This window comes from Bufo bufo, chromosome 6, assembly GCF_905171765.1.
Source record: "Bufo bufo chromosome 6, aBufBuf1.1, whole genome shotgun sequence".
Taxonomy (NCBI): domain Eukaryota; kingdom Metazoa; phylum Chordata; class Amphibia; order Anura; family Bufonidae; genus Bufo; species Bufo bufo.
This window is the reverse complement of record NC_053394.1, coordinates 438881882-439170239: the sequence shown is the minus strand read 5'-3', so window position 1 is coordinate 439170239 and position 288358 is coordinate 438881882. Positions and strand designations below refer to the sequence as shown.

Genomic DNA, 288358 nt, shown 5'->3' with positions numbered 1-288358 from the left:
GTATTTTGAACGGTAAGAGTGGCTTAAGTGCATATGAAGTGCAAGTTTCCTGGACATTCTCAAGACGTCTTGCAGATGGGTGAAGACTTCAGGAACCAGGTGTCACGGAAGGTGTACAGGAAACAAGACAATGCAAAAGAATCTATGACTCACTGGATCCAAAACTAAGGAACAAAAGGGAGACCCCTGCATGAGACCTGGCACTCTCCCTGACTGCTCAGCCTATGCGAACGCCCCAAAGGTGGATGATCGCATATCCCCGTACCTCGACTATATAATACCTGAACACCCTACAATAGTAAGGGGACACGACCACCGGCTCCCTACACTAGACACGGAGGGAGTCAGGGTCATCTGGGATCCAGCAAACAGAAAATCACAAATGAACGTACAGCACTTATCTTGTAGAAGACTGGGAAATAGGAACAGCATGCGCGCACACACACACTCCAGGAAGTTGTATAAGCCGCACACTAATGCATTATGGGGAGGAATTTAAAGGGATGCAATCAGTCCAACTACATGACAGCGGAGAGAGACTAACGAGATGAGGAACTGAAAACCAAAACAAAGAAAACTCAAGGAGGAGGTTCTGAAAGGCTTCTGTCAGAGCTTCTCAGCTGTCTGGTTGTGACACCAGGTGACAACCAGATTGAAGACGTGCGGCACACAGGGGCATGGGTCAGCCCTCCCTGATTCAACGCAGACAGAATGTTTTTCCCTACAGGGAGTGCAGAATTATTAGGCAAATGAGTATTTTGACCACATCCTCCTCTTTATGCATGTTGTCTTACTCCAAGCTGTATAGGCTCGAAAGCCTACTACCAATTAAGCATATTAGGTGATGTGCATCTCTGTAATGAGAAGGGGTGTGGTCTAATGACATCAACACCCTATATTAGGTGTGCATAATTATTAGGCAACTTCCTTTCCTTTGGCAAAATGGGTCAAAAGAAGGACTTGACAGGCTCAGAAAAGTCAAAAATAGTGAGATATCTTGCAGAGGGATGCAGCACTCTTAAAATGGCAAAGCTTCTGAAGCGTGATCATCGAACAATCAAGCGTTTCATTCAAAATAGTCAACAGGGTTGCAAGAAGCGTGTGGAAAAACCAAGGCGCAAAATAACTGCCCATGAACTGAGAAAAGTCAAGCGTGCAGCTGCCAAGATGCCACTTGCCACCAGTTTGGCCATATTTTAGAGCTGCAACATCACTGGAGTGCCCAAAAGCACAAGGTGTGCAATACTCAGAGACATGGCCAAGGTAAGAAAGGCTGAAAGACGACCACCACTGAACAAGACACACAAGCTGAAACGTCAAGACTGGGCCAAGAAATATCTCAAGACTGATTTTTCTAAGGTTTTATGGACTGATGAAATGAGAGTGAGTCTTGATGGGCCAGATGGATGGGCCCGTGGCTGGATTGGTAAAGGGCAGAGAGCTCCAGTCCGACTCAGACGCCAGCAAGGTGGAGGTGGAGTACTGGTTTGGGCTGGTATCATCAAAGATGAGCTTGTGGGGCCTTTTCGGGTTGAGGATGGAGTCAAGCTCAACTCCCAGTCCTACTGCCAGTTTCTGGAAGACACCTTCTTCAAGCAGTGGTACAGGAAGAAGTCTGCATCCTTCAAGAAAAACATGATTTTCATGCAGGACAATGCTCCATCACACACGTCCAAGTACTCCACAGCGTGGCTGGCAAGAAAGGGTATAAAAGAAGAAAATCTAATGACATGGCCTCCTTGTTCACCTGATCTGAACCCCATTGAGAACCTGTGGTCCATCATCAAATGTGAGATTTACAAGGAGGGAAAACAGTACACCTCTCTGAACAGTGTCTGGGAGGCTGTGGTTGCTGCTGCACGCAATGTTGATGGTGAACAGATCAAAACACTGACAGAATCCATGGATGGCAGGCTTTTGAGTGTCCTTGCAAAGAAAGGTGGCTATATTGGTCACTGATTTGTTTTTGTTTTGTTTTTGAATGTCAGAAATGTATATTTGTGAATGTTGAGATGTTATATTGGTTTCACTGGTAAAAATAAATAATTTAAATGGGTATATATTTGTTTTTTGTTAAGTTACCTAATAATTATGCACAGTAATAGTCACCTGCACACACAGATATCCCCCTAAAATAGCTAAAACTAAAAACTACTTCCAAAAATATTGAGCTTTGATATTAATGAGTTTTTTGGGTTCATTGAGAACATGGTTGTTGTTCAATAATAAAATGAATCCTCAAAAATACAACTTGCCTAATAATTCTGCACTCCCTGTATATCGGTGACCATGGTTCCTATCTCCAGTTGGCAAGAAGACAGCTAGGATTCAATTTCTTGGTTGATGACGTGGAACAGTTCCTTATAAAAAAAACAAGCATAGGGTCCGTGCTAGTGTCAGCAAGTCTCAGAGGTAACACAAATATAGTTTATTATCGGTGCTCTGCTCCGCAGCTCTCCTCCTCCACCTTCAACTGCTGCAGCGTCTGTGTCTGTAAACCCACGGGCTGTTCAGGATCGATCTTGCCACAACCTTCAAAGAAGTACTGACATAGCATAGACCCGTTTTAAAAGTTCATAGTACGGTACACTTTTTATTTTACTAACAAGATTGTATTCTTGAGTTCAACATCACATATAAAACAATGCCTGACCCGGGTTTCGCTCCTGCTTCATCTGGGGCGTCCGCTTGGATTTACAGACACAGGCGCTGCAGCAGTTGACGGTGGAGGAGGAGAGCTGCGGAGCAGAGCACCAATAATAAACTATATTTGTGTTACCTCTGAGACTTGCTGTCCGTAGCGCGGACCCTATGCTTGTTTTTAATAATATATTCTGAGAAAGTGGGGACCTGCTTCCTAACAGTGTAATAGCGCTTCCTGCCAGTCACACCATTTCAATTTTATTGTGTGGAACAGTTCCTGCCCGGTGTGACTCAATTGCAGAACCACGACACTGCTGTGCTCTGCATAGGTACACACAGACCAAAGATAAACTGAGACTAAACGGGTTTTTATAACAAAATATGAATGTACTTTATTAAATAATTAACATGAAATACAAAAATGTGATACATCGGATAAAAAAGTGGACTACACCTGAGGGGACATAACACAATATGCATATAGGTGGAGGAAAGTAAAGGAAGACCAAGTTGGCTAGAGTACACAATAGGTACAAAAATGTATACAAAAGTCAAATCCAGACCATATCAAAGTGCAAGTGCATATCTTGATAGGAGTAACCATCCATAACTTAAGATCAGACAGTAAACAGAAATGTATACCTACACAGAAACTAATCACTTAAATGGCCATATCCACTGGTAGTAAGCAGGAGGGGATCGAAAGAAATAAATACAGGGAGCAATCCCCCTATTACATGTGGCGGATGGCCAAGTATACTAGAATCTTATAACATATGCAGGCACCAACCATTTGTACTAGGCGCACTGAGGGAGTGTTGAGGAGGCGGACCTCACACCCCATAAAGAAACATACCCATAGAAACAGAAGTGTCCACCTCAGGAGAGCCACGTACCCTGACGCGTGTTTCGGCAGAATGCCTTCCTCTGGGGAAATTGGCATTCTGCCGAAACGCGCGTCAGGGTACGTGGCTCTCCTGAGGTGGATACTTCTGTTTCTATGGGTATGTTTCTTTATGGGGTGTGAGGTCCGCCTCCTCAACACTCCCTCAGTGCGCCTGCGCCGATGACATCTTCTCTTTCGGTGACGTCATCGGCGCAGGCGCACTGAGGGAGTGCTGAGGAGGCGAGCCTCCTTCTCTCAGAGCGCCTGCACCGAATGAAGACAGGCGCGGGATTTTAAATGCTGACAGGGCCAGCCGGAGGAGGAGATCACTCGCTGGCCCTGTCAATCAACAGGAGGAGGGGGCGTTTTTTTGGCGGCGGCTACCAGCAAGTAGACGCCCTACTTGCTGGTAGTGAAGTCATTTGCATATTTTAAAAGATCGATTTTTATGGAAACGAAGCCACAGACAAAGGTAAGAGCCCTATATAGGGAATAGTCATTCAATAAGGATTCTAACAAGCCCAAAAATAAAAATGTGTTTTGGGGGTGACAGAAGCCCTTTAAGGACATTTTTTGCAAATCTGACCAGTGTCACTTTATGTGGTGATAACGTTAAAACGCTTTGACTTATCCAGGCCATTCTGAGATAGTTTTTCATCACATATTGTACTTCATGACAGTGGTAAAATGAAGTTAAAAAAAAATCATTTTTATTTATAAAAAAAATACCAAATTTACCAAAAATTTATAAAAAAAAATTGCAAATTTCCAAGTTTCAATTTCTCTACTTCTATAATACATAGTAATAGCTCCAAAAATAGTTATTACTTTACATTCCCCATATGCCTACTTCATGTACATTCCCCATATATCTACTTCATGTTTGGATCATTTTGGGAATGATATTTTATATTTTCAAAAACCCAATTTTTAGGGACCAGTTCAGGTCTGAAGTCACTTTGTGAGGCTTACATAATAGAAACCACCCAAAAATGACCCCATTTTAGAAACTACACCCCTCAAGGTATTCAAAACTGATTTTACAAACGTCGTTAACCCTTTAGGTGTTCCACAAGAGTTAATGGCAAATGGAGATAAAATTTCTGAATTTAGATTTTTGGGCAAATTTTCCATTTTAATCCATTTTTTACAGTAACAAAGCAAGGGTTAACAGCAAAACAAAATGCTATACTTATTGCCCGAATCTGTAGTTTGCAGAAACATCCCATATGTGGCCGTAAACTACTGTACGGGCACACAGTAGGGCGTAGAGGGAAAGGTGCGCCGTGTGGTTTTGGAAGGCAGATTTTGCTGGACTGGTTTATTTACACCATGTCCCATTTGAAGCCCCCCTGATGCACCCCTAGAGTAGAAACTCCATAAAAGTGAACCCATCTAAGAAACTACACCCCTCAAGGTATTCAAAACTGATTTTACAAACTTTGTTAACCCTTTAGGTGTTGCACAAGAGTTATTGGCAAATAGAGATGAAAAATTTGCCCAAAAATTTAAATTCTCAAATTTCATTTTAATCCATTTTTTTCCAGTAAAAAAGCAAGGGTTAACAGCCAAACAAAATGCTGTATTTATTGCCCCGAATCTGTAGTTTGCAGAAACACCCCATATGTGGCCATAAACTACTGTACGGGCACACAGTAGGGCATAGAGGGAAAGGTGCGCCGTGTGGTTTTTGGAAGGCAGATTTTGCTGGACTGGTTTTTTGACACCATGTCCCATTTGAAGCCCCCCTGATGCACCCCTAGAGTAGAAACTCCATAAAAGTGACCCCATTTTGGAAACTACGGGATAAGGTGGCAGTTTTGTTGGGACTATTTTTAGGGTACATATGATTTTTGGTTTATCTATATTACATTTTTGTGAGGCAAGGTTACCAGAAATAGAAATTCTGAAATTTCATCTCCATTTGCCAATAACTCTTATGGAACACCTAAAGGGTTAACAACATTTGGAAAATCCGTTTTGGATACCTTGAGGGGTGTAGTTTCTTAGATGGGGTCGCTTTTATGGAGTTTTTACTCTTGGGGTGCATCAGGGGGCTTCAAATGGGACATGGTACCAAAAAAAAAAGGCCATCAAAATCTGCCTTCCAGAAACCATATGGCGTTCCTTTCCTTCTGCGCCCTGCCATTTGGTCATACAGCAGTTTACGACCACATATGGGGTGTTTCTGTAAACTGAACTATGAGGGTAATAAATAAGTTTTGTTTGGCTGTTAACCCTTGCTTTGTTATTGGAAAAAAAAACAGATTAAAATGGAAAATTTGTCAAAAAATAGCATTTTTGGCACCGTTTATTTCTTTTATTTTTACCGTGTTCATCTGAGGGGTTAGGTGGGGGTATTTTTATAGAGCAGATTCTTACGGACGCGGCGATACCTAATATGTCTACCTTTTTGTTATTTATTTATGTTTTACACTATATTATCTTTTTATAAACAAAAAAAAAATACATTTTAGTATCTCCATAGTCTAAGAGTCATTTTTTTTTAAAGTTTTTAGCCAATTATCTTATGTAGGGGCTCATTTTTTGCGGAATGAGAGGACGGTTTTATTGGCACTATTTTGGGGGGTATTTTTATAGAGCAGATTTTTACGGACGCGGTGATACCTAATATGTCTACTTTTTTTTATTTAGTTTAGTTTTACTAAATAATATTTTTTTTTTATTTTAGTTTTTGTTTTAGTGTCTCAAGTCTGAGAACCAGTTTTTTATCCGATTGTCAGTGGCTAAATTGGGATATAAATGTAGTACTCCATGGAAGTGTGGTAATCCCTGAAGCAACCGTCAATGCAGAGGCCCGGATGATCGGGGCACGTGTCGCACTGAGTAGTCGTGTCCTTCCGTATCCCCTTCCTGTGACACACTCTGACACTTTTTTGGGTCCGTCCCTTCTTTCCAGTATGGGGGACCACACCTGGAAAGTGTTGGCCATGGACGATCCGGGGGCCTCCAGTTCCCGAGGTACTCCGGCCTGCTTTTTCCCGGTCAGAAAAGATCAGGTCCTTGAGGACTGGCTCATAGAACTGGAGGAATGTCCCTGTGTTGCCAGCGCTTCGGGATAGTACAAAAGAGTTGTACAAGGCAACCTGTACCAAGTAGACCGCAACTTTTTTGTACCATGTCCGGGTTTTGCGCATGGCGTTATATGGCTTGAGGACTTGATCAGAGAGATCAACTCCTCCCATATACCGATTGTAGTCGACGATACAATCGGGATTGAGGACCGTTGCCGCGGTACCTCGCACAGGGATAGGGGTGATGCCGTTACTATGAATTGTGGACAGTACAAGGACATCCCTCTTGTCCTTATATCTGACCAGCAACAGGTTTCAGGTGGTAAGGGCACGGGTCTCACCCCTGGGGATAGGTACCTGGAGGGGGTGGGCAGGGAGGCTGCATTGATTTTTCCGCAAGGTCCCACAAGCGGACGTGGATCTAGCGGCAAGGGACTGGAACAAGGGGATACTAGTATAAAAGTTATCCACGTAAAGGTGTTAACCCTTATCTAGCAGTGGGTGCATAAGGTCCCACACAAGTTTCCCGCTAACACCTGCAATGAGCAGGACACTGGTACGGTGGGGCAGCTATGCAGTGGGTCAGGATATATGTATAGTAGTTTGTGACGCCAATTGCAGCTTGCGCAGGTACTGTAGCAGGGCCCTTTAGGATGTAATAACTCACGTACCAGGTGAGGAATGCCAGAGGGGGAATAATGTCTCTGTGTAGTGTCAACGGTGTCTCCTACCTTGGTACGTCTGGACTCCTGGATCCTGGCTCACTTGCAATAAAATTGAGTGTGGTCAGTAGGAGTAATTGAGGAATGAATGCAATCCAGACAGGAAATATAATCCAACTTGTCTTTACTTAATGCAGCTTGAATCCATACAAGATACAGCATAAGTCTTGGGTCCCAGCAGGTATTGGCAATATGTGGCAGGAATTAATATATATTCTGCTTCTTGTCATATGCCTAGTAGATCTGGCAGGTATCTATCTTCTGCTTTGTCTGTAGTCTGCTCAGTTTGGGCCTGACTAGCTGAAGAGGTATTTAGCTTCTCCTGGTCTTTGGATAAGTACTCACAGGACTGCTCGCAGGGTATGATGGCTTCTTCCTGGAGATCTATAGTTCTGTAGATGGCTGCTTGCTTTGTCCACCAGCTGAGGTGGATGACTCAGTGTGGGAAGAGTGATCCTGGGCCTCAGCCGAGGCTTGGATCCTAGGTTGGGATCCCTGTTTCTGGGAGCTCCTACCAACACAGCCTTCCCCCAGGATGGGGCTGGTACACACTAACTAACTTCCTTCTCCTCCTCATGAGACAGGACATGGAACATCCCACTTCTGCTCACACAGGGGAGACTAACCTGGAATGGACTATTCCAGGCTAGAGATACTAACTGGCTATGGACTGCTAAACATATTGCTGCCACCTGCTGGTGTACATTGAAATTACAGCAAATACATCACACAGGCCTGGAAAATACATATCATGGAAACGCATTGTTAGATTACACCAGATGGTAATACACATATACACCTGACATGATGTAGCAGGGAAACAGAAGTTTAGTGACATACTTCAGGATGTTACACACCCAGAGTGGGGGGACATTCTGGGGGTTTAATACGGGAATCTTGCCCCTCGTACACACGAAATTAGATTTGCAACAAATTTCCTCGCGCTTCGTGGTAACGAATCGCATTTTTCCTAAAATGGCGACTACACGTGTGAGGACATGAGGCAAGGAACTCTGGGAAGGCGGAATCACCCAGATTGACATGCATGCATGCAGCCAGCCAGCACTGTGATGTCATATAAATACGGCAGACATTTTAGATTCTGCCATTTTCCAGCATTCTGAATGCAGGGACAGACGTGAGAAAGTTCTAGGGACAGCAACTGGAAAACTTAATTGTGCAAAAAAAAAGGAAAAATTTATAAGTGCAGGGAAAGCATAGGGAGGAATCATTTCACAGCATCTTAGTGCAGGGAGATACGTCAGAAAGCGCTAATGATAGGAATCCAAATAGCCATTATACAGCTCTGTCATTCCAGCTATTGGTTCTTGGGGTGCAAGTGCTATGTTGAAAAGCCTTTAGTGACTTATATCTGTGGAAAAAGAAAAACATATACGCACTTCACTGCTGCAGTTTTTTCTGGTGAAAGCGTATAGGGGTGTATTTCAGTACTACAAGAAAAATGTATACGCACTGCACTGTTTATGTTTTTTTCTGTTGAAAGCGTATAGGGGCACATTTAATAAAAAAAAAATGTATACGCACTTCACTGCTTAATTTTTTACTGCTGAAAGCGTATAGGGGCATATTTCACTAACAAGAAAGATCTATACGCACTTCAGTGCTTAATGTTTTCCCGGTGAAAGCATATAGGGGTGCATTTCTGTAACAAAAAGAAAAATTTATACACACTTCCACGGGCGTAGCTAGAAATGACTGGGCCCCATAGCAAAAAAAAATTATGGGCCCCCGCCCCTCCCAGATCTCCCACCCCCACATACCTCTCGCACCTCCCACCCAAACACCCCTTCAGGACCTCCCAACCGCAACACCACACTATTAAAGGGATTCTGTCATCAGATTTAACCCCTCTAACCTAAACATATGCTCATGTCCAGACTAATAAGAAGAATCTTAAGCTGGCCTTATTAATCCTCACTGTGGCTCTATTTGACCAAAAAATAGGTTTTTATAACCTGTCAATCACTTACTTAAGGTGCCCAAGGTGAGGTTCGTTAATACAGGGTGCCCGGCCGCACCCCTTGCCGTCCGTTGCCCAGCGCCGCCTTCCCTGTCTTCAGTGCCGCCTTCTACAGCTCAGCGCCGCCTCCGCAATCCTCCCCGTCCCTCTGCCAGATCCTGCACCAAATAGAGCCACAGTGAGGTTTAATAAGTCCAGCTTAGGATTCTTCTTATTACTCCGGACATGAGCATCTGTTTAGGTTAGAGGGGTAAAATCTCATGACAGAATCCCTTTAAATAATGCAGCTGCGCCTCCCAGGCTTGAGCAGGTGTATGTGTGACTATGGATTAGGGAAGATGCTGAGATCTGGCGGTACCTTACTGTGAGGTACAGTCAGATCTCAGCATCTTCCCTATTCACACATGTACCCGCTCAAGCCTGGCAGGCGCAGCTGCATTATTTAATAGTGTGGTGTGGTAATGGTTATTGGCATTGGCGAAGACACAGCCACCTAATCCTATCTGAGGGGTCTGTATTACTGGAGTTATTTCATCTGTGTGTGTGAGCTACCGCCAGATCTCAGCATCTTCCCTATTCACACATGTACCCGCTCAAGCCTGGCAGGCGCAGCTGCCTTATTTAATAGTGTGGTGTGGTAATGGTTATTGGCATTGGCGAAGACACAGCCACCTAATCCTATCTGAGGGGTCTGTTGACCCCTCAGATAGGATTAGGTGGCTGTGTCTTCACCAATGCCATTAACCATTACCACACCACACTATTAAATAAGGCAGCTGCGCCTGCCAGGCTTGAGCGGGTACATGTGTGAAATTGTGAATAAGGATTAGCAGGGAAGATGCTGAGATCCGGCTGTACCTCACACACACAGATGAAATAACTCCAGTCTTCTCCACTTGTCCACTACACTAGTCTCCAGAGTGACTCCAGTTACAATACTCCAGTCTCCACATCTCTCCACTGACTGACGCTCCCACCTGCCGCTTCGGTCGGAGACTCAGTCAGACTCAGCCCCACTCCCCAGCCAGCCCTCACCTCAGCGACTTGAAGTTGAACCAACCGAACTGTACCCCGCACTGCGCATGCGCCGCCCGCCGAGCCAGCCAACGACCGACACTCCAGCAGCTCAACTCGCAGCTACCTAGTACATGCCGCTCCTAGTCTGCGACCCCGCCTCCTCCACTTCTGGCGAACCGCCGCCCAGACTGCCTCTCTACCTCTGCCGGCTCTGAGTCCGACCGCCCCCTATCACAGCGCGATGCCCGGCCCACTCGCCACATTTTTTATTTTATTTTTTTATCCTCAGTCGGCGGCGGTCCCCCAGTGGCGTAGGGCCCCATAGCCATTGCTATGGCTGCTATGGCGATCCCTACGCCACTGCACACTTCACTGCTTAATTTTTTCCTGGTGAAAGCGTATAGGGGCGTATTTCTGTAACAAAAAAAAAAATCTATACGCACTTCACTGCTTAATTTTTTCCTGCTGAAAGCGTTTGTTGGCCTATTTCTGTCACCGCCAGTTCTGTGAGAAGGTTTGTTAGACGTTCTTCTCTGCCTCTTGCGTGACATTCTTTGTTTTGGTTTCACTTTGTCATCTCCTTTCCTTCTCCCAGCTGTCACCTATTTACACTAATTGTCTCCCTTTGTATTCCCTCCCATACTGCCTCACTTTGCGGTTTATACTTCTTCCTGGATGAGTTGTTCACTGCTGGAGGCTGCTACTGCTGATTCCTCAGATAATTTTCCTTTATTTGTGTTTTCTTGCTGGCTTGATTCTAGGTGACCCTGACTCCGTCCGTATTAAGTGCAGGGAGCCGGTGGTCGTGTCCCCTCACTATTATAGGGTTTTCAGGTGTCACACAGTATTAGGTACGTAGGCATGCAATCGTCTACCATAAAGACCTTTGCATGGGCATAGCAGTCAGGGAGAGCTCTAGGGGTTTTATAGGGCTCACCCATATGCTCCTTAGTTTGTGATCAAGCCAGTCGGATATTTATTTATAAGTTCCAGCTTTCTGCAACACCATCCGTGACAATTTCAGTGACAAAAATAAAAATCTATACGCAGTTCACTGCTTAATTTTTTCCTGGTGAAAGCATATAGGGGCGTACTTCTGTAACAAAAAGAAAAATCGATACGCACTTCACTGCTTCATTTTTTCCTGGTGAAAGCGTATAGGGGCGTATTTCAGTAACAAAAAGAAAAATCTATACACAATTCATTGCTTAATTTTTTCCTGGTGAAAGCTTATAGGGGTGTATTTCTGTAAAAATAAAAATATCTATACACACTTCACTGCTTAATTTTATTCTTGTGAAAGCGTATAGGGGCGTATATCATTAACAAAAAGAAAAATCTATATGCACTTCACTGATTAATTTTTTCCCAGTGAAAGCGTATAGGGGCGTATTTCTGTAACAAAAAGAAAAATCTATAAACACTTTACTGCTTAATATTTTCCTGGTGAAAGCGTTTGTTGGCCTATTTCAGTAACAAAAAGAAAAATTTATACGCACTTCACTGCTTAATTTTTTCCTGGTGAAAGCGTATAGGGGCGTATTTCTGTAAAAAAATAAATATCTATACACACTTCACTGCTTAATTTTATTCCTGTGAAAGCGTATAGGGGCGTATATCATTAACAAAAAGAAAAATCTATATGCACTTCACTGATTAATTTTTTCCCAGTGAAAGCGTATAGGGGCGTATTTCTGTAATAAAAAGAAAAATCTATAAACACTTTACTGCTTAATATTTTCCTGGTGAAAGCGTTTGTTGGCCTATTTCAGTAACAAAAAGAAAAATGTATACGCACTTCACTGCTTAATTTTTTCCTGGTGAAAGCGTATAGGGGCGTATTTCATTAACAAGAAAAATCTATACGCACTTCAGTGCTTAATGTTTTCCCGGTGAAAGCGTATAGGAGTGCATTTCTGTAACAAAAAGAAAAATCTATGCACACTTCACGACGACGGAACTGCCCACCGGATCACACTGCCGCAAGTGTGAAAGTAGCCTTAGTGTTTGTGTTTGTTTTTTATTTACTTACTATTAACCCCTAAGGGGCTGGAACCCTTGTCCTATTCACCCTTAGGCCCCTTTCACATGGGCGAGATTTCTGCGCGGGTGCAATGCGTGAGGTGAACGCATTGCACCCGCACTGAATCCGGACCCATTCACTTCTATGGGGCTGTGCACATGAGCTGTGATTTTCACGCATCACTTGTGCGTTGCGTGAAAATCGCAGCATGCTCTATGTTGTGCGTTTTTCACGCAACGCAGGCCCCATAGAAGTTAATGGGGCTGCGTGAAAATCAGCTCATCACATGGTCCATCACATGATCCATCACCATGGTAATGGACCATGTGATGAGCTCAGTGACATCACAACAGGTCCTGAAGAAAGAACAGTTGAATCAATTGGAGGAGGCGAGTTAATTTTTATTTTATTTTTTAACCCTCATTGGCACTGCGCCACCAATGTTTATTATACTGGGGTGTTGGGGGTGCGCACTGCGCCACCAATGTTTATTATACTGGGGTGTTGGAGGGGGGCGCACTGCGCCACCAATGAAGATAACTGACCAGTTAACCCCTTAGGTACCGCACCTGAAGGGTTAACTGCCGCTGATCGCAGCTCCCTGTCATAGAGGTCGGGTGCCGGCTATTTGATTCCAGCACCCGCCTCCTGTATTTGTATTAACAGGTCAGTTATCTTCATTGGTGGCGCAGTGGCCACAGCCCCTCCTCCTCCCATCTCTCTTCTTATTGGCGGTGGCGGCAGCAACACAGGGGGGAGGGAGAGACTCCACTGCGCTGCTGTGAAAAACATCGGCGGCGGGGCAGAGAACTATCATCTCCTGTGCCCCGCCGCTGTATTCAACCTAAAAAGTCTTGTCGCCATTTGTAAATTCTAAGTCGCATTGGTGACCATTTTGGTCGCCATCCGGAGCCCTGAAGGGTGTATTTCTGTAACAAAAAGAAAAATCTATACACACTTCACTGCTTAATTTTTTTCCTGTGAAAGCGTATGGGGGCGTATATCATTAACAAAAAGAAAAATCTATATGCACTTCACTGCTTAATTGTTTCCCGGTGAAAGCGTATAGGCTTCGAAGCCATCAGGTGAAACGTGTAGGGTAAGTGAGGGACATTGGGATGGGTGATGTGGCTGTGACAATTATTTCATGATCCGGTGAGGAGCTGTATGATTTATTTGGTTCTCCTTGGCACTATTGTTATGCACTTTACTTGGCTAATGGCCATTATGTGGAAACCTTTTTTGTATTTTCCCCATTTTTGAAAGTAATATTAGTGATTACCTTGTATATACTTTGGTGCAAACTATACTTATGGTATTTGCTGCTTCTCCCATGTATACTATTAACTACTGGCCCTCCCCTTTTCCCAGTAGTACCTCTCTTATGTATGTTTTACCCCATGGAATTTTGTAGACTCCATTATATGTGTTTTATTGAGTATTTCCAATAAAGATTTTTTTGCTTATTATATGGTTGCGTGCGTTTCTGTGACCTGTGTATGCACATACTGCTTGTAGGTTTATGGTGCTGTTATTTGTTGTAAAAGCGTTTAGTGGCCTAGGTCAGTACAGAAAGAAAACTATATATGCACTTCACTGGTGCATTTATTACTGCAAAAAACTTTACTGGCCTATTTCAGTACAAAAAGAAAAATATATTCTCAGTTCACTTCTGTAGTTATATGTGGTGAAAGCGTTCAGTGTCCTATTTCAGTACAAAAAGGAAAACAAATATGCATTTATTTGTGGTGATAGAGTGTAAGTGACCTCTTTCAGTACAAAAACAAAATATATTTAGCGTTCACTTTTGCAGTTATATGCAGCAAAACCTTTCGTGATGTATTTTGGTCGAAAATCTAAATTTATTCAGCGTTCAGCGCTGCAGTTATATGTGGTTAAATCTTCATTGACGTATTTTGGTCTAAAAACAAATTTGATTCAGCGCTGCAGTTATATGTGGTAAAATCTTTATTGACGTATTTCGGTAGAAAAACAAATTTGCTTCAGCGCTGCAGTTATATGTGGTAAAATCTTTATTGCGTATTGCGGTGGAAAAACAAAATTTATTCAGCGTTCAGCGCTGCAGTTAGATGTGCTAAAACCTTTAGTGACGTATTTCGGTAGAAAAACAAAATATATTCAGCGTTCACTGTTGCAAGTATACGTGGCAAAACCTTTTGTGACGTATTTTAGTTGAAAAACTAAATTTATTCAGCGTTCAGCGCTGCAGTTATATGTGGCTAAGTCTTCATTGATGTATTTTGGTCGAAAAACAAATTTGATTCAGCGTTCAGCACTGCAGTTATATGTGCTAAAACCTTTATTGACATATTGCGGTCGAAAAACTAATTTTAATCAGCGTTCAGCGCTGTAGGTATATGCGGTAAAATCTCCATGATGTCTCCATGATAAATCTGCAGCGTGGGGGCCCTGTGTGGCTTCTACACACTTTTCAGCGGGTTAAATAGATGCCGGATGACCGGGATGCTCCATGACCTTCCCAGGAGCTGCTGTCGAGAGCAGCGGTTCATTTCTGAGACGTCCGTATAGTGTGGGGGGAATCCGAAGACCCTCTCCATCTCCGTGCTCCGTTATATGTAGTAAAATCTTTATTTTCATTTTTCGGTGTAAAAACTAATTTTATTCAGTGTTCAGCGCTGCAGTAATATGTGGTAAAAAAAATTGTGACGTCTTTCAGTGGAAAAAAAAATTGTATTCAGCATTCAGCGCTGTAGTAATATGTGGTAAATTCTTTTGTGACATATTTCGGTGGAAAAAGAAATTTTATTCAGCATTCAGCGCTGTAGTAATATGTGGTAAATTCTTTTGTGACATATTTCGGTGGAAAAATAAATTTTATTCAGCATTCAGCGCTGCAGTAATATGTGGTAAAAAATGTTCTGTATTTCGGTGAAAAAACACATTTTATTCTGCGTTCAGCGCTGCAGTAATATGTGGTAAAAAAAAATGTGACGTATTTCGATGGAAAAACAAATTTTATTCTGTGTTCAGCGCTGATATGCGGTAAATTCGTTTGTGACTAATTTCGGTGGAAAAATAAATTTCATTCAGCATTCAGCGCTGCAGTAATATGTAGTAAAAAATTTTGTGCCATCTTTCAGTGTAAAATTTTTTTTTTATTCAGCGCTGCAGTAAAATGCGGTAAATTCTTATGTGACTTATTTCGGTGGAAAAACTAATTGTATTCAGCATTCAGCGCTGCAGTAATATGTGGTAAAATCTTTTGTGACTTATTTCGGTGGAAAAACAAATTGTATTGAGCGTTCAGTGCTGCAGTAAAATGTGGTAAAATATTTTGTAACATATTTCGGTGGAAAAACTAATTTTATTCAGCGTTTAGCGCTGTAGATATATGTGGTAAATTTTTTTTTGACGTATTTCGGTGGACTACAAAACTAATTCAGTGGTCAGTGCTGCGGTTATATGCGGTAAAATCATTATTGAAGTATGTCGGTCGAAAAACAAAATTAATGCAGTGGTCAGCGCTGCGGTTATATGCGGTAAAATCTTTAGTGATGTATCTTGATGAACTTTGCGACTCTTCCGGGCTCAAAGCTATCTTGACGCTTTGCCTTCTCATTGTCTGTAGCTACTAGAGGCCTGTTCATGCCAGGCAGGTTCCCCCAGAAGTATCTTGGTCGATCGACACTGTGTCATTGGGCCATTCTGTGGCTTCCTCATGCTGCTGCCACCTCCAAACTCACTCATTGTGCCACTCTGTGGCCTACTCATGCTGCTGCCACCTCCAGACTCTGTCATTGTGCCACTCCGTGGCTTCCTCCTGATGCTGCTTCCACCTCCAGACTCGGTCATTGTGCCACTCTGTGGCCTACTCATGTTGCTGCCACCTCCAGACTCTGTCATTGTGCCACTCTGTTGCGTCCTCCTGATGCTGCTGCTGCCACCCGCAAACTCTGTCATTATGCCACTCTGTGACTTCCTCATGGTGCTGCCACCTCCAGACTCTGTCACCTCCAGACTCTGTCTTCCTCCTGATGCTGCTTCCACCTCCAGACTCAGTCATTGTGCCACTCTGTGGCTTCCTCCTGATGCTGCTGCCACCTCCAGACTCTGTCATTGTGCCACTTTGTGGCTCCCTCATGCTGCTGCCACCTCCATACTCTGTCATTGTGCAACTCTGTGGCCTTCTCTTGATGCTGCTGCTGCTGACACTTCCAGACTCTGTCGTTGTGCCACTCTGTGGCTTCCTCATGCTGCTGCCACCTCCAGACTCTGTCATTGTGCCACTCTGTGGCTTTCTCATGCTGCTGCCAACTCCACACTCTGTCAATGTGCCACTCTGTGGCCTTCTCTTGATGCTGCTGCTGCGGACACCTCCAGACTCTGTTGTTGTGCCACTCTGTGGCTTCTTCATGCTGCTGCCACCTCCAGACTATGTCATTGTGCCACTCTGTGGCTTCCTCATGCTGCTGCCAACTCCACACTCTGTCATTGTGCCACTCTGTGGCCTTCTCTTGATGCTGCTGCTGCCGACACCTCCAGACTCTGTCGTTGTGCCACTCTGTGGCTTCCTCATGCTGCTGCCACCTCCAGACTCTGTCATTGTGCCACTCTGTGGCTTTCTCATGCTGCTACCAACTCCAGACTCTGTCATTGTGCCACTCTGTGGCCTCCTTCTGATGCCGCTGCAACCCCCAGACTCTGTTATTGTGCCACTCTGTGGTTTCCTCGTGCTGTTGCCACCTCCAGACTCTGTCATTGTGCACCTCTGTGGCCTACTCATGCTGCTGCCACCTCCAGACTCGGTCATTGCGCCACTCTGTGGCTTCCTCATGCTGCTGCCACCTCCAGACTCGGTCATTGTGCCACTCTGTGGCCTACTCATGTTGCTGCCACCTCCAGACTCTGTCATTGTGCCACTCTGTTGCGTCCTCCTGATGCTGCTGCTGCCACCCGCAAACTCTGTCATTATGCCACTCTGTGACTTCCTCATGGTGCTGCCACCTCCAGACTCTGTCACCTCCAGATTCTGTCTTCCTCCTGATGCTGCTTCCACCTCCAGACTCAGTCATTGTGCCACTCTGTGGCTTCCTCCTGATGCTGCTGCCACCTCCAGACTCTGTCATTGTGCCACTTTGTGGCTCCCTCATGCTGCTGCCACCTCCATACTCTGTCATTGTGCAACTCTGTGGCCTACTCATGCTGCTGCCACCTCTACTAATTCTACTGCTAACTCCAGACTGTCATTGTGCAACTCTGTGGCCTTCTCTTGATGCTGCTGCTGCTGCTGACACTTCCAGACTCTGTCGTTGTGCCACTCTGTGGCTTCCTCATGCTGCTGCCACCTCCAGACTCTGTCATTGTGCCACTTTGTGGCTTTCTCATGCTGCTGCCAACTCCACACTCTGTCAATGTGCCACTCTGTGGCCTTCTCTTGATGCTGCTGCGGACACCTCCAGACTCTGTTGTTGTGCCACTCTGTGGCTTCTTCATGCTGCTGCCACCTCCAGACTATGTCATTGTGCCACTCTGTGGCTTCCTCATGCTGCTGCCAACTCCACACTCTGTAATTGTGCCACTCTGTGGCCTTCTCTTGATGCTGCTGCTGCCGACACCTCCAGACTCTGTCGTTGTGCCACTCTGTGGCTTCCTCATGCTGCTGCCACCTCCAGACTCTGTCATTGTGCCACTCTGTGGCCTCCTTCTGATGCTGCTGCAACCCCCAGACTCTGTTGTTGTGCCACTCTGTGGTTTCCTCGTGCTGTTGCCACCTCCAGACTCTGTCATTGTGCACCTCTGTGGCCTACTCATGCTGCTGCCACCTCCAGACTCGGTCATTGCGCCACTCTGTGGCTTCCTCATGCTGCTGCCACCTCCAGACTCGGTCATTGTGCCACTCTGTGGCCTACTCATGTTGCTGCCACCTCCAGACTCTGTCATTGTGCCACTCTGTTGCGTCCTCCTGATGCTGCTGCTGCCACCCGCAAACTCTGTCATTATGCCACTCTGTGACTTCCTTATGGTGCTGCCACCTCCAGACTCTGTCACTGTGCCACTCTGTGGCCTCCTCCTGATGCTGCTGCTGCCAACTCCAGACTCTGTCATTGTGCCACTCTGTGGCTTCCTACTGATACTGCTGCTGCCACCTCCAGACTCTGTCATTTTGCCACTCTTTGGCCTACTCATGTTGCTGCCACCTCCAGACACTGTCATTGTGCCACTCTGTTGCATCCTCCTGATGCTGCTGCTGCCACCTCCAAACTCTGTCATTATGCCACTCTGTGACTTCCTCATGGTGCTGCCACCTCCAGACTCTGTCATTGTGCCACTCTGTGGCCTCCTCCTGATGCTGCCAACTCCAGACTCTGTCATTGTGCCACTCTGTGGCTTCCTACTGATGCTGCTGCTGCCACCTCCAGACACTGTCATTGTGCCACTCTGTTGCATCCTCCTGATGCTGCTGCTGCCACCTCCAAACTCTGTCATTATGCCACTCTGTGACTTCCTCATGGTGCTGCCACCTCCAGACTCTGTCATTGTGCCACTCTGTGGCCTCCTCCTGATGCTGCCAACTCCAGACTCTGTCATTGTGCCACTCTGTGGCTTCCTACTGATGCTGCTGCTGCCACCTCCAGACTCTGTTATTGTGCCACTCTTTGGCCTACTCATGTTGCTGCCACCTCCAGACTCTGTCATTGTGCCACTCTGTTGCGTCCTCCTGATGCTGCTGCTGCCACCTCCAAACTCTGTCATTATGCCACTCTGTGACTTCCTTATGGTGCTGCCACCTCCAGACTCTGTCATTGTGCCACTCTGTGGCTTCCTACTGATGCTGCTGCTGCCACATTCAGACTCTGTCAATGGGCCATTCTTTGGTTTCCTCATGGTGCTGCTAACTCTAGACTCTGTCATTGTGCCACTCTGTGGCCTCCTCCTGATTCTGCTGCTGACATTTCCAGACTCTTGTAGACAGAGAAAACCTATAAAAGGACACTGAAAGCTGATGAACTATAAAAATATTGTTTTATTTGAGTACTTGATTAAAAGCATACATAGAGATAACAGACAAATGCACAAAGTGCAGCACAATCCTGGGAGAGTTAGTAGAGTACAAAAAGGGTAAGGAGACAGGAGTGACCCGAATGTGGATATATCTAAATAAGGCAAAGTTACCATGTAAAATATATGTTGAAGGGATACCCACTATTGGTAAGAGTACAAATAATCTCGTCAAATATAAAGTGCAAGTGCAAGCTTATATATATAAGCAAAGGAGAGGAGAAATGACCCTTCAATGTGGGTCCCTAAATACATATATGTATATATACCTATTCAAGTAGTCTAGGCGGGTAAGTAAAGTGCATGTGCAGATCACATAACAGTTTCTAAAAGAAAACACATAATAAGTGTTTAATCAAAAAGCACAAGACAACCGCAAAAGTTAAGCAGGTAAGCAGATGAACAGGGATAAGGTCACATACCGTGTGTAAAATGATAACATCTTAAAAACCACCGAGTTTATGAATACTGCACAGACAAAAACATATAAAATTACACACCACATCTCGTGTACAACTAAAGGTGTAATTTACCATGCTACCTGTCCGTGTCCAAAAATTTACGTGGGACTGACAAGCAGGGAACTAAAAGTACGAGTCCGCGAACATGTCCGAGATATCTTAAAATCGAAGGACACCACTGAAGTGGATGACTTAAAACCGATCGCGAGACACTTTAAGAGCTTCCACGATAGTGACCCCTCATCCCTGAAAGTCTGTGGCATTGACCACATTGACTTAGGTATGCGGGGTGGTAACTTAATGAAACGGCTGGCCCAATTGGAAACAAAGTGGATTTGGACCTTGGACACTAAACAACCAAAGGGCCTCAATGATGCCCTGTCGTATGCCCCTTTCCTACAGTGAACATGTAATTTTACATTTTTACTAACAAAAATGTTCTATATATTTTTGTTTTTTAACTTTTCTTTTTCCTTAGATAGGATCTCATGTTCATAAGTGTTTTATGTATCTTCCCACTGGGGAGTCCCGCTATTAATAATGTTTCTCTATTATAGGTTATTAGATCTATTTCCACGCTCTCTACAAGTACTTTGAGCATGTTCTATTGGATTATCTACGTCACCGATGATACAATCTGAAGGATCGAAATGTCACTTCACGTCTCTTTTTCTCTTGTGTTTTTACATTAATATTTTTTATGGTTTATGAATGACATATATGTACTGTCCCCTCAGGTTCATATATGTATGTCATATACGTGCCCTTCTTTCACTTATTGATTGTTTTTCTCTTTTTCACCTACCAATAATATTTTGTATTTTGCACAATGCACTTATCCAGTGCATCAACAATCCCTTCTCCTCTTTTTTTTTGCACTTTGGGTTTGGTTGTGACTCCCGGCCATACAGTCTCCCTCATTGGGTCCCGTTGGGGTGTTGCCCTGTCGGGAGACTGTGTGGCCGTGACTCATTTTACCTCTTCCAATTTTTTATAAATTTGCACAATGCACTTATAAGCACATTACTAATATTCTTCTTGTGCTTGGTTTTGACTCCCTGCCATGCACTCTCTCCTCCTTTTGGGGAGATTGTATCGCTGTGATTCATCTTACCCAGTCCAATTTTCACCTTGTTCATCAGGTTGTGCATATTGCACCACTATGTATATATATAATTGCACTACGTTATATATGTGATTTCACCTGTTGAGGTTATGACTCGCGGCCATGGACTCTCCTTGTGAGGATATCCGCTATAGGTTACTGCCCTTCCAGGAGAGACTATGTAGCCGCGACTCATTTCACCTCATCAAATTCCCATTCCTTCATTGTTTTTCTTATGCCCTTAATGTGCATCACAATTTTACGAATATATATGCGCATTATTTTGTGCTTAGACACTTACTTGCTCACACATCGTGACGTGCCTACTTGTGTCCTCCCCCTTTTGGATGACGTTCGAACCATTGGAGAAACATGTGATTATAACTCACGATCATGTGATCCGCCTGCATGACCTTGTTGGTTGTAAAACTAACTGTTACGTGACTGCTGAATATCTCGCGAGACCATGACGTTTATTACGTCACGGAAGGTCCTTGAACAATAGACGTAGTTGTAATATCGGCTACCATATGACTTTTGAATATCCCGCGAGATTATGACGCTTTTGACGTCACGGAAGGTCCTTGAGTGAATAGACGCAGCTGCACCTGCGCGTTTGGCCACCGCGCGGTTCACCTGTGCCTTAGAACCCATGTGTCCGATTAATGGACTCCGATTGGCGGAACACTTGTTTAAGAGGGACTGCTCCAGTGGGAAGACTGTACCCCCAGAGGAAGGTTTCAAATCGAAACGCGCGTCGGGGTGTGCAGTCTTCCTGTGGACTTACCATCATTTTACACACGGTATGTGACCTTATCCCTGTTCATCTGCTTACCTGCTTAACTTTTGCGGTTGTCTTGTGCTTTTTGATTAAACACTTATTATGTGTTTTCTTTTAGAAACTGTTATGTGATCTGCACATGCACTTTACTTACCCGCCTAGACTACTTGAATAGGTATATATACATATATGTATTTAGGGACCCACATTGAAGGGTCATTTCTCCTCTCCTTTGCTTATATATATAAGCTTGCACTTGCACTTTATATTTGACGAGATTATTTGTACTCTTACCAATAGTGGGTATCCCTTCAACATATATTTTACATGGTAACTTTGCCTTATTTAGATATATCCACATTCGGGTAACTCCTGTCTCCTTACCCTTTTTGTACTCTACTAACTCTCCCAGGATTGTGCTGCACTTTGTGCATTTGTCTGTTATCTCTATGTATGCTTTTAATCAAGTACTCAAATAAAACAATATTTTTATAGTTCATCAGCTTTCAGTGTCCTTTTATAGGTTTTCTATTAGTTTCTGAGTTAAGCTCTTTTGAGGGGCCTTTACTGCGGCTTTACGCCATTCTTTTGTGTAATCTACTTCTGCATCTTGTAGACAGAGGTACGACTACAGCCCTCATCCAGAGTGATTACGTGGGTCCACATCCCAGGTTGATCTCTTCCACCCCAGAGATCTATATAAATACTCAATATTTGGTTTGATACCAACTGGTTCAGGACCCGACTAGAGGGACGGCCATACTGGACTTAGTATTAACCAATAGGCCTGACAGAACAACAGACGTGCAGGTTGGGGGACACCTGGGAAATAGTGACCATAAAGTAATAACCTTCCAATTATCCTTCAAACAAGCATTTCTACAGGGAGGAACAAGGTCATAGGCCTAACTAACTTGGACAAAGTCCTCAAAAATAAAAATACTGCCACAAAATGGGATATCTTTAAAAGCATCCTAAAACCTCATTGTGAGAGGTACATACCGTATGGGAATAAAAGGTTAAGGAACAAAAAGAAACCAATGTGGATAAATAGAACTGTAAAGAAAGCAATAAATGACAAAAAGAAAGCATATAAATCACTAAAACAGGAGGATAGCACGGAAGCACTGAAAAACTATAAGGAAAAAAATAGAACATGTAAAAAACTAATAAAAGCAGCCAAACTAGAGACCGAGAGATTGATTGCCAAAGAAAGTAAAACTAACCCTAAAATGTTCTTCAATTATATAAATGGTAAAAAGTATAAATCTGAAGGTGTCGGCCCTTTGCAGAGTAATGAGGGGGGAGTCGCAGAGAGCGACGAGGAGAAAGCAAAGCTGTTAAATATTTTTTGCTCCACTGTATTCACTGAGGAAAATAAACTGTCGGATGAAATGCTGAATGTAAAAATAAATTCCCCATTAAAAGTGTCCTGTCTGACCCAGGAAGAAGTACATCAGCGACTTAAAAAGATTAAAATAGACAAATCGCCAGGACCAGATGGCATACACCCCCGTATCCTAAGAGAATTAAGTAATGTCATAGCCAGACCCTTATTTCTGATATTTGCGGACTCTATACTGACAGGGAACGTCCCACAGGATTGGCGCATGGCAAATGTGGTGCCAATATTCAAAAAGGGTCCAAAAACAGAGCCTGGAAACTATAGGCCGGTAAGTGTAACATCTGTTGTGGGAAGGTTTTCTGAGAGATGCTATGTTAGAGCATCTCAACGGAAATAAGCAAATAACGCCATATCAGCATGGCTTCATGAGGGATCGGTCATGTCAAACTAATGTAATCAGTTTCTATGAGGAGGTAAGTTCTAGACTTGACAGCGGCGAATCAATGGATGTCGTATATCTGGACTTCTCCAAAGCATTTGACACTGTACCACATAAAAGGTTAGTATATAAAATGAGAATGCTCGGACTGGGAGAAAATGTCTGTATGTGGGTAAGTAACTGGCTGAGGGATAGAAAACAGAGGGTGGGTATTAACGGTACACACTCAGATTGGATTACTGTCACTAGTGGGGTACCTCAGGGGTCAGTACTGGAGGGGTCACTGTCACTAGTGGGGTACCTCAGGGGTCAGTACTGGAGGGGTCACTGTCACTAGTGGGGTACCTCAGGGGTCAGTACTGGAGGGGTCACTGTCACTAGTGGGGTACCTCAGGGGTCAGTATTGGGCCCTATTCTCTTGAATATATTTATTAATGATCTTGTAGAAGGCTTGCATAGTAAAATATATATTTTCACAGATGACACTAAACTGTGTAAAGTAATTATTACGGAAGAGGACAGTATACTGTATATATACTACAGAGGACAGTATACTGTGTATATACTACAGAGGACAGTATACTGTATATATACTACAGAGGACAGTATACTGTATATATACTACAGAGGACAGTATACTGTATATATATATACTACAGAGGACAGTATACTGTATATATACTACAGAGGACAGTATACTGTGTATATACTACAGAAGACAGTATACTGTATATACTACAGAGGACAGTATACTGTATATATACTACAGAGGACAGTATACTGTATATACACATTACAAAGGGCAGTATACTGTATATATATATATATATATACTACAGAGGACAGTATACTGTATATATATATATACACTACAGAGGACAGTATACGGTATATATATACACTACAGAGGACAGTATACTGTATATACTACAGAGGACAGTATACTACTACAGAGGGATCTGGATAGATTGGAGGCGGCCAGATAAGTGGCAAATGAGGTTTAACACTGACAAATGTAAGGTTATGCACATGGGAAGGAATAATGCAAGTCACCCGTACATACTAAATGGTAAAACACTCGGTAACACTGACATGGAAAAGGATCTAGGAATTTTAATAAACAGCAAACTAAGCTGTAGAAACCAGTGTCAGGCAGCTGCTGCCAAGGCCAATAAGATAATGGGTTGCATCAGAAGGGGCATAGATGCCCGTGATGAGAACATAGTCCAACCACTTTACACATCACTAGTCAGACCACACATGGAGGACTGTGTACAGTTCTGGGCTCCTGTGAACAAGGCAGACATAGCAGAGCTGGAGAGGGTCCAGAGGAGGGCAACTAAAGTAATAACTGGAATGGGGCAACTACAGTACCCTGAAAGATTATCAAAATTAGGGTTATTCACTTTAGAAAAAAGCCGACTGAGGGGAGATCTAATTACTATGTATAAATATATCAGGGGTCAGTACAGAGATCTATCCCATCATCTATTTATCCCCAGGACTGTGACTGTGACGAGGGGACATCCTCTGCGTCTGGAGGAAAGAAGGTTTGTACACAAACATAGAAGAGGATTCTTTACGGTAAGAGCAGTGAGACTATGGACTCTTTACTGTAAGAGCAGTGAGACTATGGACTCTATACTGTAAGAGCAGTGAGACTATGGACTCTATACTGTAAGAGCAGTGAGACTATGGACTCTTTACTGTAAGAGCAGTGAGACTATGGACTCTTTACTGTAAGAGCAGTGAGACTATGGACTCTATACTGTAAGAGCAGTGAGACTATGGACTCTATACTGTAAGAGCAGTGAGACTATGGACTCTTTACTGTAAGAGCAGTGAGACTATGGACTCTTTACTGTAGGAGCAGTGAGACTATGGACTCTTTACTGTAAGAGCAGTGAGACTATGGGCTCTTTACTGTAAGAGCAGTGAGACTATGGACTCTTTACTGTAAGAGCAGTGAGACTATGGACTCTATACTGTAAGAGCAGTGAGACTATGGACTCTATACTGTAAGAGCAGTGAGACTATGGACTCTATACTGTAAGAGCAGTGAGACTATGGACTCTATACTGTAAGAGCAGTGAGACTATGGACTCTTTACAGTAAGAGCAGTGAGACTATGGACTCTTTACGGTAAGAGCAGTGAGACTATGGACTCTATACTGTAAGAGCAGTGAGACTATGGACTCTTTACTGTAAGAGCAGTGAGACTATGTGCTCTTTACTGTAAGAGCAGTGAGACTATGGACTCTTTACGGTAAGAGCAGTGAGACTATGGAACTCTCTGCCTGAGGAGGTGGTGATGGTGAGTACAATAAAGGAATTCAAGAGGGGCCTGGATGTATTTCTGGAGTGTAATAATATTACAGGTTATAGCTACTAGAGAGGGGTCGTTGATCCAGGGAGTTATTCTGATTGGAGTTGGGAAGGAATTTTTAATTCCCCTAAAGTGGGGAAAATTGGCTTCTAACTCACAGTTTTTTTTTTTGCCTTCCTCTGGATCAACTTGCAGGATGACAGGCCGAACTGGATGGACAAATGTCTTTTTTCGGCCTTATATACTATGTTACTATGTTACTATACAGCACACCAGATGATCTTCAAGAAAAATTTATACTTTTATTGATTTTTCAACATCAGTATTCTAGAAACGTTTCGGGCCCAAATTTGGTGCCCTTCATCAGGCTATAAAAAAGATAAAGACACACAGTGAAAATACAATCTACTTAGAAATTATACATAATTATAAGGGGGGGGGGGGGAAGAACAGACCACATATTCTTTACATGATTATGATATTAGCATATCTCATGATTATAGCAATGAGTGGCTAGCATCATCAGATAAATTAAGTTGAGTAGGTATAATACCATTGTAATGGTTATACAATATTAGCATAAAAATACGGTAAGTACAATTATGTCACCATGTATATAATATACATGGTGACATAATTGTACTTACCGTATTTTTCGCCCTATAAGACACACTTTTTCCCCCCAAAAATGGGGGGAGGGGGATAGCAGTGCGTCTTATGGGGCGAATGCCGCATTTTTCCGAATTTTCAATGATACGCCGCGATGCCGCGTGGCGGGTGTATCAGCTGAGAGGGAGGAGGGGCTGGGGGCCGGCATCTGCTTTTATAATGACAGCGGGGCCCGTGCAGTGACTGTATTCTACTACACGGGCCCCGCTCACTGTATATAATCTTATCTATAATTGTAGGCATTGTTAATATATAAAAGTTCAAGGTAATCAGCGCCTGTATACCGTACTTACAAGCGCTCGTAGCAGAGAGGAGGGAGGAGGTAGGCCGGGAGGACGGGCGCTGGCAGTGTAAGTCACTACGACACGCGCCTGCGCCACCCACTTTATGAATGAAGCAGGCGGCGTGGGCGCATGACGTGGTGACTCACGCTGCCAGCGCCCGTCCTCCCGGCCTACCTCCTCCCTCCTCTCTGCTACGAGCGCTTGTAAGTAATACAGGCGCTGATTACCCTGAACTTTTATATATTAATAATGCCTACAATTATAGATAAGATTATATACAGTGAGCAGGGCCCGTGTAGTAGAATACAGTCACTGCACGGGCCCCGCTGTCATTGGGGGTCATTCACACCGCAGGGACACTGTTATGGAGGGGATCTGTAGATGACACATAGCATAAGATGCTATATATGTCTCATCGACAGATCCCCCCCATAACAGTGTCATCCAGAGATCCCCATAACAGGGCCATCCAGAGACCCCAATAAGAGCCATCCAGAGATCCCCCATAACAGTGTCACCCACAGATCCCCCATAACAGTGTCATCCACAGATCCCCCATAACAGTGCCATCCAGAGACCCCAATAAGAGCCATCCAGAGATCCCCCATAACAGTGTCACCCACAGATCCCCCATAACAGTGTCACCCACAGATCCCCCATAACAGTGTCATCCAGAGATCCCCATAACAGTGTCACCCACAGATCCCCCATAACAGTGTCACCCACAGATCCCTCATAACAGTGTCACCCACAGATCCCCCATAACAGTGTCACCCACAGATCCCCCATAACAGTGTCACCCACAGATCCCCCATAACAGTGTCACCCACAGATCCCCCATAACAGTGTCACCCACAGATCCCCCATAACAGTGTCACCCACAGATCCCCCATAACAGTGTCACCCACAGATTCCCCATAACAGTGTCACCCACAGATCCCCCATAACAGTGTCACCCACAGATCCCCCATAACAGTGTCACCCACAGATCCCCCATAACAGTGTCACCCACAGATCCCCCATAACAGTGTCACCCACAGATTCCCCATAACAGTGTCAACCACAGATCCCCCATAACAGTGTCACCCACAGATCCCCCATAACAGTGTCACCCACAGATCCCCCATAACAGTGTCACCCACAGATCCCCCATAACATTGTCACCCACAGATCCCCCATAACAGTGTCACCCACAGATCCCCCATAACAGTGTCACCCACAGACCACCATTAGTTCAAAACCCACCAAAAACACACATTTTGGTTCAAATTTTTTCTTTTCTTATCTTCCTCCTCAAAAACCTAGGTGCGTCTTATAGGGCGAAAAATACAGTAGCTATAAATATATAGCAGTTATGAAAATGTCCTGTATACCAGTGGTGTATCTTGGTTTTGTGCTGCCCTAGGCGAGACTAAACTCGGGCACTGCCCTAATATAAATTTGACCCACCCCTTCCTGTCAAGGGCATAAAAATCATATGTAAAAATCTGTAAAATACAAAGTATATGTGTCAGAAGTTGCACTTTTTAAATTTTTAGAATAATGATACAGGCAGCCATTTTATTTAATACATTTGTGCTTATTTCTGTGTTGGTTGGAGGGGGGTGAGGGGCAGTATTACACAATCTGTATATGTATAAAAATATATATAAAGATTGTGTAATACTGCCCCTCACCCCCCCACAAGTCTACACTTACCTGGTCCTGATAACCAGACGACACACGATTGTCACTTCCGTTCCTCAATAAGCATTTTAAGGATAATTGTGGTCCTTCGCTAAAAAGACTGATCGCCCTACTTTCTAAGATACCTAAAAAGCCATCCAGTTCTACATTTACCATGACCATGTCCCATCAGAAGATAGCAATAAGGACTCAGCAATGGTGTCTCCTAGCTGGACCAGAGGCCAGACCAGGAGTTTTGTGTAAAGTGATGGGCGCTGGGCACTTCCTGAGGTGCCCGGGGATGGGCACTGATTTCATTGCTCTCCTATATTACCGCAGGTGGGCACAACCAGACTTTCTAGAAGCAGACTCAACCATGCAGCCCAGCATCTACATGTCAGCGTAGAAGGTCAGGGCTCCCCTCATGTGCCCCCCTGTGTGTGACCTTCAGAGGCTCCATAGTTTAGGCTGCAGATGGAAGAGGAGGCAGCAGCAGCAAAGTAACCCCACAGTCCTGGGCATGCCACCATGCACGGGGCACAGGCTGCCTACACAATGTCATCTCCAGGGCTTACACTGGGGACCCGCGTGCGGCCATGATGAGCTGCAGGGCTGTTTGTCAACACGCATCACCCTGGGGTGAGGACATCACATGTGACAGGTCCCCTGGCGACCACACTCACCGGTGGATGCGGCGTCCATGTAGCAATGTTGTGAAGAAGAAGGACAGGAGAAAGGAAAAGAGCAAAAGAGAGAGGAGCAGGTTTCAATGGAAGATGGCCACAAGAAAGTCAGTGCAATTTTATTTTAGTACAATACCCTGATGGTATAACCAAGGACCTATCTAGTGCTTCTCAGGTGTCCCCACCCGGTACTAGACATAGTCGTGGTCCTAGAAGGAAAGAAAAGAAGACATATGTAGAATTGTAAAAGTACAGTAAATAGTATATAGATACATGACATGGGTTTATAGGAACCAATACTCTTTAGGCCTCTTTCACACTACCGTTTTTTTTTCCTGTTTTGCAGGCCGTTTTTTGCATTCCGTATATGGAACCATTCATTTCAATGTGTCCGCCCAAAAAACTGAATGTACTCCGTATGCATTACGTTTCCGTGTTTCCGTATATCCGTTCCGTGCAAAGATAGAACATGTCCTATATTTGGCCACAAATCACGTTCTGTGGCTCCATTAAAGTCAATGGGTCCGCAAAAAAAATGGAATGCATACGGAAATGCATCCGTATGTCTTCCGTATCCGTTCCGTTTTTTGCGGAACCATCTATTGAAAATGTTATGCCCAGCCCAATTTTTTCTATGTAATTACTGTATATGCCATACGGAAAAACGGAAACAAAAAACGGAACAACGGATCAGTGAAAAACGGAACGCAAAACACTGAAATAGCCATACGGTAGTGTGAAAGAGGCCTTAATCAGACCACCCGGACCCAAAGTACCTAGGTGCCGAATCCATTGCATCTCTTTCGTATGTAATAGTTCCTCACGGTTCCCCCCTCTATCTTGGCTGGGTGTGTGTTTGTACTCATAGAAATGTTGTGCTAATGGGGCTTCTTTTTTATTTGTCCGTATGTTGGACTTATGCTGGCTTATTCGATCTTTAATTCTTTGTGTTGTCTCACCAACATAGCCCAATCCGCACGGACATTTGATGAGGTAAATGACATAACTTGAGGTGCAACAAAAGTGTCCCCTAATGGAATATTTCTTCCCTGATGAGAGGTGAGTAAATGTTTTGCCTTTAGTCACATTGCTGCATTGGGCACAGCCTAAGCTTGGATAGGTGCCAGGGTTGGAACTACCTGTGATGGTGGTTTGTGGGTCAATCTTTTTGGAGCCCAAATCAGATCGGATCAACCGATCCCGTATGTTCACTGGTCGTTTATACGACATGAGAGGTTTCGTATGGAAGATATTAGGTGCACTTTTTTGTAAGCTGTGCCAGTGTTTGTACACTATTTTCCTAATTGCCGAACCTTGTGTGGAATATGTCGTGACACAGGGGATTCTAGTGTTCTATTCTTTCCTTGTAAGTTTAGGCTTTAACAAATCATCTCTAGATAAGCGCTTGGTCCGATCTAGGTGTTGGTCTAAGAGTTGTCTGGGAAATCCCCGAGTGGAGAATTTCCTAGTCATTTGTATCATTCTTGTCTCTGTGACAGTTGGATCAGATACTATTCTCTTGACTCTCGTTAATTGTGACAATGGGAGGGATCTTATTAGGCCTGGTGGATGGTGGCTATTGAAGCATAGAAGGCTGTTTCTGTCTGTGGGTTTTGAGTATAAGTCAAATTGGAGTGAATTATTCTGTACCTTAAGAAGGACATCAAGAAATGGGAGTTCGGTCTGGCCCTTTTCTAGAGAAAATGCAATGGATTCAGTGATTGAGTTCAGGTCCGAGTGGAACTTCAGCAAATCGTCGGCTTCTCCCTGCCAAACACAAAATACGTCATCAATTTATCTTAACCAGATTTTAACACATTTTTTGAAGAGAGGATGGGTATATATAAAATGTTTTTCAAAGGAGTTCATGTATATTACTGCAAAAGTCAGGGCCACATTAAATCCCATTGCAATCCCGGCTATCTGCAAGTAAAGGTCATCCTTAAAAAGAAAGTAATTGCTTTTCAGCACAAAGTTCAATAGATCCAGGATGAATATTTAATTTAATCTAAATAATCTACATATACTTACCGTATTTTTCGTTTTATAAGACGCACTTTTTTTCCCTCCAAAGTGGAGGGGAAAAGTCACTGCGTCTTATAAAACGAATAGAACTAAAATGAGGTGGCTCAGGAGCTCTCACTAACAACTCCTGAGCCTGTCATTAAACTGTTGGGCGGGCTGGCGGCTTCACTAAAGGTTTCTGCCGCTAGCCCGCGCTTCCTTAACAAGACTGCACCAGGGATTGTCGGGCCGGCGGCTTCACTTATTGTGCTCCGCTGCTGCCAGCCAGCCCGCCCGCTATTATAGTAAACCGAACTGAATTTTCTCCTGGTACGGAGATTTCAGAGACTTCCACTTCTGTTTTACCTCATGAATCAGTAACTCTGGGCTGTCTCCTCCCTTTTGACAATGTCCGCTTCTTGTATGAATTCAGGAAAGAAGTGCAGGACTTGCAGCTGGCTGCACAGCATCTTCTGCTTTCTGCGTCGCTCCATGGAATCATCCACCAGGACTGGCTGGGATCTCGCATCACCTTCTTCTTTACGCCGCACGTCCAGACTCCAGACAAGGGCGGTTAGAGAGGGAATCCAAAAGCCCTCCGCCATCCTGTCACTGCTTCCTGCTCCCGAACTACTTGTCTGGACGTGCGGTGTAAAGAAGAAGGTGATGGCGAGATCCCAGCCAAAGTCCTGGTGGATGATTCCATGGAGCGACGCAGAAAGCAGAAGATGCTGTGCAGCCAGCTGCAAGTCCTGAGCTTCCTTCCTGAATTCAAGCAGACATTGTCAAAACGGAGGAGACAAGCCCAGAGTTACTGATTCAAGAGGGTAGAAGAGGTAAAACACAAGTGGAAGTCTCTGAAATCTCCGTACCAGGAGAAGGGGAATGAACCGTTGGGCGGGCTGGCAGCTTCAGTGAATGTGCTCTGCTGCCGCCAGCCCGCACTTCTTTAGTCCTGCTGATTAGTGGTGAGCGCAGTGGTGCTGCCCTCACCTCCATCAGCTTCCTTCCAATTTCCCGCTGTACCAGCTCTGCTCCTGCTGTGTAGAGCGGTTTTGTGTACCCAGTCCCCGGGTGAGTGGAGCTCAGGGCAATATAAAAATGACTGCAAATGTGTCATCTATGACTACAAACCCCCCCTTCCCCCCTCCCCCCTCATCCATAGGTATCCACCCAGATACTGCAGTATATGAGTGGATTCCTATGGATGAGGGGGGTTATAGTCATATTTAATATAAGCACTGTCCAGGGACTGTTCTGTAATTGTCATGTGTTTATATTAAATATGACTATAACCCCCCTCATCCATAGGAATCCACGCATGTGCTGCAGTATATGAGTGGATTTCTATGGATGAGGGGGGTCATAGTCATATTTAATATAAACACATGCCAATTACAGAACAGTCCCTGGATAGTGTTTCTATTTAATCTGACTATAACTCCCCTCATCCTTGAGAATACACCAATGTACAGTACCTACAGTACATCAGTGTATTCTCTAGGATGATGGTATAATCACATAAGTGTCATCCATAGATCCCTCATAACAGTGCGTCATCCACAGATCCCCTCCATAGAAGTGTCATCCACAGATCACCCATAATAGTGTCATCCACAGACCACCATTAGTTCAAAACCCACCAAAAGCACACCTTTTGGTTAAAAATATTTATTTTCTCATTTTCCTCCTCAAAAACCTAGGTGCGTCTTATAAACAGGTGCGTCTTATAAAGCGAAAAATACAGTAATCGTTTCCCGACATTGAAAAATTCCATACCACTCCCCTCTTATCTTATAGAAGGTCACGTAACCTAGGGGATAGATTGATACATGCAGACACAAAACATTTAGACATGTCCAAGACCAAGAAGAAGGGTTGCTTTCCCTGTTTGGGTTGCTGCAACAGTAATGGCATGCTAAAAGGCAGTTACTTTACACACCCTAGAACAGGTAAAAGATATCAACTAGTGGGATACTACACAGGCAGATCAGAATATGTAATTTATGTATTACAATGCACATGTGGACTATTATACGTGGGAGAGACAACACAGGAACTCAGGAACAGACTAAATCAACATCGCTACCAAGTACGGAAACTGCTCTCAGGAGAGAGACAGACTGACACTCCAACAACTGAATTACCAGTACCGGAGCACTTTTTTAAATTTAGACATATTGTTTCTCAACTTTGATTTCGCGTGATTGATGGGGTATCTCCCCCAAAGGAGAGGGGGCGACAGAGAAAAGCCATTAAAAAGGTTGGAACTAAGGTGGATTTTCGAACTACAAACACTTGAACCTAAAGGCCTTAACAGGGAATTCAAAGTTTATTCGCTTCACTGAACCGGATAGGATTGTGTTTTTTCCTCACTTGATATGATTATTATACCTAATCCTAGTATTGGATATGTTTTTACTGAAGTAATGTACCCAGCCTTATTTGGTTGTGTTTATTAATATTTATTACTATTACTATATTTGTATAGGTATCTGCACTGCTGATGGAACCTGGGGGCACAGTCTGAGAAAGGAATCTACTTCTGGACAGCTTATACTCTGTGGTAGCTATTTCAGGAACTAAGTATTTAATATATTACCATATAGGATAGCTCTGTCTGTTTCTTGTTTATATCAGGGTCAGTTGAGATTTATTAGTGACATAGAGTAATTGGGAATTATTGGCCTCTGCTGTCTCTACCACACATATTTGTTCTTGGGCTAATGGTCACTTCTTTATCCTTTATTGCAGTAATAATAAGTCCATTTTTTTACATGGTTTACTATAGGGCCAGTATGAATGGGACGGGCCAGTTGGGGATAGGGGGTAAGCCCGGGAACAGGTTGCCCACCTGCCTGACCAGGGTAGTCGGTTTTGGTTGGTACAAAGGTGGGGCGTTTTCAACCACAAAGTGGAGGATGCGTCCGCCCGCTATTGTTTGAATGTCCAGTGTCCTGGGGGTTACACCAACCCCATACACAATGTGGGGGGATGTGCCCACCAATAAGGATAAAAGTGTGCTGACTCAGAGGAGGAAAACGACCCACGCATGATTTGTGTGGGGTACGTCCCCCTTCTAAAATGAGTACGTGAGCCCTCAAAAGCTTTCTATCCATGTTCTGTGGACGTAAGGGGATATTTATTCCAGGAGACCACAGTTTAACCTTAGTCATTGAACACTGGTTTAACGGCAGAGAACATGTTGTGATATATATAGATATACCAAGATTGGTTTAAAAATTGTCCCTTTTGATCCCTTCTGACGGGGGACCAGGATACTCTGATATAAGTAAGGTGGTCAATTTTGACATATGCCTATATTGAATGGAATTATTATGAAACTGAATATACGATGCCCTAAATCTCTCTTTTTGATGTAACGCTACGTTTAGAGGCTTTAAAGCAGTGGCACATCCAATATGAGGATTGGGAGAGTGATTACATAGATAGACAGAGGTATTGAGCATGCGCAATAGCGATTAGATGCACTACGCTTGTACGAACTGTTTAATTGATTTCAATAGCAAACATAGAAGGTTCATGGCGCAGGAGCTAGAAAATCTAAGGAATAGGAATAAGTATAGAGATGCCAGATTGCATAAAGTGGGACGCCAAGAAGAGTGCACGCTTTGACTACACTGAAGCGTTCAGGATGGTACCTTCTGAGATGTGTTCCCTAGGATTCCACCAAGGAATGCAGTAAGCACATGTTTATTGGCTTTAATGTTTTATTATTATTATTATTTTGATCTGGGTTTCTACAGTCGTGGCCAAAAGTTTTGAGAATTACATAAATATTGGAAATTGGAAAAGTTGCTGCTTAAGTTTTTATAATAGCAATTTGCATATACTCCAGAATGTTATGAAGAGTGATCAGATGAATTGCATAGTCCTTCTTTGCCATGAAAATTAACATAATCCCAAAAAAACTTTCCACTGCATTTCATTGCTGTCATTAAAGGACCTGCTGAGATCGGTTCAGTAATCGCCTTGTTAACTCAGGTGAGAATGTTGACGAGCACAAGGCTGGAGATCATTATGTCAGGCTGATTGGGGTAAAATGGCAGACTTGACCTGTTAAAAGGAGGGTGATGCTTGAAATCATTGTTCTTCCATTGTTAACCATGGTGACCTGCAAAGAAACACGTGCAGCCATCATTGCGTTGCATAAAAATGGCTTCACAGGCAAGGATATTGTGGCTACTAAGATTGCACCTCAATCAACAGTTTATAGAATCATCAAGAACTTCAAGGGAAGAGGTTCAATTCTTGTTAAGAAGGCTTCAGGGCGTCCAAGAAAGTCCAGCAAGCGGCAGGATCGTCTCCTAAAGAGGATTCAGCTGCGGGATCGGAGTGCCACCAGTGCAGAGCTTGCTCAGGAATGGCAGCAGGCAGGTGTGAGCGCATCTGCACGCACAGTGAGGTTAAGAGAGCATGCCCAGTCGAATTGCAGAGGTCCTGAAAAAGAAGGGCCAACACTGCAAATACTGACTCTTTGCATAAATGTCATGTAATTGTCGATAAAAGCCTTTGAAACGTATGAAGTGCGTGTAATTATATTTCACTACATCACAGAAACAACTGAAACAAAGATCTAAAAGCAGTTTAGCAGCAAACTTTGTGAAAACTAATATTTGTGTCATTCTTAAAACTTTTGGCCACGACTGTAGATCGCACAGATGGGCGGTATGTACTTAGCATATTTGATTTACAATTAACATATTTGATTTGGTCATGTGACCCTCTGGGAGGGTATATATATCTGACTATGTTCACACTGTTTGCTGCTTGAAAAAGACCATATCGGTCGAAACGTCGCACTAGGTTAGTGAATAAAGTTTGGAATACAGAGGACAAGTTAGTGCTGCAGATTCCTTACAAGTACTACGTATAGTATAGCTATATTCTGTATATTTTTTATCATTGTGCTGCTACAAATTTCCTTTTTTTCTATAACCTTACCGTAAAGAGTCCATAGTCTCACTGCTCTTACAGTATATAATCCATAGTCTCACTGCTCTTACAGTAAAGAGTCCATAGTCTCACTGCTCTTACAGTATAGAGTCTATAGTCTCACTGCTCTTACAGTAAAGAGTCCATAGTCTCACTGCTCTTACAGTAAAGAGTCCATAGTCTCCCTGCTCTTACAGTATAGAGTCCATAGTCTCACTGCTCTTACAGTAAAGAGTCCATAGTCTCACTGCTCTTACAGTATAGAGTCCATAGTCTCACTGCTCTTACAGTACAGAGTCCATAGTCTCACTGCTCTTACAGTAAAGAGTCCATAGTCTCACTGCTCTTACAGTACAGAGTCCATAGTCTCACTGCTCTTACAGTACAGAGTCCATAGTCTCACTGCTCTTACAGTATAGAGTCCATAGTCTCACTGCTCTTACAGTAAAGAGTCCATAGTCTCACTGCTCTTACAGTATAGAGTCCATAGTCTCACTGCTCTTACAGTATAGAGTCCATAGTCTCACTGCTCTTACAGTAAAGAGTCCATAGTCTCACTGCTCTTACAGTAAAGAGTCCATAGTCTCACTGCTCTTACAGTAAAGAGTCCATAGTCTCACTGCTCTTACAGTAAAGAGTCCATAGTCTCACTGCTCTTACAGTATAGAGTCCATAGTCTCACTGCTCTTACAGTATAGAGTCCATAGTCTCACTGCTCTTACAGTAAAGAGTCCATAGTCTCACTGCTCTTACAGTAAAGAGTGCATAGTCTCACTGCTCTTACAGTATATAATCCATAGTCTCACTGCTCTTACAGTAAAGAGTCCATAGTCTCACTGCTCTTACAGTATAGAGTCCATAGTCTCATTGCTCTTACAGTATAGAGTCCATAGTCTCATTGCTCTTACAGTATAGAGTCCATAGTCTCACTGCTCTTACAGTAAAGAGTCCATAGTCTCACTGCTCTTACAGTATAGAGTCCATAGTCTCACTGCTCTTACAGTAAAGAGTCCATAGTCTCACTGCTCTTACAGTATAGAGTCCATAGTCTCACTGCTCTTACAGTATAGAGTCCATAGTCTCACTGCTCTTACAGTACAGAGTCCATAGTCTCACTGCTCTTACAGTATAGAGTCCATAGTCTCACTGCTCTTACAGTATAGAGTCCATAGTCTCACTGCTCTTACAGTATAGAGTCCATAGTCTCACTGCTCTTACAGTATAGAGTCCATAGTCTCACTGCTCTTACAGTATATAGTCCATAGTCTCACTGCTCTTACCGTATAGAGTCCGTAGTCTCACTGCTCTTACCGTAAAGAGTCCGTAGTCTCACTGCTCTTACAGTAAAGAGTCCATAGTCTCACTGCTCTTACAGTACAGAGTCCATAGTCTCACTGCTCTTACAGTATAGAGTCCATAGTCTCACTGCTCTTACAGTAAAGAGTCCATAGTCTCACTGCTCTTACAGTATAGAGTCCATAGTCTCACTGCTCTTACAGTAAAGAGTCCATAGTCTCACTGCTCTTACAGTATAGAGTCCATAGTCTCACTGCTCTTACAGTATAGAGTCCATAGTCTCACTGCTCTTACAGTAAAGAGTCCATAGTCTCACTGCTCTTACAGTAAAGAGTCCATAGTCTCACTGCTCTTACAGTATATAATCCATAGTCTCACTGCTCTTACAGTAAAGAGTCCATAGTCTCACTGCTCTTACAGTATAGAGTCCATAGTCTCATTGCTCTTACAGTATAGAGTCCATAGTCTCACTGCTCTTACAGTATAGAGTCCATAGTCTCACTGCTCTTACAGTACAGAGTCCATAGTCTCACTGCTCTTACAGTATAGAGTCCATAGTCTCACTGCTCTTACAGTACAGAGTCCATAGTCTCACTGCTCTTACAGTATAGAGTCCATAGTCTCACTGCTCTTACAGTAAAGAGTCCATAGTCTCACTGCTCTTACAGTATAGAGTCCATAGTCTCACTGCTCTTACAGTATAGAGTCCATAGTCTGACTGCTCTTACAGTAAAGAGTCCATAGTCTCACTGCTCTTACAGTACAGAGTCCATAGTCTCACTGCTCTTACAGTAAAGAGTCCATAGTCTCACTGATCTTACAGTATAGAATCCATAGTCTCGCTGCTCTTACAGTAAAGAGTCCATAGTCTCACTGATCTTACAGTAAAGAGTCCATAGTCTCACTGCTCTTACAGTAAAGAGTCCATAGTCTCCCTGCTCTTACAGTAAAGAGTCCATAGTCTCATTGCTCTTACATTATAGAGTCCATAGTCTCACTGCTCTTACAGTATAGAGTCCATAGTCTCACTGCTCTTACAGTATAGAGTCCATAGTCTCACTGATCTTACAGTAAAGAGTCCATAGTCTCACTGCTCTTACAGTAAAGAGTCCATAGTCTCACTGCTCTTACAGTAAAGAGTCCATAGTCTCACTGCTCGTACAGTATACAGTCCATAGTCTCACCGCTCTTACAGTAAAGAGTCCATAGTCTCACTGATCTTACAGTATAGAGTCCATAGTCTCACTGCTCTTACAGTAAAGAGTCTATAGTCTCACTGCTCTTACAGTAAAGAGTCCATAGTCTCACTGCTCTTACAGTATATAATCCATAGTCTCACTGCTCTTACAGTAAAGAGTCCATAGTCTCACTGCTCTTACAGTATAGAGTCCATAGTCTCACTGCTCTTACAGTACAGAGTCCATAGTCTCACTGCTCTTACAGTAAAGAGTCCATAGTCTCACTGCTCTTACAGTAAAGAGTCCATAGTCTCACTGCTCTTACAGTAAAGAGTCCATAGCCTCACTGCTGTTACAGTAAAGAGTCCATAGTCTCACTGCTCTTACATTAAAGAGTCCATAGTCTCACTGCTCTTACAGTATAGAGTCCATAGTCTCACTGATCTTACAGTATAGAGTCCATAGTCTCACTGCTCTTACATTAAAGAGTCTATAGTCTCACTGCTCTTACAGTAAAGAGTCCATAGTCTCACTGCTCTTACAGTAAAGAGCCCACAGTCTCACTGCTCTTACAGTAAAGAGTCCATAGTCTCACTGCTCTTACAGTATATAATCCATAGTCTCACTGCTCTTACAGTAAAGAGTCCATAGTCTCACTGCTCTTACAGTAAAGAGTCCATAGTCTCACTGCTCTTACAGTAAAGAGTCCATAGTCTCCCTGCTCTTACAGTAAAGAGTCCATAGTCTCATTGCTCTTACATTATAGAGTCCATAGTCTCACTGCTCTTACAGTATAGAGTCCATAGTCTCACTGCTCTTACAGTATAGAGTCCATAGTCTCACTGATCTTACAGTAAAGAGTCCATAGTCTCACTGCTCTTACAGTAAAGAGTCCATAGTCTCACTGATCTTACAGTATAGAGTCCATAGTCTCACTGCTCTTACAGTAAAGAGTCTATAGTCTCACTGCTCTTACAGTAAAGAGTCCATAGTCTCACTGCTCTTACAGTATATAGTCCATAGTCTCACTGCTCTTACAGTAAAGAGTCCATAGTCTCACTGCTCTTACAGTATAGAGTCCATAGTCTCACTGCTCTTACAGTACAGAGTCCATAGTCTCACTGCTCTTACAGTAAAGAGTCCATAGTCTCACTGCTCTTACAGTAAAGAGTCCATAGTCTCACTGCTCTTACAGTAAAGAGTCCATAGCCTCACTGCTGTAACAGTAAAGAGTCCACAGTCTCACTGCTCTGATGGTAAACATTCCATATTCTAACCACTCTTACATTAAAGAGTCCATAGTCTCACTGCTCTTACAGTATAGAGTCCATAGTCTCACTGATCTTACAGTATAGAGTCCATAGTCTCACTGCTCTTACATTAAAGAGTCTATAGTCTCACTGCTCTTACAGTAAAGAGTCCATAGTCTCACTGCTCTTACAGTAAAGAGCCCATAGTCTCACTGCTCTTACAGTAAAGAGTCCATAGTCTCACTGCTCTTACAGTATATAATCCATAGTCTCACTGCTCTTACAGTAAAGAGTCCATAGTCTCACTGCTCTTACAGTAAAGAGTCCATAGTCTCACTGCTCTTACAGTAAAGAGTCCATAGTCTCACTGCTCTTACAGTATAGAGTCCATAGTCTCACTGTTCTTACAGTAAAGAGTCCATAGTCTTGCTGCTCTTACAGTATACAGTCCATAGTCTCACTGCTCTTACAGTATAGAGTCCATAGTCTCACTGCTCTTACAGTATAGAGTCCATAGTCTCACTGCTCTTACAGTAAAGAGTCCATAGTCTCACTGCTCTTACAGTATAGAGTCCATAGTCTCACTGCTCTTACCGTAAAGAGTCCATAGTCTCACTGCTCTTACAGTATAGAGTCCATAGTCTCACTGCTCTTACCGTAAAGAGTCCATAGTCTCACTGCTCTTACAGTATAGAGTCCATAGTCTCACTGCTCTTACAGTAAAGAGCCCATAGTCTCACTGCTCTTACAGTATAGAGCCCATAGTCTCACTGCTCTTACAGTATAGAGTCCATAGTCTCACTGCTCTTACCGTAAAGAGTCCATAGTCTCACTGCTCTTACAGTATAGAGTCCATAGTCTCACTGCTCTTACAGTATAGAGTCCATAGTCTCACTGCTCTTACAGTATATAATCCATAGTCTCACTGCTCTTACAGTAAAGAGTCCATAGTCTCACTGCTCTTACAGTATAGAGTCCATAGTCTCACTGCTCTTACAGTACAGAGTCCATAGTCTCACTGCTCTTACAGTAAAGAGTCCATAGTCTCACTGCTCTTACAGTAAAGAGTCCATAGTCTCACTGCTCTTACAGTAAAGAGTCCATAGCCTCACTGCTGTTACAGTAAAGAGTCCATAGTCTCACTGCTCTTACATTAAAGAGTCCATAGTCTCACTGCTCTTACCGTATAGAGTCCATAGTCTCACTGATCTTACAGTATAGAGTCCATAGTCTCACTGCTCTTACAGTATAGAGTCCATAGTCTCACTGATCTTACAGTATAGAGTCCATAGTCTCACTGCTCTTACATTAAAGAGTCTATAGTCTCACTGCTCTTACAGTAAAGAGTCCATAGTCTCACTGCTCTTACAGTAAAGAGCCCACAGTCTCACTGCTCTTACAGTAAAGAGTCCATAGTCTCACTGCTCTTACAGTATATAATCCATAGTCTCACTGCTCTTACAGTAAAGAGTCCATGGTCTCACTGCTCTTACAGTAAAGAGTCCATAGTCTCACTGCTCTTACAGTAAAGAGTCCATAGTCTCCCTGCTCTTACAGTAAAGAGTCCATAGTCTCATTGCTCTTACATTATAGAGTCCATAGTCTCACTGCTCTTACAGTATAGAGTCCATAGTCTCACTGCTCTTACAGTATAGAGTCCATAGTCTCACTGATCTTACAGTAAAGAGTCCATAGTCTCACTGCTCTTACAGTAAAGAGTCCATAGTCTCACTGATCTTACAGTATAGAGTCCATAGTCTCACTGCTCTTACAGTAAAGAGTCCATAGTCTCACTGCTCTTACAGTAAAGAGTCCATAGTCTCACTGCTCTTACAGTATATAATCCATAGTCTCACTGCTCTTACAGTAAAGAGTCCATAGTCTCACTGCTCTTACAGTATAGAGTCCATAGTCTCACTGCTCTTACAGTACAGAGTCCATAGTCTCACTGCTCTTACAGTAAAGAGTCCATAGTCTCACTGCTCTTACAGTAAAGAGTCCATAGTCTCACTGCTCTTACAGTAAAGAGTCCATAGTCTCACTGCTCTTACAGTAAAGAGTCCATAGCCTCACTGCTCTTACAGTAAAGAGTCCACAGTCTCACTGCTCTGATGGTAAACATTCCATATTCTAACCACTCTTACATTAAAGAGTCCATAGTCTCACTGCTCTTACAGTATAGAGTCCATAGTCTCACTGATCTTACAGTATAGAGTCCATAGTCTCACTGCTCTTACATTAAAGAGTCTATAGTCTCACTGCTCTTACAGTAAAGAGTCCATAGTCTCACTGCTCTTACAGTAAAGAGCCCATAGTCTCACTGCTCTTACAGTAAAGAGTCCATAGTCTCACTGCTCTTACAGTATATAATCCATAGTCTCACTGCTCTTACAGTAAAGAGTCCATAGTCTCACTGCTCTTACAGTAAAGAGTCCATAGTCTCACTGCTCTTACAGTAAAGAGTCCATAGTCTCACTGCTCTTACAGTATAGAGTCCATAGTCTCACTGTTCTTACAGTAAAGAGTCCATAGTCTCGCTGCTCTTACAGTATACAGTCCATAGTCTCACTGCTCTTACAGTATAGAGTCCATAGTCTCACTGCTCTTACAGTATAGAGTCCATAGTCTCACTGCTCTTACAGTAAAGAGTCCATAGTCTCACTGCTCTTACAGTATAGAGTCCATAGTCTCACTGCTCTTACCGTAAAGAGTCCATAGTCTCACTGCTCTTACAGTATAGAGTCCATAGTCTCACTGCTCTTACCGTAAAGAGTCCATAGTCTCACTGCTCTTACAGTATAGAGTCCATAGTCTCACTGCTCTTACAGTAAAGAGCCCATAGTCTCACTGCTCTTACAGTATAGAGCCCATAGTCTCACTGCTCTTACAGTATAGAGTCCATAGTCTCACTGCTCTTACAGTAAAGAGTCCATAGTCTCACTGCTCTTACAGTATAGAGTCCATAGTCTCACTGCTCTTACAGTAAAGAGTCCATAGTCTCACTGCTCTTACAGCAAAGAGTCCATAGTCTCACTGCTCTTACAGTATAGAGTCCATAGTCTCACTGCTCTTACAGTAAAGAGTCCATAGTCTCACTGCTCTTACCATAAAGAGTCCATAGTCTCACTGCTCTTACAGTAAAGAGTCCATAGTCTCACTGCTCTTACAGTATAGAGTCCATAGTCTCACTGCTCTTACCGTAAAGAGTCCATAGTCTCATTGCTCTTACAGTAAAGAGTCATAGTCTCACTGCTCTTACAGTATAGAGTCCATAGTCTCACTGCTCTTACAGTAAAGAGTCTATAGTCTCACTGCTCTTACAGTAAAGAGTCCATAGTCTCACTGCTCTTACAGTATATAATCCATAGTCTCACTGCTCTTACAGTAAAGAGTCCATAGTCTCACTGCTCTTACAGTATAGAGTCCATAGTCTCACTGCTCTTACAGTACAGAGTCCATAGTCTCACTGCTCTTACAGTAAAGAGTCCATAGTCTCACTGCTCTTACAGTAAAGAGTCCATAGTCTCACTGCTCTTACAGTAAAGAGTCCATAGTCTCACTGCTCTTACAGTAAAGAGTCCATAGCCTCACTGCTGTAACAGTAAAGAGTCCACAGTCTCACTGCTCTGATGGTAAACATTCCATATTCTAACCACTCTTACATTAAAGAGTCCATAGTCTCACTGCTCTTACAGTATAGAGTCCATAGTCTCACTGATCTTACAGTATAGAGTCCATAGTCTCACTGCTCTTACATTAAAGAGTCTATAGTCTCACTGCTCTTACAGTAAAGAGTCCATAGTCTCACTGCTCTTACAGTAAAGAGCCCATAGTCTCACTGCTCTTACAGTAAAGAGTCCATAGTCTCACTGCTCTTACAGTAAAGAGTCCATAGTCTCACTGCTCTTACAGTATAGAGTCCATAGTCTCACTGTTCTTACAGTAAAGAGTCCATAGTCTCGCTGCTCTTACAGTATACAGTCCATAGTCTCACTGCTCTTACAGTATAGAGTCCATAGTCTCACTGCTCTTACAGTATAGAGTCCATAGTCTCACTGCTCTTACAGTAAAGAGTCCATAGTCTCACTGCTCTTACAGTATAGAGTCCATAGTCTCACTGCTCTTACAGTATAGAGTCCATAGTCTCACTGTTCTTACAGTAAAGAGTCCATAGTCTCACTGCTCTTACAGTATAGAGTCCATAGTCTCACTGTTCTTACAGTAAAGAGTCCATAGTCTCGCTGCTCTTACAGTATACAGTCCATAGTCTCACTGCTCTTACAGTATAGAGTCCATAGTCTCACTGATCTTACAGTATAGAGTCCATAGTCTCACTGCTCTTACATTAAAGAGTCTATAGTCTCACTGCTCTTACAGTAAAGAGTCCATAGTCTCACTGCTCTTACAGTAAAGAGCCCATAGTCTCACTGCTCTTACAGTAAAGAGTCCATAGTCTCACTGCTCTTACAGTAAAGAGTCCATAGTCTCACTGCTCTTACAGTATAGAGTCCATAGTCTCACTGTTCTTACAGTAAAGAGTCCATAGTCTCGCTGCTCTTACAGTATAGAGTCCATAGTCTCACTGCTCTTACAGTATAGAGTCCATAGTCTCACTGCTCTTACAGTATAGAGTCCATAGTCTCACTGCTCTTACAGTAAAGAGTCCATAGTCTCACTGCTCTTACAGTATAGAGTCCATAGTCTCACTGCTCTTACAGTAAAGAGTCCATAGTCTCACTGCTCTTACAGTAAAGAGTCCATAGTCTCACTGCTCTTACAGTAAAGAGTCCATAGTCTCACTGCTCTTACAGTATATAATCCATAGTCTCACTGCTCTTACAGTAAAGAGTCCATAGTCTCACTGCTCTTACAGTATAGAGTCCATAGTCTCATTGCTCTTACAGTATAGAGTCCATAGTCTCACTGCTCTTACAGTATAGAGTCCATAGTCTCACTGCTCTTACAGTAAAGAGTCCATAGTCTCACTGCTCTTACCATAAAGAGTCCATAGTCTCACTGCTCTTACAGTAAAGAGTCCATAGTCTCACTGCTCTTACAGTATAGAGTCCATAGTCTCACTGCTCTTACCGTAAAGAGTCCATAGTCTCATTGCTCTTACAGTAAAGAGTCCATAGTCTCGCTGCTCTTACAGTATAGAGTCCATAGTCTCACTGCTCTTACAGTATAGAGTCCATAGTCTCACTGCTCTTACAGTATAGAGTCCATAGTCTCACTGCTCTTACAGTAAAGAGTCCATAGTCTCACTGCTCTTACAGTATAGAGTCCATAGTCTCACTGCTCTTACAGTAAAGAGTCCATAGTCTCACTGCTCTTACAGTATAGAGTCCATAGTCTCACTGTTCTTACAGTAAAGAGTCCATAGTCTCGCTGCTCTTACAGTATAGAGTCCATAGTCTCACTGCTCTTACAGTATAGAGTCCATAGTCTCACTGCTCGTACAGTATACAGTCCATAGTCTCACCGCTCTTACAGTAAAGAGTCCATAGTCTCACTGATCTTACAGTATAGAGTCCATAGTCTCACTGCTCTTACAGTAAAGAGTCTATAGTCTCACTGCTCTTACAGTAAAGAGTCCATAGTCTCACTGCTCTTACAGTATATAATCCATAGTCTCACTGCTCTTACAGTAAAGAGTCCATAGTCTCACTGCTCTTACAGTATAGAGTCCATAGTCTCACTGCTCTTACAGTACAGAGTCCATAGTCTCACTGCTCTTACAGTAAAGAGTCCATAGTCTCACTGCTCTTACAGTAAAGAGTCCATAGTCTCACTGCTCTTACAGTAAAGAGTCCATAGCCTCACTGCTGTTACAGTAAAGAGTCCATAGTCTCACTGCTCTTACATTAAAGAGTCCATAGTCTCACTGCTCTTACAGTATAGAGTCCATAGTCTCACTGATCTTACAGTATAGAGTCCATAGTCTCACTGCTCTTACATTAAAGAGTCTATAGTCTCACTGCTCTTACAGTAAAGAGTCCATAGTCTCACTGCTCTTACAGTAAAGAGCCCACAGTCTCACTGCTCTTACAGTAAAGAGTCCATAGTCTCACTGCTCTTACAGTATATAATCCATAGTCTCACTGCTCTTACAGTAAAGAGTCCATAGTCTCACTGCTCTTACAGTAAAGAGTCCATAGTCTCACTGCTCTTACAGTAAAGAGTCCATAGTCTCCCTGCTCTTACAGTAAAGAGTCCATAGTCTCATTGCTCTTACATTATAGAGTCCATAGTCTCACTGCTCTTACAGTATAGAGTCCATAGTCTCACTGCTCTTACAGTATAGAGTCCATAGTCTCACTGATCTTACAGTAAAGAGTCCATAGTCTCACTGCTCTTACAGTAAAGAGTCCATAGTCTCACTGATCTTACAGTATAGAGTCCATAGTCTCACTGCTCTTACAGTAAAGAGTCTATAGTCTCACTGCTCTTACAGTAAAGAGTCCATAGTCTCACTGCTCTTACAGTATATAATCCATAGTCTCACTGCTCTTACAGTAAAGAGTCCATAGTCTCACTGCTCTTACAGTATAGAGTCCATAGTCTCACTGCTCTTACAGTACAGAGTCCATAGTCTCACTGCTCTTACAGTAAAGAGTCCATAGTCTCACTGCTCTTACAGTAAAGAGTCCATAGTCTCACTGCTCTTACAGTAAAGAGTCCATAGTCTCACTGCTGTTACAGTAAAGAGTCCACAGTCTCACTGCTCTGATGGTAAACATTCCATATTCTAACCACTCTTACATTAAAGAGTCCATAGTCTCACTGCTCTTACAGTATAGAGTCCATAGTCTCACTGATCTTACAGTATAGAGTCCATAGTCTCACTGCTCTTACATTAAAGAGTCCATAGTCTCACTGCTCTTACAGTAAAGAGTCCATAGTCTCACTGCTCTTACAGTAAAGAGCCCATAGTCTCACTGCTCTTACAGTAAAGAGTCCATAGTCTCACTGCTCTTACAGTATATAATCCATAGTCTCACTGCTCTTACAGTAAAGAGTCCATAGTCTCACTGCTCTTACAGTAAAGAGTCCATAGTCTCACTGCTCTTACAGTAAAGAGTCCATAGTCTCACTGCTCTTACAGTATAGAGTCCATAGTCTCACTGTTCTTACAGTAAAGAGTCCATAGTCTTGCTGCTCTTACAGTATACAGTCCATAGTCTCACTGCTCTTACAGTATAGAGTCCATAGTCTCACTGCTCTTACAGTATAGAGTCCATAGTCTCACTGCTCTTACAGTAAAGAGTCCATAGTCTCACTGCTCTTACAGTATAGAGTCCATAGTCTCACTGCTCTTACCGTAAAGAGTCCATAGTCTCACTGCTCTTACAGTATAGAGTCCATAGTCTCACTGCTCTTACCGTAAAGAGTCCATAGTCTCACTGCTCTTACAGTATAGAGTCCATAGTCTCACTGCTCTTACAGTAAAGAGCCCATAGTCTCACTGCTCTTACAGTATAGAGCCCATAGTCTCACTGCTCTTACAGTATAGAGTCCATAGTCTCACTGCTCTTACCGTAAAGAGTCCATAGTCTCACTGCTCTTACAGTATAGAGTCCATAGTCTCACTGCTCTTACAGTATAGAGTCCATAGTCTCACTGCTCTTACAGTATATAATCCATAGTCTCACTGCTCTTACAGTAAAGAGTCCATAGTCTCACTGCTCTTACAGTATAGAGTCCATAGTCTCACTGCTCTTACAGTACAGAGTCCATAGTCTCACTGCTCTTACAGTAAAGAGTCCATAGTCTCACTGCTCTTACAGTAAAGAGTCCATAGTCTCACTGCTCTTACAGTAAAGAGTCCATAGCCTCACTGCTGTTACAGTAAAGAGTCCATAGTCTCACTGCTCTTACATTAAAGAGTCCATAGTCTCACTGCTCTTACAGTATAGAGTCCATAGTCTCACTGATCTTACAGTATAGAGTCCATAGTCTCACTGCTCTTACATTAAAGAGTCTATAGTCTCACTGCTCTTACAGTAAAGAGTCCATAGTCTCACTGCTCTTACAGTAAAGAGCCCACAGTCTCACTGCTCTTACAGTAAAGAGTCCATAGTCTCACTGCTCTTACAGTATATAATCCATAGTCTCACTGCTCTTACAGTAAAGAGTCCATGGTCTCACTGCTCTTACAGTAAAGAGTCCATAGTCTCACTGCTCTTACAGTAAAGAGTCCATAGTCTCCCTGCTCTTACAGTAAAGAGTCCATAGTCTCATTGCTCTTACATTATAGAGTCCATAGTCTCACTGCTCTTACAGTATAGAGTCCATAGTCTCACTGCTCTTACAGTATAGAGTCCATAGTCTCACTGATCTTACAGTAAAGAGTCCATAGTCTCACTGCTCTTACAGTAAAGAGTCCATAGTCTCACTGATCTTACAGTATAGAGTCCATAGTCTCACTGCTCTTACAGTAAAGAGTCTATAGTCTCACTGCTCTTACAGTAAAGAGTCCATAGTCTCACTGCTCTTACAGTATATAATCCATAGTCTCACTGCTCTTACAGTAAAGAGTCCATAGTCTCACTGCTCTTACAGTATAGAGTCCATAGTCTCACTGCTCTTACAGTACAGAGTCCATAGTCTCACTGCTCTTACAGTAAAGAGTCCATAGTCTCACTGCTCTTACAGTAAAGAGTCCATAGTCTCACTGCTCTTACAGTAAAGAGTCCATAGTCTCACTGCTCTTACAGTAAAGAGTCCATAGCCTCACTGCTGTAACAGTAAAGAGTCCACAGTCTCACTGCTCTGATGGTAAACATTCCATATTCTAACCACTCTTACATTAAAGAGTCCATAGTCTCACTGCTCTTACAGTATAGAGTCCATAGTCTCACTGATCTTACAGTATAGAGTCCATAGTCTCACTGCTCTTACATTAAAGAGTCTATAGTCTCACTGCTCTTACAGTAAAGAGTCCATAGTCTCACTGCTCTTACAGTAAAGAGCCCATAGTCTCACTGCTCTTACAGTAAAGAGTCCATAGTCTCACTGCTCTTACAGTATATAATCCATAGTCTCACTGCTCTTACAGTAAAGAGTCCATAGTCTCACTGCTCTTACAGTAAAGAGTCCATAGTCTCACTGCTCTTACAGTAAAGAGTCCATAGTCTCACTGCTCTTACAGTATAGAGTCCATAGTCTCACTGTTCTTACAGTAAAGAGTCCATAGTCTCGCTGCTCTTACAGTATACAGTCCATAGTCTCACTGCTCTTACAGTATAGAGTCCATAGTCTCACTGCTCTTACAGTATAGAGTCCATAGTCTCACTGCTCTTACAGTAAAGAGTCCATAGTCTCACTGCTCTTACAGTATAGAGTCCATAGTCTCACTGCTCTTACCGTAAAGAGTCCATAGTCTCACTGCTCTTACAGTATAGAGTCCATAGTCTCACTGCTCTTACCGTAAAGAGTCCATAGTCTCACTGCTCTTACAGTATAGAGTCCATAGTCTCACTGCTCTTACAGTAAAGAGTCCATAGTCTCACTGCTCTTACAGTATAGAGTCCATAGTCTCACTGCTCTTACCGTAAAGAGTCCATAGTCTCATTGCTCTTACAGTAAAGAGTCATAGTCTCACTGCTCTTACAGTATAGAGTCCATAGTCTCACTGCTCTTACAGTAAAGAGTCTATAGTCTCACTGCTCTTACAGTAAAGAGTCCATAGTCTCACTGCTCTTACAGTATATAATCCATAGTCTCACTGCTCTTACAGTAAAGAGTCCATAGTCTCACTGCTCTTACAGTATAGAGTCCATAGTCTCACTGCTCTTACAGTACAGAGTCCATAGTCTCACTGCTCTTACAGTAAAGAGTCCATAGTCTCACTGCTCTTACAGTAAAGAGTCCATAGTCTCACTGCTCTTACAGTAAAGAGTCCATAGTCTCACTGCTCTTACAGTAAAGAGTCCATAGCCTCACTGCTGTAACAGTAAAGAGTCCACAGTCTCACTGCTCTGATGGTAAACATTCCATATTCTAACCACTCTTACATTAAAGAGTCCATAGTCTCACTGCTCTTACAGTATAGAGTCCATAGTCTCACTGCTCTTACAGTATAGAGTCCATAGTCTCACTGCTCTTACATTAAAGAGTCTATAGTCTCACTGCTCTTACAGTAAAGAGTCCATAGTCTCACTGCTCTTACAGTAAAGAGCCCATAGTCTCACTGCTCTTACAGTAAAGAGTCCATAGTCTCACTGCTCTTACAGTAAAGAGTCCATAGTCTCACTGCTCTTACAGTATAGAGTCCATAGTCTCACTGTTCTTACAGTAAAGAGTCCATAGTCTCGCTGCTCTTACAGTATACAGTCCATAGTCTCACTGCTCTTACAGTATAGAGTCCATAGTCTCACTGCTCTTACAGTATAGAGTCCATAGTCTCACTGCTCTTACAGTAAAGAGTCCATAGTCTCACTGCTCTTACAGTATAGAGTCCATAGTCTCACTGCTCTTACAGTATAGAGTCCATAGTCTCACCGCTCTTACATTATAGAGTCCATAGTCTCACTGTTCTTACAGTAAAGAGTCCATAGTCTCACTGCTCTTACAGTATACAGTCCATAGTCTCATTGCTCTTACATTATAGAGTCCATAGTCTCACTGTTCTTACAGTAAAGAGTCCATAGTCTCCCTGCTCTTACAGTAAAGAGTCCATAGTCTCATTGCTCTTACATTATAGAGTCCATAGTCTCACTGCTCTTACAGTATAGAGTCCATAGTCTCACTGCTCTTACAGTATACAGGGAGTGCAGAATTATTAAGCAAGTTGTATTTTTGAGGATTAATTTTATTATTGAACAACAACCATGTTCTCAATGAACCCAAAAAACTCATTAATATCAAAGCTGAATATTTTTGGAAGTAGTTTTTAGTTTGTTTTTAGTTTTAGCTATTTTAGGGGGATATCTGTGTGTGCAGGTGACTATTACTGTGCATAATTATTAGGCAACTTAACAAAAAACTAATAAATACCCATTTCAATTATTTATTTTTACCAGTGAAACCAATATAACATCTCAACATTCACAAATATACATTTCTGACATTCAAAAACAAAACAAAAACAAATCAGTGACCAATATAGCCACCTTTCTTTGCAAGGACACTCAAAAGCCTGCCATCCATGGATTCTGTCAGTGTTTTGATCTGTTCACCATCAACATTGCGTGCAGCAGCAACCACAGCCTCCCAGACACTGTTCAGAGAGGTGTACTGTTTTCCCTCCTTGTAAATCTCACATTTGATGATGGACCACAGGTTCTCAATGGGGTTCAGATCAGGTGAACAAGGAGGCCATGTCATTAGATTTTCTTCTTTTATACCCTTTCTTGCCAGCCACGCTGTGGAGTACTTGGACGCGTGTGATGGAGCATTGTCCTGCATGAAAATCATGTTTTTCTTGAAGGATGCAGACTTCTTCCTGTACCACTGCTTGAAGAAGGTGTCTTCCAGAAACTGGCAGTAGGACTGGGAGTTGAGCTTGACTCCATCCTCAACCCGAAAAGGCCCCACAAGCTCATCTTTGATGATACCAGCCCAAACCAGTACTCCACCTCCACCTTGCTGGCATCTGAGTCGGACTGGAGCTCTCTGCCCTTTACCAATCCAGCCATGGGCCCATCCATCTGGCCCATCAAGACTCACTCTCATTTCATCAGTCCATAAAACCTTAGAAAAATCAGTCTTGAGATATTTCTTGGCCCAGTCTTGACGTTTCAGCTTGTGTGTCTTGTTCAGTGGTGGTCGTCTTTCAGCCTTTCTTACCTTGGCCATGTCTCTGAGTATTGCACACCTTGTGCTTTTGGGCACTCCAGTGATGTTGCAGCTCTGAAATATGGCCAAACTGGTGGCAAGTGGCATCTTGGCAGCTGCACGCTTGACTTTTCTCAGTTCATGGGCAGTTATTTTGCGCCTTGGTTTTTCCACACGCTTCTTGCGACCCTGTCGACTATTTTGAATGAAACGCTTGATTGTTCGATGATCACGCTTCAGAAGCTTTGCAATTTTAAGTGTGCTGCATCCCTCTGCAAGATATCTCACTATTTTTGACTTTTCTGAGCCTGTCAAGTCCTTCTTTTGACCCATTTTGCCAAAGGAAAGGAAGTTGCCTAATAATTATGCACACCTGATATAGGGTGTTGATGTCATTAGACCACACCCCTTCTCATTACAGAGATGCACATCACCTAATATGCTTAATTGGTAGTAGGCTTTCGAGCCTATACAGCTTGGAGTAAGACAACATGTATAAAGAGGATGATGTGGTCAAAATACTCATTTGCCTAATAATTCTGCACGCAGTGTAGAGTCCATAGTCTCACTGATCTTACAGTAAAGAGTCCATAGTCTCACTGCTCTTACAGTAAAGAGTCCATAGTCTCACTGCTCTTACAGTAGAGTCCATAGTCTCACTGCTCTTACAGTACAGAGTCCATAGTCTCACTGCTCTTACAGTATAGAGTCCATAGTCTCACTGCTCTTACAGTATAGAGTCCATAGTCTCACTGCTCTTACAGTAAAGAGTCCATAGTCTCACTGCTCTTACAGTATAGAGTCCATAGTCTCACTGCTCTTACAGTATAGAGTCCATAGTCTCACTGCTCGTACAGTAAAGAGTCCATAGTCTCACTGCTCTTACAGTATATAATCCATAGTCTCACTGCTCTTACAGTAAAGAGTCCATAGTCTCACTGCTCTTACAGTATAGAGTCCATAGCCTCACTGCTGTTACAGTAAAGAGTCCATAGTCTCACTGCTCTTACAGTACAGAGTCCATAGTCTCACTGCTCTTACAGTAAAGAGTCCATAGTCTCACTGCTCTTACAGTAAAGAGTCCATAGTCTCACTGCTCTTACAGTAAAGAGTCCATAGCCTCACTGCTGTTACAGTAAAGAGTCCATAGTCTCACTGCTCTTACAGTAAAGAGTCCATAGCCTCACTGCTCTTACAGTAAAGAGTCCATAGCCTCACTGCTGTTACAGTAAAGAGTCCATAGTCTCACTGCTCTTACATTAAAGAGTCCATAGTCTCACTGCTCTTACAGTATAGAGTCCATAGTCTCACTGCTCTTACAGTAAAGAGTCCATAGCCTCACTGCTGTTACAGTAAAGAGTCCATAGTCTCACTGCTCTTACAGTAAAGAGTCCATAGTCTCACTGCTCTTACAGTAAAGAGTCCATAGCCTCACTGCTGTTACAGTAAAGAGTCCATAGTCTCACTGCTCTTACATTAAAGAGTCCATAGTCTCACTGCTCTTACAGTATAGAGTCCATAGTCTCACTGCTCTTACAGTAAAGAGTCCATAGTCTCACTGCTCTTACAGTATAGAGTCCATAGTCTCACTGATCTTACAGTATAGAGTCCATAGTCTCACTGCTCTTACATTAAAGAGTCTATAGTCTCACTGCTCTTACAGTAAAGAGTCCATAGTCTCACTGCTCTTACAGTAAAGAGCCCACAGTCTCACTGCTCTTACAGTAAAGAGTCCATAGTCTCACTGCTCTTACAGTATATAATCCATAGTCTCACTGCTCTTACAGTAAAGAGTCCATAGTCTCACTGCTCTTACAGTAAAGAGTCCATAGTCTCACTGCTCTTACAGTAAAGAGTCCATAGTCTCCCTGCTCTTACAGTAAAGAGTCCATAGTCTCATTGCTCTTACATTATAGAGTCCATAGTCTCACTGCTCTTACAGTATAGAGTCCATAGTCTCACTGCTCTTACAGTATAGAGTCCATAGTCTCACTGATCTTACAGTAAAGAGTCCATAGTCTCACTGCTCTTACAGTAAAGAGTCCATAGTCTCACTGCTCGTACAGTATACAGTCCATAGTCTCACCGCTCTTACAGTAAAGAGTCCATAGTCTCACTGCTCTTACCGTAAAGAGTCCATAGTCTCATTGCTCTTACAGTAAAGAGTCATAGTCTCACTGCTCTTACAGTATAGAGTCCATAGTTTCACTGCTCTTACAGTAAAGAGTCCATAGTCTCACTGCTCTTACTGTATAGAGTCCATAGTCTCACTGCTCATACAGTAAAGAGTCCATAGTCTCACTGCTCTTACAGTACAGAGTCCATAGTCTCACTGCTCTTACAGTACAGAGTCCATAGTCTCACTGCTCTTACAGTAAAAAGTCCATAGTCTCACTGCTCTTACAGTATAGAGTCCATAGTCTCACTGCTCTTACAGTATAGAGTCCATAGTCTCACTGCTCTTACAGTAAAGAGTCCATAGTCTCACCGCTCTTACAGTAAAGAGTCCATAGTCTCATTGCTCTTACAGTATAGAGTCCATAGTCTCACTGCTCTTACAGTATAGAGTCCATAGTCTCACTGCTCTTACAGTACAGAGTCCATAGTCTCACTGCTCTTACAGTAAAGAGTCCATAGTCTCACTGCTCTTACAGTATAGAGTCCATAGTCTCACTGCTCTTACAGTATAGAGTCCATAGTCTCACTGCTCTTACAGTAAAGAGTCCATAGTCTCACTGCTCTTACAGTAAAGAGTCCATAGTCTCACTGCTCTTACAGTACAGAGTCCATAGTCTCACTGCTCTTACAGTACAGAGTCCATAGTCTCACTGCTCTTACAGTAAAGAGTCCATAGTCTCACTGCTCTTACAGTAAAGAGTCCATAGTGTCACCGCTCTTACAGTATAGAGTCCATAGTCTCACTGCTCTTACAGTAAAGAGTCCATAGTCTCACTGCTCTTACAGTAAAGAGTCCATAGTCTCACTGCTCTTACAGTAAAGAGTCCATAGTCTCACTGCTCTTACAGTACAGAGTCCATAGTCTCACTGCTCTTACAGTATAGAGTCCATAGTCTCACTGCTCTTACAGTACAGAGTCCATAGTCTCACTGCTCTTACAGTAAAGAGTCCATAGTCTCACTGCTCTTACAGTATAGAGTCCATAGTCTCACTGCTCTTACAGTAAAGAGTCCATAGTCTCACTGCTCTTACAGTAAAGAGTCCATAGTCTCACTGCTCTTACAGTAAAGAGTCCATAGTCTCACTTCTCTTACAGTAAAGAGTCCATAGTCTCACTGCTCTTACAGTAAAGAGTCCATAGTCTCACTGCTCTTACAGTAAAGAGTCCATAGTCTCACTGCTCTTACAGTATAGAGTCCATAGTCTCACTGCTCTTACAGTAAAGAGTCCATAGTCTCACTGCTCTTACAGTATAGAGTCCATAGTCTCACTGCTCTTACAGTATAGAGTCCATAGTCTCACCACTCTTACAGTAAAGAGTCCATAGTCTCACTGCTCTTACAGTAAAGAGTCCATAGTCTCACTGCTCTTACAGTAAAGAGTCCATAGTCTCACTGCTCTTACAGTAAAGAGTCCATAGTCTCACTGCTCTTACAGTAAAGAGTCCATAGTCTCACTGCTCTTACAGTACAGAGTCCATAGTCTCACTGCTCTTACAGTATAGAGTCCATAGTCTCACTGCTCTTACAGTACAGAGTCCATAGTCTCACTGCTCTTACAGTAAAGAGTCCATAGTCTCACTGCTCTTACATTATAGAGTCCATAGTCTCACTGCTCTTACAGTAAAGAGTCCATAGTCTCACTGCTCTTACAGTAAAGAGTCCATAGTCTCACTGCTCTTACAGTACAGAGTCCATAGTCTCACTGCTCTTACAGTAAAGAGTCCATAGTCTCACTGCTCTTACAGTACAGAGTCCATAGTCTCACTGCTCTTACAGTAAAGAGTCCATAGTCTCACTGCTCTTACAGTAAAGAGTCCATAGTCTCACTGCTCTTACAGTACAGAGTCCATAGTCTCACTGCTCTTACAGTAAAGAGTCCATAGTCTCACTGCTCTTACAGTATAGAGTCCATAGTCTCACTGCTCTTACAGTACAGAGTCCATAGTCTCACCGCTCTTACAGTACAGAGTCCATAGTCTCACTGCTCTTACAGTATAGAGTCCATAGTCTCACTGCTCTTACAGTATAGAGTCCATAGTCTCACTGCTCTTACAGTACAGAGTCCATTGTCTCATTGCTCTTACAGTAAAGAGTCCATTGTCTCATTGCTCTTACAGTAAAGAGTCCATAGTCTCACTGATCTTACAGTAAAGAGTCCATAGTCTCACTGATCTTACAGTAAAGAGTCCATAGTCTCACTGCTCTTACCGTAAAGAGTCCATAGTCTCACTGCTCTTACAGTATAGAGTCTATAGTCTCACTGCTCTTACAGTATAGAGTCCATTGTCTCATTGCTCTTACAGTAAAGAGTCCATAGTCTCACTGCTCTTACAGTAAAGAGTCCATAGTCTCACTGCTCTTACAGTACAGAGTCCATAGTCTCACTGCTCTTACAGTATACAGTCCATAGTCTCACTGCTCTTACAGTATAGAGTCCATAGTCTCACTGCTCTTACAGTACAGAGTCCATAGTCTCACTGCTCTTACAGTAAAGAGTCCATAGTCTCACTGCTCTTACAGTAAAGAGTCCATAGTCTCACTGCTCTTACAGTAAAGAGTCCATAGTCTCATTGCTCTTACAGTAAAGAGTCCATTGTCTCATTGCTCTTACAGTATAGAGTCCATAGTCTCACTGCTCTTACCAGGGGCGTAACTAGAAGTGACTGGGCCCCACAGCAAATATTTGTAAGGACTCCTCCAGCGCGCTTCGCACCTCCCTCCTCCTGTGTAAACCCCACTCCTTTGGCACAGTGTAGCGGTATACTGTATATTGTGGGGCACAGTGGATGCTATATGTGTATAACAAACATATTTCATATGAAAACTTACAGTTACTTGACCCTTGGCGATCTCTTTCACCACTTCAACACTTTGGCCGGGGGCTCGGCGGAGCTGATGTTGTGCTTTATCCTAATGAGAAAGATTTCATAATAAGGATTTGGAGAAGGGGCAGAGGGATAGCAGAGCAGGGGGAGGCTGGTGCGGCTACCAGGGGGTCATACCATGGGGGAGTAATAAAGCCCACTATAATGCCCCCCCCCCCCCCAGTAGTAATAATTCTCCTTATAATGTGACAGTGCAAAAATACCCCCTTGTAATGCCCCTAGTTTAGCTAATGTCCCCATAGTGCCCCCATAATGTCCCAGTATAAAATACCCCTATATAGTGCCCCCAGTAAATGCCCCCATAGTGCTCCTCTCCCCCCTTCCTGCTAGTGCCCCCCATAATGTACCAGTATAAAATGCCCCATATATAGTGCCCCAGTAGATGCCCCTCAGTGTCCGGCCTCTGATAGGCTGCTGGCCTAGTGTCCCCCATAATGCCCCCCAATAATGTGCCAGTAAGTGTCCCCATAGATGCCCCCCCATCATGTGCCAGTATCAAGTGCCTCTCTCCTCCCCCCCACATGTCCCAGTATCATAGTGCCATCTCCCCCCCAATGTGCCAGTATCAAGTGCCTCTCTCCTTCCCACCCATGTGCCAGTATCATAGTGCCAAACCCCCCATGTGCCAGTATCAAGTGCCTCTCTCTTCCCCCATGTCCCAGTATCATAGTGCCATCTCCGCCCCCAAAAAAGTGCCAGTATCAAGTGCCTCTCCCCCCCACGTGCCAGTATCATAGTGCCAAACCCACCCATGTGCCAGTATCAAGTGCCAACCCCCCCCCCACATGCCAGTATCAAGTGCCTCTCTCCTCCCCCCCGTGTCCCAGTATCATAGTGCCATCTCCCCCCCCCCACAAAAAAAGTGCCAGTATCAAGTGCCTCTCTCCCCCCCCATGTGCCAGGCCTGCCCTGAACCGAAGGTAGCTCTCCCGGACAGGTTTTCCAGGGGTAGTGACAATTTCATCCGGTTCAGGGAGTCATGTAAATTATACTTTAGGCTGCATCCATACTCTTCTGGTGATGAGTGTCAACATGTGGGTATGATTATTTCATTGCTTAAAGAGGACACCCAATCTTGGGCTTTTTCTCTGCCGACCGGATCACCGTCCCTCCGATCGGTAGATGAATTCTTTAGAGCCTTCGGTCTTATGTATGATGACCCGGATAGGATCTCTCAGGCCGAGGCCAAGTTACAGGGTTTGCGGCAGGGAGAACCTATTGCTCTGAATTTAGGAGATGGGCTACGGATACAGAGTGTAATGATTCTGCTCTCCGTAGCCAATTCTGCCAGGGTCTCTCTGAGAGACTGCAGGATGCATTGGCTTTTCATGAAAATCCTGAGTCATTGGAAGCAGCTATGTCCCTTGCTGTACGTCTTGATAGACGCCTGAGGGAGAGATCTAGGGGTCCTCACCTTCAGAACGTACTGTCCAACAAGGGTACTGCTTCCTTTGACACATGGTGGAGAGACACGGGTGGTTGTGCCTTGTGATGAGCCTATGCAGTTAGGAGGAGCAACTCCTGGAACTACTGGCAAAAGCTTGGGTCATGTGAAAGGAGTCTGCTTTTGTTGTGGCAAGAAGGAACATTTTGTGAATATTTGTCCGTACTTGCAGCATCAAAGTGTAAACAAAAAGAAAAAAATTTTTAAATCCCCAAATTACTATTGGTAGTGTGGGTGGGGAGCAAGAAAACCTACTTTTGTCTTTTACTGGTAGTACCCGTTTTCTCCTGTCTGCCGAGGTGTCGCTAGAGTCCAAAACTGTGAAAAGCGAAGCATTTATCGACAGTGGGGCAGGAGTTAACTTGATTGATGGACAGTTTGTACGCATTCACGGGTTGACTATTAATGCATTAGAGAATAGTATGACTCAGAACCTCTCGCCCAAAAATGCCTGTCGTAGGTAGTGAATGACATTCATTTAAAAGTGGGTGATTTGCATCAGGAATCCATCTCCTGTTATGTGTTGGAGGGTCTGCCTGCTCCGTTGCTGTTGGGCTTACCATGGTTAAGCAAACATAACCCTAACATCGATTGGCAAACGAGACAGATTCTCGATTGGAGTGATCTTTGCATGGACAACTGTCTTAATGCATCGTTCTCTATGGTTACCACTAAAACTGTACCCTCGTTCATTTCTGAATTTTCTGATGTGTTTTCTGAGAGTGGTAATCAGGAGCTGCCTCTGCACCGGGAGTATGACTATCCAGTCAATCTTATTCCCGGAGCTACAATAGGGGATTACAACACACAGAGCCCAAACAAAATACAAAAAGGGAAAGGAAAGACTTAACTTCAAATGGGCTATGAAAGCACCAGGAACTTCGCCGAGATCCACACACCAGCAATCCACAACTGAAACTGAAGCTATAAACCGCACAGCATTGTGGGAGAAGCAACAATAAATAAGGAAGAATAATAATAACATATAAACGACCTATAAGGGCCACATAGAAACCACTAGATCACCTATCAAGAAAAATTGTATGCCCAAATCATTCAGTAATCCAAATGATCATAAGGTTAAAAATATATCTTTATTAACATCAAATTGAAAATCTAAAAACAATTGGAATCCATGCAGTACATAAAGAAGGGACAACTGGAATGGAGCTAGCATAATTTTATCATATGTGTACAATCAGCAGAGGAAATCGTACACTCTATTCCTAATATAACAATATCACATGTTCATGATTTTCAGAGCATTTAAGGCAAGAAAGTGCAACATGTGTATCATCACAATGGTTATGTATACCTATTGTGACGGTATCATCTGTGTCAGCGTCTAGTATTCCCTTCTTCCCATGTAATAGCACAGCCAAATAATCCACAGAGCAATAAATCGCTATTATCGCTAGTATCGCTGGTATCGCCAGTATCGCCAAATAAGTCCATACATGAGCCAAAGCTGAATGCTAGAAATACTTTACTGGAAGGCACTGGCATTCAAACATACAATTTCTTTTATCCCCTGCTCCCATGCAAGGGAGAGACCCACAATAAACATACATTAACCCATAACACAAAGGTTACAACCCACATAACATCCTCCCCTCTGCCTGTGATATAATTATGGTACAATGGTTAACATAATTATCACAGGCAGGAGAATACACAATGTCCTCTGTCCTGGAGACAACCGAGGTGTAATTTAATTCTCTCTCAGGACAAAGGGAAATCGCCAATACACACGGGGAGACAATAGGACAGACATCACTTACTCAAATATACAATGTCCGACCCTTTAGTGTACATTTAACACATTCCAAAATGGAACGAATTAGACCAGGAGTTCAAAAGTTAATAAACGTCTCTTTGGCCTGGCTGTACTCATGGCTTTTCTGTCCAAAATCGGTTCTACACAGTCTTTTGTCCTGGAGACAATTGAGAAGTGATCCACTTATCTCCCAAGGACAGAGGCAAGACTCCATTAGCCACATGGTAGCAAAAGACAGCAAAATACATGAACTTATATAACTATGCAGCTATTGCATAAAACCGGTGCATTCAACATGGGACCGTAATCACATGGTAAGAGGCTGGCAAGTAGTCCTCTCCAAGTACTCGTGGCAAACTCACAAGAGGGGAGTTTGTCACACCTATCAATCAATGAGGTGCCTAAATAAGTAAAAGGAGAGCCCATCCTCCACATATTGTGAGTATAAGCTGCATAAGGTACAAATGCATATCAGTCATATAAGAAACGATCTCACACTATATAGTATGCCCAAGAAAATCAGCGCTAGTCTCCCAGTCCAGTGTCCCTCTATTACCCAACGCGTCTCGCCGAATGGCTTCGTCAGGGGAAGTGAGGGAGAGTGGGATGGTTGCTTATTTATATATGTGAGCAATTACTTACAACACAAATCACCCGTGTGGTATAACAAAAAAGATGTCTCGTGTTCCCGGGTTTCTATGGACCATCCTCCGGTCCCTTCCCGCCCCCTATCACATGATATCCACTCCATATGTTCATTGGAGTATCAGACATTCCACCCAATCTCGCGGGACTGTATCAAGGGAAGTTGCCAATACAAAAGATGGCCACCGCCTCCATCAGGGCATGCTCGATCAAGCAGCCGTCACATGTTTAAGTCATGTGACCGCAATGTTCGATCCAAATATAGGCCGTTTTTCAAAATTTTACCCCAAAAAAACACAGAAGATGGAAGATTCTAAAGAGAAGGGGCGAAGTGATCAAATATAGTTTTTAATTATGTATTAGAGTCTCCCATTATTATTAGAGACCCGGTTTAAATACATTACATGATATGATCATGTGAACCTTCCTGATACGACATCAACAGTTTTTTGTATACATACTGTATATACCCTGGGATATATTGCACGCATCTTTTCGATACCACACAAGTGTGACAGTCATTTGCATAAAAAGTTAGGTCCGATGGCTGCGCATCTATTTCATTACAACAGAGGATTATTTGAAATCCATTATCATATATATAGCGATAAACCTGATTAATTATTAATCATATTAGTACATTATGGAGGATGCAATCATAGTAGTAATACTACATATAATAATCAATTAATTACATAATATAGTGAAAAAAAAGAGAACCATATGATTATAAATATAATACAGTTGATATAGTGAGATAAACATGATTATGAACAATAGTATATTGGTCATGCATCTATGTGCATAAATATGCACATGTTCGCATAACCGTATATTTATGTGCAACAAAAATTATAGTGAAAAAGTGACACGTGACACTCGTGATAATGTGAGGAGTGAATATAATTAACTACTTAGGCTACTTTCACACTTGTGAACTAATAACAAGGACAGGTGCACCTTGCGATCCTACTAAGCCCTCAAACTGGTGTTAAAATTGAGAGATTAGCCAACATGTCCTACATGAGGACATTAGGTGGTCAGCCGGCACTCTGTCAAGGAGACGTGGTGCACGTGTCCGAGATCACAATCCCACATGTATTAGAGAAAGAGACCGGCACTCACTTGGTTTTTTGCGAATTAAATCCATTATTCGTCACATTTAAGGTGCAATTTTCTGTGACTCGCGTTTCGGCTACAATCCGAGCCTTTCTCAAACAGATATGGCATACACATGATACAAAATACACAATTTAAATAGACCGCCTAGGCGGAAGTCAAGTACATCAAGTAACCATGGTGATCAATTAAACAAAATGAAACAAAAACAGAAACACGTGAAGAAACAGCCCAACTGCAGCAGCATCGATCAAGGACATGTCTGAGCCAGAGCATCGCGCCAAGGTTTCTCAAGTAGCTTAGGACCTAACACTCACCTACCTGAGCCATATGGGCAATACCAGGGGCCAGTGGGCGAATTACAGGAGTGTGAGGACCGACTCACCAGTTACTCCAGCATCTACCATGCTAGCAATGGGAGGAGGGAGGAGTAGCAAGTCCCACTCAAGACTGGTTGGTATGGCCCAGGCGTCACAGGTGCACCTAAATGTAGCCTGTAGATGGAAAACAGGCTCATTTAAATTGGAGTTTATACACCTCCATATACAAGCAAACTAACAGAAATAGCGTGGTGTTCAGCAGGCAGGAAATGCTCAAACCCGTATGCAGTTGTGCAAGTATATACAGGGGAGCAAATCCTGCACTTGTGGCCCGTTGCTAATGGCGATCCCCAGCAAAAATGCATACAGTGGAGGATGCCTGCAGCGGACCACAAGTACCACAAGAGACATCCTACACAAGATAGCAATTGTGTGGATGTGATAAACAGTATAACAATCTAATAACAAGGACAGGTACACTATGCGATCTTACTAAGCCCTCAAACTGGTGTTAAAATTGAGAGATTAGCCAACATGTCCTACATGAGGACATGTCTGAGCCCGAGCACCGCGCCAAGGTTTCTCAAGTAGTTCGAGTCCTAACACTCACGTACCTGAGTCGTATGGGCAATACCAGGGGCAAAGGCCTTCCCAGGTTGCTCACCTTTGTGGTAACTTCGGACCAACGTGTCTCTCAAACTTTTGGACCTTCTGAAGGTTATTGCCGGCTGTGCAGGTAAGTATCTTCCCAAACGCCTATTGGATAGAAAAATTGGCCAATATTTCCTCAAAAATTACTGCATCTGTTCTGATCTGGAATTGAAGGTGGTAATGAATCTTACAACTTTTGATTGTTTCATAGGGTTCTTCACATGTAATAACTCATCCCGGTTGGCACATAATGCTCGAGTTTGGCCTCTTCTAATTGCTTTATTGCTATAGCCCCTTTCCTGGAACCTTGTGGCTAGATCTTCTATTTGTCTCTCAAAGCTGTGTGTGTTCCTCAGAGCAAATACGTCTTGTACATAAAAATTGTCCCACAGGGATATTGTTGATAAGATGTCGTGGATGGGCTGAAGAGGCATGTAGTACAGTATTCGTAACGGTAGGTTTCCTGAACAGATCCATCTGAATGTGGCCATTCGTATCAATCATAAATTCAACATCCAAGAAATCTATCTTGCTTTCACTTTGTTTGTAGGTAAGTTTGATGTTATATGGATTCTTGTTCAATCCCATAAGAAATTCTTCCAGTTCCACAATAGAACCCTGCCAAATTAAAAGAACATCATCAATGTATCTTGTCCAAAAATGGACCTTTTCAATATTTTTTTAGCAGGGTTCGTCATGAAAATCTCCCTTTCCCAATGTCCTAGAAAGAGATTGGCATAGGATGGCACAAAGGCCACCCCTATGGCAGTCCCCTGTAGCTGGAGATAAAACGTCTCTTTAAAAAACTAAGAAATTATGGGTCAAAGCAAATCTGATGGCTCTTACCAAAAATTCACACATCTTGATATCCAGATTGCTCATCAACAGAAATCTTGATACCGCAGTGATACCATCTTCATGTCTGATTGACGTATATAAAGAATCGACATCACATGTCACAAGTAGCATGTCAGATTGAACATGGATTCCATTAATCTTTCCCAAAAGGTCCGAACTGTCCCGTGTGTATGAGGGTAAAACCTCTACAAGAGGTTTTAAGAAAAAAATCTATAAGTTGGTATAATGGTTCTAACATGCTTCCTACCCCTGACACTATGGGCCTACCTGGTGGATTATTTATATTCTTGTGTATTTTTGGAAGTAGGTATAAAGCAGGTATCGAGGGTTTGTCTATTACAAGACCCACCATTTGTTGCTCATCCAAAATTCCTTCTTCCTTTGCCTGCATCAAAATTACCATTAATTCCTCTCTGAACTTAGATAATGGATTAAAAGTCAATCTTTTATAACATATTGGGTCTCTCAGTTGGCAAAAGGCCTCTCTCTCGTACATTTTAACTGGCCATACCACCACGTTCCCACCTTTATCAGATGGTTTGAAGATTACATCCTTCATCTTCTGTAGCTGTTGTAACACTACCCTTTGATCCGAATTCAGATTGTCCTTCTTAATGCCACCCGGTATCTTCAAGATTTCTGCTGACACCAACCTAATAAATAAATCAATTTCCAGGTGCTGTGACAACTGGGGAAACTTGCGTTTTTGGTGGGTAAAATTTTAAAAAATTGCCTATATTTGGAACGAACATTGCGGTCACATGACTTGAACACGCGACGGCTGCTTCATCGAGCATACACTGATGGAGGCGGTGGCCATCTTTTGTATTGGCAACCGGCCTCAATATAGTCCCGCGGGAATGTGTGGAATGTCTGAAACTCCAATGAACATATGGAGTGGATATTATGTTATAGGGGGCGGGAAGGGACCGGAAGATGGTCCATAGAAACCCGGGAATGCGAGACATCTTTTTTGTTATACCACACGGGTGATTTGTGTTATAAGTAATTGCTCACATATATAAATAAGCAACCATCCCACTCTCCCTCACTTCCCCTGATGAAGCCATTCGGCGAGATGCATTGGATAAGTGAGGGACACTGGGCTGGGACACTAGCGCTGATTTTCCTGGGCATACTACAGTATATAGTGTGTGATAATGACAGATATGCATTTGTACCTTATGCAGCTTATACTCACAATATGTGGAGGATGGGCTCTCCTTTTACTTATTTAAGCAGCACCTCATTGATTGCTAGGTATACATAACCGTTGTGATGATACGCATGTTGCACTTTCTTGCCTTAAATGCTCTGAATCATGAACATGTGATATTGTTATATTAGGAATAGAGTGTACGATTTTCTCTGCTGATTGTACAGTCGTGGCCAAAAGTTTTGAGAATTACATAAATATTGGAAATTGGAAAAGTTGCTGCTTAAGTTTTTATAATATCAATTTGCATATACTCCAGAATGTTATGAAGAGTGATCAGATGAATTGCATAGTCCTTCTTTGCCATGAAAATTAACTTAATCCCAAAAAAAACTTTCCACTGCATTTCATTGCTGTCTGTAAAGGACCTGCTGAGATCATTTCAGTAATCGTCTTGTTAACTCAGGTGAGAATGTTGACGAGCACAAGGCTGGAGATCATTATGTCAGGCTGATTGGGTTAAAATGGCAGACTTGACATGTTAAAAGGAGGGTGATGCTTGAATTAATTGTTCTTCCATTGTTAACCATGGTGACCTGCAAAGAAACGCGTACAGCCATCATTGCGTTGCATAAAAATGGCTTCACAGGCAAGGATATTGTGGCTACTAAGATTGCACCTCAATCAACAATTTATATGATCATCAAGAACTTCAAGGAAAGAGGTTCAATTCTTGTTAAGAAGGCTTCAGGGCGTCCAAGAAAGCGCCAGGATCGTCTCCTAAAGAGGATTCAGCTGCGGGATCGGAGTGCCACCTGTACTTTCTTGTGCGGTCAAAATAGAGGTACGGGGATGTCTTCGCTGTCAGATCCTGTTACGGTTGCCTCAGGCTGGCTGAGGGTTGGACTGTTTAGATGTCCTTGTCCCCGAATTCTAGAGAGCGCTGTTAGGTTCCTTTTAGCAGTCATCCATGCTCCTGTAGGTGTATATGAAATCCAGAGAGCTCTTACAAGGGCTAGTGATTAGTGATGCTCTACAAAACGAGTCAAAGCACGAATTGAGGGTAAGAAGCAGAATCCCTCTTTACTGAGGGCTACCCGCCCGTATTTATGCATGTCCCCATCTGGTGGACACTCCTCTAAGGGACCAGATGGAAGACTGTGACACAGGACAGATAAACAACAGTTCAGGACACACAGACACAATACATCCCCACAATGCATTCTGTTTTTCTCCTCTCTGCCCCGGAGACAACCGAGGAGTAATTCAATTATCTCTCAGGACAAAGGGAGATGGCCAATACACACGTGGAGACAATAGGACAGAAATCACTACTCCAATATACAATGTCACAACCATTACAGTAAACATAGACATGTAACACATCCCCAGATAGCTCCGGTCTGAGTGCATATTATTAGGTAAATGGCACTCAAACTACATGAATACAGTAGAATCGCCATGGAGCCAAAGTCTTTACTTTCACATAGTCTTTCGTTATCCAAATGGGCTCCATGGCATAGCAATCTGGGGTATCACTGTTCAAATTGGGCAAGTACCAAATGACCCGGCTTTCATGTCTTAAATAACCAAAATACATGGTTGCAAAAAAGTATCAGCCAGAGTGTAACTGTAACAACTGTAACATAGCTCCCTCCTTGTGGAACACTCTGGCAGACACGGTTTGACCCCTTTTCGGGGCAACTTGAGGCTGTCCAGAACAACTTTACTCTGGGCTGATATCAGTCCGCCGGGACAAACCATCGGCATTACCGTTTTGTTTTCCTGGTCGGTATTGAATGGTAAAATTGAAAGGTTGTAATGACAGGCTCCAGAGCAATAACCGACCATTGTCCCCAGAGACGCGGTTTAGCCAGACGAGAGGATTATGGTCTGTGATGAGTGTAAATTCTTGACCATATAAGTAGGGGGTTAGTCTCTTTAGGGCCCACACCAGGGCCAAACACTCCTTTTCCACCGCGGCATAACTGACCTCCCGTGGTAGCAGCTTTCTACTGATGTAGGCAACAGGATGCTCCCCCCCCCCCCCCCCCCGTCCTCTCCGACTTGGCTTAGAACTGCCCCCAGCCCAAACATGGAAGCATCTGTGTAGACAATAAAGCGTTTGTCGTTTGTTAGGGACTGGGGCAGCCAAAATAGGAGCATTCACAAGAGCCCTTTTCAAAGCTTGAAAGGCTTCTTCACAGTGGGGAGACCATAGGACTTGGGGTGGTTCTTTTTCATCAAATCGGTCAGGGGTTTTGCAATGGTGCTATAATCGGGTACTGTAATACCCTGCAGTGCCCAGAAATGCCAGTACCTGTGTCTTAGTAAGTGGGATTGGCCAGTTAGCGACCGCTTCTATTTTCGCTGGTTCAGGGCGTTGTTTACCGCATCCCACTCTACTGTATGTCCCAGGTACTGCACTTCGGCCATCCCAAAATGGCATTTTTCTGGCTTCAGAGTCAGGCCAGCGGCCCGGATCTGATCCAGAACAGTTCCTACCTGAGTTAAGTGTTCCTCCCAGGACTCACTGTAAATCGCTATGTCATCCAGGTATGTGCAAGCAAAATCCTGGAAGCCATCAAGGAGTCTGTCTACCAAGCGCTGGAACGTAGCTGGGGCATTCTTCATCCCGAATGGCATGACCTTAAATTGGTACAAGCCAAACGGGGTGACGAAGGCTGACTTGGGGACAGCCTCCTTGGCCAGAGGGATCTGCCAATAACCTTTACAGAGGTATTCCCTTTGGCTATGCGATCGAGCAACTCATCTACCCGGGGCATTGGGTATGCATCAGTAACCGTTTTGTCGTTTAGCTTTCTATAATCTACGCAAAATCTAGTGGTACCGTCCTTTTTCGGTACCAACACTACTGGGGAACAGTAGTGTTGGTACCGAAAAAGGACGGTACCACTAGATTTCGCGTAGATTATAGAAAGCTAAACGACAAAACGGTTACTGATGCATACCCAATGCCCCGGGTAGATGAGTTGCTCGATCGCATAGCGATCCTAATCGTAGTATTTCAGATATTTCCGTTTTCATCCCGTCTCTAACTGCATCAGGGATTCGGTAAGGGGCTTTGCGAAGGGGGATCTGACCTGGGGTGTCCACCTGATGGGTGGTGAGTAGTGTATACCCTGGGTCTTGGGAAAAGGTAAACCTCTTTTGGTATAGCATGTCACTTAACTGGCCCTTCTCAACGGTACTTTTCTCCCATCTGCACTTGGCTGAGTATGTCGGGGTGCAGTTTCCTATTTAAGAGATCAGGTATGGGAAGATTATCAGGGTCTTCATGTGCTGGACTACATATTGCAGTCACTTCCTCAGGTCTCTCATTGTACTCCTTGAGCATATTTATATGGAAAGTTTTCTGTAGCATTTCATCGTGACAGCTGGCGATGACATAGGTAGTGTCACACTTTATCTACGACTTTATAAGGACCCTGCCAAGAGGCTTGTAACTTGTCCTGCCTAACTGGTTTAAGTACCATCACTTTCTGTCCTATTTGAAAAATACGGCGCCGGGCTCCCTTATCGTACCCTACTTTCTGGCGTCTTTGTGCGGTCTGGAGCTTGGCTTGGACAGATCTGGCTAGTTGTTCCATCCGGTCCCTAAGCTCTAATACATATAGCACAATAGGGACCCCGTCATTCTCAGCGGCTCCCTCCCAGTGTTCCCTAATAAGGTCCAAGGGTCCTCGCACTTTTCTCACATAAAGTAGTTCAAACGGGGAGAAACCCGTGGATTCCTGCGGTACCTCCTGATATGCGAACAGGAGGTGTGGCAGGAACCGCTCCCAATCCCTATACTCACTGGTAAAGGTCTTGAGCATTTGCTTGAGCGTTCCATTGAATCGCTCGCACAAACCGTTTGGGGATGATAGGGAGAACTGAGTAAAGATTTTATGTTACACACGTGCCACAGCTGTTGGGTTAGTTCTGCTTTAAACTGGGTGCCTCTATCGGATAGGATTTCCCTGGGAAACCCAACACGGGAAAAAATATGTACCAAGGCATTGGCTACAGTATCGGCCTGAATGTTTTATAGCGCTACTGCCTATGGGTACCGGGTGGCATAATCAACTACAGAAAGAATGTATTTCTTTCCCTAGGGGCTAGGGGTGGCGAGAGGTCCTATTAAATCTATGGCCACCCTACTAAACGGCTCTTCAATAATGGGCATATTGGCTAGGTGAGCTTTTGGATGATCTCCCCTTTTTCCCACCCTTTGACACACATCACAGGTCCTACAATGAGTAAGCACATCATTATGTACTCCCGGCCAGAAAAAGGTGTGGGTGATCCTATGTAACGTACGGGTCATTCCTAGATGCTCTGCTAACGGAATGTCGTGCCCTACTCTTAATATCTCCTTGCAGTATTTTAACGGAATTACCAACTGGCGTTTTGGGTTTCTCTTTTTCTCTGTTAATATGTACAATTTATTCTGTTCCCAAACAAAAATTTCATTATCTAACCCCCCTATGCCTTGTTCAGCTTTCTCCCTATATTTCTGTAGCGTCAGGTCAGTCTTAGTCTCAGCTTCAAATGTCTCAGGAGTATCCCATTGGACTGGGGGCTGAGGGAAAGTCAGGGTGGGAGTTTGTCCTACCTGTGGCTCCCGCACTGGTGAAGGTTCTCTCTCAGTCCTGGCTTGCGACCGGGTGGTTACAGGATGGGCTGTTGCGCCATAAGAGGGGGCATAGGCAGATGTCATCGGCCCCAAGTCATTGCCCAATAAAACTTCCGCTGGTAAATTGTCCATGATGCCCACATTCACTTGACCCTCCCCTGCACCCCAATTCAAATGTACTCGGGCTGTGGGTACCCGTATACTGCTCCTCCTGCCACTTGTACGGCCAGTTTGCCTAGACCTTTTGTGAGCCGGAATAAGACTGCCTTTAACTAGCGTGATGGTGGCGCCAGTATCACGTAGTCCTTCCACTGACCGCCCTTCTAATTGTACCTGCTGTCTGTGGTGTTGACTGTTGTCATCTGATGCTGCATAGATAGGGTTGGCCTCATGGAGTTGCCCTAGGTATTCCTCTGGAGCGGAGGGTGATGACACACACATGGCACTAGGGTGGCGAGCTGGTACAGCAGTGGTTTGTGGCTTTAGTCGTTTCCAGTAGGGGCGTTCTGTGTTGAGTGGACACTGCCTGGCATAATGTCCTGGTTCGTGGCAGTTGTGACAGGTTCCTGGTATTAACTGGTCTCTAGTACCTGGTGGAATTGGAGCCCAAAATTCATTGTGAGGAGGTGGTAAGTAAGTATCCCGTGGTTCTGTGGGTGGAGTGGGTCTGGAGCTTGGAAGTTCGTGTAGTACCCGATCTGTGTATTCGTCAGCGAGATGGGCAGCTGTCTTGAGCGTGGTGGGTTGCTTGTCCAACAACCATAGTAATAATTTTGGCTCCAATCCTTTGTAAAAATGTTCTAGCAGAAATAATTGTAACACTTCCTCAGCGGTTACCGCTTGACTGCCCGTAATCCAATGATTAGCAGCTCGGTGCAATCGGTTGGCCCATTCTGTGTGTGTATTGGCCATTTCTCTGAATTGCCGGCTATACGTATCAGGTGTCACAGCATACCTTTTTAACAATGCCTCTTTTATCCATATGTATTGGGTAACTTCCTCAGCTGGCATATTCCGGAAGGCATCAGCAGCCCTACTAGTTAATTTACCCGTAAGTAATGTAGTCCAATCATCGGTGGTTACTTGATGTAGGGCACACAATCTTTCGTAATCTGCCAGGTATTTATCAATCCCCCCCTCAGTCTCTTGAAATTGTTTAAACGCAGCATAAGGGATCTTTTTCTTCCCAGGACTAGAGGGGACAGTTGTCATTACTGTGGGTACAACAGGGGGCGGTGTCGTATACATACGGTACTCATGGTCCCTCCGATCCTGTATCTCTTTGGCTGCTTCAGTATACAGTGCGGCAATCCTCTCCTCTGAGATATTCGGTCCGTACGTCAGCATCCTGGCTTTTACCATTCGGGTGGCCTCATCCTCCCCAGGTGATGATGCCCTGGGAAATAAAGGACCATCCCACCGCTGTGCCACAAATTGTTACGGTTGCCTCAGGCTGGCTGAGGGTTGGACCGTTTAGATGTCCTTGTCCACGAATTCTAGAGAGCGCTGTTAGGTTCCTTTTAGCAGTCATCCATGCTCCTGTAGGTGTAGATGAAATCCAGAGAGCTCTTACAAGGGCTAGTGATTAGTGATGCTCTACAAAACGAGTCAAAGCACGAATTGAGGGTAAGAAGCAGAATCTCTCTTTACTGAGGGCTATCCGCCCGTATTCATGCAGGTCCCCATCTGGTGGACACTCCCCTAAGGGACCAGATGGAAGACTGTGACACAGGACAGATAAACAACAGTTCAGGACACGCAGACACAATACCTCCCCACAATGCATTCTGGTTTTCTCCTTTCTGCCCCGGAGACAACCGAGGAGTAATTCAATTATCTCTCAGGACAAAGGGAGATTGCCAATCCACACGTGGAGACAATAGGACAGAAATCACTACTACAACATACAATGTCACAACCATTACAGTAAACATAGACATGTAACACATCCCCAGATAGCTCCGGTCTGAGTGCATATTATTAGGTAAATGGCACTCAGACTACACGAAAACAGTAGAATCGCCATGGAGCCAAAGTCTTTACTTTCACATAGTCTTTCGTTATCCGAATGGGCTCCATGGCATAAGAACCTGGGGTATCACTGTTCAAAACGCGCAAGTACCAAATGACCCGGCTTTCATGTCTTAAATAACCGAAATACATGGCTGCAACAAAGTATCAGCTAGAGTGTAACTGTAACAACTGTAACAGATCCAGTCCATGTAGAGGTACAGGAGTGACTGGAGTTCACTTCCCGTCCATTTAGAGGTACGGGGGTGTCCTGTACTGTCTGGTACAGTCCATGTAGAGGTATTGGGGTGGTTACACTGTCTAGTCCAGTCCATGTAGAGGTACAGGGGTGTCCTGTACTGTCTGGTCCAGTCCATGTAGAGGTACGGGGGTGTCCTGTACTTTCTGGTCCAGTCCATGTAGTGGTATTGGAGTGTCCTGTAATGTCTGGTCCAGTCCATTTAGTGGTATGGTGTGGTCCTGTACTGTCTGGTCCAGTCCATGCAGTGGTACGGGGGTGTCTGCATTGTCTGGTCCAGTCCATGTAGTGGTATTGGGGTGTCCTGAAATGTCTGGTCCAGTCCATGTAGAGGTACAGGGGTTTCTCCACTGTCTGATCCAGTCCATATAGAGGTACATGGGTGTCTGTAGTTCAGTTCCCGTCCATGTAGAGGTACGGGGGTGTCCTGTAATGTCTAGTCCAGTCCATGTAGAGGTACAGGGGTGTCCTGTACTGTCTGGTGCAGTCCATGTAGAGGTACGGGGGCGTCTGCATTGTCTGGTCCAGTCCTTGTAGTGGTATTAGGGTGTCCTGTACTGTCTGGTCCAGTCCATGTAGTGGTATGGTATGGTGTGGTCCTGTACTGTCTGGTCCAGTCCATGTAGTGGTATTGGGGCGGTCTCTACTGCCTGGTCAAGTCCATATAGAGGAATGGGGGTGTCTGCACTGTCTGTTTCAGTCCATGGGGAGGTACGGGGGTGTACTGTACTGTCAGGTCCAGTCCATGTAGAGGTAGGCTGTGTGTTCACTGTCTGGTCCAGTCGATGTAGAGGTATTGGGGTGTCTTGTACTGTCTGGTCCAGTCCATGTAGAGGTATTGGGGTGTCCTGTACTGTCTGGTTTAGTCCATGTAGTGGTACGGGGGTGTCCTGTACTGTTTGGTCCAGTCCATGTAGTTGTATTAGGCTGTCTGCATTATCTGGTCCAGTCCATGTAGTGGTACGGGGGTGTCCTGAACTGTTTGGTCCAATCCATGTAGAGGTACGCGTGTATCATGTACTGTCTGGTCCAGTCCATGTAGAGGTACGCGTGTATCCTGTACTGTCTGGTCCAGTCCATGTAGAGGTACGGGTGTGTCCTGTACTGTCTGGTCCAGTCCATGTAGAGGAACAGGGGTGTAACCCACTGTCTGGTGCAGTCCATGTAGAGGTACATGGGTGTCCTGTACTGTCTGGTCCTGTCCATGTAGAGGTACGTGGGTGTCCAGTACTTTCTCGTCCAGTCCATGTAGAGTTACGGGGGTGTCTTATACTGTCTGTTGCTGTCCATTTAAAGGTAATGGTGTGTCCTATACTGTCTGGTCCGGTCTATGTAGTGGTTCGGTGGTGTCCTGTACTGTTTAGTCCAGTCCACGGGATGTCCTGTTCTGTCTGTTCCGATCCATGTAATGGTAGTGGGTGTCCTCCACTATCTGGTCCAATGGATATAGAGGTATGGGGGTGTACTCCACTGTATGGTCCAGTCTATGTAGCAGTACGGGGGTGTCCTGTACTGTCTGGTCCAGTCCATGTAGAGGTATTGGGGTGTCTACACTGTCTAGTCCAGTTCATGTAGAGGTAAAGGGGTGTCCTGTACTGTCTTGTGCGGTCAAAACACAGGTACGTCGGAGGCTTCACTGTCTAATCCAGTCCATGTAGAGGTACAGGGGTGACTGGAGTTCACTTCCCGTCCATTTAGAGGTACGGGGATGTCCTGTACTGTCTGGTACAGTGCATGTAGAGGTAATTAGGGTGTTTACACTGTTTAGTCCAGTCCATGTAGAGGTACGGGGGTGTCCTGTACTGTCTGGTCCAGTCCATGTAGTGGTATGGTGTGGTCCTATACTGTCTGGTCCAGTCCATGTAGTGGTATTGGGGTGTCCTCTACTGCCTAGTCCAGTCCATGTAGTGGTACAGGGGTGTCTGCATTGTCTGTTTCAGTCAATGTAGAGGTACGGGGATGTCCTGTACAGTCTGGTCCAGTCCATGTAGAGGTAGGTGGTGTGTGCACTGTCTGGTCCAGTCCATGTAGTAGTATTGGGGTGTCCTGTACTGTCTGGTCCAGTACATGTAGAGGTACAGGGTTATCTGCACTGTCTGGTCCAGTACTTGTACTGGTACGGGGGTGTCTACACTGTCTCGTCCAGTCCATTTAGAGGTATTGGGGTGTCTGCACTGTCCCAGTCCATGTAGAGGTACGCGTGCATCCTGTACTGTCTGGTCCAGTCCATGTAGAGGTTCGCTTGTATCTGTACTGTCTGGTCCAGTGCATGTAGAGGTACGGGGGTGTCCTGTACTGTCTAATGCATTCCATGTAGAGGTACTGGGGTGTAACCCACTATCTGGTGTGGTCCATGTAGAGGTACGTGGGTGTCCAGTACTTTCTTGTCTAGTCGATGTAGAGGTACAGGGGTGTCCTGGACTGTCTGGTCCAGTCCATGTAGTGGTACGGGGGTGTCCTTCACTGTCTGGTCCAGTGCATGTAGAGGTGAGGGGGTGTCTGCACTGTCTGGTCCAGTCCATGTAGTGGAACGGGGGTGTCCTGTACTATATGGTCCAGTCCATGTAGTGGTAAAGGGGTGTCCTGTTCTGTCTGGTCCAGACTATGTAGTGTTATTAGGCTGGTCCAGTCCATGTAGCGGTATGGGGTGGTCCTGTACTGTCTGGTACAGTCCATGAAGTGGTATTAAGGGGTCCAGTTCTGTCTGGTCCAGTCCATATAGATATACAGGGGTGTCCTCCACTGTCTGAACCAGTGCATGTAGAGGTAAGGGGGTGTCTACACTGTCTGGTCCAGTCCATGTCGTGGTACGATGGTGTCCTGAACTGTCTGGTCCAGTCCAAGTAGAGGTACAGGGATGTCATGTACTGTATAATCCAGTCCATGTAGTGGTACGGGGGTGTCCTCCATTGTCTGGTCCAGTGCATGTAGCGGTATTGGGGCGTCCTGTAGTGTCTGGTCCAGTCCATGTAGCGGTACGCGGGTGGCCTGTACTGTCTGGTCCAGTCCATGTAGCGGGAAGCGGCTGTCCTGTAGTGTCTGGTCCAGTCCATGTAGCGGTACGCGGGTGTCCTGTAGTGTCTGGTCCAGTCCATGTACAAGTACGGGGGTGTCGGCACTGTCTGGTCCAGTCCATGTAGAGGTACGCAGGAATCCTGTACTGTCTGGACCAGTCCATGTAGTGGTATGGGGTGGTACTGTACTGTCTGGGCCAGTTCATGTAGTGGTATTGGGGTGTCCTGTTCTGTCTGGTCCAGTCCATATAGATGTACAGGGGTGTCCTCCATTATCTGGTCCAGTCCATGTAGAGTTAAGGGGGTGTCTGCACTGTCTGGTCCAGTCCATGTAGTGCTATTGGGAAGTCCGGTACTGTCTGGTCCAGTCCATGTAGAGGTAAGGGGGTGTATACACTGTCTGGTCCAGTACATGTAGTGGTACGGGGTGTCCTGAACTGTCTGGTCCAGTGCATGTAGAGGTATTGGGGTGTGCTGTAGTGTCTGGTCCAGTCCATGTAGAGGTACGGGGGTGTCTGTACTATCTGGTCCAGTCCATGTAGTGGTATGGGGTGGTCCTGTACTGTCTGGTCTAGTCAATGTAGTGGTATTGGGGTGTCCTGTTCTGTCTGGTCAGTCCATATAGATGTACAGGGGTGTCCTCCATTGTCTGGTCCAGTGCATGTAGAGGAAAGGCGTGTCTGCACTGTCTGGTCCAGTGCATGTAGAGGTAAAGTGGTGTCCTCCACTGTCTTTTGCTGTCCATGAAGAGGCACCCTGGTGTCCTGTACTGTCTGGTCCAGTCTATGTAGAGGTACAGGGGGTTCTGTACTGTCTGGTGCAGTCCATGTAGAGGTATAGGGGTGTCCTGTACTGTCTGGTGCAGTCCATGTAGAGGTACAGGGGTGTCCTGTTCTGTCTGGTCCAGTCCATGTAACGGTACGCGGGTGTCCTGTACTGTCTGGTCCAGTCCATGTGTAACGAGGTGCCGAAGGCGCACTCGGTCTCCCATCAGCCGCAGACCTGCAGCTTAGCTTCGGGAGCGAGAATCTGTGTTTGACCTTGTTCCCAGGGCAGCTTTGCTAGCTGGGAGGCTCCCTGCTCCTAGGTCTGCCTTGAGCACTGAGCTGATCACTCGGTGCTCGACTGGTCGGTCATGTGATGCTGGCCACGTCACATGACCCTCACTCCCCACTATAAATACAGGCAGCCTGCTGGCCACAGGTTGCCTGTTAATTTCAGGTATCTGGTGATTGTTTTGTTCCTGCATACTTACCTGATCCTGTGTTCCCTGACGATTCTCTGCCTGCTCCTCCTGTACTGCGCATCTCTCCTGGTATCCTGACCCTGGCTTCCACCTGACGATTCTTTGCGGACTCCTGTTGTACTTCGTTTCTCTCCTGGTATTTGACCTCGGCTTTTCCTGACTATTCTCTGCTCATTCCTTAGTACTGCATAGCTCTCTAGGTATTGACCCGGTCCGTTCACGTTCCGTTATTTGTCTTGTCTGTCTTCCCAGCACGTATCCTAAGTTAGGGACTGCCGTCTAGTTGTCCCCTGTCATTAGGACTTGCGAGGCAAGTAGGCAGGGCCAGGGGTGAGCGCAGTGGTCACTATCCTCCCCCCTGTGTGTAGTGTACGTTACCGTCACAGATTAACAGGCCTTAACCTAACCACTGTATCATGAATCCTCTGGTGACCTTGACTGACCATGTCTCTAACCTGACGCAGATGGTGCAGGAGCTGGGGGAGAAACTCTGTTCTTTTGAGCTAGGACAAGGTACTTCCATCCCTCAGGTCTCCAGTCCACATTTAGAGCCCCAGATTAAGCTTCCTGAGCCCTTTTCTGGAGATCGGAAGAAGTTTCTTTCCTTTAAAGAAAATTGTAAACTTTTTTTCCGTTTGCGCCCCGTATGCTCTGGCCCCGAGAGTCAACGCGTGGGCATTGTCATTTCCCGGTCACAGGGTGATCCCCAGGACTGGGTATTTTCTTTACCTGCTGACGCCAGTTGTTTAACATCAGTGGAGGTTTTTTTTCAGGCCCTGGGTACCCTGTATGATGAACCAGACAGGACACTGGTTCAGACAGGAGACTGCTCTAAAAGTTCTGGTTCAGGGCGATCTATCTGCGGAGGAGTATTGCACCCAATTCAGAAGGTGGTGTGTTCCTTCAGGATGGAATGAACCAGCACTTAAGAGTCAGTTCAGGTCAGGTCTGTCTGATAACTTAAAGGATCTTCTAGTGAGTTATCAGCTTCCAGAGACTCTAGAGGAGATGATGACCCTTGTAGTCCGGCTTGACCGACGGGTTAGAGAGAAACGACAGTTCTCTTCTCAGATGGTGGTCCAGCCTGAGGTCTATCCCAGAAACAACGCTGAGGTCTCTACCGAAGAACCCATGCAGGTCGGCATGACTCAAGGGGATCTGCGCCGCAGACGTGGAGTGTGTTTTTACTGCGGAGATCCTGACCACTGGATCAACCAGTGTCCAAAGAAGGCCTTCTCCATTAAGTCTCCCAAGGCAAAGCAACCTAAAGACCAGGTACACCCTGATATTACGAAATGTAAGCTTTTGGTACCTATAACAATATCTCTGGGGATTAATAAATGGCCGGGTAAGGCCTTTATTGACTCTGGTTCAGCGGCCAGCTTTATTGACTCTGAGTACGCCATTAGACTGGGTATTCCAATTTTTTCTCTTCCTTCACCTATCCATGTCATGGCTATTGACGCCACTCCCCTGGTAGGTGGTATGGTGAGGTCATGTACCTCAGAGATTTCTTTAACCGTGGGGGTGTGCCACTCTGAGAAATGTTCCCTCTTAGTCCTGGAGAACTTACCGGTCGAGGTGGTACTAGGGTTGCCTTGGCTCCGATTACACAACTCCACTATTGATTGGTCCAGGGGGGAGTTGGTGAAATGGGGACCTAAGTGTGACTCGTGCTTGTCTGTGGTACAAGCTGGGGTCTCAGTAGAATCTGATATATTACCCACGGTCATTAGGGAATATTCTGATGTGTTCTAATCACCTACCCCGGAGGTTCTACCACCCCATAGACCTTATGATTGCGCCATAGAGTTAGTAGAAGGTGCCAGGTTTCCTAAGGGGCGTATTTATAATCTCTCTCAGCCCGAACGCAAGGCCATGGAGGATTATATTAAGGAAAGCCTCGGTAAGGGGCACATTAGACCTTCTGTCTCTCCTATGGGAGCAGGGTTTTTCTTCGTTAAGAAGAAGGATAGTGGTCTTAGGCCTTGTATCGATTACCGGAAATTGAATAAGATCACTATCCAGAATAGATACTCTCTCCCATTGATTCCGGATTTATTTAACCAGGTTCTGGGGGCAACTTGGTTTTCTAAGATTGACCTGAAAGGGGCATATAATCTCTCCGAATCAAGGAGGGAGACGAATGGAAGACGGCGTTCAATACTCCGGCAGGGCACTTTGAATATCAGGTTATGCCTTTTGGACTCAGCAATGCCCCAGCTGTGTTCCAAAACTTTATGAATGATATTCTTAGAGAGTTTTTTGGTAAATTTGTCATTGTCTATCTTGATGACATTTTGATATTTTCTCCTGATTTCAAATCTCATGTTAGACAAGTATTAGAGGTGTTGAGGGAGAATCAGTTGTCCGCTAAACAAGAGAAATGTCTTTGGTGTACAGGAGATACTGTTTCTAGGGCATGTCCTGACCCCTCACGCCTTCAAGATGGATCCTGGTAAGGTACTAGCTATTAAGGAATGGGTAAGGCCTTCATCCTTAAAGGCCTTAAAATGGTTCTTAGGTTTTGCCAATTACTACCGTAAATTTATTAAGAATTTTTCAGTAATTGCTAAACCGTTGACCGACCTTACTAAGAAAGAGGCGGATTTGGAGAACTGGTCTACTGAGGCAGTTACTTCGTTTGAAACACTACAAAAGGCATTCAGTAGCGCTCCCATTCTGATCCAGCCAGATCAGGAGAGACCTTTTATTGTGGAGGTGGATGCGTCTGAGGATGGCGCAGGAGCAGTCCTTTCACAAGGTCCTGCTAGTCTAACTAACCTAAGACCGTGTGCATTCTTTTCCAGAAAATTTTCTTCAACCGAGAGAAACTACGACATAGGGAATCGGGAGTTGCTGGCCATTAAGTGGGCATTTGAGGAGTGGAGGCATTTTCTGGAGGGGGCAAGGCATTGTGTAACTGTTGTCACTGATCATAAGAACCTTATGTTTCTCGAATCTGCTAAGAGGTTGAATCCCCGTCAGGCTAGATCGGCACTGTTTTTTACTAGTTTTGACTTCTCCATTAGTTTCAGGCCTGGAAGTAAAAACGTGAAGGCTGATGCATTATCTCGGAGCTTTCATGCTTTTCAGCCTACAGAGGCACCGCCTGAATCCATCCTACCAGCAAATATCTTCGTAGCAGCCTTAACCCAAAATATCTCTGCTCTCATTAAGGCTGAACAACATCTGGCACCGGCAACCACCCCAACAGATAAGTTGTTTGTTCCCATACAATTTTGTCTCCAGCTGTTGGGTGTGTCATGATTCTGCCTTTTGTGCACATCCTGGTTTTGAGGGCACTAGAGAGCTGGTTTCTAGATCCTATTGGTGGCCCACTCTATTTAGGGATGTCAAGTCCTACGTGTCAGCCTGTGAGGTTTGTGCTAGGTCTAAGACACCTAGGACTCGCCCTGCTGGTAACCTACGACCCCTACCCATTCCCAGTAGACCCTGGTCCCATATCTCAATGGACTTTTCTACTGACCTGCCACCGGCGGAGGGTAAGACTGTGGTTTGGGTAGTGGTCAATAGGTTTAGCAAGATGGTTCATTTCATTCCTCTGTCTAAACTCCCGAATGCCAAGACCCTGGCATCTATTTTTGTGAAAGAAATTGTACGGTTACATGGTATCCCGGAAAATATTGTATCTGACAGGGGTGTGCAGTTTGTGTCCAAATTTTGGAGGGCTTTTTGTCAAAAATGTCAGATTTTGTTGTCTTTTTCCTCTGCCTACCACCCTGAGAGTAATGGGCAGACTGAATGCCTTAATCAGTCTGTGGAACAATTATGGGTTATGTAACGGACTGTTTCAGCAGACAAGGGGTTAAAATCCGTTTAGGCGATATGCCCCTTTCTGAGAGACAGGTACAGCTACTGCAGAACACCAAACTCCCGAACTGGATACAAAATAGCACTCCACACTGGGACCTCACGAATAGCTGCTAGCAGACGAACAGGGATCAGCTTACACTCCTGGCAATCAGTCTCTAACAGCATACAGTGGATCCCCACAATAACGAGACAAGGCTCCGTGTTGAGGGTCAAGCAGTGGTCTGATTTATTGAGGGCTACCCGCCCGTATTTATGCAGGTCTCCATCTGGTGGACACGCCCCTAGGGGACCAGAATAGAGACTGTGACACAGGACAGACATGCAGCACTACAGAGACAATACATCCCCACAATGCATCATGGTTTCCTCCTCTCTGCCCTGGAGACACCCGAGGAGTAATCCAATTATCTCTCAAGACAGAGGGAAATCACCAATACACATGTGGGGACAACAGAACAGAAATCACCATTTAAACATACAATGTCACAACCCTTTTCAATACACAGACATTTAACATCCCACAATGCCACGAATTAGACCAGGAGTTCAAGTCCTTTGTGAACAAATGAGGCCTGGCTGATGAGAGGGCCCATAATCCTGGGGCAAGGCCCCTCCAAAACCCAGTGGCGAGGTTGGTTTTGCCACAGGTTAAATACCTTCCGTTGGCTGAATTTGCTTTGAATAACCATGTTAATTCTTCTGCTGGGGTCTCCCCTTTCTTTTGTAACCATGGTTTTCATCCCGTTTTCATTATGGGTCATCCGTCTCCTCCTCTAACCCTGAGGCGGATAGGCTCTCTTCTGAACTGTGCACAGTTTGGGCCTGGGTTCAAATGAACCTAGAAAAGGCTCAAAGCCAATAGGAAACGTTCAAGGGACGCAAATTTTCTGGTTGGGGATAAGGTGTGGTTATCCTCCAAGAATCTCTCTCTCAAGGTAGATTCTAAAAAATTTGCTCCTCGTTTTATTGGACCATATAAGATCATGGAGGCGATTAACCCAGTATCGTTTAGGTTGGAGCTGCCCGAGTCATTCCACATTCATAATGTGTTCCATAAATCTCTACTTAAAAGATACAGTCATGTGAAAAAATTAGGACACCCTTTGAAAGCATGTGGTTTTTTGTAACATTTTTAATAAATGGTTATTTCATCTCCGTTTCAACAATACAGAGAGATTAAAGTAATCCAACTAAACAAAGAAAACTGAAGAAAAGTCTTTTCAAGATCTTCTGTAAATGTCATTCTACAAAAATGCCTATTCTAACTGAGGAAAAAGATAGGACACCCTCACATGTATTCCCTCTTAAATTGGCTCAGATCTCACACAGGTATATCACACCAGGTGCACATAATTAGTAGATCGTTACTCTGCATGTTGAATGAGGCTTGCCCTATTTAAACCTCAGACATTTAGTTTGGTGTGCTCCTGACTGTTGAAGTGAGAGTGAGCACCATGGTGAGAGCAAAAGAGCTGTCAGAGGACTTCAGAAAAAAGATTGTAGCAGCCTATGAGTCTGGGAAGGGATTTAAAAAGATCTCAAAAGATTTTGAAATCAGCCATTCCACTGTCCGGAAGATAGTCTACAAGTGGAGGGCTTTCAAAACAACTGCCAACATGCCCAGGACTGGTCGCCCCAGCAAGTTCACCCCAAGAGCAGACCGCAAGATGCTAAAAGAGGTATCCAAAAACCCTAAAGTGTCATCTCGAGAACTACAGCAGGCTCTGGCTACTGTTGATGTAGAAGTACATGCCTCTACAATCAGAAAGAGACTGTACAAGTTTAACTTGCATGGGAGGTGTGCAAGGAGGAAACCTTTGCTTTCCAAGAGAAACATCGAGGCCAGACTGACATTTGCCAGCGATAAAGTTGACAAAGACCAGGACTTCTGGAATAATGTTCTTTGGACAGATGAGTCCAAAATTGAATTATTTGGACACAACAGCAGAGGACATGTTTGGCGTAAACCAAACACAGCATTCCAAGAAAAGAACCTCATACCAACTGTGAAGCATGGAGGTGGAAGTGTCATGGTTTGGGGCTGCTTTGCTGCAGCAGGACCTGGTCAGCTCACCATCATAGAATCCACGATGAATTCTACTGTGTATCAGAAGGTGCTTGAAGAACATGTGAGACCATCAGTTAGAAAATTAAAGCTGAAGCGGAACTGGACCATGCAACATGACAATGACCCAAAACATACTAGTAAATCAACCAAAGATTGGCTGAAAAAGAAGAAATGGAGAGTCCTGGAATGGCCAAGTCAAAGTCCAGATTTGAATCCCATTGAGATGCTATGGGGTGACTTGAAAAGGGCTGTACGTGCAAGAAACCCCTCAAACATCTCACAGCTGAAAAAGTTCTGCATTGAGGAGTGGGGTAAAATTTCCTCAGACCGATGTCGAAGACTGGTAGATGGCTACAAGAACCGTCTCACTGCAGTTATTTCAGCCAAAGGAGGTAACACTCGCTATTAGGGGCAAGGGTGTCCTATCTTTTTCCTCAGTTAGAATAGGCATTTTTGTAGAATGACATTTACAGAAGATCTTGAAAAGACTTTTCTTCAGTTTTCTTTGTTTAGTCGGATTACTTTAATCTCTCTGTATTGTTGAAACGGAGATGAAATAACCATTTATTAAAAATGTTACAAAAGACCACATGCTTTCAAAGGGTGTCCTAATTTTTTCACAAGACTGTATGTTGAGCCAGTAGTACCATCAAAAGCCTCGCCTCTGCCGGTTCTTGTTAATGATGCTGTTGAGTATGTGGTGTCTAAAATAGTGGATGTCAGGAAGGTGCGTAATTCCTTGCAGTACCTGATTCACTGGAAGGGGTATGGACCTGAAGAGAGATCTTGGGTACCTGCCAGGGAGGTTCATGCTCCTAGACTTGTTCAAAAATTTCATTTAGAACACCCTGAAAGGCCATCGCCTGAAGTCTTGGGTCCGGTGGCCCCTCGTAAAAGGGGGGGGGTACTGTAACGGGGTGCCAAAGGCGCACTCGGTCTCCCATCAGCCTCAGACCTGCAGCTTAGCTTTGGGAGCGAGGATCTGTGTTTGACCTTGTTCCCAGGGCAGCTTTGCTAGCTGGGAGGCTCCCTGCTCCTAGGTCTGCCTTGAGCGCCGAGCTGATCACTCGGTGCTCGACTGGTTGGTCTGTCGGTCATGTGACGCTGGCCACGTCACATGACCCTCACTCCCCACTATAAATACAGGCAGCCTGCTGGCTACAGGTTGCCTGTTAATTTCAGGTATCTGGTGATTGTTTTGTTCCTTCATACTTACCTGATCCTGTGTTCCCTGACGATTCTCTGCCTGCTCCTCCTGTACTGCGCATCTCTCCTGGTATCCTGACCCTGGCTTCCACCTGACGATTCTTTGCGGACTCCTGTTGTACTTCGTTTCTCTCCTGGTATTTGACCTCGGCTTTTCCTGACTATTCTCTGCTCATTCCTTAGTACTGCGTAGCTCTCTAGGTATTGACCCGGTCCATTCACGTTCCGTTATTTGTCTTGTCTGTCTTCCCAGCACGTATCCTAGTTAGGGACTGCCGTCTAGTTGTCCCCTGTCATTAGGACTTGCGAGGCAAGTAGGCAGGGCCAGGGGTGAGGGTGGAGCGCAGTGGTCACTATCCTCCCCCTTGTGTGTAGTGTACGTTACCGTCACACCATGTAGAGGTACAGGGGTGTCTTGTACTGTCTGTTGCGGTCCATGTAAAGGTATTGGGTTGTCCTTTTCTGTCTGGTCTATTCCATGTAGAGGTACAGGGGTGTCCTGTTCTGTCTGGTCCAGTCCATGTAGTGGTATGGGTGTGTCCTGTACTGTCTGGTCCGGTTCATGTAGTGGTATTTGGGTATCCTGTACTGTTTGGCCCAGTCCATGTAGAGGTAAGGGGATGTCCTGTACTGTCTTGTCCAGTCCATGTAGTGGTATTGTGGTTTCCTGTACTGTCTGGTCCAGTCAATTTAGTGGTACAGGGGTGTCCTGTACTGTCTGGTCCAGTCCATGTAGTGGTACGGGGGTGTCTGAATTGTCTGGTCCAGTGCATGTAGAGGTAAGGGGGTGTCTGCACTGTCTGGTCTAGTCCATGTAGTGGAACAGGGGTGTCTGAATTGTCTGGTCCAGTGCATGTAGAGGTAAGGGGGTGTCTGCACTGTATGGTCCAGTCAATGTAGTGGTACGGGGGAGTCTGTAGTGTCCCGTCTTGTCTTGTTCAGTCCATGTAGAGGTAAGGGAATGTATTGTACTGTATAGTCCAGTCTATATAGTGGTACGGGGGTGTCCTGTACAGTCTGGTCCGGATTATGTAGTGGTACGGATGAGTCCTGTAATGTTTGGTCCAGTCCATGTAGTGGTACGGGAGTGTCTGCATTGTCTGGTCCAGTCCATGTAGTGGTATTGAGGTGTCCAGTACTGTCTGGTCCAGTTCATGTAGAGGTACAGAGGTGCCTGCAGTGTCTGTTCAAATCTATGTAGAGGTACGGGGGTGTCTGCATTGTCTGGTCCAGTCCATGTAGTGCTATTGGGAAGTCCGGTACTGTCTGATCCAGTCCATGTAGAGGTATGGGGGTGTCTGCACTGTCTAATCCAGTCCATGTAGAGGTAAGTGGGTGTCTGCACTGTCTGTTTCAGTCCATATAGAGGTATTGGGGTGTTCTGTAGTGTCTGGTCCAGTCCATGTAGAAGTACAGGGGTGTCTGCACTATCAGGTCCAGTCTATGTAGCGGTACGTGGGTGTCCTGTACTGTCTGGTCCAGTCTATGTAGAGGTACGGGGGTGTCTGCACTGTCTGGTCCAGTCCATGTAGTGCTATTGGAAGGTCCTGTAATGTCTGGTCCAGTCCATGTAGAGGTATGGGGGTGTCTGCACTGTATGGTCCAGTCCATGTAGAGATAAGCGAATGTTTGCACTGTCTGGTCCAATCTATGTATAGGTAAGCGGGTGTCTGCACTGTCTGGTCCAGTCCATGTAGAAGTACGGGGTGTCTGCACTATCTTGTTCAGTCTATGTAGAGGTACGTGGGTGTTCTGTACTGTCTGGTCCAGACCATGTAGTGGTACACGGGTGTCCTGTACTGTCTGGTCAAGTCCATGTAAAGGTATGCAGGTATCCTGTACAGTCTGGTCCAGTCCATGTAGCAGTACGGAGGTTTCTGCACTGTCTAATCCAGTCCATGTAGAGGTAAGCGGGTGTTTGCACTGTCTGGTCCAGTCCATGTAGAGGTAAGCGGGTGTCTGCTCCGTCTGATCCAGTCCATTTGGGGTGTCCTGTAGTGTCTGGTCCAGTCCATGTAGAAGTACGGGGGTGTCTGCACTATCTGGTCCAGTACATGTAGCCGTCCAGGGGTGCCTGCAGAGTCTGGTCCAGTACATGTAGCGGTACGCGGGTGTCCTGTACTGACTGGTCCAGTCTATGTAGCGGTACACGGGTGTCCTGTACTGTCTGGTCCAGTCCATGTAGAGGTACGCGGGTGTCCTGTACTGTCTGGTCCAGTCCATGTAGAGGTACGCGGGTGTCCTGTACTGTCTGGTCCAGTCCATGTAGCGGTACTCGGGTGTCATGTACTGTCTGGTACAGTCCATGAAGTGGTATTAAGGGGTCCAGTTCTGTCTGGTCCAGTCCATATAGATATACAGGGGTGTCCTCCACTGTCTGAACCAGTGCATGTAGAGGTAAGGGGGTGTCTACACTGTCTGGTCCAGTCCATGTCGTGGTACGATGGTGTCCTGAACTGTCTGGTCCAGTCCAAGTAGAGGTACAGGGATGTCATGTACTGTATAATCCAGTCCATGTAGTGGTACGGGGGTGTCCTCCATTGTCTGGTCCAGTGCATGTAGCGGTATTGGGGCGTCCTGTAGTGTCTGGTCCAGTCCATGTAGCGGTACGCGGGTGGCCTGTACTGTCTGGTCCAGTCCATGTAGCGGGAAGCAGCTGTCCTGTAGTGTCTGGTCCAGTCCATGTAGCGGTACGCGGGTGTCCTGTAGTGTCTGGTCCAGTCCATGTACAAGTACAGGGGTGTCTGCACTGTCTGGTCCAGTCCATGTAGAGGGTCGCAGGTATCCTGTACTGTCTGGTCCAGTCCATGTAGCGGTACGCGGGTGTCCTGTACTGTCTGGTCCAGTCCATGTAGCGGTACGCGGGTGTCCTGTACTGTCTGGTCTAGTCCATGTAGCGGTACTCGGGTGTCCTGAAGTGTCTGGTCCAGTCCATGTACAAGTACAGGGGTGTCTGCACTGTCTGGTCCAGTCCATGTAGAGGGTCGCAGGTATCCTGTACTGTCGGCTCCTGTCCATGTAGAGGTACGGGGGTGTTCTGTACTGTCTGTTCCGGTCCATGTAGAAGTAAGGGGGTGTCTTCAGGAGAGAGATGAAAGGAGACAGCGGCACTCACCAATTCCAAGATAAAACGTCCAGTTCATTAGGCTTCCATAAAATAGGGTACAAGCAGGTCTGTGCACATAGGTCAAATGGAGGTACGGCTACAGCTGTTTCACGCTAAGAGCGCTTCATCATGCCTTTCATGCTGTGGAGGTGAGTGACTGACCTATAAAGGTCAGGTCAGGCCACTCCCCCCACCGCATCACATAGAGCAACACAGTGTTAACTCATTCAATACTCTATTGCACCAAAAAATCACAGTGTGTCAAACAAAAACAAATAAATCATTCCTATCATTAAAACCTGATGGTCCCATCGCTTCTGTCTTGATGATCCATAATGCTTCTCTCTTTAGGAGAAGCTTTTTTCTGTCTCCGCCGCGAGGCGGTAATTTCACTATTTCTAGACCTGCAATCTGTAGAAGGTCCTCGCGGTTTTGGTGCGATTCTTTCATATGTTGGATTAATCTAGTGGCTCCAATTTCTGTTTTAAGGCTGTTCTTGTGCTCTCTGAAACGAACGAAAAGGGGTGTAAAAGTTTTTCCAATATAAAATTGGCCGCAGGGGCAGAAAAGAGCATAAACTACAAAGGTGGACCTACAATTAATAAAGTCCCTCACTCTGTGTTTTATGGCTCCGATTTTTAAATGTGCACCTCTCCGCATCTGTTCACACATGGAGCAGTGTCCACACCTGAAATTGCCCTCAGGGACGCAGCGTTCAAGCCAATTTTTGCTCACATTACCTTTAAACTGGCTCTGTGTGATCATGATCCCTATGGTTCTGCTTCGTCTGAAGCCCACCACAGGTCTACTAGCCACTTTTTCTTGAAGGGTGGGGTCCCTTTGTAAAATGTGCCAGTTTTTTAGTATGGCATTTTTTATTTGCTGCGCCATGGGTGAAAAATCAAATGTGAACACTGATCTACTAGGAACCGTGTCAGAGACGGGATTTTTTGCTGCTTGTGGCTCTATATTTCTGCGCCTGAGGATAGATTTCAGATCAAAGTCACCTGCAGATCTTTTATCTGCAGATTTACGAAAGGCTTGATCAATACTGGATTCTGAGTAGCCCCTTTCTAGAAAACTCGTTTTCATCATTTTAGATTGTTTTAAAAACTCGATATCGCTAGATATGATCCTATTTAAACGGGAAAATTGACTGTAGGGGAGGGCAGAAGTCACATGTGGGGGGTGGAAGCTGTTGAAATGCAATAATGCATTGGTGGAGGTGGGTTTCCTGAATATAGTGGTTTCCAGGGAACCCTCTACCACCTTCACCAAGACATCCAAAAACTCAAATTCTGAGGAATTGATTTTGCTGGTAAACAGCATATTCATATAGTTTTCGCGGTTTAGGTAATCCACAAAAGCTGCAAAGCTTTCCTCATTGCCTGCCCAAACGATGAACACGTCATCGATATATCTAAAAAATGCCTTGATATATCTGACAAAGGGATTTTTGACTGAAAACACAAATTTAGATTCGAAATGTGCTAAAAATAAATTTGCAAAGGTACATGCAATGGGGGTCCCCATTGCTGTACCAGACTGTTGATGATACCACAAATCATTAAATAAGAAAGCGTTGTGTGTAAGTATGAAGGAAAGGGAGTCTGTGATAAAATCCACAAGAATATCACTTTTGCCCATATACCTCAATTGTTCTCCAATCACTTCCACTCCGAGTTTCTGAGGGATTCTGGTGTACAAACTTTCAACATCGATAGATGCTAAAAGGAATTCCTCATGCCATTCTATCTCTTTTATTGCTGTCAAAAAGTCACTGGTATCCCTCAAAAACGAGGGTATCCCTTCCAACAAAGGGCACAATAACCAATCGAGATACTGGGATAATGGCTCGGTGACCGAGCCAATCCCTGCTACGATTGGGCGCCCGGGGGGTTTTACCAGTGACTTATGAATTTTAGGTAGATGGTACCAGACAGGTTTGATTGGAAATTGAGGATATAGTTTTTCGGCAATTTTATTGGTGAGGGCTCCCTGTGCTACATACTTCCACAACAAGGATCTTAACTGTTGTTGGTATTTAAAAGTGGGATTGGTTTTCAGTCGGACATATGTATTTTGATCATTGAGTTGCCTATAGGCTTCTTCTACATATAGGGATTTATACATGATGACGATCTTTCCACCCTTGTCAGCCGGTTTGGTTATTAATTCTTTGTTACTAATAAGCCAATTCAAGGGGGTGTCTGCATTGTCTTGTCCAGTCCATATAGTGGTTTTGGGGTGTCCTGTACTGTCTAGTCCAGTCAATGTAGTGGTACGGGGGTGTTCTGTACTGTCTGTTCCAGTCCATGTAGTGGTATTGGGGTGTCTGCCCTGTCTGTTTCAGTCCATATGTTGGTACCGGGGTGTCCTGTACTGTCCGGTCCAGTCCATGTAATGCTATTGGGGTGTCCTGTTCTGTCTTGTCCAGTCCATGTAGTGGTATGGGGTGGTCCTGTACTGTCTGGTCCAGTCCATGTAGTTGTATTGGAGTGTCTGACCTGTCTGTTTCAGTTCATGTGGTGGAACGGGGGTGTCCTGTACTGTCTGGTCCAGTCAATGTAGTGGCACGGGAGTGTCTGTAGTGTCCGGTCCAGTCCATGTAGTGGTTTTGGGGTGTCCTGTTCTGTCTGGTCCAGTCCATATAGATGTACAGGGGTGTCCTACACTGTCTGGTCCAGTGCATGTAGAGGAAAGGGGGTGTCTGCACTGTCCGGTCCAGTCAATGTAGCGTTAAGGGGGTGTCTGCACTCTCTGGTCCAGTCCATGTAGTGCTATTGGGAAGTCTTGTACTGTCTGGTCCAGTCCATGTAGAGGTAAGCAAGTGTTTGCACTGTCTTGTCCAGTTCATGTAGAGGTATTGGGGTGTCCTGTAGTGTCTGGTCCAGTCCATGTAGAGGTACGAGGGTGTCCTCCATTGTCTGTTCCAGTGCATGTAGAGGTAAAGGGGTGTATGCATTGTCTGTTCCAGTCCATGTGGTGGTATAGGGGTGTCCTGTACTGTCTGGTCCAGTCAATGTAGTGGTACAGGGGTGTCTGCATTGTCTGGTCCAGTCCATATAGTGGTATTGGGGTGTCCTGTAATGTCTGGTTCAGTCCATGTAGAGGTACAGGGGTGTCCTCTACTGTCTGGTCCAGTCCATGTAGTGGTACGAGGGTGTCCTCCACTGTATGAGGTAAAGGGGTGTCTACCCTGTCTGTTCCAGTCCATGTGGTGGTATTGTGTGTCCTGTTCTGTCTGGTCCAGTCCATGTAGTGGTATGGGGTGGTCCTGTACTGTCTGGTCCAGTCCATGTAGTGGTATGAGGTGGTCCTGTACTGTCTGGTTCAGTCAATGTAGTGGTATTGGGGTGTCCTGAATTGTCTGGTCGAGTCCATGTAGAGGTACGGGCATGTCTTGTACTGTATGGTCCAGTCCATATAGTGGTTACGGGGGTGTCTTCCACTGTCTGGTCCAGCGCATGTAGAGGTACGGGGGTGTCCTGTACTGTCGTGTCCAGTCCATGTAGTAGTACAGGGGTGTCCTCCACTGTATAATGCTGTCCATGTAGAGGTTTAGGGGTGTCCTGTACTGTCTAGTCTAGTCCATGTAGAGGTACGGGGGTGTCCTGTACTGTATGGTCCAGTCCATATAGTGGTATGGGGGTGTCTTCCACTGTCTGGTCCAGTGCATGTAGAGGTACGGGGGTGTCCTGTACTGTCTGGTCCAGTCCATGTAGTAGTACAGGGGTGTCCTCCACTGTATAATGCTGTCCATGTAGAGGTTTAGGGGTGTCCTGTACTGTCTAGTCTAGTCCATGTAGAGGTACGGGGGTGTCCTGTACTGTATGGTCCAGTCCATATAGTGGTATGGGGGTGTCTTCCACTGTCTGGTCCAGTGCATGTAGAGGTACGGGGGTGTCCTGTACTGTCTGGTCCAGTCCATGTAGTAGTACAGGGGTGTCCTCCACTGTCTCGTGCTGTCTATGTAGAGGTTTAGGGGTGTCCTGTACTGTTTGGTCCAGTCCATGTAGTGGTTCAGGGGTGTCCTCCACTGTCTGGTTCAGTCCATGTAGAGGTATGGGGGTGTTCCCCACTGTCTAATGAGGTCTATGTAGCGGTTCGCAGGTCATGCGATGTGTGGAATGACCCGGCTGACGCACTGATATATATAAACACGCCTGTATTTCCCGTGTAATGGACACTGTTCTAATGTGAGGAGGAAGCGAGGTGCCGCCAGGAATCTTCTGGACATTCCTTGCTCTTCAGAGAGGCGTCTCGGGTTTCTCGTGGTCAGATGTCCACATCCGTTGAAGCCTCTGCCAGACCCAGGGACGAAGCTTCATTCTGGATTAGAGAATTAACCTCTTTGGCTCCAGTCGGCTGCAGGCACCCGGAGTCACCAGAAGACCAGTGCTCCGTCCATCGCTGGACTCTGCTCAGGTCTCTGGTTGCAGCAGGAGAGGAAGGACGCGAGGTGAAGAGTCCGGTCACCGGGACATGCTTTGGGTTTCAGTTCTTCACTATTTTCAATACCTCTGCTTGCTGTTGGTGTATGGGACCATCCTAGGCCGAGACTCCTGCTGAGGTAGTCCTGCTCACAGATCTGTGTAATCACTGCAGGCATTTCTGTGGACTCCTGGATGCAACAGAGTACAGCATTAGGCCTTGTTCACACCAGAGAAGGACAGGCAGCGAGCATCCACTCCTAGATCAGGCGATTATTGAGTGGGGGTAAATTCGCGAGCATACGACGTGGCAGAAACTCCAGGGTCGGCTTCAGGTTTCCAGTGGTCACTGAGAGTCTAGGCTGGTCCACTAGCCTGGATCACCAACCCCTTAGATACCGCAGTCAATAGCGTCCGAGCAGCTAAAGGCGCCATAATAGATTGCCTGTCACGTCCCCACTGACCGCATACTACACTGTACTCCACAAGCAATACAGTGTATTATGGGAACTAAGGGGGGGGGGGGGGGGGGGGGGGGGGGATTACCGTGGCCTCATTTGGACAATCTGCTGCTGGGAGGCGGGGGAATTAACATAATTTCTGCAGTGCAAGTTCTGGTTCACTTGATTTTGTAATTTTAGATACTACTTAACCATAACATCCCCAACCCTACTACATTCGGGGGTTAACAGCCCATATTATATTTCTCCCCTCCCCCTGCTTCTACTTTCGGGGGGTTTAACAGCCCCTATTATACAGTGGCGACTCTAGGAACAATATATGGGGGGGGGTCACAAAGATACCACAGTCAAAAATGGGGGGGGCAAAAACAAAATAAGTATATATAAATAAGATTACAAAATACGAGAGTATTCCGGTCTGCAGGGATACATTTATAATAAAACAATTTACTTCCAAAAGAAGCTGTTCAGTCGTCTGCTGTGCCGTCCTCTGCTCGCTTCCGCGGATTCTATCCCCTTCTTTCTGTCTCTCGTCAGTGCGCAGGCGTAATGTTATGGGGGATCTGTGAAAGACACACTGTTATGGGGGCATCTGTGGATGACACATTATGCCTCTCATTAGCCCCCATTATGCCTCTCATCACTCCCATATCAGCCCCCATGCCTCTCATTAGCCCCCATATCAGCCCGTATGCCTTATTAGCCCCCATTATAAGCCCTAATGCCTCATTAGCCCCCATTATAAGCCCTAATGCCTCATTAGCCCCCATTATTCCTCTTATTAGCCCCCATTATGCCTCTTATTAGCCCCTATTATGCCTCTCATCACTCCCATATCAGCCCCCATGCCTCTCATTAGCCCCCATATCAGCCCTTATGCCTCATTAGCCCCCATTATTCCTCTTATTAGCCCCCATTATGCCTCTTATCACCCACATATCAGCCCCCATGCCTCTCATTAGCCCTCATAACAGCCCTGATGCCTCATTAGCCCCCATTATGCCTCTTATTAGCTCACATTATGCCTCATTAGCCCCCATATGCCTCATTAGCCCACATATGCCTCATTAGCCCCCATTGTGTCTCTAATTCGCCCCCATGATGCCTCTCAATAGCCCCATATCAGCCCAGATGCCCCATTAGCCCCCATTGTAAGCCATTATGCCTCATTAGCCCACATTATGCCTCATTAGCCCCCATATGCCTAATTAGCCCCCATTGGGTCTCTAATTAACCCCTATGATGCCTCTCATTAGCCCCCATTATGCATCTCATTAGCCCCCATATGCCTCTAATAGTCTAATTAGCCCCCATTGTGTCTCTAATTAGCCCCCATGATGCCTCTCATTAGCCCTCATTATGCCTCTCATTAGCCCCCATTATGCCTCTCATTAGCCCCCATATCAGCCCCCATTATGCCTCTCATTAGCCCCCATATCAGCCCTTATGCCTCATTAGCCCCATTATGCCTCTCATCACCCCCATAACAGCCCTGATGCCTCATTAGCCCCCATTATAAGCCATTATGCCTCTTATTAGCTCACATTATGCCTCATTAGCCCACATATGCCTCATTAGCCCCCATTGTGTCTCTAATTAGCCCCCATGATGCCTCTCAATAGCCCTCATATGCCTCTCATTAGCCCCCATATCAGCCCTGATGCCTTATTAGCCCCATTATAAGCCCCTATGCCTCATTAGCCCCATTATGCCTCTTATTAGCCCCCATTATGTCTCTCATCCCCCCCATGCCTCTCATTAGCCCCCATATCAGCCCTGATGCCTCATTAGCCCCCATTATAAGCCATTATGCATCATTAGCCCACATTATGCCTCTTATTAGCCCCCATTATGTCTCTCAATAGCCCCCCCATGCCTCTCATTAGCCCCCATATCAGCCCTGATGCCTCATTAGCCCCCATTATAAGCCATTATGCATCATTAGCCCACATTATGCCTCTTATTAGCCCCCATGATGCCTCTCAATAGCCCCCCCATGCCTCTCATTAGCCCCCATAATAGCCCTGATGCCTCATTAGCCCCCATTATAAGCCATTATGCCTCTTATTAGCTCACATTATGCCTCTTATTAGCCCCCATATGCCTCATTAGCCCCCATTGTGTCTCTAATTAGCCCCCATGATGCCTCTCAATAGCCCCCATATGCCTCTCATTAGCCCTCATATCAGCCCTGATGCCTCATTAGCCCCATTATAAGCCCTTATGCCTCATTAGCCCCATTATGCCTCTTATTAGCCCCCATTATGTCTCTCATCCCCCCCATGCCTCTCATTAGCCCCCATATCAGCCCTGATGCCTCATTAGCCCCCATTATAAGCCATTATGCATCATTAGCCCACATTATGCCTCTTATTAGCCCCCATATGCCTCATTAGCTCCCATATGCCTCATTTCAATATAACACACAGGGAAATCCCTCAGGAGGTTGCTACGCTATTATATCATTTTGGGATTAGGTGGTCACTAGGACCTGAGCGTAACTTTGCAACCTCACTGACTAATGTTAAAACTCACACTTTTATTTCATTCTATTAAAATTAACAACAAGCTACTTAGGAACATATGTTAAAACTCTCAGGAATGGAAACATGGGCATATACCTGATTTGTGTTGGTATATATGTGTATATGTTCACACTCCGTTTCAACTGACTTGTGGGATATTGCACCCTCTAAATATCCAATTTTCCAGTGACCACCCTGCCTCAGTTCCTGTCTAAAACCTATGTCCTGTGTCCCTACATGTTTTGCTGAGCCTCTCGGCGTCTTCAGGGGAAACTATACAGGTACCCCATTATGCCTCTAATAGTCTAATTAGCCCCCATTATTTCTCTCATTAGCCCCTATTATGCCCCCAGCAGCCTCATTTTTTATAAAATAAAAAACCACTTACCTCTCCTGCTCCTGGACGCAGCCTGCAATTTTCATTCTCCTCAGTCGACTGTGCTCTGAACTGGCGCGCACAGCGTGAGGTCACAGAGAGCCTCCCAGCCCTGCACAGCCGACAGCCGAGGACCAGGAAGCGGTAAGTACAGAGCGTCCACCACGTCCTGGTCCTCCGGTACTAATGAGCGCTCATTAGTATTCACCTGGGGCTCAAGAGGCAGCGCAGCTGCTTTGGGTAATCAGCGGGGGGGGGGGGGGAAGAACAACATAGGGGGGGGCAATTGCCCCCCATCGCCCCCCTCTAGCGACGCCACTACTATTATACCCCCCCTCATACTTTCAGGTGTCAACAGCCCCTATTATATTGCCCCCCCTTCCTACTTTCGGGGGGTTAACAGCCCCTATTATATACCCCCCTCTAGGGGTGGGCGATATGGCCTAAAATCTATATTGCGATATAATTTTAAGCATGTGCGATATATATCGCGATATATTGTTTTCATATTTGGGGGGGTGTTTAAACTTTTTTTTTTTTTACTTTTTATTTATTAACTATTAGCCTCCTTAACCACCTCAGCCCCTATGGCTTAAACACCCTGAAAGACCAGGCCACTTTTTACACTTCTGACCTACACTACTTTGACCGTTTATTGCTCGGTCATGCAACTTACCACCCAAATGAATTTTACCTCCTTTTCTTCTCATTAATAGAGCTTTCATTTGGTGGTATTTCATTGCTGCTGACATTTTTACTTTTTTTGTTATTAATCGAAATTTAACGATTTTTTTTGCAAAAAAATGACATTTTTCACTTTCAGTTGTAAAATTTAGCAAAAAAAACGAGATCCATATATAAATTTTGCTCTAAATTTATAGTTCTACATGTCTTTGATAAAAAAAAAATGTTTGGGTAAAAAAAAAATGGTTTGGGTAAAAGTTATAGCGTTTACAAACTATGGTACAAAAATGTGAATTTCCGCTTTTTGAAGCAGCTCTGACTTTCTGAGCACCTGTCATGTTTCCTGAGGTTCTACAATGGCCAGACAGTAGAAACACCCCACAAATGACCCCATTTCGGAAAGTAGACACCCTAAGGTATTCGCTGATGGGCATAGTGAGTTCATAGAACTTTTTATTTTTTGTCACAAGTTAGCGGAAAATGATGATTTTTTTTTTTTTCTTACAAAGTCTCATATTCCACTAACTTGTGACAAAAAATAAAAACTTCCATGAACTCACTATGCCCATCAGCGAATACCTTGGGGTGTCTTCTTTCCAAAATGGGGTCACTTGTGGGGTAGTTATACTGCCCTGGCATTCTAGGGGCCCAAATGTGTGGTAAGGAGTTTGAAATCAAATTCTGTAAAAAATGACCAGTGAAATCTGAAAGGTGCTCTTTGGAATATGGGCCCCTTTGCCCACCTAGGCTGCAAAAAAGTGTCACACATCTGGTATCTCCGTACTCAGGAGAAGGTGGGGAATGTGTTTTGGGGTGTCATTTTACATATACCCATGCTGGGTGAGAATTTGGGGTGTCATTTTACATATACCCATGCTGGGTGAGATAAATATCTTGGTCAAATGCCAACTTTGTATAAAAAAATGGGAAAAGTTGTCTTTTGCCAAGATAATTCTCTCACCCAGCATGGGTATATGTAAAATGACACCCCAAAACACATTCCCCAACTTCTCCTGAATACGGAGATACCAGATGTGTGACACTTTTTTGCAGCCTAGGTGGGCAAAGGGGCCCACATTCCAAAGAGAACCTTTCGGATTTCACTGGTAATTTTTTACAGAATTTGATTTCAAACTCCTTACCACACATTTGGGCCCCTAGAATGCCAGGGCAGTATAACTACCCCACAAGTGACCCCATTTTGGAAAGAAGACACCCCCAGGTATTTCGTGATGGGCATAGTGAGTTCATGGAAGTTTTTATTTTTTGTCACAAGTTAGTGGAATATGAGACTTTGTAAGGAAAAAAAAAAGAAATAATCATCATTTTCCGCTAACTTGTGACAAAAAATATAAAATTCTAGGAACTCGCCAGGCCCCTCACGGAATACCTTGGGGTGTCTTCTTTCCAAAATGGGGTCACTTGTGGGGTAGTTATACTGCCCTCTCATTTTCCAGGGGCCCTAATGTGTGGTAAGTAGGTAAATGACCTGTGAAATCCGAAAGGTGCTCTTTGGAATGTGGGCCCCTTTGCCCACCTAGGCTGCAAAAAAGTGTCACACATGTGGTATCGCCGTATTCAGGAGAAGTTGGGCAATGTGTTTTGGGGTGTCTTTTTACATATACTCATGCTGGGTGAGAGAAATATCTCGGCAAAAGACAACTTTTCCCATTTTTTATACAAAGTTGGCATTTGACCAAGATATTTATCTCACCAAGCATGGGTATATGTAAAATGACACCCCAAAACACATTGCCCAACTTCTCCTGAGTACGGCGATACCAGATGTGTGACACTTTTTTGCAGCCTAGATGCGCAAAGGGGCCCACATTCCTTTTATGAGGGCATTTTTAGACATTTGGATCCCAGACTTCTTCTCACGCTTTGGGGCCCCTAAAATGCCAGGGCAGTATAAATACCCCACATGTGACCCTATTTTGGAAAGAAGACACCCCAAGGTATTCAATGAGGGGCATGGCGAGTTCATAGAATTTTTTTTTTTTTGGCACAAGTTAGCGGAAATTGATTTTATTTATTTTTTTCTCACAGTCTCCCTTTCCGCTAACTTGGGACAAAAATTTCAATCTTTCATGGACTCAATATGCCCCTCACGGAATACCTTGGGGTGTCTTCTTTCCGAAATGGGGTCACATGTGGGGTATTTATACTGCCCTGGCATTCTAGGGGCCCTAAAGCGTGAGAAGAAGTCTGGAATATAAATCTCTAAAAATTTTTACGCGTTTGGATTCCGTGAGGGGTATGGTGAGTTCATGTGAGATTTTATTTTTTGACACAAGTTAGTGGAATATGAGACTTTGTAAGAAAAAAAAAAAAAATTTCCGCTAACTTGGGCCAAAAAAATGTCTGAATGGAGCCTTACAGGGGGGTGATCAATGACAGGGGGGTGATCAATGACAGGGGGGGTGATCAATGACAGGGGGGTGATCAATGACAGGGGGCTGATCAGGGAGTCTATATGGGGTGATCATCCCCCTGTCATTGATCACCCCCCTGTAAGGCTCTATTCAGACGTCCGTTTGTGTTTTGTGGATCCGATCCATGGATCCGTGGATCCGTAAAACACATACGGACGTCTGAATGCAGCCTGACAGGGGGGGTGATCAATGACAGGGGGGTGATCAGGGAGTCTATATGGGGTGATCACCCCCCCCCTGGAAGGCTCCAGGGAGACGCCTGTATGTGTTTTGCGGATCCGATCCATCTATCAGTGGATCCGTAAAAATCATGCGGACGTCTGAATGGAGCTTTACAGGGGGGTGATCAATGACAGGGGGGTAATCAATGACAGGGGGGTGATCAGGGAGTCTATATGGGGTGATCACCACAGTCATTGATCACGCCCCTGTAAGGCTCCATTCAGACGTCCGTATGCGTTTTGCGGATCCGATCCATCTATCAGTGGATCCGTAAAAATCATGCGGACGTCTGAATAGAGCTTTACAGGGGGGTCATCAATGACAGGGGGGTAATCAATGACAGGGGGGTGATCAGGGAGTCTATATGGGGTGATCAAGGGTGAATAAGGGGTTAATAAGTGACAGGGGGGGGGGTGTAGTGTAGTGGTGCTTGGTGCAACATATTACTGAGCTACCTGTGTCCTCTGGTGGTCGATCCAAACAAAGGGGACCACCAGAGGACCAGGTAGCAGGTATATTAGACGCTGTTATCAAAACAGCGTCTAATATACCAGTTAGGGGTTAAAAAAATCACATCTCCAGCCTGCCAGCGAACGATCGCCGCTGGCAGGCTGGAGATCCACTCGCTTACCTTCCGATCCTGTGAGCGCGCGCGCGGTCACAGGAAATCTCGCGTCTCGCGAGATGACGCGTATATGCGTGACTGTGCGCAGCGCTGCCACCTCCGGAACGCGAATCTGCGTTAGGCGGTCCGGAGGTGGTTAAAGAGGACCTTTCACTACTCTACAAACTAAAAACTAACTACATCAGTGGGCAGAGCGGCGCCCAGGGGTCTCCCTGCACTTACTAGTATGTCTGGGCGCCGCTCCGTTCGCCCGGTATAGGCTCCGGTGTCTGCGCTCCCTCTGCTGTACTGGAGTGATTTTTTGTATGAGGCGTGTCCCTTGCTGCAGCGCTGGCCAATCGCAGCGCACAGCTCATAGCCTGGCTATGAGCTGTGCGCTGCGATTGGCCAGTGCTGCAGCAAGGGACACTCCTCATACAAAAAATCACTCCAGTACAGCAGAGGGAGCGCAGACACCGGAGCCTATACCGGGCGAACGGAGCGGCGCCCAGACATACTAGTAAGTGCAGGGGACCCCTGGGCGCCGCTCTGCCCACTGATGTAGTTAGTTTTTAGTTTGTAGCGTAGTGAAAGGTCCTCTTTAAGGGCTAGAACCCTTGTCATATTCACCCTAATAGCGCTCTATAAGGGTGAATAGGACTTTACACTCTCCCTGCTGCCCTGTGCACACAACAGCAGGGAGCTGACCATGGCAGCCAGCCTCTCATGAGCCCCCCAGCCTCTCATGTGCCCCCCAGCCTCTGATCCGAACCCCCAGCCTCTCATGTGCCCCCCAGCCTCTCATGTGCCCCCCAGCCTGTCATGTGCTCCCCTAGCCTCTTATGTGCTCCCCCAGCCTCTCATGTGCCCCCCAGCCCCTGATCCGCCCCCCCAGCCTCTCATGTGCCCCCCAACCTCTCCCTCTTATCAACCCCCTCTGGTAACTCAAACCCACCCCTCCCTCCCCAGTATTAATCATTGGTGGCAGTGGCCACAGGGTCCCCCTCCCCCCCCCCCCCCCATCATTGGTGGCAGTGGGCAGTTCCGATCGGAGTCCCAGCAGTGTAATGCTGGGGCTCCGATCGGTTACCATGGCAGCCAGGACGCTACTGAAGTCCTGGCTGCCATGGTATGTTAGTGAGCAGCATTATACTCACGTGCGCCGTGGCCGCCGGTCGCTCCTTCTTCTCATAGGTCTGTGCGGCACATTGCTAATGCTATAAGCATTAGCAAAGCGCTGCACAGACAGAAGAAGGAGCGACCGGCGGCCACGGCGCACGTGAGTATAATGCTGCTCACTAACATACCATGGCAGCCAGGACTTCAGTAGCGTGACTCCTGGCTGCCATGGTAACCGATCGGAGCCCCAGCATTACACTGCTGGGACTCTGATCGGAACTGCCCACTGCCACCAATGCAGAGAGTCGAGACTGAAGAACATTCCCGGCACCCGACCTCTGACAGGACGCTGTGATCCGCGCGATTAACCCCTCAGCTGAGGGGTTAATTGTGGCGGATCGCAGCGTGCAGTCATAGGGGCCGGGATATGGCCGGCACATTCATTGGTGGCGCAGTGGCCACAGTCCCTCCCCTCCTCCTCTGTTCTCATTGGTGGTCAGCGGCAGCCGCGCACAGTGGGGAGGGACTCCCTTCTCCACTGTGCCGGCTCAGGAGAACATGGTGCGCGCCGAGAGCGCGATCATATCGCGGTCCGGCGATATAGGCGATATGCACAAAATCCATATCGTGGCACAAATTTATATTGCATATCGCCTATATCGCCCAACACTACCCCCCTCCTACTTTCAGGGGTTAACAACCCCTATTATATCCCCCCCTTCTACTTTCGGGAATTAATAGCCTCTACTATATTTCTACCCCCCTCCTACTTTTAGGGGTTAACACCCCCTATTATATTCCCCCCCTCCTACTTCCAGGGGTTAACAGCCCCTATTATATTTCCCCCCCTTCCTACTTTCGGGGGTTAACGGCCCCTATTATATTTCTACCCCCTCCTACTTTCAGGGGTTAACAGCGCCTATTATATTTCTACCCCCCTTCCTATTTTCGGGGGTTAACAGCCCCTATTATACTTCTCCCCCCTCCTACTTTCAGGGGTTAACGGCCCCTATTATATTTCTCCCCCCTCCTACTTTCAGGGGTTAACAGCGCCTATTATATTTCTACCCCCCTTCCTATTTTCGGGGGTTAACAGCCCCTATTATACTTCTCCCCCCTCCTACTTTCAGGGGTTAACGGCCCCTATTATATTTCTCCCCCCCTTCCTACTTTCAGGGGTTAACAGCCCCTATTATATTGCCCCCCCTTCCTACTTTCAGGAGTTAACAGTCCCTATTATATTTCCCCCCCCCGCTCCTAATTTCGGGGGGAGGGGGTTTAACAGCCCCTATTATATTTCTCCCCCCCCCTTCCTACTTTCGGGGGTTAACAGCCCCTATTATATTGCCCCCCTTCCTACTTTCGGGGGTTAACAGCCCCTATTATATTTACCCCCCCTCCTCCTACTTTCAGGGGTTAACAGCCCCTATTATATCCCCCCCCCTTCCTACTTTCAGAGGTTAACAGCCCCTATTATATTTCTCCCCCCCTTCTTACTTTCGGGGGTTAACAGCCCCTATTATATCCCCCATCCTACTTTCAAGGGTTAATAGCCCCAATTATATTTCTCCCCCCCTTCCTACTTTCGGGGGTTAAAAGCCCCTATTATATCCCCCCTCCTACTTTCAGGGGTTAATGGCCCCTATTATATTCCCCCCCCCCTTCATACTTTCGGGGGTTAACAGCCCCTATTATATTCCCCCCTTCCTACTTTCAGGGCTTAACAGCCCCTATTATATTCCCCCCCCCCCCCGCTCCTAATTTCGGGGGGAGGGGGGTTAACAGCCCCTATTATATTTCTCCCCCCCTTCCTACTTTCGGGGGTTAACAGCCCCCATTATATTGCCCCCCCCTTCCTACTTTCAGGGGTTAACAGCCCCTATTTTATCCCCCCCCTCCTACTTTCGGGGGTTAACGGCCCCTATTATATTTCAACCCCCCTCCTACTTTCAGGGGTTACCAGCCCCTATTATATTACTCCCCCCCTTACTACTTTCAGGGGTTAACAGCCCCTATTATATTGCCCCCCCTTCCTACTTTCAGGGGGGGTTAACGGCCCCTATTACATCCCCCCTCCTACTTTCAGGGGTTAACAGCCCCTATTATATTTCTACCCCCCTCCTACTTTCTGGGGTTAATAGCCCCTATTATATTTCTCCCCCCTTCCTACTTTCGGGGGTTAACAGCCCCTATTACATCCCCCTCCTACTTTCAAGGGTTAACAGCCCCTATTATATTTCTCCCCCCCTTCCTACTTTCGGGGGTTAACAGCCCCTATTATATTGCCCCCCCTTCCTACTTTCAGGGATTAACAGCCCCTATTATATCTCCCCCCCCCCTTCCTACTTTCGGGGGTTAACAGCCCCTATTATATCCCCCATCCTACTTTCAAGGGTTAACAGCCCCAATTATATTTCTCTCCCCCTTCCTACTTTCGGGGTTTAACAGCCCCTATTATATCCCCCCTCCTACTTTCAGGAGTTAACGGCCCCTATTATATTCCCCCCTTCTTACTTTCAGGGGGTTAACAGCCCCTATTATATATCCCCTCCTACTTTCAGGGGTTAACAGCCCCTATTATATTCCCCCCTTCTTACTTTCAGGGGGTTAACAGCCCCTATTATATATCCCCTCCTACTTTCAGGGGTTAACAGCCCCTATTATATTTCCCCCCCCCCCCCTTCCTACTTTCGGGGGTTAACGGCCCCTATTATATTTCAACCCCCCTCCTACTTTCAGGGGTTAACAGCCCCTATTATATTACTCCCCCCCTTCCTACTTTCAGGGGTTAACAGCCCCTATTATATTGCCCCCCTTCCTACTTTTAGGGGGGTTAACGGCCCCTATTACATCCCCCCTTTTACTTTCAGGGGTTAACAGCCCCTATTATATTTCTACCCCCCTCCTACTTTCGGGGGTTAACAGCCCCTATTATATCCCCCCTCCTACTTTCAGGGGTTAACGGCCCCTATTATATTTCTACTAGGGATCGACCAATATAGATTTTTTTAGGGCCGATACCGATAATTTGTGAACTTTCAGGCCGATAGCCGATAATTTATACCGATATTCTGGGAATTTTCATTTTTGAAAAAAAATAATTCCTACACAAATCTGCTGAAAATTAATATGTTTATTGTTAACGTGCAATTTTTATTTTTTTTGTAAATCTTTCTTTTTCATTTATACTTAATATTTTTTAGTTTTTTTTTTTTTACTAACTTTTAGCCCCCTTAGGGACTAGAACCTTTGTCCTATTCACCCTGATAGATCTCTATCAGAGTGAATAGGATCTCGCACTCTCCCTGCTTCCCTGTGCTCTGTGCACACAGCAGCATGGAGCTTATCATGGCAGCCAGGGCTTCAGTAGCGTCCTGGCTGCCATGGTAACCGATCGGAGCCCCAGGCTTACACTGCTAGGGCTCCGATCGGAGGAGCAGGGGAGAGGGGATCCTGTGGCCACTGCCACCAATGATTAATACTGGGGAGGGGGCTTAGGTGGGGGGCGAACTGTGCCAGCAACGTTTTTAATACTGGGATGGGGGTGGGGGGCGCACTGCGCCACCAATGATTAATACTGGGGGGCTTGGGGGGGGGCGCACTGCACCACAAATGAAGATAAATCTCTCATTAATTCATATACAGGAGGCGGGAGCTGGCTGCAGAATCACATAGCCGTCTCCCGACCTCTATCAGCGGTAGCTGAGATCAGCGGCACCTAAGGGGTTAACTACCGCGGATCGCAGCTACCGCTCATAGAGGTCGGGAGTCGGCTATGTGATTCTGCAGCTCCCGCCTCCTGTATATGAATGAATGAGAGAGGTATCTTCATTGGTGGAGCGGTGGCCACAGCCCCTCCCCTTCTTTTGTCCTCTCTCCTCTAATTGGCGGCAGCAGCAGCACAGGGGGAGGAGACACTGCTTCCTTCTCCCCTGTGCTGCTGAGGGAACACAGAGAGCGCTGAGGTTCTAGTCTAAATTTTCTTGCAATATATTGGGGGTAGCACCTCTTTTAGACGGCACACGCCCATCTACCTGGGACTTCTGAGCCGAGTACGTTTGTAGCTGGTTCCTACACTGCCCTGAATATTGAAGGCTTAAGTAAGTCCAAAGTGAGGCAGTATATTTAGTGATAGGGACCCATCTGCGGAAGCCACCTTGACGCCTGGTAGATGGGCCCGACACGTATGTGCGCTAAGAGCTTCCATTACTCATTTATAGTCTGTATTGTACCACTTTTATCTAGAATGACCCCCATTTCTTGGCTCTATTGTGCAGCCATTTTGTTTTTTGTAGTTAGCCCTTATTACCACGTCACTGCTCTCACCCTCCTGACGCTGTTCGGCTGTGGCGTGCCCTATTCACTGCTCTCACCTTCCTGACGCTGTTCTGCTGTGGAGTGCCCTATTCACTGCTCTCACCCTCCTGACGCTGTTCTGCTGTGGCGTGCCCTATTCACTGCTCTCACCCTCCTGACGCTGTTCTGCTGCGGCGTGCCCTATTCACTGCTCTCACCCTCCTGACGCTGTTCTGCTGTGGCGTGCCCTATTCACTGCTCTCACCCTCCTGACGCTGTTCTGCTGTGGCATGCCCTATTCACTGCTCTCACCTTCCTGACGCTGTTCTGCTGTGGCATGCCCTATTCACTGCTCTCACCTTCCTGACGCTGTTCTGCTGTGGCGTGCCCTATTCACTGCTCTCACCCTCCTGACGCTGTTCTGCTGTGGCGTGCCCTATTCACTGCTCTCACCCTCCTGATGCTGTTCTGCTGTGGCGTGCCCTATTCACTGCTCTCACCTTCCTGACGCTGTTCTGCTGTGGCGTGCCCTATTCACTGCTCTCACCCTCCTGACGCTGTTCTGCTGTGGCGTGCCCTATTCACTGCTCTCACCCTCCTGATGCTGTTCTGCTGCGGCGTGCCCTATTCACTGCTCTCACCCTCCTGATGCTGCTCTGATGTGGCGTGCCCTATTCACTGCTCTCACCCTCCTGACGCTGTTCTGCTGTGGCGTGCCCTATTCACTGCTCTCACCCTCCTGACGCTGTTCTGCTGTGGCATGCCCTATTCACTGCTCTCACCATCCTGACGCTGTTCTGCTGTGGCGTGCCCTATTCACTGCTCTCACCCTCCTGACGCTGTTCTGCTGTGGCGTGCCCTATTCACTGCTCTCACCCTCCTGATGCTGTTCTGCTGCGGCGTGCCCTATTCACTGCTCTCACCCTCCTGATGCTGTTCTGCTGCGGCGTGCCCTATTCACTGCTCTCACCCTCCTGATGCTGTTCTGCTGCGGCGTGCCCTATTCACTGCTCTCACCCTCCTGATGCTGTTCTGCTGCGGCGTGCCCTATTCACTGCTCTCACCCTCCTGACGCTGTTCTGCTGTGGCGTGCCCTATTCACTGCTCTCACCCTGCAGACGCTGTTCTGCTGTGGCGTGCCCTATTCACTGCTCTCACCCTCCTGACGCTGTTCTGCTGTGGCGTGCCCTATTCACTGCTCTCACCCTCCTGATGCTGTTCTGCTGCGGCGTGCCCTATTCACTGCTCTCACCCTCCTGACGCTGTTCGGCTGTGGTGTGCCCTATTCACTGCTCTCACCCTCCTGACGCTGTTCTGCTGTGGCGTGCCCTATTCACTGCTCTCACCTTCCTGACGCTGTTCTGCTGTGGAGTGCCCTATTCACTGCTCTCACCCTCCTGACGCTGTTCTGCTGTGGCATGCCCTATTCACTGCTCTCACCCTGCTGACGCTGTTCTGCTGTGGCATGCCCTATTCACTGCTCTCACCCTCCTGACGCTGTTCTGCTGTGGCGTGCCCTATTCACTGCTCTCACCCTCCTGACGCTGTTCTGCTGCGGCGTGCCCTATTCACTGCTCTCCCCTTCCTGACGCTGTTCTGCTGTGGCATGCCCTATTCACTGCTCTCACCCTCCTGACGCTGTTCTGCTGTGGAGTGCCCTATTCACTGCTCTCACCCTCCTGACGCTGTTCTGCTGTGGAGTGCCCTATTCACTGCTCTCACCCTCCTGACGCTGTTCTGCTGTGGAGTGCCCTATTCACTGCTCTCACCCTCCTGACGCTGTTCTGCTGTGGAGTGCCCTATTCACTGCTCTCACCCTCCTGACGCTGTTCTGCTGTGGCATGCCCTATTCACTGCTCTCACCCTGCTGACGCTGTTCTGCTGTGGCATGCCCTATTCACTGCTCTCACCCTCCTGACGCTGTTCTGCTGTGGCGTGCCCTATTCACTGCTCTCACCTTCCTGACGCTGTTCTGCTGTGGAGTGCCCTATTCACTGCTCTCACCCTCCTGACGCTGTTCTGCTGCGGCATGCCCTATTCACCGCTCTCACCCTCCTGACGCTGTTCTGCTGTGGCGTGCCCTATTCACTGCTCTCACCATCCTGACGCTGTTCTGCTGTGGCGTGCCCTATTCACTGCTCTCACCCTCCTGACGCTGTTCTGCTGCGGCATGCCCTATTCACCGCTCTCACCCTCCTGACGCTGTTCTGCTGTGGCGTGCCCTATTCACTGCTCTCACCATCCTGACGCTGTTCGGCTGTGGCGTGCCCTATTCACTGCTCTCACCCTCCTGACGCTGTTCTGCTGCGGCATGCCCTATTCACTGCTCTCACCCTCCTGATGCTGTTCTGCTGTGGAGTGCCCTATTCACTGCTCTCACCTTCCTGACGCTGTTCTGCTGTGGAGTGCCCTATTCACTGCTCTCACCCTCCTGACACTGTTCTGCTGTGGCGTGCCCTATTCACTGCTCTCACCCTCCTGACGCTGTTCTGCTGTGGTGTGCCCTATTCACTGCTCTCACCCTCCTGACGCTGTTCTGCTGTGGAGTGCCCTATTCACTGCTCTCACCCTCCTGACACTGTTCTGCTGTGGCGTGCCCTATTCACTGCTCTCACCCTCCTGACGCTGTTCTGCTGTGGTGTGCCCTATTCACTGCTCTCACCCTCCTGACGCTGTTCTGCTGTGGAGTGCCCTATTCACTGCTCTCACCCTCCTGACGCTGTTCTGCTGTGGCGTGCCCTATTCACTGCTCTCACCCTCCTGACGCTGTTCTGCTGTGGCATGCTCTATTCACTGCTCTCACCCTCCTGACGCTGTTCTGCTGTGGCGTGCCCTATTCACTGCTCTCACCCTCCTGACGCTGTTCTGCTGTGGCGTGCCCTATTCACTGCTCTCACCCTCCTGACGCTGTTCTGCTGTGGCGTGCCCTATTCACTGCTCTCACCTTCCTGACGCTGTTCTGCTGTGGCGTGCCCTATTCACTGCTCTCACCCACCTGACGCTGTTCTGCTGTGGCGTGCCCTATTCACTGCTCTCACCCTCCTGACGCTGTTCTGCTGGGGCGTGCCCTATTCACTGCTCTCACCCTCCTGACGCTGTTCTGCTGTGGCGTGCCCTATTCACTGCTCTCACCATCCTGACGCTGTTCTGCTGTGGAGTGCCCTATTCACTGCTCTCACCCTCCTGACGCTGTTCTGCTGTGGCGTGCCCTATTCACTGCTCTCACCTTCCTGACGCTGTTCTGCTGTGGCGTGCCCTATTCACTGCTCTCACCCTCCTGACGCTGTTCTGCTGTGGCGTGCCCTATTCACTGCTCTCACCTTCCTGACGCTGTTCTGCTGTGGTGTGCCCTATTCACTGCTCTCACCCTCCTGACGCTGTTCTGCTGTGGCGTGCCCTATTCACTGCTCTCACCTTCCTGACGCTGTTCTGCTGTGGCGTGCCCTATTCACTGCTCTCACCCTCCTGATGCTGTTCTGCTGCGGCGTGCCCTATTCACTGCTCTCACCCTCCTGATGCTGTTCTGCTGCGGCGTGCCCTATTCACTGCTCTCACCCTCCTGACGCTGTTCTGCTGTGGCGTGCCCTATTCACTGCTCTCACCCTCCTGACGCTGTTCTGCTGTGGAGTGCCCTATTCACTGCTCTCACCCTCCTGACGCTGTTCTGCTGTGGAGTGCCCTATTCACTGCTCTCACCCTCCTGACGCTGTTCTGCTGTGGAGTGCCCTATTCACTGCTCTCACCCTCCTGACGCTGTTCTGCTGTGGCATGCCCTATTCACTGCTCTCACCCTGCTGACGCTGTTCTGCTGTGGCATGCCCTATTCACTGCTCTCACCCTCCTGACGCTGTTCTGCTGTGGCGTGCCCTATTCACTACTCTCACCCTCCTGACGCTGTTCTGCTGTGGCATGCCCTATTCACTGCTCTCACCCTCCTGACGCTGTTCTGCTGTGGCATGCCCTATTCACTGCTCTCACCCTCCTGACGCTGTTCTGCTGTGGCGTGCCCTATTCACTGCTCTCACCCTCCTGACGCTGTTCTGCTGTGGCATGCCCTATTCACTGCTCTCACCCTCCTGATGCTGTTCTGCTGTGGCATGCCCTATTCACTGCTCTCACCCTCCTGACGCTGTTCTGCTGTGGCGTGCCCTATTCACCGCTCTCACCCTCCTGACGCTGTTCTGCTGTGGCGTGCCCTATTCACCGCTCTCACCCTCCTGACGCTGTTCTGCTGTGTAGTGCCCTATTCACTGCTCTCACCCTCCTGACGCTGTTCTGCTGTGGCGTGCCCTATTCACTGATCTCACCCTCCTGACGCTGTTCTGCTGTGGCATGCCCTATTCACTGCTCTCACCCTCCTGACGCTGTTCTGCTGTGGCGTGCCCTATTCACTGCTCTCACCCTCCTGATGCTGTTCTGCTGTGGCATGCCCTATTCACTGCTCTCACCTTCCTGACGCTGTTCTGCTGTGGCGTGCCCTATTCACTGCTCTCACCCTCCTGACGCTGTTCTGCTGTGGCGTGCCCTATTCACTGCTCTCACCCTCCTGACGCTGTTCTGCTGTGGCATGCCCTATTCACTGCTCTCACCTTCCTGACGCTGTTCTGCTGTGGCGTGCCCTATTCACTGCTCTCACCCTCCTGACGCTGTTCTGCTGTGGCGTGCCCTATTCACTGCTCTCACCCTCCTGACGCTGTTCTGCTGTGGCATGCCCTCGTCACTGCTCTCACCCTCCTGATGCTGTTCTGCTGTGGCATGCCCTATTCACTGCTCTCACCCTCCTGACGCTGTTCTGCTGTGGCGTGCCCTATTCACCGCTCTCACCCTCCTGACGCTGTTCTGCTGTGGCGTGCCCTATTCACTGCTCTCACCCTCCTGACGCTGTTCTGCTGTGGCGTGCCCTATTCACTGCTCTCACCCTCCTGACGCTGTTCTGCTGTGGCATGCCCTATTCACTGCTCTCACCCTCCTGACGCTGTTCTGCTGTGGCGTGCCCTATTCACTGCTCTCACCCTCCTGATGCTGTTCTGCTGTGGCATGCCCTATTCACTGCTCTCACCTTCCTGACGCTGTTCTGCTGTGGCGTGCCCTATTCACTGCTCTCACCCTCCTGATGCTTTTCTGCTGTGGCATGCCCTATTCACCGCTCTCACCTTCCTGACGCTGTTCGGCTGTGGCGTGCCCTATTCACCGCTCTCACCCTCCTGATGCTGTTCTGCTGTGGCATGCCCTATTCACTGCGCTCACCCTCCTGACGCTGTTCTGCTGTGGCATGCCCTATTCATGCTCTCACCCTCCTGACACTGTTCTGCTGTGGCATGCCAATGTAACAGCTCTCAAACTCCTCGTGCTGTTCTGCTGTGGTGTGCCCCATTCACACCCTTCTGCTGCGGCATGTCCACGCCACCGCTCTTATCCTCCTGCTGCTGTTGTGTGTCCACGTCACCGCTATCACCCTCCTGCTGCTGTTCTGCTGTGGCATGCCGACATCACCGCTCTCATCCTCCTGATGGTGTTCTGATGTGGAGTGCACACGTCACCGCTCTCACCCACCTGATGGTGTTCTGCTGTGGTGTGTCCACGTCACTGCTCTCACCCCCCTGATGCTGTTCTGCTGTGACGTGCCCACGTCACTGCTCTCACCCTCCTAATGGTGTTCTGCTGAAGATGTTCTGCTATGGTGTGCCCCGTTCACCGCTCTCACCCTCCTGCTGCTGTTCTGCTGTGGCATGCCGACATCACCGCTCTCATCCTCCTGATGGTGTTCTGATGTGGAGTGCACATGTCACCGCTCTCACCCACCTGATGGTGTTCTGCTGTGGTGTGTCCACGTCACTGCTCTCACCCTCCTGACGCTGTTCTGCTGTGTTGTGTCCACATCACTGCCCTCAGCCTCCTGAATCTGTTCTGCTGTGGTGTGTCCACATCACCATTCTCACCATCCTAATGGTATTCTGCTGTAGTGTACCCAAGTCACCGCTCTCCCCCTCTTGATGCTGTTCTGCTGTGGCGTGCCTACGTTACTGCTCTCACCCTCCTAATGGTGTTCTGCTGACACTGTTCTGCTATGGTGTGCCCCGTTCACCGCTCTCACCCTCCTGACGTTGTTCTGCTGTGGCGTGTCCTATTCACTGCTCTCACCCTTCTAATGGTGTTCTGCTGACACTGTTCTGCTATGGTGTGCCCCGTTCACCGCTCTCACCCTCCTGACGTTGTTCTGCTGTGGCGTGTCCTATTCACTGCTCTCACCCTTCTAATGGTGTTCTGCTGTGGTGTGCCCAAGTCACCGCTCTCACCCTCCTGAAACTGTTCTGATGTGACAGAGTGTCGGCGAGTAGTTTCTCAGGCTCCACCCTGAGAACAGGAAGGGAGCACAGTCATGTCCCTGGAGATACACAGACATATCACTGCTTGCTGTCATTATTTCCATCCTATCTGATGGTTTTGGTACAATGTGCCAGTGTAGACAGTGCTGAGAAATACCCCACAACAACACAGACTCTCACCTGCACTTGCACACTGTAACGGCCCCTTCGCTGCACAGGCAGGGTTATACACCTCTGGTTGTATATAGTGAATGCTATTATTCACTGACAGCAAGCAGAAGTAATAGAAATGGAAAGGGAGTGAAGTGCAAGGTCTGCTCATTGACACTGATGAAACTTTATTTATAACGGACGATCTAGGCTGTTGCCATCTAGCAGCCACAGGGTTAAAGCCACTTTGTCCTAGACAGACGTCAGCGCCATTCCAGGAGATCAATTTACCGCCGCCACCAGGAAGGGAAGCGCTGCCTGACCCTGTAATAGAGAGGACAGGAAGGCTATGACAGCTGCCGGAACCCTGGGGCATGCCAGGAGTCCTAACGTCACATTATAAGGGTATTACAGGTCACCTCGTAGGGTAACACCCCCTCCCCCATACTGTAATGTTATATAGAGATTACAGGTCACCTCGTAGGGTAACACCCCCTCCCCCATACTGTAAGGTTATATAGAGATTACAGGTCACCTCGTAGGGTAACACCCCCTCGCCCATACTGTAATGTTATATAGAGATTACAGGACACCTCTTAGGGTAACACCCCCTCCCCCATACTGTAAGGTTATATAGAGATTACAGGTCACCTCGTAGGGTAACACCCCCTCCCCCATACTGTAATGTTATATAGAGATTACAGGTCACCTCGTAGGGTAACACCCCCCTCCCCCATACTGTAATGTTATATAGAGATTACAGGTCACCTCGTAGGGTAACACCCCCTCCCCCATACTGTAATGTTATATAGAGATTACAGGACACCTCGTAGGGTAACACCCCCTCCCCCATACTGTAATGTTATATAGAGATTACAGGACACCTCGTAGGGTAACACCCCCTCCCCCATACTGTAATGTTATATAGAGATTACAGGTCACCTCGTAACACCCCCTCCCCCATACTGTAATGTTATATAGAGATTACAGGACACCTCGTAGGGTAACACCCCCTCCCCCATACTGTAATGTTATATAGAGATTACAGGACACCTCGTAGGGTAACACCCCCTCCCCCATACTGTAATGTTATATAGATTACAGGACACCTCGTAGGGTAACACCCCCTCCCCCATACTGTAATGTTATATAGATTACAGGACACCTCGTAGGGTAACACCCCCTCCCCCATACTGTAATGTTATATAGAGATTACAGGACACCTCGTAGGGTAACACCCCCTCCCCCATACTGTAATGTTATATAGAGATTACAGGTCACCTCGTAGGGTAACACCCCCTCCCCCATACTGTAATGTTATATAGAGATTACAGGTCACCTCGTAGGGTAACACCCCCTCCCCCATACTGTAATGTTATATAGAGATTACAGGACACCTCGTAGGGTAACACCCCCTCCCCCATACTGTAATGTTATATAGAGATTACAGGACACCTCGTAGGGTAACACCCCCTCCCCCATACTGTAATGTTATATAGAGATTACAGGACACCTCGTAGGGTAACACCCCCTCCCCCATACTGTAATGTTATATAGATTACAGGACACCTCGTAGGGTAACACCCCCTCCCCCATACTGTAATGTTATATAGAGATTACAGGTCACCTCGTAGGGTAACACCCCCTCCCCCATACTGTAATGTTATATAGAGATTACAGGACACCTCGTAGGGTAACACCCCCTCCCCCATAATGTAATGTTATATAGAGATTACAGGTCACCTCGTAGGGTAACACCCCCTCCCCCATACTGTAATGTTATATAGAGATTACAGGACACCTCGTAGGGTAACACCCCCTCCCCCATACTGTAATGTTATATAGAGATTACAGGTCACCTCGTAGGGTAACACCCCCTCCCCCATACTGTAATGTTATATAGAGATTACAGGACACCTCGTAGGGTAACACCCCCTCCCCCATACTGTAATGTTATATAGAGATTACAGGACACCTCGTAGGGTAACACCCCCTCCCCCATACTGTAATGTTATATAGAGATTACAGGTCACCTCGTAGGGTAACACCCCCTCCCCCATACTGTAATGTTATATAGAGATTACAGGACACCTCGTAGGGTAACAGCCCTCCCCCATACTGTAATGTTATATAGATTACAGGACACCTCGTAGGGTAACACCCCCTCCCCCATACTGTAATGTTATATAGAGATTACAGGACACCTCGTAGGGTAACACCCCCTCCCCCATACTGTAATGTTATATAGAGATTACAGGACACCTCGTAGGGTAACACCCCCTCCCCCATACTGTAATGTTATATAGAGATTACAGGACACCTCGTAGGGTAACACCCCCTCCCCCATACTGTAATGTTATATAGAGATTACAGGTCACCTCGTAGGGTAACACCCCCTCCCCCATACTGTAATGTTATATAGAGATTACAGGACACCTCGTAGGGTAACACCCCCTCCCCCATTCTGTAATGTTATATAGAGATTACAGGACACCTCGTAGGGTAACACCCCCTCCCCCATACTGTAATGTTATATAGAGATTACAGGTCACCTCGTAGGGTAACACCCCCCCCCCCCATACTGTAATGTTATATAGAGATTACAGGTCACCTCGTAGGGTAACACCCCCCTCCCCCCATACTGTAATGTTATATAGAGATTACAGGTCACCTCGTAGGGTAACCCCCCCTCCCCCATACTGTAATGTTATATAGAGATTACAGGACACCTCGTAGGGTAACACCCCCTCCCCCATACTGTAATGTTATATAGAGATTACAGGACACCTCGTAGGGTAACACCCCCTCCCCCATACTGTAATGTTATATAGAGATTACAGGACACCTCGTAGGGTAACACCCCCTCCCCCATACTGTAATGTTATATAGAGATTACAGGTCACCTCGTAGGGTAACACCCCCCCCCCCATACTGTAATGTTATATAGAGATTACAGGACACCTCGTAGGGTAACACCCCCTCCCCCATACTGTAATGTTATATAGAGATTACAGGACACCTCGTAGGGTAACACCCCCTCCCCCATACTGTAAGGTTATATAGAGATTACAGGTCTCCTCGTAGGGTAACACCCCCTCCCCCATACTGTAATGTTATATAGAGATTACAGGACACCTCGTATGGTAACACCCCCTCCCCCATACTGTAATGTTATATAGAGATTACAGGACACCTCGTAGGGTAACACCCCCTCCCCCATACTGTAATGTTATATAGAGATTACAGGACACCTCGTAGGGTAACACCCCCTCCCCCATACTGTAATGTTATATAGAGATTACAGGACACCTCGTATGGTAACACCCCCTCCCCCATACTGTAATGTTATATAGAGATTACAGGACACCTCGTAGGGTAACACCCCCTCCCCCATACTGTAATGTTATATAGAGATTACAGGTCACCTCGTAGGGTAACACCCCCTCCCCCATACTGTAATGTTATATAGAGATTACAGGTCACCTCGTAGGGTAACACCCCCTCCCCCATACTGTAATGTTATATAGAGATTACAGGACACCTCGTAGGGTAACACCCCCTCCTCCATATACACTGTAGACTATATAGGAGTCAATATAAACTATATATAGGGAGCAGTATACATTATATAGGGGCAGTATATATAGGAGGCAGTTGACATTATATATAAGGTGCAGTATACTCTATATATAGGGGCAGTAGATGCTATACATAAAAGGCAACACTATACATAGGGACAGTATTAACCATATATTGGGGCTGTATACACTATATATATATATATATATATATATATAGAGAGAGCCGTATACACTATATATATATAGGAAGCATTATACACACTATAAATATATAGGAAGCAGTATACACTATATGTAGAGAGAGAGAGATAGGCTGTGTACTCTATATAGGAGGCAGTATACACTATATACAGGGGCAGTATACACTATATATACAGGGGCAGTATACACTATATATACAGGGGCAGTATACACCATATATAGGAGGCAGTATACACCATATATAGGAGGCAGTATACACCATATATAGGAGGCAGTATACACCATATATAGGAGGCAGTATACACCATATATAGGAGGCAGTATACACTATATATAGGGGGCAGTATACACCATATATAGGAGGCAGTATACACCATATATAGGCACAGTATACAGTAAATATAGTGGCAGTATACACCATATATTGTGGGTAGTATACACTATATATAGAGGCAGTATACACTATATATAGAGGCAGTATACACCATATATTGTGGGTAGTATACACCATATATAGAGGCAGTATACACTATATACAGGAGGCAGTATACACTACATATAGGAGGCAGTATACACTATATACAGGGGCAGTATACACTATATACAGGGGCAGTATACACTATATATAGGAGGCAGTATACACTACATATAGGAGGCAGTATACACTACATACAGGAGGCAGTATACACTATATATACAGGGGCAGTATACACTATATATAGGAGGCAGTAGACACTATATATAGGAGGCAGTATACACTACATATAGGAGGCAGTATACACTACATATAGGAGGCAGTATACACTATATACAGGGGCAGTATACACTATATATAGGAGGTAGTATACACTATATATAGGAGGCAGTATACACTATATATACAGGGGCAGTATACACTATATATAGGAGGCAGTATACACTATATATAGGAGGCAGTATACACCATATATAGGAGGCAGTATACACCATATATAGGAGGCAGTATACACTATATATAGGAGGCAGTATACACTATATATACAGGGGCAGTATACACTATATATAGGAGGCAGTATACACTATATATAGGAGGCAGTATACACCATATATAGGAGGCAGTATACACCATATATAGGAGGCAGTATACACTATATATAGGAGGCAGTATACACCATATATAGGCACAGTATACAGTAAATATAGTGGCAGTATACACCATATATTGTGGGTAGTATACACTATATATAGAGGCAGTATACACTATATACAGGGGCAGTATACACTATATATATGAGGCAGTATACACCATATATTGTGGGTAGTATACACTATATATAGAGGCAGTATACACTATATACAGGAGGCAGTACACACTATATACAGGGGCAGTATACACTATATACAGGGGCAGTATACACTACATATAGGAGGTAGTATACACTATATACAGGGGGCAGTATACACTATATACAGGGGCAGTAGACACTATATATAGGAGGCAGTATACACTACATATAGGAGGCAGTATACACTACATATAGGAGGCAGTATACACTATATACAGGGGCAGTATACACTATATATAGGAGGTAGTATACACTATATATAGGAGGCAGTATACACTATATACAGGAGGTAGTATACACTATATATAGGAGGTAGTATACACTATATATAGGAGGCAGTATACACTATATATAGGAGGCAGTATACACTATATATAGGAGGCAGTATACACTATATATAGGAGGCAGTATACACTATATATAGGAGGCAGTATACACTACATATAGGAGGCCGTATACACTACATATAGGAGGCAGTATACACTATATATAGGAGGCAGTATACACTATATATAGGAGGCAGTATACACTACATATAGGAGGCAGTATACACTATATATATAGGAGGCAGTATACACTATATACAGGAGGCAGTATACACTATATACAGGGGGCAGTATACACTATATATAGGAGGCAGTATACACTACATATAGGAGGCAGTATACACTACATATAGGAGGCAGTATACACTACATATAGGAGGCAGTATACACTATATACAGGGGACAGTATACACTACATATAGGAGGCAGTATACACTACATATAGGAGGTAGTATACACTATATACAGGGGCAGTATACACTATATACAGGGGGCAGTATACACTACATATAGGAGGTAGTATACACTATATACAGGGGCAGTATACACTACATATAGGAGGCAGTATACACTACATATAGGAGGCAGTATACACTACATATAGGAGGCAGTATACACTACATATAGGAGGTAGTATACACTACATATAGGAGGCAGTATACACTACATATAGGAGGTAGTATACACTATATACAGGGGCAGTATACACTATATACAGGGGCAGTATACACTATATACAGGGGCAGTATACACTATATACAGGGGCAGTATACACTATATATAGGAGGCAGTATACACTATATACAGGAGGCAGTATACACCATATATAGGAGGCAGTATACACTATATACAGGAGGCAGTATACACCATATATAGGAGGCAGTATACACTATATACAGGGGCAGTATACACTACATATAGGAGGCAGTATACACTACATATAGGAGGCAGTATACACTACATATAGGAGGTAGTATACACTATATACAGGGGCAGTATACACTATATACAGGGGCAGTATACACTATATACAGGGGCAGTATACACTATATATAGGAGGCAGTATACACTATATACAGGAGGCAGTATACACCATATATAGGAGGCAGTATACACTATATACAGGAGGCAGTATACACCATATATAGGAGGCAGTATACACTATATACAGGGGCAGTATACACTACATATAGGAGGTAGTATACACTACATATAGGAGGCAGTATACACTATATATAGGAGGCAGTATACACTATATATAGGAGGCAGTATACACTATATACAGGGGGCAGTATACACTACATATAGGAGGTAGTATACACTATATACAGAGGCAGTATACACTATATATAGGGGGCAGTATACACTATATACAGGGGCAGTATACACTATATATAGGAGGCAGTATACACTATATATAGGAGGCAGTATACACTATATATAGGAGGCAGTATACACTATATATAGGAGGCAGTATACACTATATACAGGGGCAGTAGACACTAAATATAGGAGGCTGTGTACTATATATATATATATATACACACGCAGAAGACACTATATAGAGAGGCAGTATATACTATATATAGAAAGGCAGTATACACTATATTTAAGGGCAGTATTGACTGTATATTGGGGATGTATACACTATATACAGGGGCAGTGGACACCATATGTATAGAGGCAGTATACTCTATATATAGGAGGCGGTGTACACTATATACAGGGGGCAGTATACACTATATACAAGAGAGTATACAGTATATATAGAGGCAGTATACACTATAAATAGGAGGTAATATACACTATATATAGAAGAGTATACACCATATATAGGGTTCAGTATACACTATATACAGAGAGCAGTATACACCATATATAGGAGATAGTATACATTATATATAGAGGCAGTATACACTATATACAGGGGGAAGTATACACTATATATAGAATAGTATACACTATATACAGGGGCAGTATACACTATATATAGGAGGCAGTATACACTATATACAGGGGGCAGTATACACTATATATAAAATAGTATACACTATATACAGGGGCAGTATACACTATATATAGAATAGTATACACTATATACAGGGGCAGTATACACTATATATAGGAGGCAGTATACACTATATACAGGGGGGCAGTATACACTATATATAGGAGGCAGTATACACTATGTACAAGAGAGAGTATACAGTATATATAGAGGCAGTATACACTATACACTGCGTGCAGAATTATTAGGCAAATGAGTATTTTGACCACATCATCCTCTTTATGCATGTTGTCTTACTCCAAGCTGTATAGGCTCGAAAGCCTACTACCAATTAAGCATATTAGGTGATGTGCATCTCTGTAATGAGAAGGGGTGTGGTCTAATGACATCAACACCCTATATTAGGTGTGCATAATTATTAGGCAACTTCCTTTCCTTTGGCAACATGGGTCAAAAGAAGGACTTGACAGGCTCAGAAAAGTCAAAAATAGTGAGATATCTTGCAGAGGGATGCAGCACTCTTAAAATTGCAAAGCTTCTGAAGCGTGATCATCGAGCAATCAAGCGTTTCATTCAAAATAGTCAACAGGGTCGCAAGAAGCGTGTGGAAAAACCAAGGCGCAAAATAACTGCCCATGAACTGAGAAAAGTCAAGCGTGCAGCTGCCAAGATGCCACTTGCCACCAGTTTGGCCATATTTCAGAGCTGCAACATCACTGGAGTGCCCAAAAGCACAAGGTGTGCAATACTCAGAGACATGGCCAAGGTAAGAAAGGCTGAAAGACGACCACCACTGAACAAGACACACAAGCTGAAACATCAAGACTGGGCCAAGAAATATCTCAAGACTGATTTTTCTAAGGTTTTATGGACTGATGAAATGAGAGTGAGTCTTGATGGGCCAGATGGATGGGCCCGTGGCTGGATTGGTAAAGGGCAGAGAGCTCCAGTCCGACTCAGACGCCAGCAAGGTGGAGGTGGAGTACTGGTTTGGGCTGGTATCATCAAAGATGAGCTTGTGGGGCCTTTTCGGGTTGAGGATGGAGTCAAGCTCCACTCCCAGTCCTACTGCCAGTTTCTGGAAGACACCTTCTTCAAGCAGTGGTACAGGAAGAAGTCTGCATCCTTCAAGAAAAACATGATTTTCATGCAGGACAATGCTCCATCACACGCGTCCAAGTACTCCACAGCGTGGCTGGCAAGAAAGGGTATAAAAGAAGAAAATCTAATGACATGGCCTCCTTGTTCACCTGATCTGAACCCCATTGAGAACCTGTGGTCCATCATCAAATGTGAGATTTACAAGGAGGGAAAACAGTACACCTCTCTGAACAGTGTCTGGGAGGCTGTGGTTGCTGCTGCACTCAATGTTGATGGTGAACAGATCAAAACACTGACAGAATCCATGGATGGCAGGCTTTTGAGTGTCCTTGCAAAGAAAGGTGGCTATATTGGTCACTGATTTGTTTTTGTTTTGTTTTTGAATGTCAGAAATGTATATTTGTGAATGTTGAGATGTTATATTGGTTTCACTGGTAAAAATAAATAATTGAAATGGGTATATATTTGTTTTTTGTTAAGTTGCCTAATAATTATGCACAGTAATAGTCACCTGCACACACAGATATCCCCCTAAAATAGCTAAAACTAAAAACAAACTAAAAACTACTTCCAAAAATATTCAGCTTTGATATTAATGAGTTTTTTGGGTTCATTGAGAACATGGTTGTTGTTCAATAATAAAATTAATCCTCAAAAATACAACTTGCCTAATAATTCTGCACTCCCTGTATATAGGAGGCAGTATACACTATATACAGGGGGCAGTATACACTATATATAGGAGGCAGTATACACTATATATAGGAGGCAGTATACACTATATACAGGGGCAGTATACACTATATATAGGAGGCAGTATACACTATATACAGGGGCAGTATACACTATATATAGGAGGCAGTATACACTACATATAGGAGGCAGTATACACTACATATAGGAGGCAGTATACACTATATATAGGAGCCAGTATACACTATATATAGGAGGCAGTATACACTACATACAGGAGGCAGTATACACTACATATAGGAGGCAGTATACACTATATACAGGGGGCAGTGTACACTACATATAGGAGGCAGTATACACTATATACAGGGGGGCAGTATACACTATATATACAGGGGCAGTATACACTACATATAGGAGGCAGTATACACTATATATAGGAGGCAGTAGACACTATATATAGAGGCAGTATACACTATATACAGGAGGCAGTATACACTATATATAGGAGGCAGTATACACTATATATACAGGGGCAGTATACACTATATATAGGAGGCAGTATACACTATATACAGGGGCAGTATACACTATATATAGGAGGCAGTATACACTATATATAGGAGGCAGTATACACTATATACAGGGGCAGTATACACTATATACAGGGGCAGTATACACTATATATAGGAGGCAGTATACACTATATATAGGAGGCAGTATACACTATATATAGGAGGCAGTATACACTATATATAGGAGGCAGTATACACTATATACAGGGGCAGTATACACTATATATAGGAGGCAGTATACACTATATATAGGAGGCAGTATACACTATATACAGGGGCAGTATACACTATATATAGGAGGCAGTATACACTATATACAGGGGGCAGTATACACTATATACAGGAGGCAGTATACACTATATACAGGAGGCAGTATACACTATATACAGGAGGCAGTATACACTATATACAGGAGGCAGTATACACTATATACAGGGGGCAGTATACACTATATATAGGAGGTAGTATACATGATATATAGGAGGCAGTATACACCATATATAGGGGGCAGTATACACTATATATAGGAGGCAGTATACACTATATACAGGGGGCAGTATACACTATATATAGGAGGCAGTATACACTATATATAGGAGGCAGTATACACTATATACAGGGGCAGTATACACTATATATAGGAGGCAGTATACACTATATACAGGAGGCAGTATACACTATATATAGGAGGCAGTATACACTATATACAGGGACAGTATACACTATATACAGGAGGCAGTATACACTATATATAGGAGGCAGTATACACTATATATAGGAGGTAGTATACACTATATATAGGAGGCAGTATACACTATATATAGGAGGCAGTATACACTATATACAGGGGGCAGTATACACTATATATAGGAGGCAGTATACACTATATACAGGAGGCAGTATACACTATATATACAGGGGCAGTATACACTATATACAGGGGCAGTATACACTATATATACAGGGGGCAGTATACACTACATATAGGAGGCAGTATACACTACATATAGGAGGCAGTATACACTACATATAGGAGGCAGTATACACTACATATAGGAGGCAGTATACACTATATATAGGAGGCAGTATACACTATATATAGGAGGCAGTATACACTATATACAGGGGGCAGTATACACTATATATACAGGGGGCAGTATACACTATATACAGGGGGAAGTATACACTATATATAGAATAGTATACACTATATACAGGGGCAGTATACACTATATACAGGGGCAGTATACACTATATACAGGGGGCAGTATACACTATATACAGGGGGCAGTATACACTATATATAGGAGGTAGTATACACTATATACAGGGGCAGTATACACTACATATAGGAGGCAGTATACACTATATATAGGAGGCAGTATACACTACATATAGGAGGCAGTATACACTACATATAGGAGGCAGTATACACTATATATAGGAGGCAGTATACACTACATATAGGAGGCAGTATACACTACATATAGGAGGCAGTATACACTATATAAAGGGGGCAGTATACACTATATACAGGGGGCAGTATACACTATATACAGGGGGCAGTATACACTACATATAGGGGGCAGTATACACTATATATAGGAGGCAGTATACACTATATACAGGGGGCAGTATACACTACATATAGGAGGCAGTATACACTATATACAGGGGGGCAGTATACACTATATATACAGGGGCAGTATACACTACATATAGGAGGCAGTATACACTACATATAGGAGGCAGTATACACTATATATAGGAGGCAGTATACACTACATACAGGAGGCAGTATACACTACATATAGGAGGCAGTATACACTATATACAGGGGGCAGTGTACACTACATATAGGAGGCAGTATACACTATATACAGGGGGGCAGCATACACTATATATACAGGGGCAGTATACACTACATATAGGAGGCAGTATACACTATATATAGGAGGCAGTAGACACTATATATAGAGGCAGTATACACTATATACAGGAGGCAGTATACACTATATATAGGAGGCAGTATACACTATATACAGGGGGCAGTATACACTATATATAGGAGGCAGTATACACTATATACAGGGGCAGTATACACTATATATAGGAGGCAGTATACACTATATATAGGAGGCAGTATACACTATATACAGGGGCAGTATACACTATATACAGGGGCAGTATACACTATATATAGGAGGCAGTATACACTATATATAGGAGGCAGTATACACTATATATAGGAGGCAGTATACACTATATATAGGAGGCAGTATACACTATATACAGGGGCAGTATACACTATATATAGGAGGCAGTATACACTATATATAGGAGGCAGTATACACTATATACAGGGGCAGTATACACTATATATAGGAGGCAGTATACACTATATACAGGGGGCAGTATACACTATATACAGGAGGCAGTATACACTATATACAGGAGGCAGTATACACTATATACAGGAGGCAGTATACACTATATACAGGGGGCAGTATACACTATATATAGGAGGTAGTATACATGATATATAGGAGGCAGTATACACCATATATAGGGGGCAGTATACACTATATATAGGAGGCAGTATACACTATATACAGGGGGCAGTATACACTATATATAGGAGGCAGTATACACTATATAAAGGAGGCAGTATACACTATATACAGGAGGCAGTATACACTATATACAGGGGCAGTATACACTATATATAGGAGGCAGTATACACTATATACAGGAGGCAGTATACACTATATATAGGAGGCAGTATACACTATATACAGGGACAGTATACACTATATACAGGAGGCAGTATACACTATATATAGGAGGCAGTATACACTATATATAGGAGGTAGTATACACTATATATAGGAGGCAGTATACACTATATATAGGAGGCAGTATACACTATATACAGGGGGCAGTATACACTATGTATAGGAGGCAGTATACACTATATACAGGAGGCAGTATACACTATATATACAGGGGCAGTATACACTATATACAGGGGCAGTATACACTATATATACAGGGGGCAGTATACACTACATATAGGAGGCAGTATACACTACATATAGGAGGCAGTATACACTACATATAGGAGGCAGTATACACTACATATAGGAGGCAGTATACACTATATATAGGAGGCAGTATACACTATATATAGGAGGCAGTATACACTATATATAGGAGGCAGTATACACTATATATAGGAGGCAGTATACACTATATACAGGGGGCAGTATACACTATATATACAGGGGGCAGTATACACTATATACAGGGGGAAGTATACACTATATATAGAATAGTATACACTATATACAGGGGCAGTATACACTATATACAGGGGCAGTATACACTATATACAGGGGGCAGTATACACTATATATAGGAGGTAGTATACACTATATACAGGGGCAGTATACACTACATATAGGAGGCAGTATACACTATATATAGGAGGCAGTATACACTATATATAGGAGGCAGTATACACTACATATAGGAGGCAGTATACACTATATATAGGAGGCAGTATACACTACATATAGGAGGCAGTATACACTACATATAGGAGGCAGTATACACTACATATAGGAGGCAGTATACACTACATATAGGAGGCAGTATACACTATATACAGGGGGCAGTATACACTATATACAGGGGGCAGTATACACTATATACAGGGGGCAGTATACACTACATATAGGAGGCAGTATACACTATATATAGGAGGCAGTATACACTATATACAGGGGGCAGTATACACTACATATAGGAGGCAGTATACACTATATACAGGGGGGCAGTATACACTATATATACAGGGGCAGTATACACTACATATAGGAGGCAGTATACACTACATATAGGAGGCAGTATACACTATATATAGGAGGCAGTATACACTATATATAGGAGGCAGTATACACTACATACAGGAGGCAGTATACACTACATATAGGAGGCAGTATACACTATATACAGGGGGCAGTGTACACTACATATAGGAGGCAGTATACACTATATACAGGGGGGCAGTATACACTATATATACAGGGGCAGTATACACTACATATAGGAGGCAGTATACACTATATATAGGAGGCAGTAGACACTATATACAGGAGGCAGTATACACTATATATAGGAGGCAGTATACACTATATATAGAGGCAGTATACACTATATACAGGAGGCAGTATACACTATATACAGGGGCAGTATACACTATATACAGGGGCAGTATACACTGTATACAGGGGCAGTAGACACTATATAGAGAGAGGCAGTATACACTATATATAGGAGGCAGTATACACTACATATAGGAGGCAGTATACACTACATATAGGAGGCAGTATACACTACATATAGGAGGCAGTATACACTATATATAGGAGGCAGTATACACTATATACAGGAGGCAGTATACACTATATATAGGAGGCAGTATACACTATATATAGAGGCAGTATACACTATATACAGGAGGCAGTATACACTATATACAGGGGCAGTATACACTGTATACAGGGGCAGTAGACACTATATAGAGAGAGGCAGTATACACTATATATAGGAGGCAGTATACACTACATATAGGAGGCAGTATACACTACATATAGGAGGCAGTATACACTACATATAGGAGGCAGTATACACTATATATAGGAGGCAGTATACACTATATACAGGGGCAGTATACACTATATATAGGAGGCAGTAGACACTATATACAGGAGGCAGTATACACTATATACAGGGGCAGTATACACTATATATAGGAGGCTGTGTACTATATATATATATATATATATATATATATATACACGCAGAAGACACTATATAGAGAGAGGCAGTATACACTACATATAGGAGGCAGTATACACTACATATAGGAGGCAGTATACACTATATATATAGGAGGCAGTATACACTATATACAGGGGGCAGTATACACTATATATAGGAGGCAGTATACACTACATATAGGAGGCAGTATACACTACATATAGGAGGCAGTATACACTATATATAGGAGGCAGTATACACTATATATATAGGAGGCAGTATACACTATATACAGGGGGCAGTATACACTATATATAGGAGGCAGTATACACTACATATAGGAGGCAGTATACACTACATATAGGAGGCAGTATACACTACATATAGGAGGCAGTATACACTATATATAAGAGGCAGTATACACTACATATAGGAGGCAGTATACACTATATATAGGAGGCAGTATACACTATATATAGGAGGCAGTATACACTATATATATAGGAGGCAGTATACACTATATACAGGGGGCAGTGTACACTATATACAGGAGGCAGTATACACTACATATAGGAGGCAGTATACACTATATACAGGGGGCAGTGTACACTACATATAGGAGGCAGTATACACTATATACAGGGGGGCAGTATACACTATATATACAGGGGCAGTATACACTACATATAGGAGGCAGTATACACTATATATAGGAGGCAGTAGACACTATATATAGAGGCAGTATACACTATATACAGGAGGCAGTATACACTATATACAGGAGGCAGTATACACTATATATAGGAGGCAGTATACACTATATACAGGGGGCAGTATACACTATATACAGGGGCAGTATACACTATATACAGGGGCAGTATACACTATATACAGGGGCAGTATACACTATATACAGGGGGCAGTATACACTATATACAGGAGGCAGTATACACTACATATAGGAGGCAGTATACACTATATATACAGGGGCAGTATACACTACATATAGGAGGCAGTAGACACTACATATAGGAGGCAGTATACACTACATACAGGGGGCAGTATACACTATATACAGGGGGCAGTATACACTATATACAGGAGGCAGTATACACTACATATAGGAGGCAGTATACACTATATATAGGGGACAGTATACACTACATATAGGAGGCAGTATACACTATATATACAGGGGCAGTATACACTACATATAGGAGGCAGTATACACTATATACAGGGGGCAGTATACACTATATATAGGAGGCAGTATACACTATATACAGGGGGCAGTATACACTATATACAGGGGCAGTATACACTATATACAGGAGGCAGTATACACTATATACAGGGGCAGTATACACTATATATAGGAGGCAGTATACACTATATACAGGGGGCAGTATACACTATATATAGGAGGCAGTATACACTATATACAGGGGGCAGTATACACTATATACAGGGGCAGTATACACTATATACAGGAGGCAGTATACACTATATATAGGAGGCAGTATACACTATATATACAGGGGCAGTATACACTACATATAGGAGGCAGTATACACTACATATAGGAGGCAGTATACACTATATACAGGGGCAGTATACACTATATATAGGAGGCAGTATACACTACATATAGGAGGCAGTATACACTATATACAGGGGGCAGTATACACTACATATAGGAGGCAGTATACACTATATACAGGGGGCAGTATACACTACATACAGGAGGCAGTATACACTATATATAGGAGGCAGTATACACTATATAGGAGGCAGTATACACTATATAGGAGGCAGTATACACTATATAGGAGGCAGTATACACTATATAGGAGGCAGTATACACTAAATATAGGAGGCAGTATACACTATATATACAGGGGACAGTATACACTATATATAGGAGGCAGTATACACTACATACAGGAGGCAGTATACACTACATATAGGAGGCAGTATACACTACATATAGGAGGCAGTATACACTACATATAGGAGGCAGTATACACTATATATAGGAGGCAGTATACACTACATACAGGAGGCAGTATACACTACATATAGGAGGCAGTATACACTACATATAGGAGGCAGTATACACTATATATAGGAGGCAGTATACACTATATAGGAGGCAGTATACACCATATATAGGAGGCAGTATACACCATATATAGGAGGCAGTATACACTATATATAGGAGGCAGTATACACTATATAGGAGGCAGTATACACCATATACAGGAGGCAGTATACACTATATATAGGAGGCAGTATACACTAAATATAGGAGGCAGTATACACTATATATACAGGGGACAGTATACACTATATATAGGAGGCAGTATACACTACATACAGGAGGCAGTATACACTAAATATAGGAGGCAGTATACACTATATATACAGGGGACAGTATACACTATATATAGGAGGCAGTATACACTACATACAGGAGGCAGTATACACTACATATAGGAGGCAGTATACACTACATACAGGAGGCAGTATACACTACATACAGGAGGCAGTATACACTATATACGGGGCAGTAAATATATATACATACAGGTTTATGGCGGGAAACCTCCCTACTGTGTGATGTGACGGAGCTTACTCCGGTGCATGTCGGGTAACTAGAAAAACTGGAGTCGGCAATAAAAGGGTGCGGATAGGTGGAGCGTTGCCTAGTAACCGTTTCCTATTAGAACGAGGCCGATTGACGTCACTGGAGGCTTTGATTGGCTGACCGACTGTTTCCGGTGAGTGCGCGGAGAAGACACCCGGAGGTGGAGGCCCAGGACGCCCGGATTACTCGGGAGAGCGACCGGAGGCCCGCCGCTCAGCCATCTCCGGTAACTGCCCCGGCTGGGGGTGGACGACTGGTCGGAGCCGGAGCCTGTGGTATGTACCGGGGCCTAACGGTGGGAACGACGGCACCGAGGGGAGGGTGACAGCACCGCGGGGAGACCTGAAGATGAGGAGAAGGTGACATTACTGGGGGAAGACCTAAGGATGAGGAGAGGGTGACATCACCGGGGGGGGGAGAGAGAGAGAGACCAGAGGGTGACGTCACCGGGGGGGGGAGAGAGAGAGAGACCAGAGGGTGACGTCACCGGGGGGAGACCAGAGGGTGACGTCACCGGGGGAAGGGGGGGGGAGACCTGAGGGTGGCATCACCGGGGAAAAGGGGGGGAGACCTGAGGATGAGAAGGGGGTGACATCACGGGGGGGATACCTGAGGATGAGCAGAAGGTGACATCACCGGGGGGGGGAGAGAGAGAGAGACCAGAGGGTGACATCACCGGGGGGGGAGAGAGAGAGAGACCAGAGGGTGACGTCACCGGGGGGAGACCAGAGGGTGACGTCACCGGGGGAAGGGGGGGAGACCTGAGGGTGGCATCACCGGGGAAAAGGGGGGGTAAACTGAGGTTGAGGAGAGGGTGACATTACTGGGGGGAGACCTGAGAATGAGAAGGTGACGGCACTGGGGGGGGATACCTGAGGGTGAGGAGAAGGTGACAGCACTGGGGGGGGATACCTGAGGATGAGCAGAAGGTGACAGCACTGGGGGGGATACCTGAGGGTGAGGAGAAGGTGACAGCACTGGGGGGGGATACCTGAGGATGAGCAGAAGGTGACAGCACTGGGGGGGGATACCTGAGGGTGAGGAGAAGGTGACAGCACTGGGGGGGGATACCTGAGGATGAGCAGAAGGTGACAGCACTGGGGGGGATACCTGAGGGTGAGGAGAAGGTGACAGCACTGGGGGGGGATACCTGATGGTGAGGAGAAGGTGACAGCACTGGGGGGGGATACCTGAGGGTGAGGAGAAGGTGACAGCACTGGGGGGGGATACCTGAGGGTGAGGAGAAGGTGACAGCACTGGGGGGGATACCTGAGGATGAGCAGAAGGTGACAGCACTGGGGGGGGATACCTGAGGATGAGCAGAAGGTGACAGCACTGGGGGGGGATACCTGAGGATGAGCAGAAGGTGACAGCACTGGGGGGGGATACCTGAGGGTGAGGAGAAGGTGACAGCACTGGGGGGGATACCTGAGGGTGAGCAGAAGGTGACAGCACTGGGGGGGGATACCTGAGGATGAGCAGAAGGTGACAGCACTGGGGGGGATACCTGAGGATGAGCAGAAGGTGACAGCACTGGGGGGGGATACCTGAGGGTGAGGAGAAGGTGACAGCACTGGGGGGGATACCTGAGGATGAGCAGAAGGTGACAGCGCGGGGGGGGGATACCTGAGGATGAGCAGAAGGTGACAGCACTGGGGGGGGATACCTGAGGATGAGCAGAAGGTGACAGCACTGGGGGGGATACCTGAGGGTGAGGAGAAGGTGACAGCACTGGGGGGGGATACCTGAGGGTGAGGAGAAGGTGACAGCACTGGGGGGGATACCTGAGGATGAGCAGAAGGTGACAGCACTGGGGGGGATACCTGAGGATGAGCAGAAGGTGACAGCACTGGGGGGGATACCTGAGGGTGGCATCACCGGGGGAAGGGGGGGGGAGACCTGAGGGTGGCATCATTGGGGGAAGGGGGGGGGGGGGAGAGACCTGAGGGTGGCATCACCGGGGGAAGGGGGGGGGAGACCTGAGGATGAGAAGGGGGTAACATCACGGGTGGGGGGATACCTGAGGGTGAGGAGAAGGTGACATCACCGGGGGGGAGACCTGAGGGTGGCATCACAAGGGAAGAGGGGAGACCTGAGGGTGGCATCACCGGGGGGGGGGGGGGGGAAGAGACATGAGGAGGAGGAGGTGACAGCACTGGGGGGGGGGGGAGACCTGAGGGTGAGTGCATCGGGGGATGATTGATGTTGGTGTATACTGCTGGCTCCCGTCCTGGATGACCTGTATTCAGGGCCCCTGGACGATGCTTTGAAGGCAGAGTCACTATTGGTTGGTTAATTAGTGGCATTTTGGCATTTAGGTGCAGCACCTGGTGGCGGTCAGGAGGGGGTGTTATGTGGGGGTTCTTTTATTACAGCAACTGATGAGCGTTGTCCTTGACCTCTGTGCATAATGGGATTTCTGATCCCAACCCTAAAATGGATTACTGCACCAAGATGACGCGCACTGCCATAACATTAACCTCTTCAGCCAGCGTGTTATAGAGCAGGAGGCGCTGAGCAGACTATACAGTCAGATCCATAAATACTGGGACATGGACACAATTCTGACATTTTTGGCTCTATACATCACCACAATGGATGTGAGATGAAACGGACAAGATGTGCTTTACCTGCAGACTGTCAGCTGTAATCTGAGGGGATTTACATCCAAATCAGGTGAACGGTGCAGGAATTACAACAGTTTCCATATGTGCCTCCCACTTGTAATGGGACAATTGTCTTCTCAGCTGTTCCATGGCCGGTGTGTGTTATTCCCTCATTATCCCAATTACAATGAGCAGATAAAAGGTCCAGAGGTCATTTCCAGTCGGCTATTTACATTTGGAATCTGTTGCTGTCAACTCTCAAGATGAGATCCAAAGAGCTGTCACCATCAGTGAAGCAAGCCATCATTAGGATGAAAAAACAAAACAAACCCATCAGACAGATAGCAAAAACATTAGGTGTGGCCGAAACAACTGTTTGGAACATTCTTAAAAAGAAGGAACGCACCGGTGAGCTCAGCAACACCGAAAGACCCGGAAGACCACGGAAAACAACTGTGGTGGATGACCAAAGAACTGTTTCCCTGGTGAAGAAAACCCCCTTCACAACAGTTGGCCAGATGAAGAACACTCTCCAGGAGGTAGGTGTATGTGTGTCACAGTCAACAATCAGGAGAAGACTTCACCAGAGTGAATACAGAGGGTTCACCACAAGATGGAAACCATTGGTGAGCCTCAAAAACAGGAAGGCCAGATTAGAGTTTGCCAAATGACACTAAAGAAGCCTTCACAGTTCTGGAACAACATCCTATGGACAGATGAGACCGAGATCAACTTGTACCAGAGTGATGGGAAGAGAAGAGTATGGAGAAGGAAAGGAGCTGCTCATGATCCTAAGCATACCACCTCATCAGTGAAGCATGGTGGTGGTAGTGTCATGGCGTGGGCATGTATGGCTGCCAATGGAACTGCTTCTCTTGTATTTATTGATGATGTGACTGCTGACAAAAGCAGCAGGATGAATTCTGAAGTGTTTCGGGCAATATTATCTGCTCATATTCAGCCAAATGCTTCAGAACTCATTGGACGGCGCTTCACAGTGCAGATGGACAATGACCCAAAGCATACTGCAAAAGCAACCAAAGCGTTTTCTAAGGGAAAGAAGTGGAATGTTCTGCAATGGCCGAGTCAATCCCCGGACCTGAATCCGATTGAGCATTTCACTTGCTGAAGACAAAACTGAAGGGAAAATGCCCCAAGAACAAGCAGGAACTGAAGACAGTGGCAGTAGAGGCCTGGCAGAGCATCACCAGGGATGAGACCAGCGTCTGGTGATGTCTATGTGTTCCAGACTTCAGGCTGTAATTGACTGCAAAGGATTTGCTACCAAGTATTAAAAAGGGAAAGTTTGATTATTATTCTGTCCCATTACTTTTGGTCCCTTAACCGCCTCACGTCCGCCCATAGGATATAAACGTCCTATGGGTGGACGTCTATTTCTGACAGCACGTTTTAAAACGTCCTGTCAGAAATAGCAGCTGCACGCTAATCGTGCAGCTGCTGATCGGGTTGCCCGCTGTCAGTGACAGCAGGGCAACCCTAAGACAAGGCAGGGACAGTGCCCAGGTGTCCCTGCCTTCACAATCGCTGCAGACACAGCGCTCACCGAGCGCTGTGTCTGCAGAGCAGGAAGCGCTGTGCGCTTCCTGTTCCGGCCCGGCGGTCATGTGATCGCCGTGACCGGAGTGTGCAGGAGCTGTGTGAGGTCTCTCAGAGACCTCGATCAGCCCTGCTGTGAGGCTGTACAGCGCAGTATACTGCTGTACAGCCTCTATAGGGGTGCATTTGTCCTGTAACTGGGGCTACTATGTCAGCCCCAGTTACAGGAGAAATCAACAGTGAAAAAAAAAGAAAAAGTGAAGTAAATGTCCCCCAGAGGTCTTGTATGACCTTATGGGGGACGAAAAGTGTAAAATAAAATAAAAATAAAATAAAGTGTTGAAAAAATAAAATAAAAAAAAGGTTCACATGTAAAAAAAAAAAAAAAATCCCAAGTAAGGAATAAAAAAAAAAAATAGAAAAAATAAAATAGACATATTTAGTATTGCCGCGTCCGTAAAAACCAGCTCTATAAAAATATCACATGACCTAACCCCTCGGGTGAATACAGTAAAAAATAAATTAAAAAAACTGTGTCAAAACAAGCAATTTTTGTCACCTTGCATCACAAAAGGTGCAACACCAAGTGATCAAAAACGCGTATGTCCCACAAAATGGTACCAATAAAACCGTCACCTCATCCCGCAAAAAATGAGCCCCTACATAAGAAAATCTCTCAAAAAATAAAAAAAACTATAGCCCTCACAACATGGACACATTAAAATTTATAATTTATAATTATATTATATATTATAATTTTTTGGTTTCAAAAATGCTATTATTGTGTAAAACTTTAATAAATGAGAAAAAGTATACATATTAGGTATCGCCACGTCCGTAACAATCTGCTCTATAAAAATGTCACTTGACTGATCCCCTCAGGTGAACGCTGTAAAAATAAATAAATAGAAACTGCTAAAACAACCAATTTTTCCATAGCATCATCACGACGGCATACAAGGAGATTGACCCCTGACCTCTGTAGGGGCAGGAACAGAGAAAGGTTAAATACCCTCCTCCCACCACCAACACCGGTGTTTCCTGTCCCTACAGAGGACAGGGCAGAGAAAGGTCTCCCTGTATGCAGGGAGATGAAGCTAAGGAAATGGAACCTGCTTATTTTTTTATTTTCCGTTACCTTTGGAAAACGCCGGCATCCAGCATGGCGTCCCCCTGCCCTCCCGCGGTCCAAGTACTAACGCTGGGCAGGGGGTTCAGGGCTATCTCGTCCTGGTTATTCCGGGGCCTGTCCCTGGCGCAGACTCCCTCCTAGCCTAAGGAAAGGGCGATAGCTGGGTGCGCGCCGGCGCATGGAGCGCATGTTTCTGACGTCACGGCCGGCGACCCGGAAGTGACGTCGCGGCGGCAGCGTGGAGCCCAGTTTAAAACCGAGGCATAAACGCTGGTTACCGCCAGTGTCAGAACGCTCCCAGGATCGGTCCCCACTGGTGCGGAACCCTTGCCTACAGAGAGGACGATGTCAGCATCTGAGCGATCCCCCAGAGCTGAGCCACCGGCGCTGCTACCAACTGTGAGTCCCCTTCGGGGGTATTGTTTGTGCAGGTCAGGGAGTCTGTTGATCCCCCTCTCCTGCTGTAATGGGTGGAAGGGGGAAAAAAGAGAGAGAGGAAGTTATTTCCAGGGGCAGCTAGCTCGCCTCTGCTGTCCCCCTCTTGCTCTCTCTCTCTCCCTCTAGTGGTCATACCCTGATGCCCTGCCTTCTCCTCTCTTTTAGGCTAAAGAAGCCCCGAAAAAAATCAAAAAGACACTCAAATGTATCTCCTGCAATAGCAGACTTCCTGACTGCTACCCTAAAAAGTTGTGCAACGTACCCATTCAGTACAAGAAGAAATGTTTGGGGGCCTAAGAGTCAAGAAAACTCGTGTGTTCCCCATTAACGAGAGTATTAGGGATATGGTCCTTGATGAGTGGGCAGATCCAGAAAGACGTCTGGGAGTCCCGGCTGCGTTCAAAAATAGGTTGCTTTTTGATCCAGAGGAATCTAAAATTTTCAATGAAATTCCCAAGATCGATGTACAGGTGGCCAAAGTGAACAAAAAAACATCTCTCCCATTTGAAGATACCTCCCAACTTAAAGATTCAATGGATCGTAAAGCGGACAGTCTTCTCAGGAAATCCTGGGAGGCGTCCATGTTCAATATTAAAACCAATATTGCGGCTACCTCAGTCGCCCGATCCATGTATCTTTGGTTGGGAGAATTGGAAACTCATATTAAGGATAGAACATCTAGGGAACAAATTCTTAGTTCTCTCCCTCTTTTAAAATCCGCCACGGCCTTCCTGGCGGATGCCTCTGCCGAATCAGTCCGATTCTCAGCCAGAGACGCGGCACTTTCCAATGCAGCCAGAAGAGCCCTCTGGATGAAGTGCTGGTCAGGGGACAAGACGTCTAAATTGAAGCTCTGTTCCATACCCTTTTCTGGAGAATATGTGTTTGGCCCGGTGCTAGATAAGATTCTAGAGAAGGCCGCGGACAGAAAGAAGGGGTTTCCGGAAGATCGCCCCTCCAGACGCCGGTATCCTTTTCGCCCCTCCTCGGGTCAAGAAAAAAGCTACAGGGGGAAAGGGAAATCAGGACGTTGGAGCTATCCAAAAGGGGGAAGAGGAAGAGGCCAATCCTTCTCCCACCCAAAATCCTCCGATAAGCAATGACGTCGGGGTGGGGGGAAGACTCTCAAGATTCCTGGGGTCATGGGAATCCATCTCCCAGAACCCCTGGATTTCCAAGGTAGTCGGGGCAGGCTACCAAATAGAGTGGTCTTCAAGACCCCCAAACAAATTTTCACTGACACGGTTCCAAATGAACCTTTGGCAAGGAGTCCAGAAACTTCACTTAATGAATGTAATCTCACCGGTCCCGCCTCCAGAAAGAGGCAGGGGTTTCTATTCAACCCTATTTCTAATCAGGAAGAAAGAAGGCGCTTTTCGGACTATCATAAACCTGAAACCACTAAACAGATTCATCCGTTATCAAAAATTCAGGATGGAGACCCTAGCATCTACAATCCCTCTGCTAAGCAAAGACGTCTTCATGTGCACAATAGACCTACAAGACGCTTATTACCACATTCCCATTCACACCGACTCACAAAAGTTTCTCCGGTTTGCAATCCAGGATATATCAGGAAACGTCCATCACTACCAGTTCAGGGCCCTTCCCTTCGGGATTTCATCTGCGCCAAGAATATTTACCAAAGTAGTGGTAGAGATGGTCGCCTTTGCCCGAAGACAGGGACTTATGATAATCCCTTATTTGGACGATTTCCTTCTAGTCAGCGAAAGTCTCAGCCAAATCAGTTCGAACCTGAAGCTTTTTCTCTCCATCCTAGACGATCTGGGGTGGATCGTGAACAAAGGAAAGTCCGTCCTCACCCCCTCAAGGGAAGTTCGTTTCTTAGGGATGATCCTAGACTCCCGAAGGCAAGCGGTATTCCTACCTCGAGACAAAATATCAGTTCTCCAACAAAAGATCAGGTCCTTTCAAAAAAGAAGATCCTGCTCTATCAGAGAGGCGATGAGTCTGCTGGGCCTGCTAACATCCTGTATTCAGGCAGTTCCCTGGTGTCAAATACACTTCAGACCCCTACAGTCCTGGATCCTGAGTGTCTGGGACAAGTGCCAATCCTCTCTAGATCATCAAGTAAGTCCACCAACTCAGATTCTGCAGTCCCTAAATTGGTGGAAAGACCACGGAAACTTATCTCGGGGAAATCCGTGGCAGAAAACTCCCCAGGTCCAGGTAATAACAGACGCAAGTCTGTCCGGCTGGGGTGCAAAGGTGGGGGATCGTATGTTCCAGGGCACTTGGCCAGATTCGATCAGATCCCAGTCATCGAACTTCAGGGAACTGAGAGCAGTCTGGGAGGTGTTAAAGGTGGCAGAGGGAATGTTGTGTCATCATCACATAAAAGTGCTGTCGGACAACACTACGGCCATTGCCTACCTCTCCCATCAAGGAGGAACGCGGTCCGTAACCCTACAAGCGCTGTCAACAAAAATCTTTGCTTGGGCAGAACAGAATGTGGCCTCGATATCGGCAGTTCATCTGAAGGGAATACTAAATCAGGAAGCGGATTTTCTCAGTCGCCACAGAATCGACCATACAGAATGGTCTCTAAGTCCAGAAATATTCGGGCTGGTAGTAAGGAAATGGGGTATGCCCGACGTGGATCTGTTTGCCACCAGGGCAAACTCAAAGGTGGAAACATTCTGTTCCCTAAACCCCAGGGACAGACCTCATGCCTTAGACGCCTTCGCCATTCGTTGGCATTGGAATCTGTGCTATGCCTTCCCTCCACTTCCTCTAATTCCGAAGGTGGTACAAAAAATTCTTCAAGACAAGGCCACGGTGATTGTGATCGCTCCCCTATGGCCAAAGAGAAGCTGGTTCTCATCCCTCCAAAAATTTTCCCTACAAGATCCATGGCTCCTTCCTGTGCGGGGGGATCTACTCCAGCAGGGTCCAGTTCTACACCCAAACCCGCAGTTTCTGAAATTGGCGGCTTGGATCCTGAGTCCCAAACCCTGAAGCTTCAGGGCCTGTCAGACGGAGTTATTGCTACTTTGAAAGCCTCCAGAAAGAAGGTAACGTCAGCAATTTACCTTAAGATATGGAAACGTTTTTGTTCCTGGAGTGGGGACGAATCGCCACATTTGCGTAAACCCAACATCCAAAGAATACTGGATTTCCTACAGCAAGGTCTGGACCTGGGACTTAGACCCTCTACCTTGAAAGTCCAAATTTCAGCCCTAGGTTGTTTCTTTGACCAAGATATAGCCGGCCATCGTTGGATCAAAAGATTCATTAAGGCGGCGACGAGGCTCCGCCCAACGATCACCGCCCGTGTCCCTTCCTGGGATCTGAACGTCGTTCTTACAGGCCTTACTTTACCACCCTTTGAACCCATGTCTGACTGTCCAATAAAATTATGGTCCTTGAAAACGGCCTTCTTAATTGCGATAACTTCGGCCCGCAGAGTAGGGGAATTACAAGCCCTATCAATCAGGGAACCCTACCTCCGTGTTCTAGATGATAGGATTATTCTCCGTTTGGATCCTGGATTTCTCCCCAAAGTCGTATCCAATTTTCATCGGAGCCAGGAGGTTACCCTACCTTCTTTTTGCCAGCACCCCTCTAATGATAAAGAATTGGCGTTTCACTCTCTGGACGTTAGACGGGCAGTCCTAAACTATATCACGGTGACTGAGAAGTTTAGAAAATCTGACAATCTTCTAGTCCTGTTTGGAGGAAGATTTAAGGGCCAAAAAGCCTCCCGGTCCTCTATAGCTAGATGGCTCAAAGAAGCCATTAGTCTTTGTTACCAGATACAAAACCTTACATGTCCAGTCAACATTAGGGCCCATTCCACTCGAGCCATGTCTTCCTCTCAGGCGGAGAGAGCTGGGGCTTCTCTGGAGGAAATCTGTCGTGCTGCCACTTGGTCCAGCATTCATACATTTATAAAGCACTATCGCCTGGATCTTTCCAGATCTTCTGATCTGTCCTTCGGGCGGAAAGTCCTCCAGGCTGTAGCCCCCCCTTAACTGATATATTTTTTATATCTCCTTGTATGCCGTCGTGATGATGCTATGGAAAAACCGGAATTAGTCTTACCGGTAATTCTGTTTCCATGAGATCATCACGACGGCACGTTATTCCCTCCCTATGATTTAAATCATTTTGACCTAGTAGGTCTCTAGAAGGTATGAAGTAATACCTTTGTTTCACTATTTTCCACCACCGGGTTGCTCTGTGTGATTTTGGAAACACTGGTGTTGGTGGTGGGAGGAGGGTATTTAACCTTTCTCTGTTCCTGCCCCTACAGAGGTCAGGGGTCAATCTCCTTGTATGCCGTCGTGATGATCTCATGGAAACAGAATTACCGGTAAGACTAATTCCGGTTTTTTGGTCACCTTGCCCCATAAAGTGTTATAAGGAATGATCAAAAAATCATATGTACCCAAAAATAGTACTAATAAAACTGGCACCTTATCCCCTGGTTTACAAAATGGGATCACTTCTTGGGAGTTTCTACTGTAAGGGTGCATCAGGGGGCTTCAAATGGGACATGGCATCTAAAAACCATGTGGAGTTCCTTTCCTTCTGCGCCCTGCCGTGTGCCCATACAGCAGTTTACGACCACATGTGGGGTGTTCTGTAAACCGCAGAATCTGGGTAATAAATATTGAGTTTTGTTTGGCTGTTAACCATCGATGTGTTAAAGAAAAAAATTGATTAAAATGGAAAATCTGCCAAAAAAGTGAAATTTAAAAATTTGATCTCCATTTTCCTTTAATTCTTGTGGAACGCCTAAAGGGTTAACAAAGTTTGTAAAATCGGTTTTGAATACCTTGAGGAGTGTAGTTTCTACAATGGGGTCATTTATGGGGGTATCCACTATGTAGGCCCCACAAAGTGACTTCCGACCTGAACTGGTCCTTATAAAGTGGGTTTTGGCAATTTTCTTACAAATTTGAAGAATTGCTTCTAAACTTCTAAGCCTTCTAACGTCCTAAAAAAATAAAATGTCATTTCCAAAATGATGCCAACATAAAGTAGACATATGGGGAATGTTAAGTTATAAATATTTTATGAGGTATCACTTTCTGTTTTGAAAGCAGAGAAATTGAAATTTAGAAAATTGCGAATTTTTCAAATTTTTGGGTAAATTTGGGATTTTTTCATAAATAAAGGTGAAATATTTTGACTCAAATTTATGACTATCATGAAGTACAATGTGTCACGAGAAAACAATCTCTGAATGACTTGGATAAATAAAGGCGTTCCAAAGTTATTACCACATAAAGTGAGATATGTCAGTTTTGCAAAATTTGGCCTGGTCAGGAAGGGGGCAAATGGCCCAGATGGGAAGTGGTTAACAAGTGGGAGGCACAGATGTAACTGCTGTAATTCCTGCACCGTTCACCTGATTTGGATGTAAATCCCCTCAAATTACAGCTGACAGTCTGCAGGTAAAGCACATCTTGTCCGTTTCATTTCACATCCATTGTGGTGGTGAATAGAGCCAAAAATGTTAGAATTGTGTCCATGTCCCAATATTTATGGACCTGGCTGTATGTAAAGAGACCCTGTCACCGTGTAATCTGCCGGCAGCGTTTTATACAACAGGAGGAGCTGAGCCAGGAGGTAACGTGTGCCGTCTCTTCCAGCATCATGGCGTCGTGCGGCAGCGAGGAGGACCGCAGCCTGCGTGAGTGCGAGAACTATGTGCAGAAATACAACATCCAGCAGCTGCTGAAGGACTGCATCGTCCAGCTGTGCACCGCCCGGCCCGACAAGCCCATGGCCTTCCTCCGAGAGTACTTTGAGCGGCTGGAGAAGGTAGGTCCCTCAGACTCCTATCACTCCTTCCCCTACAGGACATCACCACTAAACCAGTGTCTCATCACACCTCCATGTATAGGACATCAGTACTAAACCAGTGTCTCATCACACCTCCATGTATAGGACATCAGTACTAAACCAGTGTCTCATCACACCTCCATGTATAGGACATCAGTACTAATCCAGTGTCTCATCACACCTCCACCTACAGGACATTACCACTGAACCAGATTCTCATCACATAATTCAGCACGTTGCCACTGAGCCACTTTGTCATGTCACCTTCATCTACAGCACCTTACTACTGAGCCAGTTTACCACACATCTTTCCAAGGCTTCCACCACTGGTTCAGCTCCTTACTTGTCCAGTAGAAGACACACATCTATTAATGTTCCTCGAGGGGCACGTTACCACTCAGTCGGTTTTTGCTGATTTGCTCTTCATTATTTCCTGTCAGGAGGAAGCCAGACAGACCCTGAGCCAGCAGAAGTCAGGCTCCCGTTCAGACTCCCGTGAAGATGAGATCTCTCCTCCTCCACCCATGAACCCTGTAGTAAAGGGCAGGCGACGGCGCGGAGCGATCAGTGCGGAGGTGTACACGGAGGAGGATGCAGCCTCGTATGTGCGGAAGGTAAGTGCGCCTCGCAAGGCTCATATCCTCTGCACCCTGGGGGGCCTGATGCTTAAAGGCTGCACTCATCTCCGCAGGTCATCCCCAAGGACTACAAGACCATGGCCGCCCTGGCCAAAGCCATCGAAAAGAACGTGCTGTTTGCCCATCTGGATGATAATGAGAGGAGGTAACTCCAGAAGCTGAGACATGGCTGCTGTAGGTTACTGTGTACATAGTGAGTAGGTAAGAGAGATGAGGAGTCGGGGGTGAACTGCAGAAGCTGAGATATGGCTGCTGTAGGTTACTGTATATGAGGAGTAGGTAAGAGCACTGAGGAGTCGGGGGTGAACTGCAGAAGCTGAGATATGGCTGCTGTAGGTACTGTGTACATAGTGAGTAGGTAAGAGAGCTGAGGATTCGGGGGTGAACTACAGAAGCTGAGATATGGCTGCTGTAGGTACTGTGTACATAGTGAGTAGGTAAGAGAGCTGAGGATTCGGGGGTGAACTACAGAAGCTGAGATATGGCTGCTGTAGGTACTGTGTACATAGTGAGTAGGTAAGAGAGCTGAGGATTCGGGGGTGAACTCCAGAAGCTGAGATATGGCTGCTGTAGATTACTGTATAGATCAGTGTTTCCCAGCCTGCTGGGGGTTAGGGGACCCCTCTTTCTGGACCATGCTGTGTAGAGCAGCTTCTTGCATACAGCCCCTCCTATCTCAGTTTCTGGGACCCTGGTGGTTGTGACTGAGATCTCCTATTCTTCCTCCAGTGATATCTTTGATGCCATGTTCTCCGTCACGTACATCGCTGGAGAGACCGTGATACAGCAAGGTAACCGGGGGGCCGGGAGGAGGTTCTGTGGTGACGGCTGATTCTGGGGGGGCCGGGAGGAGGTTCTGGGGTGACGGCTGATTCTGGGGGGGCCGGGAGGAGGTTCTGGGGTGACGGCTGATTCTGGGGGGGCCGGGAGGAGGTTCTGGGGTGACGGCTGATTCTGGGGGGGCCGGGAGGAGGTTCTGGGGTGACGGCTGATTCTGGGGGGGCCGGGAGGAGGTTCTGGGGTGACGGCTGATTCTGGGGGGGCCGGGAGGAGGTTCTGGGGTGACGGCTGATTCTGGGGGGGCCGGGAGGAGGTTCTGGGGTGACGGCTGATTCTGGGGGGGCCGGGAGGAGGTTCTGGGGTGACGGCTGATTCTGGGGGGGCCGGGAGGAGGTTCTGGGGTGACGGCTGATTCTGGGGGGGCCGGGAGGAGGTTCTGGGGTGACGGCTGATTCTGGGGGGGCCGGGAGGAGGTTCTGGGGTGACGGCTGATTCTGGGGGGGCCGGGAGGAGGTTCTGGGGTGACGGCTGATTCTGGGGGGGCCGGGAGGAGGTTCTGGGGTGACGGCTGATTCTGGGGGGGCCGGGAGGAGGTTCTGGGGTGACGGCTGATTCTGGGGGGGCCGGGAGGAGGTTCTGGGGTGACGGCTGATTCTGGGGGGGCCGGGAGGAGGTTCTGGGGTGACGGCTGATTCTGGGGGGGCCGGGAGGAGGTTCTGGGGTGACGGCTGATTCTGGGGGGGCCGGGAGGAGGTTCTGGGGTGACGGCTGATTCTGGGGGGGCCGGGAGGAGGTTCTGGGGTGACGGCTGATTCTGGGGGGGCCGGGAGGAGGTTCTGGGGTGACGGCTGATTCTGGGGGGGCCGGGAGGAGGTTCTGGGGTGACGGCTGATTCTGGGGGGGCCGGGAGGAGGTTCTGGGGTGACGGCTGATTCTGGGGGGGCCGGGAGGAGGTTCTGGGGTGACGGCTGATTCTGGGGGGGCCGGGAGGAGGTTCTGGGGTGACGGCTGATTCTGGGGGGGCCGGGAGGAGGTTCTGGGGTGACGGCTGATTCTGGGGGGGCCGGGAGGAGGTTCTGGGGTGACGGCTGATTCTGGGGGGGCCGGGAGGAGGTTCTGGGGTGACGGCTGATTCTGGGGGGGCCGGGAGGAGGTTCTGGGGTGACGGCTGATTCTGGGGGGGCCGGGAGGAGGTTCTGGGGTGACGGCTGATTCTGGGGGGGCCGGGAGGAGGTTCTGTGGTGACGGCTGATTCTGGGGGGGCCGGGAGGAGGTTCTGTGGTGACGGCTGATTCTGGGGGGGGGGGGGGGAAGGTTTTCTGTGGTGACGGCTGATTCTGGGGGGGGGGAAGGTTTTCTGTGGTGACGGCTGATTCTGGGGGGGCCGGGAGGAGGGTCTGTGGTGACGGCTGATTCTGGGGGGGCCGGGAGGAGGGTCTGTGGTGACGGCTGATTCTGGGGGGGCCGGGAGGAGGGTCTGTGGTGATGGCTGATTCTGGGGGGGTTGGAGGTGCCCCAGTAATTCTGTTCTGGCCTCTTGCAGGGGACGAAGGAGACAACTTCTACGTGGTGGACCAGGGGGAGATGGATGTGAGTATGATGTCTGCCGTCTCTAGGGGCGGGGCTTGACCAGTCAGACCACCAATCCTCTGTTTCACAGGTTTACGTCAGCAGTGAGTGGATGACCAGCATAGGGGAGGGCGGCAGCTTCGGAGAACTGGCTTTGATTTATGGGACCCCGAGAGCTGCGACTGTGAAAGCCAAAACCAATGTGAAGCTGTGGGGGATCGACCGGGACAGCTACCGGAGAATCCTCATGGTGGGTGAGGGGATCCGCTGGGGGTGAGGTCTGGGGAGGGCCAGTGCATGTAACACAATCCTCTCCTCTTCTTACAGGGCAGCACGTTACGAAAACGTAAGATGTACGCGGAGTTCCTGAGCAAAGTGTCCATACTGGGTGGGTATCTGTGGTGTTGCATAGGACTGCAGGTGACATCTACTCTATTATCTGTACTCAGAGAGATATCACTGTGTTATCTGTGGTGTTACATAGGACTGCAGGTGACATCTACTCTATTATCTGTACTCAGATATCACTGTTATCTGTGGTGTTACATAGGACTGCAGGTGACATCTACTCCATTATCTGTACTCAGAGAGATATCACTGTGTTATCTGTGGTGTTACATAGGACTGCAGGTGACATCTACTCTATTATCTGTACTCAGATATCACTGTTATCTGTGGTGTTACATAGGACTGCAGGTGACATCTACTCCATTATCTGTACTCAGATATCACTGTTATCTGTGGTGTATCGATAGAAGGGAGACAGAACGGTTGGAAGTAGTTGGATCTTGGAGGCCCCACTAGGTACAACCTGCTCCAAAAACCCGGATATAGCGCCAGTTCACTACAAGTAATTAGATTATAGTTAGGGGTCAGGAGTATGTGCCCCAAGCTATAGAAACGCCTTGTGGGAGGAATAAAATCATAGGGGGTGAGCCCGTACAGACGCTTGGGTATCACAAGTGGGGCTGTTATCTGAAATAGTTAAGATATCAAAACATCTTACATAAATTAATGCATAAAATCGATATATAAAATATATAATCTATGAGCTTGTACTCACTTCACCGGTTTACTCCATCAAGACACCAGTAAACCTTATACCCCCCAGTCTGGATCACCTGTAGAATGTATGAAATGATGAAGGCCACCAATCAATCAGGGCTTCTGTTCAACTTTCTTTATTTTGCCATCAAATCCGGCTCAACGCGTTTCGGCACAAGAGGTCCCTTCATCAGGAGCAGGATACATATTTGAGGGGATACATTAAAAGCAGCTTATTCAAACAAAATCCCTCATTTTTTGTCAATGGATGTTCTATCTATATGAGGAGTAACACTAATTTGGGCGCTTTCCTATCTTAAAGGGGTTATCCCACTTTGCTTTTTAATACTTACCTGCTGCCTGCGCGCCGTTAACTTCCTGGATTCTGGCTGGGGCTGGGCTTCATCTTGATTGAAGTCTTCTCCCGGCCGGGCCGCGCGCTGGACTGAACGCGCACGCCGCCGCACATGCTCCATGGTGACTTATTCCTGGCCAGTATAGTACAGAGCCCGGCGGGCGCGTTCGTGGCTCTGTACTATTCTGGCCAGGAAGAAGTCACCATCGCGCATGCGCGTTCAGGACAGCGAGCGGCCGGGAAAAAGGAAGGAGTCTTCTGCGCAAGCGCGGCCACCGGGATTCCGGAGAAGAGTGGTGTCCGTAACCAGGGGAGACCGAATGACAACAATGAGGTAAGTGGGGATGAATTTTCTCAAACGGTGGGAATGGGTTAATCAAATATATTTACAAAAATGATCATTGTCAAATCATTAACAGATTTAACAGTGATCATTATGATGGGATTAACCCCTTTAATGGTGGTGGACCTCGATTCAAACAGGAGATATGGTTGGGAAATATATAGATGGGAAAAACCTATATATATCTATATAAATAACATCTCCAAAAACTACACATAAATATACAAAGGTATAGATAAAGAACAGATGGATGAAACATCAAAAGGTGACTCGGACATCTAAAACATGGGTACAGGTGTTTTCAGTAGAAATGTGATAAAATCTGGGTTACAAATGCATCTGTTTAGAGGAGCTTGGGATTAAAGGAGAATAATATAAAAAATGTTAGAGGACGATCCCAAAATGGTGGTTAAAACCAAGAAAACGATCGGGAGCATCTAAAGACTAGTATACTGGAATAGATCCGGTTGTATATATAAAAGTCTATATTTTGTCGATGGATTTACATAGATTAAAGTAAGAGTGATATTAGTAATAATAATAATCTGAATTGGCATGACCTGAACATTAAAATAAAGTCAAATAAGGGGCACCGAATCCTATATATATATTCTAAACGGGCTAGATATCTTATAAACGAGTATAATTGTCACAAGGTACTGATAAAATATGGGCGCAAGTACATTTAGCATGATTGGTAGGGTCTCTAGATTGAAGGGGTTAAAAGCTAGATGTAAATATAAAAATCTCCAAACGAGGCCCTAAATCAATTCTATGGTGAGTACAAAGAAAACTATTCTCAGCTAAAAAATAAAGGTTAGTAGTATGGAATCTTGATAATTAACGTGTTTCCAGTGTTTCAACCCGAATATCCAGAACATCTCCTTCCGACATAGATGAGATTTGTTCTAATGGGATCACCCCAAGGCCCAGGGGGTTTCCCTCGTGCATTACTGAGAAATGACGCACTACGAGTTAGGACCTTTCTATTGACCGATGCCCGTTCATCCGTTCCCTAAGAGTTTGTGTGGTACGGCCGACAATCGAGATTGCAGGGGCATTGGAGTAGATAGATTAGGTCTTTACTTCCACATGTCATGAGTTGTTGGAGCTGTATCTTTCCTATAGGATGTGGTAGATGGAAATCTCCCTGGGATGTGGTGGTCATTTCACAGCATTTGCACTTTCGCGGGCCACATTTGGAGGAACCCTTAGCATCTACCATTTTAGGGGGTGGTTTCGATATTTGAAGGTGTTTCTTACGAGGAAACAAAGGGGCCAAAATGTTTTTGAGGGTTTTGGCTTTACGAAAAGTTAGTTTGGGTATTTCTTTGCCCAGTATGGGACCTTTTAATTATGGTCCCAAGTTTTGTTAGTATGTGTCTGATTAGTTTATGATTGCTGTTATACCTTGTTATCAGGCCTGGTCTATATGGATTCTCTAAGTTTTTTTTTTTTTTTTTTTTAAGTTTTTAGTTGGGGACTTTGTAAGATTCTCATATTTTGAGTCTTTAATAAGCTGGGGGGAGGTGGGGGGGGGGGGGGTACTGGTGAACCTTACACCGCCAAGGGTCTCTATTTGTTTCCTCGTGGTGTCGTTATCGATACAGTTGCATCTAATTCGTTTCATCCGGCTAAAGGGTATGTTGGTCTTCCATTTATGATAGTGACAGCATCTAAAATCCAAAAAACTATTTGCATAAACCTTTTTAAAATATGTCCTGGTGGAGATGATGTTATTTGTCCAAGAAGATGGCTTCTCTGGGGTGAGACTCTAGAGTGAACCCTAGATTCCAGTCGTCCTAAGGTCATCCGTGTTCCCTTGCCAGATGAGAATTATATCAGCAATGTATCTTTTGTAAAAGGTGACATTAGGGTGGTTAAGCAGGCCGATGTGATTTTCGAGGGAAGCCATAAATAGATTAGCATATGATGGTGCCCATTGCTGTACCATTTTCTTGAATGTAAAATGTGTCATCGTAAGAAAAATAATTATGGCGCAAGATGAAATCTATGGATCTGAGAATGAAGTCTCTCTGAGTGGGGGGCATAGAAGCGTCTGCATCTAGAAAGTCCTTAGTGGCCTTCAGGCCTATTGAGTGTCCTAACTATATTGCTATACAGCGATGTGACGTCTAGGGTTGCCCAGATAAAATCATCTTGCCAGGTTACATTTTCTAAATTTTTAATCGGATGAGACGAATCTCTCAAATAAGAGGGTAATGTGCTTGCATATATCTGGAGGACACAGTCGATATATTCTGATAGGTTTGAAGTGAGGGAGTCTATACCGGAGATTATGGGTCTTCCCACTGGGTTCGTGAAGGACTTATGTATTTTGGGGAGAAAATTTAAAATGTGCAACAGTGGGGTGCAATACTTGTAGGTAATGCTTTTCTTTTTTATCTAGGACCCCTATGGAGGATCCATGATCTATAAGTTCATGGAGTTGAGTCTTAATCTTTTGTGGGGTCTATAATAGTGTCTGGGAGAATTCTCCGAGCTTTATTCTCAATGGTTTTTCCCATCTACATATTTCCCAACCATATCTCCTGTTTGAATCGAGATCCACTGCCCAAATTATTGTTACTCCTCATATAGATAGAACATTCAAACAAAATCCCTCATATTTTTTGTCAATGGATAAGCTGCTTTTAATGTATCCCCTCAAATTAGGACACCCAGACCAGCGCCGTTAGCCACCTAGCAACCGCATTGAGCATGCGTTCCAGTGTGGAACGCATCGCACCGATTTCTTACTTCCGAACATGCGCATTGGCCTCTAGTGCGTCCCAGTCTGGAGCGCACTGTAACATTATTTCCGGTGCTGCGCAGCACTGCGTCCCAGGGATCCATAGCGCTTTCCCTTCCGGGTCTCCCAGAACACGCCCGCCAGTGTGATTTCCGTAGGCGTGCGCATGAACTCAGACCCTCCTACTAGTTTTTGCCGGCTTTCTTTCTACACCATCCATGCAAGCTGCTCCTGATGAAGGGACCTCTTGTCCCGAAACGCCTTGAGCCGAATTTGATGGCAAAATAAAGTTGAAAAGAAGCCCTGATTGATATTGGCTGCCTTCATAATTTCATACATTCTACAGGTGATCCAGGATTGGGGGGGGGGGGTATAAGGTTTACTGGTGTCTTGAGTTTTTCCAGATATATCCCCCCCCCCCCCGGTGAAGTGAGTACCAGCTCATAGATTATATATTTTATATATCCATTTTATGCATTAATTTATGTAAGATGTTTTGATATCTTAACTATTTCAGATAACAGCCCCACTTGTGATACCCAAGCGTCTGTACGGGCTCACCCCCTACGATTTTATTCCTCCCACAAGGCGTTTCTATAGCTTGGGGCACATACTCCTGACCCCTAACTATAATCTAATTACTTGTAGTGAACTGGCGCTATATCCGGGTTTTTGGAGCAGGTTGTACCTAGTGGGGCCTCCAAGATCCCACTACTTCCAACCGTTCTGTCTCCCTTCTCCCGATATTGCTTTACATGCAGAGGACTTGTCCACATGGTTAACCCTTGAGTAGCCTCTCCACTAAATCGAATCCACTCCTTGTACCATTTTCTATGAACTATTTTCTCTGAATGTATCTCCACATCCACTGGCCCCTCATGTTATTTTGGTCTTCTGGATTACCTTTTTTCCACAAGTTCTGAATAACCCTCAACTCTTTCTATTTTCTTATCTGTGGTGTTACATAGGACTGCAGGTGACATCTACTACATTATATGTACTCGGTTATCACTGTGTTAGGCCTCATGCACACGACCATTGTTTTGGTCCGCATCCGAGCTGCGGATTTTGCGGCTTGGATGCGGACCCATTCACTTCAATGGGACCGCAAAAGATGCAGACAGCACTCCGTGTGCTGTCCGCATCTGTTGCTACGTTTTGTGGTTCACAAAAAATATATATACTGTCCTATTCTTGTCCGTTTTGCGGACAAGAATAGGCAGTTATATCAATGGCTGTCCGTGCCGTTTCGCAAATTGCAGAACGCACACGGACGCCATCTGTTTTTGCGGATCGCAAAACACACAACGGTCGTGTGCATGAGGCCTTATCTGTAGTGTTACATAGGACTGCAGGTGATATCTACTACATTATCTGTACTCTGAGAGCTGTCACCATGTGGTCTGTGTTATTACATAGAACTGCTGTTGTGTTTGAGGTGTCAGCTCTTGAGGTTCACTTCTCACCTTCCTGTCCCCCAGAATCTCTCGATAAGTGGGAGCGGTTGACGGTGGCGGACTCACTGGAGCCGGTCCAGTTTGAGGATGGACAGAAGATTGTGGTGCAGGGGGAGCCTGGAGACGAGTTCTTCATCATCCTTGAGGTGAGTGATGAGCCTTGTTACCAGTAGGGTGGCAGTGCTGCCTGGGGCCCTGCAGTCATTGGTTCTGTGGCTCTCCGCAGGGGACGGCTGCTGTGCTGCAACGCCGCTCAGAGATTGAGGAGTTTGTGGAAGTCGGACGTCTTGGGTCCTCAGATTATTTTGGTAAGTCTTCAGTTTGTAGCTCTCTGGACTCTCTGATCGCCCCTGTTCTGACACTCTCCCTTCCCTACAGGTGAAATAGCTCTGCTGATGAACAGACCCCGAGCGGCCACCGTTGTGGCCCGTGGCCCCTTGAAGTGTGTGAAGCTGGATCGCCCGCGCTTTGAGCGGGTCCTGGGGCCCTGCTCTGACATCTTGAAGAGAAACATCCAGCAGTACAACAGCTTTGTCTCGCTGTCTGTGTGAGCGCCCACCTGCCCGCACCCTCCACCACCGCTTTACCTCCGCAGATAGCTTGTGCTCTCCGCTGCCACCATCACTCCTGTCAGTCCCGCCACCAGGACAAGCTGAAAGCCTCACCCCCTTCTTTCCTTTTAGAAATTGGTTTCTATTAACCCTGGAGTTGCCAGTAGCTGGAGGTCCTGGTGCTGCCCATTGTGTCCATCTATTGGGTGACCAAGGCCTTGGGTCCTGCTGCTAGGAAATGAATCGGGTGTCATGTCCACCTCCTGTTTCTGCACACAAGGAAACGGCCGGGTGTGGCCCCGTGATCTGCGTCCTGGGGCCCGGCGGCGTGTCAACCAGGCCCCAGGAAGTGCAGATCACTGGGTCCCCACGGGCTCCGTCGCCGGTTTTATCCGCTTGTTTTTTAATGTGATGCCGTCATTTAGCGGTGAGCGCGGGGCGTTTGGGGGAAGCTGATTCTTTTGCGCTCTGTAGACTCGTACGCAGGCTCCGTCCGTCTCGTCACATTAAGAGGACCAGTTTTGTATCGTTATCTGATCATTTACTGTATGTGCTCAGATCTCTCTGAATAAAGATGGATTCCTTTTCTTATAGATTCTCCTCACAAGCCGTTAGCAATAAAATGATTTGACTTCTTACCTTGCGTTTTCTGTCTTCTGCGTATTCTGCTGTTGGCTGCTATGCCACTAGTCGCCACTTGGAGGCAGCGTGTTCACATGGAGCCGACCGCCCCCCTTTATCCCAGCGGTAATGTTCCAGGGACAGGCAGTTACATTTGGCGTGAGTTCAGATTAACCCCTTGTAGCTGCCGTCACAGTGCGTCCAGACACTATAAAGACTACTGTGAAGTATCCACAGAGGCCTTGTCCGTCACACAGAAATAAGATCCGCCGCTGATGACAAGGACTTTGCCTGTAAAGAACACTGACCTGTGACAGACTGATCGTCACTCATCACACTGTGCAGATCAACGAGCGTCACCAGTGAAGCAGCGTGTCCCTGTGTACGGAAGGAGGGTCTGCTGCCAGATTTACACAGGACAATGGTAGATCCATCGTCAACCAGAGTGAAATGACGACGTGCTGTTTAAACCGGATGCCTGTCTGCAAAACAACGTGCTTCTCAGTCACCGCTGCATTTGGTTCAGCTTTTAATGGGGATACAGAAGAAAGCCATTAGCAGAGATCAGGTGCACTCATCTTCACTGACAACTAAAGGATTGGGCATGTTCAAGTCCCAGTACCTAAACAGTTAACTGTTAGTGGAGAGATAAGGCAGGATGTGTATGGTCTCCTGTCTATAGAGGAGGTAGTTATGTAATGGCTGCCGTACTCTGTGATCTCTGATCCTCTGCTCATCTGTGGTCTTCTGTCTATAGATGAGGTCAGTCTGCTGTGTACAGGAGGTACAGTTATGTAATGGCTGCCGTACTCTGTGATCTCTGCTCGTGTATGGTCTCCTGTCTATAGAGGTCAGTCTGCTGTGTACAGGAGGTACAGTTATGTAATGGCTGCCGTACTCTGTGATCTCTGCTCATCTATGGTCTTCTGTCTATAGATGAGGTCAGTCTGCTGTGTACAGGAGGTACAGTTATGGCTGCCGTACTCTGTGATCTCTGCTCGTGTATGGTCTCCTGTCTATAGAGGAGGTCAGTCTGCTGTGTACAGGAGGTAGTTATGTAATGGCTGCCGTACTCTGTGATCTCTGCTCGTGTATGGTCTCCTGTCTATAGAGGAGGTAGTTATGTAATGGCTGCCGTACTCTGTGATCTCTGATCCTCTGGTCTTCTGTCTATAGATGAGGTCAGTCTGCTGTGTACAGGAGGTACAGTTATGTAATGGCTGCTGTGATCTCTGATCCTCTGCTCGTGTATGGTCTCCTGTCTATAGAGGAGGTCAGTCTGCTGTGTACAGGAGGTAGTTATGTAATGGCTGCCGTACTCTGTGATCTCTGCTCGTGTATGGTCTCCTGTCTATAGAGGAGGTCAGTCTGCTGTGTACAGGAGGTAGTTATGTAATGGCTGCCGTACTCTGTGATCTCTGCTCGTGTATGGTCTTCTGTCTATAGATGAGGTCAGTCTGCTGTGTACAGGAGCTATAGTTATGTAATGGCTGCCGTACTCTGTGATCTCTGCTCGTGTATGGTCTCCTGTCTATAGATGAGGTCAGTCTGCTGTGTACAGGAGCTATAGTTATGTAATGGCTGCCGTACTCTGTGATCTCTGCTCGTGTATGGTCTCCTGTCTATAGATGAGGTCAGTCTGCTGTGTACAGGAGCTATAGTTATGTAATGGCTGCCGTACTCTGTGATCTCTGCTCGTGTATGGTCTCCTGTCTATAGATGAGGTCAGTCTGCTGTGTACAGGAGGTACAGTTATGTAATGGCTGCTGTACTCTGTGATCTCTGCTCGTGTATGGTCTCCTGTCTATAGAGGAGGTCAGTCTGCTGTGTACAGGAGCTATAGTAATGTAATGGCTGCCGTACTCTGTGATATCTGATCGTATATGGTCTTCTGTCTATAGAGGCGGTCAGTCTGCTGTGTACAGGAGGTACAGTTATGTAATGGCTGCCGTACTCTGTGATCTCTGCTCGTGTATGGTCTTCTGTCTATAGATGAGGTCAGTCTGCTGTGTACAGGAGCTATAGTTATGTAATGGCTGCCGTACTCTGTGATCTCTGCTCGTGTATGGTCTCCTGTCTATAGATGAGGTCAGTCTGCTGTGTACAGGAGCTATAGTTATGTAATGGCTGCCGTACTCTGTGATCTCTGCTCGTGTATGGTCTTCTGTCTATAGAGGAGGTCAGTCTGCTGTGTACAGGAGGTACAGTTATGTAATGGCTGCCGTACTCTGTGATCTCTGCTCGTGTATGGTCTCCTGTCTATAGATGAGGTCAGTCTGCTGTGTACAGGAGGTACAGTTATGTAATGGCTGCCGTACTCTGTGATCTCTGCTCGTGTATGGTCTCCTGTCTATAGAGGAGGTCAGTCTGCTGTGTACAGGAGGTACAGTTATGTAATGGCTGCCGTACTCTGTGATCTCTGCTCGTGTATGGTCTCCTGTCTATAGAGGAGGTCAGTCTGCTGTGTACAGGAGCTATAGTTATGTAATGGCTGCCGTACTCTGTGATCTCTGCTCGTGTATGGTCTCCTGTCTATAGAGGAGGTCAGTCTGCTGTGTACAGGAGGTAGTTATGTAATGGCTGCTGTACTCTGTGATCTCTGCTCGTGTATGGTCTCCTGTCTATAGAGGAGGTCAGTCTGCTGTGTACAGGAGGTAGTTATGTAATGGCTGCCGTACTCTGTGATCTCTGCTCATCTATGGTCTTCTGTCTATAGAGGAGGTCAGTCTGCTGTGTACAGGAGGTACAGTTATGTAATGGCTGCCGTACTCTGAGATCTCTGCTCGTGTATGGTCTCCTGTCTATAGAGGAGGTAGTTATGTAATGGCTGCCGTACTCTGTGATCTCTGCTCGTGTATGGTCTCCTGTCTATAGAGGAGGTAGTTATGTAATGGCTGCCGTACTCTGTGATCTCTGCTCGTGTATGGTCTCCTGTCTATAGAGGAGGTAGTTATGTAATGGCTGCCGTACTCTGTGATCTCTGCTCGTGTATGGTCTCCTGTCTATAGATGAGGTCAGTCTGCTGTGTACAGGAGGTACAGTAATGTAATGGCTGCCGTACTCGGTGATATCTGGTCCTCTATAGTGTATGTTCTCGAAACTAAATAAAAATGAGCCCAGAGTCAGAAATGTAATAAAAACCATATCCCGATAGAAAATTAGATTATTTCCTTTTGGGATAAAAACATTGGTTCAGCTAAATCCCAATACATTTGGGATGCATTTAAAGCGGTTATGAGAGGGATTTTCATTAGTACAATTGCCAATTTGACTAAACGCTATGCAAAGAAGGAGAAAGAACTAGAGGAAGCGGCTGCAGTGGGAATGGCAAGATATGTTAACTCAAAAATAGAGGAAGATAAAGAGATTATGCAGAGGACAAGTCGGGCCTTTTCTGACTTTCTTCTGGATAAAGCTCAACAGAGGTTATTCTTTAAAGGACAAAAATATTTTTCTGAGGCAGGACGCCCTGGGAAGATGCTGGCTAGGGTAATAGCTAGCCAGGATCTAAAGAAAGAGATTTGTAGTATTCGCGCCCCTGATGGGACCATTCTGGAAGACCAGGAGGAAATAATGGAAATATTCATAAACTATTTCTGTGAATTATATAAATCAGAGTGTTCTCCCACAGGAAAAGATTGACTCATATTTGGAATCTATTTCCCTTCCAGTTCTGACAGATGATCAAAAAGAACGTTTGGAGATGGACTTAAGTCTTCAAGAGGTTGAGGATGCAATTAAAGCTTGTTCAGGTAATTCCTCCCCTGGATTGGATGGACTTCCGTATGAGTTTTATCGTAAATACAGGCAGGTTATTCTTCCGCCTCTGTGGAGAACACTGATTCAATAAAGGAAGGAACCCTTCCAGAAACAATGACAGAGGCCGTAATTACAGTTATATTAAGGAAGGGTAAAGAACCTAATCATTTGGGGTCGTATAGACCTATTTCTCTTCTCAATACAGATGTTAAACTTCTGTCTAAAATTTTAGCTACGAGGCTATCTAGTGTTATGACATCCAGATCAAAATGGATTTATGCCTAATAAAGGGTCCCATTATAATCTACACTGTCTCTTTGCTAATTTACAGACATCTGGAGGGGCCTCACGATTCATTTTGTCTATAGATACCTCTAAGGCCTTTGATAGATTTGAGTGGGGGTTCCTTTGGAGAGTGCTTCATAAGATGGGCTTTGGCCCGAGGTTCAGTAATATGATTAAACTTCTTTATAGATCTCCGACTGCAAGAGTGAATATAAATTCTCTATGACCAGAGGCATTCGCATGTCCACTTTCTCCTCTTTTATTTGACATCTATATTGAACCTTTGGCCGCTAGAGTTAGACAAGACCCTAGGGTTTGGGGTATTAGGAACGGAAGATTGAATCTCTTTATACGCAGATGACATTTTATTTTATATCCAACAGACACATTTTACTTTACCGAATATTATCCAAATGATAAATAATTTTGGTGAAGTTTCAGGTCTAGATGTAAACTGGGAAAAAACTACCCTCATGCCATTGGATAATAAACGGAAAATACAAATGCGATAGCACTCTGCATCCAGCATTCTGCCCTGCCTCCATGCTGGATGAGGCATTGGTGTACATTTTGGCCAAAGCGTAATAAGCCACTCACCACGTCAAGGTCGCCTCTATTGAGTGGTCCCTAACACTAGTTCCTACCTGTTTATGGGCCATTACAGCCACACAAAGTCCAAGGAATGCAAGTGCTATCATATTTGTATTTTCCGTTTGTATATGTATTTCGCCATAGTGATGTGCACCTACATACAGGTTGTGCTGACTCAATCCCCCACATTTTTTCCTGGATGAGGTGTTTACTGCTGGAGGCTGTTTCTGATGTTTGTTCAGATAAGTTATTTACTTTATTGTGTTTCCTTGCTGGCTTGATTCTAAGTGACCCTGACTCCGTCCGTATTAAGTGCACGGAGCCGGTGGTCGTGTCCCCTCACTATTATAGGGTTTTTTAGGTGTCACACAGTATTAGGTACGTGGGCATGCAATCGTCTACCAAACAGACCTTTGCATGTGCATAGCAGTCAGGGAGAGCTATTATGGTTCTATAGGGCTCACCTATAAGCTCCTTAGTTTGGGATCAAGCCAGTCGCTCGTTTATTTATATGTTCTAGCTATCTGCTAACTTCATCCGTGACATTATAAACCGCCATAACCGTCTTAAGCATGGATCTGGTTTCAGCCTTGATTGACCGCATGCAAGGTCTTTCGCTGGAGGTAGCAGATCTCCATAAAACTGTGCCTCAGTTTCAGGTGACCGGTTCTGCTGGCGTTCATGGAGTTTGTTCCGAGCCTAAGATCTCGCTTCCGGATACGGTCTCCAGGGGTAGTGAGAATTTTGTTCGCTTTAGAGAGGCTTGCAAACTCCATTTTCGCCTACTTCCCCATTCCTCTGGTGATGAGGAGCAGAGGGTGGGGATCATCATCTCGCTGCTCAGGGATAACGCTCAGTCTTGGGCCTTTTCGCTGCCGGTGGGGGCACGGCCCCTCTGAACGGTGGATGAATTTTTTTGTAGCCCTGGGGAAGATATATGTTGACCCACATCGTATTGCTCTGGCTGAATCTAAACTGCTTCTTTTATGCCAGGGTAAACAGTCCGTAGAGATATGTTGTTCAGAATTTCGGAGATGGACAGCTGATACTGGTTGGAATGATGCTGCACTCCGAAGTCAATTTTACCATGGTCTTTTGGAAAGATTGAAAGATGCATTCGCTTTTCATGAGAGACCAGCGTCGTTAGAGTCAGCCATGTCTCTAGCTGTTCGTATTGACAGGCGTCTTTGGAGAGAGAGAGAAGAGACTACTCTTCGCTGTCATATTCAGCCCAAGGACAGTGGGGCTATCTCATTCAGTGTGCAGGGGTCTCAGTCTGTCTCAATCACCTCTGAGGAGGAGGCCATGCAGCTGGGTTTGCTTGCCTCTGATAGTAGAGGATTCAGCTCTCAGAGGAGGGTTTGTTTCTGTTGTGGGGGTATAATTCATTTGGCTAATGCTTGCCCCTCTAAGAGATTCATGGCATTTTCTGAGGGTAATCAAAACAAAACAAAAAAAAACCTCTAAAAACTTTCCATGTGCTACTATTGGCAAGGTTGATGCGGAAATTGAAGGTTTGCCGTTTGCTTGTAGTCCCCATTTTGTCCTACCTGCCAGGGTGGTGCTAGACAGCAAGAACATTGTGAGATTTTTTTTAGATAGTGGAGCAGCTTTCAATCTCATTGATAATCAATTTGCTATAACGCATGGTTTCCAGGTATGCACTTTGGAAAAGGATATACCTGTTTTTGCTATCGATTCCGCTCCACTTTCTCAAAGATCGTTAAAGGGCATAGTTCACAATATCCGTTTGACTGTGGGTGACGCTAATGTTGAGGATATGTCATGTTTTGTCTTAAGCGGATTACCTACTCCTCTAGTGTTGGGGGTACCCTGGCTCACTAAACATAACCCCACCATTGATTGGCAAGCAAGGCAAATAAATGGTTGGAGTGAGTTTTGCAGAGAGAATTGCCTCACGGCGTCTCTTTCAGAGGTTTCTACCAAGACTGTGACATCTTTTCTCTCTGAATTTTCGGATGCGTTTTCCGAGAGTGGTGTCCAGGAGTTGCCCCCTCACCGGGAGTACGACTGCCATATTAATCTCATCCCAGGCGCCAAGCTGCCAAAATCACGACTATACCATCTCTCCCAACCTGAAAGGGTCGCTATGCGTACTTATATCTCTGAGAGCCTGAGAAAGGGACACATCCGACCATGGGCGTAGGAAGCGGCGGGGGGGGACGGATCCCCCCCAGGAAATAATGTGGGGGGACAGGTTTGGTTAAATCCCCCCCAGGCTCCAACCAGGCCAGCGGCAGTGTCTGTGTGCGGCGGCGGTGGCAGGCAGACTAGGCAGTGGGCGGCGGGGCAGGCACTGAGATGAGCGCTTCCATTGGGGAAGCGAAGCGCTCATCTCCATGGTGATGTGTTTCTGTTTATATCGCTGTCCTCAGGACAGCGATACAAACAGAAGGCTGCGGAGGAGCAGGGCAGGGAGGTGTGTCCCTTTCCTGTTCCTCTGATAGGCTGCTGGCACTACTAGGCCTAGGCCGGCAGCCTATCAGCCTGAGCCGTACAGCGCTGGAGTCAGGACTGGAAGAGGCCTGCATCGCATCACATCGCTCCAAGAGCCGAGGTAAGTATAAGTGTTCTTTTTTTTTTTTTTTTACTATATACAATAATTAGTTGGCACATAAAAGGGGGGCACTGGTATTATACTGGCACATGATTGGGGAATTTGGGGGGGCCCTGGACCTGGTATTATACTGGGCTGGCACATGATTGGGGAATTTGGGGGGGCCCTGGAATTACTGGCACAGATTGGGGGGGGGTGTCTGGTATTACTGGCACATGATTGGGGGGGCCCTGTTATTACTGGCACATGATTGGGGGGGGGGGCTGTTATTACTGGCACATGATTGGGGGGGGGCATGTTATTACTGGCACATGATTGGGGGGGCCCTGTTATTACTGGCACATGATTGAGGGGGGGGCTGTTATTACGGGCTGATGAGAGGTGCTGGGGGGCTGATGAGAGGCGCTGGGGGGCTGATGAGAGGCACTGGGGGCTGCTATGAGCATTGGGGCTCTTATCTGAGGTCTGATTGCGGGTCATTCATATTGGGGTCTGAGCTAAGGTGTGATCTGAGGTCTTATTAACATTGGGGATCTTATTGGGGCTGTTAGCTGAGGTCTGATTAACATTGGGGGTCTGATTGGTGGTCTGACCTGAGGTGTAATGAAAAATATTTTTTTCTTATTGTGCCCACTTCTAGCCCGGAGCCCAGAACACTGATCCGGAGCAGCTTGGAGAAAAAGGCCTCACAGTCTCCCACACTCCTTCTGCCCGGCCAAGCCAGCACCCCTGAGTCTTCAGAACTGTAAGTTTATACCCGGCGAGCAAAAATGCTGTCCCCCCCAGATTTTTGGGGGTTCCTACACCCATGCATCCGACCCTCGAAGTCACCTGTTGCCGCTGTTTTTTTTTTGTTAAGAAAAAAGATGCTTCTTTAAGACTTTGTCTGGTTTTCAGGGAGCTGAACCGTATCACGATTCGTGACCCATATCCGCTTCCTCTGATCCCGGACCTGTTTAACCAGATTGTTGGGGCTAAAGTTTTTCCTAAGTTGGATTTAAGAGGGGCATACAACCTAGTCAGGTTCAGGGAAGGGGATGAATGTAAGACGGCCTTCAATACCCCTCATTTCGAGAATTTGGTTATGCCCTTTGGTTTGATGAATGCTCCGGTCGTCTTCCAACATTTTGTGAACAGCATTTTTTATCATTTAATGGGGAAATTTGTACTGGTGTATCTAGATGACATTTTGATTTTTTCTCCTGATTTCAAGACTCATCGGGACCACCTATGTCAGGTCTTGCTGATTCTGTAGGAGAATAAATTATACGCTAAACTGGAAAAATGTGTATTTGCGGTTCCAGAGATTCAGTTTCTTGGTTTTCTTCACTCCGCTTCTGGTTTTCGCATGGACCCTGAGAAGGTCCGCGCTGTGCTTGATTGGGAGCTTCCTGAGAATCAGAAGGCGCTGATGCAGTTTTTGGGTTTTGCCAATTATTACAGAAACTTCATTTTGAATTATTCCTCTGTTGTTAAGCCACTCACTGATATGACTAAAAAGGGGGTGGATTTTTCCTCGTGGTCGGTAGATGCGCTTAAAGCCTTTTCTAGTATTAAACAGAGTTTTGCTTCTGCTCCCATTTTGGTACAACCTGATGTCTCTCTACCTTTTATTGTTTAGGTGGATGCTTCTGAGGTGTGTGCGGTCTTATCTCAGGGTCCCTCTCCTGCCAAATGGCAACCGTGTGCTTTTTTCTCAAGGAAACTCTCCTCTGCAGAGAGAAATTACAATGTGGGAGATAGGGAGTTGTTGGCCATCAAATTAGCTTTTGAGGAATGGCGCCATTGGTTAGAGGGAGCCAGACACCCTATTACCATGTTTACCAACCATAAGAATCTGGCCTACTTGGAATCGGCCAAGCGTCTGAACCCGAGACAGGCCAGATGGTCTTTGTTCTTTTCTAGGTTTAATTTTGTTGTTACGTTCCGCCCTGGGGTTAAAAATGTGAAGGCGAATGCCCTGTCACGTTGTTTTCCGGGAGGGGGGAACTTTGGCTGAAGGGGTGGTCATCTCTGCTCTTTATCCTGATTTGGAGGCAGAGGTTCAGGCAGCCCAGGCAGAGGCTCCTGATCTTTGTCCTCCTGGGAGGTTGGTTGTGCCTCTCGCTTTACGACACAAGGTTTTTAAGGAGCACCTCGATACTGTACTTGCTGGGCACCCGGGGAGTAGAGCCACAGTGGATCTCATTGCTCAGAGATTTTGGTGGCCGGCTCTTTGTAAGACGGTTGAGGGTTTTGTGGCAGCCTGCGAGACCTGCGCTCGTGCCAAGGTCCCTCATTCACGGCCATCGGGTTCTCTCCTCCCGTTACCCATTCCTTCCCGTCCTTGGACGCATCTGTCCATGGACTTCATTACGGACCTGCCTCGTTCCTCTGGGAAGACTGTGATTCTGGTGGTAGTGGACCGTTTTAGCAAAATGGCACATTTCATTCCCTTTCCTGGGTTACCCAATGCTAAGACGCTGGCGCAAGCGTTTGTTGATCATATTGTTAAATTTCATGGCATTCCTTCAGACATCGTTTCTGATAGGGGCACGCAATTTGTTTCCAGATTCTGGAAGGCCTTCTGTTCTCGCTTGGGGGTTCGCTTGTCGCTCTCTTCTGCTTTTCACCTGCAGTCGAATGGTCAGACCGAACGCGTTAATCAGAATCTAGAGACATATCTGCGCTGTTTTGTGGCGGAGAATCAGGAGGATTGGTATTCTTTTTTGTCCCTTGCTGAGTTTGCTTTAAATAACCGTTGCCAGGAGTCCTCTGATAAGTCACCATTTTTTGGTGCATATCGGTTACATCCGCAGTTTGGGACATTCTCTGGAGAAGGGGTCTTCTGGTTTACCTGATGAGGAGAGATTTTCCTAGTCTTTGTCATTTATTTGGCAAAATATTCAGGGTAATCTGAAGAGGATGAGTGAGAGATATAAGCGTGTGGCGGATAAGAGACGTGCCTGGTCCGGACCTGAATGTTGGTGATCTGGTGTGGTTGTCTACAAAGAATATCAAACTGAAGGTTCCCTCCTGGAAGTTGGGTCCTAAGTTTATTGGGCCTTACAAGATCTTGTCCGCCATCAATCCCGTTGCCTTCCGTCTTGACGTTCCTCAGACTTGGAAGATCCATAATGTTTTTCACAAGTCCCTATTAAAACCTTATGACCAACCCACTGTACCCTCCTCTTCCGATTATTGTTGATGGTAATCTTGAATTTCAGGTCTCTAGGATTGTGGATTCTCGCATTATCCGTGGTTCTCTTCAGTACCTCGTTCATTGGTAGGGTTATGGTCCTGAGGAGAGGATGTGGGTCCCAGTGGCGGACATTAAGGCCACTCGTCTCATCAGGGCTTTCCATAGGTCTCATCCTGAGAAGGTGGGCTCTGAGTGTCTGGAGTCCACCCGTAGAGGGAGGGGTACTGTCACCGCCAGTTCTGTGAGAAGATCTGGCAGACGTTCTTCTCTACCTCTTGTATGATGTTCTTTGTTTTGGTTTCACTTTTTCATCTCCTTTCCTTCTGCCAGGTGTCACTTATTTCGACTAATCCTCTTCCTTTATAATCCCTCCCATACTGCCTCACTTTGCGGTTTATACTACTTCCTGGATGAGGTGTTCACTGCTGGAGGCTGCTTCTGCTGTTTGTTCAGATAAGTTATTTACTTTATTGTGTTGCTGGCTTGATTCTAGGTGACCCTTACTCCGTCCGTATTAAGTGCAGGGAGCCGGTGGTCATGTCCCCTCACTATTATAGGGTTTTCAGGTGTCACACAGTATTAGGTAGGCGGGCATACAATCGTCTACCATACAGATCCTTGCATGTGCATAGCAGTCAGGGAGAGCTCTTAGGGTTTTATAGGGCTCACCTATAAGCTCCTTAGTTTGGGATCAAGCCAGTCGCTTGTTTATTTATATGTTCCAGCTATCTGCTAACTTCGTCCGTGACATGGGTAGATTGGAGTCCCTAGAACTTCCTTCTTCCTCCATCCTTCTCCACCTCTCCTCTGTCTTTTTACAGAGGGGTGGTGGTGAAGGGAAGACGCATCATAGGTGGGTAGGGGGAGGGATTGGTTTGGGTTTTTTTTGGTGGGAAAAAAGATGTTAAATATTGATATGTTTAAATGTAATAAAAACTAGCTCCGACTCAGAAACTAAATCAAATCAAGCTCCAATCCGAAACGTAATAAAAATGGTCCCAGATTCGGAAATGCAATAAAAATGGACCCTGACTCAGAAAGGTATTGTAACGGGACGCCGATGGCGCACTCGGTCTCCAATCAGCCGCAGACCTGCTGCTTAGCTTCAGGAGCGAGGATCTGTGTTTGGCCTCGTTCCCAGGGCGGCCTTGCTAGCTGGTAGGCTCCCTGCTCCTAGGTCTGCCTTGAGCGCCGAGCTGATCACTCGGTGCTCGACTTGTCTGTTTGTCGGTCATGTGACGCTGGCCACGTCACATGACCCTCACTCCCCACTATAAATACAGGCGGCCTGCTGGCCACAGGTTGCCTGTGATTTTCGGCCTATAGGCTGTGTACTTCATTGTTATTAAGCTACCTCTGGAATTGAACCTCGATCCGCCTCTTGACACCTCTTTTGCCTGCTCCCTGTACCTTGACGCTACCTCTCGGATTTTGACCTCGGCTTGTTTACGGATTTGTCTTTGCCTCTTCCCTTGTTCTGATGTGACCTCCTGGGCTGACCTCGGCTAGTTGACCCACCTCGCCTTCTGTTTTTGTTCTACCTCTTGTCCGCTTATTGTAACTTCTCAGTGGCTGTCCTCTTCCCTGTTGTCTCTTTCTCTCTGCTTGCACTTAGTAAGTTAGGGACTGTCGCCCAGTTGCGCTCCGTCACCTAGGGCGGGTGGTGCAAGTAGGCAGGGACAGGGGACCGGGTGGCAGCTCAGGGGGTGCACCTCCGCTCTATCTTGATTCCTGTGACTCTACCCGTGACAAGTATGTCATGGTATTAGTCTACATATAGAAATAATACTGCCAAAACACTTCTAACACTAACCCTGAACTCAAAAATGTAATAAAAAACGAGCCCCGACTCGGAAATGTAGTGAAAACGAGCCCCGACTCGGAAAAGCAATAAATATGAACCCCTACTCAGAAACTAAATAAAAACAAGCTCCGACTCCAAAACGTTATAAAAACGGGCCCTGACTCAGAAAAGTAAAAAAACATATCCTGACTCAGAAAGGTATGTCATGGTATCAGTCTACATATAGAAATAATACTGCCCAAACACCTCTAACCCTAACCTCAGAAACTAAATAAAAACACGCCCTGACTCGGACACGTAATGAAAACGAGCCCTGACTCAGAAAGGTATGTCATGGTATTAGTCTACATATTGAAATAATACTAGCAAAACACCTCCAACCCCTTGCCTAATGCTGCCCTTATTGCACCACCCCCCAAGACCCACACTGCCTATACTCCCTGTCCCCTAGCCGTGTGTGGCTGGCACAACCTTCCATGGTCTAACCTTCATTCTCCATCCAGCACCCTAAGGCCTGGAAAGTCTAAGATTACCTCTTCATCGCCGTGGGGGCCACTATTCCCTTGGAGATCTGGGCTCGGAGAAGTCAATTAATTCAGTCAAGGGAGAAATCACTGAATCAGCTTTTTATTAATGCCCTGTGTGCCCTGCAGTGCAGTCATATGTCACTGTACAGGCAGTGATGGAGAACAGGAGCCCCTGGGGGTCACAACTGCATTCTAGGGGGACGCCGCAGAGGCTGCCACGTGTCTTTTATCAGCACAGCCTCCTCGCCATAGGTCTGCACACACTGCCGCACCACCGCCAGAACCTTCTGCAGCCGTCTGTCCAGGGCAGCCAGGTGCGGCTCAGTCAGGACGGTGTCCAGGGGATCAGCGCTCAATGACTCCCTCATGACGTCACTCAGCCTATACTCGGGTAAGGCAAGGAGATTCAGCCGCTGCCAGGTGTCATCCTTCACCCTGCAAGACAAGGGGTATGACTGTCAGAGGAAGGGGCATGGATTACCCCTTCATGCCAAATATGACATTGGGGGTCATCTAACAAATTCTCCCTCTACCCACTATTTGTTGCACAGGCGTTCTTACACCGGCATTGCGGGGGCAAATGTACTAATTTCATGCCAGAAAACAGATTTTGCACACACCATAAATTAGGCGCATCTTCCGGCAGCAACGCCGGCATAAATAAAAAGACCGTCTTAATAAAGGACCGCCTTTGTGTGGATCCAGAACAAGAAAAACTACATGTGCCTCCAGGTCAGAAGTGTCCTGCAGCTGCACAGGAGAATGCCCCCTGGTGGTGGTGCTACTACTCACACGCAGCACTGGTAGAGGGGAGCCAGGATGGAAAGCTCATCTTGTGAATGCCGCCCGAACCTGTAACATACAAAGAGAGAGGTGTCAGCGGCGCCACTGATCCTGTACATCTGCAGGTGGGGACAAGAGTCACACTGACAGGAAGCTCACCCGCGGGCGTTGTCCAGGTGCAGCAGAAACCCATCATCTCCAAACTGTCTGAATATTTCGTAATGATGGCGGTCCATGTTTCCTGAGAAGAAGAGACAGAAGGTCTACAGCTGGGGAGGAGATTCCCATCACGCACTCAGAGTACCCCAGGCAACGGGGCGTGTGGCCAAGATGCCGCAGTGTTACCGTCGTTTGAATGAGGCCTAATTTGTGGCTGAGTGTCACCAGAGACATTATCCACGGATGACACGCGCCACCATGTTTTACATTCAGTTCGGAAGTGGGAATAGAGGGGTCCGGCACAGGGACCACCACTTACCCATTAAGAAGTCAAATATGGCCAGGTCCATCATGTTGAGGAGCCGTCGGGTGTTACTATACGGATGGCGCTGCTTCACAGAGTCACAGTAAGAAGGATTCGTCTCCCACCTGAAGAAGAAACAAAAGTACAGAGTAAGTGACCCCAAAGACGAATGACACAGCGAGGACCTGCCAGACGTCATCACGATGGAGCGTGTCCTGTCCTTAACTTCCAGTCAGCAGCAGGTGTTCACCAGGGGTGAGAGGAGAAGAAAAGGGGCACTAATGGGGATATTACTATTACTGCGGGGGCTCTAATGGGGGCATTATTAATCCTGGGGGAAACTAAGAGGGCATTACTATTACTAGGAGCACTATTAATTCTGAGGGCGCTAATGGGGAAACTTAATTCTGGGGAAGACCCTAATGGAGGATTATTAATTTTGGGGGGCATTAATGGGGCATTACTATTACTATGAGCACTATTAATTCTGGGGGAGCTAATGGAGGCACTTAATTCTGGGGGGGCCCTAATGGAGGATTATTAATTCCGGGGGGCACTAATAGGTGCATTACTATTACTGGGGTGGCACTAATGGAGGCATTAATATTACTGGGGGGGCTCTAATGGGGGCATTAATTATTCTGGGGGCAACTAATGGGGAAGTACTATTACTAGGAGCACAAATAATTCTGAGGGCGCTAATGGGGGCACTTAATTCTGGGGGGACTCTAATGGGGGCATTATTAATTATGGGGGGCACATATAGGGGTATTACTATTACTGGAGGCACTAATGGAGGCATTAATATTACTAGGGGGCTCTAATGGAGGCATTAATATTACTAGTGGGCTCTAATGGGGGCATTAATATTACTGGGGGGCTCTAATGGAGGCATTAATATTACTGGGGGGCTCTAATTGGGACATTATTAATTCTGGGGGGCACTAATAAGGCATTACTATTACTAGGAGCACTATTAATTCTGAGGGCGAAAATGGGAGCACTTAATTCTGGGGGGCACTAATGGGAACATTATTAATTCTGGGGGGCACTGCCAGGGGTATTACTATTACTGGGGGGCACTAATGCAGGCATTATTAATTTTGGGGGGCACTAATGGGGCATCACTATTACTAGGAGCACTATTAATTCTGAGGGCGCTAATGGGGGAACTTAATTTTGGGGAAGGCCCTAATGGAAGCATTATTAATTTTGGGGGGCATTAATGGGGCATTACTATTACTATGAGCACTATTAATTCTGGGGGAGCTAATGGAGGCACTTAATTCTGGGGGGGCCCTAATGGAGGCATTATTAATTCCGGGGGGCACTAATAGGTGCATTACTATTACTGGGATGGCACTAATAGAGGCATTAATATATTACTGGGGGACTCTAATGGGGGCATTATTAATTCTGGGGGCAACTAATGGGGCAGTACTATTAATAATTCTGGGGGGCACTGCCAGGGGTATTGCTATTACTGGGGGGAACTAATGCAGGCATTATTAATTCCGGGGGGCACTAATAGGTGCATTACTATTACTGGGATGGCACTAATAGAGGCATTAATATTACTGGGGGACTCTAATGGGGGCATTATTAATTCTGGGGGCAACTAATGGGGCAGTACTATTAATAATTCTGGGGGGCACTGCCAGGGGTATTGCTATTACTGGGGGGCACTAATGCAGGCATTATTAATTTTGGGGGGCACTAATGGGGCATTACTATTACTAGGAGCACTATTAATTCTGGGAGCACTAATGGGGGTACTTAATTCTGGGGGGCGCTAATGGGGGCATTATTAATTCTGAAGGGTATTACTGGGTGGCATTATCCATTCTGGGGGGCGCTAATGGAGGCATTAACATTACAGGAGGGCAATAATGGGGGCACTATTAATACTTGGAGCCACATTATGACATAGCAACTTAACACGCTGTGTTAAGCCACGCCCCCACAGTCCACGGAGATGTGGTGTATGACATCATGAGTGTCCATATGGATGCAGTATAGGACACAGTATAGGGGCGACGGCGGCAGGGCACAGGGAGATGAACTCTTCCATTGTGGAAGCGCTCATCTCCATAGTCATCTGTATCGCCGTCCTCAGGACAGCGATACAGACGGCTGTGCTGCGGCGGGGGAGGGAGAGGTGTGTTCCTTCCCCTTCCTCTGATAGGCTGCAGGCACTAGGCCGGCAGCCTATGAGAAGCCGGCGGCGCGATGACGTTATCGCGCCGCCTGAGCCGTACAACGTGGGACACAGGCCAGAAGAGGCCTGCATCGCATCCCTGACATGGAGGTAAGTATAAGGGTTTATTTTTTATTTGATATGTGTACAATAGTTTTACTGGCACATTGGGGGGGCTCTTGTTACTGGCACATGATGGGGGGCCTCTTATTACTGGCACATGATGGGGGGGCTTATTACTAGCACATGATGGGGGGGGTTATTACTGGCACATGATGGGGGGTTATTACTAGCACATGATGGGGGGGGTTATTACTGGCACATGATGGGGGGGCTTATTACTGGCACATGATGGGGGGGCTTATTACTGGCACATGATGGGGTGCTTATTACTAGTACATGATGGGGGGAATTCTTATTACTAGCACATGATGGGGGGGGTGCTAATTACTAGCACATGATGGGGGCTCTTGTTACTGGCACATGATGGGGGGCCTCTTATTACTGGCACATGATGGGGGGGCTTATTACTAGCACATGATGGGGGGGTTTATTACTGGCACATGATGGGGGGGGCTTATTACTGGCACATGATGGGGGGCTTATTACTAGCACATGATGGGGGGGTTTATTACTGGCACATGATGGGGGGGGGCTTATTACTGGCACATGATGGGGGGGGGCTTATTACTAGCACATGATGGGGGGCTTATTACTAGCACATGATGGGGGGAATTTTTATTACTAGCACATGATGGGGGCTCTTATTACTGGCACATGATGGGGGGGCTCTTATTACTAGCACATGATGGTGGGGGGCTTATTACTAGCACATGATGGTGGGGGGCTTATTACTAGCACATGATGGGGGGGGTTCTTATTACTAGCACATGATGGGGGGGCTCTTATTACTGGCACATGATGGGGGGCTCTTATTACTAGCACATGATGGGGGGGGCTCTTATTACTAGCACATGATGGGGGGGTGCTTATTACTAGCACATGATGGGGGGGTTCTTATTACTAGCACATGATGGTGGGGGGCTTATTACTAGCACATGATGGGGGGAATTTTTATTACTAGCACATGATGGGGGCTCTTATTACTGGCACATGATGGTGGGGTGCTTATTACTAGCACATGATGGGGGGGGGGGCTTATTACTAGCACATGATGGGGGGAATTCTTATTACTAGCACATGATGGGGGGGTTCTAATTACTAGCACATGATGGGGGCTCTTATTACTAGCACATGATGGGGGGGGTGCTTATTACTAGCACATGATGGGGGGGTTCTTATTACTAGCACATGATGGTGGGGGGCTTATTACTAGCACATGATGGGGGGAATTTTTATTACTAGCACATGATGGGGGCTCTTATTACTGGCACATGATGGTGGGGTGCTTATTACTAGCACATGATGGGGGGGGGTGCTTATTACTAGCACATGATGGGGGGAATTCTTATTACTAGCACATGATGGGGGGGTTCTAATTACTAGCACATGATGGGGGCTCTTATTACTAGCACATGATGGGGGGGTGCTTATTACTAGCACATGATGGGGGGGTTCTTATTACTAGCACATGATGGTGGGGGGCTTATTACTAGCACATGATGGGGGGAATTTTTATTACTAGCACATGATGGGGGCTCTTATTACTGGCACATGATGGTGGGGTGCTTATTACTAGCACATGATGGGGGGGGTGCTTATTACTAGCACATGATGGGGGGAATTCTTATTACTAGCACATGATGGGGGGGTTCTAATTACTAGCACATGATGGGGGCTCTTATTACTAGCACATGATGGGGGGGGGGTGCTTATTACTAGCACATGAAGGGGGGGCTCTTATTACTAGCACATGATGGGGAGGTGCTTATTACTAGCACATGATGGTGGGGTGCTTATTACTAGCACATGATGGGGGGGGTTCTTATTACTAGCACATGAAGGGGGGCTCTTATTACTAGCACATGATGGGGGGGGGGGGCTTATTACTAGCACATGATGGGGGGGGTGCTTATTACTAGCACATGAAGGGGGGCTCTTATTACTAGCACATGATGGTGGGGTGCTTATTACTAGCACATTATGGGGGGGCTCTTATTACTAGCACATGATGGGGGGCTCTTATTACTGGCACATGATGGGGGCACATTTTTTACTGGCACATGATTAGGGCACATTTTATTGGCACATTATTGGGGGCACTTCTTACTGGCACATTATTGGTGGGCACTATAGGGGCATCTACTGAGGCCACAAATAAGGGGTATTTTATATGGGGGCTCTGTACAGTAGCATTTTATACTGGGACACATTATGGTGGGTACTATGGGGAAGGGGGGAGAGGAGTACTATGGGGTCATCTACGGGGGGCACTAAGAAGGGGTATTTTATACTTGCAAATTATAGGGGACACAGAGCATCTACTGGGGCACTATATATGGGGCATTTTATACTGGTACATTAAAGGGGGCACTAGGAGGAAGGGGGATAGGACCACTATGGGGGCATTCAGTGGGGGCACTATATAGGGGTATTTTATACTGGCACATTATGGGGGCACAATGGGGACATTAGCTCACCTGGGGGCATTACAAGGGGGTATTTCTTGCACTGTCTATTATAAGGAGAATTATTTCTACTGGGGGGCATTATGGTGGGCTTTATTACTCCCCCATGGTATGACCCCCTAGTAGCAGCACCAGCCTCTCCCTGCTCTGCTATTCCTCTGCCCCTTCTCCAAATCCTTACTATGAAATCTTTCTCATTAGTGTAAAACACAACATCAGCTCCGCCGAGCCCCCGGCCAAAGTGTTGAAGTGGCGTCCGCGATACCCAAGGGCCAAGACAAGTAACTGTAAGTTTTCATGTGAAATATGTTCGTTAAACATATAGCCTACACTGTGCTACACAATATACAGTATACCACTACACTGTGCTACACAATATACAGTATACCACTACACTGTGCTACACAATATACAGTATACCACTACACTGTGCTACACAATATACAGTATACCACTACACTGTGCTACACAATATACAGTATACCTCTACACTGTGCTACACAATATACAGTATACCTCTACACTGTGCCCCACAACGTACAGTATACCGCTACACTGTGCCACACAATATACAGTATACCACTACACTGTGCTACACAATATACAGTATACCGCTACACTGTGCCACACAATATACAGTATACCTCTACACTGTGCACCACAATATACAGTATACCGCTACACTGTGCCCCATAATATACAGTATACCACTACACTGTGCTACACAATATACAGTATACCACTACACTGTGCCACACAATATACAGTATACCACTACACTGTGCTACACAATATACAGTATACCGCTACACTGTGCCACACAATATACAGTATACCTCTACACTGTGCCACACAATATACAGTATACCACTACACTGTGCTACACAATATACAGTATACCGCTACACTGTGCCACACAATATACAGTATACCTCTACACTGTGCACCACAATATACAGTATACCGCTACACTGTGCCCCATAATATACAGTATACCACTACACTGTGCTACACAATATACAGTATACCACTACACTGTGGAGTCTGTTCTATAAGCACCATTGTTTTGTGGCGGCGGACAGAAAATAATCTGGAAGTGCCCCTCCCGAGATCCGCCACTGACAGAGATGTGGTGTATGACAACACAAGTGCCCATATGGACGCGTTATAAGACATCACGTTACAGAGCGTCCACAGAGATGTGGTGTATGACATCATGAGTGTCCATATGGACGCGGTATAGGACATCATGTGACAGAGCGTCCACAGAGATGTGGTGTATGACATCATGAGTGTCCATATGGATGAGGTATAGAACGTCACGTGGCAGAGCGTCCACAGAGATGTGGTGTATGACATCATGAGTGTCCATATGGATGAGGTATAGAACGTCACGTGGCAGAGCGTCCACAGAGATGTGGTGTATGACATCATGAGTGTCCATATGGATGAGGTATAGAACGTCACGTGGCAGAGCGTCCACAGAGATGTGGTATATGACATCACAAGTGTCCATATGGACGCGGTATAGGACATCATGTGACAGAGCGTCCACAGAGATGTGGTATATGACATCACAAGTGTCCATATGGACGCGGTATAGGACATCATGTGACAGAGCGTCCACAGAGATGTGGTGTATGACATCATGAGTGTTCATATGGATGAGGTATAGGACATCACGTGACAGAGCGTCCACGGAGATTTGGTGTATGACATCATGAGTGTCCATATGGACGCGGTATAAGACATCATGTGACAAAGCGTCCACAGAGATGTGGTGTATGACATCATGAGTGTCTATATGGATGCAGTATAGGACATCACGTGGCAGAGCGTCCACAGAGATGTGGTTTATGACAACATGAGTGTTGTCATAAACCACGTTTATGTGGATGCTGCCATGTGATGTGGACAAGGCTGCAGCTTCATCTCACTACCCCCAACATCAGACTACTACCCCCAGTCTCAGAGATATCCAGAAACACATCCCCCTCATCTGTCTGTACTATCACTAGCAGGGGCCGGGATCACTACCCCCAACATCTGACTACTACCCCCAGTCTCAGAGATATCCAGAAACACATCCCCCTCATCTGTCTGTACTATCACTAGCAGGGGCCGGGATCACTACCCCCAACATCAGACTACTACCCCCAGTCTCAGAGATATCCAGAAACACATCCCCCTCATCTGTCTGTACTATCACGAGCAGGGGCCGGGATCACTACCCCCAACATCAGACTACTACCCCCAGTCTCAGAGATATCCAGAAACACATCCCCCTCATCTGTCTGTACTATCACGAGCAGGGGCCGGGATCACTACCCCCAACATCAGACTACTACCCCCAGTCTCAGAGATATCCAGAAACACATCCCCCTCCCCTGTCTGTACTATCACTAGCAGGGGCCGGGATCACTACCCCCAACATCAGACTACTACCCCCAGTCTCAGAGATATCCAGAAACACATCCCCCTCATCTGTCTGTACTATCACGAGCAGGGGCCGGGATCACTACCCCCAACATCAGACTACTACCCCCAGTCTCAGAGATATCCAGAAACACATCCCCCTCCCCTGTCTGTACTATCACTAGCAGGGGCCGGGATCACTACCCCCAACATCTGACTACTACCCCCAGTCTCAGAGATATCCAGAAACACATCCCCCTCATCTGTCTGTACTATCACTAGCAGGGGCCGGGATCACTACCCCCAACATCAGACTACTACCCCCAGTCTCAGAGATATCCAGAAACACATCCCCCTCATCTGTCTGTACTATCACTAGCAGGGGCCGGGATCACTACCCCCAACATCTGACTACTACCCCCAGTCTCAGAGATATCCAGAAACACATCCCCCTCCCCTGTCTGTACTATCACTAGCAGGGGCCGGGATCACTACCCCCAACATCAGACTACTACCCCCAGTCTCAGAGTTATCCAGAAACACATCCCCCTCATCTGTCTGTACTATCACTAGCAGGGGCCGGGATCACTACCCCCAACATCAGACTACTACCCCCAGTCTCAGAGATATCCAGAAACACATCCCCCTCATCTGTCTGTACTATCACTAGCAGGGGTCAGGGATCACTACCCCCAACATCTGACTACTACCCCCAGTCTCAGAGATATCCAGAAACACATCCCCCTCATCTGTCTGTACTATCACTAGCAGGGGCCGGGATCACTACCCCCAACATCTGACTACTACCCCCAGTCTCAGAGATATCCAGAAACACATCCCCCTCCCCTGTCTGTACTATCACTAGCAGGGGCCGGGATCACTACCCCCAACATCAGACTACTACCCCCAGTCTCAGAGTTATCCAGAAACACATCCCCCTCATCTGTCTGTACTATCACTAGCAGGGGTCAGGGATCACTACCCCCAACATCTGACTACTACCCCCAGTCTCAGAGATATCCAGAAACACATCCCCCTCATCTGTCTGTACTATCACTAGCAGAGGCCGGGATCACTACCCCCAACATCAGACTACTACCCCCAGTCTCAGAGATATCCAGAAACACATCCCCCTCATCTGTCTGTACTATCACTAGCAGGGGCCGGGATCACTACCCCCAACATCAGACTACTACCCCCAGTCTCAGAGATATCCAGAAACACATCCCCCTCATCTGTCTGTACTATCACTAGCAGGGGCCGGGATCACTACCCCCAACATCTGACTACTACCCCCAGTCTCAGAGATATCCAGAAACACATCCCCCTCATCTGTCTGTACTATCACTAGCAGGGGCCGGGATCACTACCCCCAACATCAGACTACTACCCCCAGTCTCAGAGATATCCAGAAACACATCCCCCTCATCTGTCTGTACTATCACTAGCAGGGGCCGGGATCACTACCCCCAACATCTGACTACTACCCCCAGTCTCAGAGATATCCAGAAACACATCCCCCTCATCTGTCTGTACTATCACGAGCAGGGGCCGGGATCACTACCCCCAACATCAGACTACTACCCCCAGTCTCAGAGATATCCAGAAACACATCCCCCTCATCTGTCTGTACTATCACTAGCAGGGGCCGGGATCACTACCCCCAACATCAGACTACTACCCCCAGTCTCAGAGATATCCAGAAACACATCCCCCTCATCTGTCTGTACTATCACTAGCAGGGGCCGGGATCACTACCCCCAACATCAGACTACTACCCCCAGTCTCAGAGATCTCCAGAAACACATCCCCCTCATCTGTCTGTACTATCACGAGCAGGGGCCGGGATCACTACCCCCAACATCTGACTACTACCCCCAGTCTCAGAGATATCCAGAAACACATCCCCCTCATCTGTCTGTACTATCACGAGCAGGGGCCGGGATCACTACCCCCAACATCAGACTACTACCCCCAGTCTCAGAGATCTCCAGAAACACATCCCCCTCATCTGTCTGTACTATCACGAGCAGGGGCCGGGATCACTACCCCCAACATCTGACTACTACCCCCAGTCTCAGAGATATCCAGAAACACATCCCCCTCATCTGTCTGTACTATCACTAGCAGGGGCCGGGATCACTACCCCCAACATCAGACTACTACCCCCAGTCTCAGAGATATCCAGAAACACATCCCCCTCATCTGTCTGTACTATCACTAGCAGGGGCCGGGATCACTACCCCCAACATCAGACTACTACCCCCAGTCTCAGAGATATCCAGAAACACATCCCCCTCATCTGTCTGTACTATCACGAGCAGGGGCCGGGATCACTACCCCCAACATCAGACTACTACCCCCAGTCTCAGAGATATCCAGAAACACATCCCCCTCATCTGTCTGTACCATCACGAGCAGGGGCCGGGATCACTACCCCCAACATCAGACTACTACCCCCAGTCTCAGAGATATCCAGAAACACATCCCCCTCCCCTGTCTGTACTATCACGAGCAGGGGCCGGGATCACTACCCCCAACATCTGACTACTACCCCCAGTCTCAGAGATATCCAGAAACACATCCCCCTCATCTGTCTGTACCATCACGAGCAGGGGCCGGGATCACTACCCCCAACATCAGACTACTACCCCCAGTCTCAGAGATATCCAGAAACACATCCCCCTCATCTGTCTGTACTATCACTAGCAGGGGCCGGGATCACTACCCCCAACATCAGACTACTACCCCCAGTCTCAGAGATATCCAGAAACACATCCCCCTCATCTGTCTGTACTATCACGAGCAGGGGCCGGGATCACTACCCCCAACATCAGACTACTACCCCCAGTCTCAGAGATATCCAGAAACACATCCCCCTCATCTGTCTGTACTATCACGAGCAGGGGCCGGGATCACTACCCCCAACATCTGACTACTACCCCCAGTCTCAGAGATATCCAGAAACACATCCCCCTCATCTGTCTGTACTATCACTAGCAGGGGCCGGGATCACTACCCCCAACATCAGACTACTACCCCCAGTCTCAGAGTTATCCAGAAACACATCCCCCTCATCTGTCTGTACTATCACTAGCAGGGGTCAGGGATCACTACCCCCAACATCAGACTACTACCCCCAGTCTCAGAGATATCCAGAAACACATCCCCCTCATCTGTCTGTACTATCACGAGCAGGGGCCGGGATCACTACCCCCAACATCAGACTACTACCCCCAGTCTCAGAGATATCCAGAAACACATCCCCCTCATCTGTCTGTACTATCACGAGCAGGGGCCGGGATCACTACCCCCAACATCTGACTACTACCCCCAGTCTCAGAGATATCCAGAAACACATCCCCCTCATCTGTCTGTACTATCACTAGCAGGGGCCGGGATCACTACCCCCAACATCAGACTACTACCCCCAGTCTCAGAGATATCCAGAAACACATCCCCCTCATCTGTCTGTACTATCACTAGCAGGGGCCGGGATCACTACCCCCAACATCAGACTACTACCCCCAGTCTCAGAGATATCCAGAAACACATCCCCCTCATCTGTCTGTACTATCACTAGCAGGGGTCGGGATCACTACCCCCAACATCAGACTACTACCCCCAGTCTCAGAGATATCCAGAAACACATCCCCCTCCCCTGTCTGTACTATCACTAGAAGAGGCCGGGATCACTACCCCCAACATCAGACTACTACCCCCAGTCTCAGAGATATCCAGAAACACATCCCCCTCATCTGTCTGTACTATCACTAGCAGGGGCCGGGATCACTACCCCCAACATCTGACTACTACCCCCAGTCTCAGAGTTATCTAGAAACACATCCCCCTCATCTGTCTGTACTATCACGAGCAGGGGCCGGGATCACTACCCCCAACATCAGACTACTACCCCCAGTCTCAGAGATATCCAGAAACACATCCCCCTCATCTGTCTGTACTATCACGAGCAGGGGCCGGGATCACTACCCCCAACATCAGACTACTACCCCCAGTCTCAGAGATATCCAGAAACACATCCCCCTCATCTGTCTGTACTATCACTAGCAGGGGCCGGGATCACTACCCCCAACATCAGACTACTACCCCCAGTCTCAGAGATATCCAGAAACACATCCCCCTCATCTGTCTGTACTATCACTAGCAGGGGCCGGGATCACTACCCCCAACATCAGACTACTACCCCCAGTCTCAGAGATATCCAGAAACACATCCCCCTCATCTGTCTGTACTATCACTAGCAGGGGCCGGGATCACTACCCCCAACATCAGACTACTACCCCCAGTCTCAGAGATATCCAGAAACACATCCCCCTCATCTGTCTGTACTATCACTAGCAGGGGCCGGGATCACTACCCCCAACATCAGACTACTACCCCCAGTCTCAGAGTTATCTAGAAACACATCCCCCTCATCTGTCTGTACTATCACGAGCAGGGGCCGGGATCACTACCCCCAACATCAGACTACTACCCCCAGTCTCAGAGATATCCAGAAACACATCCCCCTCATCTGTCTGTACTATCACTAGATGGGGCCGGGATCACTACCCCCAACATCTGACTACTACCCCCAGTCTCAGAGATATCCAGAAACACATCCCCCTCATCAGTCTGTACTATCACTAGATGGGGCCGGGATCACTACCCCCAACATCTGACTACTACCCCCAGTCTCAGAGATATCCAGAATCACATCCCCCTCATCTGTCTGTACTATCACTAGCAGGGGCCGGGATCACTACCCCCAACATCAGACTACTACCCCCAGTCTCAGAGATATCCAGAAACACATCCCCCTCATCTGTCTGTACTATCACTAGCAGGGGCCGGGATCACTACCCCCAACATCTGACTACTACCCCCAGTCTCAGAGATATCCAGAAACACATCCCCTTCATCTGTCTGTACTATCACTAGATGGGGCCGGGATCACTACCCCCAACATCTGACTACTACCCCCAGTCTCAGAGATATCCAGAATCACATCCCCCTCATCTGTCTGTACTATCACTAGCAGGGGCCGGGATCACTACCCCCAACATCAGACTACTACCCCCAGTCTCAGAGATATCCAGAAACACATCCCCCTCATCTGTCTGTACTATCACTAGCAGGGGCCGGGATCACTACCCCCAACATCTGACTACTACCCCCAGTCTCAGAGATATCCAGAAACACATCCCCTTCATCTGTCTGTACTATCACTAGCAGGGGTCAGGGATCACTACCCCCAACATCTGACTACTACCCCCAGTCTCAGAGATATCCAGAAACACATCCCCCTCATCTGTCTGTACTATCACTAGCAGGGGCCGGGATCACTACCCCCAACATCAGACTACTACCCCCAGTCTCAGAGATATCCAGAAACACATCCCCCTCATCTGTCTGTACTATCACGAGCAGGGGCCGGGATCACTACCCCCAACATCAGACTACTACCCCCAGTCTCAGAGATATCCAGAAACACATCCCCCTCATCTGTCTGTACTATCACGAGCAGGGGTCAGGGATCACTACCCCCAACATCAGACTACTACCCCCAGTCTCAGAGATATCCAGAAACACATCCTCCTCCCCTGTCTGTACTATCACTAGCTGGGGCCGGGATCACTACCCCCAACATCAGACTACTACCCCCAGTCTCAGAGATATCCAGAAACACATCCCCCTCATCTGTCTGTACTATCACTAGCAGGGGCCGGGATCACTACCCCCAACATCAGACTACTACCCCCAGTCTCAGAGATATCCAGAAACACATCCCCCTCCCCTGTCTGTACTATCACTAGAAGAGGCCGGGATCACTACCCCCAACATCAGACTACTACCCCCAGTCTCAGAGATATCCAGAAACACATCCCCCTCATCTGTCTGTACTATCACTAGCAGGGGCCGGGATCACTACCCCCAACATCAGACTACTACCCCCAGTCTCAGAGATATCCAGAAACACATCCCCCTCATCTGTCTGTACTATCACTAGCAGGGGCCGGGATCACTACCCCCAACATCAGACTACTACCCCCAGTCTCAGAGATATCCAGAAACACATCCCCCTCATCTGTCTGTACTATCACTAGCAGGGGCCGGGATCACTACCCCCAACATCAGACTACTACCCCCAGTCTCAGAGATCTCCAGAAACACATCCCCCTCATCTGTCTGTACTATCACTAGCAGGGGCCGGGATCACTACCCCCAACATCAGACTACTACCCCCAGTCTCAGAGATATCCAGAAACACATCCCCCTCATCTGCCGGTGCACACGATACCTGCCTGTACGGCTGCATCCTCTGCCAATGACTTCCTGCACCAGGTACACATCCATTCATACTATTGTAGGATGAGGGCCCATGGGTGTAAGTGCCGTACAATAGACGTGAATGAGGCTGAGCCATGCTGACACCTCGTGATGGAGTCTCCATCATGTCACGCTCCAGGGGCTTGGACCAGACCATTATCTTTTACGGTAAGTTAACTCTTTCACTGTCCAATCCAAAGAACATGTTGTGGATATTTTCCTGGCAAAGGACTGGCTGAGGGGATCATTACCTATAGGAAATACGTATATTGAGCTTAGGGTCTGTATCTCATGTGCCAATTTATTACTTGTAAATCGGATCTCGTAGATACAGGTGAAACTCGAAAAATTTGAATATCGTGCAAAAGTCCATTTATTTCAGTAATGCAGCTTAAAATTAGAATTTTGTGAAAAGGTTGAATATTCTCAGCTCAAAGTGTCGCCCTCTAGTCGGCTAATTAATCCGTACCCCCTGAGCAAAGGGGACCTGAGATTGAGACTTTGGGGTTCCATAAGCTGTAAGCCATAATCATCCGAATTATAACAAAGGCTTGGAATATCTCTGCCTGTAATGAGTCTCGTGTGTTAGTTTCACCTGTTAAGTTGCATTACTGAAATAAATGAACTTTGTACGATATTCACATTTTTCGAGTTTCACCTGTATTTTTATTGAACACCTTCACTGTGCAAGAGTAATCGGAGGCAAGCGGGAGCGTCAGATCTGGTGGGAATGATGACATCACCACACTGAGGTGCGGAGCTCCACACGTTCAGTGGCCTGGGGACAACCCAACCCCACAAAAATGAATGGCTTACTTACTGCTCTTTTCCAGTGAAAGTATAGGAGCGGATCCAGGGGTTGGGGACTGAGAGTCGGGGTGCAGTGCTGAGAGGCGGCAGGAAGACTGAGAGGGAGCCCTCTAACATGTGGGGGTCCCCGCACACCGCGTACTCCGTCTTACACATGTACAAACACTTGGAGTAGAAACACACGTTGTTCACTGAGGAAACAACAAAGCGCAAATATCAGAGCAAGAATTGGCTCCTCCCCTTCATTTACATACAGTGTCACCACCCTTTCATTTGCATACACGGTACTCCTTCACCTCTTTTACAAACACAGTACTCCTCCCCTCATTGACATACCCAGTGCTCCCTCATTTACATACACAGTGCCCCTCCCCCTCATTTACATACAGTGTCCCCTCATTTACATCCACAGTGTCTCCCCCCTAATTTACATACAGTGTCACTACCCTTACATTTACATACACAGTGCCCCTTCCTATGATTTACACACACAGTGCCCCTCCCCCTCATTTACATACATAGTGTCACCACCCTTTCATTTACATACACGGTACTCCTTCACCTCTTTTACAAACACAGTACTCCTCCCCTCATTTACATACACAGTGCCCCTTCCCATGATTTACACACACAGTGCCCCTCCCCCTCATTTACATACAGTGTCCCTCCCCCTAATTTACATACATAGTGTCACTTCCCTTACATTTACATACACAGTGCCCCCTCATTTACATACACAGTGTTCCTCCCCCTCATTTACATACACAGTGCCCCTTCCCATGATTTACACACACAGTGCCCCTCCCCCTCATTTACATACAGTGTCCCTCCCCTTAATTTACATACATAGTGTCACTTCCCTTACATTTACATACACAGTGCCCCCTCATTTACATACACAGTGTTCCTCCCCCTCATTTACATACATAGTGTCACTACCCTTACATTTACATACACAGTGCCCCCTCATTTACATACACAGTGTTCCTCCCCCTCATTTACATACATAGTGTCACTACCCTTACATTTACATACACAGTGCCCCCTCATTTACAGACACAGTGCCCCTTCCCCTCATTTACATACACAATACTCCTCCCTCTCATTTACATACACAGTGCCCCATCATTTGCATACACAGTGCCCCTCCCCCTCATTTACATACACAGTGCCCCTTCCCCTCATTTACATACACAATACTCCTCCCTCTCATTTACATGCACAGTGCCCCATCATTTGCATACACAGTGCCCCTCCCCCTCATTTACATACACAGTGTCCCCCACCCACCAATACCTGGTGAGACAAAGAACACGATCTTTAGCTCAGGGTTTTCCGTCGCCTCCAGAACGTCCTGAGTTACATTAATGAGACGTCCAGAAACCGGGGGGACACGGCGGAAATCCAGAATCCTGCGGCACAGGAAGATGGGGGTCATTCCTCCAGTGATACATGTGTGTATGGGGGTCACTCCTCCAGTGATACATGTGTGTATGGGGGTCACTCCTCCAGTGATACATGTGTGTATGGGGGTCACTCCTCCAGTGATACATGTGTGTATGGGGGTCACTCCTTCAGTGATACATGTGTGTATGGGGGTCACTCCTCCAGTGATACATGTGTGTATGGGGGTCACTCCTTCAGTGATACATGTGTGTATGGGGGTCACTCCTCCAGTGATACATGTGTGTATGGGGGTCACTCCTCCAGTGATACATGTGTGTATGGGGGTCACTCCTCCAGTGATACATGTGTGTATGGGGGTCACTCCTCCAGTGATACATGCGTGTATGGGGGTCACTCCTTCAGTGATACATGCGTGTATGGGGGTCACTCCTCCAGTGATACATGCGTGTATGGGGGTCACTCCTTCAGTGATACATGCGTGTATGGGGGTCACTCCTCCAGTGATACATGCGTGTATGGGGGTCACTCCTCCAGTGATACATGCGTGTATGGGGGTCACTCCTCCAGTGATACATGCGTGTATGGGGGTCACTCCTCCAGTGATACATGCGTGTATGGGGGTCACTCCTTCAGTGATACATGCGTGTATGGGGGTCACTCCTCCAGTGATACATGCGTGTATGGGGGTCACTCCTCCAGTGATACATGCGTGTATGGGGGTCACTCCTCCAGTGATACATGCGTGTATGGGGGTCACTCCTCCAGTGATACATGCGTGTATGGGGGTCACTCCTCCAGTGATACATGCGTGTATGGGGGTCACTCCTCCAGTGATACATGCGTGTATGGGGGTCACTCCTCCAGTGATACATGCGTGTATGGGGGTCACTCCTCCAGTGATACATGCGTGTATGGGGGTCACTCCTCCAGTGATACATGCGTGTATGGGGGTCACTCCTCCAGTGATACATGCGTGTATGGGGGTCACTCCTCCAGTGATACATGCGTGTATGGGGGTCACTCCTCCAGTGATACATGTGTGTATGGGGGTCACTCCTCCAGTGATACATGCGTGTATGGGGGTCACTCCTCCAGTGATACATGCGTGTATGGGGTAACTCCTCCAGTGATACATGCGTGTATGGGGGTCACTCCTCCAGTGATACATGCGTGTATGGGGGTCACTCCTCCAGTGATACATGCGTGTATGGGGGTCACTCCTCCAGTGATACATGCGTGTATGGGGGTCACTCCTCCAGTGATACATGCGTGTATGGGGGTCAACCCTGCAGTGATACATGCGTGTATGGGGGGCACTCGTCCAGTGATACATGTGTGTATGGGGATCACTCCTCCAGTGATACATGTGTGTATGGGGGTCAACCCTGCAGTGATACATGCGTGTATGGGGGTCACTCCTCCAGTGATACATGCGTGTATGGGATTCACTCCTCCAGTGATACATGCGTGTATGGGGGTCACTCCTCCAGTGATACATGCGTGTATGGGGGTCACTCCTCCAGTGATACATGCGTGTATGGGGGTCACTCCTCCAGTGATACATGTGTGTATGGGGGTCACTCCTCCAGTGATACATGCGTGTATGGGGTAACTCCTCCAGTGATACATGCGTGTATGGGGGTCACCCCTGCAGTGATACATGTGTGTATGGGGGTCACCCCTGCAGTGATACATGTGTGTATGGGGGTCACCCCTGCAGTGATACATGTGTGTATGGGGGTCACCCCTGCAGTGTCCTGTGTGTGTATGGGGGTCACCCCTGCAGTGATACATGTGTGTATGGGGGTCACTCCTCCAGTGATACATGTGTGTATGGGGGTCAACCCTGCAGTGATACATGTGTGCATGGGGGTCAACCCTGCAGTGATACATGTGTGTATGGGGGTCAACCCTGCAGTGATACATGTGTGTATGGGGGTCACCCCTTCAGTGATGTATGTGTATGGGGGCACTCCTGCAGTGTCTTTTGTGTGTATGTGGGTCACCCCTGCAGTGTCCTGTGTGTATGGGGGTCACCCCTGCAGTGACGTATGTGTGTGTGTATGGGGGTCACCCCTGCAGTGTTCTGTGTGTGTATGGGGGTCACCCCTGCAGTGACGTATGTGTGTGTGTGTATATGGGGGTCATCACTGCAGTGTTCTGTGTGTGTATGGGGGTCACCCCTGCAGTGACATGTGTGTGTGTATGGGGGTCACCCCTGCAGTGACATATGTGTGTGTATGGGGGTCACCCCTGCAGTGACATATGTGTGTGTATGGGGGTCACCCCTGCAGTGACATATGTGTGTGTATGGGGGTCACCCCTGCAGTGACATATGTGTGTGTATGGGGGTCACCCCTGCAGTGACATATGTGTGTGTATGGGGGTCACCCCTGCAGTGACATATGTGTGTATGGAGGACTCCAGTGACCGCTGCTTCTGGATATACCCACATCATCTGTGAGAGCCGCATATAGAATGGGTGGTACAACTGGAGCAGACTTCAGTGTTTCTCACCGGTCGAGGTGGAATGCGGCGATCTCCGCGTTGTGTCGCTGGAAGTCTACGAAGTAGAAGAAATCTTCTGGTGTCTCCTCCTCTCGTTTCTGTCTTATAAAGGAAGAATCTCTTATCAGACCCAAGGGCACAATTTAGGACAGAGTCCATCAAGGAAACCCCCAGCTCTAGCCCCCCACCTCACCTACCTCATGGGCTTAAACATGGCTTTCCCAAAGTCCTGGAATTGCAGGACCAACTTCAGGTGCGTCCCGCTTGGCTTTACAACTGCAAATGGTAAAGAGACATTACTGATCTCATTGTGGGGCCCCTGTAATAGGGGACCCCAGGGATTGCAAGACAGTCCCACACTGGAGACCCCAGAGAATGAACAGCTTTCCCATCCAGGAGACTCCAAAGAATGTAAGATGGTGCCACACAGGAGACTCCAGATTGTAAGATGGTGCCACCCAGGAGACCCCAAAGATTGTAAGATGGTGCCACCCAGGAGACCCCAAAGATTGTAAGATGGTGTTACCCAGGAGACCCCAAAGATTGTAAGATGGTGCCACCCAGGAGACCCTAAAGATTGTGAGATGTGCCCACCAGAAGACCCCAAAGACTGTAAGATGGTGCCACCCAGGAGACCCCAAAGATTGTAAGATGGTGCCACTCAGGAGACCCCAAAAATTGTAAGATGGTGCAACCCAGGAGACCCCAAAGATTGTAAGATGATGCCACCCAGGAGACCCCAAAGATTAAGACTGTCCCATCCAGAAAACACCAAAGATTGTTAGACGGTGCCACCCAGGAGACCCTAGAGATTGTAAGATGGTTCCACACAAGAGATTATAAGATGGTGCCACTAAGGAGACTCCAGAGATTGTAAAATGGTTCCACACAAAAGACCCCAGAGATTGTAAGATGTGTCACCCAGGAGACCCCAAAAATTGTAAGATGGTGCCACCCAGGAGACCCCAGAGATTGTAAGACGGTCCCATCCAGAAGACCCCAAAGATTGTAAGATGGTGCCACCCAGAAGACCCCAAAGATTGTAAGACTGTCTCATCTAGGAGGCCCCAAAGATTGTAAGATGGTGCCACCCTACAAGGCGGTATTCTGAGGCACATGCATCTCCAGCTCCTAAGATAGAGATGCCCAATATAGGGAATGTATCCGTTCCCTACGCGTGGCAGAGAGGGCGCTGTCCTCTCGACCATCTAAACGACTATTGCAACAAATCATTCTAAGCTTAAAACGCTGACACCTTCCACAACTGAAGAGTTGATCCATTAGACTAGACAGCGCTTCTTTACATATGGCACCAAACCTCATACCGTGTTAGCTGGACAATTAAAAGACCGCTCAGCCGCTTCTACTGCCCATGCAATCAGGGACCATCGGGGTACCCTTCAATACCACTCTATGGTGATATCCAATCTGTTTCATGATTATTACTCTGACTTATATCCCCCCCCCAGTGATGAGACAACGAGGAAGGAATTGATAGATGAGTTTCTGGCCGCCTGCCCTCTTCAGCCATCACGGTTGAGGAAGTTAGGGATGTCATCTCTGAATTGCCTAGTGGTAAATCGCCTGGCCCCGACGGGTTGTCGGACAAATATTTCAAAATATTGGGAGATTTTCTGACCCCACACATGCTCGATCTGTTAAAGGGACTCCTAGCAGGGGATAGGACATCTGATTTCATTAAAATTCACATATAACTTATCACCCAGCGGATGGCTCCAGCTATCGACCTATTAGTCGCCTAAATTCTGACTTGAAGATATTCACAAAATTATTAGCAAATCGCCTTAACACTTGGCTCCACCACTTAATCCACAAGGATCAAGTCGGATTTGTCCGATTTCGCCAACCGGGGGACAATACTAGAAAGGTCATAGATTTAATAGACCCTGCGGGATTGGGAGGGATCGAGGCCCTATTATTGAGCCTTGAGGTGGAAAAGGCCTTTGATCGCCTAAACTGGGACTTTATGTTCCGAACCCTGCACCATTATGGCTTTAAAGCCTCTTCATAGCTGCTCTGCGGGGCCTCTACTCCTCCCAAGCACGATGGTTCTACTACCTTCCTCCCACTGACCTCCCCTACTGATCTATAATGGGACTCGCCAGGGCTGCCCTCTCTCCCCCTCCTCTATGTGCTTAGTATTGAGCCCCTGGTCACCCTCATACGTAATAGTCCAGACATTTAGGGAATCCCATTCTCCATCTCCCTTCTTTGCAGATGACATGTTACTCACCTTAACGAACCCTTTTCTCTACTTACCTAACCTTCATGCAGTTCTAGATTGTTACAGTAAGCTCTCCAGTTACAAACGTAACATCACCAAGACAGAGGCATTACCGACTAACATCCCTCCCGATCGGCTCCACCACCTCCAATAATTATTCCTGGTGCACTCACTCCATTAAATATTGAGGCATACACCTCACGGCCAAGTATCCTTCCCTGTATAAAGCAACTTCCCTCCTGTACTATCTGTTTGAAACGCTCCCTGTGAGGGTGCCAGCCACGGCCCTTCGCTCAATTCAGTCTGCATTTGTCACTTTTGCTTGGAATTATAAATGCCATTGATTCGCTAAACTGATTTTAATGGCGCCTATTTCCAAGGGAGGCTTTTCACTTCCCACTTATATGACTTAGCAACCCATCTAAGTCATATTGTCTCTTGGTCTACGCTTCATTAATATAATGGATGGACTGAGGTGGAGCGACTGTGGTTGGCACAGACTCATCCTGGGACCTTAATCTGGGGCCCTCCCCCATCCATTCCAGCCTCTGACTTGCTTAGTCCCATGTTATTTACTAGGGAGATGTGGTACAGGAGTAGGATTAGATATGGCCTCTCTACGCTCCGCTCTCTGCAGAGTATAAGGGACAGGACATAACAGAGCAGATGTGAGAAGATGCCAAGCATAATGGACAGGACATAACACAAAAGAGGTGAGAAGATACAGAGTATAAGGAACAGGACAGAACACAGTGTAGGTGAGAGGATACTGAGTATAAGCAACAGGACAGGACACAGGAGAGGTGAGAAGATACAGAGTATAAGGGACAGGACACAGGAGATGTGAGAAGATACCGAGTATAAGAGACAGGACAGGACACAGGAGATGTGAGAAGATACCAAGCATAATGGACAGGACACAGGAGATGTGAGAAGATACCGAGTATAAGGGACAGGACACAGGAGAGGTGAGAAGATACCGAGAATAATGGACAGGATAGGAGACAGGAGAGGTTAGAAGATACAGAGTCTAAAGAACAGGACAGAACACAGGAGAGGTGAGAAGATACAGAGTTGTGAGAGTTATGGTCCATATATCTGTTATTGACATAGGTATACAGTATAAAGAAATATATTTGTGCAATGTTAGCTTGAACCAAGATTAAAAGTTATCATATTTCACTGATTTGTACGTGTTGGCCTGAGGATGTACACGAAGGCCATCTGCAATTGTGCTTTCTTAGGATAAAGCAAGGGAAAAGGGAGTATTATCTGCTGATTAGTTACACAATAGTAACTAAAATGTGTAGTTTCAGGCAGATATAAATCAATTGCTCCAGATGTTTTCAACATATTTTTCGAGGATAATCATCCCAGGTGTCCAGTCTGCGTTTCCAAAATAGGCAAAAAGCTTTGAAACGTGAACTTTGTAACTTGATTACTTTCCAAATGACATATACCCTTGTTACATAATGATAAGATGTATGCAAATGTATCACATGTAATTGTATATTCTTAGTTATCCAATCATAAATGTTGTAACCACCCAGAAACACCCAGTTACTCCCATAACCCTCCAGGTATATCAATAAACATTTTGAGGTGGTCCGGAGATCTCCTCAGATATAATCCTTGATTGTGTCTGTGCTATCGGCCGATTGATTGATTCTTGGGTTACATTGATTACCTTGTACCTGAACATTGAACTACTCTAACATTTCTTGGAGGCCCCAGCGAGATTTCCACATGCTGGTCGAGGACTGAACCGCAGGGGAGCGACACCCACGGATTGGGGAACGCAAATTCTAGGTCAGTGAACCCTTGACTCACTGGCTTTCTTAAATTTGTGGCCTGTGCCTCGGGATCAGTCCGACGCCGGGTTCGGATATCATTCAGGTACTGTAGAAGGTGATTAATTGGATTACTGTCTTTGATTTGAAGTGTTATTGAGTTACTACAGTTGCAAGAAAAAGTATGCGAACCCTTTGGAATGATATGGATTTCTCCACAAATTGGTCATAAAATGTGATCTGATCTTCATCTAAGTCACAACAATAGACAATCACCGTCGGCTTAAACTAATAACACACAAAGAATTAAATGTTACCATGTTTTTATTGAACACACCATGTAAACATTCACAGTGCAGGTGGAAAAAGTATGTGAACCCCTAGACTAATGACATCCCCAAGAGCTAATTGGAGTGAGGTGTCAGCCAACTGAAGTCCAATCAATGAGATGAGATTGGAGGTGTTGGTTACAGCTGCCCTGCCCTATAAAAAACACACACCAGTTCTGGGTTTGCTTTTCACAAGAAGCATTGCCTGATGTGAATGATGCCTCGCACAAAAGAGCTCTCAGAAGACCTACGATTAAGAATTGTTGACTTGCATAAAGCTGGAAAGGGTTATAAAAGTATGTCCAAAAGCCTTGCTGTTCATCAGTCCACGGTAAGACAAATTGTCTATAAATGGAGAAAGTTCAGCACTGCTGCTACTCTCCCTAGGAGTGGCCGTCCTGTAAAGATGACTGCAAGAGCACAGCGCAGACTGCTCAATGAGGTGAAGAAGAGTCCTAGAGTGTCAGCTAAAGACTTACAAAAGTCTCTGGCATATGCTAACATCCCTGTTAGTGAATCTACGATACATAAAACACTAAACAAGAATGGATTTCATGGGAGGATACCACAGAGGAAGCCACTGCTGTCCAAAAAAACCATTGCTGCACATTTAGAGTTTGCACAAGAGCACCTGGATGTTCCACAGCAGTACTGGCAAAATATTCTGTGGACAGATGAAACCAAAGTGGAGTTGTTTGGAAGAAACACACAACACTATGTGTGGAGAAAAAGAGGCACAGCACACCAACCTCAAAACCTCATCCCAACTGTGAAGTATGGTGGTGGGGGCATCATGGTTTGGGGCTGCTTTGCTGCGTCAGGGCCTGGACGGATTGCTATCATCAAAGGAAAAATTAATTCTCAAGTTTATCAAGACATTTTGCAGGAGAACTTAAGGCCATCTGTCCACCAGCTGAAGCTCAACAGAAGATGGGTGTTGCAACAGGACAACGACCCAAAGCATAGAAGTAAATCAACAACAGAATGGCTTAAACAGAAGAAAATCCGCCTTCTGGAGTGGCCCAGTCAGAGTCCTGACCTCAACCCGATGGAGATGCTGTGGCATGACCTCAAGAAAGTGATTCACACCAGACATCCCAAGAATATTGCTGAACTGAAACAGTTCTGTAAGGCTCCATTCACACGTCCGCAAAATGTGTCCGCATCCTTTCCGCAATTTTGCGGAAAGGGTGCGGACCCATTCATTCTCTATGGGGACGGAATGTGCTGTCCGCATCCACATTTGCGGATCCGCACTTCCGCATCCGTGCTTCCGTTTCAGCAAAAAAATAGAACATGTCCTATTCTTGTCCGCAATTGCGGACAAGAACAGGCATATTCTATTATGTCGGCAATGTGCGGTCCGCAAAATGCGGAACACACATTGCCGCTTTCCGTTTTTTGCGGATCCGTGTCTCCGTGTATCCGCAAAACACATTGCGGACGTGTGAATGGAGCCTAAAGAGGAATGGTGAAGAATTACTCCTGACCGTTGTGCACGTCTGATCTGCAACTACAGGAAACGTTTGGTGGAAGTTATTGCTGCCAAAGGAGGTTCAACCAGTTATTAAATCCAAGGGTTCACATACTTTTTCCACCTGTGCTGTAAATGTTTACATGGTGTGTTCAATAAAAACATGGTAACATTTAACTCTTTGTGTGTTATTAGGTTAAGCAGACTGTGATGGTCTATTGTGACTTAGATGAAGATCAGATCACATTTTATGACCACTTTGTGCAGAAATCCATATCATTCCAAAGGGTTCACATACTTTTTCTTGCAACTGTATATTATATGTGATTTTGCTACTAACTTGCTCAAACTGTAGAAGATGTATGTTTGAGGATATGAATTCTGTTTTGTCCTCTGGTGTCGTGTGAAGAGTTAACTGCGCGTAGTAACTCTGAATGGGGGGGGGGGGGGGAGTGAAGTGGCTGCTTTTGGAAACAGAAGCGGTCCATGCGATTCTGGAAAAGGACCCTTGCAGTTCTTAGTGTTCAATCCGGAAACGGTGTCACTGAGTCAGGGGTTAGTTTGTGTTGTTTGTCTCACTTCTGCCACTAAAATATTACTCTTGTATTAACCTATCGGTTAGTGTGGAGACACTCTCTGCACGCTGCGGCTGCTTTTGAAGCAGGCAGAACACGTGTGTCCTTGTAAAGTACTAACGTGCTATCCAGTAACTTTCGGTAAATAGTACAAAGTTTTACTGAGTTGTCAAGTGTACTGGCTTGAGTACAATACAGAAAGGTCTGATGTATGAGGAATATATTGGAATTATTATTGGATTGTCTTTATATTTTTTTGTGTGCATTTATTTGTGGTACAAAGTTTGTCTAGAGGCAAGGGAAGTGCAAGCCTCCTACCCAGATAAACCGCTCGTTTCCTACATATGGTTTACAGAAATATAGCCTGACTCGGCTAGGAAAATCTGTGACCTAAGATAAGACACATAGCAGGAATAACCAAAGGTCAGGGATCGCTACCCTACCAGGTTCCTATGGGAACTAGTTCCAGCAAGCGAGAAAGGGAAGAAAAGGGTTGTCCCAGGATTACTATGAAGCGCTTGGTAGAACTAGAACATGGCAAATGGGCAGTTAAGAATGCTACTGCTTTTCTTAAGAAAGCTGGTATGCCATCTTTCAGATGTTTGGATGTTTCCAGATGGAGAAAATTTAAGATAGAGGAAAAGCAATGGATAGAAAAACATGGATGTGAAACACAGGTGGAGGCATGGCTGAGTACCTCCGCTAGACATGATCCCCTATATAATACGAAGGAAGACGAGGAAGAGTATAAAGTTGGGGGAACATCAAGGCAAGCTCCTAGGAGTGTAAGTTTTAGTATTGAGCTCCACCCTATTCTGACAACCAAGGAGGCATACAGAACAGATTGTACCCAGAATTGTCCAGGTCGGACTGGACAATGCCTAGCACCAGTACAGAGTATGGAAACATGACACAGTTAGAACAGACAAATGCCATACCACCACCTCCAGCCATCAAGTCCATCAACGCCCTCTTTTGGGGAAGGTGAGGATGGATGGAGATGCGGTCAATGTGACAAGTGCAATCCAGAGAATAAGAATAGATGTGTTAGGTGCGGCACTGCACGAGACGAGTGCTGGAGAGCAGGACAGTCACGAGACTCTTCTGTGAATATGCCTCACAGCCCACCCCGGAGTGCTTCCACCCCTGCTCCTACTGTCCCTCATTGCACTCCTGACAGGGTTGTTTCACAAATAAAACTAAGCAAAGGAGGGCCATGGCAGGCCGTAGCAGAAACAGAAAGAGGTAAACCAACTATGAAGTTGCGATCAACTGTATGGATTTGCAAATGTGGGATCCTCATAGGCATGATGTTAGCTCAGAATGCCCAAAATGTGGGGCAATTGGCCTAAGTCTTCCCCCTTAATAGGGACATATCCAATGATTACTCAGATTACCTGGGAATGCAATGACGAGGGGGTTACAAATCGAGCCACCCAACATGTAGAGTGGTACAAGCCTTGGAGTCAGGGGGAGCAGCTTGTGATGATAAACAAATTACCTGATCCGAACAAGGATCCAAATGGTTTTTATAAAGGCCTGACGAAAATTTAGCACAACTATGATGCCGTTTGGGACGACTTATATGCCCTATCCAGTGCAGCAGCTGGTGCTCCTTTTGTGGAAAGGTTAAAAAAGGTTCCCGTAGCGGGAGAGATAGAAGCAGTACCAGAAGGCGCAGACTCCAGATAAAAAATAATAATCAGGTGAGACGTTTTTGAAGAGACTCAAGGTGGTTTCTAAGGAGTTGAGTAATCAATTAGGAGCAGGACTGCCAGAAGCCTTCCAAGCTTCCGATGAGCCGGCTGATAAATATCATGCCTGGGTGATTAACATGTTTGCAGATCAGGATTTCAAGACCAATGATCCGGACAGCAGGGATGGGCGCATACTCAGGACCTGTTTTATCAATGGGTTAAGAGATGATTTGAGGACTGAATTAATGAGGATACGCCCAGAGTGTATGCACACCTCCTTAGATAAATCATTGCTTGTTATACGTGGTTTAGAGGAACAGGCAAATAAGAATAAGAAGAAAGTAGCCGCAAAGCAGCAGCCTATCCCTGTGTTCATTGCTTCATGAAGGGGGATTGTGCAGGCGGGGGGAGAGATGCGGAAGAGAAGGAATATGTATGACAGTGGGAAAGGAATGGCTATAAATGTGGAGGAATACAAACGTAAACGATTGTGTTTTGGATGTGGTGGACAAGGGCACATGAAAAGAGATGGTCATTCTAGATGGTAGAAGAACTTAAATAATCAAAGTAACCAAATGAGTCCTGATAATGCTCAAATTCAGCTGGCCTCAGTAGACCAGCAATTGCATGGCTAGGAATTAGGCAGCCCCCAAACATATGACCACACGGTAGTAAATGTACCTCCCCACCCCGGCCCAAAAGAACTGGTGAAACTGACACTACCTGACGGTAAAGATGTTGACTGTTTAGTTGACACGGGGGCGAGACGAACCATTTTAAAAGCTCATGACATACCAGAGAAGTATCTAAACCCTGATCAAGTTATGGGGGTTGGGCTGGGAGGAAAACCGTGTGTACTCAAACAGACTAGCCCATTGCAAGTGCGCATTGATGATACTGCCGACATATGCATACAATTATTAGTACCTGAAAATTGCCAGGTGAATTTGCTGGGAGCAGATGTATTAAATGAAATTAATACAGTTATTAGATTTGGGAAAAACGGGGTATCGGTAAGGGTACTTTCACACTAGCGTTTTTCTTTTCTGGCATGGAGTTCCGTCATAGGGGCTCAATACCGGAAAATAACTGATCAGTTTTATCCCCATTCTGAATGGAGAGCGATCCGTTCAGGATGCATCAGGATGTCATCAGTTCAGTCACTGAACGGTGTTTTAGACGGAGGAAATACCGCAGCATGCTACGCTATTAACTCCGTCCAAGATTCTGGATCAGTTGCTGGAATGCCAGATCCAGCATTAATTTACATTGAAATGTATTAGTAATGGATCCGGCATTAAAAATACCGCAATGCCGGATCCGTCCTGCGCAGACCGGTAACAATGTGAAGAAAAAAAAATTGATCCATGACAACGAATCAATGACAAACTGAGAGACGGATCCGTTCTTGCAATGCATTTGTGATCATGCAGATTGCCTGATTCGGCAGGCAGTTCCGGCGACAGAACTGCTTGCCGGATTACTCTGCCGCAACTGTGAAAGTAGCCTAACAGGGGCCCTTATGGAACCTGTTCTAACAGGTGCCACCTCTCCCTCTGAGTTTTCTGAGGCAATGGCGAGAGACGAGTGTTTCTTTCCTGGCATCCGGAAGACTGTAGCACTCAGTTGCTCCAGTATGTTGATGACTTGTTACTCTGTACCACCAGTAAAGAAACCTGTCTTAGGCCCCTTTCACAAGGGCGAGTTTTCCGTGCGGGTGCAATGCGTGAGGTGAATACATTGCATCCGCACTGAATCCGGACCCATTAATTTTTTATGGGGCTGTGCAGATGAGCGGTGATTTTCACGCATCACTTGTGCGTTGCATTAAAATCGCAGCATGCTCCTCTTTGTGCGTTTTCCACGCAACGCAGGCCCCATAGAAGTGAATGGGGCTGCGTGAAAATCGCAAGCATCCGCAAGCAAGTGTGGATGCGGTGCGATTTTCACGCATGGTTGCTAGGAGACGATCGGGATGGAGACCAGATCATTATTATTTTCCCTTATAACATGGTCAGGGGAAATAATAGCACTCTTAATACAGAATGTATAGTACAATAGGGCTGGAGGGGTTAAAAAAAAAATATATATATTTAACTCACCTTAATCCACTTGTTCGCACAGCCCGGCTTCTCTTCTATCTTCTTCTTTGCTGTGCACAGGAAAAGGACCCGTGGTGACGTCACTGTGCTCATCCCATGGTCCGTCACATGATCCATCACCATGGTAAAAGATCATGTGATGGACCATGTGATGAGCGCAGTGACGTCATCAAAGGTTCTAGTCCTCAAAGAAGAAGACAGAAGAGAAGGCCGGCTGCACGATCAAGCGGATTAAGGTGAGTTAAATTTTTTAAAACATTTTTTTAACCCCTCCAGCCCTATTGTACTATGCATTCTGTATTAAGAATGCTATTATTTTTCCTTATAACCATGTTATAAGGGAAAATGATACAATCTACAATCTGGCGATTTTTCTCACGCGCGTGCAAAACGCATTACAATGTTTTGCACTCGAGCGGAAAAATCGCGGATTTTCCCCGCAACGCACCCGCATCCTATCCGGGCCAAAAACATGACACCCATGTGAAAGAGGCCTTAAGGAAACATGCTCTCTCTTGGTGTTCCTGCAACTGGAAGGGTGCAGGGTTTCCAAGGACAAATTGCAGGTTGCGAAGCTGAAGGTGGTATTCTTGGGACATTGCATTTCTCAGCAGACAAAACACATCACTCCAGAGAGAATGCAGGCAGTTGCACAGCTCACTGAACCAACCACTGTTCGTGAATTGAGAACATTTGCAGGTTTAGTCAGTTATGCCAGAGAGTGGATTCCCTGTGCTTCCTCACTCATGCAGCCGCTCTTTGATGTCCTGGCTGCCTGCAACAAAGAACAACCTTATGTGTTAACTACAGAAGCAGTAGAGGGATTCAAAGGGTTAAAGCTGGCTGTCATGTCAGCACCATGTCTGGGAATACCAAATGATGACCTTGATTTCAATCTATTCTGTCATGAGAATATAGGACATGCAAAGGGAGTTTTGACTCCAGTTCATGGGGCCAAACATCGCCCACTGGGTTACTATTCTGTGCAACTTGATGTGGTAGCTAGAGGTGCCCCCTCTGGAGTACGGGCAATTGCAGCCTGTGCATTGCTGAGTGGGAAGGTTGCGGACATAGTTCTTGACCATGCACGGACAATTTATGTGCCTCATGCTGTTCAGGAACTATTGTCCCAAGCAAAGATACGTCATTTGTCAATGGTAAGAATAACAAAGTATGAGGTAGCACTTCTTACTCAACCAAATATAACTATTAAAAGATGTATTATCCTCAATCCAGCTACCCTACCTCCAGAGTCTGACAAGGTGGAGCAAGAGGATAATTTAAATAATGATCATGATTGCTTTGAACTGATAAAAATTGAAACAAAAGAACTTGACAATGTAACTGAGACACCAATACCTGATGCTGATTTTGAGCTTTTTGTGGATGGATCCAGATACTACCTAGATGGGAAACCATACACGAGATATGCTGTGACTACCTTGGAGGAAGTTGTGAGACAAGGATCCCTCCCACCTGGATGTTCTGCACAGGAAGCAGAGTTGAAGGCACTCACTGAGGCATGTATAATGGCTGAACGTCAGACGGTATACATTTACACTGACTCTCACTATGCTTTTGGCATTGCACATGACCGTGGTCCTATTTAGAGAAGCAGGGACTTTGTGGGATCCTCTGGTAAGCCTATCAATAATGCAGAGGCTGTAGCTCAGTTGTTCAGCGCATTAGAACTGTCTAAGATGGTGGCCATTGTCAAGGTACAGGTCCATACCAATGAGCAGACAAAAGAGGCAGAAGGAAACCGTCGGGCAGATGCGGCTGCAACGCAAGCTGCTCTGCTACCCCTCCCCATAACAGGCTATGTAGTGGACATAGTACCACAGGCCGAGGAGGTGGATCTGGATGTGCTCCAGAAATTTCAAGAACAAACTCCAAAACATGAAAAAGAAAAGAAGATGAGAATAATCAGGAGGGTTTGTATGCTGTAGATGCTAAACTATGCCTTCCCCGGGCACTATACCCCATGGTGTGTGCTCTATCACATGGCCGAACCCATCAGTCCAAGGAAGCAATGGTAAGCCTGGTAAATCAAGGATGGGTGGCCCCAGGGTTCAACAATGCCACTTCAAAATTTGTCCAAGGGTGCATGGTCTGTGCTTGCCATAACATAGGGAGGACTGTCAAAGTGCCCCCAAGGTGCACTCCAAAGCCATTGTACCTGTTTCAAAGATTGCAAATTGACTTCATTAAACTTCCTGGGGGGGGGGGGGGGGCACATACGAGTCTGTTCTGGTATGTGTGGACCTTTTTTCAGGGTGGCCAGAGGCCTGGCCTACTGCCAAAGCTAATGCAAAAACAGTAGCTAAGAAACTTTTGTCTAATGTTGTGTGTAGATTTGGGATTACAGAAGTGATTGAAAGGGACAGAGGGACTAATTTTACTTTGGAAGTGTTGCAGGAAATTTTACATGCTCTAGGTATAGAGCAAACGTTTCACACGCCTCATAGGCCCCAAAGTAGCGGAAAGGTGGAACGCCTAAAAGGAACTTTAAAGCTAAAAATTCAGAAAGCTATGGCAAAGACAGGGAAGCCATGAACGGAATGTTTACCTATTGCTTTTGTACTCTGTCAGAGTAACCCCTCATAGGAAAACTCAGTTGAGCCCCTATGAGGTATTGTTTGGCACAGCACCAAGAACAGGCTTGTATTTTCCTCAGCAACTCCAGACCATACATTCAGATATCTAAACAAGTAAGATTTGTTTGTTTAAAATATTTCCCCTCTTTACAATGGCAGACCTGGTTCTGTGCAGGAATTGTTGTGCTTTTATTTCAGGTTCCACTCTTCAGAGGTTTGGATACTGTCTGATCTGTAGACAGCTCTCCATAATGCAGCAGGAAATTAACTTTTTGAAATATGAGATTTTTAAATTAACCACTAAACAAACTCAGGCTGAGAACATTGCAATGCCACTGCCACAGAGGCCCCCTAAATTTGGAAGATGGGTTACTGTAGGTTCTGGTAGACTGAGAGTTGTGGATAGAAGGCATGTCCCACAGTCTGTGGCTCTCCATAATTCATTTGCAGCTTTCAGAGTGCAAGAGCAAGATGGAGGATGGCTCAAGCACAGTGGGTGAGAAACAATCATCTCCCATGCCTAAAGTATGTAAGACTGCAGCCAAAGACAAAAAGGGGAAGGTGAGGATTGATAGTAAGCAGCTGTTGGTGGGCAATTCCATCATAAGAGGTGTGAAGTTTGAGGAGAATGGTGTTGTGAGATGTCTCCCTGGTGCTACCGCTAGCAGGGATAGATGACGTATCCTTAATATTGTTAGGCAAGCAAAGCAGGAAAGGGAAGTGGATGTTATTCTCCATCTTGGGACAAACGATCTGGCTTGCAATGAGGTTTCAAAGGTGAAAGAAGCTTTTCACACACTTGGAAAGGATATACGGGAGGTTGCATCAACTGTTTCATTCTCTGCAGTTTTGCCTGTGCATAACCTTCAGCATGACAGGAAGATGCGCATTAAGGAATTCAATGTATGGCTTGGTGAATGGTGTCTGAACCAAGGGTTTGGCTTTGTGTCTCATGTTAGCTCTTGTTGGAATGGAAAAGAACTGTACAAGAAAGATGGTTTGCATCTTTCTCTCAAAGGAACGAATGTCCTCGGTGAACAGTTCCAGGTATTTGCTAACATAGAATGTGTCGGCAGATAAGAACCATTTGGCCCATCTAGTCTGCCCAATATATCTGAATCCTATAGCATGTACAGCGGCATAAGCACTTCACTCTTTCTACTGCTTATACCTCTCCCTATACATCCAAGCATTCTGCTGGCATTTCGTGCTGCCATATTACATTGTCTTCCCACCTTTAAGTCTTCTGAAATAATTACTCCTAAATCCCTTTCCTCAGATACTGAGGTCAGGACTGTGTCAAATATTCTATATTCTGCCCTTGGGTTTTTACGCCCCAGGTGCATTATCTTGCACTTATCCACATTAAATTTCAGTTTCCAGAGTTCTGACCATTCTTCTAGTTTTCCTAAATCCTTTTTCATTTGGCGTTTCCCTCCAGGAACATCAACCCTGTTACATATCTTTGTGTCATCAGCAAAAAGACAAACCTTACCATCGAGGCCTTTTGCCTCGATGGTAAGGTTTGTCTTTTTTATGAAGATATTAAACAAAATTGGTCCCAGTACAGATCCCTGTGGAACCCCACTGGTAACATGACCTTGTTTTGAATGTTCTCCATTGACTACAACCCTCTGTTGTAGTCAATAGAGAAGAAGAAGCATTTAAACTAGGAAAGGGGGCAAAAGAGTGATAATCCAGCAGTCCAACTGCCCCCCGAAACAATGCCAGAAGAGGCCAGTAGCACAAAGGTTAAGAAATGACAAGTTCAGAGTCTTGTCTACAAATGCTCGCAGTCTAGGGAATAAGATCAATGAACTTGAGGCTATAATGGCATCTGAGAATATAGATGTAGTGGCTGTTACTGAGATGTGGTTCAAGGGGAGTAATGACTGGGATATATCAATACCAGGGTTCTCTCTATACAGGAAAGACAGAGAAGGCAAGAAGGGGGAGGGGTGGCCCTGTATGTGAAAGATAACATAAAATCTATTTTGATACAAGTTAGCGAGAACAATTTAGAGTCAGTTTGGGTTACCGTGCAGCTTGATAATCATAAGGTAACTCGTGTAGGTGTGATATATAGACCACCTAGCCAAGTCAAAGAATTAGATGATCTACTAGTTGAGGAAATAGCTAAAATGACATTGAAGGGGGAAGTTATCATTATGGGAGACCTCAATCTTCCAGATGTAAACTGGAAAACCAAAATAGCTAGTTCTGCCAGGAGTACAGATATTCTAAATTCCCTACTGGGATTATCTCTACAGCAAGTAGTGGAGGAGCCAACCCGGAAGGAGGCCATTTTAGATTTAGTATTCACAAATGGGAATTTGGTATCTGATATTACTGTAGGGGAAAGATTGGGATCTAGTGATCACCAGTCAGTGTGGTTTACTATAAGTACAGTGACTGAGTCACACCACACAAAAACAAAAGTTTTAGATTTTAGAAAAACTGACTTTTCTAAAATTAGATTAGTGGTATACGAGTCCCTATCAGACTGGAACAGTTTCATTGGAGTCCAGGAGAAATGGGACTACTTAAAAGAGGCACTATGGAAGGCAACAGAAAATTGCATTAGGCTTGTCAGTAAAAGCAAAAAAAGGAAGAGACCGCTGTGGTACTCAGCAGAAGTGGCCAAAATCATTAAAAACAAAAAGATAGCATTTAGGAATTATAAAAATAAAAAAAAATGAGGATGACAGACAAATTTATAAGATTAGGCAGAGAGAGGCCAAACAAGTTATAAGAGCTTCCAAAGCACAGGCAGAAGAGAAATTAGCTCAGTCAGGGAAAAAAGGCAATAAGGCATTCAAATGAAAAAAGGAAACTAAAACAAGGAATTACCAAATTAGAAACAAAAGAAGGAAGGTATATGGAAGAAGATAAAGAACTAGCTGACTGCCTCAATGAATACTTCTGTTCAGTCTTTACGAAGGAAAATGAAGGAAAAGGACCTCAGTTAGGAAAGAAGACTAATGATTCTTTGATGCATGTGTCTTTACAGAGGAAGAGGTTCTAAGTCAGCTGTCTAAAATTAATACAAATAAGTCACAGGGGCCTGATGGGATACACCCAAAGCTATTAAAAGAGCTCAGCGGTGAACTAGCAAAACCGTTAACAGATTTATTTAACCAAGCATGGGTTTACTTCAGGGAGATCATGTCAAACTAATCTTATTGATTTTTTTGATTGGGTGACTAAAATAATAGATGGCGGAGGTGCAGTAGACATCGCTTATCTAGACTTTAGTAAGGCTTTTTTGATACTGTCCCACATAGAAGGCTTATCAATAAATTGCAGTCTTTGGGCTTGGACTCCCATATTGTTGAATGGATTAGGCAGTGGCTGAGGGACAGACAACAGAGGGTTGTAGTCAATGGGGTATATTCAGACCAAGGTCTTGTTACCAGTGGGGTACCTCAGGGATCTGTTCTGGGACCCATATTGTTTAATATCTTTATCAGCGAAATTGCAGAAGGCATCAATGGTAAGGTGTGTCTTTTTGCTGATAACACAAAGATATGTAACAGGGTTGATGTTCCTGGAGGGATACACCAAATGGAAAAGGACTTAGGAAAACTAGAGGAATGGTCAAAAATCTTGCAACTAAAATTTAATGTTGATAAGTGCAAGATAATGCACCTGGGGCGTAAAAACCCAAGAGCAGAATATAAAACCAGTGATACAGTCCTAACCTCACTATCTGAGGAAAGGGATTTAGGGGTCATTATTTCAGAAGACTTAAAGGTAGGCAGACCATGTCATAGAGCAGCAGGAAATGCTAGCAGAATGCTGGGGTGTATAGGGAGAGGCATTACCAGTAGACAGAGGGAGGCGCTCATGCCACTCTACAGAGCACTAGTGAGACCTCATCTGGAGTATTGTGCTCAGTACTGGAGACCATATCTCCAGAAGGATATTGATACTTTGGAGAGAGTTCAGAGAAGAGCTACTAAACTGATACATGGATTGCAGGATAAAACTTACCAGGAAAGATTAAAGGACCTTAACATGTATAGCTTGGAAGAAAGACGAGACAGAGGGGATATGAGAGAAACTGCTAAATACATAAAGGGAATCAACAAGGTAAAAGAGGAGAGAAGATTTAAAAGAAGAAAAACTGCTACAAGAGGACATAGTTTTAAATTAGAGGGGCAAAGGTTTAAAAGTAATATCAGGAAGTATTACTTTACTGAGAGAGTAGTGGATGCATGGAATAGCCTTCCTGCAGAAGTGGTAGCTGCAAATACAGTGGAGGAGTTTAAGCATGCATGGGATAGGCATAAGGCTATCCTTCATATAAGATAGGGCCAGGGGCTATCCATAGTATTCAGTATATTGGGCAGACTAGATGGGCCAAATGGTTCTTATCTGCCGACACATTCTAGGTTTCTATGACACAGTATGTAGGAGCGTTGCATAAAAGGTTACAACAGACTCATAACCATGTTCTCAGTTCCATTCCAGATCCCTAGTCATGCCTAGTATTGGCACGGCTGTGATTGGCCGATGCATCATGTGACCATGGATTTATAAATACCGGACCACATGGTGCGCCACCCTTCTGCTCTGACTAGTGTAGAGACAAGGCGCTGCTGCCGGCAGGGAGAGGGTTAGGCTTTTATTAGTTTTATACAGTGTGCTGGTGACCTGTAGGTATTACTGATGGGGGCAGTACAGCTCCTCTGCACCACTGAGACAGAAATACCAGACTGAGGGGACCTGTAGGTATTACTGATGGGGTCAGTACAGCTCCTCTGCACCACTGAGACAGAAATACCAGACTGAGGGGGACCTGTAGATATTACTGATGGGTGCAATACAACTCCTCTGCACCACTGAGACAGAAATACCAGACTGAGGGGACCTGTAGGTATTACAGATTTGTGCAATACAGCTCCTCTGCACCACTGAGACAGAAATAGCAGACTGAGGAGGACCTGTAGATATTACTGATGGGTGCAATACAACTCCTCTGCACCACTGAGACAGAAATACCAGACTGAGGAGGACCTGTAGGTATTACTGATGGGGGCAGTACAGCTCCTCTGCACCACTGAGACAGAAATAGCAGACTGAGGGGACCTGTAGACATTACTGATGGGTGCAATAAAACTCCTCTGCACCACTGAGACAGAAATACCAGACTGAGGGGACCTGTAGGTATTACTGATTTGTGCAATACAGCTCCTCTGCACCACTGAGACAGAAAAACCAGACTGAGGAGATCCTTTAGGTATTACTGATGGGTGCAGTACAGCTCCTCTGCACCACTGAGACAGAAATAGCAGACTTAATCCTGCTGTTCAGTCTGAGAGGGACCTAAAACTCTTCATTTGCACCCGTGACACAGAAATACAATTATTTGTCTTTCAGCCAATTTGGTGTTTGCCCGTACAAAAATGAGGAGAGCATCAACCAGGGGATGTGGCCGTGGTGCCGCTGGTGTTGGTGGAGCTCCTGTTGCAGGGAGAGGGCGTGGTCGATCTGTGCCAGCTACGCGCCCAAATGAAACACCTTCCCCAGGTGCACGTAGGTGACAGCACGTTCTGCGTCATTTTGTAGGCCTGAATACCGGTGTACGAATGGCGAGGCCAGAACAAGTACAGGCGATAGTAGATTGGGTGGCTGACAGTACCTCCAGTTCCTTCACATTTTCTTTCACCCGGTCCACTGCTGAAAGCGCAGAGTTGGCACCAGCGGCCCACGGGCATCCGTCTGACTCTGCTAGCAGGGTTTCCCAGGGCCATCCACCTAGCCCTGCCCCAAAAGTGGAAGAGATTGAATGCACCGATGCCCAACTACTTATGTTTCAGGATGAGGACGTGGGAGGACAACCACAGCACGTCTCTGACGAAACACAGGTGTCAACTGCTGGGACCTTCTGCAGTGAGCAGACTGGCCAGGTGGGCAGAGGTGAGGAGTAAGGGGAAGATGATGTGGAGGATGATGAGTTCCTAGACCTCACATGGCATCCAGGTCATGCCAGTGATATGTGCTTTTGGAGGAATAGGTGGGGGACACGCAGCACCAGCCGCACAGCAAAAGAGGGAGCAGGGTGCAAAAGCAGAGTGGCCATCCCCCAGCCAGTACGCCTGCTACAGCCCAACGTGCCAAGAGACAGAGCACACCAAAGCTGGCGCAAAGGAGTTCCCTGGCGTGGCAGTTATTCAGACAATGTGCTGACGACAGGACACGAGTGGTTTGCACGCTGTGCAATCAGAGCCTGAAGCGAGGCATAAACGTTCTCAACCTGAGCACAACCTGCATGACCAGGCATCTAAGTGCAAAGCACGAACTGCCGTGGAGTAGACACCTCAAAAACAACGAAAGACCAGAGGCTCCTCCTGCTCCGTCTTCTGCTGCGGTCTCGGCCTCTTCCTCCCTGTCTGGAGAGACAGTGGCACCTGCCATCCTGCAAACAGAGGATGTGGCACCCACACCACCCCACCACCACTGTCACCCAGCATTTACACACTGTCCCATGGAAACGGTCAGCTGTCTATCCCCAAAACACTGAAGAGAAGGAGGAAGTGCCCCCCTACCGACCCATGAGCCCTGGCCTTGAATGCCAGCATTTCTAAATTACTGGCCATTGAAATGCTGCCATTCTGTCTGGTGGAGACGGACAGTTTTAAAACGTCATGACAGCAGCTGTCCTATAGTACCTGACTCTAAGCCGTTCCGACTTTTCCAGGTGGGCCATCCCTGCCCTGCACGAACAAGTGGCGGAAAAATCAGGTATGCGCTGCGCAATTCCATCAGTGGTAAGGTCCACATAACCACCGACATGTGGAGCTGGAAGTACGGGCAGGGACGCTATATCTCCCTAACTACCAACTGGGTAAATGTAGTGGCGGCTGGGCCTGTTCTGAAACTCCTATGTTTGGGGGAAAGACCCCACACCGCGCAGGACAGACCGATTGGTGGTTGGTGCCGCTGAGCCTCAAGGTCGGCCTGGTGGTGTGCGACAATGGGCACAATCACGTAGCAGCCTGGCGCATGTGCTGAACTTGGTGGTGCAGAGGTTCCTCAAGAATTACCCCAATATATGTCAGAGCTGCTGCAGAAAGTGTGGGCCATCTGTGTGCACTTGCCCTGCTTCTGCTTGCCTGTCTGCGCTGCAGCGTTACTTCTGCCTTCCTGCTCACCGCCTCATATGCGACATACCCACAAGATGGAACTCCACCTTGCACATGCTAGAGAGACTGTGCGAGCAGCAGCAGGCCATAGTGGAGTTTCAGCTGCAGCACGCACGGGTGAGTCGCTCTGCGGAACAGCAACATTTCACCACCAACAAGTATGCCTCCATGGGGGACATGTGTGATGTGCTGCGCTGTTTTGAGTACTCCACCAACATGGCCAGCGATGATGACATCGTCCTCAGCGTTACTATCCCACTTCTATGTCTCCTTGAAAAAATGCTTCGGGCGATGATGAAAGAGGATGTGACACAGGAGGAGGAACAGGGATCATTTCCACGGTTATCAGTCCAGTCATTCACAGGTGGCTCGGAGGGTGGGTTCCTGCACCAACAGCGGCCAGGTACCCAACTGTATAGCCAGGGCACAGTTTTGGAGGATGAGGAGGAGGAGGATCCCCGTTCACAGCAGGGTGGCACCCAAATCAGCTCACAGGCATCAATGGAGCATGGCTGGGGGGGATACAGAGGACACAGACGATACACCTCCCACAGAGGACAGCTTGTCGTTGCCTCTGGGCAGCCTGTCACACATGAGCGATTACATGCTGCAGTGTCTCCGCAACGACCGCCGAGTTGCCCACATTCTAACTTGTGCTGATTACTGGGTGGCCACCCTGCTGGATCCCCGCTACAAGGATAACGTGCCGTCCTTAATTCAATCACTGGTGCATGATCAGAAGATGGGCGAGTACAAGAGAACGCTGATAAAGGCGCTACTGATGGCATTCCCACCTGACTGCGGGGACTCAGTGGAAGGAGGAGGAGGAGAAAGTCACCAACGCAGCTGGGGCACTGCCAGCACCTCAGAAGGCAGGGTTAGCATGGCCGAAATGTGGAAAAGCTTTGTCAGCACGCCACAACAACCAGCACCACCAGCTGATATGGAACGTCTTAGCAGGAAGCAGCATTTCACCAACATGGTGGAACAGTACGTGTCCGCACGTCTGCACGTACTGACTGATGGGTCTGTCCCATTTAACTTGTGGCTCTCCAAATTGGGCACATGGCCTGAGCTTGCCCTTTACACCTTGGAGGTGCTGGCCTGCCCTGCGGCCAGTGTATTGTCCGAATGTGTGTTTAGCACGTTTTGGTTCCTTTTCCATCCCTCTAGCCCTTTCTATGACTTTTTTTACAGCCATTTTACAGTCCCAAAGTTCGGGTCCCCATTGACTTCAATGGGGTCCGGTGTTCGGGGCCAGGTTTGGGTCAAGATATGGACCCAAACCGAACTTTGAAACGAAGTTTGGCCGAACCCGAAAATCCACAGGTCAACTCATAACTAGACAGACAAAAAGAGAAAACCGCGCTGCTCAGAATAGATATCAGTTCACATTTAGGAGTGAAAAATGTCTCTGTGGTTTTATTCCTCAGTATCCTGCGTGGATTATCACAAAAGTCGATGCTCTAATCTCCTAGAGAACAGAAGAAATGGCCCGACATAGTGAAGTACTGCCAACTGAGTTTAAATACAAGGATTTATTCTACTCCCAAGATCCATAAAACAACAATCATATAAAATGTGCACGTCCTCTCAAACGCCCGACCCGGGTTTCGCCTCCGCTTCGTCAGGGGCACCTGTGGACTCTAGATTCCCTCTTTTTCAAGGTGATATGGGCGTTACCACAACCTCGATGATTATAATATAACAGATTTCCCCATTCCCCACATCAGTTACAAAATTCCGATACAATCATATTCACATACATAAAAAAAACAATGACTACATTTCAAAACCGTTTTTCTGACATAACTTTAAAATCCAGAAGAATACCTCTGTCTCCTCCTCTTTTAGTCAGGTGGTTGATTACACCCATTCATCTTCTACACCACAAAGATTTTACCTCCCCTCCCCCACCGTCATCTCAGCTCCACTTATCGTTCACCACACCAGCGTCAATACGGACTTTAGATTTTACATTTTACTAGACTTGTCCCCTTCTAATAGATATCCAAATATGCATAACCCCACATAAAATATGCATAACCCCATTTTCTCTTTTCATTGCATAAAATAACCCACATTATGACATCTCTCTTCCCCATATTGTTGTCAAAGGTTTATCTTTACAGTCACAGATTCCAATTCTTGGATGTGCTGCATATCACCGGTGAACCCATATTTTATTTATCTATTATACAGGCCTTTATGTCAGATTCAACATTCAAACCATCGGGGCACCAAGTCCCCAATTTACAGATCCATTCTACCTCTTTTCTATATATTTTATTCAGTGGATCCCCCCTCTCCAGTTATTATGAGGCCTGTTCAGGTCCAGTAAACCTCAAACCATCGGGGTTTTTGTTATGTATTTTTTTATGTGCAGAGACGCTGTGTATCTAATCCTTTCTTTAGATTTCGTATATGTTCTTGAATTCTGACTTTGAGTTTCCTAGTTGTCCGTCCTAGATACTGGACCCCACATGGACACTCCAGCATGTAGACAGCACCCATGTTCACACGAACGTCCTCCCATTATTTTCGGAGTGCTTCCGTTGCTCCTAGAAACCACTGTCTCTTTTTTGCACGGTTTAGTTTCTTTCAGACGATTCTTACATGGTAAGCAAAAACCGCACCTTGTGGAACGATGTTTAGTAGTTTTACCAGATTGTGTGAACATAAAACTATGTACCAGTTTATTCTTTACATTAGGTGCTTTTTTGAAAATAACTGTAGGATTTTTGGGGATAATATCTCCGAATATGGGGTCATTTTTAAGGACAGACCAATTCTTTCTCACAGCTTCCTTTACTTGCCATGCATTACTGTTGAATTGTGTAATAAAACTCAAGTGGAAGTCCTTTTCTTCCTTCTATTTATCTGCTGCATCTTACCCTGCTCTAAATGAACACTTTCCTCAACCACCTTCTGTGAAACTCTCTCTAGTTCTTCCTTCTTATAGCCTTTTTCCAAAAACCTGTTTTTATCATGCTCCTCTGCTCCTCATGGTCATGCAAATTAGTGCAATTTCTATATAATCTCTTAAACTGTCCCTTAGGAATGTTCTTAATCCAGGGTTTGTAATGACAACTGGTCGTGGAAATATATGCATTTGTAGCTGTAGGTTTAAAACCTTCAACACAAATGGTAAGGTCCAAAAAGTCAACACACCTGTGGCTCACATCTCCTGAAAACCGCAAGTTCCATTCGTTCGTATTGATATAACAAAAATTCTTCTAATCCCTCACAATCTCCTTTCCATATCAGCAGGCAATCATCAACATATCTTTTCCACATAATCAATGCTTTCTTACCCAACCTTCGTTTTATTCCTCTTCCCATGAGCCCATAAATAGGTTGACAAAACTGGGGGCAAATTTCGCCCCATCGCTGTCGCGGTGCACTGCAAGAACCAGCAACCAAACCCACAAAATGGTGACATAAACAAAGTTCTAAACATTCTAATATAAATGTCCCCTGTTCAATTGTCATTTCTTGATCTTTATCGAGACAGTCGTCCCCTTGTCTTTGGGGATAGCAGTATACAGAGATGCAACATCTACCGTGGCCAGTATCATATCTTCTGTGTATTGGCCCAAACCCTTTATACGTTATAACACATTTCCTGTATCTTTAAGATAAGAACGGTTTTGCTCACATATTTTTGTAGGAAAAAAAATCAACATATTCAGTTAGCCGGCTAGTCAGGGAATGGATCCCAGATACAATAGGCCTGGGGGGATCCATAACATTTTTATGAACTTTGGGCAGATAATAGATCACTGGCATCACTGGGTATTTAATCTGAAGAAATTCAAACTTTTTTTATATTCAAAATACCCATTTCCTTACCCTTCATCAATAATCTATCCATTTGTTTTTTATATTCCAGCGTAGGATCCTTCGTCTCTTATATGTGGTTCCATCCCCCAGTAGTTTATACATCACCACCTTGTATCTTGTTTTATCGAGGATCACCCTTATTAGCCGGCTTGATCACCATATGGGCATTTTGCTCAAGCGATTTTAACACCTTCTTTTCTTCATGGGTTAGATTATAATGAATAGGTTGAGAATCTATTTTTCCCAGTTCTTTCAAAAGGCCCCTTTTAAAGGCTTCAATACACTCATTATTTTTGGGCTGGGGATTTTTTTTTTATTTATCTCACAAATTAGTATGTTTAATATCTCCGATACCTGCATCTGTACTCTTCATTATAGGGTTCGAGGTAACATATTTAGCTATATTGAGCTTTCTTATAAACCTATGAATATCCAAAAAGGTCTCAAACTTGTTAAGTTGTTTTGTGGGTGAATATTTTAACCCCTTCATTAAAACCTTATTTTCATTATCACTCAAAACATACGAAGTGAGATTATAAATCCCCTTTAGTTCTCCTTTACCTTCTTGTTTCTGGGGCTGTTCCTTTCTTTTATCTCCCCCTCTACATCCTCTGTAGGATTTATTTTCTGGGGGGTTCTTGTCTTTTCTACCTGTGACTTTATTTCGAATATTCCCTTTATTCTCTGATGGGGAAAATTTTGTACCTCATCATCTTGAGACCTGTTGGCATTATTCATAGGTTCAAACAAATTCTCCTCCGCACGTGGGTAATGCTGATAATAATGAGGTTTATAATTACCATATCTATGATAACGTGGTCCTCTTGGCTGTTGATCATTTGGCGTATTAGACATATGCGATCTATATCCTCCCTGCTGGATACATCCTTTGTTGATAAGGGGGATAACGGTAACTGGAGGGATTACGTGGTCTGGAATCATCACCATACCTTGGGGGTCTAGTTGTTTGTTGATAATTATCTCTAGGTTCATAGGATCTCTCTTGAGGAGGAGCCCTTTGATGAATCTTAGGCCTCCTGCACACGAACGTAGGTGTCCCGTTGCCATATTGCGGACCGCTTATGCGGATCCGCAATACACGGGCACCATTCCGTGTGCATTTTGCATAACGGATGCAGACCCATTGACTTGAATGGGTCCACAAATCCGGAAATGCGGAATGGAAGCACTACAGAGTGCTTCTGTGGTGTTCCGTTCCATGCTTCCATTCCGCAAGAAGAAAGAACTTGTTCTATCTTTTTGCAGAACGGACGGATCGCGGACCCCATTCAAGTGAATGGGGTCGCGATCCGCAAGCACCTGAACGGTCGGTGCCCGTGCATTGCGGACTGCAATTTGCGGTCCGCAGCACGGGCACGGCAGCACACGTTCAGGAGGCCTTACTGCGAGTATGAAAATCCTCCTTGTTGGATCCCAGCATCTCCTTTTTTGACTCCTCATCATGTGAACCCTTCTCTAGCATTCCTTTAGATTTCCATTTATATACTGTAAAATCTCGGGGGCACTTAGCTCTCCAGGATCGCTGTCTTCTCCGCTTAGACGGTTGGCACAACTCAAGAAGTCACTCCAACTCTGCAGATTTGGGTGCAAACTGGCCACGAACAGCTTTATTATCACATTTTACAGCAGACCAAAGCTAAATCATAAACACAAATCCTAGGCCGTCTGGCCACTGACTATACGGCATTTCTCCCACTCTATCAGGATCTGGGTCTACCACCCAGCTCCCCAAAACACAGCAGTGCTTACCCCACACAGGGTTAGAGGGTCCCGGCTCCCACAGGCCTTGGCGCAGACAGGGAGCCCTGATTGAGGAGCTCAGCCCCCATTTATCCGAGCTCCTCAGCTGGCTACTAATTACATTCATTACCAGCCTAGCTGCTGCAGACAGTGGGAAAAATGTATTTTCCCAGCTCCTCTGGGTGAGTTACACCATTTCAATGGCCGTCATACGGCCCTCTGGCAGCTCCACTGCCACAATATCTTATTATGTTAATGATCTTCTGATATTTTTATATATTTCCTATGTTTTTACATCAATTTCTGTCTTTACCACATTTATTTTTACATAATTTAGATAATTCCACATAGTCATCTAATTTCTTAAACGTTTCTAACTTCTCTTGAAGTTCTTGAGGTTCTCATCTATCGCTTTACATTTCAATTTATCTTTTCTTCTATTAATAATAAACCGCATAACATTAAAGCCACACTGATTCATTCATTTCTTCCAAATCATTAGCATCCTCTGACCTGAGAGGTAATTGCCATCTTAATCCTTCCGGAATTTTTTCCTCAGCCAAATATCTCTCCAATTTGATTACATCCCAAGTGGTTTTCACCTCCTTAATCATATGTTTTTCTAATTCTGAAAAAATACCCTCTAAATCATTTGGTTGTTTACCTTCATATTCTAATGTGAAAACTTCCTCCGTGTTACATTTAAAAAAAAATGTCCATGTAAACTTGATCAGGAATCAAGAAAACACCTTACAAATAAAATACAGTGACAAATAAACAAATACGTACACCCAAAAAGAAAGACTGAATAATAAAAATAATAAAAAAATAAAACCCCAAGAGAACAAACCAACATGCAATCTGCAACAAAATTGAATCAGTGTTCACTAATAGCGCCGCGGTCTTTGTTGTGAGGTGGGCACCTTTCACAATTAACTGAAAAACAACCATGAAGAAAGGAAGTCAAGTCGCTTGAGAAAAATGACCATATTGTGATCAAGCTGGCTGATTAGGGGGATAGTGATCCTCGATAAAACAAGATACAAGGAGGTGATGTAAAGTATAAAATACTGCAGGATGAAACCACATATAAGAGACTGAGGAAGGATCCTACCCTGGAATATAAAAAACAGCCTAGGCAGCCTATCAGAGGAACAGGAAGGGGACACGCCTCGCCCTCCCCTGCCGCAGCACAGACATCCTGAGGACGGCGATACAGATGACTATGGAGATGAGTGAGCGCTCATCTCCTGCTGTGCCCTGCCGGCGCCCCCTTCTCACAGCGCCCCCGGGCGGCCACCCGGTACAAGAAACGGCCCTGTAGATGATTGCCTGCTGATATGGAAAGGAGATTGTGAGGGATTAGAAGAATTTTTGTTATATCAATACGAATGAATGGAACTTTACAGGAGATGTGAGCCACAGGTGTGTTGACTTTTTGGACCTTACCATTTGTGTTGAAGGTTTTAAACCTACAGCTACAAATGCATATATTTCCACGACCAGTTGTCATTACAAACCCTGGATTAAGAACATCCCTAAGGGACAGTTTAAGAGATTATATAGAAACTGCACTAATTTGCATGACTATGAGGAGCAGAGGAGCATGATAAAAACAGGTTTTTGGAAAAAGGCTATAAGAAGGAAGAACTAGAGAGAGTTTCACAGAAGGTGGTTGAGGAAAGTGTTCATTTAGAAGAGGGTAAGATGCAGCAGATAAATAGAAGGAAGAAAAGGACTTCCACTTGAGTTTTATTACACAATTCAACAGTAATGCATGGCAAGTAAAGGAAGCTGTGAGAAAGAATTGGTCTGTCCTTAAAAATGACCCCATATTCGGAGATATTATCCCCAAAAATCCTACAGTTATTTTCAAAAAAGCACCTAATGTAAAGAATAAACTGGTACATAGTTTTATATTCACACAATCTGGTAAAACTACTAAACATCGTTCCACAAGATGCGGTTTTTGCTTACCATGTAAGAATCGTCTGAAAGAAACTAAACCGTGCAAAAAAGAGACAGTGGTTTCTAGGAGCAACGGAAGCACTCCTAAAATAATGGGAGGACGTTCGTGTGAACATATGGGTGCTGTCTACATGCTGGAGTGTCCATGTGGGGTCCAGTATGTAGGACGGACAACTAGGAAACTCAAAGTCAGAAGTCAAGAACATATACGAAATCTAAAGAAAGGATTAGATACACAGCGTCTCTGCACATAAAAAAATACATAACAAAAACCCCGATGGTTTGAATGTTGAATCTGACATAAAGGCCTGTATAATAGATAAATAAAATATGGGTTCACCGATGATATGCATGCAGCCAGCCAGTCGCAGGGGCAACACGTGAGGTGCACGGTGGACCGATGAGGGGCCAAATCATATAACACACAGTTCATCAGTTTACTCACGGTTAGCAGAAAGCCTCCCTGGGCCGGCAGCACAGTGTTGAGGTGGACAGCACCAAATCCTCCGGGGCATGCTCTGTGGTAGGAAGCATCAGCCAAGATGGTGGTTGAGGGGCCCTTGATGTTTGGGGTGCTTAGGGTGCTTGCTGCGGCTGAGTCCCTTGATGGTTTTTGTCGTGACGCCAGTACCGTTAATGGTGGTACAACCATAAGTAGTAATAATGAGGTAGACAGTGGTGAGATGCAACTCACAACTTTTACTTTGGATGTCTTTTGGTTGCAGTAGTACAAATATGCAGTCTCTAGATGGTACAGAGTTAATTCTGCAAATCCACTGTTTTAGGCTTGTCAGGTTTCTTGGGTTTTTGGAGCAGTGGGTTACTTCAATGTCAGTGGAACTTCTGGTGAGGTGGCCGGAGGCTATGGTATCCTTCACCTAAATTATCCCAAAGGTCCTTTATGCCTGGGTTACGGCTTTTATCCTTTGGATGAATTTTAATTAGTCCTTCTTTTTAGAGCTGAAGTGCTGGATCTGCACCTTTCCACTCTCTGATCTTCACACTGACCTGTGGTCTCACACTATTCAACCTCCACTAACCTGAACTGATCGGTCTCACTAGGCCTGAACTGGGTATATATAGGACCTGAACTTTATCCCCATCTAGTGGTGGGATGTACAAATTGCACCTAATAGGCCTGTTAACAGGGATTTTGCAGATCCATAAATGCAAAGTTATACCATACTGTACAATGCAATTGTTAGGATCAAAAGTACTTTTAAGCAGTGCCCACACACACGTAGTGACTGTAAAGATAAACCTTTGACAACAATATGGGGTAGAGAGATATCATAATGTGGGTTATTTTATGCAATGAAAAGAGAAAATGGGGTTATGCATATTTTATGTGGGGTTATGCATATTTGGATATCTATTAGAAGGGGACAAGTCTAGTAAAATGTAAAATCTAAAGTCCGTATTGACGCTGGTGTGGTGAACGATAAGTGGAGCTGAGATGACGGTGGGGGAGGGGAGGTAAAATCTTTGTGGTGTAGAAGATGAATGGGTGTAATCAACCACCTGACTAAAAGAGGAGGAGACAGAGGTATTCTTCTGGATTTTAAAGTTATGTCAGAAAAACGGTTTTGAAATGCAGTCATAGTTTTTTTTATGTATGTGAATATGATTGTATCGGAATTTTGTAACTGATGTGGGAAATGGGGAAATTTGCTGTTATAATCGTCGAGGTTGTGGTAACGCCCATATCACCTTGAAAAAGAAGGAATCTAGAGTCCACAGGTGCCCCTGACGAAGCGGAGGCGAAAACTTGTTGTTTTATGGATCTTGGGAGTAGAATAAATCCTTGTATTTAAACTCAGTTGGCAGTACTTCACTATGTCGGGCCATTTCTTCTGTTCTCTAGGAGATTAGAGCATCGACTTTTGTGATAATCCACGCAGGATACTGAGGGATAATACCGCAGAGACATTCCTTTTTCACTTCTAAATGTGAACGGATACCTATTCTGAGCAGCACAGTTTTCTCTTTTTGTTTGGTTTTCAGTTAATTGTGAAAGGCGTCCACCTCACAACAAAGACCGCAGCGCAATTAGTGAACACTGATTAAGGACTGCAATTTTGTTGCAGATTGCATGTTAGTTTGTTCTTTTGTTTTTTCCGGTGTGTTTTTTTATTTTTATTCAGTCTTTTAGTGTATTTAGTTAGGATTGGGTGTATTTGTTTATTCATAACCAGACAGGACAGAACACAGGCACAGAAGAGAACACAACAGAGGTGAGAAGATACCGAGTATAAGGAATAAGACAGAAATGGTTTCATCACTAGAACATCCTGCTTATCACTGTGTATAATAAAAGGACAGGACAGGTGAGAACTGATTATCTATCATCTCTAAAACACCCTGCTTATCACTGTTTATAGTATAAGGACAAGGGAGAACACAGGAGAGGCGAGAACTGATTATCACCACTAGAACACTCTGCTTATCACTGTTTATAGTATAAGGACAAGGGAGAACACAGGAGAGGGGAGAACTGATTATCTATCAGCACTAGAACACCCTGCTCATCACTGTTTATAGTAAAAGGACAGCAGAGGTGAGAACTGATTATCTATCATCTCTATAATACTCTGCTTATAGTATAAGGACAGAGGAGATCACAGGGGAAGTGAGAAATGATTATCTATCATCTCTAGAACACCCTGCTTACCACAGTTTATAATATAAGGACAGGGAAGGCGAAAATGGATAATCTATCATCTCTGGAACACCCTACTTATCACTGCTTATAGTTAGAGATGAGCAAATTTCTGCTTACGAAATTCGTTCACACTTCGTTTGGTAGTAAAAGGTGAATTGCGTTATGGATTCCGTTACCACGGACTATAACGCAATTCTATGACAGAATGCATAACAGAATGCATTTAGAGGCATTCCGTTATTCATTCCGTCATAATGGAAATCTATGGGCTGCAAAATGGATCCGTCCCGTTTCCGTTATGCAGGGGAGGACTCCCCTGCATAATGGAAATGGGACGGATCCGTTTTGCAGCTCATCGACTTCTATTATGACAGAATGAATAATGGAATGCCTCTAAAGGCATTCCGTTATGCATTCAGTCATAGAATTGCATTATGGTTAGGGGTAACAGAATCCATAACGCAATTCACCTTTTACCACCAAACGAAGTGTGAACGAACTTCAAAATATGAAATTCGCTCATCTCTACTTATAGTATAGAGACAGAGGAGATCACAGGAGAGGTGAGAACTGATTATCTATCATCACTAGAACATCCTGTTTATCCGTGTTTAAAATATAAGGACAGGAGAGGTGAAAACTGATATTCTATCATCTCTAGAATACCCTGTCTATCACTGTTTATAGTATAAGGACAAGAGAGGCGAGAACTGATTATCATCACTAGAACATTCTGCTCATCAGTGTTTATAGTATAATGACAAGAGGGAACAAAGGAGAGGTGAGAATTGATTGTTTATCATCATTAGAACACCCTGCTTATCTCTGTATATAGTATAAGGACAGGAGAGAGCATAGGAGAAGTGAGAACTGATTATCTATCATCTTTAGAACACCCTGCTTATCACTGTTTATAGTATAAGGACAGAAAGGAACACAGGAGAGGTAAGAACTGACTATTTATCATCTCTAGAACACCCTGCTTATCAGTGTTTATGGTATAAGGACAGAGGAGATCAGAGGAGAGGTGAGAACTGATTATCTATCATCTCTAGAACACTCTGCTTATCACTGTTTATAGTATAAGGACAGGAGAGAACACAGGAGAGGCGAGAACTGATTATTTATCATCACTAGAACACTTTGCTTGTAATTATTCTTGATAAGTAGGGCCATTAGATTGATAGAACATATATATTTATGGTTAAGATTTCAAATATTTCTAAAAGAGATTGTGAGACAGTCCCACCCAGGAGACCCCATAGATTCTAAGAGAGTCCCATCCAGGAGATCCCAGAGACTATAAGATGGTTCCAAAGAGTAGAACCCAGAGACTGTAAGGCGGGCTTGCACAGGAAATCGTAAGGCGGTCTGCTAGAGGAGACACCACAGCTTGTAAGATAGACCCACACCAAAGAGACCAAAAACGGGGCACCCTGGAGATCTCAGAGATTGTAAGACGTTTGTACACAAGAGACCCCAGAGTTTGTTTGATGGTCGAACATAATAGACCCCAGAGATTAAAAGATGGTCACACCCAGGAAACCCCAAAGATTTAACACAGTCCCACACAGAAGACCCCAGAGATTGTAAGATGGTTGGACACAGAAGATACCAGAGATTTTCACAACTGTACCCCATAAAAGGACACCTAAAATACTTTAACAACCCTTTCCACAAGATGACCACTCTGTGATACAGTACCACAGGGGACCTCTGAGATATTAATAATGACTGCCTGAAAGAGATCCCAGAGAATGTAACAGAACATCCCCCACCCACGATCGTAAAAACGCCTGCTCCAACTCCCCTAGGGCGAGAAAGTGTGGTCACATAGTACAATCGATTTCACCTACCAGTAAAACATGTAGGAGGAGGGGGCACTTACTTTTGCTGCAGTCACACTCCCCATTCAGAGCTTTCTCATCTGGGCTGTAATCTGAAAATTAGAAAATACAGTCATTGACATTGACATTACACTGGACACATTGGACCACTGGTAGCTGTGAAGGACGAGCATGAAGATGGAATTCTCCATACCGGCGTGAGGACTGCCATCTCCATATTAGTGAAGAGAGTACAGATCATGAGGACGACATTCTCCATACTACTGGAACGTGTACAGGATGTGAGGATGACATTCTCCATATTACTGGAGCGAGTACAGGGCATGAGTACAACATTTTCCATACTACAAGAGTATGTACAGGGCGTGAGAACAACATTCTCCATACTACTGGAGCGAGTACAGGACGTGAGGATGACATATTCCATACTACTGGAGCGAGTAGAGGATGTGGGGACGAAATTCTCCATACTACTGGAGCGAGTACAGGACGTGGGGACGAAATTCTCCATACTACTGGAGCGAGTACACGACGTGAGGACGACATTCTCAATACTACTAGAGCGAGTACAGGACGTGAGGATGACATTCTCAATACTACTAGAGCGAGTACAGGACGTGAGGATGACATTCTCCATACTATTGGAGCAAGTACAGGACGTGAGGACGACATTCCCAACATTCTTGAGGAATCATCAACACCATTTGCAGTCTGATGGAGTGTCATATATACGTAACTGTCACGGCTGAGGGTGGGGGAAACCCTCAGCCGTGCGATGTCAATAATAAAGGGTAGCTGCTGGGCCAGGACAGGAAACAGGGAGCAGGTCACCTCCTAACGCATCCCTAAATCTGACCCTGACTCCTAGCTGTATGAGCCAACCCTGATGGTAGGAGGGCTCATACTCCGGAACCTAGGGTCCCTACTAGCCCTCAGAATAGCCCTGGACTAGGAGCAGGGTAAGACGACCTGTTCCTCCTAGGCACGGACGAACAGGATTCACACTGGCCAAGCTGCAAGGAAGGGGAAACATATACAGCATATGGCAATGGCAGGTAGTGAAACTAGTACCACACCTACCTGCCACAGACACACAGCCTGGAACCCGTGCACAAGTGCTAATGTCCACACCAAGCACAAAAGGACACAGCACACAGGAACCCAGAAACCATAAGCTGAAACAAACATAGAGACACCACTAGACATATAATAACATCTAGGTCTAAACATTACTTATGACCACAAGGGTGGCCCTCACTGGACAGATGGTATATGAGACCAGGAGGATGACTCCAGCAAACACCATGGCTGGAGTACCCCTCAGCTTCTGGCATCCAGCAGGAGCTAAATAGCCCAAGTAGCCACACACAGACACACACACAGTGTTCACACACCAGGAAGGGAATTAACCCTGCCAACACCAGGCAAGGGAAGAAAGCCACTTAAAGGAAGTGTACACACAACATCACACTCCACCTGTTACCGCCAGCAAAGGCATGCAAGGCAACCATGTCCTGAGAAACAGGCAAAATGCCGAGACACTGCCACCACATGCACACAACACCACACGTTGCCACGGGCAACCGCAAGTGAAGGAAAGTGTCACAAAACACACCATAGGCCGTGACAGTAACCGACCTAGCACAGGTGCAACGCTTCGGGTTTAATTCACCCCACTCTATAAATCTTGCACTCCCCTTAATTCTGGTTGCAAGTTGAGCATAAAACACACCCCAACAGAGTCCATGTACCCCAAAACTCACTTCCAGCATCTACTGAATTACAGGCCAATAGACACCTCAACCACACCCTGCTCACAAGCAGACACACGGTAACACAAGCGGTATGTATACTCCAAAATGCAGCTTAGGTGGATTTAGGGCATCAAGATAAACCATTCATTTTCAGGCTTTAATGTGCAAAAAGGTCTAGTACTTAGCTCCAAAGGTAAAAAGAAAGAGACATATATACACGAGCAAAAACAGTCCTAAAAATAAAAAGGAGGCATACAGGAAAACCATTCCCATGGACAGAGAGAGAAAACGTACACCGCCCAACGAGATCTGACGCCCAGCCTGTGTCAAATATAATGTCCACGGTAACATATTTTTATCCCCATCAGCAAGGGGTGAGCTGAGAGGGAACCCCTTACTCATGCTCACCACCCCTCCCCACTGCAGCTGGCAGATACGAAATACCCTGAAGGGGGTGCAGGCACAGACATGGGGGTCATACTTCACGTCTCATTGTACCGACCATTTAGACACCAGACATCAAACGTATGTTCCCCAGAATGCAAGACCCTTATTAAGTGGGAACGCCTGCCATCAGGTATGGGGTGTTTCTATGATGCCCACGATGTACCAAACTGATTTACAGCTTATGATATATTTCCTCATATTCTGCCATGTAGTCCAACTGCGACCACATGCTGACATGGAGTCTTCATGCATTTCTATGGGCTTGAGTGTAAAGAACAGGACGCATCGCATTCACAGTTCCAAAGCCCATGGTGATGCACCACCTGGAGGTAGCTTCTGGCAGGCAGATGCTATAAACCTTGGCAGACTTCTCAGAACCGGAGGGCTCCGTTATCATCAGATTATACTAGGGGACATATAACACACTCACAGAGAATACACAGAGGGCCTCGATGATCATATACCTAATACTGGCTAAGGAAAAAATTACACAATGGAGTAGAAGACATACCATCACACGACACAGTACATGATTCATGATAAGCTTTCTATTTATAACATGGAGGAGTCATCACCAGAATCACAGCCCAACCACATCTATCCCTCAACTGAGCTCAGCATCAGCTTCATCTAATCCCTGACTGTGAGCCCAACCTCAGAACAAAACACCCCTCCAACTGTGCGGTCAATCTCATCACCATCATCACTGCCTGAACTCAACCTCATCCAACTGTCTGCAAGGCCAACCTCATCACCAACGTCACTACCCATCCTGAGCCAGACCTCATGACTAACATCCCAGCCCGGCCTCAACCTTATCCATCCAGCTGTGAGACTGGTCCCATCACCGCCTGACCTCAACCTCATCCAACCGACTGTGAATCCAACCTCACCACCAATATCGACACCGTATCTCAACCAGGTCGACTGTTAGCCTGACCAACACTACTACCCGTCCTCAACCCCATCTACTCCCTGATTGTGGCATGAACCACATCATCAACATTAATACCTGACCTCAACCCCATCCAACCCCAACTCTGGGGCTTATCTCATGACCAACACGAGTACTCTATCTCAACAGTCAGCTAGGCCTTATGTCCAACATCAATGCCTGAACTCAATCCTATTCCACCACCAAATATGAAAATTATCTTAACGAAGTCCACTGTGAGCCTGACATCGGCTGCATCCAACCCTGGTCTGCGAGCCTGACCTCAACCAGCCAGACTTTAGGCTTGATCTCAAAGTCATCTAATCCTCATCTGTGACCTAACTGCAACCCCATCCAACCCCGACTGAGTCCAGCCTCAGGACCAACACCACTCTAACTGTGAGGCCAGTGTCATCACCATCATTACTGCCTGACCTCAACCCAATTCTCATCATAAGGGTGCATTTACACGATCATATGTATCTTGCAGTCTGCAAAACATGGATCCTCAAAAAAATACAGATAACGTCCGTGTGATGTCCATGTTCTGCCCATTTGTTTTTACAGACCCATTGTAACAATGCCTGCTCTTGTCCACAATACAGACAAGAATAGGACATGTTTTTTTGCGAGGCTCTGAAACAGCACACGGTTTGCGGTCCACAATTCGGCAGCCCCACTGAAATGAATGGGTTCGCACCCGATCCACAAAAATTAAAAAATACAGTCATGTGAATGGGGCCTAAACATTACCCATCCTAAACCACATCTATCAAATTGTGAGCCAGACCTCATTGCCATTATCACTGCCTGACCTCAAACTCCATCCAGCCTGGCCTCATCACCATTATTACTGCCCAACCTCACCTCTATCCAAGTGACTGCAAGCCCAACCTCCTTATAAACATCATTACCCATCCTCAACCACATCTATCCAACTGAGCCAGGCCTCATGGCCATCATCACTGCCTGTACTCAAACCCCCTGACTAGCTTCAACCTTGTCACCAACATCAGCACCCTATCTCAACCCCTTCCAACTACTGACTGTGAGCATCACCTCATGACCAACATCACTACTCAACCTCAATCCCATCCATCGCTCTGATTGTAGAGTCAACATCATCAAAATCAGTGCCTGAAGTCAACTCCATCCAACCTCAACCCTGGGCCTCACCTCATGACAAAGATCAGTACACTATTTCAACCCCATCCAACCATCAAATCTCCGCCTGACCTCATCACCAGCATCCCTTACCAGGATCACTGAGCCCAACATCAACCCCATCCAGCCCAATTGTGAGCAAGATCTCAATCTCATCACCAACATCACTAGACAGCCTCAATAAATATGACTTAATAGACAAGAAGTCTAGAGAAGAGAATGGGGGGCTCCTCCACAGTGATGACCAGGGGTCTGCAATCTTGCATGAGTTTTTAGGGGGCACAACAGTTTCTTCTCTCCATGGATAGTGCTTGCTCTTACCAGCATTGATTACAGTCAGGTTGCTCATGTCTTTCAGGAGTTGCTCCACCACTGCACTGGAGCGAGGGTAAAGAGCCTCCTTACTGATGCCCAGGTGAAACTGCAGCCATGGTGTGTGAAAGCTGAACCTGGCATCTATGATGGGTCTGGTGCTGTTCTGGCCCATGTGATGGGAGCGTCGTCTGCAGGTTCCAGAAACAAATATGAAAGAGAAAAAAATATATAAATCTATTACTACAACCATCATCATCCTCATTGTTAACACTATCATTATCTTTTTATTATGATCTTAACCTGTTTCTTTCTACAACCTGTAAAGCCTCGCGTTGTATGTACACTATATAGCCAAAAGGAGGTGCCCCCGTGACCACCAGACCTATAGGAGATTGCTGGACATGCCAATCTGGAACAACAAGGGATGTACCCTTCTTTGTGTGCAGCAGCTTCATACATGACATTGAGCATGCTGATCTCAGGCCTGTGTGCAGCAGCTTCACAGTCCAGTCATGATGAGCTTTACACCAGTCCAGCTGATAAATGACATTGAGCATGCTGATCTCAGGCCTGTGTGCAGCAGCTTCTCAGACCAGTCATGAAGTGCTTTACACCAGTCCAGCTGGTACATGACATTGAGCATGCTGATCTCAGGCCTGTGTGCAGCAGCTTCACAGACCAGTCATGATGAGCTTTACACCAGTCCAGCTGGTACATGACATTGAGCATGCTGATCTCAGGCTTGTGTGCAGCAGCTTCACAGACCAGTCATGATGAGCTTTACACCAGTCCAGCTGGTACATGACATTGAGCATGCTGATCTCAGGCCTGTGTGCAGCAGCTTCACAGACCAGTCATGATGAGCTTTACACCAGTCCAGCTGGTACATGACATTGAGCATGCTGATCTCAGGCCTGTGTGCAGCAGCTTCACAGTCCAGTCATGATGAGCTTTACACCAGTCCAGCTGGTACATGACATTGAGCATGCTGATCTCAGGCCTGTGTGCAGCAGCTTCTCAGACCAGTCATGACGAGCTTTACACCAGTCCAGCTGGTACATGACATTGAGCATGCTGATCTCAGGCCTGTGTGCAGCAACTTCACAGACCAGTCACAACGTGCTTTACACCAGTCCAGCTGGTACATGACATTGAGCATGCTGATCTCAGGCCTGTGTGCAGCAGCTTCACAGTCCAGTCATGATGAGCTTTACACCAGTCCAGCTGGTACATGACATTGAGCATGCTGATCTCAGGCTTGTGTGCAGCAGCTTCACAGTCCAGTCATGATGAGCTTTACACCAGTCCAGCTGGTACATGACATTGAGCATGCTGATCTCAGGCCTGTGTGCAGCAGCTTCACAGACCAGTCATGATGAGCTTTACACCAGTCCAGCTGGTACATGACATTGAGCATGCTGATCTCAGGCTTGTGTGCAGCAGCTTCACAGACCAGTCATGAAGTGCTTTACACCAGTCCAGCTGGTACATGACATTGAGCATGCTGATCTCAGGCCTGTGTGCAGCAGCTTCACAGTCCAGTCATGATGAGCTTTACACCAGTCCAGCTGATACATGACATTGAGCATGCTGATCTCAGGCCTGTGTGCAGCAACTTCTCAGACCAGTCATGAAGTGCTTTACACCAGTCCAGCTGGTACATGACATTGAGCATGCTGATCTCAGGCCTGTGTGCAGCAGCTTCACAGTCCAGTCATGATGAGCTTTACACCAGTCCAGCTGGTACATGACATTGAGCATGCTGATCTCAGGCCTGTGTGCAGCAGCTTCTCAGACCAGTCATGATGAGCTTTACACCAGTCCAGCTGATACATGACATTGAGCATGCTGATCTCAGGCCTGTGTGCAGCAACTTCACAGACCAGTCATGAAGTGCTTTACACCAGTCCAGCTGGTACATGACATTGAGCATGCTGATCTCAGGCCTGTGTGCAGCAGCTTCACAGACCAGTCATGACGAGCTTTACACCAGTCCAGCTGGTACATGACATTGAGCATGCTGATCTCAGGCTTGTGTGCAGCAGCTTCTCAGACCAGTCACAACGTGCTTTACACCAGTCCAGCTGATACATGACATTGAGCATGCTGATCTCAGGCCTGTGTGCAGCAGCTTCACAGTCCAGTCATGATGAGCTTTACACCAGTCCAGCTGGTACATGACATTGAGCATGCTGATCTCAGGCTTGTGTGCAGCAGCTTCACAGACCAGTCATGATGAGCTTTACACCAGTCCAGCGGATACATGACATTGAGCATGCTGATCTCAGGCTTGTGTGCAGCAACTTCTCAGTCCAGTCATGATGAGCTTTACACCAGTCCAGCGGATACATGACATTGAGCATGCTGATCTCAGGCCTGTGTGCAGCAGCTTCACAGACCAGTCACAACGAGCTTTACACCAGTCCAGCTGATACATGACATTGAGCATGCTGATCTCAGGCCTGTGTGCAGCAGCTTCACAGTCCAGTCATGACGAGCTTTACACCAGTCCAGCTGGTACATGACATTGAGCATGCTGATCTCAGGCTTGTGTGCAGCAGCTTCACAGACCAGTCACAACGAGCTTTACACCAGTCCAGCTGGTACATGACATTGAGCATGCTGATCTCAGGCCTGTGTGCAGCAGCTTCACAGTCCAGTCATGATGAGCTTTACACCAGTCCAGCTGGTACATGACATTGAGCATGCTGATCTCAGGCTTGTGTGCAGCAGCTTCACAGACCAGTCATGACGAGCTTTACACCAGTCCAGCTGATACATGACATTGAGCATGCTGATCTCAGGCCTGTGTGCAGCAGCTTCACAGTCCAGTCACAACGAGCTTTACACCAGTCCAGCGGATACATGACATTGAGCATGCTGATCTCAGGCCTGTGTGCAGCAGCTTCACAGTCCAGTAATGATGAGCTTTACACCAGTCCAGCTGGTACATGACATTGAGCATGCTGATCTCAGGCTTGTGTGCAGCAGCTTCACAGTCCAGTCATGATGAGCTTTACACCAGTCCAGCTGGTACATGACATTGAGCATGCTGATCTCAGGCTTGTGTGCAGCAGCTTCACAGTCCAGTCATGATGAGCTTTACACCAGTCCAGCTGGTACATGACATTGAGCATGCTGATCTCAGGCTTGTGTGCAGCAGCTTCACAGTCCAGTAATGATGAGCTTTACACCAGTCCAGCTGGTACATGACATTGAGCATGCTGATCTCAGGCTTGTGTGCAGCAGCTTCACAGTCCAGTCATGATGAGCTTTACACCAGTCCAGCTGGTACATGACATTGAGCATGCTGATCTCAGGCTTGTGTGCAGCAGCTTCACAGTCCAGTCATGAAGTGCTTTACACCAGTCCAGCTGGTACATGACATTGAGCATGCTGATCTCAGGCTTGTGTGCAGCAGCTTCACAGTCCAGTCATGATGAGCTTTACACCAGTCCAGCGGATACATGACATTGAGCATGCTGATCTCAGGCTTGTGTGCAGCAGCTTCACAGTCCAGTCATGACGAGCTTTACACCAGTCCAGCTGATACATGACATTGAGCATGCTGATCTCAGGCTTGTGTGCAGCAGCTTCACAGACCAGTCATGATGAGCTTTACACCAGTCCAGCTGGTACATGACATTGAGCATGCTGATCTCAGGCCTGTGTGCAGCAGCTTCACAGACCAGTCATGATGAGCTTTACACCAGTCCAGCTGGTACATGACATTGAGCATGCTGATCTCAGGCCTGTGTGCAGCAGCTTCACAGACCAGTCATGATGAGCTTTACACCAGTCCAGCTGGTACATGACATTGAGCATGCTGATCTCAGGCTTGTGTGCAGCAGCTTCACAGTCCAGTCATGATGAGCTTTACACCAGTCCAGCTGGTACATGACATTGAGCATGCTGATCTCAGGCCTGTGTGCAGCAGCTTCACAGTCCAGTCATGATGAGCTTTACACCAGTCCAGCGGATACATGACATTGAGCATGCTGATCTCAGGCTTGTGTGCAGCAGCTTCACAGTCCAGTCATGATGAGCTTTACACCAGTCCAGCTGGTACATGACATTGAGCATGCTGATCTCAGGCTTGTGTGCAGCAGCTTCACAGTCCAGTCATGATGAGCTTTACACCAGTCCAGCTGGTACATGACATTGAGCATGCTGATCTCAGGCTTGTGTGCAGCAGCTTCACAGTCCAGTAATGATGAGCTTTACACCAGTCCAGCTGGTACATGACATTGAGCATGCTGATCTCAGGCCTGTGTGCAGCAGCTTCTCAGACCAGTCATGAAGTGCTTTACACCAGTCCAGCTGGTACATGACATTGAGCATGCTGATCTCAGGCTTGTGTGCAGCAGCTTCACAGTCCAGTCATGAAGTGCTTTACACCAGTCCAGCGGATACATGACATTGAGCATGCTGATCTCAGGCTTGTGTGCAGCAGCTTCACAGTCCAGTCATGACGAGCTTTACACCAGTCCAGCTGATACATGACATTGAGCATGCTGATCTCAGGCTTGTGTGCAGCAGCTTCACAGACCAGTCATGATGAGCTTTACACCAGTCCAGCTGGTACATGACATTGAGCATGCTGATCTCAGGCCTGTGTGCAGCAGCTTCACAGACCAGTCATGATGAGCTTTACACCAGTCCAGCTGGTACATGACATTGAGCATGCTGATCTCAGGCCTGTGTGCAGCAGCTTCACAGACCAGTCATGATGAGCTTTACACCAGTCCAGCTGGTACATGACATTGAGCATGCTGATCTCAGGCTTGTGTGCAGCAGCTTCACAGTCCAGTCATGATGAGCTTTACACCAGTCCAGCTGGTACATGACATTGAGCATGCTGATCTCAGGCTTGTGTGCAGCAGCTTCACAGTCCAGTCATGACGAGCTTTACACCAGTCCAGCTGATACATGACATTGAGCATGCTGATCTCAGGCCTGTGTGCAGCAGCTTCACAGACCAGTCATGATGAGCTTTACACCAGTCCAGCTGGTACATGACATTGAGCATGCTGATCTCAGGCTTGTGTGCAGCAGCTTCACAGACCAGTCATGATGAGCTTTACACCAGTCCAGCTGATACATGACATTGAGCATGCTGATCTCAGGCCTGTGTGCAGCAGCTTCACAGACCAGTCATGATGAGCTTTACACCAGTCCAGCTGGTACATGACATTGAGCATGCTGATCTCAGGCCTGTGTGCAGCAGCTTCACAGACCAGTCATGAAGAGCTTTACACCAGTCCAGCTGGTACATGACATTGAGCATGCTGATCTCAGGCCTGTGTGCAGCAGCTTCTCAGACCAGTCATGATGAGCTTTACACCAGTCCAGCTGATACATGACATTGAGCATGCTGATCTCAGGCCTGTGTGCAGCAGCTTCACAGACCAGTCATGACGAGCTTTACACCAGTCCAGCTGGTACGTGACATTGAGCATGCTGATCTCAGGCCTGTGTGCAGCAGCTTCACAGACCAGTCATGACGAGCTTTACACCAGTCCAGCTGGTACATGACATTGAGCATGCTGATCTCAGGCCTGTGTGCAGCAGCTTCACAGACCAGTCATGATGAGCTTTACACCAGTCCAGCGGATACATGACATTGAGCATGCTGATCTCAGGCTTGTGTGCAGCAGCTTCACAGACCAGTCATGACGAGCTTTACACCAGTCCAGCTGGTACATGACATTGAGCATGCTGATCTCAGGCCTGTGTGCAGCAGCTTCACAGACCAGTCATGATGAGCTTTACACCAGTCCAGCGGATACATGACATTGAGCATGCTGATCTCAGGCCTGTGTGCAGCAGCTTCACAGTCCAGTCATGATGAGCTTTACACCAGTCCAGCTGGTACATGACATTGAGCATGCTGATCTCAGGCCTGTGTGCAGCAGCTTCTCAGACCAGTCATGACGAGCTTTACACCAGTCCAGCTGGTACATGACATTGAGCATGCTGATCTCAGGCCTGTGTGCAGCAGCTTCACAGTCCAGTCATGATGAGCTTTACACCAGTCCAGCTGGTACATGACATTGAGCATGCTGATCTCAGGCTTGTGTGCAGCAGCTTCACAGACCAGTCATGATGAGCTTTACACCAGTCCAGCTGGTACATGACATTGAGCATGCTGATCTCAGGCCTGTGTGCAGCAGCTTCACAGACCAGTCATGATGAGCTTTACACCAGTCCAGCTGGTACATGACATTGAGCATGCTGATCTCAGGCTTGTGTGCAGCAGCTTCACAGTCCAGTCATGATGAGCTTTACACCAGTCCAGCTGGTACATGACATTGAGCATGCTGATCTCAGGCTTGTGTTTAGTATCTCCATATTGAAAATATGATGCACGCTTTTTGTGCTGATGTCTCCTCTGGAGTGTTTGGAGCTCAGGTGATTTGACACATTCAAGAAGTGACTTGCAGCAGAGATGACAGCCTACAACATGCTTGTGCATGGAGATTACACGACTGTGTGCAGGATTATGGATCCCCAGAGGGTTGTGGTGACAGCTCACAACCTCCCAGGTGACCCCTGTGTTCTCAGCATGTAGCCCCCCACAGCAAATACTATGGGAGCAGTGGACGCTCCAGCCAACAGGCCCTGGAACATGCATGCTGCACAAGGCCTGACCCCCATCTACAAAAGCCTCTGCTCCACTAAGGGTTAACAGAGAAGCGGTCACTGAATTAAGGTCACTGGACAAGTAGCTCTGGAGCCATTGTACAAGCACAGAACATGGGTGATGGGGACAGACAGCAGAGGAGATAACTGCACAGCAGCACAGAGTATTTCAGGATAGTGCTCTCATAGGGGAGGAGGTAGACAGCAGAGGAGATAACTGCACAGCAGCACAGAGTATTCCAGGACAGTGCTCAAATAGTGGAGGAGGCAGACAGCAGAGGAGATAACTGCACAGCAGCACAAAGTATTTCAGGATAGTGCTCTCATAGGGGAGGAGGCAGACAGCAGAGGAGATAACTGCACAGTAGCACACAGTATTCCAGGACAGTGGTCTCATAGGGGAGGAGGCAAACAGCAGAGGAGATAACTGCACAGCAGCACAGAGTATTCCAGGACAGTGCTCAAATAGTGGAGGAGGCAGACAGCAGAGGAGATAACTGCACAGCAGCACACAGTATTTCAGGACAGTGCTCAAATAGTGGAGGAGGCAGACAGCAGAGGAGATAACTGCACAGCAGCACAGAGTATTTCAGGACAGTGGTCTCATAGGGGAGGAGGCAGACAGCAGAGGAGATAACTGCACAGCAGCACACAGTATTTCAGGACAGTGGTCTCATAGGGGAGGAGGTAGACAGCAGAGGAGATAACTGCACAGCAGCACAGAGTATTCCAGGACAGTGGTCTCATAGGGGAGGAGGCAGACAGCAGAGGAGATAACTCCACAGCAGCACAGAGTATTTCAGGATAGTGCTCTCATAGGGGAGGAGGCAGACAGCAGAGGAGATAACTGCACAGCAGCACAGAGTATTTCAGGACAGTCGTCTCATAAGGGAGGAGGTAGACAGCAGAGGAGATAACTGCACAGCAGCACAGAGTATTCCAGGACAGTGGTCTCATAGGGGAGGAGGCAGACAGCAGAGGAGATAACTGCACAGCAGCACAGAGTATTCCAGGACAGTGGTCTCATAGGGGAGGAGGCAGACAGCAGAGGAGATAACTGCACAGCAGCACAGAGTATTCCAGGACAGTGGTCTCATAGGGGAGGAGGCAGACAGCAGAGGAGATAACTGCACAGCAGCACACAGTATTTCAGGACAGTGCTCAAATAGTGGAGGAGGCAGACAGCAGAGGAGATAACTGCACAGCAGCACAGAGTATTCCAGGACAGTGGTCTCATAGGGGAGGAGGCAGACAGCAGAGGAGATAACTGCACAGCAGCACACAGTATTTCAGGACAGTGGTCTCATAGGGGAGGAGGCAGACAGCAGAGGAGATAGCTGCACAGTAGCACACAGTATTTCAGGATAGTGCTCTCATAGGGGAGGAGGCAGACAGCAGAGGAGATGACTCCACAGCAGCACAGAGTATTCCAGGACAGTGCTCAAATAGTGGAGGAGGCAGACAGTAGAGGAGATAACTGCACAGCAGCACAGAGTATTCAAGGACAGTGCTCAAATAGTGGAGGAGGTAGACAGTAGAGGAGATGGCTCCACAGCAGCACAGAGTATTCAAGGACAGTGCTCAAATAGTGGCGGAGGTAGACAGCAGAGGAGATAACTGCACAGCAGCACACAGTATTTCAGGACAGTGGTCTCATAGGGGAGGAGGTAGACAGTAGAGGAGATAACTGCACAGCAGCACAGAGTATTTCAGGACAGTGGTCTCATAGGGGAGGAGGCAGACAGCAGAGGAGGTGGCTCCACAGCAGCACAGAGTATTCCAGGACAGTGCTCAAATAGTGGAGGAGGCAGACAGTAGAGGAGGTGGCTCCACAGCAGCACAGAGTATTCCAGGACAGTGCTTAAATAGTGGAGGAGGTAGACAGTAGAGGAGTTGGCTCCACAGCAGCACAGAGTATTCCAGGACAGTGCTCAAATAGTGGAGGAGGCAGACCGTAGAGGAGGTGGCTCCACAGCAGCACAGAGTATTCCAGGACAGTGCTCAAATAGGGGAGGAGTTAGACAGCAGAGGAGGTGGCTCCACAGCAGCACAGAGTATTCCAGGACAGTGCTTAAATAGTGGAGGAGTTAGACAGTAGAGGAGGTGGCTCCACAGCAGCACAGAGTATTCCAGGACAGTGCTTAAATAGTGGAGGAGGTAGACAGTAGAGGAGTTGGCTCCACAGCAGCACAGAGTATTCCAGGACAGTGCTCAAATAGTGGAGGAGGCAGACCGTAGAGGAGGTGGCTCCACAGCAGCACAGAGTATTCCAGGACAGTGCTCAAATAGGGGAGGAGTTAGACAGCAGAGGAGGTGGCTCCACAGCAGCACAGAGTATTCCAGGACAGTGCTTAAATAGTGGAGGAGTTAGACAGCAGAGGAGGTGGCTCCACAGCAGCACAGAGTATTCCAGGACAGTGCTTAAATAGTGGAGGAGTTAGACAGTAGAGGAGGTGGCTCCACAGCAGCACAGAGTATTCCAGGACAGTGCTTAAATAGTGGAGGAGTTAGACAGTAGAGGAGGTGGCTCCAGCACAAAGTAATGAAGGAGAATTGTGAAAAAATCTTGTGGTTAAGACTACTACTCCCCCCTCTTCATTGTTTCACCTGCCCAAAGTCACTTTGACCTTGGTGAAATGTCGCAATGTTTGCTGATTCTCCCGATACAGGGACACGTCAGGCGGATTTACCCAACGTTTACACAGCAGGCGTGAGCGCACGTCTGTCACCAGCGCTGAAGATCAGGCATCTCCGCCAGACGCACAACCATGACACCAAGAAAAAGAACTGTCATTACTACTGTGTACCTCGCGACACGCCAAGCACACGCAAACCAACTTCCCATATACGTGTCAGACGCCAAGACCAACAGGAGAAGTGGTACTGTGCAGTGTATACAGACAGAACAAGGGCAGATACTGAGGAACTCTATGAATTTTAAACAAAAATACAAAAAATGTTGCCATAAAAATTTTCAAGCAAGATATAAAACAAGGCATAAAGTATATTCACTTACCCTACTGGCCCAGCTCCACGCATGCCATCTCATTCATACCTACTAAATGGAGAAAATGAAACCTAGCCTAACCTAAACATCCGATCCGGCTGAGCCCCGACTATATACTAATTTATACAAATTGCTCAGAACAGAAAATAAATGACAACTTGTCACAATAAAAAAAGAAAACATAAAATAATCATAATAGAAATATCCAAAAACTATATATTTTTTTTATATTACACACATATATGAGAAAACACAAACCTATACAATCCCTACCAATCTATCTATCCCATCACCTCCGCCTCGTGTCCCTCCATGAGGCCAGCCCTTCCACCACCACCCACACCCAGCCCCTCGCCTCATGTCCGCATAGTCCAGGGCTGGATGCAGGTCTCCCCACACAAAAATATGAACCCCCCCACCCCATCCCACCCAACCTAACTACACCCCACTTACCCTATCATACAATATATACATCTTATAACAACCATATCAATCTATACAAACCAATATTAAAATCCACCCGAAGGCCCAAGTTCAGTCATTTGCAAACCTTTCTTCAAAAACTCATCTTAAATACAAAACAAAAACCTAATGTGAAAGCCTCAGCCCAACACCAGGAAAAGTGCTACTGAGGCTAAGGCACATCAAAGGTGAAGCCTCTCCAGAGGTAAGAGACCCCATCCGTACCCACCTTCTCGCACTCAAGAGAGCGAACCTTCGCCAGGTCACCTAGAACGTTCCTACACACCTCTTCCACAGGGAGGACTTTCTGCTGGGTTGAAACTAAACACTGCGCGTTCCATGTGAAGTACCTGATCACTATGCTAACTATAAAAGCTGTGCATGGGTCCCTTCTTCCCAAACCTTTGAATGCTCCATAAGCCCATTCCGCATAGGAGAGGTTGGCTAGCCTAGGCCAGCCAATGGATGCACCCACCCGTTTGTATACCTCTGTATTAACCACCTCCGGACCGCTGTACGCAGATTCGCGTTCCGGAGGTGGCAGCCCTGCGCTCAGCGACGCATATACGCGTCATCTCGCGTGAGCCGGGATTTCCTGTGAACGCGCGCACACAGGCGCGGAAGGGAAGAGAGTTGATCTCCAGCCTGCCAGCGGCGATCGTTCGCTGGCAGGCTGGAGATGTGTTTTTTTTAACCCCTAACAGGTATATTAGACGCTGTTTTGATAACAGCATCTAATATACCTGCTACCTGCTCCTCTGGTGGTCCCCTTTGTTTGGATCGACCACCAGAGGACACAGGCAGCTCAGTAAAGTCCCACCAAGCACCACTACACTACACTACACCCCCCTCCCCCCGTCACTTATTAACCCCTTATTCACCCCTGATCACCCCATATAGACTCCCTGATCACCCCCCTGTCATTGATTACCCCCCTGTAAAGCTCCATTCAGATGTCCGCATGATTTTTACGGATCCACTGATAGATGGATCGGATTCGCAAAACACATACAGGCGTCTCCCTGGAGCCTTCCAGGGGGGGTGATCACCCCATATAAACTCCCTGATCACCCCCCTGTCATTGATAACCCCCCTGTCATTGATCACCCCCCCCTGTCATTGATCACCCCCCCCTGTCATGCTGCATTCAGATGTCCGTATGATTTTTACGGATCCACGGATACATGGATCGGATCCGCAAAACACATACGGACATCTGAATGGAGCCTTACAGGGGGGTGATCAATGACTGTGGTGATCACCCCATATAGACTCCCTGATCACCCCCCTGTCTTTGATCACCCCCCCCCCCCTGTCATTGATCACCCCCCCCTGTCATTGATCACCCCCCCCTGTCATTGATCACCCCCCCCTGTCATTGATCACCCCCCCCTGTCATTGATCACCCCCCCCTGTCATTGATCACCCCCCTGTCATTGATTACCCCCCTGTCATTGATCACCCCCCCTGTCATTGATTACCCCCCTGTCATTGATCACCCCCCTGTCATTGATCACCCCCCTGTCATTGATCACCCCCCCTGTCATTGATTACCCCCCTGTCATTGATCACCCCCCTGTAAGGCTCCATTCAGACATTTTTTTGGCCCAAGTTAGCAGAATTATTATTTTTTTTTCTTACAAAGTCTCATATTCCACTAACTTGTGTCAAAAAATAAAATCTCACATGAACTCACCATACCCCTCACGGAATCCAAATGCGTAAAATTTTTTAGACATTTATATTCCAGACTTCTTCTCACGCTTTAGGGCCCCTAGAATGCCAGGGCAGTATAAATACCCCACATGTGACCCCATTTCGGAAAGAAGACACCCCCAGGTATTCCGTGAGGGGCATATTGAGTCCATGAAAGATTGAAATTTTTGTCCCAAGTTAGCGGAACGGGAGACTTTGTGAGAAAAAAATAAAAAATATCAATTTCCGCTAACTTGTGCCAAAAAAAAAAAATTTCTATGAACTCGCCATGCCCCTCATTGAATACCTTGGGGTGTCTTCTTTCCAAAATGGGGTCACATGTGGGGTATTTATACTGCCCTGGCATTCTAGGGGCCCTAAAGCGTGAGAAGAAGTCTGGGATCCAAATGTCTAAAAATGCCCTCCTAAAAGGAATGTGGGCCCCTTTGCGCATCTAGGCTGCAAAAAAGTGTCACACATGTGGTATCCCCGTACTCAGGAGAAGTTGGGGAATGTGTTTTGGGGTGTCATTTTACATATACCCATGCTGGGTGAGAGAAATATCTTGGTCAAATGCCAACTTTGTATAAAAAAATGGGAAAAGTTGTCTTTTGCCAAGATATTTCTCTCACCCAGCATGGGTATATGTAAAATGACACCACAAAACACATTCCCCACCTTTTCCTGAGTACGGAGATACCAGATGTGTGACACTTTTTTGCAGCCTAGGTGGGCAAAGGGGCCCATATTCCAAAGAGCACCTTTAGGATTTTTACAGGTCATTTACCTACTTACCACACATTAGGGCCCCTGGAAAATGCCAGGGCAGTATAACTACCCCACAAGTGACCCCATTTTGGAAAGAAGACACCCCAAGGTATTCCGTGAGGGGCATGGCAAGTTCCTAGAATTTTTTATTTTTTGTCACAAGTTAGTGGAAAATGATGATTTTTTTTTTTTTTTTCATACAAAGTCTCATATTCCACTAACTTGTGACAAAAAATAAAAACTTCCATGAACTCACTATGCCCATCAGCGAATACCTTGGGGTCTCTTCTTTCCAAAATGGGGTCACTTATGGGGTATTTATACTGCCCTGGCATTCTAGGGGCCCAAATGTGTGGTAAGGAGTTTGAAATCAAATTCTGTAAAAAATGACCAGTGAAACCTGAAAGGTGCTCTTTGGAATATGGGCCCCTTTGCCCACCTAGGCTGCAAAAAAGTGTCACACATCTGGTATCTCTGTATTCAGGAGAAGTTGAGGAATGTGTTTTGGGGTGTCTTTTTACATATACCCATGCTGGGTGAGAGAAATATCTTGGTCAAATGCCAACTTTGTATAAAAAAATGGGAAAAGTTGTCTTTTGCCAAGATATTTATCTCACCCAGCATGGGTATATGTAAAAAGACACCCCAAAACACATTCCCCAACTTCTCCTGAGTACGGGGATACCAGATGTGTGGCACTTTTTTGCAGCCTAGATGCGCAAAGGGGCCCATATTCCAAAGAGCACCTTTCGGATTTCACTGGTCATTTTTTACAGAATTTGATTTCAAACTCCTTACCACACATTTGGGCCCCTAGAATGCCAGGGCAGTATAACTACCCCACAAGTGACCCCATTTTGGAAAGAAGAGACCCCAAGGTATTCGCTGATGGGCATAGTGAGTTCATGGAAGTTTTTATTTTTTGTCACAAGTTAGTGGAATATGAGACTTTGTAAGAAAAAAAAAAAAAAAAAATCATCATTTTCCACTAACTTGTGACAAAAAATAAAAAGTTCTATGAACTCACTATGCCCATCAGCGAATACCTTAGGGTGTGTACTTTCCGAAATGGGGTCATTTGTGTGGTGTTTGTACTGTCTGGCCATTGTAGAACCTCAGGAAACATGACAGGTGCTCAGAAAGTCAGAGCTGCTTCAAAAAGCGGAAATTCACATTTTTGTACCATAGTTTGTAAACGCTATAACTTTTACCCAAACCATTTTTTTTTTACCCAAACATTTTTTTTTTATCAAGGACATGTAAAACAATAAATTTAGAGCAAAATTTATTTATGGATCTCGTTTTTTTTGCAAAATTTTACAACTGAAAGTGAAAAATGTCATTTTTTTGCAAAAAAATCGTTAAATTTCGATTAATAACAAAAAAAGTAAAAATGTCAGCAGCAATGAAATACCACCAAATGAAAGCTCTATTAGTGAGAAGAAAAGGAGGTAAAATTCATTTGGGTGGTAAGTTGTATGACCGAGCAATAAACGGTGAAAGTAGTGTAGGTCAGAAGTGTAAAAAGTGGTCTGGTCTTTCAGGGTGTTTAAGCTAGGGGGGCCGAGGTGGTTAAAGGGACACTGAAGCAGGAAGTGCTCCATACTTTCCAGTATGTCGCCACACTCCTCCCGGGGACAACCCCTTTCATCAGAGTTCCTGTACTTCAAGTTGTCCCTTACATACAGCTTCCCGTGAAAGCAGCGCCAAGCCAAGTCCCAAAACTTCAAGGGGATCCTTGCCGAATTTAACAACTGTAATCCCGGCTTGGGCAATCCTTAAAGGGGTTGGCCACCATAAGTATAAAAAAACAATAAAGTGCCCCAGACAATAACTAAAGCCAAGAGGAATTTGTATCCTGACAGATATACTGTATATAGATATCATTCGGCATAGCATGCTCCCATTAATGAGAGGCGGTGTGGGCGGAGCTGCTGCAAAGTGAAAGTAAAAATCCCAGCATGCATCACAGCAAAGCGTCTCCAGGGGAGCGGTCACATGACACCTCTGTGATGCCATAGTGACAACAGCACCTCAGGTGTCCTCTCATCAGTGCTGTAGCAAACCTCCCAACTTTAGAATAGAAGGAAGAGGGACACTACGTGCCCAAGGCGACTTTAACACTTGTGTTTTTTGAGGATCCGACATGGATTTGCAAAAACGGTTCTGTTACCATAATATAACCGCATGCATCCGTCATAAACGGATCCATTTGTATTAGGTCTTCTATAACCATAACGGATCCATCTTGAACACCATTGCAAGTGAAAGGGGAACGGATCCGTTTTCTATTGTGCCAGAGAAAACGGATCCGTCCCCATTGACTTACATTGTGTGCCAGGACGGATCCGTTTGGCTCAGTTTCATCAGGCGGACAGCATTTTGGTGTCCGCCTCCAAAGCGGAATGGAGACGGAAAGGAGGCAAACTGATGCATTCTGGGCGGATCCTTTTCCATTCAGAATGCATTAGGGCAAAACTGATCCATTTTCAACATACCTCCCCCGTACCAGGACCGCCACTGAAATCCGGGACTGTCCTGCCAGATACTGGAAGGAGGTATGGCTTTAGGCCTCATGCACATGACCATAGCCTGCCTGTGCCTGTATTGTGGCCAGCGAACAGGGGGTCCGCAATATACAGGCACCAGCCGTGTGATGGGTCTGAAATCCGAAAGATACGGTGTGGTCTGGAATGGAAGCGCAGTTCGGAAACCTATGGAGTGCATCCATGGGTTTTCTGTCTATGTCTCCGCACTGCGGAAAAGTACTGTCAGATGCAGATTGCAGACCCCATTTAAATGAATGGGTTCATGTCTGCAGACAGTGGACACGCTGTCGGCGCCCATGCATTGCAATGTATACACACACACACGTGTGTAAATATATGTATATAAATATGTATATAGACATATATATATATATATTTATATTTATATGTACACATACATAGGCTCCATTCACACATCCGCAATTCCATTCCGCATTTTGCGGAATGGAATTGCGGACCCATACATTTCTATGGGGCCGCACGACGTGCGGCCACAATCCGGAATTGCAGACCCGCACTTCCGGGTCCCCAATTCTGATCCTGAAAAAAATAGAACATGTCCTATTCTTGTCCGCAATAGCGGACAAGAATAGGCATATTCTCTTAGTGCCGGCAATGTGCGGTCTGCGTTTTGCGGATCCGTGGATCCGCAAAACACACATGGATGTGTGAATGGACCCTTAGACATAAATACATACACACACATACATATAGATACATACACACATATATACATATATATACACATACGGTCAGTGCCCAGGCATTGCGGACCGCAATGTACAGTACAGACCAAAAGTTTGGACACACCTTCTCATTCAAAGAGTTTTCTTTATTTTCATGACTATGAAGTCATCAAAACTATGAATTAACACATGTGGAATTATATACATAACAAACAAGTGTGAAACAACTGAAAATATGTCATATTCTAGGTTCTTCAAAGTAGCCACCTTTTGCTTTGATTACTGCTTTGCACACTCTTGGCATTCTCTTCATGAGCTTCAAGAGGTAGTCCCCTGAAATGGTCTTCCAACAGTCTTGAAGGAGTTCCCAGAGATGCTTAGCACTTGCTGGTCCTTTTACCTTCACTCTGCGGTCCAGCTCACCCCAAACCATCTCGATTGGGTTCAGGTCCGGTGACTGTGGAGGCCAGGTCATCTGGCGCAGCACCCCATCACTCTCCTTCATGGTCAAATAGCCCTTACTTTCAAAGTTTTCCCAATTTTTCGGCTGACTGACTGACCTTCATTTCTTAAAGTAATGATGGCCACTCGTTTTCCTTTACTTAGCTGCTTTTTTCTTGCCATAATACAAATTCTAACAGTCTATTCAGTAGGACTATCAGCTGTGTATCCACCTGACTTCTCCTCAACGCCACTGATGGTCCCAACCCCATTTATAAGGCAAGAAATCCCACTTATTAACCCTGACAGGGCACACCTGTGAAGTGAAGACCATTTCAGGGGACTACCTCTTGAAGCTCATCAAGAGAATGCCAAGAGTGTGCAAAGCAGTAATCAAAGCAAAAGGTGGCTACTTTGAAGAACCTAGAATATGACATATTTTCAGTTGTTTCACACTTGTTTGTTATGTATATAATTCCACATGTGTTAATTCATAGTTTTGATGCCTTCATAGTCATGAAAATAAAGAAAACTCTTTGAATGAGAAGGTGTGTCCAAACGTTTGGTCTGTACTGTATATACAGAATAAGAGCAGATACTGAGGATTACACCCAGTATACAGGACAGGAGAAGTGGTACTATTATATACAAGGTAGAGAGGTATAAGTTGGTCGCAGAGTATTATATACAAAATGGAGAGCTATAAGATGGGGCAGAGTATTATATACAGGATAGAGAGGTATATGATGGGGCAGAGTATTATGTACAGGATAGAGAGGTATAAGTTGGGCGCAGAGTATTATATACAGTATAGAGAGGGATAAGATGGGGCAGAGTATTATATACAGTATAGAGAGGTATAAGATGGGGCAGAGTATTATATACAGTACAGAACGGTTTAAGTTGGGCGCAGAGTATTATATACAGGATAGAGAGGTATAAGATGTAACAGAGTATTATATACAGGATAGAGAGGTATAAGATGGGGCAGAGTATTATATACAGTACAGAACGGTTTAAGTTGGGCGCAGAGTATTATATACAGGATAGAGAGGTATAAGATGGAGCAGAGTATTATATACAGGATAGAGAGGTATAAGATGTAACAGAGTATTATATACATGATAGAGAGGTATAAGATGTAACAGAGTATTATATACAGGGGAGAGGGGTATAAGATGGGGCAGAGTATTATATACAGTATAGAGAGGAATTAGATGGGCACAGTATTATATACAGTATAGAGAGGTATTAGATGGGGCAGAGTATTATATACAGGATAGAGAGGTATAAGATGGGGCAGAGTATTATATACAGGATAGAGAGGTATAAGATGTGGCAGAGTATTATATACCGGATAGAGAGGTATAAGATGTGGCAGAGTATTATATACAGGATAGAGAGGTATAAGATGTGGCAGAGTATTATATACCGGATAGAGAGGTATAAGATGTGGCAGAGTATTATATACAGGATAGAGAGGTATAAGATGGGGCAGAGTATTATATACAAGATAGAGAGGTATAAGATGGGGCAGAGTATTATATACAGGATAGAGAGGTATAAGATGTGGCAGAGTATTATATACAGTATAGAGAGGTATAAGATGTGGCAGAGTATTATATACAGGATAGAGAGGTATTAGATGGGCACAGTATTATATACAGGATAGAGAGGTATAAGATGTGGCAGAGTATTATATACAGGATAGAGAGGTATTAGATGGGCACAGTATTATATACAGGATAGAGAGGTATAAGATGTGGCAGAGTATTATATACAGTATAGAGAGGTATTAGATGTGGCAGAGTATTATATACAGGATAGAGAGGTATAAGATGTGGCAGAGTATTATATACAAGATAGAGAGGTATAAGATGGGGCAGAGTATTATATACAGTATAGAGAGGTATAAGATGTGGCAGAGTATTATATACAGGATAGAGAGGTATTAGATGGGCACAGTATTATATACAGGATAGAGAGGTATAAGATGTGGCAGAGTATTATATACAGGATAGAGAGGTATAAGATGGGGCAGAGTATTATATACAGTATAGAGAGGTATTAGATGTGGCAGAGTATTATATACAGGATAGAGAGGTATAAGATGTGGCAGAGTATTATATACAGGATAGAGAGGTATAAGATGTGGCAGAGTATTATATACAGGATAGAGAGGTATTAGATGGGCACAGTATTATATACAGGATAGAGAGGTATTAGATGGGCACAGTATTATATACAGGATAGAGAGGTATAAGATGTGGCAGAGTATTATATACAGGATAGAGAGGTATAAGATGGGCATAGTATTATATACAAGATAGAGAGGTATAAGATGGGGCAGAGTATTATATACAGTATAGAGAGGTATAAGATGGGGCAGAGTATTATATACAGTATAGAGGTATTAGATGGGCACAGTATTATATACAGTATAGAGAGGTATAAGATGGGGCAGAGTATTATATACAGTATAGAGAGGTATTAGATGGGGCAGAGTATTATATACAGGATATAGAGGTATAAGATGGGGCAGAGTATTATATAAAGTATAGAGAGGTATTAGATGGGCACAGTATTATATACAGTATAGAGAGGTATAAGATGTGGCAGAGTATTATATACAGTATAGAGAGGTATTAGATGGGCACAGTATTATATACAGGATAGAGGGGTATAAGATGGGGCAGAGTATTATATACAGGATAGAGAGGTATAAGATGGGGCAGAGTATTATATACAGGATAGAGAGGTATTAGATGGGCACAGTATTATATACAGGATAGAGAGGTATAAGATGGGGCAGAGTATTATATACAGTATAGAGAGGTATTAGATGGGCACAGTATTATATACAGTATAGAGAGGTATTAGATGGGGCAGAGTATTATATACAGGATAGAGAGGTATAAGATGTGGCAGAGTATTATATACAGTATAGAGAGGTATTAGATGGGCACAGTATTATATACAGGATATAGAGGTATAAGATGTGGCAGAGTATTATATACAGTATAGAGAGGTATTAGATGGGCACAGTATTATATACAGGATAGAGGGGTATAAGATGGGGCAGAGTATTATATACAGGATAGAGAGGTATAAGATGGGGCAGAGTATTATATACAGTATAGAGAGGTATAAGATGGGCACAGTATTATATACAGGATAGAGAGGTATAAGATGGGGCAGAGTATTATATACAGTATAGAGAGGTATTAGATGGGCACAGTATTATATACAGTATAGAGAGGTATTAGATGGGGCAGAGTATTATATACAGGATAGAGAGGTATAAGATGTGGCAGAGTATTATATACAGGATAGAGAGGTATAAGATGGGCATAGTATTATATACAAGATAGAGAGGTATAAGATGGGGCAGAGTATTATATACAGTATAGAGAGGTATAAGATGGGGCAGAGTATTATATACAGTATAGAGGTATTAGATGGGCACAGTATTATATACAGGATATAGAGGTATAAGATGGGGCAGAGTATTATATAAAGTATAGAGAGGTATTAGATGGGCACAGTATTATATACAGTATAGAGAGGTATAAGATGTGGCAGAGTATTATATACAGTATAGAGAGGTATTAGATGGGCACAGTATTATATACAGGATAGAGGGGTATAAGATGGGGCAGAGTATTATATACAGGATAGAGAGGTATAAGATGGGGCAGAGTATTATATACAGGATAGAGAGGTATTAGATGGGCACAGTATTATATACAGGATAGAGAGGTATAAGATGGGGCAGAGTATTATATACAGTATAGAGAGGTATTAGATGGGCACAGTATTATATACAGTATAGAGAGGTATTAGATGGGGCAGAGTATTATATACAGGATAGAGAGGTATAAGATGTGGCAGAGTATTATATACAGTATAGAGAGGTATTAGATGGGCACAGTATTATATACAGGATATAGAGGTATAAGATGTGGCAGAGTATTATATACAGTATAGAGGGGTATTAGATGGGCACAGTATTATATACAGTATAGAGAGGTATTAGATGGGCACAGTATTATATACAGGATAGAGGGGTATAAGATGGGGCAGAGTATTATATACAGGATAGAGAGGTATAAGATGGGGCAGAGTATTATATACAGTATAGAGAGGTATAAGATGGGCACAGTATTATATACAGGATAGAGAGGTATAAGATGGGGCAGAGTATTATATACAGTATAGAGAGGTATTAGATGGGCACAGTATTATATACAGTATAGAGAGGTATTAGATGGGGCAGAGTATTATATACAGGATAGAGAGGTATAAGATGTGGCAGAGTATTATATACAGTATAGAGAGGTATTAGATGGGCACAGTATTATATACAGTATAGAGAGGTATTAGATGGGGCAGAGTATTATATACAGGATAGAGAGGTATAAGATGGGGCAGAGTATTATATACAGTATAGAGAGGTATAAGATGGGCACAGTATTATATACAGGATAGAGAGGTATAAGATGGGGCAGAGTATTATATACAGTATAGAGAGGTATTAGATGGGCACAGTATTATATACAGTATAGAGAGGTATTAGATGGGGCAGAGTATTATATACAGGATAGAGAGGTATAAGATGGGGCAGAGTATTATATACAGTATAGAGAGGTATTAGATGGGGCAGAGTATTATATACAGGATAGAGAGGTATAAGATGTGGCAGAGTATTATATACAGTATAGAGAGGTATTAGATGGGCACAGTATTATATACAGTATAGAGAGGTATTAGATGGGGCAGAGTATTATATACAGGATAGAGAGGTATAAGATGGGGCAGAGTATTATATACAGTATAGAGAGGTATTAGATGGGGCAGAGTATTATATACAGGATAGAGAGGTATAAGATGGGGCAGAGTATTATATACAGTATAGAGGTATTAGATGGGGCAGAGTATTATATACAGTATAGAGAGGTATAAGATGGGGCAGAGTATTATATACAGTATAGAGAGGTATTAGATGGGGCAGAGTATTATATACAGTATAGAGAGGTATTAGATGGGGCAGAGTATTATATACAGGATAGAGAGGTATAAGATGGGGCAGAGTATTATATACAGTATAGAGAGGTATTAGATGGGGCAGAGTATTATATACAGGATAGAGAGGTATAAGATGGGGCAGAGTATTATATACAGTATAGAGAGGTATTAGATGGGGCAGAGTATTATATACAGTATAGAGAGGTATAAGATGGGGCAGAGTATTATATACAGTATAGAGAGGTATAAGATGGGGCAGAGTATTATATACAGTATAGAGAGGTATTAGATGGGCACAGTATTATATACAGTATAGAGAGGTATTAGATGGGGCAGAGTATTATATACAGGATAGAGAGGTATAAGATGGGGCAGAGTATTATATACAGTATAGAGAGGTATTAGATGGGCACAGTATTATATACAGTATAGAGAGGTATAAGATGGGGCAGAGTATTATATACAGTATAGAGAGGTATAAGATGGGGCAGAGTATTATATACAGGATAGAGAGGTATAAGATGGGGCAGAGTATTATATACAGTATAGAGAGGTATTAGATGGGCACAGTATTATATACAGTATAGAGAGGTATTAGATGGGGCAGAGTATTATATACAGTATAGAGAGGTATAAGATGGGGCAGAGTATTATATACAGTATAGAGAGGTATTAGATGGGCACAGTATTATATACAGTATAGAGAGGTATAAGATGGGGCAGAGTATTATATACAGTATAGAGAGGTATAAGATGGGGCAGAGTATTATATACAGGATAGAGAGGTATAAGATGGGGCAGAGTATTATATACAGTATAGAGAGGTATTAGATGGGCACAGTATTATATACAGTATAGAGAGTGTGACGAAACCAACCTCGCCACGGTGTTTTGGAGGGGGCTGTTTGCCCGCCTCCTGCCCCAGGATTATGGCCCATACTAACTTTGAAGGAGAAGACAGACCGGCCGCACAGCTTAAATCTGTGGAACTGTTTTGGGCAGGAAAGCCATGCTTGCGGCCGGCCAAATGTGACTTCCATGGAATTCGGGAACCCCTTCTCGAATGTGGGTGATTTTTGGATATGTTGTTCACCCAGATCTATCCATGGATGTATACATTATGGGGATGTGTGGGGTTTTGAGGTGTTTTCTGTGTGTTGGGAAAAATGTGTGTTTTCTGTCTGATAGTGATTAAGTTAGCCCATTACGTTTGGTAATTGTATTTTGTGGATTGCGCTGCGACTACCTCTACTGGGAGAGCAACCATTGACGGAGTGGGTGTCAGAACTTGAGACACTGGTATGGCAGGAAACCTGGCTGGATGACACTTACCAAGCACTATGGTGGGACACAGTACGACAGTCTCCATGGATGGAGGAGTACGCCAAGCCCGAAGGTGAGGAATATAATTGCCCTGGGTTATTGTGGGAGTCTTTTGAAGACATTGACTTTGGGAGCACAGAAGAATCTAGATTTTGGGACATTACAGACTACAGGGGGGACTTGCACAATTGGCCTACAACTAGTGGGGTGAGGGAAGATCTGACCTTTCTGGTCCAAAGGGAGTGGGAGCTGGAGCAAGATTATCAACAGTTGTTTCGCTCCATTCAAGCCCAGCGCAAGATACAAGACAGTTGGATACCAGGCCCAGACCTGCAGCCCTACCCCTGGCAAGTCACAGCTGAGGTATCTCCTACTTCCTCACCAACTGTAAAGGTAGGGGACTTCATAGACTGGTACTGGGAGGAACCCCAGTCGGCAGGTGGAGATGGGACCGTAGTCACTCCACCGGCCCAACAGGGTGGCTGGGGAGGCGGCCCAGATCCCCAACTGCCACTGGGAGTCCAGGGGGAGGAGATGGTCGGTCCCTCACCCCTGCAACAACCAGCATCACGGTTAGTGGAGACAGTCGGTCTCACTCCCCAGTGGCAGTGAACTTTGAAGGGAGAGGAGACAACCGGTCTCTCTCCCCAACCACAGGGGGACAGCACTCCTAACTCCGATGGTGCAGATGGGACCGCAGTCTCTGCACCAGGCCTACCGGGATGCTGGACGGCCGGTACGGATCCCCCACCAACCCTGCAGGAATGACAGGAGGAGGAGGTAAACGATCCCTCCTGTCCACAGCTGATCCGCAACAAGGTTCTGGGGGCAGGAATCCCTGACCCCATCCCAGCGGAAGAGCTGGCATCTGGGCAGAGCGCAGTCGGCCTCTGCCCTCCCCTATCCTTTTCTCCAGAGCCGGACTTCCCACAGGCTACCCCAGCGGAAGAGCTAGCATCTGGGCATAGCGCAGTCGGCCTCTGCCCTCCCCTATCCTCTTCTCCAGAGCCAGACTTCCCACAGGCTACCCCAGCGGAAGAGCTGGCATCTTGGCAAGGCGCAGTCGGCCTCTGCCCTCCCCTATCCTCTTCTCCAGAGCCGGACTTCCCACAGGCTACCCCAGCGGAAGAGCTGGCATCTGGGCAGAGCGCAGTCGGCCTCTGCCCTCCCCTATCCTCTCCTCCAGAGCCGGACTTCCCACAGGCTACATCAGCGGAAGAGCTGGCATCTGGGCAGAGTGCAGTCGGCCTCTGCCCTCCCCTATCCTCTTGTCCAGAGGCTCACTCCCCACTGGCTACCCCAGCGGATGAGCTGGCATCTGGGCAGAGCGCAGTCGGCCTCTGCCCACCAAGTACCTACAGCTCCAAGCTAGCGAACCACAAGGAATCAAGGAGTAGTAGATGCACGCTAAATAGCTGGGGACATACAGAACAGAGTCAGGCCCCAAAATTCAACAGATCCAGTATTGGGCTGTGGGTGGACTGCCAGACTATCTCAGGTACTGACCGGCGTGAGGTCAGGTATCTGGTTAGTCTTCCCTGGGAGGGGGAGATGTGTGGCGAATCCAACCTCGCCACGGTGTTTTGGTGGGGGATTATGGCCCATACTAACTTTGAAGGAGAAGCCAGACCGGCCGCACAGCTTAAATCTGTGGAACTGTTTTGGGCAGGAAAGCCATGCTTGCGGCCGGCCAAATGTGACTTCCATGGAATTCAGGAACCCATGCTCGGATCTGGGTGATTTTTGGATATGTTGTTCACCGAGATCAGAGCTATCCATGGATGTATACATTATGGGGGTGTGTGGGGTTTTGAGGTGTTTTCTGTGTGTTGGGAAAAATGTGTGTTTTCTGTCTGGTAGTAATTAAGTTAGCCCATTACGTTTGGTGATTGTATTTTGTGGATTGCATCTCAGACAATGCCAGTGTGTTAATTGCGTCTCAGACAATGCTCATTGTATTTTGTTTATTGCGTTACAGACAGAGGGAAGGGGATTTTGTGTACAATTGCTGGGAAGGTTTGAATACTGTAAATGCATGTGATTGGCTGTTTTTACAAAACCCTGTGGGTGGTAACCTTGTTGGAAGATGTGTATAAATCAATGCTTGTATGTTCAAATAAAGAGAGTTCCTGTTTTTGTACCTTCATGAAGTTTTGGCTCATGTTTGGGGAATGGGATAACTACACTCTTGGGGATTGCTATATCACAATACTCCCCTGAGTATAAGCTCTTGTAAGAGCTTGTTCATGGTTCCTGCTCTCTGCATTTAGGAGAGGTTCACCCACTGGAGCCTGGAGCCTTGTCGTAGGTCCAGGGTGGGTAGGAGACGGCGAGACCTCCACCAAGCTTCGGCGGTTCGTGGGGTCTGCAGTGCTGACGGTGTCAAGTGGAGTGCTTGGAGTCCTCTGGAAGCACTAGGAGCATCTATCAACGGAGGTACCCGGTTGGGGTGCTAGGCGTTCCGTTACAGAGAGGTATAAGATGGGGCAGAGTATTATATACAGGATAGAGGGGTATAAGATGTGGCAGAGTATTATATACAAGATAGAGAGGTATAAGATGGGGCAGAGTATTATATACAGTATAGAGAGGTATAACATGTGGCAGAGTATTATATACAGGATAGAGAGGTATAAGATGGGCACAGTATTATATACAGTATAGATAGGTATAAGATGTGGCACAGTATTATATACAGTATAGAGAGGTATTAGATGGGCAGAGTATTATATACAGGATAGAGAGGTATAAGATGGGGCAGAGTATTATATACAGTATAGAGAGGTAAAAGATGGGGCAGAGTATTATATACAGGATAGAGAGGTATAAGATGGGGCAGAGTATTATATACAGTATAGAGAGGTATAAGATGGGGCACAGTATTATATACAGTATAGAGAGGTATAAGATGGGGCAGAGTATTATATACAGTATAGAGAGGTATAAGATGTGGCAGAGTATTATATACAGGATAGAGAGGTATAAGATGGGGCAGAGTATTATATACAGGATAGAGGGGTATAAGATGGGCACAGTATTATATACAGTATAGAGAGGTATTAGATGGGCACAGTATTATATACAGTATAGAGGGGTATAAGATGTGGCACAGTATTATATACAGTATAGAGAGGTATTAGATGGGCACAGTATTATATACAGTATAGAGGGGTATAAGAAGTGGCACAGTATTATATACAGTATAGAGAGGTATTAGATGGGCAGAGTATTATATACAGGATAGAGAGGTATAAGATGGGGCAGAGTATTATATACAGTATAGAGAGGTATTAGATGGGCACAGTATTATATACAGGATAGAGAGGTATAAGATGGGGCAGAGTATTATATACAGTATAGAGAGATATTAGATGGGGCAGAGTATTATATACAGTATAGAGAGGTATAAGATGTGGCAGAGTATTATATACAGTATAGAGAGGTATTAGATGGGCACAGTATTATATACAGTATAGAGAGGTATAAGATGTGGCAGAGTATTATATACAGTATAGAGAGGTATTAGATGGGGCAGAGTATTATATACAGTATAGAGAGGTATTAGATGGGGCAGAGTATTATATACAATATAGAGAGGTATAAGATGTGGCAGAGTATATACAGTATAGAGAGGTATTAGATGGGCACAGTATTATATACAGTATAGAGAGGTATAAGATGTGGCAGAGTATTATATACAGTATAGAGAGGTATTAGATGGGCACAGTATTATATACAGGATAGAGAGGTATAAGATGGGGCAGAGTATTATATACAGGATAGAGGGGTATAAGATGGGCACAGTATTATATACAGTATAGAGAGGTATTAGATGGGCACAGTATTATATACAGTATAGAGGGGTATAAGATGTGGCACAGTATTATATACAGTATAGAGAGGTATTAGATGGGCACAGTATTATATACAGTATAGAGGGGTATAAGATGTGGCACAGTATTATATACAGTATAGAGAGGTATTAGATGGGCAGAGTATTATATACAGGATAGAGAGGTATAAGATGGGGCAGAGTATTATATACAGTATAGAGAGGTATTAGATGGGGCAGAGTATTATATACAGTATAGAGAGGTATAAGATGTGGCAGAGTATTATATACAGTATAGAGAGGTATTAGATGGGAACAGTATTATATACAGTATAGAGAGGTATAAGATGTGGCAGAGTATTATATACAGTATAGAGAGGTATTAGATGGGGCAGAGTATTATATACAGTATAGAGAGGTATTAGATGGGGCAGAGTATTATATACAGTATAGAGAGGTATAAGATGTGGCAGAGTATTATATACAGTATAGAGAGGTATTAGATGGGCACAGTATTATATACAGTATAGAGGGGTATAAGATGTGGCACAGTATTATATACAGTATAGAGAGGTATTAGATGGGCAGAGTATTATATACAGGATAGAGAGGTATAAGATGGGGCAGAGTATTATATACAGTATAGAGAGGTATTAGATGGGCACAGTATTATATACAGGATAGAGAGGTATAAGATGGGGCAGAGTATTATATACAGTATAGAGAGATATTAGATGGGGCAGAGTATTATATACAGTATAGAGAGGTATAAGATGTGGCAGAGTATTATATACAGTATAGAGAGGTATTAGATGGGCACAGTATTATATACAGTATAGAGAGGTATAAGATGTGGCAGAGTATTATATACAGTATAGAGAGGTATTAGATGGGGCAGAGTATTATATACAGTATAGAGAGGTATTAGATGGGGCAGAGTATTATATACAATATAGAGAGGTATAAGATGTGGCAGAGTATATACAGTATAGAGAGGTATTAGATGGGCACAGTATTATATACAGTATAGAGAGGTATAAGATGTGGCAGAGTATTATATACAGTATAGAGAGGTATTAGATGGGCACAGTATTATATACAGGATAGAGAGGTATAAGATGGGGCAGAGTATTATATACAGGATAGAGGGGTATAAGATGGGCACAGTATTATATACAGTATAGAGAGGTATTAGATGGGCACAGTATTATATACAGTATAGAGAGGTATTAGATGGGCACAGTATTATATACAGTATAGAGAGGTATTAGATGGGGCAGAGTATTATATACAGGATAGAGAGGTATAAGATGGGGCAGAGTATTATATACAGTATAGAGAGGTATTAGATGGGCACAGTATTATATACAGGATAGAGAGGTATAAGATGGGGCAGAGTATTATATACAGTATAGAGAGGTATTAGATGGGCACAGTATTATATACAGTATAGAGGGGTATAAGATGTGGCACAGTATTATATACAGTATAGAGAGGTATTAGATGGGCACAGTATTATATACAGTATAGAGGGGTATAAGATGTGGCACAGTATTATATACAGAATAGAGAGGTATTAGATGGGCAGAGTATTATATACAGGATAGAGAGGTATAAGATGGGGCAGAGTATTATATACAGTATAGAGAGGTATTAGATGGGGCAGAGTATTATATACAGTATAGAGAGGTATAAGATGTGGCAGAGTATTATATACAGTATAGAGAGGTATTAGATGGGCACAGTATTATATACAGTATAGAGAGGTATAAGATGTGGCAGAGTATTATATACAGTATAGAGAGGTATTAGATGGGGCAGAGTATTATATACAGTATAGAGAGGTATTAGATGGGGCAGAGTATTATATACAGTATAGAGAGGTATAAGATGTGGCAGAGTATTATATACAGTATAGAGAGGTATAAGATGGGCACAGTATTATATACAGGATAGAGAGGTATAAGATGTGGCAGAGTATTATATACAGGATAGAGAGGTATAAGATGGGCACAGTATTATATACAGTATAGAGAGGTATAAGATGTGGCAGAGTATTATATACAGGATAGAGAGGTATAAGATGTGGCACAGTATTATATACAGTATAGAGAGGTATTAGATGGGGCACAGTATTATATACAGTATAGAGAGGTATTAGATGGGGCAGAGTATTATATACAGGATAGAGAGGTATAAGATGGGGCAGAGTATTATATACAGGATAGAGAGGTATAAGATGTGGCAGAGTATTATATACAGGATAGAGAGGTATAAGATGGGCACAGTATTATATACAGGATAGAGAGGTATAAGATGGGGCAGAGTATTATATACAGTATAGAGAGGTATAAGATGTGGCACAGTATTATATACAGTATAGAGAGGTATAAGATGTGGCAGAGTATTATATACAGGATAGAGAGGTATTAGATGGGCACAGTATTATATACAGGATAGAGGGGTATAAGATGAGGCAGAGTATTATATACAGGATAGAGAGGTATTAGATGGGCACAGTATTATATACAGTATAGAGAGGTATTAGATGGGCATAGTATTATATACAGGATAGAGAGGTATAAGATGGGGCAGAGTATTATATACAGTATAGAGAGGTATAAGATGTGGCAGAGTATTATATACCGGATAGAGAGGTATTAGATGGGCATAGTATTATATACAGGATAGAGAGGTATAAGATGTGGCAGAGTATTATATACAGGATAGAGAGGTATAAGATGGGCACAGTATTATATACAGTATAGAGGGGTATAAGATGGGGCAGAGTATTATATACAGTATAGAGAGGTATAAGATGTGGCAGAGTATTATATACAGTATAGAGAGGTATTAGATGGGGCAGAGTATTATATACAGGATAGAGAGGTATTAGATGGGCACAGTATTATATACAGTATAGAGAGGTATTAGATGGGGCAGAGTATTATATACAGTATAGAGAAGTATAAGATGGGGCAGAGTATTATATACAGGATAGAGGGGTATAAGATGGGCACAGTATTATATACAGTATAGAGAGGTATTAGATGGGGCAGAGTATTATATACAGTATAGAGAGGTATTAGATGGGCACAGTATTATATACAGTATAGAGAGGTATTAGATGTGGCAGAGTATTATATACAGTATAGAGAAGTATAAGATGGGGCAGAGTATTATATACAGGATAGAGAGGTATAAGATGGGGCAGAGTATTATATACAGTATAGAGAGGTATAAGATGGGGCAGAGTATTATATACAGTATAGAGAGGTATTAGATGGGCACAGTATTATATACAGTATAGAGAGGTATTAGATGGGGCAGAGTATTATATACAGGACAGAGAGGTATTAGATGGGGCAGAGTATTATATACAGGATAGAGAGGTATTAGATGGGCACAGTATTATATACAGTATAGAGAGGTATAAGATGTGGCAGAGTATTATATACAGGATAGAGAGGTATTAGATGGGCAGAGTATTATATACAGGATAGAGAGGTATAAGATGTGGCAGAGTATTATATACAGTATAGAGAGGTATTAGATGGGCAGAGTATTATATACAGGATAGAGAGGTATAAGATGTGGCAGAGTATTATATACAGTATAGAGAGGTATAAGATGGGGCAGAGTATTATATACAGTATAGAGAGGTATTAGATGGGCGCAGTATTATATACAGTATAGAGAGGTATAAGATGGGGCAGAGTATTATATACAGTATAGAGAGGTATAAGATGGGGCAGAGTATTATATACAGTATAGAGAGGTATAAGATGGGGCAGAGTATTATATACAGTATAGAGAGGTATAAGATGTGGCAGAGTATTATATACAGTATAGAGAGGTATTAGATGGGCACAGTATTATATACAGGATAGAGAGGTATTAGATGGGGCAGAGTATTATATACAGTATAGAGAGGTATAAGATGGGGCAGAGTATTATATACAGTATAGAGAAGTATAAGATGGGGCAGAGTATTATATACAGGATAGAGAGGTATAAGATGGGGCAGAGTATTATATACAGGATAGAGAGGTATAAGATGGGGCAGAGTATTATATACAGGATAGAGAGGTATAAGATGGGGCAGAGTATTATATACAGTATAGAGAGGTATAAGATGGGGCAGAGTATTATATACAGGATAGAGAGGTATAAGATGTGGCAGAGTATTATATACAGTATAGAGAGGTATAAGATGGGGCAGAGTATTATATACAGGATAGAGAGGTATTAGATGGGCACAGTATTATATACAGTATAGAGAGGTATTAGATGGGCATAGTATTATATACAGTATAGAGAGGTATAAGATGGGGCAGAGTATTATATACAGTATAGAGAGGTATAAGATGGGGCAGAGTATTATATACAGTATAGAGAGGTATAAGATGGGGCAGAGTATTATATACAGTATAGAGAGGTATTAGATGGGCACAGTATTATATACAGTATAGAGGGGTATAAGATGTGGCAGAGTATTATATACAGTATAGAGAGGTATTAGATGGGCACAGTATTATATACAGGATAGAGAGGTATAAGATGGGGCAGAGTATTATATACAGTATAGAGAGGTATTAGATGGGCACAGTGTTATATACAGTATAGAGGTATAAGATGGGGCAGAGTATTATATACAGGATAGAGAGGTATAAGATGGGGCAGAGTATTATATACAGTATAGAGAGGTAAAAGATGGGGCAGAGTATTATATACAGTATAGAGAGGTATAAGATGTTGCACAGTGTTATATACAGTATAGAGGTATAAGATGGGGCAGAGTATTATATACAGTATAGAGAGGTATTAGATGGGCACAGTATTATATACAGTATAGAGAGGTATAAGATGGGGCAGAGTATTATATACAGTATAGAGAGGTATAAGATGGGGCAGAGTATTATATACAGTATAGAGAGGTATAAGATGGGGCAGAGTATTATATACAGTATAGAGGGGTATTAGATGGGGCAGAGTATTATATACAGGTGGTTACCCCATCTTACCGGTTTATATCGGCCACTCTCTTTCTGTGGCTGCGGACGGACTCGTGGGCATTGAGCAGCAGGTCCTCGGCCAGAGGTTTGGTCGCTTGGTACAGATGGTGAGAGAAGAGGTGCTGGAGTTTGGAGCCTCCGTACTGGGTGCTGATGGTAGACACGCTACTGTTCTCCGGGGGGGCAGGGGTGTCACAGTCACATTCTCGGTGGAGTCGGAACTGGATTTCTGGCCACAGACGGAAGTAAATGTCAGCCCCAAGAAGAGCAGAGAGTGCCAGGGCAAAGAGCATCCGATCCCTGCGGAGGAGCAGCATGGCAGCAAGGGGATAAGGTGGCACAGAATCTGAGAGTTACGTCTGGTGACTTGTCCTGGGAGGGTGACGGTGCTGGGTGCAGTGTCCTGGGAGAGTGATGGTGCTGGGTGCAGTGTCCTGGGAGGGTGACGGTGCTGAGTGCAGTGTCCTGGGAGGGTGACGGTGCTGAGTGCAGTGTCCTGGGAGGGTGACGGTGCTGAGTGCAGTGTCCTGGGAGGGTGACGGTGCTGGGTGCAGTGTCCTGGGAGGGTGACGGTGCTGGGTGCAGTGTCCTGGGAGGGTGACGGTGCTGGGTGCAGTGTCCTGGGAGGGTGACGGTGCTGGGTGCAGTGTCCTGGGAGGGTGACGGTGCTGGGTGCAGTGTCCTGGGAGGGTGACGGTGCTGGGTGCAGTGTCCTGGGAGGGTGACGGTGCTGAGTGCAGTGTCCTGGGAGGGTGGTGGTGCTGAGTGCAGTGTCCTGGGAGGGTGACGGTGCTGGGTGCAGTGTCCTGGGAGGGTGGCGGTGCTGAGTGCAGTGTCCTGGGAGGGTGACGGTGCTGGGTGCAGTGTCCTGGGAGGGTGGCGGTGCTGAGTGCAGTGTCCTGGGAGGGTGGCGGTGCTGAGTGCAGTGTCCTGGGAGGGTGACGGTGCTGGGTGCAGTGTCCTGGGAGGGTGACGGTGCTGGGTGCAGTGTCCTGGGAGGGTGACGGTGCTGGGTGCAGTGTCCTGGGAGGGTGACGGTGCTGAGTGCAGTGTCCTGGGAGGGTGACGGTGCTGGGTGCAGTGTCCTGGGAGGGTGGCGGTGCTGAGTGCAGTGTCCTGGGAGGGTGGCGGTGCTGGGTGCAGTGTCCTGGGAGGGTGACGGTGCTGGGTGCAGTGTCCTGGGAGGGTGACGGTGCTGGGTGCAGTGTCCTGGGAGGGTGACGGTGCTGGGTGCAGTGTCCTGGGAGGGTGACGGTGCTGGGTGCAGTGTCCTGGGAGGGTGACGGTGCTGAGTGCAGTGTCTCTGGATTATGGCTTGGGTTCTGCACAGATATCGGTGGAATCAATGGCTGCTGAACCTGGTGGGCGAGAGGATCTGGAATTACGGCTATGTCACTGAACTAGCAGGTGTTTATAGAGGCACAGGCTGGCACTACTATACGAGGGCTACATTGAGGCACAGCACTATGAGGAGGTATCTAGAGGCACAGGGTATGAGGAGGTACCTAGAGGCACAGGGTATGAGGAGCTACCTAGAGGCACAGGGTATGAGGAGGTATCTAAAGGCACAGGGTAGGAGGGGGAATCTAGAGGCACAGGGTAGGAGGGGGGATCTAGAGGCACAGGGTAGGAGGGGGGATCTAGAGGCACAGGGTAGGAGGGGGAATCTAGAGGCACAGGGTAGGAGGGGGAATCTAGAGGCACAGGGTAGGAGGGGGAATCTAGAGGCACAGGGTAGGAGGGGGAATCTAGAGGCACAGGGTAGGAGGGGGAATCTAGAGGCACAGGGTAGGAGGGGGAATCTAGAGGCACAGGGTAGGAGGGGGAATCTAGAGGCACAGGGTAGGAGGGGGAATCTAGAGGCACAGGGTATGAGGAGGTATCTAGAGGCACAGGGTAGGAGGAGGGATCTAGAGGCACAGGGTATGAGGAGGGATCTAGAGGCACAGGGTAGGAGGAGGGATCTAGAGGCACAGGGTATGAAGAGGGATCTAGAGGCACAGGGTATGAAGAGGGATCTAGAGGCACAGGGTAGGAGGGGGAATCTAGAGGCACAGGGTAGGAGGGGGAATCTAGAGGCACAGGGTAGGAGGGGGAATCTAGAGGCACAGGGTAGGAGGAGCTACCTAGAGGCACAGGGTATGAGGAGCTACCTAGAGGCACAGGGTATGAGGAGCTACCTAGAGGCACAGGGTATGAGGAGCTACCTAGAGGCACAGGGTATGAGGAGCTACCTAGAGGCACAGGGTATGAGGAGGTATCTAGAGGCACAGGGTATGAGGAGGGATCTAGAGGCACAGGGTATGAGGAGGGATCTAGAGGCACAGGGTATGAGGAGGGATCTAGAGGCACAGGGTATGAGGAGGGATCTAGAGGCACAGGGTAGGAGGAGGTATCTAGAGGCACAGGGTATGAGGAGGGATCTAGAGGCACATGCTATGAGGAGGGATCTAGAGGCACAGTGTATGAGGAAGTACCTAGAAGCACAGGGTATGAGGAGCTACCTAGAGGCACAGGGTATGAGGAGGGATCTAGAGGCACAGGGTAGGAGGAGGTATCTAGAGGCACATGCTATGAGGAGGTATCTGGAGGCACAGGGTATGAGGAGGTATCTAGAGGCACAGGGTATGAGGAGGTATCTAGAGGCACAGGGTATGAGGAGGGATCTAGAGGCACAGGGTATGAGGAGGGATCTAGAGGCACTGGGTATGAGGAGGGATCTAGAGGCACTGGGTATGAGGAGGGATCTAGAGGCACAGTGTATGAGGAAGTACCTAGAAGCACAGGGTATGAGGAGCTACCTAGAGGCACAGGGTAGGAGGAGGGATCTAGAGGCACAGTGTATGAGGAAGTACCTAGAAGCACAGGGTATGAGGAGCTACCTAGAGGCACTGGGTATGAGGAGGGATCTAGAGGCACAGTGTATGAGGAAGTACCTAGAAGCACAGGGTATGAGGAGCTACCTAGAGGCACAGGGTAGGAGGAGGGATCTAGAGGCACAGGGTAGGAGGAGGGATCTAGAGGCACAGGGTATGAATAGGGATCTAGAGGCACAGGGTATGAAGAGGGATCTAGAGGCACAGGGTAGGAGGGGGAATCTAGAGGCACAGGGTAGGAGGGGGAATCTAGAGGCACAGGGTATGAGGAGCTACCTAGAGGCACAGGGTATGAGGAGGTATCTAGAGGCACAGGGTATGAGGAGGGATCTAGAGGCACAGGGTATGAGGAGGGATCTAGAGGCACAGGGTATGAGGAGGGATCTAGAGGCACAGGGTATGAGGAGCTACCTAGAGGCACAGGGTATGAGGAGGGATCTAGAGGCACAGGGTATGAGGAGGGATCTAGAGGCACAGGGTATGAGGAGTGATCTAGAGGCACAGGGTATGAGGAGGGATCTAGAGGCACAGTGTATGAGGAAGTACCTAGAGGCACAGGGTATGAGGAGCTACCTAGAGGCACAGGGTATGAAGAGGGATCTAGAGGCACAGGGTATGAAGAGGGATCTAGAGGCACAGGGTAGGAGGGGGAATCTAGAGGCACAGGGTAGGAGGGGGAATCTAGAGGCACAGGGTAGGAGAGGGAATCTAGAGGCACAGGGTAGGAGGAGCTACCTAGAGGCACAGGGTATGAGGAGCTACCTAGAGGCACAGGGTATGAGGAGGGATCTAGAGGCACAGGGTATGAGGAGGGATCTAGAGGCACAGGGTATGAGGAGGGATCTAGAGGCACAGGGTATGAGGAGGTATCTAGAGGCACAGGGTATGAGGAGGTATCTAGAGGCACAGGGTATGAGGAGGTATCTAGAGGCACAGGGTATGAGGAGGTATCTAGAGGCACAGGGTATGAGGAGCTACCTAGAGGCACAGGGTATGAGGAGGTATCTAAAGGCACAGGTTAGGAGGGGGAATCTAGAGGCACAGGGTATGAGGAGGGATCTAGAGGCACAGGGTATGAGGAGGGATCTAGAGGCACAGGGTATGAGGAGCTACCTAGAGGCACAGGGTATGAGGAGGTATCTAGAGGCACAGGGTATGAGGAGGTATCTAGAGGCACAGGGTATGAGGAGGTATCTAGAGGCACAGGGTATGAGGAGGTATCTAGAGGCACAGGGTATGAGGAGGGATCTAGAGGCACAGGGTATGAGGAGGGATCTAGAGGCACAGGGTATGAGGAGGGATCTAGAGGCACAGTGTATGAGGAGGGATCTAGAGGCACAGGGTATGAGGAGGTATCTAGAGGCACAGGGTATGAGGAGGGATCTAGAGGCACAGGGTATGAGGAGGTATCTAGAGGCACAGGGTATGAGGAGGTATCTAGAGGCACAGGGTATGAGGAGGTATCTAGAGGCACAGGGTATGAGGAGGGATCTAGAGGCACAGGGTATGAGGAGGGATCTAGAGGCACAGGTTAGGAGGGGGAATCTAGAGGCACAGGGTATGAGGAGGGATCTAGAGGCACAGGGTATGAGGAGGGATCTAGAGGCACAGGGTATGAGGAGCTACCTAGAGGCACAGGGTATGAGGAGGGATCTAGAGGCACAGGGTATGAGGAGGGATCTAGAGGCACAGGGTATGAGGAGCTACCTAGAGGCACAGGGTATGAGGAGGTATCTAAAGGCACAGGTTAGGAGGGGGAATCTAGAGGCACAGGGTATGAGGAGGGATCTAGAGGCACAGGGTATTAGGAGGGATCTAGAGGCACAGGGTATGAGGAGCTACCTAGAGGCACAGGGTATGAGGAGGGATCTAGAGGCACAGGGTATGAGGAGGTATCTAGAGGCACAGGGTATGAGGAGGTATCTAAAGGCACAGGTTAGGAGGGGGAATCTAGAGGCACAGGGTATGAGGAGCTACCTAGAGGCACAGGGTATGAGCAGGGATCTAGAGGCACAGGGTATGAGGAGCTACCTAGAGGCACAGGGTATGAGGAGGTATCTAAAGGCACAGGTTAGGAGGGGGAATCTAGAGGCACAGGGTATGAGGAGGGATCTAGAGGCACAGGGTATGAGGAGGGATCTAGAGGCACAGGGTATGAGGAGGGATCTAGAGGCACAGGGTATGAGGAGCTACCTAGAGGCACAGGGTATGAGGAGGGATCTAGAGGCACAGGGTATGAGGAGGGATCTAGAGGCACAGGGTATGAGGAGCTACCTAGAGGCACAGGGTATGAGGAGGTATCTAAAGGCACAGGTTAGGAGGGGGGATCTAGAGGCACAGGGTATGAGGAGGGATCTAGAGGCACAGGGTATGAGGAGGGATCTAGAGGCACAGGGTATGAGGAGCTACCTAGAGGCACAGGGTATGAGGAGGGATCTAGAGGCACAGGGTATGAGGAGGTATCTAGAGGCACAGGGTATGAGGAGGTATCTAGAGGCACAGGGTATGAGGAGGGATCTAGAGGCACAGGGTATGAGGAGGGATCTAGAGGCACAGGGTATGAGGAGGGATCTAGAGGCACAGGGTATGAGGAGGGATCTAGAGGCACAGGGTATGAGGAGGGATCTAGAGGCACAGGGTATGAGGAGGGATCTAGAGGCACAGTGTATGAGGAGGGATCTAGAGGCACAGGGTATGAGGAGGGATCTAGAGGCACAGGGTATGAGGAGGGATCTAGAGGCACAGGGTATGAGGAGGTATCTAGAGGCACAGGGTATGAGGAGGTATCTAGAGGCACAGGGTATGAGGAGGGATCTAGAGGCACAGGGTATGAGGAGGGATCTAGAGGCACAGGGTATGAGGAGGGATCTAGAGGCACAGGGTATGAGGAGCTACCTAGAGGCACAGGGTATGAGGAGGTATCTAAAGGCACAGGTTAGGAGGGGGAATCTAGAGGCACAGGGTATGAGGAGGGATCTAGAGGCACAGGGTATGAGGAGGGATCTAGAGGCACAGGGTATGAGGAGCTACCTAGAGGCACAGGGTATGAGGAGGGATCTAGAGGCACAGGGTATGAGGAGGGATCTAGAGGCACAGGGTATGAGGAGCTACCTAGAGGCACAGGGTATGAGGAGGTATCTAAAGGCACAGGTTAGGAGGGGGAATCTAGAGGCACAGGGTATGAGGAGGGATCTAGAGGCACAGGGTATTAGGAGGGATCTAGAGGCACAGGGTATGAGGAGCTACCTAGAGGCACAGGGTATGAGGAGGGATCTAGAGGCACAGGGTATGAGGAGGTATCTAGAGGCACAGGGTATGAGGAGGTATCTAGAGGCACAGGGTATGAGGAGGGATCTAGAGGCACAGGGTATGAGGAGGGATCTAGAGGCACAGGGTATGAGGAGGGATCTAGAGGCACAGGGTATGAGGAGGGATCTAGAGGCACAGGGTATGAGGAGGTATCTAGAGGCACAGGGTATGAGGAGGTATCTAGAGGCACAGGGTATGAGGAGGTATCTAGAGGCACAGGGTATGAGGAGGGATCTAGAGGCACAGGGTATGAGGAGCTACCTAGAGGCACAGGGTATGAGGAGGGATCTAGAGGCACAGGGTATGAGGAGGGATCTAGAGGCACAGGGTATGAGGAGGGATCTAGAGGCACAGGGTATGAGGAGCTACCTAGAGGCACAGGGTATGAGGAGGTATCTAAAGGCACAGGTTAGGAGGGGGAATCTAGAGGCACAGGGTATGAGGAGGGATCTAGAGGCACAGGGTATGAGGAGGGATCTAGAGGCACAGGGTATGAGGAGCTACCTAGAGGCACAGGGTATGAGGAGGGATCTAGAGGCACAGGGTATGAGGAGGGATCTAGAGGCACAGGGTATGAGGAGCTACCTAGAGGCACAGGGTATGAGGAGGTATCTAAAGGCACAGGTTAGGAGGGGGAATCTAGAGGCACAGGGTATGAGGAGGGATCTAGAGGCACAGGGTATGAGGAGGGATCTAGAGGCACAGGGTATGAGGAGCTACCTAGAGGCACAGGGTATGAGGAGGGATCTAGAGGCACAGGGTATGAGGAGCTACCTAGAGGCACAGGGTATGAGGAGGTATCTAAAGGCACAGGTTAGGAGGGGGAATCTAGAGGCACAGGGTATGAGGAGGGATCTAGAGGCACAGGGTATGAGGAGGGATCTAGAGGCACAGGGTATGAGGAGCTACCTAGAGGCACAGGGTATGAGGAGGGATCTAGAGGCACAGGGTATGAGGAGGGATCTAGAGGCACAGGGTATGAGGAGCTACCTAGAGGCACAAGGTATGAGGAGGGATGTAGAGGCACAGGGTATGAGGAGGGATCTAGAGGCACAGGGTATGAGGAGCTACCTAGAGGCACAGGGTATGAGGAGGTATCTAGAGGCACAGGGTATGAGGAGGTATCTAGAGGCACAGGGTATGAGGAGGTATCTAGAGGCACAGGGTATGAGGAGGTATCTAGAGGCACAGGGTATGAGGAGGGATCTAGAGGCACAGGGTATGAGGAGGGATCTAGAGGCACAGGGTATGAGGAGGGATCTAGAGGCACAGGGTATGAGGAGGGATCTAGAGGCACAGGGTATGAGGAGGGATCTAGAGGCACAGGGTATGAGGAGCTACCTAGAGGCACAGGGTATGAGGAGGTATCTAAAGGCACAGGTTAGGAGGGGGAATCTAGAGGCACAGGGTATGAGGAGGGATCTTGAGGCACAGGGTATGAGGAGGGATCTAGAGGCACAGGGTATGAGGAGCTACCTAGAGGCACAGGGTATGAGGAGGGATCTAGAGGCACAGGGTATGAGGAGGGATCTAGAGGCACAGGGTATGAGGAGCTACCTAGAGGCACAGGGTATGAGGAGGGATGTAGAGGCACAGGGTATGAGGAGGGATCTAGAGGCACAGGGTATGAGGAGGTATAGATACGGGATCCTCCGCTCCTGGTCTGTGGCTTCCTCTTCCAGCAGTCTGCAGAACGGAGCTCGCACCTCTTTACAGCCCCGTGCCTCACTCCTCCCCTGCTATACAGCCCATGCCTCGAACCTCCCTCTGCTATAAAGCCCTGTGCCTCACTCCTCCCCTGCTATACAGCCCATGCCTCGAACCTCCCTCTGCTATAAAGCCCTGTGCCTCACTCCTCCCCTGCTGTACAGCCCCGTGCCTCACACTTCCCCCGGCTGTACAGCCCCGTGCCTCACATCTCCACCTGCTGTACAGCCCCGTGCCTCACATCTCCACCTGCTGTACAGCCCCGTGCCTCACATCTCCCCCGGCTGTACAGCCCCGTGCCTCACATCTCCACCTGCTGTACAGCCCGGTGCCTCACATCTCCACCTGCTGTACAGCCCCGTGCCTCACACTTCCCCCGGCTGTACAGCCCGGTGCCTCACATCTCCACCTGCTGTACAGCCCCGTGCCTCACATCTCCACCTGCTGTACAGCCCCGTGCCTCACATCTCCACCTGCTGTACAGCCCCGTGCCTCACATCTCCACCTGCTGTACAGCCCCGTGCCTCACATCTCCACCTGCTGTACAGCCCCGTGCCTCACATCTCCACCTGCTGTACAGCCCCGTGCCTCACTCCTCCCCCGGCTGTACAGCCCGGTGCCTCACATCTCCACCTGCTGTACAGCCCCGTGCCTCACTCCTCCCCCGGCTGTACAGCCCCGTGCCTCACATCTCCACCGGCTGTACAGTCCCGTGCCTCACATCTCCCCCGGCTGTACAGCCCCGTGCCTCACATCTCCCCCGGCTGTACAGCCCCGTGCCTCACATCTCCCCCGGCTGTACAGCCCCGTGCCTCACTCCTCCCCCGGCTGTACAGCCCCGTGCCTCACTCCTCCCCCTGCTGTACAGCCCTGTGCCTCACATCTCCACCTGCTGTACAGCCCCGTGCCTCACTCCTCCCCCGGCTGTACAGCCCCGTGCCTCACTCCTCCCCCGGCTGTACAGCCCTGTGCCTCACATCTCCACCTGCTGTACAGCCCCGTGCCTCACTCCTCCCCCGGCTGTACAGCCCCGTGCCTCACTCCTCCCCCGGCTGTACAGCCCCGTGCCTCACATCTCCCCCCCGGCTGTACAGTCCCGTGCCTCACATCTCCCCCGGCTGTACAGCCCCGTGCCTCACTCCTCCCCCCGGCTGTAGTGCCTCACTCCTCCCTGCCTTGTATTAAGAGAGCAAAACAAGAAAGAAACTCACCTCCGTCTTGTAATGACGTCACACAGCATTCATTGGAAGCAACAGGACCTGTGTGACGTCATCACGCTTGAGCGCGGGTCCTGTCCGGAAGCCATTATTCCCTGCAGCGCCATCAAATGGAGGAGGTGAGTTATTTTTGATTTGCAAAATAAAGTATTACTGGTGGGCATTAATGGTGCATTACTATTACTGGGGGGCACTCATGGGGCATTACTATTACTGGGGGCACTCATGGGGCATTACTATTACTAGGGGGCACTAATGGTGCATTAATATTACTGGGGGGCACTAATGGTGCATTGCTATTACTGAGGGCACTAATGGTGCATTAATATTACTGGGGGGCGCTAATTGGGCATTACTATTATTGAGGGGCACTAATGGGGCATTACTATTACTAGGGGGAACTAATGGGGCATTACTGTTACTGGAGGGTCAATAATAGTGCATTACTATTACTTGGGGGCACTCATGGTGCATTACTATTACTGGGGGCATTGCTATTACTGGTGGGCACTAATGGGGCATTACAATTACTTGGGCACTAATGGGGCATTACTATTACTGGTGGGCAGTAATAGGGCATTACTATTACTTAGGACACTAATAGGGCATTACTATTACAGGGAGCACTAGTTGGGCATTACTGTTACTGGTGGGCACTAATGGTTTATTAATATTACTGGAAGGCACGAATGGGGCATTAAAATTACTGGAAGGCACTAATGGGGTATTACTATTACTCTGGGGGCACTAATGGGGCACTATTACTATTACTGGGGGCACTAATGGGGCATTTCTGTTACTGGTGGGCACTAATGGTGCATTAATATTACTGGGGGGCACTAATGGTGCATTACTAATACTGGGGAGCACTAATGGGGCATTACTATTCCTAGAGGGGCAATGATGGTGCATTACTATTACTGGGGGGAACTCATGTTGCATTGCTATTACTGGGGGCATTAATATTATTGGGGGGGCACTCATAGCGCATTGCTCTTTCAGGGGTCACTAATGGGGCATTACAATTACTGGGGGGGGGGCACTAATGGGACGTTACTATTACTGGGGGAAATAATGAGGCATTACTATTACTGGGGGGCACTAATGGGGTATTACTATTACTCGGGGGCACTAATGTGGCATTACTATTACTAGGGGCAATAATGCGGCATTACTGTTACTGGTGGGCACTAATGGTGCATTAATATTACTGGGGGGCACTAATTGGGCATTAATATTACTGGGGGCACTAATGGGGCATTACTATTACTAGTGGTGCACTAATGGTGCATTTCTATTACTGGGGGGCACTAATGGGGCATTACTATTCCTGGAGGGGCAATGATGGTACATTACTATTACTGGGGGACACTCATGTTGCATTGCTATTACTGGGGGCATTACTATTATTGGGGAGCACTCATGGTGCATTGCTATTACAGGGGTCACTAATGGGGCATTACTATTACTGGGGGGTGGACTAATGGGACGTTACTATTACTGGCAAGCAATAATAGGGCATTACAATTTCTGGGGAGCACTAATGGAGCAGTAATACCAATACACCATGAGTCTCCCCCAGTAATAGTAATGTATTACTCGCGGCATTACTATTACTGGGGGGGGGGCACTAATCGGATGTTACTATTACTGGGGGGCAATAATGGGGCATTACTATTACTGGGGGCACTAATGGGACGTTACTATTACTAGGGGGCAATAATAGGGCATTACTATTACTTGGGGGCACTAATGGGGCATTTCTATTACTGGGGGCACTACTGGGGGCATTACTATTACTAGGGGGCACTAATGTGGCATTCCAATTACTGGGGGGCACTAATGGTGCATTACTATTACTGTGGGGCACTAATGGTGCATTACTATTACTGTGGGGCACTAATGGGGCATTACTATTACTGGGGGGCACTAATGGGGCATCACTGTTATTGGTGGGCATGAATTGTGCATTAATATTACTGGGGGGCACTAATGGTGCATTACTGGTGGGCTTTAATGGTGAATTATTATAACTATGGGGCACTAATGGGGCATTACTATTAATGGGGAGAACTAATGGGGCATTACTGTTACTGGTGGGCACTAATGATGCATTAATATTACTGGTGGGCACTAATGGGGCATTAATGTTACTGGTGGTCACTAATGGTGCATTAATATTACTGGGGGTGCTAATAGGGCATTACTATTATTGAGGGGCACTAATGGGGCATTACTATTACTAGGGGGAACTAATGGAGCATTACTATTACTGGAGGGTCAATAATAGTGTATTACTATTACTGGGGGCCCTACTGGGGGCATTGCTATTAGTGGTGGGCACTAATGGGGCATTACAATTACTTGGGAACTAATGGGGCATTGCTATTACTGGGGGATAGTAATAGGGCATTACTATTACTTGGGGCACTAATGGGGCATTACTATTACAGGGAGCCCTAGTTGGGCATTACTGTTACTGGTGGGCACTAATGGTTCATTAATATTACTGGGGGGCACGAATGGGGCATTACAATTACTGGGGGGCACAAATGGGGTATTACTATTACTCGGGTGCACTAATGGGGCATTACTATTACTAGGGGCAATAATGGGGCATTACTGTTACTGGGGGGCACTAATGGTGCATTAATATTACTGGGGGGCACTAATGGTGCATTAATATTACTGGGGGCACTAATGGGGCATTACTATTACTGGGGGCACTAATGGGGCATAACTATTACTAGGGGTGCACTAATGGTGCATTACTATTACAGGGGGGCACTAATGGGACATTACTATTCCTGGAGGGGCAATGATGGTGCATTACTATTACTGGGGGACACTCATGTTGCATTGCTGATACTGGGGGCATTACTATTATTGGGGGGCACTCATGGTGCATTGCTATTACAGAGGTCACTAATGGGGCATTACTATTACTGGGGGGGGGGCACTAATGGGACGTTACTATTACTGGGGGGCAATAATAGGGTATTACAATTTCTGGGGAGCACTAATGGTGCAGTAATAGCAATACACCATGAGTCTCCCCCAGTAATAGCAATGCATTACTCTGGGCATTACTATTACTGGGGGGGGGGGGCACTAATGGGACGTTACTATTACTGGGGGGCAATAATAGGGCATTACTATTATTTCGGGGCACTAATGGGGCATCACTGTTACTGGTGGGCACTAATGGTGCATTAATATTTCTGGGGGCACTAATTGGGCATTAGTATTACTGGGGGGCACTAATGGGGAATCACTGTTACTGGTGGGCACTAATGGAGCATCAATATTACTGGGGGCGCTAATGGGGCATTACTATTACTGGGGAGCACTAATAGGGCTTTACTATTACTAGGAGGGCACCAATGGTGCATTACTTTTACTGGGCGGCACTATTGGGGCATTACTATTCCTGCAGGGGCAATAATGGTGCATTACTATTACTGGGGGGCACTCATGTTGCATTTCTATTACTGGGGGCTTTATTATTACTGGGGGGCACTCATGGTGCATTTCTATTACAGGGGTCACTAATAGGGCATTACTATTACTGGGGGGGCACTAATGGGGCATTTCTATTACTGGGGGGCACTCATGTTGCATTGCTATTACTAGGGGGTACTAATGTGGCATTGCAATTACTAGGGGTCGCTAATTGTGCATTACTATTACTGTGCTGCACTAATGGGGCATTACTATTACTGGGGGGCTCTAATGGGGCATCACTGTTACTGGTGGGCACTAATGGTGCATTAATATTACTGGGGGGGCACTAATGGGGCATTACTGTTACTGGTGGGCACTAATGGTGCATTAATATTACTATGTGGCACTTATTATGGGACGTTATAATTACTGGGAGAACTAATGGTGCATTACTATTACTGGGGGGCACTAATGGGGCATTATTGTTACTGGAGGGCACTAATGGGGGCATTACTATTACTGGGGGCACTAATGGGACATTAATATAACTGGGGGCACTAATGGGGCATTACTATTACTGGGGGGCACTCATGGTGCATTGCTTTTACTGAAGGCACTACTGAGAGCATTACTATTACTGGGGTTCACTAATTTGGCATTAATATTAAAGGGGGGCACTAATGGGGCATTACTATTACTGGGGGCACTATTGGTTCATTACTATTACTGGGGGGCACTAATGGGGCATTACTATTAGTGGAGGGGCAATAATAATGCATTACTATTACTGGGGGAGACTCATGGTGTATTGATATTACTGGAGGCATTACTATTACTAGAAGGCAATAATGGGGCATTACTATTACTGGTGGGTGCTAATGGGGCATTATTGTTACTGGTGGGCACTAATGGGGCATTACAATTTCTTTGGCACTAATGAAATATAACTATTACTGGTGGGCAGTAATGGGGCATTACTATTACTTGGGCACTAATGGGGCATTACTATTACAAGAAGCATTAATGGGGCATTACTGGTGGGCACAAATGGTCCATTAATATTACTGGGGGCACTAATGGGGCATTACTATTACTGGGGGGCACTAATGGGTTATTACTATTACTAGGGGGCACTAATGGGACATTACTGTTACTGGTGGGCACTAATGGTGCATTAATATTACTGGGGGGCGCTACTGGGGCATTACTATTACTGGGGAGCCCTAATGGGGCTTTACTATTAGTAGGGGGGCACCAATGGTGCATTACTATTACTGGGGGCACTATTGGGGCATTACTATTCCTGGAGGGGTAATAATGGTTCATTACTATTACTGGGGGGCACTCATGTTGCATTTCTATTACTGGGGGCATTACTATTACTGGAGGGCACTCATGGTGCATTGCTATTACCGGGGTCACTAATGGGGCATTACTATTACTGGGGGGGGGGCACTAATGGGACGTTACTATTACTGGCGGGCAATAATAGGGCATTACAATTACTGGGGAGCACTAATGGGGCATTTTTATTTCTGGGGGGCACTCATGGTGCATTGTTACTGAGGGCACTACTGGCGGCATTGCAATTACTGGCGGCACTAATGGGGCATTACAGTTACTGGGGGTTCACTAATTGGGCGTTACTATTACTGGGGCGCAAGAATAGGGCATTACTACTACTGGGGGGCAATAATAGGGCATTACTATTACTGGGGGGCACTAATGGGGCATTACTATTACTCTGGGGACTAATTGGGCATTACTATTACTGAGGGGAACTAATGGGTCATTTCTATTACTAGTGGGCACTAATTGGGAGCATTACTATTACTTGGGGACACTACTGGGGGCATTAATATCCACTGAGGAAGGGAGAGTGAATCTACCCGTAACGCGTATGGTGAAACAAGTGATGTACCTGCATTGAAAAGCCTCCGATAATACTGTATGGCCATACAGAAGAAAATTTCTACACTAAAGGATTAACTATTCTTATCGTCGAAAGCTACACCGAAGGAAATTGCGGAACAGAGTGGCAACTCCCGCGATCTTTGGAACTCCCGCGAAATCCAAACCAGCTTGCTGTATGGAGCGACTGAATAAGCCGGCAAATATATAAAGCTCCATTGAAGCAATAGGGAGACAGCAGACGCTAGACGGTAAGCCAAACATCGATTTAAAGTTTTCTTCAATTCAAAGCTCATATCGACCTTAAAAGGATATGCTATAAGAGACTTCTCACATTATCAGGATTCCTGTGGACACTTTATGAACATATTCCGCTCCCAGTGAATACACCTACAACATTTTCAGTGACATTCAGTTTCCCTAATTGGGATAGAGCTCTTTAAGATAATACCCCCTCTTTCCCAAATAACAGCATATACTTGAAGTTTTTTGGTGTGATATATATTATTGAATTTATCGACACTATTGAGTGGTATCGGATATTCTATCGAATATTTCAACATTGAATTTTCTACCATTCAATTTATCGAATATTTCTATCGAATATATTATTATTGAATATAGTATCGATCATATCTACCACAATATATGTGACTGTAATGTTGTATATTATTGCTACATTGTTCTTATAAATTTTATTACTTGTATTTTATGGGGATTTAATAAATATTTTCTGCATATGTCAATTTGGTTGCCAAGTGTATGAGTGCTCGCTCATTTTCCTATTAATATTACTAACATCTTTACTATTACTGAGGGGCAATAATTTGGCATTTCTATTACTTGGGGGGCACTAATGGGTAGCATTACTATTTCTGGGGGGTACTAATGGGGGCATTACTATTACTGTGGGGCACTAATGGGGCACTACTATTACTTGTTGCACTAATGGGGCATTACTATTACAAGGGGCACTAATGGGGCATTACAGTTACTGGGTGAGCACTAATGGGGCATTACTGTTACTGGGGGACACTAATGGGGCATTACTATTACTGGAGGGGCACTAATGGGACGTCATAATTACTGGGAGGCACTTACGGTGCATTACTATTACTGGGAGCACTAATGGCGCATTACTATTACTGGAGGGTCAATAATAGTGCATTACTATTACTGGGGGGCACTAATGGGGCATTAATATTACTTGAGGGGCAATGATGGTGCATTACTATTACTGAGGGGCACTTATGGTGCATTGCTAATACTGGGGGTATTACTATTCCTGGGGGGCTCTAATGGGGCATTACTATTACTGGGGGGCCACTAATGGGACGTTATAATTACTGGAAGGCACTAACGGTGTATTACTATTACTGGGAGCACTAATGGTGCATTACTTTTACTGGGTGGGGCACTAATGGGGCATTATTATTACTGGAGGGCACTAATGGGGACATTACTATTACTGGGGGCACTAATGGGACATTACTATAACTGGGGGCACTAATGGGGCATTACTATTACTGGGGGGTGCACTGATGGGTCATTACTATTACTGGGGGCACTAATGGGGCACTACTATTACTGGTTGCACTAATGGGGCATTACTATTACAAGGGGCACTAATGGGGCATTACAGTTACTGGGTGAGCACTAATGGGGCATTACTGTTACTGGGGGACACTAATGGTCCATTAATATTACTGGGGGGCACTAATGGGATGTCATAATTACTGGGAGGCACCTACTATTACTGGAGAGCAATACTTGGGGGCACTAATCGGGAACATTACTATTACTGAGGGGCACTTATGGGGGCATTACTATTACTGGCAGGCACTAATGGGGGCATTACTAATATTGGCAGGCACTAATATGGGCATTACCATTACTGGGGGGCACTAAAAAAGACATTACCATTACTGGGGGCAGTACTAGGAACATTACTATTACTCGGAGGCACTACTGGGTGCATTAATATTAATGAGGGACACTAATAGGGCCATCACTATTATTGGGGGGCACTAATGGGGGCATTACTATAACTGGAGGGCACTACTAGGGGCATTACTGTTACTCTGGGGCACTAATCGGGGTATTACAATTACTGGAGGCCAATACTGTGGGCATTACTATTAATTGGGGGGCACTAAAGAGGGCATTATTATTACTGGGGGCATTACTATTACTGGGGATCAATACTAGGGGCATTGCTATTACTAGCGGACCCTACTGGAGGCATTATTTTTACCGGAGGTCACTCCTGGGGGCATTAATATTAGTGGGGGCACTAAAAAGGGCGTTACTATTACTGGGGGTACTTCTAGGGGCATTGCTATTGCTGGGGGCACTAAAGAGGGCATTACTATTAGTGAGGGGCACTAAGGGGACATTACTTTTACTGCAGAACACTACTGGGGGCATAACTATTACTGGAGGTCATACAATTACTGGGGGGCACTAATGGGAGCATTACTTTTACTGGGGGGCACTAAAGAGGACATTAATAGTACTAGGGGGCACTACTGGGGCATTACTATTATTGGAGGCACAACTGGTTGACTTACTATTACTGGGGGCATTACTTTTACTAGAAGGAACTAAAGAAGGCATAACTATTATTTGGGAGCACTAATGGGGACATTTCCATTACTGGGGGCATTACTATTACTGCAGTGTACTACTAGGGGCATTACTATTACTAGGGGTCACTAAAGAAGGCATTACTATTACAGCAGCTAAGGTATCTCTTCTCATACAGGAGCAGTCTGGGATGTGCTATAGTGTTAATGTAGCAGCTGAGCTTTCTCTTCTCATACAGGAGCTGTCTGGACTGTGCTGTAGTGTTAATGCAGCAGCTGAGCTCTCTCTTCTCATACAGGAGCTGTCTGGGATGTGCTATAGTATTAATGTAGCAGCTGAGCTCTCTCTTCTCATACAGGAGCTGTCTGAGCTGTGCTATAGTGTTAATGCAGCAGCTGAGCTTTCTCTTCTCATACAGGAGTTGTCTAGGCTGTGCTGTAGGGTTAATGCAGCAGCTGAGCTCTCTCTTCTCTTACAGGAGCTGTCTGGGCTGTGCTGTAGTGTTAATGTAGCAGCTGAGCTCTCTCTTCTCATACAGGAGCTGTCTGGGCTGTGCTATAGTGTTAATGCTGCAGCTAAGCTCTCTCTTCTCATACAGGAGCTGTCTGGGCTGTGCTGTAGGGGTAATGTAGCAGCTGAGCTCTCTCTTCTCATACAGGGGCTGTCTAGGCTGTGCTATAGTGTTAATGTAGCAGCTGAGCTCTCTTCTCATACAGGAGCTGTCTGGGCTGTGCTATAGTGTTAATGTAGCAGCTGAGCTCTCTATTCTTATACAGGAGCTGTCTGGACTGTGCTGTAGTGTTAATGTAGCAGCTGAGCTCTCTCTTCTCATACAGGAGCTGTCTGGGCTGTGCTATAGTGTTAATGCTGCAGCTAAGCTCTCTCTTCTCATACAGGAGCTGTCTGGGCTGTGCTGTAGGGGTAATGTAGCAGCTGAGCTCTCTCTTCTCATACAGGGGCTGTCTAGGCTGTGCTATAGTGTTAATGTAGCAGCTGAGCTCTATTCTCATACAGGAGCTGTCTGTGCTGTGCTGTAGGGTTAATGTAGTAGCTGAGCTCTCTCTTCTCATACAGGAGCTGTCTGGACTGTGCTGTAGTGTTAATGTAGCAGCTGAGCTTTCTCTTCTCATACAGGAGCTGTCTGGGCTGTGCTGTAGTGTTAATGTAGCAGCTGAGCTTTCTCTGCTCATACAGGAGCTGTCTGGGCTGTGCTGTAGTGTTAATGTAGCAGCTGAGCTTTCCCTTCTCATACAGGAGCTGTCTGGGAAGTGCTATAGTGTTAATGTAGCAGCTGAGCTCTCTCTTCTCATACAGGAGCTGTCTGGGCTGTGCTGTAGTGTTAATGTAGCAGCTGAGCTCTCTCTTCTCATACAGGAGCTGTCTGGACTGTGCTATAGTGTTAATGCAGCAGCTGAGCTCTCTCTTCTCATACAGGAGCTGTCTGGGCTGTACTGTAGGGGTAATGCAGAAGATGAGCTCTCTCTTATACAGGAGCTGTCTAGGCTGTGCTGTAGTGTTAATGCAGCAGCTGAGCTCTCTCTTCTCATACAGGAGCTGTCTGGACTGTGCTATAGTGTTAATGTAGCAGCTGAGCTCTCTCGTCTCATACAGGAGCTGTCTGGGCTGTGCTGTAGTGTTAATGCAGCAGCTGAGCTCTCTCTCCTCATACAGGAGCTGTCTGGGCTGTGCTGTAGGGTTAATTCTGCAGCTGAGCTTTCTCTTATCATACAGGAGCTGTCTGGGCTGTGCTATAGTGTTAAAGTAGCAGCTGAGCTCTCTCTTCTCATACAGGAGCTGTCTGGACTGTGCTATAGTGTTAATGTAACAGCTGAGCTCTCTCTTCTCAAACAGGAGCTGTCTGGGCTGTGCTGTAGGGTTAATGCAGCAGCTGAGCTTTCTCTTCTCATACAGGAGCTGTCTAGGCTGTGCTGTAGTGTTAATGCAGCAGCTGAGCTCTCTCTTTTCATACAGGAGCTGTCTGGACTGTGCTATAGTGTTAATGTAGCAGCTGAGCTCTCTCGTCTCATACAGGAGCTGTCTGGGCTGTGCTGTAGTGTTAATGCAGCAGCTGAGCTTTCTCTCCTCATACAGGAGCTGTCTGGGCTGTGCTGTAGGGTTAATTCTGCAGCTGAGCTTTCTCTTATCATACAGGAGCTGTCTGGGCTGTGCTATAGTGTTAAAGTAGCAGCTGAGCTCTCTCTTCTCATACAGGAGCTGTCTGGACTGTGCTATAGTGTTAATGTAACAGCTGAGCTCTCTCTTCTCAAACAGGAGCAGTCTGGGCTGTACTGTAGGGGTAATGCAGCAGCTGAGCTTTCTCTCCTCATACAGGAGCTGTCTGGGCTGTGCTGTAGTGTTACTGCAGCAGCTGAGCTCTCTCTTCTCATACAGGAGCTGTCTAGGCTGTGCTATAGTGTTAATGCAGCAGCTGAGCTTTCCCTTCTCATACAGGAGCTGTCTGGGCTGTGCTATAGTGTTAATGTAGCAGCTGAGCTTTCTCTTCTCATACAGGAGCTGTCTGGACTGTGTTGTAGTGTTAATGTAGCAGCTGAGCTTTCCCTTCTCATACAGGAGCTGTCTGGGCTGTGCTATAGTGTTAATGTAGCAGCTGAGCTTTCTCTTCTCATACAGGAGCTGTCTGGACTGTGCTGTAGTGTTAATGTAGCAGCTGAGCTTTCCCTTCTCATACAGGAGCTGTCTTGGCTGTGCTATAGTGTTAATGCAGCAGCTGAGCTCTCTCTTCTCATACAGGATCTGTCTTGGCTGTGCTATAGTGTTAATGTAGCAGCTGAGCTTTCTCTTCTCATACAGGAGCTGTCTGGACTGTGTTGTAGTGTTAATGTAGCAGCTGAGCTTTCCCTTCTCATACAGGAGCTGTCTGGGCTGTGCTATAGTGTTAATGTAGCAGCTGAGCTTTCTCTTCTCATACAGGAGCTGTCTGGACTGTGCTGTAGTGTTAATGTAGCAGCTGAGCTTTCTCTTCTCATACAGGAGCTGTCTGGGCTGTGCTGTAGTGTTAATGTAGCAGCTGAGCTCTCTCTTCTCATACAGGAGCTGTCTGGGCTGTGCTATAGTGTTAATGTAGCAGCTGAGCTCTCTCTTCTCATACAGGATCTGTCTTGGCTATGCTATAGTGTTAATGTAGCAGCTGAGCTCTCTCTTCTCATACAGGATCTGTCTTGGCTGTGCTATAGTGTTAATGTAGCAGCTGAGCTCTCTCTTCTCATACAGGAGCTGTCTGGGAAGTGCTATAGTGTTAATGTAGCAGCTGAGCTCTCTCTTCTCATACAGGAGCTGTCTGGGCTGTGCTGTAGTGTTAATGTAGCAGCTGAGCTCTCTCTTCTCATACAGGAGCAGTCTGGGCTGTACTGTAGGGGTAATGCAGCAGCTAAGCTTTCTCTCCTCATACAGGAGCTGTCTGGGCTGTGCTGTAGTGTTACTGCAGCAGCTGAGCTCTCTCTTCTCATACAGGAGCTGTCTAGGCTGTGCTATAGTGTTAATGCAGCAGCTGAGCTTTCCCTTCTCATACAGGAGCTGTCTGGGCTGTGCTATAGTGTTAATGTAGCAGCTGAGCTCTCTATTCTTATACAGGAGCTGTCTGGACTGTGCTGTAGTGTTAATGTAGTAGCTGAGCTCTCTCTTCTCATACAGGAGCTGTCTGGACTGTGCTATAGTGTTAATGTAGCAGCTGAGCTTTCTCTTCTCATACAGGAGCTGTCTGGACTGTGCTGTAGTGTTAATGTAGCAGCTGAGCTTTCCCTTTTCATACAGGAGCTGTCTTGGCTGTGCTATAGTGTTAATGCAGCAGCTGAGCTCTCTCTTCTCATACAGGATCTGTCTTGGCTGTGCTATAGTGTTAATGTAGCAGCTGAGCTCTCTCTTCTCATACAGGAGCTGTCTGGGCTGTACTGTAGGGGTAATGCAGAAGATGAGCTCTCTCTTATACAGGAGCTGTCTAGGCTGTGCTGTAGTGTTAATGCAGCAGCTGAGCTCTCTCTTCTCATACAGGAGCTGTCTGGACTGTGCTATAGTGTTAATGTAGCAGCTGAGCTCTCTCGTCTCATACAGGAGCTGTCTGGGCTGTGCTGTAGTGTTAATGCAGCAGCTGAGCTCTCTCTCCTCATACAGGAGCTGTCTGGGCTGTGCTGTAGGGTTAATTCTGCAGCTGAGCTTTCTCTTATCATACAGGAGCTGTCTGGGCTGTGCTATAGTGTTAAAGTAGCAGCTGAGCTCTCTCTTCTCATACAGGAGCTGTCTGGACTGTGCTATAGTGTTAATGTAACAGCTGAGCTCTCTCTTCTCAAACAGGAGCTGTCTGGGCTGTGCTGTATGGTTAATGCAGCAGCTGAGCTTTCTCTTCTCATACAGGAGCTGTCTGGGCTGTGCTATAGTGTTAATGCTGCAGCTAAGCTCTCTCTTCTCATACAGGAGCTGACTGGGCTGTACTGTACGGTTAATGCAGCAGCTGAGCTCTCTCTTCTCATACAGGAGCAGTCTGGGCTGTACTGTAGGGGTAATGCAGCAGCTGAGCTTTCTCTCCTCATACAGGAGCTGTCTGGGCTGTGCTGTAGTGTTACTGCAGCAGCTGAGCTCTCTCTTCTCATACAGGAGCTGTCTAGGCTGTGCTATAGTGTTAATGCAGCAGCTGAGCTTTCCCTTCTCATACAGGAGCTGTCTGGGCTGTGCTATAGTGTTAATGTAGTAGCTGAGCTCTCTCTTCTCATACAGGAGCTGTCTGGACTGTGCTATAGTGTTAATGTAGCAGCTGAGCTTTCTCTTCTCATACAGGAGCTGTCTGGACTGTGCTGTAGTGTTAATGTAGTAGCTGAGCTTTCCCTTCTCATACAGGAGCTGTCTGGGCTGTGCTATAGTGTTAATGTAGCAGCTGAGCTTTCTCTTCTCATACAGGAGCTGTCTGGACTGTGCTGTAGTGTTAATGTAGCAGCTGAGCTCTCTCTTCTCATACAGGAGCTGTCTGGGCTGTGCTGTAGTGTTAATGTAGCAGCTGAGCTTTCTCTTCTCATACAGGAGCTGTCTAGGCTGTGCTATAGTGTTAATGTAGTAACTGAGCTCTCTCTTCTCATACAGGAGCTGTCTGGGAAGTGCTACAGTGTTAATGTAGCAGCTGAGCTCTCTCTTCTCATACAGGAGCTGTCTGGGCTGTGCTGTAGTGTTAATGTAGCAGCTGAGCTCTCTTCTCATACAGGAGCTGTCTGGGCTGTGCTATAGTGTTAATGTAGCAGCTGAGCTCTCTCTTCTCATACAGGATCTGTCTTGGCTGTGCTATAGTGTTAATGCAGCAGCTGAGCTCTCTCTTCTCATACAGGATCTGTCTTGGCTGTGCTATAGTGTTAATGTAGCAGCTGAGCTCTCTCTTCTCATACAGGAGCTGTCTGGGCTGTACTGTAGGGGTAATGCAGAAGATGATCTCTCTCTTATACAGGAGCTGTCTAGGCTGTGCTGTAGTGTTAATGCAGCAGCTGAGCTCTCTCTTCTCATACAGGAGCTGTCTGGACTGTGCTATAGTGTTAATGTAGCAGCTGAGCTCTCTCGTCTCATACAGGAGCTGTCTGGGCTGTGCTGTAGTGTTAATGCAGTAGCTGAGCTTTCTCTTCTCATACAGAAGCTGTCTGGGCTGTGCTGTAGTGTTAATGCAGCAGCTGAGCTTTCTCTTCTCATACAGGAGCTGTCTGGGCTGTGCTATAGTGTTAAAGTAGCAGCTGAGCTCTCTCTTCTCATACAGGAGCTGTCTGGACTGTGCTATAGTGTTAATGTAACAGCTGAGCTCTCTCTTCTCAAACAGGAGCTGTCTGGACTGTGCTGTAGTGTTAATGCAGCAGCTGAGCTCTCTCTTCTCATACAGGAGCTGTCTGGGAAGTGCTATAGTGTTAATGTAGCAGCTGAGCTCTCTCTTCTCATACAGGAGCTGTCTGGACTGTGCTATAGTGTTAATGTAACAGCTGAGCTCTCTCTTCTCAAAAAGGAGCTGTCTGGGCTGTGCTGTAGGGTTAATGCAGCAGCTGAGCTTTCTCTTCTCATACAGGAGCTGTCTGGGCTGTGCTATAGTGTTAATGTAGAAGCTGAGTTCTCTCTTCTCATACAGGAGCTGTCTGGGCTGTGCTGTAGTGTTAATGTAGCAGCTGAGCTCTCTCTTCTCATACAGGAGCTGTCTGGGCTGTGCTATAGTGTTAATGCTGCAGCTAAGCTCTCTCTTCTCATACAGGAGCTGACTGGGCTGTACTGTACGGTTAATGCAGCAGCTGAGCTCTCTCTTCTCATACAGGAGCTGTCTGGGCTGTGCTGTAGTGTTACTGCAGCAGCTGAGCTCTCTCTTCTCATACAGGAGCTGTCTAGGCTGTGCTATAGTGTTAATGCAGCAGCTGAGCTTTCCCTTCTCATACAGGAGCTGTCTGGGCTGTGCTGTAGGGTTAATGTAGCAGCTGAGCTCTCTCTTCTCATACAGGGGCTTTCTAGGCTGTGCTATAGTGTTAATGTAGCCACTGAGCTCTCCCTTCTCATACAGGAGCTGTCTGGGCTGTGCTATAGTGTTAATGTAGCAGCTGAGCTCTCTCTTCTCATACAGGAGCTGTCTGGACTGTGCTATAGTGTTAATGTAACAGCTGAGCTCTCTCTTCTCATACAGGAGCTGTCTGGGAAGTGCTATAGTGTTAATGTAGCAGCTGAGCTTTCTCTTCTCATACAGGAGCTGTCTGGGCTTTGCTGTAGGGTTATTGTAGCAGCTGAGCTCTCTCTTCTCATACAGGGGCTGTCTAGTCTGTGCTGTAGTGTTAATGTACCAGCTAAGCTCTCCTTTCTCATACAGGAGCTGTCTGGGCTGTGCTGTAGTGTTAATGTAGCAGCTGAGCTCTCTCTTCTCATACAGGAGCTGTCTGGGCTGTGCTATAGTGTTAATGCAGCAGCTGAGCTCTCTCTTCTCATACAGGAGCTGTCTGGGCTGTGCTATAGTGTTAATGTAGCAGCTGAGCTCTCTCTTCTGATACAGGAGCTGTCTGGGCTGTGCTATAGTGTTAAGGCAGCAGCTGAGCTCTCTCTTCTCATACAGGAGCTGTCTGGGCTGTGCTATAGTGTTAATGTAGCAGCTGAGCTCTCTCTTCTCATACAGGAGCTGTCTGGGCTGTGCTATAGTGTTAAGGCAGCAGCTGAGCTCTCTCTTCTCATACAGGAGCTGTCTGGGCTGTGCTGTAGGGTTAATGTAGCAGCTGAGCTCTCTCTTCTCATACAGGAGCTGTCTGGACTGTGCTATAGTGTTAATGTAGCAGCTGAGCTCTCTCGTCTCATACAGGAGCTGTCTGGGCTGTGCTGTAGTGTTAATGCAGCAGCTGAGCTCTCTCTCCTCATACAGGAGCTGTCTGGGCTGTGCTGTAGGGTTAATTCTGCAGCTGAGCTTTCTCTTATCATACAGGAGCTGTCTGGGCTGTGCTATAGTGTTAAAGTAGCAGCTGAGCTCTCTCTTCTCATACAGGAGCTGTCTGGACTGTGCTATAGTGTTAATGTAACAGCTGAGCTCTCTCTTCTCAAACAGGAGCAGTCTGGGCTGTACTGTAGGGGTAATGCAGCAGCTGAGCTTTCTCTCCTCATACAGGAGCTGTCTGGGCTGTGCTGTAGTGTTACTGCAGCAGCTGAGCTCTCTCTTCTCATACAGGAGCTGTCTAGGCTGTGCTATAGTGTTAATGCAGCAGCTGAGCTTTCCCTTCTCATACAGGAGCTGTCTGGGCTGTGCTATAGTGTTAATGTAGCAGCTGAGCTTTCTCTTCTCATACAGGAGCTGTCTGGACTGTGCTGTAGTGTTAATGTAGCAGCTGAGCTTTCCCTTCTCATACAGGAGCTGTCTGGGCTGTGCTATAGTGTTAATGTAGCAGCTGAGCTTTCTCTTCTCATACAGGAGCTGTCTGGACTGTGCTGTAGTGTTAATGTAGCAGCTGAGCTTTCTCTTCTCATACAGGAGCTGTCTGGGCTGTGCTGTAGTGTTAATGTAGCAGCTGAGCTCTCTCTTCTCATACAGGAGCTGTCTGGGAAGTGCTATAGTGTTAATGTAGCAGCTGAGCTCTCTCTTCTCATACAGGAGCTGTCTGGGCTGTGCTGTAGTGTTAATGTAGCAGCTGAGCTCTCTCTTCTCATACAGGAGCTGTCTGGGCTGTGCTATAGTGTTAATGTAGCAGCTGAGCTCTCTCTTCTCATACAGGATCTGTCTTGGCTATGCTATAGTGTTAATGTAGCAGCTGAGCTCTCTCTTCTCATACAGGATCTGTCTTGGCTGTGCTATAGTGTTAATGTAGCAGCTGAGCTCTCTCTTCTCATACAGGAGCTGTCTGGGCTGTACTGTAGGGGTAATGCAGAAGATGAGCTCTCTCTTATACAGGAGCTGTCTAGGCTGTGCTGTAGTGTTAATGCAGCAGCTGAGCTCTCTCTTCTCATACAGGAGCTGTCTGGACTGTGCTATAGTGTTAATGTAGCAGCTGAGCTCTCTCGTCTCATACAGGAGCTGTCTGGGCTGTGCTGTAGTGTTAATGCAGCAGCTGAGCTCTCTCTCCTCATACAGGAGCTGTCTGGGCTGTGCTGTAGGGTTAATTCTGCAGCTGAGCTTTCTCTTATCATACAGGAGCTGTCTGGGCTGTGCTATAGTGTTAAAGTAGCAGCTGAGCTCTCTCTTCTCATACAGGAGCTGTCTGGACTGTGCTATAGTGTTAATGTAACAGCTGAGCTCTCTCTTCTCAAACAGGAGCTGTCTGGGCTGTGCTGTAGGGTTAATGCAGCAGCTGAGCTTTCTCTTCTCATACAGGAGCTGTCTGGGCTGTGCTATAGTGTTAATGCTGCAGCTGAGCTCTCTCTTCTCATACAGGAGCTGACTGGGCTGTACTGTACGGTTAATGCAGCAGCTGAGCTCTCTCTTCTCTTACAGGAGCAGTCTGGGCTGTACTGTAGGGGTAATGCAGCAGCTGAGCTTTCTCTCCTCATACAGGAGCTGTCTGGGCTGTGCTGTAGTGTTACTGCAGCAGCTGAGCTCTCTCTTCTCATACAGGAGCTGTCTAGGCTGTGCTATAGTGTTAATGCAGCAGCTGAGCTTTCCCTTCTCATACAGGAGCTGTCTGGGCTGTGCTATAGTGTTAATGTAGCAGCTGAGCTCTCTATTCTTATACAGGAGCTGTCTGGACTGTGCTGTAGTGTTAATGTAGTAGCTGAGCTCTCTCTTCTCATACAGGAGCTGTCTGGACTGTGCTATAGTGTTAATGTAGCAGCTGAGCTTTCTCTTCTCATACAGGAGCTGTCTGGACTGTGCTGTAGTGTTAATGTAGCAGCTGAGCTTTCCCTTCTCATACAGGAGCTGTCTTGGCTGTGCTATAGTGTTAATGCAGCAGCTGAGCTCTCTCTTCTCATACAGGATCTGTCTTGGCTGTGCTATAGTGTTAATGTAGCAGCTGAGCTCTCTCTTCTCATACAGGAGCTGTCTGGGCTGTACTGTAGGGGTAATGCAGAAGATGAGCTCTCTCTTATACAGGAGCTGTCTAGGCTGTGCTGTAGTGTTAATGCAGCAGCTGAGCTCTCTCTTCTCATACAGGAGCTGTCTGGACTGTGCTATAGTGTTAATGTAGCAGCTGAGCTCTCTCGTCTCATACAGGAGCTGTCTGGGCTGTGCTGTAGTGTTAATGCAGCAGCTGAGCTCTCTCTCCTCATACAGGAGCTGTCTGGGCTGTGCTGTAGGGTTAATTCTGCAGCTGAGCTTTCTCTTATCATACAGGAGCTGTCTGGGCTGTGCTATAGTGTTAAAGTAGCAGCTGAGCTCTCTCTTCTCATACAGGAGCTGTCTGGACTGTGCTATAGTGTTAATGTAACAGTTGAGCTCTCTCTTCTCAAACAGGAGCTGTCTGGGCTGTGCTGTAGGGTTAATGCAGCAGCTGAGCTTTCTCTTCTCATACAGGAGCTGTCTGGGCTGTGCTATAGTGTTAATGCTGCAGCTAAGCTCTCTCTTCTCATACAGGAGCTGACTGGGCTGTACTGTACGGTTAATGCAGCAGCTGAGCTCTCTCTTCTCATACAGGAGCAGTCTGGGCTGTACTGTAGGGGTAATGCAGCAGCTGAGCTTTCTCTCCTCATACAGGAGCTGTCTGGGCTGTGCTGTAGTGTTACTGCAGCAGCTGAGCTCTCTCTTCTCATACAGGAGCTGTCTAGGCTGTGCTATAGTGTTAATGCAGCAGCTGAGCTTTCCCTTCTCATACAGGAGCTGTCTGGGCTGTGCTATAGTGTTAATGTAGCAGCTGAGCTCTCTATTCTTATACAGGAGCTGTCTGGACTGTGCTGTAGTGTTAATGTAGTAGCTGAGCTCTCTCTTCTCATACAGGAGCTGTCTGGACTGTGCTATAGTGTTAATGTAGCAGCTGAGCTTTCTCTTCTCATACAGGAGCTGTCTGGACTGTGCTGTAGTGTTAATGTAGTAGCTGAGCTTTCCCTTCTCATACAGGAGCTGTCTGGGCTGTGCTATAGTGTTAATGTAGCAGCTGAGCTTTCTCTTCTCATACAGGAGCTGTCTGGACTGTGCTGTAGTGTTAATGTAGCAGCTGAGCTTTCACTTCTCATACAGGAGCTGTCTGGGCTGTGCTGTAGTGTTAATGTAGCAGCTGAGCTTTCTCTTCTCATACAGGAGCTGTCTAGGCTGTGCTATAGTGTTAATGTAGTAACTGAGCTCTCTCTTCTCATACAGGAGCTGTCTGGGAAGTGCTACAGTGTTAATGTAGCAGCTGAGCTCTCTCTTCTCATACAGGATCTGTCTTGGCTGTGCTATAGTGTTAATGCAGCAGCTGAGCTCTCTCTTCTCATACAGGATCTGTCTTGGCTGTGCTATAGTGTTAATGTAGCAGCTGAGCTCTCTCTTCTCATACAGGAGCTGTCTGGGCTGTACTGTAGGGGTAATGCAGAAGATGAGCTCTCTCTTATACAGGAGCTGTCTAGGCTGTGCTGTAGTGTTAATGCAGCAGCTGAGCTCTCTCTTCTCATACAGGAGCTGTCTGGACTGTGCTATAGTGTTAATGTAGCAGCTGAGCTCTCTCGTCTCATACAGGAGCTGTCTGGGCTGTGCTGTAGTGTTAATGCAGTAGCTGAGCTTTCTCTTCTCATACAGAAGCTGTCTGGGCTGTGCTGTAGTGTTAATGCAGCAGCTGAGCTTTCTCTTCTCATACAGGAGCTGTCTGGGCTGTGCTATAGTGTTAAAGTAGCAGCTGAGCTCTCTCTTCTCATACAGGAGCTGTCTGGACTGTGCTTTAGTGTTAATGTAACAGCTGAGCTTTCTCTTATCATACAGGAGCTGTCTGGGCTGTGCTATAGTGTTAATGTAGAAGTTGAGTTCTCTCTTCTCATACAGGAGCTGTCTGGGCTGTGCTGTAATGTTAATGTAGCAGCTGAGCTCTCTCTTCTCATACAGGAGCTGTCTGGATTGTGCTATAGTGTTAATGTAGCAGCTATGCTCTCTCTTCTCATACAGGAGCTGTCTGGGCTGTGCTATAGTGTTAATGTAGAAGTTGAGTTCTCTCTTCTCATACAGGAGCTGTCTGGGCTGTGCTATAGTGTTAATGCAGCAGCTGAGCTCTCTCTTCTCATACAGGAGCTGTCTGGACTGTGCTGTAGTGTTAATGTAGCAGCTGAGCTCTCTCTTCTCATACAGGAGCTGTCTGGGCTGTGCTGTAGTGTTAATGCAGCAGCTGATCTCTCTCTTCTCATACAGGAGCTGTCTGGACTGTGCTATAGTGTTAATGTAGCAGCTGAGCTTTCTCTTCTCATACAGGAGCTGTCTGGGAAGTGCTATAGTGTTAATATAGCAGCTGAGCTCTCTCTTCTCATACAGGAGCTGTCTGGGAAGTGCTATAGTGTTAATGTAGCAGCTGAGCTCTCTCTTCTCATACAGGAGCTGTCTGGGCTGTGCTGTAGTGTTAATGCAGCAGCTGAGCTCTCTCTTCTCATACAGGAGCTGTCTGGACTGTGCTATAGTGTTAATGCAGCAGCTGAGCTCTCTTCTCATACAGGAGCTGTCTGGACTGTGCTGTATGGTTAATGCAGCAGCTGAGCTCTCTTCTCATACAGGAGCTGTCTGGGAAGTGCTATAGTGTTAATGTAGCAGCTGAGCTTTCTCTTCTCATACAGGAGCTGTCTGGATTGTGCTATAGTGTTAATGTAGCAGCTATGCTCTCTCTTCTCATACAGGAGCTGTCTGGGCTGTACTATAGTATTAATGCAGCAGCTGAGCTCTCTCTTCTCATACAGGAGCTGTATGGGAAGTGCTATAGTGTTAATGTAGCAGCTGAGCTCTCTCTTCTCATACAGGAGCTGTCTGGGCTGTACTGTAGGGGTAATGCAGAAGATGAGCTCTCTCTTATACAGGAGCTGTCTAGGCTGTGCTGTAGTGTTAATGCAGAAGCTGAGCTCTCTCTTCTCATACAGGAGCTGTCTGGACTGTGCTATAGTGTTAATGTAGCAGCTGAGCTCTCTCTTCTCATACAGGAGCTGTATGGGCTGTGCTATAGTGTTAATGCAGCAGCTGAGCTCTCTCTTCTCATACAGGAGCTGTCTGGACTGTGCTATAGTGTTAATGTAGCAGCTGAGCTTTCTCATCTCATACAGGAGCTGTCTGGGAAGTGCTATAGTGTTAATGTAGCAGCTGAGCTATCTCTTCTCATACAGGAGCTGTATGGGCTGTGCTATAGTGTTAATGTAGCAGCTGAGCTCTCTCTTCTCATACAGGAGCAGTCTGGGCTGTGCTGTAGTGTTAATGCAGCAGCTGAGCTCTCTCTTCTCATACAGGAGCTGTATGGGCTGTGCTATAGTGTTAATGTAGCAGCTGAGCTTTCTTTCCTCATACAGGAGCTGTCTGGGCTGTGCTGTAGGGTTAATGCAGAAGCTGAGCTTTCCCTTCTCATACAGGAGCTGTCTGGGCTGTGCTGTAGGGTTAATGTAGCAGCTGAGCTCTCTCTTTTCATACAGGGGCTGTCTAGTCTGTGCTGTAGTGTTAATGTACCAGCTAAGCTCTCCTTTCTCATAAAGGAGCTGTATGGGCTGTGCTATAGTGTTAATGTAGCAGCTGAGCTCTCTCTTCTTATACAGGAGCTATCTGGGCTGTGCTATAGTGTTAATGGAGCAGCTGAGCTCTCTCTTCTCATACAGGAGCTGTCTGAACTGTGCTATAGTGTTAATGTAGCAGCTGAGCTTTCTCTTCTCATACAGGAGCTGTCTAGGCTGTGCTATAGTGTTAATGTAGTAGCTGAGCTCTCTCTTCTCATACAGGAGCTGTCTGGGAAGTGCTATAGTGTTAATGTAGCAGCTGAGCTTTCTCTTATCATACAGGAGCTGTCTGGGAAGTGCTATAGTGTTAATGTAGCAGCTGAGCTCTCTCTTCTCATACAGGAGCTGTCTGGATTGTGCTATAGTGTTAATGTAGAAGCTATGCTCTCTCTTCTCATACAGGAGCTGTCTGGGCTGTGCTGTAGTGTTAATGTAGCAGCTGAGCTCTCTCTTCTTATACAGGAGCTGTCTGGATTGTGCTATAGTGTTAATGTAGCAGCTATGCTCTCTCTTCTCATACAGGAGCTGTCTGGGCTGTGCTATAGTGTTAATGCAGCAGCTGAGCTCTCTCTTCTCATACAGGAGCTGTCTGGGCTGTGCTGTAGGGTTAATGCAGCAGCTGAGCTCTCTCTTCTCATACAGGAGGTGTCTGGACTGTGCTATAGTGTTAATGGAGCAGCTGAGCTCTCTCTTCTCATACAGGAGCTGTCTGGACTGTGCTATAGTGTTAATGTAACAGCTGAGCTCTCTCTTCTCATACAGGAGCTGTCTGGGCTGTGCTGTAGGGTTAATGCAGCAGCTGAGCTCTCTCTTCTCATACAGGAGCTGTCTGGGAAGTGCTATAGTGTTAATGTAGCAGCTGAGCTTTCTCTTATCATACAGGAGCTGTCTGGGCTGTGCTATAGTGTTAATGTAGAAGTTGAGTTCTCTCTTCTCATACAGGAGCTGTCTGGGCTGTGCTGTAGTGTTAATGTAGCAGCTGAGCTCTCTCTTCTCATACAGGAGCTGTCTGGATTGTGCTATAGTGTTAATGCAGCAGCTGAGCTCTCTCTTCTCATACAGGATCTGTCTGGGCTGTGCTATAGTGTTAATGTAGAAGTTGAGTTTTCTCTTCTCATACAGGAGCTGTCTGGGCTGTGCTATAGTGTTAATGCAGCAGCTGAGCTCTCTCTTCTCATACAGGAGCTGTCTGGACTGTGCTATAGTGTTAATGTAGCAGCTGAGCTTTCTCTTCTCATACAGTAGCTGTCTGGACTGTGCTATAGTGTTAATGCAGCAGCTGAGCTCTCTCTTCTCATACAGGAGCTGTCTGGACTGTGCTATAGTGTTAATGTAGCAGCTGAGCTTTCTCTTCTCATACAGGAGCTGTCTGGGAAGTGCTATAGTGTTAATGTAGCAGCTGAGCTCTCTCTTCTCATACAGGAGCTGTCTGGGAAGTGCTATAGTGTTAATGTAGCAGCTGAGCTCTCTCTTCTCATACAGGAGCTGTCTGGACTGTGCTATAGTGTTAATGTAGCAGCTGAGCTTTCTCTTCTCATACAGGAGCTGTCTGGGAAGTGCTATAGTGTTAATGTAGCAGCTGAGCTCTCTCTTCTCATACAGGAGCTGTCTGGGAAGTGCTATAGTGTTAATGTAGCAGCTGAGCTCTCTCTTCTCATACAGGAGCTATCTGAACTGTGCTATAGTGTTAATGTAGCAGCTGAGCTCTCTCTTCTCATACAGGAGCTGTCTGGGCTGTGCTGTAGGGTTAATGCAGCAGCTGAGCTTTCTCTTCTCATACAGGAGCTGTCTGGGAAGTGCTATAGTGTTAATGTAGAAGCTGAGTTCTCTCTTCTCATACAGGAGCTGTCTGGGCTGTGCTATAGTGTTAATGCAGCAGCTGAGCTCTCTCTTCTCATACAGGAGCTGTCTGGGCTGTGCTATAGTGTTAAAGGGGTTATCCGAGTTAATAAAAAAAAAAAAAAAACACTTAAAATCCATCAGGATATACATATAATTTGGTTAAGCTTGATTTCATCAAGTTAAAACCCATTGTTGCACCTTTTCATGGTTCTGTCATTGCTTTGTTTACATGCTCAAGTACAAGGTGAGGGGGCGTATAACAACAAAGCCTGAGCTCTGCCTCATGAATATTTCTGGGCGTGAACAACCTGACCTTCCCCTCCCCCTGCTCTGCACTTTGCATAAAAATAAATAAATACACACACAGGGCAGAAGACCTCCCTGTCACATTGCAGCTGCACAGTGTAAGTTATGTTATTTTACATACATTTCTTTCATGTTTGGTTTTGTTTCTAGTCTAAAAATGTTCTTTCTGTTATTACAGTATATCAAGGAGGACGTATTTGCACTAATTCCAAATTCCGTCACCATAGAAAATGAATGGGTCCGCACCCGTTCCGCAAAATTGCAGAACAAATGTGGACCCATTTGCGGATGTGTGAATGGAGCCTAAGGCTACTTTCACACTAGAGGCAGGATCGATCCAACAGGCTGTTCACCCTGTCGGATCCGGCCTGCCGCTATTTTGCCGTGCCGCTGGACTGCCGCTCTGTCCCCATTGACGATAAAGGGGACGGTGGTGGAGCTATGGCGCAGCACGGCAGTGCACAGCGAGCGGCCACTTGACTAAAATTCCTGGATTTTCGACTTTTTATGGTACTTTCACACTAGCGTTAGTGTGATCCGGCAGGCAGTTCCATCGTCGGAGCTGCCCGCCGGATCCGCCAATCAGTGTGACAACTGACAGCATTTGTAGACGGATCCAGGTGCGGATCCGTCTAGAAATGCATTGCAATAACGGATCCGTCTATCCGCTTGCCATGTCGATGGACGGATCCCTCTTGCAGTCTTTTTCACAGTTTTCATGTTCTGCGCATGCGCAGACCGGAAGGGCGGATCCGTCCTTCAGTTGTTTTGCAACGCCGGATCCGCAAGGCAGCTCCGTCGTCGGAGCTGCGTGCCTGCTGGATGCGCCGATCAGTGTGACAAGTGACAGCATTTGTAGACGGATCCAGGTGCGGATCCATCTAGAAATGCATTGCAATAACGGATCCGTCTATCCGCTTCTCATGCGGATGGACGGATCCCTCTTTCAGTCTTTTTCACAGTTTTCATGTTCTGTGCATGCGTAGACCGGAAGGACGGATCCATCTATCCGCTTGTCATGTGGATGGACGGATCCCTCTGTCAGTCTTTTTCACATTTTTCATGTTCTGCGCATGCGCAGACCGGAGGGGCGGATCCGTCCTAAAGTTGTTTTGCAACGCCGGATCCGCAAGGCAGCTCCGTCGTCGGAGCTGCGTGCCTGCTGGATCCGCCGATCAGTGTGACAAGTGACAGCATTTGTAGACGGATCCAGGTGCGGATCCGTCTAGAAATGAATTGCAATAACAGATCCGTCCAGCGGCACCGTCAAATAGCGGCAGGGCGGATCCGACAGGGTGAACAGCCTGTCGGATACGTCCTGCCGCTAGTGTGAAAATATCATTAGCATTATCTGTATCTAAGCAATATCAATATTATTCAAATATATATTCAATATGGATATTGCTTAGATAAATCCATATATTGGTGGCAGATAAGGATTTTATATAGCTGAATAATGATGTTAATGATCATAATAATGATGGCCAATTATTTATTTATATTTCCCAGGGGGTGTTGAATGTGTACTAGTGTGGGGGGGGGGGGGGGGGGGACGACCCAGGGCTGTAATAACGATCCCCAGATGCAGAGGGGAACGTTTACAAACTGCCACATCTAGCCCCAGTGAATGCAGGGGGGACAAACATACCCTGTGCTGCTGGAGATTACCTCGGCTCTGGTATGTACTGCACATGAGCGATCGCATAGCAGAGCCGAGGCAGTGACAAGAGCTGGAAGGGGAAGGGCACCAGAGGCTCTGACATCTCGTTTACAGAGCCTGGACACTCCCTCAAGCAGGGAAAAGCTTGTAAACGAAACGTCACCAGCAGAGCCAGCTTACTGACGTCAGGTGTAACATGACCCTGAACTGAACTGGCCAAACAGTGATAGATAGGTAATGAAAGTGATTTTAAGAATCTTTCACTGGTCTACAATAAATGCAATTAGAATAGATTTATTTAAGTCGGATAACCCCTTTAATGTAGCAGCTGAGCTTTCTCTTTTCATACAGGAGCTGTCTGGGAAGTGCGATAGTGTTAATGTAGCAGCTGAGCTTTCCCTTCTCATACAGGAGCTGTCTGGGCTGTGCTGTAGTGTTAATGCAGCAGCTGAGCTCTCTCTTCTCATACAGGAGCTGTCTGGGCTGTGCTATAGTGTTAATGTAACAGCTGAGCTCTCTCTTCTCATACAGGAGCTGTCTGGGCTGAAGTGTTAATGCAGCAGCTGAGCTTTCTCTTCTCATACAGGAGCTGTCTGGGAAGTGCTATAGTGTTAATGCAGCAGCTGAGCTTTCTCTTCTCATACAGGAGCTGTCTGGGCTGTGCTATAGTGTTAATGGAGCAGCTGAGCTCTCTCTTCTCATACAGGAGCTGTATGGGCTGTGCTGTAGTGTTAATGTAGCAGCTGAGCTTTCTCTTATCATACAGGAGCTGTCTGGGCTGTGCTGTAGGGTTAATGTAGCAGCTGAGCTTTCTCTCCTCATACAGGAGCTGTCAGGGCTGTTCTGTAGTGTTAATGTAGCAGCTGAGCTTTCTCTTCTCATACAGGAGCTGTCTGGGCTGTGCTATAGTGTTAATGTAGCAGCTGAGCTCTCTCTTCTCATACAGGAGCTGTCTGGGCTGTGCTGTAGTGTTAATGCAGCAGCTGAGCTCTCTCTTCTCATACAGGAGCTGTCTGGACTGTGCTATAGTGTTAATGTAGCAGCTGAGCTTTCTCTTCTCATACAGGAGCTGTCTGGGCTGTTCTGTAGTGTTAATGTAACAGCTGTGCTCTCTCTTCTCATACAGGAGCTGTCTGTGCTGTGCTGTAGGGTTAATGCAGCAGCTGTGCTCTCTCTTCTCATACAGGAGCTGTCTGGGCTGTGCTGTAGGGGTAATGCAGCAGCTGAGCTCTCTCTTCTCATACAGGAGCTGTCTGGACTGTGCTATAGTGTTAATGTAGCAGCTGAGCTTTCTCTTCTCATACAGGAGCTGTCTGGGCTGTTCTGTAGTGTTAATGTAACAGCTGTGCTCTCTCTTCTCATACAGGAGCTGTCTGTGCTGTGCTGTAGGGTTAATGCAGCAGCTGAGCTCTCTCTTCTCATACAGGAGCTGTCTGGGCTGTGCTGTAGGGGTAATGCAGCAGCTGAGCTTTCCCTTCTCATACAGGAGCTGTCTGGGAAGTGCTATAGTGTTAATGTAGCAGCTGAGCTTTCTCTTATCATACAGGAGCTGTCTGGGCTGTGCTATAGTGTTAATGTAAAAGTTGAGTTCTCTCTTCTCATACAGGAGCTGTCTGGGCTGTGCTGTAGTGTTAATGTAGCAGCTGAGCTCTCTCTTCTCATACAGGAGCTGTCTGGATTGTGCTGTAGTGTTAATGTAGCAGCTGAGCTCTCTCTTCTTATACAGGAGCTATCTGGGCTGTGCTGTAGGGTTAATGTAGCAGCTAAGCTCTCTCTTCTCATACAGGAGCTGTCTAGGCTGTGCTATAGTGTTAATGCAGAAGCTGAGAATCCCTTCTCATACAGGAGCTGTCTGGGCTGTGCTGTAGGGTTAATGTAGCAGCTGAGCTCTCTCTTCTCATACAGGAGCTGTCTGGACTGTGCTATAGTGTTAATGTAACAGCTGAGCTCTCTCTTCTCATACAGGAGCTGTCTGGATTGTGCTGTAGTGTTAATGTAGCAGCTGAGCTCTCTCTTCTTATACAGGAGCTATCTGGGCTGTGCTGTAGGGTTAATGTAGCAGCTAAGCTCTCTCTTCTCATACAGGAGCTGTCTAGGCTGTGCTATAGTGTTAATGCAGAAGCTGAGAATCCCTTCTCATACAGGAGCTGTCTGGGCTGTGCTGTAGGGTTAATGCAGCAGCTGAGCTCTCTCTTCTCATACAGGAGCTGTCTGGGAAGTGCTATAGTGTTAATGTAGCAGCTGAGCTTTCTCTTATCATACAGGAGCTGTCTGGGCTGTGCTATAGTGTTAATGTAGAAGTTGAGTTCTCTCTTCTCATACAGGAGCTGTCTGGGCTGTGCTGTAGAGTTAATGTAGCAGCTGAGCTCTCTCTTCTCATACAGGAGCTGTCTGGATTGTGCTGTAGTGTTAATGTAGCAGCTGAGCTCTCTCTTCTTATACAGGAGCTATCTGGGCTGTGCTATAGTGTTAATGGAGCAGCTGAGCTCTCTCTTCTCATACAGGAGCTGTCTGGACTGTGCTATAGTGTTAATGTAGCAGCTGAGCTTTCTCTTCTCATACAGGAGCTGTCTAGGCTGTGCTATAGTGTTAATGTAGCAGCTGAGCTTTCTCTTCTCATACAGGAGCTGTCTGGACTGTGCTGTAGGGTTAATGCAGCAGCTGAGCTCTCTCTTCTCATACAGGAGCTGTATGGGCTGTGCTATAATGTTAATGCAGCAGCTGAGCTCTCTCTTCTCATACAGGAGCTGTCTGGGCTGTGCTATAGTGGTAATGTAGCAGCTGAGCTCTCTTTTCTCATACAGGAGCTGTCTGGATTGTGCTATAGTGTTAATGTAGAAGCTATGCTCTCTCTTCTCATACAGGAGCTGTCTGGGCTATGCTAAAGTGTTAATGCAGCAGCTGAGCTCTCTCTTCTCATACAGGAGCTGTATGGGCTGTGCTATAGTGTTAGTGCAGCAGCTGAGCTTTCTCTTCTCATACAGGAGCTCTCTGGGAAGTGCTATAGTGTTAATGTAGCAGCTGAGCTCTCTCTTCTCATACAGGAGCTGTCTGGGCTGTGCTGTAGTGTTAATGCAGCAGCTGAGCTTTCTCTTCTCATACAGGAGCTGTCTGGGCTGTGCTATAGTGTTAATGCAGCAGCTGAGCTCTCTCTTCTCATACAGGAGCTGTATGGGCTTTGCTATAGTGTTAATGTAGCAGCTGAGCTTTCTCTTCTCATACAGGAGCTGTCTGGGCTGTTCTATAGTGTTAATGTAGCAGCTGAGCTCTCTCTTCTCATACAGGAGCTGTCTGGGCTGTGCTGTAGTGTTAATGCAGCAGCTGAGCTCTCTCTTCTCATACAGGAGCTGTATGGGCTGTGCTATAATGTTAATGTAGCAGCTGAGCTTTCTCTCCTCATACAGGAGCTGTCTGGGCTGTGCTGTAGTGTTACGGCAGCAGCTGAGCTCTCTCTTCTCATACAGGAGCTGTCTAGGCTGTGCTATAGTGTTAATGCAGCAGCTGAGCTTTCCCTTCTCATACAGGAGCTGTCTGGGCTGTGCTATAGTGTTAATGTAGCAGCTGAGCTCTCTCTTCTCATACAGGAGCTGTATGGGCTGTGCTATAGTGTTAATGTAGCAGCTGAGCTTTCTCTTCTGATACAGGAGCTGTCTGGGCTGTGCTGTAGGGTTAATTTTGCAGCTGAGCTTTCTCTTATCATACAGGAGCTGTCTGGGCTGTGCTATAGTGTTAATGTAGCAGCTGAGCTCTCTCTTCTGATACATGAGCTGTCTGGGCTGTGCTATAGTGTTAATGTAACAGCTGAGCTCTCTCTTCTCATAAAGGAGCTGTCTGGGCTGTGCTGTAGGGTTAATGCAGCAGCTGAGCTCTCTCTTCTCATACAGGAGCTGTCTGGGAAGTGATATAGTGTTAATGTAGCAGCTGAGCTTTCTCTTATCATACAGGAGCTGTCTGGGCTGTGCTATAGTGTTAATGTAGAAGTTGAGTTCTCTCTTCTCATACAGGAGCTGTCTGGGCTGTGCTGTAGTGTTAATGTAGCAGCTGAGCTCTCTCTTCTCATACAGGAGCTGTCTGGATTGTGCTATAGTGTTAATGTAGCAGCTATGCTCTCTCTTCTCATACAGGAGCTGTCTGGGCTGTGCTATAGTGTTAATGCAGCAGCTGAGCTCTCTCTTCTCATACAGGAGCTGTATGGGCTGTGCTATAGTGTTAATGCAGCAGCTGAGCTCTCTCTTCTCATACAGGAGCTGTCTGGACTGTGCTATAGTGTTAATGTAACAGCTGAGCTCTCTCTTCTCATACAGGAGCTGGCTGTGCTGTAGGGTTAATGCAGCAGCTGAGCTCTCTCTTCTCATACAGGAGCTGTCTGGGCTGTGCTGTAGGGTTAATTCTGCAGCTGAGCTTTCTCTTATCATACAGGAGCTTTCTGGGCTGTGCTATAGTGTTAATGTAGCAGCTGAGCTCTCTCTTCTCATACAGGAGCTGTCTGGGCTGTGCTATAGTGTTAATGTAGCAGCTGAGCTCTCTCTTCTGATACATGAGCTGTCTGGGCTCTGCTGTAGGGTTAATGTAGCAGCAAAGCTCTCTCTTCTCATACAGGAGCGGTCTGGGCTGTGCTGTAGGGTTAATGTAGCAGCTGAGCTTTCTCTTCTCATACAGGAGCTGTCTGGGAAGTGCTATAGTGTTAATGGAGCAGCTGAGCTCTCTCTTCTCATACAGGAGCTGTCTGGACTGTGCTATAGTGTTAATGCAGCAGCTGAGCTCTCTTCTCATACAGGAGCTGTCTGGGCTGTACTGTAGGGGTAATGCAGCAGATGAGCTCTCTCTTATACAGGAGCTGTCTAGGCTGTGCTGTAGTGTTAATGTAACAGCTGAGCTCTCTCTTCTCATACAGGAGCTGTCTGGGCTGTGCTGTAGGGTTAATGCAGCAGCTGAGCTCTCTCTTCTCATACAGGAGCTGTCTGGGAAGTGCTATAGTGTTAATGTAGCAGCTGAGCTTTCTCTTATCATACAGGAGCTGTCTGGGCTGTGCTATAGTGTTAATGTAGAAGTTGAGTTCTCTCTTCTCATACAGGAGCTGTCTGGGAAGTGCTATAGTGTTAATGTAGCAGCTGAGCTCTATCTTCTCATACAGGAGCTGTATGGGCTGTGCTATAGTGTTAATGCAGCAGCTGAGCTCTCTCTTCTCATACAGGAGCTGTATGGGCTGTGCTGTAGTGTTAATGCAGCAGCTGAGCTCTATCTTCTCATACAGGAGCTGTCTGGATTGTGCTATAGTGTTAATGCAGCAGCTGAGCTCTCTCTTCTCATACAGGAGCTGTCTGGGCTGTGCTATAGTGTTAATGCAGCAGCTGAGCTCTCTCTTCTCATACAGGAGCAGTCTGGGCTGTGCTGTAGTGTTAATGCAGCAGCTGAGCTCTCTCTTCTCATACATTAGCTGTCTGGGCTGTGCTGTAGGGTTAATGTAGCAGCTGAGCTCTTTCTTCTCATACAGGAGCTGTCTGAACTGTGCTATAGTGTTAATGGAGCAGCTGAGCTCTCTCTTCTCATACAGG

General features: G+C 46.2%; 4 protein-coding genes across 6 annotated transcripts; 2 read left to right on the top strand and 2 right to left on the bottom strand.

The window, feature by feature from the left end:
* The first annotated feature begins 127007 nt into the window (after nucleotides 1–127007).
* PRKAR1A (protein kinase cAMP-dependent type I regulatory subunit alpha) lies at nucleotides 127008–148574 on the top strand. 3 transcript variants are annotated; one of them, XM_040434870.1, is made up of 11 exons: nucleotides 127008–127126; nucleotides 138255–138426; nucleotides 138888–139061; nucleotides 139139–139230; nucleotides 139815–139876; nucleotides 141409–141455; nucleotides 141526–141684; nucleotides 141762–141822; nucleotides 147410–147531; nucleotides 147612–147693; nucleotides 147764–148574. In XM_040434870.1, the coding sequence occupies exons 2-11, from the start codon at nucleotides 138259–138261 to the stop codon at nucleotides 147934–147936; spliced, it is 1140 nt and encodes a 379-aa protein (XP_040290804.1). In that variant the 5' UTR covers nucleotides 127008–127126; nucleotides 138255–138258; the 3' UTR covers nucleotides 147937–148574. The 3 variants fall into 3 exon arrangements, with proteins under 3 accessions (XP_040290804.1, XP_040290802.1, XP_040290803.1); XM_040434868.1 differs by having other exon boundaries at nucleotides 127019–127175; XM_040434869.1 differs by having other exon boundaries at nucleotides 127019–127195.
* Nucleotides 148575–161365: 12791 nt separating this feature from the next.
* On the bottom strand, nucleotides 161366–249382 carry FAM20A (FAM20A golgi associated secretory pathway pseudokinase). Its single transcript, XM_040434867.1, has 11 exons — nucleotides 248890–249382; nucleotides 217442–217623; nucleotides 212863–212913; nucleotides 180981–181059; nucleotides 180793–180885; nucleotides 178165–178280; nucleotides 176879–177059; nucleotides 162544–162653; nucleotides 162225–162306; nucleotides 162075–162134; nucleotides 161366–161717 (listed from the first exon to the last, which is right to left on the bottom strand). The coding sequence occupies exons 1-11, from the start codon at nucleotides 249195–249197 to the stop codon at nucleotides 161462–161464; spliced, it is 1518 nt and encodes a 505-aa protein (XP_040290801.1). The 5' UTR covers nucleotides 249198–249382; the 3' UTR covers nucleotides 161366–161461.
* On the bottom strand, nucleotides 249208–251315 carry LOC121005837 (extensin-like). The gene is made up of 4 exons (XM_040438600.1): nucleotides 251312–251315; nucleotides 250531–251006; nucleotides 249377–250280; nucleotides 249208–249283 (listed from the first exon to the last, which is right to left on the bottom strand). Exons 1-4 carry the CDS (start codon nucleotides 251313–251315, stop codon nucleotides 249234–249236), a joined length of 1434 nt encoding a protein of 477 aa, XP_040294534.1. The 3' UTR covers nucleotides 249208–249233.
* Nucleotides 251316–253778: 2463 nt separating this feature from the next.
* Nucleotides 253779–255825, top strand: LOC121003210. The gene is made up of 2 exons (XM_040434866.1): nucleotides 253779–254772; nucleotides 255053–255825. The coding sequence occupies exons 1-2, from the start codon at nucleotides 253803–253805 to the stop codon at nucleotides 255058–255060; spliced, it is 978 nt and encodes a 325-aa protein (XP_040290800.1). The 5' UTR covers nucleotides 253779–253802; the 3' UTR covers nucleotides 255061–255825.
* Nucleotides 255826–288358: the final 32533 nt, after the last annotated feature.

What these genes read in the sequence shown, in the direction of transcription:
- PRKAR1A (XM_040434870.1), top strand. Translation starts at nt 138,259, where the DNA reads ATGGCGTCGTGCGGCAGCGAGGAGGACCGCAGCCTGCGTGAGTGCGAG. An exon ending in CTGGATGATAATGAGAGGAG is followed by an intron (nt 139,231 to 139,814) that starts GTAACTCCAGAA and finishes TTCTTCCTCCAG; the next exon opens with TGATATCTTTGATGCCATGT. An exon ending in GAGCAAAGTGTCCATACTGG is followed by an intron (nt 141,823 to 147,409) that starts GTGGGTATCTGT and finishes CCTGTCCCCCAG; the next exon opens with AATCTCTCGATAAGTGGGAG.
- FAM20A (XM_040434867.1), bottom strand. Translation starts at nt 249,197, where the DNA reads ATGCTGCTCCTCCGCAGGGATCGGATGCTCTTTGCCCTGGCACTCTCT. An exon ending in GCCATGTTTAAGCCCATGAG is followed by an intron (nt 180,886 to 180,980) that starts GTAGGTGAGGTG and finishes TTCCTTTATAAG; the next exon opens with ACAGAAACGAGAGGAGGAGA. An exon ending in GCCGCATTCCACCTCGACCG is followed by an intron (nt 178,281 to 180,792) that starts GTGAGAAACACT and finishes CCTGTGCCGCAG; the next exon opens with GATTCTGGATTTCCGCCGTG.
- LOC121005837 (XM_040438600.1), bottom strand. An exon ending in TAGATTCCCCCTCCTACCCT is followed by an intron (nt 250,281 to 250,530) that starts GTGCCTCTAGAT and finishes AACACCTGCTAG; the next exon opens with TTCAGTGACATAGCCGTAAT. An exon ending in CAGCACCGTCACCCTCCCAG is followed by an intron (nt 249,284 to 249,376) that starts GACACTGCACTC and finishes TCACTCTCCCAG; the next exon opens with GACACTGCACCCAGCACCGT.
- LOC121003210 (XM_040434866.1), top strand. Translation starts at nt 253,803, where the DNA reads ATGAGGAGGTATCTAAAGGCACAGGTTAGGAGGGGGAATCTAGAGGCA.